The sequence below is a fragment of the Mobula birostris genome, chromosome 4 (genome assembly GCF_030028105.1).
Source record: "Mobula birostris isolate sMobBir1 chromosome 4, sMobBir1.hap1, whole genome shotgun sequence".
Taxonomy (NCBI): domain Eukaryota; kingdom Metazoa; phylum Chordata; class Chondrichthyes; order Myliobatiformes; family Myliobatidae; genus Mobula; species Mobula birostris.
In genome coordinates this window covers 72,586,558-72,874,915 of record NC_092373.1, presented here as the reverse complement: position 1 = coordinate 72,874,915, position 288,358 = coordinate 72,586,558, and the positions used below count along the sequence as shown (strand labels likewise).

Sequence of the window (288,358 nt, the reverse complement as noted above, 5' to 3'; positions counted from 1 at the left end):
TAAATAGTAACGTGAAATCTACTTGCTGGCAATTCTAAATGCTTTCCTATACAAGTAGGATTTAAAAGTCAAGATGCAAAGCTTACAAATTACTAATTTCGAGGAGCTTTTAACATATACCTTGTATTTCTCCTTGGGGATCTTTATAAAACCACTTCATTGCAGCTTCATGAGACAATGGCAAGGTAGCAGCTTTAGTCCGTTGCTCTTGAATTTGTGTTGATAGCCTTTCATCATCTATGGCATTGTCCTGCAAAGATGCTACCATCTTCTCTGCTTCCTGAATTGGAAAAAAATATTATTCAAATTTTGTTGAAGAATGACTATACGCAAGATACAATCCAGTTATATACACTTACATTAAACTACATTGTACGTCTCTACTTCCTCAAATTTGGACCACTCCAACTACCTTTCACTAAAAACATTCACAAACACTAAGTTTCTTTCCATTCTCAATAGCACAATTTACACTTAGTGGCCACTTCATTAGGTACCTATTGGACCTAATAAAGTGGCCACTGAGTGCATGCTCATGGCTTTCTGCTGCTATAGCCCATCCACTTCAAGGCTTGATATGTTGTGTGTTCAGAGATGCCCTTCAGCAAATTACTGTAGTAAAGTGTGTTATGAGTTGCTGTCACTTTCCTGTCAGCTTCAATGCCAGTCTGACTATTCTCCTCTGACCTCTCATTAACAGGCGTTTTGCCCACTGAGATACTCAAACTACCCTGTCTTGAAGTCAGAGGACCTAGAGGAAATCCACGTGGTCACGGAGAGAACGTACGAACGCATTGCAGGTAATGACAGAATTGAACCCGGGTTGCTGGCTTTCTATTAGCATTATGCTAACCACTATGCTACTGTCCTTTATGTCAAGATAGTCAATCGCCACACATTTACTGACTCATTACTGTGAAACAAAATAAAGAAATTAGAACAGTATGTACAGTTAATACATTTTTACACCAGGTTCATCATGAATTTATGTAAAGGAATTAATGGTTGACCGATCTACCCAAGTTCATAGAAGGTATATCTAGCAGGGGGAAGCAATGTATTTAAATTTTCAGAAGGTGCTATACAGAAGGTTGGTAAGCAAGAATACAGTGCAAGATATTAGGACTAACATAATAAAAAAGACTGAACCTTAGCAGATAGAAAACAGAAGCAATAATGAGTCTGCTACAAGTTGACTTCTGGGGTAGTGCAGGAATCAGGTGTAATACAATGTGCTAAATTGTTGAGTACTTTCTTTTTAAATGATGAGATAATAGTAAACGCACAAGTTCAAAATGGATTTGAATACTCTTTTATGCAAGTTAATAGAAGATGCGTGTTAGAGAAGCAGGCAAATATAATGGAAAATGAATCACAAGTACAACAAAATGATTTCAATATACCTTGTTGTGCCTTTGCACCTTACCCAGTGCTATTACTCTGAATTGCAACACTGTATTCTGCACCATTGTTTCACCTTACACTATCTCAATGCACTGTTGCAATGAATTGAGTTGGTACAAGAAATGAGCAATTTTTCATTTACAACACAGGATATACAGTTCAAGAAAAAGCATACGAATTTTGACATGGATCTTCATATATTATGAGAAAAAGGCAAATTATTCATAATTTATTGTTCCTACTATCGAATACCTGTTCAAGGTGTTTAAGCCCTTCTTCATCATCATTGTCCTGAGGTATGCTATGGTTTCCAATATTTGGAGCTGTAGATGAGGGAGACACTGAAGACACATCAGCAGCAGGAGGAGAGGCATTACTAGGCAGAGTTGGAGATTTCTGATCTGAGGCAGCTCCGGTTTCTGTTACTAGAACACACGTAAAATAATTAAGCAACCTTGTATAATTTCATTTCTTTGGCTCCAAGTCTTGTAAAACATTCCTAAGAGACAAAGCAGTATGAATTGAAGCACAAGGGGTTAGAAAATATGCAAAAAGCAAAAAAATTCAGAGCATGAGGTCATCAAACTGAACAGCCAAATGTATATTTCTACAAATGATCTAATTTGAAATTCAGTTTCCATTACCTTTTAAGGTAGCGCATTCCAAGTCTTGTGTAAAAGAAAATTCTCATTTTACCTCTACCATTTAGTTAGAATTTTCATTGTTGTGCAAAAAGGTTACTTTCAAGGTTATAGACCAAAATAAGTGATTTTGCACATACTCGCTATGCCCAGTGAGAAGGAAATAATAAAAAATAATAAATTTCAGCTTCTTCCATTTGTTACATGCCTCAAGGAGATCTGTGATTTTTTTTTGAGAGAATGATGTAATGGTCTTTTACAGGTCACCTGTTGTAATTTTCCCGCCAATGTGAGGTCACGTGATGACATGTGTACCACGGGTATATAAGGGTAGACCCCAGGTGACGCAGTTAGTTTTTAGTTTTTAGATTTCCAGGTAGAATGTGCTGTGTCTCCGTTTTTGTTGCATGTTTGTTTTTGTGACGCAGTTTCATTTTTGAAACGGTTGTGCGTTCTGTTGCAAGGTACAATATTTCTGGACTGGAAATTTTTGCTAGATGCGCTGATGTACCTTATTCCAGCAGCAGTAGAAGGGAGAGTGAAGACTTTATCGAAGTACAGAACCCGAAGGATTGAGAAGGGTCAGTACCATTCGGCAGTTCAACAAAGGATCGACCTTATTGAGTTTTCGTTGAAGGAGTAGCGACCTGCATCGAAAATAACTCTTGCCAAAAGAGCGAAGAGTTCATGCAAAGGTTTGCTCTCTCTAAAAGAAATTAAGGTCAGCTGTTTTAAACTGTTTATTTACTGCATCGTGAATCCTTTGGACAGAACCAGCAGGAAAGTTGCGTCTATGAAGAAATCCTTCTCCAGAGAAGTGTCTCCCAATTGAACGTATAAATCTGTTGGACTTTCGAATTTACCATTTTAAGAACTACATCTGACTTTATTGCTTTAAGAACTGTTTTCACATTTAACGCTTTAAGAACCAGTGCCGACTGACCATTTGTTGAACAGCTGCTTAACAGTTAACTTCCGGTTAAAGTTTTCGTTTTTTTTTTTATCGTTTATCCGTGATTAATAAATATTTGGTTGTTTTTATATACCCTGTCTCGATTGATATTTATTATTGCCAGTTACATAACACATTCTAGGTAAAATAAAATCATAACTTCAGGTTAGAAAATTTACTTTCATTTTGCTTGCTGAATAGTTTTTCTTAATTAGCAATGACCAAAATGCCAAAGACCACTGCAACTGACTCACTATTTAAGCCAATCTAAAGCATTACAGCCCTAAGTTTCATTCATCTCTCTTAAGCAATAATTATGCGTTCACAAATCAGTTGTTTGAGAAACTACACCAGGTATTCTATTAAAGAAGATGTCTGCCCTAAGCATCATTCATTTGACAAATTCCCATGTTGGTCTATCTACACAAAACAGCTAACAATTGTCAGCAGTCCGACTTCAATAGGAACAACTGTTTTGCTGTGTAGAATTAGACATGAAAATATTCAAAAGGGATCAGGGATGAGATGGCAAAATAGGTGCCATGAAAGGAAATTCATGCTTCATTGCCTATATTCTAACTACAAAAAGTTTGATATTATGACAATTACATAGAACAGATAAATGAAACTAGAAAGCAACACAAATGCATGTGAAGAATCATATAAAATGAATATGGAAACACTCCGATTTCAAACTGATTTATGACCACATATTAATAAATCTTGGAATTAAAATCAATCTATTTAATATAGAACTAAATATAATATCTATTATATTTATTTTGGAAAATGCATGTCATTTCAATTTAAAACTACAATGCTATGAATTATTGTGCTCATTTAGTATTCTGTTTTATAAGGGCCAATTCAGAACAAGTAACCATGCAAATTCTCTGAAATAATTTCTTTCAGAAAATAATTACAAGGAGAGAGAATAAATGAATTTAAACATGGTCTCTTTAATTCTAAATGTCTTAAAGGTCAGAATACCAGGATGAACAGCACGATTTAAGTTCACGCAATGCCTCAAAACTTGGATACATTTTACAAATATTGATACCTTCAGGGGCAGATGTGTTTTTTTGTGTATCCTCACTTTTTTCTGGTCTGTTTTCTTCTTTTTTGGGTGGGCTGGAATCCATTGCTGTCTGTGGTTCTAAAGGAGGAGTAGGTGAAGCTGCACAGGGAACGTCTTTGGACTCTTCCATTTTGTTTGTTTCTATAAAATTAGAAATAATAAGCAACCCACTGCATATAATTCAACCACCAACAGTCCAAATTCAGCAAGAAGTTTCACATTTTACTTCCCTGTGCTACGAATACTGCCAAGATAATTTATTTAATAATTTGAGTTCAACAGATCAATTTACATGAATGGACATCTTTTACCAAGGAAAGGGAACACATAACAGAGTTCCTGTAGTATAATTTGAGATCAGCTCATGAAATATTCCTCAGTAAATCAAAGAAACCAGCGAATTTATTTGACATACAGATCTAGAAAATCTGTGATTCACGCAGTCTGTGACAAATTATCTTTTGTCAGCCAAATTAGTATGAAAAAAGCCACTGCCCTCCAGAGAACTTTGCCAGTAGTACGCATGTGAAGATGGTGGTTAAGGATTAAATCAGCCTAATTGCTAGATAAAGGTTACTTTGGCCGGGGCACCTGTGAAAATATCCCCAAATCTATAGGTACAGATGCCAAAATCTTTATGAAGGGAGTACAACCAAACACACGAGCAATTACATGGTCAAGTTCGCCTGTGATATGACAAGGGTTGGGCTCATCAACAACAACAAAACTGTCTACAGAGATAAGGTGAAAAAGTTTAAGGCCTGGTGCCCAGCAAATAACTTCTTCCTGAATGTCAACAAGACAAAGGAGATGGTTATCAAATTCAGGAAAACTCATACCCCCTTTTACATCGACAGCACAGCAGTGGAAACTGCAAGCAGCTTCAATCTCCTAGGAGCTCACATCACACACCACTTCTCATGGTCCCAGAACACATCCTACACGGTTAGGAAAGCTCACCAGTCTCTACTTTCAAAGGAGGCTGGGCTTTGCATATCTATACCCATGTCGTTCTACAGGTACACAGCAGAGTGTGTCTTCACAAGCTGCATCACTGGCAGACATGATGGCTCTACAATGGGTAGTCAAAACTTCCCTACGCATTGTTGGCACCAGCTTAACCGCCATCAAGAACATATGCACAGAAAGGTGCTGGAAGAGGGCCAGTAACATCCCACCTGCCCTGTTCAAGAACTGTTTGTCCCACTCTCACAAGGAGGAGACTATGCAGCATCTATGCCAGGACCACCAGAATAAGGTCGATATCCACAAGTAGTTAGGCTGATCAATATCTCCACCATAATTTTATTGATTTCTGTCAGTCACCTTATGTATAGCTAAGTATCACTTTATGGATATACAATTAATCTATGTAGAAAAGCTAGCTTATGTATTTGTATTTGTTTTTTTTTATTATTGCATTCTTTATCTTGCTTTTTTTGTGCCACAGCCAATCTGAAGTAACAATCATTTCATTCTCCTTTACACTTATGTACAGGAAACATTAAACAATTTTAAATCCTGTACCTTAAACAAGAAGGAAACTGACAAGAAAATCAATTGAAATACTTGAGGGTCATATCTTTTTATACTGAAGAACTTGATAATATACCTTCATCAGTCTCTTTTTTGGCATTCTTATCAGGTTCCTTAGCTTCTTTTTCACTTTCCTCTGAGTTTGATCTTTCTCCTCCATCCTCTATCTGCTTAAAATCTAATTCCTGCTCCTCAGGAATAGGTTCTTTGGGAGTCTTCTATAAAGCCATAAGGTAAAGAATATATGCAGTTAAAAACTTTTGTTAACAATTAAAACACATAAAACAAAGAAATTTTATGTTGACAGAATTATATTGCACAGATTTTGAAATCCTTTTATTAACCTGCTACAAACATTTTCACTTGAGGAATCTGATCAGAAGCAGAACTAAGTGAGGAACCTGTATATTTATGTCCATCTTTGGAAAGCTAGGCACTTAATACTGACTGACAGTAATCAAAGATCATTTTTAGCGTTATCTTCCAGATGAGATATTAATCAACGGACCATCTACCTTCGTAAGTGCATACAAATTGGTCATCACAAAAATTATGCCTAATTTATAAGACCACAAGATATAGGAACAGAATTAGGCCATTTGCCCCATCATATCTGCTCCACCATTTCTTCATGGCTGATTCACTTTTCCTCTCAGCCCCAATATCCCGCCTTCTCCTCAAATCCCTTTATATTCTGACCAATCAAGAATCTATCAATGTCTATCAAGACGGCCTCCATAACTACCTGTGGCAAAGAATTCCACAGATTCACCATTCACCAATACACTTCAAGAAATAGATCTACAATCATCATCTAGTTTGGGCTTTTCCAAAGACCAACTTCGAGCTCACACCAATGTGAGCACTCATCAAACAGCTGAATTATCCAGCAAATCTCATGAATATCAACATAATTTCAGTGTTCAAAAAAGATGGTCTTTGAACACCTGCCCATCCACTAATTCCTACATTTCCAGAAGTCCAGAGAACATAAAATATTTGGTGCAATCCATTCAACTTGCATTGCAATTGAGCAGCTTGTTTACCTAACCTTTCATGGCTCATCTGAATGTCCACTCTTCCATCACTTTACTATGACTCAATACTAACAGCAACTCTCACCAAGCTTCAACATCTCTTTAACCCATGACCTTCCCTATTCAAATCCCAAATAGCAACATACCTTTTTATTTATCAATGGAATCCAGGTGAGGCTAAAATTTTAGAAATCTTGGTTTAATCTTCATCTACAGTTCTGTAAGTGTGGTGTCTACACATTCTTCCAATGACCACCCTGGCTTCTCTGGCTGCTCTGATTTTCTTATACATCCCAAAGATATGGAGCTTGTCAGGTTATTTGGCCACTATAACATGCCCCTAGTGTGGAGATGAGTAGTAGAATCTAGATAGGGATCTAGGGAAAATAAATTGGGTTTTGTGTAGGATTAGAATAAAGATTAGAGTCATTTTTGAAGGGTCAACCTTAACCCAAGACTTCAGCAGAAATGTTCTTGAACTATATCTTTGCTTAAACATGTTTAGCAAATTTCTTAAATAATTTAAATTCATTCCAGAAATCATATAAAGCAGCAATATCTATAGTCAACAACTGGGATGGAGGTAAGGAGAGAGAGAGATACAGGTCATAATGAACCAGAAACTTAACCAACCAATTAAATACCAGAACTCCAAGAGCAAATCAAAAGGTGTCTGGGAACGTCTGGAAGAAACCCATACAGTCATAGAATTCCAAAACTCCACACGGACATCACCCAAGGTTAGGAATGAACCTGTCTTTCTATCACTGCAAGTTAGCACCTTGACCAGCTATGCCAATCTGCTGCCTGCTTTATTCAAATGGGAATAAAATCATGTAACACTAAGAGAATTGGCCTAATACGTTGGCTAAAGTGTGACTTCAACCTACATGAATACAATATCTGATCATTCATCTCATTTCTACTGTGGAATTTCTCTCTTGGCCACCAGGCACCACTTCAACAACTCTAAGTATTTAGCCAAAAAATATCCCTTGGCACGTCACACAGTCCTGAGGGCCTCAATCAAACTTAACTGCTTCTTATTTTATGTAAAATATTATCTTTCAACTGCATCATAATTTTCCAGTACTAGAAGACATAAGCATTACAATAGATAATAACTGTTAATTACAAGTACTCCAGATCAGAAATGGCAGATCAACTGCAGCCAACTTTCTACCTAACAATATCCCTCAACTACTACCTCAAAAAACAAGTAAACACCATTACTTTCTTTTTTAAAATTTTGCTAAATTAGCCCCAAACCAGTTAATTACATTGACTGCAAGTTTATAGAATAGCTTACTCAGAGTACAATGAAAGTCAATAGCCCAGAAGTAATTTTTATCCACATGTGGGTGTCATCAGGCATTAAGATGCAGAGGCTTCAATCAGATCTACATTATTTGGAAGCTAATAAAAATCTAGACACTGAAAGTAGTAACTTGAATAACAATACCCATCATTCCAGAAAGCTCAAAGTTAAAAATTGTGTATTAGAATTTCCCTACCTTTAAGGACATAAATGCGCCTGAAGAATCAAATGTCCCCATCTCTTCGTCTGCATCCTCTAGACACCACTCTGGCAAACTGTCCTTTTCATCATCCACACCACTGCTACCTGAGCGCACACGTCTATAACTTCGTTCATCATCTCTATCTCTGTAATCAAATTCAAACCGTCTCCTGCGCTCTGTAGCTTCTCTCCAACCTGTAGAACAAGCCCATCTGTTAAAAAGTTTGAACACAAATTAATGCTAAAAACAATGTAAATTCTCAAAATGATAATAAAAGAGGCAAAATAAAAAGTCTTAAAAAATCCAAGTAGTAATTAATCACAACAGATTAGGAGCAATGGCTTTAGTACTCCAGTTTGGAATAAAGATTTTGGTTTAAAGTAATTTCTGATCTGTGATGATAATCCATGCATATACTATGTTTTGAGAGAAGAAAATCAAACTGTAGAGTATATTAATCAACTAAACAAAATTCATTTGTTGACAAGAGATATATCATAGGTGTCAAAATAAGGGTGAGTGTGTTTATCTGTCACTTATTTCACCACTTTAACTATTTATACATTTCTACATATTTACTTTACCCCACAGGTTTTATGAAAATGTCTTTATTAGAGTCAAGAACTGTTTAAAAAACATGGCTGATAATCTATAAACACAGAAACTGCTATGAGAATTCAGCTCAAGATTTTCAATGTTCATTCAAATTTATTTTAATAAGTGCTTCTCTTTCTCTTTTCATTGTTGAAACTATCAACGAACCCAGCTGAATGCTGTTAACATAAAAATGGTAGCCAATTTTGGAATCTCGTTCATCAAATTCAACTGTGGAAATCACTAATTTCTCCACTTAAAGATGATGAATTTACATCAGGTAGATATGTCAATATACTGTAATACTTCAATTTTATTATTCTTTTTTATTATTCTAAAGACAGGAAGTAGGAATTTAAATATCAAAAACATTACAAAATATTTTGAAACACTCAAGATTGAGGTAAGTAGTAATATAATTTAGTAAAAAATTAAAAACCCTATTTATGTCTCATGCAACAAACCATTATGCTTCAGGGTATTTTATAGGTTTCAAATATTTGAAGTTAATCACTTCATTAATATCTCCAGGAAAACGCTGTGAAGAAACTTACTGTTGTTTGGATCTGTGTTTAACAGTGCATGTGTGAACTCCAAAAGATGCTGTTAGCTTCACAATGTAATGATGAATTCCAACAGGAATTCAGCTGGATCAATCTGTCGTGACAATACAGCACCATCTACAGGCACAACTCTGGAAACGCACTACAACTCCTTGGAAACTTGTATTATAAATTTGAAGTTCCAAATGTGTGACAAGCAAGGTATAGCACCCTATGTTAAGAAAGCTAGTATAACTGAGCCAATCAACATGACCTATTAAACTTTCTTGCAATAAGTATAAAAAATTTGATTGCAAAAGATAAGTAGAATCAGACACTGTTTCTATCAACTTCCTTTAAGATAATCAACTCAGTTTATCATTCCCATACTGAACTTAACAATAGAACAGCCTTCTATTTTCACTATTCAAGCTGTTACTAGTTAAGTTTACTAATTTTAAAGGACTACCTTAAAATTTATTCCATTATTTACAACAATATGCATCTTTTCTCCGGGCCACAATTTCAATCTCTTTTTCCAAACCATGACTGACATTAAGCCAAAGTTCCTTTATGTGTTCAGTACAACATGACAGACAGCAGCCAAACCTTTACCATTAGCAGGCCAAGAAACTTATTCAGCTCTCACACCTGGACTATGTGGTTGCCATCTATCACCTTCTCGACGAGGACCTGCTAAACGCCAACCTCCATCATCATCCTCACCATTCTGTTCATCTCTGCAAACCCGCCAGTTCTCACTCTCAGAGCGAGTAAATTCATGTTTTCTTGTGGATGATGTCCCCATTTCTTCAAAAGTTGGTCTCCCTAGAATTAAAAATATTTCCTCAGTTCACTTACATGCAAAGTATTTCATAACAAAGTGATCCTCAATATGAAATATAAACTAGCAATATTATTGAATGCTATTGTGGTCTACCAGATACAGAAGAGCCACATTAATGATCGATGGACACAATTTTTACATGAATTAGTTTTCATAATGGTTCAGAATACTCAAAATATAGCTTCTGGTTGCCACAATAGAGACATTTGAAAGATTACAGGGAAGAGCAAACAATTGAAGAGTTAGAGAAATTAAATTAAGCAGATAAATTGTAAGAACTGACAAGGGAAGAAATAGTAATTCAATGTCTTTTGGAGGACTCTAAAGTGATTCGCCTCTGTGAAGATCAACAAGCCATTTCATATTGATCCAGAACAGCAAAACCACAGTACTTAGCCTTCAAGACTCAGTGTAATAATTTCAGTAATCTGTGGAAGAGACAGCATTGATTTACTTTCATTTGGAAAAAAAATTACTTATAAAAATACCATGAGAGTCCTGAGACACAATGTTCTAGTAAGAATTAAAAAATAGACAGGCATGGAAGATTAATGTTTAACTAAAAACATGGTGCGGGAGGAAGGTTTCAGATATATGGGCCATTGGGACCAGTTCTGGAGCTGGAGGCGTCTGCTGATGCTAGATGCGGATGGACATGGGTTGGCTTGCTAGTGAATCTGTGGGTGGAATTTACAGTATAACGATTGGGGGGTGAGCAACAGTATGAAACCGTAGAAGTAACCACAGAAAATTGAGAGCTACCAGTTGGATAATCAGGAAGTGGTAAAACTGTGGATGGGAGGAGACAATAAAACCATGAGATGGACAAAATAGAACTATGTATAATATATAAATGCATGATTCAATAAGCAAGATTGATGAGCTGCATGAAAAATCAGTAGTGTAGGAACACAACAGAAGCAGTCCTTAAAAAGAGGTTTAACGAAAGAGTACAACTATGCACTTAATAAACCAGGCTACCAGATGTTCAGCAAACCTAGGGAACAAGCAGCAGTTTAAGAAAGATATCATGCTAGAAAATGATCTTTGAGGGGGCAAGGCTAGAATGCACTTGGTTGGAGTCATGCAGCAATAAAAGATGCTATCACACTGCTTGAAGCATTTATAAGTATTTAGTATATCAGAAATAATAGCAGTGATAGGAGAGAGCAGCAAATTTTCAAAAATGGAGAACAAAGACCAATACAGGATCACGTCCTTCAGCCTAACTAATGAAACTAGCATTTAAATACCTAACTCATCGTTTCTGCTTTCACAATATCTTTACCCTTCATCTGCCTATCTAGGCATGGTATTTAACTTCATCACCACTCATGGAAATGCATTCCAGACACCCACTACTGTGTAAAACACTTGCTGCTGCATATGCCCTTTGAACTTATCCATTCACCTTGGATGTATGCCTTCTGATACAGGTTGAGCACCCACTATCCAAAATTCATAATTCCAGAAACCTCTGAATTCCAAAATACTTTTTGATCACTGACATGATGTCACAAATAAAAAATTCCACAAGGTGCTAGGAAAGCTCCCAGGTGATGTGCATACAGGTTCTGCACATCAGACAATTCTGAGGTGACCTCACATACAATATCTTGAAAAAGTATTTGGCTCCCACAACGATTTTCACATTCTGTCTCATTTTCATATTTAAGATATATTGAAGTAGAATTTTTGAGCTAACCTACAAAACATTGTGCATCATTTCAAATCAAAAGAAAAAATCCAAAACCTGTCAATGATTTACTAAAACTTAAAAACCAAAATTGTTGGAAAAAATATTCAATTCCTTTGTAAATACTACACTTAGATGCAATATTACCTTACCAACTCACCCAATTTGTTGATGTAGAAAATCGGAGGATCACCTGTTTTCAAAGAATTCATAATAAATACCTCTCTCTATAAGGTCCAACAATATGGTAGATTTTCAACAGGCCAAACCAAATGGAAAATAAAAGAGCATTCAGGGAAATGACAGGAAATGTCAGAGATCAAAAATCCAGGATTGCTGCCAGTGCTGTGTGACAGTGATGGTAAGAATTGGAGGAGATGGCAGTTGAATGCGTGGCTGAGGAGTTGGTGCAGGGAGCAGGGTTTTAGATTTTTGGATCATTGGGATCTCTTCTGGGGAAGGTGGGACCTGTACAGATTGGATGGGTTGCACCTGAACCCGAGGGGGAGCAATATCCTTGCAGATAGGTTTGCTAGGATGGTTCGGGAGAGTTTAAACTAATTTGCAAGGGGTATGGGACCCAGAGCAATAGAGCAGTGAAAGTAGTACATGGAGTAAAGCCAGATCTAACATATAGAAAGGCTTTGAGGAAAGAGAAGCAGAATAAACGGTGTAAAGGTAGTAAGGCAGAAGGGCTGAGGTATATGTACCTCAATGCAAGAAGCATCAGGAACAAAGGTGATGAACTGACAGCTTGGATACATACATGGAATTATGATGTAGTGGCCATTACAGAGACTTGGTTGGCACCAGGGCTGGAATGGATTCTCAATATTCCCGGATTTCAATGCTTTAAAAGAGATGGGGAGGGGGAGGGGAGGAGGAGTGGCATTACTGATCAGGTATACTATTACAGCTACAGAAAGGGTGGGTAATGTAGCAGGATCCTCTTTTGAGTCAGTGTGGGTGGAAGTCAAGAACAGGAAGGGAGCAGTTACCCTACTGGGGGTATTCTATAGGCCCCCTGGTAGCAGCAGAGATACAGAGGAGCAGATTGGGAGGCAGATTTTGGAAAGGTGCAAAAATAACAGGGTTGTGATCATGGGCGACTTTAATTTCCCTCATATTGATTGGCACCTGATTAGATCCAAGTGTTTAGATGGGGCAGAGTTTGTTAAGTGTGTCCAGGATGGATTCCTGTCACAGTATGTGGACTAGGGGGAAGGCCATACTAGATCTAGTACTAGGAAATGAACCGGGTCAGGTCACAGATCTCTCAGTGGGTGAGCATCTCGGGGACAGTGACCACCGCTCCCTGGCCTTTAGCATTATCATGGAAAAGGATAGAATCAGAGAGGACAGGAAAATTTTTAATTGGGGAACTGCAAATTATGAGGCTACAAGGCTAGAACTTGCGGGTGTGAAATGGGATGATGTTTTTGCAGGGAAACGTACTCTGGACATATGCTCGATGTATAGAGATCTCTTGCAGGATGTTAGGGATATATCTGTCCCGGTGAAGAAGATAAAGAATGGTAGGGTGAAAGAACCATGGGTGACAAGTGAGGTGGAAGAAGGCAGCATACATGAGGTTTAGGAAGCAAGGATCAGATGGGTCTATTGAGGAATATACGGAAGCAAGGAGCTTAAGAAAGGGCTGAGAAGAGCAAGAAGGGGGCATGAAAAGGCCTTGGCGAGTAGGGTAAAGGAAAACCCCAAGGCATTCTTCAATTATGTGAAGAACAAAAGGATGACAGGAGTGAAGGTAGGACCAATTAGAGATAAAGGTAGGAAGATGTGCCTGGAGGCTGTGGAAGTGAGCGAGGTCCTCAATGAATACTTCTCTTCGGTATTCACCAATGAGAGGGAACTTGATGATGGTGAGGACAATATGAGTAAGGTTGATGTTCTGGAGCATGTTGATAATAAGGGAGAAGAGGTGTTAGAGTTATTAAAATACATTAGGACAGATAAGTCCCTGGGGCCTGATGGAATATTCCCCAGGCTGCTCCATGAGGCAAGGGAAGAGATTGCTGAGCCTCTGGCTAGGATCTTTATGTCCTCGTTGTCCACGGGCATGGTACCGGAGGATTGGAGGGAGGCGAATGTTGTCCCCCTGTTCAAAAAAGGTAGTAGGGATAGTCCGTGTAATTATAGACCAGTGTGCCTTACGTCTGTGGTGGGAAAGCTGTTGGAGAAGATTCTCAGAAGTAGGATCTATGGGCATTTAGAGAATCACAGTCTGATCAGGGACAGTCAGCATGGCTTTGTGAAGGGCAGATCGTGTCTAACAAGCCTGATAGAGATATTTGAGGTGGTGACCAGGCATATAGATGAGGGTAGTGCAGTGGATGTGATCTACATGGATTTTAGTAAGGCATTTGACAAAGTTCCACACGGTAGGCTTATTCAGAAAGTCAGAAGGCATGGAATCCAGGGAAGTTTGGCCAGGTGGATTCAGAATTGGCTTGCCTGCAGAAGGCAGAGGGTTGTGGTGGAGGGAGTACATTCAGATTGGAGGATTGTGACTAGTGTCCCACAAGGATCTGTTCTGGGACCTCTACTTTTCGTGATTTTTATTAATGACCTGGATGTGAGGGTAGAGGGGTGGGTTGGCAAGTTTGCAGACGACACAAAGGTTGGTGGTGTTGTAGATAGTGTAGAGGATTGGCGAAGATTGCAGAGAGACATTGATAGGATGCAGAAGGGGGCTGAGAAGTGGCAGATGGAGTTCAACCTGGAGAAGTGTGAGATGGTACATTTTGGAAGGACAAACTCCAAGGCAAAGTACCAAGTAAATGGTAGGATACTTGGTAGTGTGGAGGAACAGAAGGATCCGGGGGTACATGTCCACAGATCCCTGAAAGTTGCCTCACAGGTAGATAGGGTGGTTAAGAAAGCTTATGGGGTGTTAGCTTTCATAAGTCGAGAGATAGAGTTTAAGAGTCGCGATGTAATGATGCAGCTCTACAAAACTCTGGTTAGGCCACAATTGGGAGTAATGTGTCCAGTTCTGGTTGCCTCACCAGAGGAAGGATGTGGAAGCATTGGAAAGGGTTCAGAGGAGATTTACCAGGATGCTGCCTGGCTTAGAAAGTATGCATTATGATCAGAGATTAAGGGAGCTAGGGCTTTACTCTTTGGAGAGAAGGAGGATGAGAGGAGACATGACAGGGGTGTACAAGATAATAAGAGGAATAGATAGAGTGAATAGCCAGCACCTCTTCCCCAAGGGCACCACTGCTCAATACAAGAGGACATGGCTTTAAGGAAAGGGGTGGGAATTTCAAGGGGGATATTACAGGAAGGTTTTTTTACTCAGAAAGTGGTCGGTGCGTGGAATGCACTGCCTGAGTCAGTGGTGGAGGCAGATACACTAGTGAAGTTTAAGAGACTACTAGACAGGTATATGGAAGAATTTAAGGTGGGGGGTTATATGGGAGGCAGGGTTTGAGGGTCAGCACAACATTGTGGGCCGAAGGGCCTGTAATGTGCTGTATTATTCTATGTACTATGTTCTAATGACAATAGAGAAACACAAATCTGGGGAAGGGTACAAGACCAACTCAAAGACTCTGAACATACTTTGGAGCTCAGTGCAGTCATTGTGAAAAAGTGAAAAAAAATATGAAAGCATAGCCACACTGCCTAGGTCACACCACCCCTCTAAAACTAGTCACCAGATAAGAATGACAATCATAAGAGGCAACTAAACTCGAGTGAGCTGTAGAAGTCAGTAGCTGCAACTGGAGATGAAGTTCATGGTGCCACAATCCCTAAGCCCTTGCAGGCTCCACAATCACTAAGGCCTTGCACAAAAAAGGATATTTATGGAAGCATGGCAAGGAAGAAGCTGTGGCCTAAAAAAAGCATATCCTTGACCATAAAAACTTTGCAAAGCATCACATAGAAGGTACTGTAAAGATATGGAAGAAGGTCTTGTGGTCAGGTGAAACTTCAGCAGAACTTTTTGGCGTCAATACTAAGCAGTGCATGTGGTGTAAATCTAATACTGCAGATCAGCCAGGTAACACCATCCCTACTGTTAAAGTATGGTGGAGGTAGTATCATGCTATGGAGATGCTTTTCAGCAGCAGGGACTGGAAATCTCATCAGGATTGATCAGAAGATGAATGCTATTAAATACAGAGATTCTGGCCTCTGCCAGATACCTTAACTCAGGGAGGAACTTTGTCTTTCAAGACAAAGACCGAACACACACTGCCAGAGCACCATGGAGTGACTTCAAATGAAGAAAACTGATGCCTTATAGTGGCCCACTCAGAGTCCTGACCTTAACCTGATCAAACATCTCTGGCAAACCCTTAAGATTGATGTGCAGCACCTCTCCCCCAACTAACCTGGCACAGCTTGAGCAATTTTGTAAGGATGAATGGACAAATCTTGATCCATCATGTTACCTATCCAATTAATAGAGACTAATCCAAAAAGACTACTGGCTGTAATATCTGCAAGAGGAGGTTCAATGAAGGGGGATGAATACTTTTGAACTGCTAACATCTCAGTTTCTGAATTTTTAGTTCTTCATGCTTCATTATATGCAGTTTTAAGAAAAAGTTTGCAAACCCTTTGCAATTACCTGGCTTTCTACATTAATTAGAAACATAGAAAACCAACATCACAATACAGGCCCTTTTGGCCCACAAAGCTGTGCTGAACATGTCATTACCTTAGAAATTACCTAGGGTTACCCGTAGCCCTCTATTGTTCTGAGCCTATCTTCTGAGCATGTACCTATCCAAGAGTGTCTTAAAAGACCCTATCATATCTGCTTTCACCACCATCGTGGCAGCCTATTCCACATACTGACCACTCTCTGCATAAAAAACTTACCCCTGACATCTCCTCTGTACCTACTTCCAAGCACCTTAAAACTGCGCCCTCTCGTGCTAGCCATTTCAGCCCTGGGAAAAAGCCTTTGACTATCCACATGATCAATGCCTCTCATCATCTTATACACCTCTATCAGGTCACCCCTCATCCTCTGTCGCTATAAGGAAAAAAGGCCAAGTTCATTCAACCTATTCTTTTAAGGCATGCTCCCCAATCCAGGCAACATCCTTGTAAATCTCCTCTGCACCCTTTCTATGGTTTCCACATCCTTCCTATATTTAGGTGACGAGAACTGAGCAAGTGGGATCTGACCAAGGTCCTACATAGCTGCAACATTACTTCTCGGCTCCTAAACTCTTTCTTTTTAAATTTTTTATTAATTATTATTGAAAATCAACAACAAAAAAAAAACACTGAAGTAATCAAGTCGACATATCAGTATGTACAATAAGAGTTAAACTATCAACCAAGTTAAACAATATTTCAATAATAATAAAACAAAACAAAATGCTAAAGCTATTTTTTTCTTGGAAAAGAGAGAGGAGGAAAAAGAACCCCTGCTAACTAAAAAAAACCCCAAACAAAAAAAAAAAACATTTGAGGCACAGACTCGGAGCTATACGCCATACAAGCTTCCATAAAGGAAAGACATCAATCCGCCAACCAAATCCATTTACCCAAGAATCAGAAGGGGACCATCTTAATTAACTCAAATCAAATGATAGTAGTGGGCAAAAGATTCCCACCTTTTCTCAAAGTCAAATCAAGGATCAAAAGTTCGACTTCTGATTTTCTCCATCACCTGGGAAAACCACTGTATCAAAGTGGGAGCAGAAGCATCTTTCCATTTTAATAAAATAGCCCTTCTAGCCAATAGTGTGGCAAATGCAGTTACATATTGGTCAGATATAGAAACATTATGAATATATTGAGGGACTATACCGAACAATACTGTCAATTTATTAGGTTGCAAACTTTTTAAAGCTTTAGAAATTGTAGAAAAAATAGATTTCCAAAACTTCCAATACAGAACACGACCAAAACATATGTGTCAATATAGCTGTCTCAGTTTTACATTTACCACACTATTAACATTAGGAATTATTTTAGACAGTCTCTCCTTTGTCAAATTATAACAATGTACAATTTTAAATTGAATTAGAGAGTGACTGGCACAAATCGAAGAAGAGTTAACCAACTTCAAAATTCTTCTGTTATCAACGCAAACACGAGGAATTCTGCAGATGCTGGAAATTCAAGCAACACACATCAAAGTTGCTGGTGAATGCAGCAGGCCAGGCAGCATCTCTAGGAAGAGGTACAGTCGACGTCTCAGGCCGAGACCCTTCGTCAGGACTCAGTATCTGAAAGTCCCATTACAGAGGAAGAAATAATAACCGCAATCTCATCATTGAATTCTGGTACAGCACCCGGTCGGACGGGTTTACAGTGGAATTTTTAAAAATTTTTTTCCTCCATTCTCTCTCCAAGGTTGTCTAGAATATTCAAAGAAGCAATCAGTTTAGGTAAATTACCACAATCATTTTACAAAGCCTCTATCTCCTTAATCCTTAAAAAGAATAAAGATCCTACTGATTGTGCATCATACTCTTTTGATAGCTCTTTTGAATGTAGATTCAAAAATTTTTTCAAAAATTCTAGCAACCAGGTTAGAGAAGGTATATATGGATATATATATATATGGATCAAACCGGATTTATTAAAAATCGTTATTCATCCTTTAATATTAGGTTAATGAATATTGTTTATACTCCCTCACTTACTACCCTGGAATGTATTATCTCACTAGATGCTGAGAAAGCCTTTGACAGAGTCGAATGGCCTTATTTATTTAATGTTCTTGAGAAATTTAATCTTAGTCTGACATTTATATCTTGGATTAAATTGTTATATTACTCCCCGGCAGCCTCGGTTTGTACTAATAATCATAGATCTCCTTTTTTTCGTCTTTTTCGTGGTACTAGGCAAGGATGTCCCCTTAGTCCTTTACTTTTCAATATCGCCCTTGAACCTTTAGCAATTGCTATCCGTGACTCGCCCAATATTTTTGGTATTACCCGTGGAAACAAAACACATAAATTATCACTATATACAGATGATTTGTTATTATACATCTCTAATCCGGAGAAGTCAATTCCTGCTATTCTAGATTTGTTGGCTCAATTTAGCGATTTTTCTGGTTACAAATTGAATCTTAATAAGAGTGAATTATTCCCCCTAAATAAGCAGGTACCTACTTATGGACGTTTGCCATTTAAATTGGTTACTGATTCATTTATATATTTAGGGATAACAATTATGAAAAAGTATAAAGATTTATTTAAAGCTAATTTTTTACCTTTAATTGATCAGATTAAACTTTTGTTTACCAAATGGTTGCCAATCTCTTTGTCTTTGATTGGTCAGATTAATGCTATTAAGACGATCATTTTGCCCAAATTTTTATATGTATTTCAATCGGTTCCAATTTTTATCCCAAAATGTTTTTTCGATAATGTAGACTCAAAAATATCCTCATATATGGCAAAATAAAAATCCTAGGTTAGGTAAAAGGTATTTACAGAAATCTAAAAAGGAGGTGGGGCTTGCGCTCCCGAATTTCAGATTCTATTATTGGGCAATTAATATTCGATATTTAAAATTTTGGTTATGAGATTTGGATGTATCTTTAAATCCACAGTGGGTAAATCTTGAATGTAATTCATTTCAAGGGTTTTCCTTGGGTTCGGTTTTAGGAACTTCGCTTCCTTTCACTTCTTCCAAATTGTATAAACAAATGAATAATCCAATAGTTAAGCATACTTTATGTATATGGTTTCAATTTCGAAGATTTTTTGGGTTTAATCAATTTATTTTAGCAAGTTCTATTATATCTAATTTCCTTTTTCAACCTTCCACTATGGATCAAGCTTACTTTGATTGGAAAACCAAAGGTATAATATGTTTCCGTGATCTATCTCTGGATAATTGTTTCATGTCTTTTGATCAACTTTCTAATAAATATAACTTACCCAGATCTCACTTTTTTAAGATATCTACAGATTAGAAACTTTTTAATTACTGTTTCTCCTAATTTTCCACACCCATATCCAATGAACACTTTGGAAAAAATTTTAGATTTAAATCTCTCTCAGTAAAGTGTTGTAGCAATTATATATAATTATGAATTTATGTCCTGATGTTTCCAATAAAATTAAAGCTGACTGGGAAAGTGAACTTAACATTATTATACCGATTGAAAAATGGGAAAAAATTCTTCAATTGGTTAATTTATCCTCTATATATACTAAACATGGTTGATACAGTTTAAAGGAGTACACAGGGCTCATATGTCTAAAGACAAACTATCTCGTTATTATTCTTATATAAATCCTATTGATAGATGTCATTCCGAGATAGCTTCTTTAACTCACATGTTTTGGTCATTTCCTTTGTTGGAAAAATACTGGAAAGACATTTTTGACATTATTTCAACGGTTTTGAATATAGACTTACAACCTCATCCAATTACTGCTATCTTTGGATTACCAATGATAGATTCAAATTATCTAACCTCTTTAGCACGTAGGATGATTGCATTTCTTACTCTAATGGCTAGATGATCAATTTTGCTGAATTGGAAAGAGATTAACCCTCCTACGGTATTTCATTGGTTTTCACAAACTATGGTATGTTTGAATTTGGAAGTGCGGTTTATGACCCTTCCATTAGATTTGAAAAAACTTGGAAGCCATTCATTCAGCATTTTCATTTGATGTAATTTGACCATTTCCAAACTTGTTTTATCTTTCTGTACTGTTGGTTGAGAGGAGTGGAGTCGTCGACACTAAGGTTTTTTTCTTTCCCATTTTCAAGTTGTTAGTATTGCCCAAGTCTTTTACTTTAGTTGACTAATTCTGTTTAGTTTTTTTGGGGGGATGGGGTTTGTTTTTTTTTCTTTTTCACGATTTTTCTTCATTTTTTTTTGCTTTGTATTATTCATTATTATTCTGCATGATTGGGAGCTTTGTTAATTTTTACTATTTGGTTTTACAATTACTCATTTTAAATGTAACAATGTATCTCCTGCTACTTGTATTTTTGCTTTATGTTTTCATTCTATGAAATTAGTAAAAGGATTGAAGGAGGACTCAGTTATCAAGGTCATGTTAAGCTCCCTTTCCCAATCTTGCTTAATCTTAAGGATAATTATCCTGTTGTAATAGTAAATTATAAATTTTCCCAATGAAACCTTTCACTAAAGGGTTCATTTTTAAAATAATGTCTAACAGGTCAGAATCTTGTATATATGGAAAATTACTTAAATATTCTTGTAAGAAATGTCTGACCCCAAGATATTGTAAAAAGTGTGAGTATGAGAGAGAATATTTGGTTAGTAATTTCTCAAAGGACATTAATTGGCCTTCTTGAAACAGATCCATGAAGGAATAAACTCTTTTATTCCTCCAAAGAGAAAAGGATAGGATCACTAAGAAGATTTAAATAGTTTTGATAAATTAAACTAAGAAGGTTAAATTTTTTAAGATTAAAAAACTTACGAAACTGATACCAAATTCGTAATGACTGCTTAATCATAGGGTTTATATTTAGAATAGAAATTTTGGCTAGTTGTACAGGTAAAGAAGCTCCTTATAACGAAGTTAAGTAAAATTGTTTCACAGCTTTCAATTCCAGATCAGTCCATGGTGGTCGGTCATTTTTATCGGTCCAATATAACCAAGAACACGCTTAACGTACATTAACGGCCCAATAATACATTCTTAAATTAGGCAATGCAAGACCTCCATTCTTTTTTAATTTTTGTAAATTATATTTTCCAATTCTTGGTCTTTTATTATTCCAAACAAAACATGAAATAATAGAATCAACCTCATCAAAAAACTTCTTAGTTAGAAAAACAGGAATATTTTGAAATACATATAAAAATTTTGGTAAAATCATTTTAACTGCATGAATTTGACCAGCTAACTAAAGTGTAAGTGGATTCCATCTAGAAAATTCAATCCCACGATTGATAAAGACCTCTATGCTTTCTTAACCAGAGTCAACCTGCGCAGTAGCTTTGAGTGTCCTATGGACTCAGACCCCAAGAATCTTCTGATCCTCCACAAAGACAAGAGTCTTTACCATTAATACCATATTCTGCCATCATATTTGACCAACCAAAATGAACCACCTCACACTTATCTGGGTTGAACTCCATCTGACACTTCTCAGCCCAGTTTTGCCTCCTATAATGTCCCACTGTAACCTCTGACAGCCCTCCATAATATCCACAACATCCCCAACCTTTGTGTCATCAGCAAATTTACTAACCCTTCCCTCCACTTCCTCATCCAGGTCATTTATAAAAATCACAAAGAATAGGGGTCCCAGAACAGATCCCTGAGGCACACTACTGGTCACCGACCTCCATGCAGAATATGACCCATCTAGAACCACTTCTTGCCTTCTGTGGTCAAACCAATTCTGGATCCCCAAAGCAATGTCCCCTTGGATCCCATGCCTCCTCACCTTGTCAATAAGCCTTGCACGGGGTACCTTGTCAAATGCCTGCTGAAATCCATATACATCTACGGCTCTACCTTCATCAATGTGTTTAGTCACATCCTCAAAAAATTCAATCAGGCTCGTAAGGCACGACCTGCCTTTGACAAAGCCATGCTGACTATTCCTAATCATAGTATGCCTTTCCAAATGTTCATAAATCCTGCCTCTCAGGTTCTTCTCCATCAACTTACCAACCACTGAAGTAGGACTCAGTGGTCTATAATTTCCTGGGCTATCTCTATTCCCTCTCTTGAAAAATGGAACAACATCCGCAACCCTGTAATCCTCCGGAACCTCTCCCGTCCCCACTGATGATGCAAAGATCATCGCCAGAAGCTCAGCAAACTCCTCCCTCGCCTCCCACAGTAGCCTGGGGTACATCTCATCCCATCACGGTGACTTATCCAACTTGATGCCTTCCAGAAGTTCCAGCACATCCTCTTTCTTAATATCTACATGCTCAAGCTTTTCAGTCTGCTGTAACTCATCCCTATAATCGCCAAGATCCTTTTCCACAGTGAATACTGAAGCAAAGTACTCAGTAAGTACCTCTGCCATCTCCTCTGGTTCCATACACACTATTCCACTGTCACACTTGATTGGTCCTATTCTCTCATGTCTTATCCTCTTGCTCGTCACATACTTGTAGAATGCCTTGGAGGTTTCCTTAATCCTGTCCGCCAAGGCCTTCTCCTGGCCCTTTCTGGCGCTCCTAATTTCTTTCTTAAGTTCCTTCCTGTTACCCTTATATTCTTCTAGACCTCTATCATTACCTAGTTTTTGAACCTTTCCTAAGCTCTTCTTTTCTTCTTGACCAGATTTACAACAGCCTTTGTACACAACAGTTCCTGTACCATCCTTTCCCTGTCTCACTGGAACAACCTATGCAGAACGCCATGCAAATATCCCCTGAACATTTGCCACATTTCTGCTACGCATTTCCCTGAGAATATCTGTTCCCAATTTATGCTTCCAAGTTTCTGCCTGATAGCCTCATATTTCCCCTTACTCGAATTAAACACTTCCCTAACTTGTCTGTTTCCATCCCTCTCCAATGCTATGGTCAAGGAGATATTGTGATCACTATCTCCAAAATGCTCTCCCACTGAGAGATCTGACACCTGACCAGGTTCATTTCCCAATACCAGATCAAGTACAGCTTCTCCTCTTGAAGGCTTATCTACATATTGTGTCAAGAAACCCTCTTGAACACACCTAAGAAACACCACTCCATCTAAACCACTTGCTCTAGGGAGATGCCAATCGATATTTGGGAAATTAAAATGTCCCACCACTACAACCCTATTATTACACCTTTCCAGAATCTGTTTCCCTATCTGCTCCTTGATGTCACTGTTACTATAGGGTGGTCTATAAAAAACACCCAGTGAAGTTATTGACTTCCTGTTCCTAACTTCCTCCCAGAGACTCCATAGACAATGTCTCCATATCTTCCTCCTTTTCTGCAACCGTGACACTGTCTCTGATCAACAGTGCCATGCCCCCACCTCTTTTGCCTCCCTCCCTGACCTATCTGAAACATCTAAAACCTGGCACTCAAAGTAACCATTCCTGCCCCTGAGCCATCCAAGTCTCTGTAATGGCCACAACATCAAGTACTGATCCACACTCTATGCGCATCCGCTTTGTTCATAATACACCTTGCATTAAAATGGACACATCTCAAACCTTCGGTCTGAGTGCGCCCCTTCTCTATCACCTGCCTATCCTCCCTCTCGCATTGTCTCCAAGCTTTCTCTGTTTGTGAGCCAACCGCCTCTTCCTCCATCTCTTCAGTTTGGTTCCCACCCCCCAGCAATCCTAGTTTAAACTCTCTCCAATAGCCTTAGCAAACCTCCCCGCCTGGATATTGGTCCCCCTGGGATTCAAGTACAACCTGTCCTTTTAGTATAGGTCACTCCTGCCCCAAAAGAGGTCCCAATGATCCAGAAATCTGAATCCCTGCCCCCTGCTCCAATCCCACAGCCACACATTTATCCCCCACCTCACTCTACTCCTATACTCACTGTCATGTGCCACAGGCAGTAATCCCGAGATGACTACCTTTGTGGTCCTGCTTCTCAACTTTCTTCCTAACTCTCTGTAGTCTGCTTTCAGGACCTCCTCCTTTTTCCTGCCTATGTCGTTGGTACCAATATGTATCACGACATCTGGCGGTTCACTTTCCCACTTCAGGATATTGTGGACGCGATGTGAAACATCCCGGACCCTGGCACCTGGAAGCAATATTCCCTCTATTTTTTTAGTAGTCAGTGTGCGCCAGAATCTTTTGTGCAAATTTTTTTCCTGTGACAGAAGTATGTGCGCACTGAATGCACATATGGCACAGTTTATGTAGGTTTACAAAACATTTAACATAAAGCTGCACAGAACAACAATACCATACAGATTTAAGTCACTCAGTTATTTTTTTTCTCTCCTGTCTTTGACATTTAGCCATTCTTTGTAAACTATCTAGACTAATAGAACTTCCATCCAATTGATAGCTTTTGATTTTCATTAACATATCCAAATAACATTCACCTAAACGGTTTCTCAGCTTGTTTTTGAGTTGATTCATTAGGCTAAAACCTCGCTCACAGTGCGCACTAGACGCAAGAAAGGTTCCCCCAATGTCCATCAACTGTGCAAGGTTGCAAAGCTGTTCGCTTTGAAGTACGAATACCACAATTTGAGCAAAGTTTGAAATCAGCTTGGATTTAATTTTTTCTTGCACAGAAAATTCGAAATCATTAAACTATTACAGTATTTTCAGCTAGAAAATCATGATATTTTAGACATAAGGCATTAACTTGTTCATCACCAAATGTGCAGTCACAATCTGCAACTGCAGATAAATCAAAAGCTGACCATTCCTGTACCTCATCTTCAGGAAACCTTTCTTCTAAATGAACACAAAGACTATTTATAAAAGTCAACAGTGAGTTTGTATCTACTGTGACGTTCTTTTCATGTTGTTGGCTTAGCAAAACTTTATCTTTGTCACTCCATGAAACATTGTCTCCCAGATACTGCTTTCTTATCTTGTTAATTTTGCATCGGGCAAAATGAAGTGAATCAATTGGAGTCAGGCCACTCTTTTGCAGAATCTTGCACAGTGCAGCTAGTTCATCAAGAACATCACTTAAAACCTGTAAAGCTACTTTGTATGTGATGTTTATCAATTTCTTGTAACAGTATTTAGCCACAGGGTCATTTGACTGATCTTATTCAATAAAAACTTAGTAAGCCATCTACAGGATTTGAAACAGATCTTTGTAAACTTTACAATATGAACACTGTCCACCAAAGATGGCTGCCGCCGTGATGCAGCTGTACAAACCGGAACAGGAAAGGTCAGGTGACGTAAATTAGTGACCTGCATTGTGGTATTTGAAAAACCGACCAACTAGTTAACAGAAACATTTAGCTAAAAGATTATTTTCAATAAGTATAATTATTAATTACTACATTATTTTAGGTAACTAACCTTTTGTGCACACATTAATTTCATCTGGGTGCTGGTTGAAAAACATGTGTGCGCACACACGCACACAGCTTAGAGGAAACATAGCCTGGGAGGCAAACTACTTCCCGTGCTTCTTTCCTGCATCCACAGAATCACCTGTCTGACCCCCTAACTATAGAGTCCCCTTTCACTGCTGCCATCCTCTTCCTTTCCCTACCTTTCTAAGCCACTGGGCCAGACTCCGTGTCAGAGGCACAGCTACTGTTGCTTCCCCCATGGAGGCTGTCCCCCCAACAGTACTCAGGAGTACTTATTGTCAAGGGGTACAACCACAGGGGTACTGTCTAGTCTCTGACTCCTGCCCTTCCCTCTCCTGACTGTTACCCACTTATCTGTCTTCCCAGGCCCTGGTGTGACTACCTGCCTTTAGCTCCTCTCTGTCACCTCCTCACTTTCCCTGACCAAAGGTCATCCAGCTGCATCTCTAGTTTCACGAGAACACAGTCCCTAAGGAGCTCCAGCTCGATGTACCTGGCGCAGATGTAGCCGCCTGAGAGGCTGGGAGTCTCCCAGACTTCCCACATCTGACACCGAGCACAGAACTCCGGTCTCACACACATTCTTCCTGTCTGTATTCCACACAGATAACCAATCTCACCTCGACCCATTATCTCTGAAGCCCTGTTGAAACAAAGCCTTCCAACTCTGTCTCCCTCTACTCTGCTGCCCGGCGTACTTCTTGTTGTTCTCACTGGCTGACATGTACGCACTTGCGCAGTTGTGCCCCGATCAAGCCGCTGAAGAAATAACTGTCTCCTTTTAAACTCTTCTCACTCTTCTTAATTAGCATAAAATGTGGTATGATCTTCATCTAAGTCACAATATTAGGCAAAACACAATCTGCCTAAATTAGTAACAAACAATTGTACTTCTTGTCAATACTGAGCATGTCATTTAAACAATCACAGTCCAGGTTCAAAAGGGTATGTGAACCTCTGGGGTAATGCCTTCTACAAAAGTTATTTGGAGTCAAGCGTTTCAATCAAAGAATCACGATTGGAGTGTGGGTTGTAGAGGTGCTCTGCCCTATTAAAAAGGCACAGAAAGTCAGGTTACTGACAGAGCCTACTCTTCTCAAGAAAGATCTGTTTATATGAATAAGGCCTCAATCTAAACAACCTTAGAAGAATTGTAGAGATGCACGAAGCTAGAATAGGCTACAAAAACATTTTTAAATACCCAAGTGTTCAGCGGTCCACAGTAAGAGAAACTGTCTACAAATGGAGGAAACTCAGTACTGTTGCTACTCTCCCTACGATTGGGTGTCCTGCAAAGATCACATTAAATCACAATGTGCAATGCTGAAGGAGGTGGAAAAGAACTCAAGGGTTACAGTGAATAAATCTCTAGAACTTGCTAAAGTCTCCTGTTTATGTGTCCACTATAAGAAAAATACTGAACAAGAATGGTGTTCATGGAAGGACACCATGGAGGAAACCACTGCTCTTTCAAAAAAACATTGCTACACATCGGGAAGGTTGCAAAAGACCACCTGGATGTTCTGCAACATTTCTGGGACAATGTTGTGGGCAGATGAGACAAAAGTTGAACTCTTTGACAGAAATGCACAACACTATGTTTGGAAAAAAAAGGGGCACTGTATACCAACACCAAAACTTCACCTTAACTGTGAAGTATGGTGAAAGGATCATCATAATTTGGGACTGCTTTGCTGCCTCAGGGCCTGGACAGCTTGCAATTGTTGAGGGAACAATGAATTCAAAATTTTATCAAGACATTTTAAAGGAGAATGTCAGGGTAGTGGTCCATCACCTGAAGCTTAATAGAAGTGGAATGATGCAACAAGATGATGATCCAAAACACAAGAGTAAATCAACAAAAGAATGGAAATTTGTGTTTTGGAATAGCCAAGTCAGAATCCAGACCTTAACCAAATTGAGAAGCTGTGGCATGACCTGAATACGGTTGTTCATGCAAGGCATCCCAGAAATATTCATGAACTGAAACAGGTTCTATATAGAGGAATAGTCCAAAGGTCCTCCTCCTCTGATCAGCAGCTGCAAGAAACATTTGATGAAGGTTATCGCTGCTAAAGGAGGTTCCATCAGTTAATAAATACAAGGGTTTACATACTTCCGCCAGCGGGACTGTGAATGATTAAACAATATCTTCAATAAAGACATGAAAAGTACAATTGTTTGTGTGTTGTTAGCTTAGGCAGATTGTGTTTGCCTATTCTATTATTGTTACTTAGATGAAGATCAGACCACATTTTATGAGTAATTAATGCAGAGAACCAGGTCATTGGAAAGGGTTCACAAACTTTTTCTTGCAACTGTAGGTTCAAATATTCCAAAATCTGAAAAACTTCAGCCACAAGCATTTTGAATAAGGGGTGCTAAACCTGTATTAAACATTTTACAATATGTCAAGCAATCTGTTGTTTTATGGCAGCAATACATTTCAATAATTTAAAAAAACTATAAATTACAAAATAGTGTGTATATAAATAAATAATGTGGGCAAAAAGAGGGAAAAAAAGTGAGGTAATGTTCATGGATTTACTGTCTATTCAGAACTCTGATAGTGAAGGAGAAGAAACTTCCTAAAATGTTGTGCCTTCAGGCTCCTGTAACTCCTTGACGTTAGCAATGAGAAAAGGGTAGCATGTCCTGGGTGTTGGGGGTCCTTAATGATGGATGGCACCAATTTACAACACCGTCTTTTGAAGATGTTCATAACGCTGGCAAGGTTAGTGCCCATGATGGAGCTGGCTGAGTTTACAACTTTGTGCAGCTTTTTTCTGATCCTGTGCAGTGGGTCCTCCATACCAGATGGTGATGCAACCAGTTAGAATGCTCTCCAAAGTATATCTAGAGAATATGTCTTTGGTGACATACCAAGTCTCCTGAAGTTCCTAATGAAATAAAGCCACTGTAATGCCTTCTTTGTAATTGTATCAATATGTTGAGCCCAGGATAGATCTTCAGAGATGTTAACACCCAGAAACTTGAAATTGCTCCTTTCCACTGCTGATTCCTCGATGAGGATTGGTGTGTTTCCTCAACTTCCCCCTCCTGAAGTTAAAATCAATTCATCTTACTGATGTGAATGCAAGGTTGTTATTCTGACACCACTCAACCAACTGATTTATCCCACTCCTTTAATGCTTCATCACCATCTGAAATTCTGCCAATAGTCATGTCACTGGCAAATTTACAGATGGCATTCCAGCTGTGCCTAGCCACACAGTCATGGGTGAGAGAGCAGAGGAGTAGGCTAAGGGCACATCCTTGAGGTGCTCCAGTGTTAATTGTCAGTGAGGAGGAAATGTTATTTCTGATCCACGCAGACTGTGGTGAGGAAGTTGAGGATAGTTGCAGAGGTACAGAGACCCAGGTTTTGGGGCTTGCTGATCAGAATTTAGGGTATGACTGTATTGAACACCAAGCTGTAATTAACAAAGAGCAGCATGACATAGGTATTATTATTGTCAGGTGATCCAAGGCCAAGTGAAGAGGCAGTGAGATTGCATCCAATGTCGACCTATTGTCATGATAGGCAAATTGCAGAAGGTCCAGGTCATTGCTTAGGCAGGAGTTGCTTTTAGCCGTGACCAACCTCTCAAAGCACTTTATCACAGCAGATGCCAGTGCCACTGAAGTGCCACTGAATTATCACTGAGGCAACTCACCCTGCTTTCCTTGGGCACTCGTAAAATTGAAGCAGGTGTGAACCTCCAACTGCAGCAGTGGGAGATTGAAGATATCCTTGAACACTCCAGCCAGTTGTTTGGCACAGGTTTTCAGAGCCCTACCAGGTACACCATCAGGGCTTGACACCTTGTAAGGGTTCACCCTGGTTTCCAGTTAAGGTGGCAATACCGAATGTGTGTGACAGCTTCTAGTAGTCAAAAAGTTAAGAAATCTAACTAAAGACACCAATAAAAATACCTTTTCTGAGGTAAATTGTGCTAAATTAGCACCACAAATAGTGAAGGGGCAAGCAACAACGAGGGAAGTTCAGGGGATGAACCAAGATAGGATGTTGCAGATGGAGTTCTGATATTCTTACAGCTGGCCTGGGAGCAAGGTTGGATCACTTGGGGCACTGAAAAGTTGGGGCCCAGGCAGAGAAGATTCGGTGCTTGTTCAACTGGCCTGGAAGGAAGACTGGGTCGCTCTGGGTGCCAAGCTGATATGCAGAGCTAAGAGCAGCTTCAGGCAGGGCGATGGAATCTGGGCCCGAAGCGAGTTGCTGGGCGGCATGGTCTAGGCTCCGAGTCCTTCGCAGTAGCTGGGTCTTATTGCGAGGTACAGTATGCTATTTAGATCATTTAAATGCAAACCCAAATTGGAGGTGAGAGCTGATTTTGCTCACTCTCCACAATGGTCATCTCCATGGTGTTGAGGCTATGAAGACTGCCCGAGCTGCTGTGCTTTATGCCCACTAATAAGATGAAATGAAAATAAATCCGGGTTCAGATCTGAGGACTCAATTTTGATTCGGAATGCTGTTTGCTTCAATTGTTTGCATGATTTTTTTTTCTTTCTCTTGCATATTGAGTGCTTGTCTTTTATTTTTATTCTTTTTTCTTTAATTGGGTTCTTTCGGGTTTCTTGATTTGTGGCTACCTGTGAAGCAAGCAAACCTCAAGGCTGTATAATTTATGCATTCTTTGACAATAAATAGAATTTGAATCTTGAAAGATGTTGAAGTTGGCTTCTGAGACAGAGATCACAGAGCCACCAGATGTTGCGGGGATGTGCACAAGTGTTATTTTATCCTCCCTTTTAAAGTGTGCATAAAAGGTGTTAAGCTTATCTGCGAGTGAAGCATCACAGCCATTCATGATGCTAGGTTTCGATTAGTAGGAAGTAATGGCCTGCAAACCCCGCCAGAGTTGATGTGCATCTGATTCCATCTCTAACCTCAATCTGAGTTGTTGATTTCACTCTTAAAATAGCCTTCTGTATGTTGCACTTCGCCTTGTATAGTTCAGGATCATCAGTCTTGAAGGTTACAGATTTAGCCCTCAAGACTATGAATCCTGGGTATGTCCAATATGCTCTCAAAGGCACAAACTCATCACACAGGCTTTGAAGAAGGTGGTGACAACTGTAGCATATTCACTCACATTGAATCCCTAAACATTATCCAGTCCACGGACTCAAAGCAGTCCTGTAAGCACTCCTTCACCTCCTTTCAGCATACCTTCTTGGTCCTCACTACTGGTGCTGTGGTCTTTAGTCTCCGCCTATACACTGAGTAGGAGTACAGCCATTTATCAGACTTTCCAAAGTGCAGGCATGGGGTGGCACGGTAAATGTTCTTGATGGTGGTTTAAAAGTGGTCAAGTGTGTTAGCTCCTCTGGTTTCACATATGTTGGTGGTAGCTGTTCAGAGACTTCTCCAAGCTGGCCTGGTTGAAATCCCCGCCCCCCCCCGCACCCCACCCCAACAAATGACAGGGAAGGTACGCTGTTTCATGCCTGCTGATCACAGTGCCCAGCTCCTCCAGTGCCGGTCTGAGGTGGAATGTACACTGCTACCAGGATGATGGTGGAAAACTCCCTCGGCACATAAAAAGGACATTTGACCACTAGATGTTCCAGGTCAGGTAAGCAGGACTGAGAGAGAACTGCCACATGTGTGCACCACGATCAGTCAATTATAAGAGCACACCCCACCTCCTCTATCTCTAAAAAACTGAGCTCTCCTGTGTTTGCAGAGAATGGTGAAGCCATTAGGCCGCAACACTACATTGGAAATGGTGAGGGAAAGCCATGCTTCTGTGAAGCAAAGTACATAGTAGTTTCTGATGTCCTTCCTATATGATAAAATGTTTATAAAGTCAGACTTCAAAAGTTACTGTAATTGTAAAAGCAAATTTAAGCACAAATTCATACTAAAAGTAGTTAAAATTTGCATGCAACTTCCAGTTACAAGACAGAAGTGTTCAAGTTTAAAATTAATATTATCTTTTTAAACATATTCAAAATCTAAGCAAAGTTAATGAATTGACTACTTATCAACTTGAAATAGTTATATAATTGGGGTCCATGGCATCAAGGTTGAGAACCCCTGATTTAGAGTTAAACTGAGTCACTTACATAGTATTACACTGGCTGAACACACACTTCTCAACAAAACAATTCACTGAGAAATATAAAAACTAATTATTCTAAACAGCTGAAACTGCACTTTGTGGAGCAAGCTGTCAGATATTTTTTTAAATGCATCAATATTTAAATAAGGATTACAAGAAGCTGATGTGTTTCAGTAAAACCAAGATCATAAACAGAATGGATGACAAAATAATAGGCAAAGTTAGATTCTCAAAGTAAAACTGTAGGCTTGCCCTTTTCTTACAGCTTTATCAAACTGGAAATTTATACATATTTAGGATTTGTTGTTTAACTGAACTAGTTCAAGGAACAACTGAGTTTTTTAAGCACAAAAAGGTTCAAAGCCAAATAGAAATCTGAATTTTAAAATATGTATCGACTGGAAATTAAACTACATGGAAAATTACAGTTGTATTATTAGATTGCCAAATGTTACTTGACTGTTCAAACCACACTAAGCTATTTTCACTCAATTTAGTTGATGGAAAATTACAGTTCTGAAATCAGCCACTAATCTACATTTAAACAACAAAGGAAATAATTTTGACCACTGTAACTACTGAACAAAAACCAATCTTCCCAAAATAAAACACAAGGTCAGGTTCATTTTCCACAAATTGAAAGAAAGTAAATTTTTAAAAAGCCTCACGAAACAAGAATATTAATTACTTCCACACTGGATTTAAATACTCCATCTTTTTTAATTAAATTCAAGCTAAATGAACAAAGAGAAGGAATAAGGTTAACTGCAGACCTGCTGCATAATACGTTTTAATTTCTCATAGTTAACTTAAATCCTTATCTGTCATTTGTCTTACACTGAATAATTGTTAAATCTCTACATGTTTCAAAGTCCAAAAGCTCAGCAAATCTGATACATTCAAAAAGGATAATAAAAAGGGAAAATTCACTCAAGCTGACCACTCAGCTTCAATATTAAAGCAAACTATTCCGAACTCCTCAAAATATCCAGTATTCATTTGCAATAAAATGAATTAGTTTGTGTTCATAGTGTTCATTAAAAAATTGCAATGAGAATTCCATAAAGTTTACAAATCTGCACCCTATAAAAATAATCAACATTAGAAATTGAAAGAAGCAGATCTCTTGTAGGATAGAGTTGCTTGCTTAGTAGTAAAGACTACAGGTTATTCTGCTAAAAGTTAAATGACTAGTCCTGCACATGGGTAATTTCTAAAGACAAATACAGATTACATGATGACAAAGTGATTTTACACTCCCAGCAAACACTAACATTCTGATAAAATGTTCTGCAGCTAACCCAAAAGGTGGAAGCCATGGGCATCATTTTTGACAGTAGTGATGAAAAGGACACTTCTCCACTTATTGACTCAACGTACAAAAGAATTGTCACAAAGGATGGTCACAGGAACCTCAAGCTAGAACCCCTCCCTAGGAAAAGTACTGAACACCTAGAAGATACCTGGTCTTGATGGCCATTAGGTGGCACTGGGTGTTACTAGCTTTCTCGGGAGTTTTTGTGGCTCACTGGCTCTTCTTTGCTTGCTTTTGGTATTTATTGGCATACACGCATGGTGATTTAGTTGTATTAGATCATAACAACTCACTGGAAAACCACACTATCTGTGTGAAATACATTGATAGCTTCACTGCAGCTTTTTCTTTCTTGCTGGAAACTCAGCTTACAGTTGGTTATGGAACCATGTACCCTGACGGTGACTGCCCAGCTGTAATTGCTCTTCTTGCAGTTCAAATGCTGTTGGGACTCATGATGGAAGCCTTAATTACAGGTAATTATTTCTATGGAAAAATTACAGTTCAAGCAACGTGATGCATTGAATTTTATTATATACTAGCATAGGAGATTTTTGTGGTAGTCTCAGCAACTGAATTGTCAGATGCTATCAAAATACTTTAAAGAATTTATGATATTGAAAACCCATTAGATTACATAAAAATTTGTAACTTTTAACAAAAAAAAAGTACTATATAGCACCTTAGAAAATCAACCCCTGCTGAATAGTTTGAAAGCTACACTGTAATCACTCCAACTTCATGCCGCAGAACACAAATGTTCACCAAGTATGGAGCATAGATTATTAAAGTCATTTTAATACACTTTTTAACACTAATAAATGTTAAGTGGTTCTTCTATGAAGGTTATTAATACTGTATTTTTTAAACAGGTGTCTTTGTGGCAAAGATTGTCAAACCCAAACTTCGAACAACAATTAAATTCAGCTACCTTGCTACTGTTGCACAACATGAAGGGGAACCATGCCTGATGTTCAGAATAGCCAACATGTGGCAGAGCTCATTAACAAATGTTAAAGTAACTGCCATTTTATATAAAGCATACAAAACTAAACACCTTCATCAGACAAACATTGATTTTCGAACTGACCATCTAAACTCGAACAAATGTCCATATCTCATCTTTCTGCTTATGTTCTATCACACCATCAATCAATATAGTCCTTTCTATCCACTGATTCAAGGAAAGATGCCACCCTACTACGAATTAGTAATCTTTTTGTCAGCAGAACAGGAAGGTATTCAAGAGACTTGCCAGAAGAGAACCTCTTATATTCCTGAAGAAATCAAACTCAACCAACAGTTTGCTCCTGCGATAAGCTGCACAAGCTGCAAAAGGTACAAGATTGATTTGGACAACTTTGACAAGGCAATTCCAGGATTTCCTGAGCTACTTAATAGAAAGTATGCAAAGGAGAACGATTTTGTTGTGAACATCAGCGATCGTGCTGATATACTATTCCATGATAGTGCTATTTGATCAATTTTCATGAAAGCAATGTCAACAAAATTAATTTAATCCTCTAACAATGTCGGCAAGTCTCCCACAAAGATGTTAGGATCATTCTGGTTCACGTGCAACCGGTCTAATTTTACAGGTCCTACAGTCCTCAGAAGTGGTCCCAATGATCCAGAAATCTGGAGCACTCCCTCCTATACTCACCCTAGAATCACAAATCTACATGGAGTGCTGCCACAAGAAAGCAACGCTCAAAGGCCAACCAGCCTTTGCCTTGTTCTTTCCTCAGGCAGGAATTGCACAAGCCTCAGGTCCCACACCACCAGGTTCAGGAATAGTTATTACCCTATAACCATCAGGCTCCTGAACCAGTATGGATAATTTCATGCACAACTGTGAAATGATTCCAGAAGGTACACTCACTTTCAAGGGTTCTTTACAATTCAAGCACTCAGCGTTATTTTTGCTATCTGCAGGTTATCTTTTGCACATTCATTTATATACAGTTTTTTTGTAAAATTCTATTGTATTTTTTTTCTTAAAATGCTGGGAAGACAAAGAATCTCAAGATAGTATATGGTAACACATACACACTGATAATAAAATTACTTTGAACATGTTCATCTGAACTATCCTCCAATTTGCAGTCACATGGCACATCTCTGGAGGTCCTGCTCTTTAAACCTGTCAGCAAATTATCTTGGAATAAAGGTTAACACATCATTTGGTTTCTTAAGTGTTTGCTGTAACTTCCAGAGATTAACATGAAGGATACCCATATCCCTCTGAACACCAATGTGTCAGGCTCTTGCCTTTTAAAATGGTGCTTTGCTTTTCACTAAAGTAGATATCATATATTTTCTGCAATACAATAAAACATTGGCTACCTAGCTAGTACACACCAAAGTTGATCAATCAGAGGTAGCTCAGCCATCATTCAGCACTGCACCATCAACTCAGTCCAGCTACAACCCTGACAGTGCCTGCGTCTTGCTGAAATTAGTTACTGGAGTCAGCTAGTTTTCAAAGTGCCTGATCACCATGATTTTGAATTATATTCTATCTTCTATGTCCTTGCCCACTAAGCATCCCTCCATGCAACACCACCTACTGACAATAAAGCTCCATGATAAGAGCTCTGTAAATACGAACCACTTTCCATATCTTGGGAGTTAGATCACAAAGTCTTGAGGGAAAGTGTGTTTAAAAATCATAACCTGAAGCAAAGCACAAAGCTCAAGGTTTACTTCATAGCAGAGTTCTTTGTACTCCTCTACATATCTGGGTCATAGATCACATGCAGTTGGCATCTCAAAGCAATGGAGATAAACCATCATTCAAATCCAAATGAATTATCCAAATCCATTGGCAGGTTCAGAAGCACAACATCAGCATTTCCCCCAGATCAACATTCCACTGTACCATTAGCTTCAGAGCTACAAGAAGGGCTTTTCTTTGACATGGATCTTAATTCTGATACATCAGCTAAAACCCACAGGCATATTAAGTGCCATACCACCATATGAAATGGATTAGGACAGGCACCAGCATGCTTAATCAATACTTCTGTTGCCTACACCACTCCTGAGGCATGCATCATGCCAGACGTGTTGGCAGATGTGTACTACATAACTTCTTATAACACTTTTCATCCTTTGTCACCAGCTATAAAGTATTCTGCAGTGAAGTGAATGAAAAGGGGCCAAGGGAAGAGGAAAGCCTCTTTTTGCCAGGAATGTCCATAGCAACTCATCCAACAGTACTAACATAAGGTAGTGGGAGGTAAAGCAAGGGTTTGAAAGTGATGGAATGCATGAACAATGAAACTTCATTCCCATCCTTACCACTGAGCAATAGATTCTGTATTGGCTACTCTAATGACAGCAGAACTTTCTCAGCAAGAAAATAATTCAACCGCAACCTCGCTGTACAAAACAAGTGGAAGTGCATCAATGACTGCTGTGTGAAGTTCTTGGCTCATGTGCATGCCATGGTTAAAAACCTGTGAAGTGGGATGCATCACCAAGTGTAAGTGAGGTGAAATGAATTAATTGTATTTCAGTTCTTGATCAACAGGGAATGCTGAAACATGCACAGGCCAATGATTAGGTTATGAAATTTGAAGATCTATTCATTTACCATGCATAAAATTATTTAACAATTTGCAATATGGTCAGTTAAGAGGATCAATTCCCTGATAATAATCACTCCTGCCATCTTATACAACTAAAATGGAGCATATACCTAAAGGAATTTCTGGTTCCTTTTGAACATAATAAATATCCATTATTTCACATACCAAATTTATCAGTTTCAACAATGGAGCATCCTGAAATCAGAATAAGCTCCAAAATACCTGTAACATTTGCTGCAACCGCAATACAGGTTTCCCCTGCTATCGGAATGTAGAGTGCTCCTCTGAAACCATTTGTAAGCCGAAATGGCGTAAAGCAAAGAAGCAATTACCATTAATTTATATGGGAAAATTTTTTGAGCATTCCCAGACCCAAAAAATAACCTACCAAATAGCACATAAAACCTAAAATAACGCTAACATATAGTAAAAGCAGGAATGATACAATAAATACACAGCCTATATAAAGTACAAATAATGTATGTATAGTGTAGTTTCACTTATCAGAATCAGGAAGTTTGAGCCAAAATTGATTTGTCGGAAAAAAAATGGCACGTACACGCATGTGCACGTCACGCGTGCTCAAGTACACTCATTCGCACGTCACGCATGCACATACACCTGCCCACGCAAGGCTTCATGGCCATGGTAGTCCTTCTCGGGGTAAACACAAGTTTAAGCGAGCGTCTTTTTTCGTAAATAATGAAAATCCTCTTTCGGTTAACGAAAACAGGTACAAATGTAGGTCTTTCGTAAGAGCGAAATGTCGTAAAGATGTTCGTAAAGCGGGGGACACCTGTATTCATCTGTTGTAGACGCTGCAAACTAAACTTAAGCTTTCATTTATCAGCCTTCCATAGAAATGGGTACCTACTTCACACACGAGCAGGCAGCACAAATTTGCTGTGCTGACACCAGGGACTTCATTCCACCAAATTAGAGATGTTTGCAGACAGCTTCTAGCTTACACAATAAAAATTTTATGAACATATTCAGTTTCATTTCAGTAGAATTCATTGCATCAGTGAACAGCTCAACTCAAACATACCTGATTTTAAAGGGAACCCAGATGCTGAGAGGAAGTCATTTGGCATGCCCAAACTGGCGTGTTGGTCCTTGGAATGATTCAAACCTTAAATAAAATTATACAGAATTGATTGGGCTATTTCTTGAATGCTACACAGTAATACAAATATTTCTCATTGAAAACCATTTTTAAGCTGAGAGATATGGATTCAAATGTACTTATAATAGAGGAAATTAGTGATATATTTGAAATATTTTAAATGGCTTCAAAAATATAAAATTTCATGAATTCTCTGCTTATCATGCTAAAGTTCAAAGAAAATTTATTATCAAAGTAGATTTAAGTCACCATGTCAAAACCTGAGATTCATTTTCTTGAAGGCATACTCAATAAATCCATAACAGACTGCGCCAACTCTGTAATCAACCAGTGTGCAAAAGACAAATTGTGCAAAGAAACAAATAATAATAATAGGAAATAAATATCCGGTGAAGAGTCCTTGAAAGTGAGTCTACAGGTTGTTCAAATATCTCAGTGATGAAGTTAAGTGAAGTTATCCCCTTTGGTTCAAGAATCTCTGAAAGTAGGTACAGAGGAGATGTGAGGGGTAAGTTTTTTTTTATAAAGCAGAGTGGTGAGTGCATGGAATAGGCTGCTGGTGACAGTGGTGGTGGCAAATACAATACGGTCTTTTAAAAGACTTCTGGATAGGTACATGGGCTTAGAAAAAGAGGGCTATGGGTAACCCTAGGTAATTTCTAAAGTAAGTACATGTTCGGCACAGCATTCTGGGCCAAGGGGCCTGTATTGTGCTGTAGGTTTTCTATTTTTCTGTGTTTAACCTGATGGCTGAAGAATAATAACTGTTCCTGAACCTGATGGTGCAAGTCCTAAGGCTCCTTCAATTTCTTCCCAATGGCAGTAGCAAGAAGGGAGCATGTCCTGGGTGGAGGAGATTCTAGATGACAGATGCTGTTTTGCGGCGACAACACTTCCATGTAGTGAAGCTCAAACCTTTACCCACGATGAACTGGGCCATATCCACTTTTGTAGCATTTGCATTTCAAAGGCACTGGTGTTTCTGTACCAGACTGTGATGCAGCCAATCAATATGCTCTTCACTACACACCTATACTTCAAAATGCCACTTAATGTGCCGAATCCAGGACAAATTGCCTGAAATGATAATACCGAGGTATTTAAATCTGCTGACCCTCTCCACCTCTGAAGCTATGATCAGAACTGGGTCATGGACCTCTGCTTTCCTCCTCCTGAAGTCAATAATCAGTTTCCTGGACTTGTTGACATTAAGTTGTTGTTGTTATTATGGTACCACTCGGCTTATTTTCAATCTCGCTCCTACATGTTGATTCTCCAACTTTGCAAAGCTAGTAGAGCAGGGGGCTAGGCACACAACCTTGTGGTGCACCTGTGCTGATGGAAATAATGGATCCAAGTTGGTGGTGGAAGTATCTGATGAATACCAGAGCTCCGAAAAATTTTTCAGATTGCTCATATCTCAAATTAACACAATAATGTACTTTTTAAAGCCCTTCATGCAGTAAGTCAATCCAGCTCTCAAATTTGCTGTGGAAATTCCTATTATTTTAGCAACTAGAACCTTTCTCCAAACTCCAGCTCATGTTGTAACCTTCCAGACCTTAAAGAATATTTTACATTAAATTTCAACCCAGGCTTTAGATGCAAAAGTCATCAGCAAATTAAGCAGTTAAAATAGCAGAAACCTTTCTGGACCAATTCACAGTTAATGAGTTAATACTTCAACTTTTAACTAACCTGGGTCTTTTCGCCCTGGTTTTTCAAACCGCCGTTCTCCTCTATTAAAAACAAAAACAAGTTAAATTTGTTATATTAAAGTCCCAGAAGCAACACAGATAATTCAACATTAAAATCATTTTAGTAATGTGCTCTATTCTAATAAGCAATTTCTGTTTACCAGGATCACTTATTAATCTTGTTCAGCATCTTCTATAGAACATTCCAGATCAATGTAGAGGAATGTTCCAAGGACCCACCTAGATTCTTCAATATTTTCCCATAACCAGTATCGTATTCACTGATATAATTGTTAAAATCAAAAGCAGTGACTTGATTTTTCCATATTTATCACATCTACCATACATGTTACTGCAAATGAGTCTACAGAAATATAATTTTATGTACAATAGACAGAAAATCTGAAACTTCTTGATTTTAGAAGAATCAATCAATTTTGAAAAAGTTTGTGGTTATTCCTGCAAATTTGAAGCAGCTATTAAAAATTGCGATGCAAATGAAAACAATGTAATAAATGCATATTGACGTCATTACAAGAAAATAAATTTCAGTTTATAGTAAATGTGTAATAAAAAATTAATAAATTCAACAGCAGCATTGTTTATTCTCCTTTGAAAAGAATTCTGATACTGTAGTACTGAATTTTTTTTCCTAAACTTGTATTTTTCAGTATTTTAAAACAATAATTTTATAGCTATGAAAGGAAACAAAGGACAAGCATGCAGATATAAAACATGTTAAAGATCCATAAGATATTCCAGAATATTTTCAACTAATAATGAGATACTTTTTTTGGAGTGTGGTCATTATTGCAATGCAGGAAATTAAAAGCATGCAATGGAGTGTTTAATCTTCACAATATAAAAAAATCTGAAACGTAGACAGGTATCAGGACACTATCAGGATCAATCTTCAAGACACACGTCATAAAGTCAAGAGATTCTTCAGATGCTGCAAATTCAGAGGAACACACACAAAATGGTGGAAGAATTCAGCAGGTCAGGCAGCAATGATTGAGGGGACTAAAGACTCAATATTTTGGGCCAAGACCTGTCATAAGGAAAGGGATCGACATTTCAAGCGGAGATCACCTTCCAAAGGATCATTCTCTACTTGTCCACATGTCCCACCACAATGATATCCCCCTAATCATCTTATTTTCACAATGATTTCAAGTTCCCTTGCCCCGATCATCTTATTTTCACACTACGCACACTCTTGATCTTTTCAATGATTTCTAGTTCTCTGACCCTGATCATATTATTTTCACTATGGATGTTCAGTCCCTATACACATCCATCCTCCACCAGGAAGGCCTCAAAGCTCTCCATTTCTTTCTGGACACTAGACCCAACCGGTTCCACTCCACCACCACTCTCTTCCATCTGGCAGATCTTGTCCTCACTCTCAATAATTTTTCTTTTGGTTCCTTGCACTTCCTATAAACAAAAGGTGCAGCCATGGGCACTCACATAGGCCCCAGCTTTTCCTGCCTTTTTGTTCGCTGCATGCAACAGTCCACGTTCCAAGCCTACACTGGTATGACTCGCCAACTTTTCCTACGCTACATCAACGACCGCATTGATGCTGCTTCCTGCACCCATGCGGAGCTCGTTAACTTCAACAACTTTGCCTCCAACTTCTCCCCTGCCCTCAAATTTACCTGGTCCATTTCTGACATCTCCCTCCTCTTTCTCAACCTCTGTCCCTATTTCTGGAGACAACTCATCTGCTGATGGTCATTATAAACCCACTGACTCTCAGAATCAGAATTATTACCACTGGCATGTAATGTGAAATTTGTTAACTTAGCAGCAGCAGTTCAATGCAATACATAAACTAGCAGAGAGAAAAAATAATTTAAAAAATAATCAAATCAATTGTGTATATTAAATAGATTAAAAACATGCAAAACCACAAATACTGTATAATAGAAAAAAGGGAGGTAGTGTCCAAAGATTCAATCTCCATTCAGGAATCTGATGGTAGAGGGGAAGAAGCTGTTCCTGAATCACTGAGTGTGTGCCTTCAGGCTTCTGTATCTGCTACCTGATGATAACAGTGAGAAAAAGGGCATGCCCTGGGTGCTGGAGGTCCTTAATAATGGAGCTGCCTTTCTGAGACACCGTTCCCTAAAGATGTCCTGGGTACTTTGTAGGCTAGTGCCCAAGATGGAGCCGATAGATTTACAACCCTCTGCAGCTTCTTTCGGTCCTGTGCAGTAGCCCCTCCATACCAGACAGTGATGCAGCCTGTCAGAATGCTCTCTTCGGTACAACTATAGAAGTTTTTGAGTGCATTTGTTGACATGCCAAATCTCTTCAAACTCCTGATGAAGTATAGTCGCTGTCTTGCCTTCTTTATAACTACGTTGATATGTTGGGACCAGGTTAAGTCCTCGGAGTTCTTAACACCCAGGAACTTGAAGCTGCTCACTCTCTGATCCCTCTATGAGGATTGGTACGTTTTGCTTCGTCTTACCCTTCCTGAAGTCCACAATCAGCTCTTTCATCTTACTGACATTAAGTGCCAGGTTGTTGCTGCAGCACCACTCCACAAGTTGGCATATCTCACTCCTGTACTCCCTCTCGTCACCACCTGAAATCCTACCAACAATGGTTGTATCATCAGCAAATTAACAGATGATATTTGAGCTATGCCAAGCCACACAGGCATATGTATATAAGACAGTGTTGGCGCGTGGCCAAGTGGTTAAGGCATCGGTCTAGTGATCTGAAGGTCGCTAATTCAAGCCTCAGCTGAGGTAGTGTGTTGTATCCTTGAGCAAGGCACTTAACCACACACTGCTCTGCGACGACACCAGTGCCAAGCTGTGTGGATCCGAGTGCCCTTCCCTTGGACAACATCAGTGGCGTGGAGAGGGGAGACTTGCAGCATGGGCAACTGCCGGTCTTCCATACGACCTTGCCCAGGCCTCAGTCAACATCGAAATCGATGGACAGCCAAAGAAGATATAGAGAGTAGAGCAGAGGATTAAGCATACACCCCTCAGGTGTGCCAGCGTTGACCGTCAGCAAGGAGATGTTATCACCAATCCCCACAGATTGTGGTGTTCTGGTTAGGAAGTCGAGGGAGGTACAGAGGCTCAGGTTCTGCAACTTCTCAATCAGGATTGTGGGAATGATGGTATTAAATGCTGAGCTATAGTCAATGAACAGCATCCTGACATAGGTGTTTATGTTGTCCAGGTGGTCTAAAGCCGATGAGATTGTGTCTGCTGTTGACCTATTGTGGTGTCAGGCATATTGCAATGAGTCCAGGTCCTTGCTGAGGCAGGTGTTCAGTCTAGTCACAACCAACCTCTCAAAGCATTTTGTCACTGTCGATGTGAGTGCTACCGGGTGACAGTCATTAAGGCAGCCCATATTATTCTTCTTAGGCACTGGTATAATTGTTGCCCTTTTGAAGTGGGAACTTCTGCCCGTAGCAGTGAGAGGTTGAAAATACCCTTGAATGCTCCCGCTAGTTGGATGGCACAGGTTTTCAGAGCCTTACCGGGTACTGCATCGGGACCTTCCACCTTACGAGGGTTCACTCTCTTTAAAGACAGCCTCGGCCTCTGAGATGGAGATCACAGGGTCATCAGGTGCAGCAGGGATCTTCACAACTGTAGTTGTGTTCTACCTTTCAAAGCGTACATAGAAGGCATTGAGTTCATCTGGCAGCTGCCATTCATGCTATTGGGTTTCACTGTGTCGGAAGTAATATCTTGCAGACCCTGCCTGAGCTGCCGGCATTCAATCGCTTGGTTCATCCACGGCTTTTGGTTCCGGAACGTACAGTAAGTCTTTGTGGGCACACACTCATCCACACAGGTTTTAATAAAGTCGGTAACAACTGCAGCATACTCATCCAGGCTCAAAGATTAATCCCTGAATACAGACCAGTCCACCGATTCAAAGCGCTCTCACAGCTACCTGGACCATAGCTCTTCCAATCTTTTAACTTGTAAAAATGCCATACCCTTCTCTCAATTCCTCAATCTCCACCACATCTGCTCTCAGGATGAGGCTTTTCATTCCAGAGCTAAGGAGATGACCTCCTCCTTCAAAGAAAGGGGCTTCCTTTCCACCACCATCTACACTGCCCTCAACCGTATCTCTTCCATTTCGCACACATCTGTCCTCATTCCATCAGGAATAGGGTTCCCCTCATCCTGACCTACGAGCCTGCCAGCCTCCACATCCAGCAAATAATTCTCCCTAACGTCTGCCATCTCCAACTAGATCCCACCACCAAGAACACCTTTCCCTTCCCCCCACCCTCCCCACTTCCTGCTTTCCAGGATTGCTCCCTAAGCTATTCCCTTGTCCATTCATCCCTCCCCACTGATCTCCCTCCAGGTACTTATCCTTGCAGGCGGAACAAGTGCTACACCTGCCCTTACACCTCCTCCCTCACAATAATTCAGAGCCCCAAACAGTCCTTCCAGGTGAGGCGACACTTCACCTGTGAGAGTCTGCAGGGGTAATCTATTGTATCTGGTGCTCCCAGTGTGGCCTCCTGTATATCAGTGAAATCCGGCATAGACTGGGAGACCGCTTCACTGAGCACCCACGCTCTGTCCACCAGAAAAAAAAGCAGAATCTCACAGTGGCCACCCATGGAGTCCATGGCCTCCTCTACTGTCGCAATGAGGCTACCTCCAACCTGATGGCGTGAACTTTGATTTTCACAAACTTCTGATAATGCCCCTCACACTTCTCTCCACCATTCTTCATTCTCATTTTCCTCTCACAGATTCCCCCTTCTCTAGCCCTGCATCTCTTTCACCATTCAACTTCCCAGCTCTTTACTTTACCACCTGCTCCACACCAGTTTCATCTTTCACCCCACCTTTTTTAGATTATGAAGACACGTAGTCCTCTTTTATTGTCATTTAGTAATGCATGCATTAAGAAATGATACAATATTTCCTCTGGTGTGATATCACAAAACACAAGACAGGCCAAGACTGAAAAAACTGACAAAACCACATAATCATAACATATCGTTACAACAGTGCAACAATACCATAACTTGATGAAGAAGTCCATGAGCACAGTAAAGGTCAAAGTCTCTCAAATGTCCCACATCTCATGCAGACGAGAGAAGGAAGAAAATCTCTCCCTGCCATGCCGATCACAATCCAACTCTGAGTCATCCAAAAACTTCGAGCTCTGATCAGCTCTCCGACACCAAGTACTGAGCGCCATCTCTGTCCAAGCGATTCGACCTCCTTCTCGGTTGCCAAAAGCAGGTAAGACCGGGAATTTTGAGGCCTACCCTCCGAAAGATTCCCGATCACGCAATAACGACAGCAGCAAACGAGCGTTTCAGAAAATTTTCCAGATGTTCCTGCGCTCTCACATCCATTCTCTATCAAATCAGAATTGTCCACGGCCCCTATTTAACAGATACGATATCATTTTTCACCTGAGGGCTGCGCACACGCAGGCGCGCTGCCATCTTCTCCTCCCGCCTTCTTACTCCAACGCATCTTTTTTTCTCCAGTTCTAATTAAAGGTCTCAGCTCGAACTGTTGACTGCATTCTTTTCCATGGATGATGCCTGGACTGCTGATTTCTTCAGGCATTTTGAGTGCATTGCTTGGATTTCCAGCTCTGCAGATTTTCTCTTGTTTTTGTTATCACTCCTGGCATTTATCCCTCCAAGTAGGACTTGTCCCTTCACTGGTTAGTCATCTACTGTATCTGATACTCTCTGTGCAGCCTCGTCTCTATCAGTAAAACCCCATGTACACTGGGGGACTGCTTTGACCATCTTCATGCCATCCGCCACAAGCAGGATTTCCCAGAAGTCACCTATTTCAATTCTACTTCTCATTCCTATTCTGACATTTTGGTCCATGACCACCTCTACCTCCACAATGAGGTAACTCTCAGGTTGAAGGAGCAACACCTCATATTCTGCCTTCAACATGAGATCATGAACAAAGATTTATTTACAGTAATTTCTTCCCACTCCCTCTTCTCTCTTCTTCAATTCCCCATTCTGGCTCACCCCATTCTAACCCATTCTCTTCTCACCTGCCTATCACCTCTCTCTGATGTCCTTCCTCCTTCCTTTTCTCCCATGGTCCACTCATCTCAATCAGATTCCTTCTTCTTCAGCCCTTTACGTCTATCACCTCCCAGCTTCTCACTTTATCCCTCCTCCCCAACCCACCTAACCTTGCCCCTCTGCAGGTTTCACCCATCACCGGTTATCTTATTCTAGCTTCTTCCCCTTCCAGTCCTGATGAAGGGTCTCAGCCCAAAACATCTACTATTTATTCCCCTCCATAGGTGCTGCCTGACCTGCAGAGGTCCTCCAGCATTTTGTGTGTGTGTTACTCAAGACACGTTACCATTACATTTTAAATGCTTACAAGGAGTAAATAAAAAAAATGCAGAAACTGACTTTAAACAGCAGCAATTTTATCTTTCTATATAGCTTTCAGCAGAAACTTAAAGGAAATGAGTTTGAAGACCTGTCTTTGCATAGCATAGCAAAAATATCTACTTTGATTCAAATATATTAAAAGGCAGCACTCATTAAAATAAGTTACTTCAATGGGGAAATTTTCAATCTCTTTATTTTCTACTGTAGCAATTCTTCAAGTTCAGCATTAAGATAATAGAAATACAAATTTCTAATTATCAAATCCAAGATACGGACAGAGCTCAAGCAGCGAAAGCACACCCCAAACAAGTTGCCTTCCCCTATGCATTATCTATACTTTCAAGAACTTCAGCATTACAAATGAGCTCTGAAATTACCTGACAAATAACAGGGGCCTGTCAACAGCTTATTTTCTCATTTTTGTAGTGAACCATTATCACCAGTAATAACATATTGAAATAAACAGGTCTTTTATGATGAAGCTGATAAAAAAAAACTTTTGGCCCATCTCTGTGGCATGTTAAGTATGTACTTTAATTTGCACAACTATATCAACACAATGGGCATTCAGCTCGTCTACTCTGTGGGTTGGCTCATACTTACAATCATTTGGAAAACAGAGCAATAATTGTAATTTAACTGCAACTATGGCACATAGATCAGATCAACTTAAAAACAAAACTAATTCTAGATGTAACATTCTTAAAAGATGAATCTACTGTTGAATCACATGATAATAATCTTCCATTGCTGCATTTAACAATTTCTGCAAATTTTTGCATGGAGTCCACAGAAAGAGTTTATAGCTCTGAATGTTGTACATATGAAGCTGCAGGGGAGCAAGTAGTCTGAGAAGCACAATTTAGCAGAGTTTGCAAATTTATTCTGATAATCCAGTTAAGGCAGTTCTAAATTTTGTAAGAATATTTCACATTTCTCTAGCTGAGGTATGTAACCACTTCAATGCAATGGCCATTCTATGGCCTGCTAAAATAAACACATACAATTTTCCATTGCAGTGGCAGTTTTTTTAATACCAATTATAATGAGCACCTCAGGCCAACAAATAAAGTATCCTTCCACTCTACAATCATTAAATAAACAGTATTCTTAAAACTCCATGTTAACTTCTTGGATGCAGAGACTTTTTTTAAGCTCCTTTGAGGATAAAGACCAGATCTGATATTGAAATAAAAACATTACACATGCACATCAAATAAGTTGTAAATAAAGAAGTACAGCAAAACTACAAATGATCTGAGGAAAGTGACTAACTTGATAGCTCTTTCTTTCAAAGAGTCATAGGTATAATCATGGCCTCCTGTAGAGCCGTATCACTGAGTTTAAATTAAGTGCTTCAACCCCATCAGGTTGGGTTTGGAAACTCTGTATATTTGCAGAATGGATTCCACTTTAGGCAGCAATGCTTAAACTTAAAAATCAAATGCTGAAGCAATTGCACTTAAGTAATATGAAAAATTGATTAAATGTAGATATACTGCACATTCCAAAATGTGGTACTATTTTTGGGCACATCTGTTCGCTGAATTCACAATTGTGTTAAGTATGACTGTGTATCAAAAGCTGCACACTTCAAGATCATAATGGACATTAAGTAGCAATAAAGTGCATGTTATTTTATGACCTAATAAAACTATAGAAACATAGAAAGCCTACAGCACAATACAGGCCTTTCTGCCCACAAATTTGTGCTGAACATGTCCCCACCTGAGAAATTACTAGGCTTACCTATAGCCCTTGATCTTTCTAAGCTCTAAGTACCTATCCAAAAGTCTCTTAAAAGACCCTATCGTATCCACCTCCACCACCATTGTCAGCAGCCCATTCCACGCACTCACCACTCCGAGTAAAAAAAAACTTACCCGATATCTCCTCTGTACCTACTCCCCAGCACCTTAAACCTGTGTCCTCTTGTGGCAGCCATTTCAGCCCTAGGAAAAAGCCTCTATCGACGCGATCAATGCCTCTCATTGTCTTATACACCTCTATCAGCTCACCTCTCATCCTCTGTCGCTCCAAGGAGAAAAGGCGAGTTCACTCAACCTATTCTCATAGGGCATGCTCCCCAATCCAGGCAACATCTTTGTATATCTCCTCTGCACCCTTTCTATGGCTTCCACATCCTTCCTGTAGTGCGGCGAGCAGAGGTGAACCAAATTGGTAAAGGTGCTGAGGAAGAGGATTTCTTGGAATGTATGCGGGATGGTTTTTTGAACCAACATGTCGAGGAACCAACTAGAGAGCAGGCTATTCTGGACTGGGGGTTTTGAGCAATGAGGAAGGGTTAATTAGCAATCTTGTCGTGAGAGGCCCCTTGGGTAAGAGTGACCATAATATGGTGGAATTCTTCATTAAGATGGAGAGTGACATAGTTAATTCAGAAACAAAGGTTCTGAACTTAAAGAGGGGTAACTTTGAAGGTATGAGACGTGAATTAGCTAAGATAGACTGGCAAATGACACTTAAAGGATTGACGGTGGATATGCAATGGCAAGCATTTAAAGGTTGCATGGATGAACTACAACAATTGTTCATCCCAGTTTGGCAAAAGAATAAATCAAGGAAGGTAGTACACCCGTGGCTGACAAGAGAAATTAGGGATAGTATCAATTCCAAAGAAGAAGCATACAAATTAGCCAGAGAAAGTGGCTCACCTGAGGACTGGGAGAAATTCAGAGTTCAGCAGAGGAGGACAAAGGGCTTAATTAGGAAGGGGAAAAAAGATTATGAGAGAAAACTGGCAGGGAACATAAAAACAGACTGTAAAAGCTTTTATAGATATGTAAAAAGGAAAAGACTGGTAAAGACAAATGTAGGTCCCCTGCAGACAGAAACAGGTGAATTGATTATGGGGAGCAAGGACATGGCAGACCAATTGAATAATTACTTTGGTTCTGTCTTCACTAAGGAGGACATAAATAATCTTCCAGAAATAGTAGGGGACAGAGGGTCCAGTGAGATGGAGGAACTGAGCGAAATACATGTTAGTAGGGAAGTAGTGTTAGGTAAATTGAAGGGATTGAAGGCAGATAAATCCCCAGGGCCAGATGGTCTGCATCCCAGGGTGCTTAAGGAAGTAGCCCAAGAAATAGTGGATGCATTAGTGATAATTTTTCAAAACTCGTTAGATTCTGGACTAGTTCCTGAGGATTGGAGGGTGGCTAATGTAACTCCACTTTTTAAAAAAGGAGGGAGAGAGAAACCGGGGAATTATAGACCGGTTAGCCTAACGTCGGTGGTGGGGAAACTGCTGGAGCCAGTTATCAAGGATGTGATAACAGCACATTTGGAAAGCGGTGAAATCATCGGACAAAGTCAGCATGGATTTGTGAAAGGAAAATCATGTCTGACGAATCTCATAGGATTTTTTGAGGATGTAACTAGTAGAGTGGATAGGGGAGAACCAGTGGATGTGGTATATTTGGATTTTCAGAAGGCTTTTGACAAGGTCCCACACAGGAGATTAGTGTGCAAACTTAAAGCACACGGTATTAGGGGTAAGGTATTGGTGTGGGTGGAGAGTTGGTTAGCAGACAGGAAGCAAAGAGTGGGAATAAACGGGACCTTTTCAGAATGGCAGGCAGTGACTAGTGGGGTACCGCAAGGCTCAGTGTTGGGACCCCAGCTGTTTACAATATATATTAATGACTTGGATGAGGGAATTAAATGCAGCATCTCCAAGTTTGCGGATGACACGAAGCTGGGTGGCAGTGTTAGCTGTGAGGAGGATGCTAAGAGGATGCAGGGTGACTTGGATAGGTTGGGTGAGTGGGCAAATTCATGGCAGATGCAATTTAATGTGGATAAATGTGAAGTTATCCACTTTGCTGGCAAAAATAGGAAAACAGATTATCTGAATGGTGGCCGATTAGGAAAAGGGGAGGTGCAACGAGACCTGGGTGTCATTATACATCAGTCATTGAAAGTGGGCATGCAGGTACAGCAGGCGGTGAAAAAGGCGAATGGTATGCTGGCATTTATAGCGAGAGGATTCGAGTACAGGAGCAGGGAGGTACTACTGCAGTTGTACAAGGCCTTGGTGAGACCACACCTGGAGTATTGTGTGCAGTTTTGGTCCCTTAATCTGAGGAAAGACATCCTTGCCATAGAGGGAGTACAAAGAAGGTTCACCAGATTGATTCCTGGGATGGCAGGACTTTCATATGAAGAAAGACTGGATGAACTGGGCTTGTACTCGTTGGAATTTAGAAGATTAAGGGGGGATCTGATTGAAACGTATAAGATCCTAAAGGGATTGGACAGGCTAGATGCAGGAAGATTGTTCCCGATGTTGGGGAAGTCCAGAACGAGGGGTCACAGTTTGAGGATAGAGGGGAAGCCTTTTAGGACCGAGATTAGGAAAAACTTCTTCACACAGAGAGTGGTGAATCTGTGGAATTCTCTGCCACAGGAAACAGTTGAGGCCAGTTCATTGGCTATATTTAAGAGGGAGTTAGATATGGCCCTTGTGGCTTCGGGGGTCAGGGGGTATGGAGGGAAGGGTGGGGCCGGGTTCTGAGTTGGATGATCAGCCATGATCATAATAAATGGCGGTGCAGGCTCGAAGGGCCGAATGGCCTACTCCTGCACCTATTTTCTATGTTTCTATGTTTCTAAATGAGCACAGTACTCCAAGTGGGGTCTGACCAGGGTTCTATATAGCTGCAACATTACCTCTCGGCTCCCAAATTCAATTCCACAATTGACGAAGGCCAATACACCGTACGCCTTCTTAACCACAGAGTCAACCTGTGCAGCTGTTTTGAGCGTCCTGTGAACTCGGACCCCAAGATCCCTCTGATCTTCCACACCGCCAAGAGTCTTACCATTAGTACTATATTCTGCCATCATATCTGACCTACCAAAATGATCACACTTATCTGGGTTGAACTCCATCTGACACTTCTCAGCCCAGTTTTGCATCCTATCAATGTCCTGCTGTAACCCCTGACAGCCCTCCACACTATTCACAACACCTCCGACATTTGTGTCATCGGCAAACTTACTAACCCATCCTTCCACTTCCTCATCCAGATCATTCATAAAATTCACGAAGAGTAAGGGTCCAAGAACAGACCACTGCGGCACTCCACTGGTGACCGACCTCCATGCAGAATATGACCCGTCTACAACCACCCTTTGCCTTCTGTGGGCAAACCAGTTCTGGATCCACAAAGCAATGTCCCCTTGGATCCCATGCCCCTTACTTTCTCAATACGCCTTGCATGGGGTACCTTATCAAATGCCTTGCTGAAATCCATACACACTACACCTACTGCTCTTCCTTCATCAATGTGTTTAGTCACATCCTCAAAAAATTCAATCAGGCTCGTAATGTAAACGTAAATTTGCCGGATCAAATAACGACGGCACAAAAAGATCGTTACTTATCTTTTTACCAGTTTATTTCTTCAAGCTGAGTCGGCGAGTGAACTTGATCCCAACATCAGGGGAGAAGCGTTCTCATCCCTCTGGCGGTTCAAGTTCACTGCCTGATGTCAGAATTGTTAGAAGTTATAAGGACACCGATACAAAAAAACAATCAGTTTGATAACTATTCCAGCCAAGTCAATGGACTATTGTTACAAAAGAATAATCAGTTTGATAACCATTCCAGCCACTTTAATTAAGGAAGGAATGTCCTGTCTAATTTCCATCAGCTACTGCCTTTTGTCGAAACCAAAAGGTGTGAAGAATCAGGAGACATCTTATGTGGATCTGTGTGAATTTAAACCCTTATCTTGCTCCAAAGAAGCAGCTGTGAGGCATTATTCAAACACACTGCAATCACAGGTATAGTCGGTACTTAACACATTATTTACAGGTATCTGAGAATCCCCCAATTCCCTTAAACCTTATCAGTAAGGCACGACCTGCTCTTGACAAAGCCATGCTGACTATTCCTAATCATATTATACCTCTCCAAATGTTCATAAATCCTGCCTCTCAGGATCTTCTCCATCAACTTACCAACCACTGAAGCAAGACTCACTGGTCCATAATTTCCTGGACTATCTCTACTCCCTTTCTTGAATAAGGGACCAATATCCGCAACCCTCCAATCCTCCGGAACCTCTCCTGTCCCCATTGATGATTCAAAGATCATCGCTAGAGGCCCAGCAATCTCCTCCCTCACCTCCTACAGTAGCCTGGAGTACATCTCATCCAGTCCCGGTGACTTATCCAACTTGATGCTTTCCAAAAGCTCCAGCACATCCTCTTTCTTAATATCTACATGCTCAAGCTTTTCAGTCTGCTGCAAGTCTTACTACAATCACCAAGATCTTTTTCCATAGTGAATACTGAAGTATTCATTAAGTACCTCTGCTATTTCCTCTGGTTCCATACATACTTCCCCACTGTCACACTTGATAGGTCCTATTCTTCCACGATTTATCCTCTTGCTCTTCACATACTTGTAGAATGCCTTGGGGTTTTCTTCAATCCTGCCCAAGGCCTTCTCATGGCCCCTTCTGGCTCTCCTAGTTTCCTCCTTAAGCTCCTTCCTATTAGCCTTATAATCTTCTAGATCTCTAACACTACCTAGCTCTCTGAACCTTTTGTAAGCTTTTCTTTTCTTCTTGACCAGATTTATTACAGTCTTTGTACACCACGGTTCCAGTACCCTACCACAACTTCCCTGTCTCATTGGAACGTAACTATGCAGAACTCCACACAAATACCCCCCGAACATTTGCCACATTTCTTCCGTACTTTTCCCCAGGAACATCTGTTTCTAATTTAAGCTTCCAATTTCCTGCCTGATAGCCTCATAATTCCCGTAACTTCAATTAAACGCTTTTCTAACTTGTCTGTTCCTATCTCTCTCCAATGCTATTGTAAAGAAGATAGAATTATAAGACCATAAGACATAGGAGCAGAATTAGGCCCTTTGACCCACTGAGTCTGCTCCGCCATTCAATCATGGCTGATTCTTTTTTTTCCTCCTCCTCAACCTTATTTCCCGGCCTTCTCCCCATAATCTTTGATGCCATGTCCAATCAAGAACCTATGAATCTCTGCCTTAAGTACACCCAATAACCTGGCCTCCACAGATGCACATAGCAACAAATTCCACGAATTCACCGCCCTCTGGCGAAAGAAATTTCTCCCCATCGCTGTTTTGAATGGACACCCCCTCTATCCCGAGGCTGTGCCCTCTTGTCCTAGACTCTCCCACCACGGGAAGCATCCTTTCCACATCTACTCTGTCCAGGCCTTTCAATGAGAAATTCACTCAATCTAGACCTTTCAGTATTCAATAAGTTTCCGTGAGATTACTCCCACCCCCATTCAACCTTTTAAATTCCAGTGAGTACAGAGCCAGAGCCATCAAACATTCCTCGTATGATAACCCTTTCATTCCTGGAATCATCCTTGTGAACCTCCTCTGGACCCTCTCCAATGTCAGCACAGCTCTTCTAAGATAAGGAGCCCAAAACTGTTCACAATACTCAAGGTAAGGCCTCACCAGTGCCTCATAAAGCCTCAACATCACATCCCTGCTCTTGTATTCCAGACCTCTTGAAATGAATGCTAACATTGCACTTGCCTTCCTCATCACTGACTCAACCTGCCAGTTAACCTTCAGGGTGTTCTGCACAAGGACTCCCAAGTCCATTTGCATCTCAGACTTTTGGATTTTCTCCCTGTATATAAAATAGTCCTGATCACTATCTGCAAAATGCTCTCCCACTGAGAGATCTGACACCTGACCAGGTTTCATTTCCCAATACCAAATCAAGTACAGTCTCTCCTCTTGTAGGGTTATCTACATATTGTGTCAAGAAACCTTCCTGAACACACCTAACAATCTCCACCCCATCTAAACCCCTTGCTCTAGGGAGATGCCAATCAATATTTGGGAAATTAAAATCTCCCATCATGACAACTCTGTTATTATTACACCTTTCCAAGGTCTGTTTCCCTACCTTCTCCTCGATATCCCTGTTACTATTGGGCGGCCTATAAAAAACACCCAGTAAAGTTATTGACCCCTTCCTGTTCCTAACCTCCACCCAGAGTCTCCGTAGACAATCTCTCCATGGTGTCCACCTTTTCTGCAGCTGTGACACTATCTCTGATCAACAGTGCCGCGCCCCCACCTCTTTTGCCTCCCTCCCTGTCCTTTCAAAACACAGAACTTGAAGTAACCATTCCTGTCCTTGAGCCATCCAAGTCTCTGTAATGGGCACCATTTCATAGCTCCACACTCTAAGCTCATCCGCTTTGTTCACAACACTACTTGCGTTAAAATAGACACATCTCAAACCTTTGGTTTGAGTGCGTCCCTTCTCTATCACCTGCCTATCCTCCCTCTCGTACTGTCTACAAACTTTCTCTATTTGTGAGCCAACCTCCTCTTCCCAGTCTCTCCAGTTCGATTCCCACCCCCTAACAATTCTAGTTTAAACTCTCCCCAATAGCCTTAGCAAACCTCCCTGTCAGGATATTGGTCCCCCTAGGACTCAAGTGCAACCCGTCCTTTTTGTACAGGTTACACCTGCCCCAAAAGAGGTCCCAATGATCCAGAACTCTGAATCCCTGCCCCCTGCTCCAATGCCTCAGCCACGCATTTATTCTCCACCTCATTCTACTCCTATTCTCACTGTCGCGTGGAACAGCCAGTAATCCCGAGATTACTACCTTTGAGGTCCTGCTTCTCAACTTCTTTCCTAACTCCCTGTACTCTCTTTTTCAGGACCTGTTCCCTTTTCCTACTTATGTCATTGCTACCAATATGTAGCAGAACCTCCGGCTGTTCTCCCTCCCACTGCATGATATCTTGGACGCGATCTGAAACATTCCGGACCTTGGCACCTGGGAGGCAAACTACCATCCGATTTTCTTTCCTGCGTCCACAGAATCACCTGTCTGACCCCCTAACTATAGAGTCCCCTATCACTACTGCCTTCCTCTTCCTTCCCCTACCCTTCTGAGCCACAGTGCCAGACTCTGTGCCAGAGGCACGGCCACTGTCGCTTCCCCCAGGTAAGCTGTCCCCCCCACAACAATACTCAAACAGGAGTACTTATTGTCAAGGGGTACATGATAACTATGATAAAAATGGTTTCAAAACAAATGGATTAACTACACCAACGCAATGCAAATTAATTTGGCGATAAACATTGCTGCTAGTATGTGGAGGTAAACAATAGAATCCAGGGACTTGATGACAATGTGGGGTGACAAAAATTTAGATTAATGTAGGATAAGTGTAAATGGGTGACTGACAGTATAGACTTGCTAGGCTGAAGGGCTCGTTTCTGTGCTGAATCTCGCTATGATTCCATGACAGCTGGAAGAAAAAGATGGAACAGGAAAAGCTTATGGAGTCAAGCTGGACTTAATAGTAGAAACAATTTTGAAACTAAGACAAGAAAGACTTACTACAGGATAATGGAAAAAGCTACAAAAAGCCCAAAGTAAACATGAATACATTTAATTATTACATAATTGTTAATACCGCAGTTTCTAGAAGATTAACAGAATTGGAGACAAGATCCAAAGAATTAATTTAGTGCACTAACTCACCTTTCTTCCCAACTTTGCGATCTATGTATTTCGCGAACCCCTCGACCGAAACCCACTTCACCTTCATCAAAACTTCTTTGGTAAAAACCACCTTCACCTCGTCCTCGACCTGAAGAATGTTTTAATAGAATTTAGGATTATATAGTGCAGAATTTCCAAGTTTTGTGTTGTGCTATCCATATGTTTAAGTATGCTTCTCAATGTTATCGAATCTCCAGTAAATACACGGGGAAATTATTAAGTATGGAACTGATATACTGCACAAAGAATTGTTGTAAACTGATAAATTCCTGAACTGGTGACAGAACAGATTTCAGCCCTTACGGACGAAAACTGTATTGATCAGAAAGGTATTGGATTAAATTTTAAATTTCATCTACGGTAACTCCATGTAGACATATACAATGCAGCCCACAATACATTTGAAATTTTATCAGAGACTTCAGAAATAGAAAATCAAACTTCACAGAAAGTGCTCTCAGAGATACTTGGAAAATCTGATCCATTTTTTCAATACATGCTAATTTTTCTGATTAGCAACCGAATTGCCTATTCTTGCTTTCATATTGATTCTTCAACATACCACTGCTTACCTTAATTCCACTAAGGGTTCCATGATCACCAGTCCATTTCCAGTAAATCATCTTCTGTGAATAAAGCCTTTCCACCATTTTATTTTAGAGATACAATCAGAATAGGCTCTTCCAGCCCAACAAGCCACAACACTCAGCAACCCACCTATGTAACCCTAGCTTAATCATGGGACAATTCACAATGACCAATTAATCTACTAGTCTGTACATCTTTGGAAAGTAGAAGGAAACCGGAACACCCAGAGGAAACCCATGAGATACCAATCTTCCTTCATTGAAAAGTTAAATCACTAGAAGTGGGTGATATCATGTAGAATCCTTCTGTTGGATTGTTTCTGTTCTAAGTCACAATAATAGACAATCTGCCCAAACTAATAACGAACAATTGTACTTTTCATGTCTTTATTGAACATATTGTTTATTCACAGTCCAGGCTGGAAAAAGTATGTGAACCCTTGTATTTAACAACTGGTAGAACCTCCTTGACCAACAAAAATCTCCACCAAACATTTCCTGTAGCTGCAGATCAGACTTACACAATGGGAAGGAGGAATTTTGAACCATTCCTCCATACAAAACTGATTCAGTTCATCAATATTACTGAGATATCTGGCATGAACAACCCTCTTCAATTCATGCCATAGCATCTCAATTGGATTACAATCTGGACTCTGACTTGGCCATTCCAAAGCACAAATTTTCTTCTTTTTAAACTATTCTGTTGTTGATTTAATCATGTTTTAGATCATTGCCTTGTTCTATCATCCTACTTCTATTAAGCTTCAGCTGACAGATTAATACCCTGGAATTCTCCTGTAAAATGTCAATACAATTTCAAACTCATTGTTTCCTCAATGATTACAAGCTGTCCAGGTACTGAGGCAGCAAAGCAGCCCCAAACCATGATGCTCCCACCACCATGCTTCACAGCTGGGTTGAGGTTTTGATGTTGTTGCGTGTGCCTCTTTTCCTCTAAACATATCAGTGCGCAATTTTGCCAGAAGTTCAACTTTTGTCTCATCTGTTCACAGAACATTGGCCCAGCACATTGTGGAACATCCAGGTGGTCTTTTGTAAACTTGAGACATGCAGCATTGTTTTGTTTGGAGAGCAGTGGTTTCCTCCATGGTGTCCTTTCATGAACATCAGTCTTGTTCAGTGTTTTTCTTAAAATGTACACATAAGCAGAGACTTTAGCAAGTTCTAGAGATTTCTGCAAGTCTTTTGCTGTTAACACTTGGGTTTTTTTTTCCCTTCCTTCAGCATTGCGTGTGGCCTTTGCAGGATGCCCACTTCTAAAGAGAGTAGCAACAGCACTGAATTTCCTTCCTTTGTACACTATTTCTCTTACTGTGGACTGATGAACACTCAGGTCTTTAGAAATGCTTTTGTAGCCTTTTCCAGCTTCATGCATCTCTACAATTCTTCTAAGGTCCTCTGAAAGTTGTTTTGATTGAGGCATGGTGCATATAAACGAATCTTGAGAAGAGCAGGCTCCGTCAGTAATCTGACTTTGTGTGTCTTTTTTATAGGACAGGGCATCCCTACAACCCACACCTCCAATCTCAACTCATTGATTGAAACACCGCACTCCAAATAGCTTTTGTAGAAGGCATTGCCCCAGAGGTTCACACTTTTTTGAACCTAGATTGTGATTGTTTAAATTGTATTAAATTATGACTGTATTGATGAAAAGTAGTACAATTGTTTGTGTGTTATGGTGACTTAGATGAAGATCAGACCACATTTTATGAGTAATTATTGGAAAAAAAAAAACTAGGTCATTGCAAAGGTTCACAAGCTTTTTCTTGCAACTGCATATTGTGTTGCCCTTAAGGCATTTATTTGATTTTGTTGGGTCTACGCTTTAAATGATTTGTTTGTAACTATTTGCTAGTTAAAGGTTGATAATTATGTTACAGTATAACAAAGGTAAATTCATTGTCTATGGTATATTACGGCATGCGATGACGTCACCTCTGGTTTCGCCACATCGTGTGTAACCTCCGGTTCGGAGAAGGTATAAAGATGGGTGCCATGCGTGCAGCATGATCGTGAAGAGCTCCGTTCTACCCACAAAGACACATTATAGAAGCAACGCCTTTTCACCATACGATGTTAATGTGGAAGAGTGAACAGTAAATGGTTAACCTTACTACGACTCTGTCTTCATTGACCCCGGTTTAACTTGGTGTTTAGTCAGAGTTTCAACACACTGCATGAGAACACTACACATACGTCTAGAGTAGCATTGTGTGAACATGACAATAATGTTAATGGAATATCCCATTTTATGACTACATAGAGAGTACAGTCAATAAGTGTGACAGTGAATCTATATTACATTTTAATAAGACCACCACTCTGTTTGAGTTTCATACCGTAAGAGGGTGAGCAGACTTGGAAGCAAATTCTGGCTTCCCAAATTCAGCCCTTAAGCACTAAGTTGTGTGTAATATTCTTACAATCACATCTGGAGTAGAAATAGTGTTACTTAGAGATCTTGCTGTCACTTGCATCAATCCTACTAGGGCACTGTCTACTATTACACTAGAAACCAAGTGCTATTTATTTCCAAACTGTTGCACATCAAGCATTTATTGTCAAACAAACACTGAGCAGCTACAAAACTAATTATGCGCAATTCGCATCAGCTTTGAGGGGAACAAAGGGAATAACCACTACAGTGTACCTCTGCTGGGAGTCAGTTGTACAGAGACAAATCATGGAACCAGGACCTTCGACCCGCTGAGCCCACATCAACCGTAAATCACCTATTTATAATAATCCCTTTAAAATAAACTCTCTACTCATTCAAATAGTTCAATGTAAATTTATTATCAAAGTACATACATGTCACCATATTCAATGCTGAGATTCATTTTCTTGCGGATATACTCAAAAGATCCATATAACAATTGCAGCACGCAAACAGGCCATTTCGGCCCTTCAGGTCCGTGCCGAACTCTTACTCTCACCTAGTCCCACCCACCTGCACTCAGCCCATAACCCTCCATTCCTTTCCTGTCCATATAGCTATCCATAACCATAATAAAAATCAATGAAAGACCTCACTAATAGGATGAATAATCAGTATGCCAAAGACAAACTGCAAATACAAAAAGAATAAATAAAAAAATAAGCAATAAATATCACGACCATGAGATGAAGAGCCCTTGAAAGCCAGTCCAGTTGCTGTGGGCGAAGTAAAGTTGAGTGAAGTAATCACCACTGGTTCAAGTGCCTGTTGGTCACGGGAAAATAACCATTCCTAAACTTGGTGGTGGTGAGTCCTGAGGCTTCTGAACCATCTTACTTATGGCAACAGTGAGAAGAGAGCATGCCCTGCATGGTGGAGGTTCTGGATAACGGATGATGCTTTCCTGTGACAACGCTTTGTGTAGATGAGCTAACTGGTGAGGCAGGCTTTACCCGTGATGGACTGGACCGTATCCACTACTTTTTGTTGGATTTTCCATTCAAGGGCATTGATGTTTCCATACCAGACTGTGGTGGAGCCATTCAATAACCTCTCCACTACACATCAATAAAAAATTGTCAAAGTTTTTGATATCATGCCGAGTTTACGCAAATTTCTGAGGAAATAGAGGCACTCGTGTGCTTTCTTCGTAATTGCACCCATGTGCTGGGCCTGAGATAGGTCTGCCAAAATAATAACACTGGGGAATTTAAAGTTGCTGACCTTCTCTACCTCTAATCCCTTGATGAGAACTAGCTCCTGGACCTCCAGTTTCCTTCTTCTGAAGTCAATAATCAGCTTCTTGGTCTTGCTGATATTGAGCATTTTCAACTCTCCCAAAATATTCTACAATGCACACTACAGGTGATTTCTTTAGGATATGGGGGGGGAGGGGAGAGAAACCCAAACACCTGGAGGCAACCCATGCAATCACATGAAGAATTTGCAAACTCCACACAACAGCACCCAAGGACAGAAGTGATTCTGAGACTCAGTGCGATCCATTGGCGCATTAACCAGGAACTGATCTGGGTCTCCCATTAAACCACCAATGCAGTAGAGTTAATTTTGGAATTACTATGGAACTCTAAATGCCTATTCTGGATCTTCAGCTGGGTAGGGTTGGGCCTCTAATTTACAGATAACAACCTTAAAATCCTCATGGAGAGGTGCTACTAAATAGATGCTTTGCACCAAGGGTGCCAAGAAGTACTTCATTTTATGACCCCGTTCCTTCCACAACAGAAGAGTTAAGAAAGCCACACAGCATAGCCAGGGAGAATGACTGGCAGCACAGAGAAAAGCCACATGTGGGTTATACCAGACCTGAGACATAAATTGCTCAATCTCTCTCATATGGTCAAATATAATGTTATTTCCTGCAAAAGCCGCAGTATACTAATATTGCAGTTATTTTTGCATATTAAACAAATTAATTTTATCTTACAAAAACAATTTTCTGCTGAAAAAATGGGCTCTCACAATTGAAATTGTGTAGCACACAGCTCAAAAATATATAGATCACTTTCGCTTTTTGCTTGCCCACACTTTCAATGCATGGTAGATTTTACTTTTTAATCAATGTACACACAGGTGTCACTTTAACAGGTACACATATACACTTGCTCATTAATGCAAATATCCAATTAACGTTCAAAATATATTATCAAAGTACATACGTCATCATATACAACCTTGAGATTCAATAAATCTAGGATAGAATAACTTATATTAGACTATAGACAGAAGTTATCACTTGCTTCAAAAGAAGCAACAATTATACCAGTGCCTAAGAATAATATGAACTGCCTTAATGACTATTGCCCGGTAGCACTCACATCTACAGCGATGAAATACTTTGAGGTTGCTCATGACTAGACTGAACTCCTGCCTCAGCATGGACCTGGACCCATTCCAAATTGCCTATCACCACTATAGGTCAACGGCAGATGCAAAGTCAATGGCTCTTCACACAGCTTTAGATCACCTGGAGAATACAAACACCTATATCAGGATGCTGTTCATCGACTACAGCTCAGCATTTAACCCCATCATCCCCACAATCCTGATTGAAAAGTTAGAGAACCTGGGTCTCTATCTCCCTCTGCAATTGGATCCTCAACTTCCTAACCGGAAAACCAATCTGTGCAGATTGGTGATAACATCTCCTCCTCATTGACGATCAACACTGGTGCATCTCAGGGTGTGTGCTTAGCTCACTGCTCTACTCTCTCTATACCCACGAGTGTGTGGCTAGGCATAGATCAAATACCATCTATAAATTTGCTGATGTTACAACCATTGTTGGTAGAATCTCAGTTGGAGACAAGAGGGTGTACAGGAGCAAGACAGACCAACTAGTGGAGTGGTGCCTCATCAACAACCTTGCACTCAACGTCAGTTTCAGAAGAAAGAGCTGATTGTGGACTTCAGGAAGGGGAAGACAAAGGAACACATACCAATTCTCAGAGAGGAATCAGAAGTGGAGAGTGCGCACAGTTTCAAGTTCCTGGGTGTCAAGATCTCTGGAGACCTAACCTTGGTCCCAACATATCAATGCAGTCATAAAGGCGGCAAGACAGCTACTATACTTCATTAGTAGCTTGAAGAGATTTGGTATGTCAACAAATACATTCAAAAACTTTTATAGATGTACCGTGGAGAGCATTCTGATTTTGGCAGGCTTCATCACTGTCTGGTATGGACGGGCTACTGCACAGGACCGAAAGAAACTGCAGAGGGTTGTAAATTTAGTCAGCTCCATCTTGGGTACTAGCCTACAAAGTACCCAGGACATCTTCAAGGGGTGGTGTCTCAGAAAGGCAGCATCTATTATTAAGGACCTCCAGCACCCAGGGCTGCCCTTTTCTCACTGTTACCATCAGGTAGGAGGTACAGAAGCCTGAAGGCACATACTCAGAGATTCAGGAATAGCTTCTTCCCCTCTGCCATCTGATTTCTAAATGGACATTGAACCCATGAACATCACCTCATTTTTTTTAATATATATTTGTTTTTGCACGATTTTAAATCTATTCAATATACATATACTTTATTGGTTTACTTATTTATTGTTTTTTATTTTTTCTTCTATATTATGAATTGCATTGAACTGCTACTGCTAAGTTAACAAATTTCACAACACATGCCAATGATAATAAACCTGATTCTGCTTGAGAGGCCATACCAATGTGGGCGTTCAACCAGTGTGCAAGAGACAACAAACTGTACCAATACAAACAGAAAGAAATAATAATAAATAACCAATAAATATTGAGAACATGAGATGAAGAGCCCTTAAAAATGTGATCATAGATTGTGGGAACATTTCAATGATGGGGTAAACAAAATCAAATGAAGTTATTCCCTTTGGTTCAAGAGCCTGATGGTTGAGGGGTAATAACTGTTCCTGAACAAGGTGGTGGTGATTCCTGAGGCTCCTGTACCTTCTTACTGATGGCAGCAGTGAGAAAAGAGCATGCCCTGGGTGGAGATGGTCCTGGATGATGGATGCCACTTTTTTGTGACAACACTTGATATAGATGTGCTCCATGCTGGGGAGGGCTTTACCTGTGATGGACTGATCCATATCCACTACTTTTTGTAGGATTTTCTGTTCAAGGGCATTGGTGTTTCCAAACAAGGCTGAAATGCAGCCAGTCAATATTCTCCACTACATATCTATAGATGTTTGTCAAAGTCATGCCAAATCTTCGCAAATTCCTAAGGAGGTAGAGGCACTGTTGTGCTTCCTCTGTAATTGCACTTATGTGCTGGGACCAGGACAAATCCTCCAAAATAATGACACCAAGGAATTTAAGGTTGCTGACCCGCTCTATCTCTAATCTCCTGATAAGAACTGGCTCATAGACTTCTGGATTCCTCCTCCTGAAATCAGTAATCAGCCTTTGGTTTTGCTGACATTGAGTAAGAGGTTGTTATTATGCCACCATTCAGCCAGATTTTCAATCTCCCTCCTATATGCAAACTCGTCACCACCTTTGATTCGGCCTATGACAGTGGTGTCATATACAAACCTGAATGTGGCAATAGAGCTGTCTTTAGCCTTACAATCAAAACTTTAATGCAAGTAGAGCAGGGGGCTAACCTTGTGATGCACCTGTGCTGATGGAGATTGTGGAGGAGATGTTGTTGCCAATCCGAACTGACTGCGGACTGCAAGTAAGGTAATCTAGGATCCAACAGCATGAGATACTGAGGCCAACGTCTTGAAGTTTATTGATTAGTTTTGAGGGGATGATGGGGCATTGACTACTGAGCTGCAGTCAATAAAGAACATCTTGAGGTATTCACCTTTGCTATCCAGATATTCCAGAGCCAAGGTGCCGTACCTGCTTGGTTTGCCGAGTCCTTCAGAAGAATATGAAATCTGTAGCTCATTAAGTTGATTTAAAAGTACATTATTTAAAGAGAAATTACATGCTTCAGATTGCCATGAGAGTAAATCAGAAGTAGTATATTTAGAAATATTGTACACAGCCCGCAGAACGTCGCCATGGTTCACCAGCACCACCTTGCCACACACATTAGGTGGCAACAACTCAATACCCAACCATTGTGCAAACATGGTCAAGAAGTTCAGTTGCTGTTCAGACCAAACATCAGAATGGGGAAGAAATGCAATCTAGGTGACTTTGACTGTGGAGTGCTTGTTGGTGCCAGACAGGGTGATTTGAGTATCTCAGAAACTGATCTCCTGGGATTTCCACACACAACAGTCTGAAGAGCCTCCAGAAAATGGCGCAAAAAACGGGAAAAAACATGAGCAGGAGCACTATAGTGAAAATGCCTTGTCAATGAAAGAGATTAGAGGAGAATGGCCTGACTGGTTCAAGCTGATAGGAATGGGACAGTAACTGAAATAAACATGCTCCATAACAGCAGTGTGCAGAAGAGCATCTCTGAATGCACAACACTTTGAAGCCTGAAGTGGATAGGTAACAGCAACAGAAGATCAACACCAAGTTCCACTCCTCTACCTAATAAAGTGGCCACTGGGAGTATACTTCCTATGAATGCAGCTTTTCATCTAGCTCTCAGATGACCACTAGTATATTCTTCTGCCTTTATCACTACAGCTTCCCTTTGCTTAAGTTGATCTCTGCAGGAAGGAGCAGATCACTCTATCACATATGCATTGGCTTCAGGTCTTTCCTCAAATGCCTGGCAGCACAACATACCCAGCAGGACAACCTGTGAGGGATGCATGATAAGAGGCCAGTGACTGGAGAATTCTTTTTTCTGCAGTCTCCAAGAGTTATCAGTGTAATTTCTACTCATGGCCCCTCCAACCTGACAAGATACTATTTCCCCTACAAAACTGAACAAGTCTTTCATCCACTTTAACACAATGTTGGGGATGTACTGGTTTCCTATTTGTGTTTGATCCCTGAACAGGCAAACATAATACAATTTAGTCAGAAGGCTTCTCAGAGTATTGCACAGAAAGTAGAATCATCCTTGCACGTGCAGTACCAAGTACTCCTTGAAAAACAACAAGCAATTGTGTAATCGGTTCAAAGGGCACTATTTTGCAATGTTCTGTAGTGCATGACAGAATCTTTAGCCACAAAATATGAAAAAGAGAAAAAGATTCTGGAAATCATAAAAGGACTGCTGGAAAACACTCAGCAGGTCGGGCGGCATTTGTAGTTAAGAAAAACAAGAGACAACACTTCAAGCCAGTTTCTTGCTAGAACTGGGAAGGAGAAAAAAAGTTAGCATCGAGAAATACATTTAAAAAAAATAAAACAGTACTAGAAAAAACTCACAATCTTTGATCTCTCAAATAAAACATGCTAGCCAAAATTAACAAAAAGTTGTTAGAATTTTACCTAAATTATCACAATTCTTTCAACTGAAAATGTCCATTAAATCTAGTACAGAAATACATTCAAAACCATTTCCAGGGAAAATAAATGCGGGAAAGGGAATAATGAGAATGCTTTTGGAGCCAGAATGGATTTAATCAGCCTTTTTTCCAATATTATAAGAAAAAAATAAAGACAATAGAGCAAACAAAAGAATTTTCCAATGCCATGATATATTGGGGTTGCAAAGTTACTACAGAAGTCTGGCTTCAAGCTCTGACGAACACAAGATAGATTTCTGATGCCCCTTCAGAGTGGTTATGATCTACAATCATTTGATTTCTACTCTGCAGATATATGGAAGCTTCCATTTGTGCCTCTAAAAGGTTTGTGACTTTATTCTTTTGAAGGGCTTTGGATTTAATTGTCACCCAAAAGACAAAATCTCCAAACAGAATAGTACTCCCTCCGCAATGTGTTCAACTCTCCAGGTTTGCAACCACACATTTCAGTAATGAATACTGCCATTGAGCCAAAGTTAACAAGGTTGCAGTTTTCTTTTCAATGCTTTAAAAATCCAGTTAACAGTTTCTAAAACTATAAATGATGAATGCTTGTTTTAATGTGAATTGTCCATGTTCTGCAAGTTATCCCAATGGTGACACATAGTGGCATTACATTAGTACTACACATGAAAAGTTCAATATACATTCAATTCCAAACCCGTACAAAAGGTCTGAGGAAAAAAATTGTAAAGACCATAAGACACAGCAGCAGAATTAGGTCTTTCGACCCACTGAAATCATGGCTGATTTACTTTCCTTCTCGAGCACATTCTCCTGCTATCTTCCCATAATTTTTGATGCCCTTACTAATCAAGAACCTATCAACCTGCTCTTCAAATATATCCAATGATTTGGCCTCCACAGCTGTCTATGGCAATGAATTCCACAGATTCACTACCCTTTGGCTAAAGAAATTCCTCCTTAGCTCTGTTCTAAAGGTACATTCTTCTATTCTGAGGCTGTGCCCACTGGTTGACTTCCCTTATTATTAGAAACATCTCCACATACATTCTATCTAAGCCATTCAATATTCTATATGTTTCAATGAGATTCCCCCCCCCCACCCCCATTCTTTGAAACTGAAATGAGTACAGGCCAGAGCTGTCGAATGCTCCTCATGTGTTCCCTTGCCTTCCCAGGATCATTCTCGTGCACCTCCTCTAACATTCTCTAATGCCAGCACATCCTTTCCCAGATAGGGGGCTCAAAACTGCACACAATACTTCCAAGTACACCCTTTTAAAAGCCTCAACATTACATCCCTGCTTTTAAGATGGCATATTAAGGATGTACAGAAATGCTAGATGAATATCAAGCTTTCCTGTTGGTATCTTATTTCCTTAGGTCTTCCATAATTATCGTGGAATCACTCAATGTCGTAACAATCAACCACTAAGCAGTTATAACTAATAAGGCCAATTCCGACATTTTCTTTTTGATAGGAGAGGAAGAAATTGTAGAACAGATATCAAGATATAAGCTAACGTGAAAGAATGTTACAAAACTCTGGTTAGGCCACACTTGGAGTACTGTGTCCAGTTCTGGGTGCCTCACTATAGGACGGATGTGGAAGCATTGGAAAGGGTACAAAGGAGATTTACCAGGATGCTGCCTGGTTTAGAAAGTATGCATTATGATCAGAGATTAAGGGAGCTAGGGTTTTACTCTTTGGAGAGGAGGAGGATGAAAGGAGACATGATAGAGGTGTACAAGATGATAAGAGGAATAGATAGAGTGGATAGCCAGCGCCTCTTCCCCGGGGCACCACTGCTCAATACAAGAGGACATGGCTTTAAGGTAAGGGGTAGGAAGTTCAAGGGGGATATCAGAAGAAGGTTTTTTTACTCAGAGAGTGGTTGGTGCATGGAATGCACTGCCTGAGTCAGTGGCGGAGGCAGATACACCAGTGAAATTTAAGAGACTACTAGACAGGTATATGGAGGAATTTAACGTGGGGGGGTATATGGGAGGCAGGGTTTGAAGGTCGGCACAACATTGTGGGCCAAAGGGCCTGTACTGCTCTGTACTATTCTATGTAAAACAACAAATGATAATAATCCAAAAGTGGACAAATGAGTCTGCAAGGATATTGAAGATAAGAACTGAGAAAGAGAATTGACATGCCCATTTCACAAATTAATGTGGGAAGTGTGACTAACTGGGGTGGCATGGTAGTGTAGTGGTTATCACGGAATTATTACAGGACCAGCAACTCAGATTCAATTCCTCCCATCTATAAGGAATTTGTATGTGCTCCACATGACGGCATGGGTATTTTGGTTTCATCTCGCATTCGAAAAATATATGGGTTAGTAGGTTAGTTGTCAAATGGGTGTATCTGGGAAGTATGGGTTCATTGGGCTGGAAAGACCTGTTGCTGTGTTGTATCTCTAAATAAATTAAAAAATTTAAAAAATACTGAATAATAAGAATCAATCAAGTCCCACCACCCATAGTAGACATCTTTTTGTTTTACTTGATGACTCTAATGCCTTGTGGAATGTAGAGTAAAGAAACAAGGGAATTGTGTGTATTGAGAATAAAGTCATTTTAATCTTTTTAACCCCTAAACTACTAACTGATCCATTAAATGCTTTTGACAAGACACTGATAAACTATTACTATATTGACAGAAAAAAATCTGCAGAAATAAATGTAATCATTCACTTTCTAGTAGTATTTGAGTATATGCTATTACGACAAATATTAAGAAATAATGGGTACCTACTATATTTATTCAATACATATCATTCTGGTATTTTCTGGAAACAAGTACTAAAAGGACACAAAGCCATTTTCTGGAAAGTTTTTATTGGACTCAGAAATTCAAAAACTTCAGGTACTCGACTTCTCCTGGAGCAATCAATGTGAATAGAAAGTGCAGTTAAATTAACAAGTATCCAGCAGTTCATATACGAGTGAAATAAAATATTGCAAACGATTGCTTGCTTAAAGCATTTTTTTTATTTTTGATGGTCAAACAATATAATCAAATATTTTAAACAGATAAACATACAAAAATTGCTGCAGGAACTCAGCAAGTCAGGCAGCATCTATGGAGGGAAATAAACAGTCAACATTTCAGGCCAAGAACTGGAAAGGGAAGGGGCAGAAGCCAGAATAAGATGATGGGAAGAGGGGAAGGGGTATAAGCTGAAAGGAGAAGCCAGTTAAGCAGGAAGGTGAGTGGGTGGGGGAAGAAGGGAATGAAATGGGAAGCTGGAAGGTGATAGCTGGAAAATGTAAATGGCTTAAAAAGGAATCAGATACAAGAGTGGATCATGGGAGAAAGGAAAGGAGGAGAGGCACCAGAGGCAATTGATGGCTGGGTGAGAAGTGTGAGAGGAAATCCAGAATAGAGAATGGAAAAAGAGATAAGGGGAGGGAGGAGAATTACTGGAAGTTTGAAAAATCGACATTCATGCCACCAGATTGGAGGTTACCCAGACAGAATATAAGGTGTTACGCCTCCAACCTGAAAGTGGCCTCATCATAGCAGTAGAGGCCATAGACCAAAATAATGGAATGGGAATGAAAAGTAGAATTAAAATGGGTGATCACCAGGAAATCCGGACTGTTGTGGCAAATGGAGGAAACACACTCAATGAAGCAGTTTCCAATCTACATCGGGTCTCTCTGATGTACAGGCCACATCAAGAGCATCAGAAACAATAGATGATCCCGACAGACTTGAAGGGCCGGAAGGACTGTTTGGGCCCTGAATGATGAGGGAGTAAGTTTAGGGTAGATATTGCACATGTCACACCTGCAGGAATAAGTGTCAGGAGAAAGATCAGCAGGGAGGAATGGAAAAGGGAGTCACATATTGAGCAATCCTTACAGAATGTGGAGGGGAGGCAAGCACCAACATCAACTTCCCCAACTTCCAGTAATTTCTCCCTCACCCCCGCCATTCTCCCTTTTTACATTACTCATTCTAGTTACCCTCTCTCATCTCTCCTCACCTGCCCATTGCTTCCCTCTAGTTCCTCCCTTTCTTCTAGAGCCATTGTTCCTCCTTCAGCCTGTTATCTCTTCCATTTATCCCTCCTAGCTTCTTACATCATCGCTCCACCTACCCACCTTCTTCCTCAATTTATCTCAACTATCAACCTTCTGGCTTGTCCTCCTCCTTCCCCTCCTTATTCTAGCTTCGGTCCCTTCCTTTAAGGTCCCGATGAAGGGTCTTGGCCTGAAATGGCAACTGTTTATTCCCCTCCATAGATACTACCTGACTTACCGAGTTCCTCCAAAATTTTGTGTGTTGCTCAAGATGTCTAGCATCTGCAATATCTCGCGTTTCAAGCAGATAAGCTAATTGTATGAAAAAAGCTGCACAATTATTACCCGCACACTAAGTGTGTTACATCATTTTTTGGGGGGGGGGCATACATAATTAAAATGAAAAATAAAACTTAATAAAAATCAGAAACTTATTGACAGTTGTCTCTAAAAATGCAAACACGAGGAAATCTGCAGATACCGGAAATTCAAGCAACACACACAAAATGCTGGTGGAACGCAGCAGGCCAGGCAGCAGCTATAGGAAGAGGTAAGGTTGACGTTTTGGGCTGAGACCCTTCATCGGGACTAACTGAAGGAAGGGATAGTAAGAGACCTGAAAGTGGGAGGGGGAGATCCAAAATGATAGGAGAAAACAAGAGGGGGAGGGATGGAGCCAAGAGCTGGACAGTTGATTGGCAAGAAGATACAAGGCTGGAGAAGGGAGAGGATCATGGGACAGGAGGCTTAGGGAGAAAGAAAAGGGGAGGGGAACATCACAAAAGTTAGAGAAGTCAATGTTCATGCCATCAGGTTGGAGGCTACCCAGATGGAATATAGGATGTTGTTCCTCCAACCTAAGTGTGGCTTCATCTTGACAGTAGATGAGGCCATGGATGGACACATCAGAATGGGAATGGGACGTGGAATTGAAATGTGTGGCCACTGGGAGATCCTGCTTTCTCTGGCGGACAGAGCATAGGTGTTCAGCGTTTTCTCATTTTCTTTCCAAGTATTTTGTGCATCAGATGAGCTAATGCGTGTCCAAAAGCACTTCACACCTGCCTAAACCCTACTCCAAGGATTTTCCTGTCAACTAACAAAAACCCTACTCATCCAAGTCCTGACAATTCATCCCCATTCAATCCCCACGTCCCTTCCTGGCAACACGTAACCTCAATCACTACGTGACATGGTTAGACTTGCATGGCATCTTTGTGCTCTGCAAATGTGAAACAAGCAATCACTGTTTAGTAATAGACAACGCAGAAATTTCTAGCAGTGTTCCATCAAAAAAAAAATTGGTTCATCAGCCACATACTAACAGTTCAGCAAATCTAATCCTCACTGTTCAATTTTCTAAGCAATAAAAAAAACTATGAAATTGACATGGGTACAAATAGATAATGAGTTTTTTGGTTGAGTTACCCATTTGTGGAGTTTAATCAGGTCACTTTACATGGTAGGGCCCATGATGTAATTCCGGCATTAAATATTAGGAGTTGAACATAAAAAACGCTGCTAAATTACAACTGAAAATAACCAGTAAACAAGCAGGTAAACAACCTTTGTAGCATAAGACAGCAGGTCTCGTAGGATTGTATGGTAGTATAGTGGTTAGTACAATGCTTTACAGTACCAGCAACCTGGATTCAATTCCCACCACTGTCTGTAAGGAGTTTGTACATTCTCCCTATGGCCATACGGGTTTCCTCCCACAGCCCAAAGATGTACTGGTCGGTAGGTTAACTGGTCATTAAAACTGTCCCATGATTAGGCTAGGAATAAATTCAAGGATTGCTCGGCAGCACAGCTCAGAGAGCCAGAGGACCTATTCCATGATATTTTCAATAAAAGTGAGAGAATCAAAAAATCACGAAGTGAGACAATACACAATAGAGATTACAAGAAAACTTATCTCCTATGATTTTCTCCAATTAAAAAAGTCCCTCATTCAGTAAACTGTGAAGAACAAATTTAAAATGGCAATAGTATACTGATATAGCCTAACCCTTTCACTGCACTAGTATTCTAATTTTAAAACCCACCCCAAACTTAGCAATGAACATGCATTTCTCCCAGATTTTTTTCTAAATCAAACTACCCTTGAGACTGACCTTAATCCTATCACAACCATTATCATCAAGTTTCCCTTCCTGGCACTCATGCTGAGTACTAGTACTCCTTTCTCTCATGAACAATGCCCTTCTCCTTCAAATGCTCCCTCATCACTCCTCTCATTTAAAAAAGGCAGTGACTGCCTCAGTCAATTATTTCCTTTTTTTCCCCCTCACCTCAAATGTGTTGCAACTTCAAGTACATTGTTTTTTCAAATTTGCTTGAATGATTCACCCGAATCACATTTACAAGCATGCCACAATATCAAATCACCAGTTATCCATCATGAATGACACTGATATATATAGGCATCCGTTAGTTTCATGAGATGATAGATTTGCGTCTTCGAAGGATTCCAGGGGGCAGGCCTGGGCAAGGTTGTATGGAAGACCAGCAGTTGCCCATGCTGCAAGTCTCTCCTCCCCACACCACCAATGTTGTCCAAGGGAAGGGCATTAGGACCCATACAGCTTGACACCGGTGTCACAGAGCAATGCCTTGCTCAAGGACGCACACGCTGCCTCAGCCAAGGCTTGAACTAGCGACCTTCAAATCACTAGACAAACGCCTTAACCACCTGGCCATGCGCCAAATGACTATGATAAAGTTAATCTATTCTTTCTCATTATTCTCAACCACATTTAGCCTGCAACTCAGTTGAACACAAAATACCCTCCCCAACCTCTTCCCACCATCATCCAGCTGGGTATAACTGCACTCATCCAACTCTTGTCACAAAAATCCAGAAATGGCCTCTCTTTCTTCACTAAAGTATAACCTCAAACCTATCCATATTTATATTCTGTATCCTGTTCACATCAAATTCATACAATAATAACGGTTCAACTTGCAAATGTCTCTACATTTTCAGATATCACAATTGATATAACATGGTATAAACAACGTTAGGGCATATTCTGGACTTGGGGTGTACAGCAAAATATTAGACCATAAGGCCAGAAGACATAGGAGCAGAAGTATGCCATTTGGCCCATCAAGTCTGCTCCACCATTCAATCATAGCTGATCCTTTTTCCCCCTCCTCAGGCTCACTCTCTGGCCTCCTCCCTGTTACCTTTGATGCTGTGGCCAATCAAGAACCTATCAGTCTGAGCCTTAAATACACCCAATGACCTGGCCTCCACAGCTGGCTGTGGTAACAAATTCATCACCCTCTGGCCAAAGAAATTTCTCCACATCTGTTTTAAATGGATGTCTCTTTCCTGAGGCTGTGCCCTGTCTACGCCTTTCCACATCTACTCTTTCTAGGCCTTCAACATTCCAAAGGTTTCCATGAGATTCCCCCTCATCCTTCTAAATTCCAACAAGTACAGGCCCAAAGCCATCAAATGTTCCTGATAACCCTTTCATTTCCAGAATAATCCTTGTGAACCTCCTCTGAACCCTCTCCAATGCCAGCAAATCTTTTCTTTCATAAGGAGCCCAAATTTGTTCACAATACTCAAGGTGGGGCCTCACCAGTCCTTTATAAAGCCTCAGCATCACATCCCTGCACTTATATTCTAGACCTCTTGAAATAAATGCTAACATGGCATTTGTCTTCCTCACCACTGACTCAGCCTGCAAGTTAACCTTGAGGGTGTTCTGCAAAAGGACTCCCAAGTCCCTTTGCATCTTAGATTTTTGGATTTTCTCCCCATTTACGAAATAGTCTGCACATTTATTTCTTTTACCAAAGTGCCTGACCATGCATTTTCCAACACTGTATTTCATTTACCACTTTCTTCCCCATTCTCCTACTCCAAGTCCTTCTGCATCCTTCCTGTTTCCTCAACACTATCTGCCCCTCCACTAATCTTCATATCATCTGCAAACTTGGCAACAAAGCCATCTATTCCATCATCTAAATAACTAATATAACACTGATCCCTGTGAAACACCACAAGTCACTGGCAGCCAAGCAGAAAAGAATCCCTTTATTCCCACTCACTGCCTCCTACCAATTGGCCAATGTTCTAACCATGCTAGTAATTCCCATGTAATACCATGGGCTCTTAACTTGGGAAGCAGCCTCAAGTGTGGCACCGTGTCAAAGGCCTTCTGTAACATCCACTGCATCCCCTTTATCTACCCTACTTGTAATCTCCTCAAAGAACTCCAACAGGTTTGTCAGGCAGGATTTTCTCTGAAGGAAACCATGCTGACTTTGTACCATCTTGTCCTGTGTCAAGAAGTACTCCATAACCTCACCCTTAACAAACTACTCTAACGTCTTCCCAACCACAGAGGTCAGGGTAACTGGTCTATAATTTCCTTTCTGCTGCCCTCCTCCTTTCTTAAAGAGTGGAGTGAAGTCCTCCGAAACCACACCAGAGTCCAATGATTTTTGAAAGATCATTCCTAATGCCTCCACAATCTCTACCACTACTCTTTCAGAACCCTAGGGTGCAGTTCATCTGGTCCGGGTGACTTACACACTTTAGGCCTTTCAGCTTTTTGAGCACTTTCTCCCTTGTGATAGTAACTACACTCACTTCTCTTCCCTCACACTCTACAACATCTGACACACTGCTAGTGCCTTCCATAGTGAAGACTGATGCAAAGTATTTATTTAGTTCATCTGCCATCTTCTTGGCCCCTGTTATTATTTCTCTGGCCTCATTTTCTAGCAGTCCTATGTCCACTTTCATCTTATTTTCTATATACTTGAAAAAGCTTTTTCTATCCACTTTGATATTGTTTGCTAGCTTGCTTTCATATTTCATCTTTTCCCTTCGAATGACTCTTTTACTTGCTTTCTGTAGGCTTTTAAAAGCTTTCCATTCCTTCATCTTCCTGCTAACTTTTGCTTTGTTGTATGCCCTCTCTTTACCTTTTCATTAGCTTTGACATCCCTCTGAGCTACAGTTGTACTATTTTGCCATTTGAGTATCTCTTTGTTTTTGGAATGCACCTACCATGCACCTTCCTCATTTTTCCAGAAACTCAAACCATTGCTACTCTGCTGTCATCCTTGCCAGCATCTCCTTCCAGTTTACTTTGGCCAACTCCTCTCTCATATCACTGTAATTTCCTTTACTCTACTGAAATACTGCTATGTCAGACTTTATCAAATTTCAAGTTGATCTCAATCATATTATGATCACTGCCTCCTAAGAGTTCCATTACCTTAACCTTCCTAATCACCTTCGGTTCATTACATAACACCCAATCTAATATAGCTGATCCCTCAGAAGGCTAAACTACAAAACAGCTCTAAAAAGCCATCTTGTATGCATTCAACAAACTCACCCTTGAGATCCATTATCAACTTAACTTTCCCAATCTAACTGCATGTTAAAATCTCCCATGACTATTATAACATTGACCTCTGGACACACCTTTTCTATTTCCCATTTCAATCTGTAGTCCGCATCCCAGCTATTGTTTGGAGGCCATCAGGTTCCTTTCACCGTTGAAGTTTCTTAACTCAACCAACAAGGATTCGAAATCTTTTGATCCCATGTCACATCTTTCTAATGATTTGATGCCATTCTTTACCACCAGAACCACACCATCCCCTCTGCCTACCTTCCTATCCCTACAATACAACATGTAACCTTGGACATTCAGCTCCCAACTTCAACCATCCTTCAGCCACAATTCAGTAATGGCCACAACATCATACCCAATAATCTGTAAAAGTGCAACAAGATCATTCACCTTATTTCTTATACTCCATGCATTGAGATATAACACTTTTGAGTACTCTATTTGCTACCTTTTTTGATTCTGCATCCCTAATGTTCTGACATTCATCCTACTAGCTGCAATTTTGTCCTAACATCTACTGGCCCTTTCTGACAGTCTGACTGCATGCTATCTTTGCTTTTTTACCATTCATTCTATCCTGAGTCCCTTCACTCCAGCTTCTATCCCCCTGCCATATTAGTTTAATCCCTCCCCAACAGCTCTAACAAAACTGCCTGTGAGAATATTGCCCACCCCCCTTGGGTTCAGGTGCAACCTGTCCCTTTTGTACAGGTCATACTTCCCCCAGAGATCCCAATGATCCAAAAACCTGAAGCCCTTCCCCCCCACACCAGCTTCTCAACCACCCACTTATACTTTATTGTCACCACACAATTAATACTAGAACGTACAATCATCACAGCAATATTTGATTCTGCGCTTCCCACTCCCTGGTTTACAAATATTAAATTAAAAATAGTAAAAATTAGTAAATATTAAAAATTTAAATTATAAACCATAAATAGGAAATAGAAAAATGGAAAGTAAGGTAGTGCAAAAAAAAAAAAAAAAAAGAGGCAGGTCCGGATATTTGGAGGGTACGGCCCAGATCCAGGTCAGGATCCGTTCAGCAGTCTTATCACAGTTGGGAAGAAGCTGTTCCCAAATCTGGCCGTACGAATCTTCAAGCTCCTGAGCCTTCTCCCGAAGGGAAGAGGGACGAAAAGTGTGTTGGCTGGGTGGGTCGTGTCCTTGATTATCCTGGCAGCACTGCTCCGACAGCGTGCAGTGTAAAGTGAGTCCAAGGACAGAAGAATGGTTTGTGTGATTTGCTGCGCCATGTTCAAGATCTTCTGCAGCTTCTTTCGGTCTTGGACAGGACAACTTCCATACCAAGTTGTGATGCACCCGAAAAGAATGTTTTCTACAGTGCATCTATAAAAATTAGTGAGTGTTTTAGGGGACAGGCCAAATTTCTTCAGTTTTCTCAGGAAGCAAAGGCGCTGGTGGGCCTTCTTGGCAGTGAACTCTGCCTGGTTGGACCAAGTCAGGTCATTTGTGATATTGACCTCGAGGAACTTAAAGCTTTTGACCTGTTCCACTTGCGCACCACTGATGTAAATTAGGTCGTGCGGTCCGCTACTCCTTCTGAAGTCAACAACCAATTCCTTCTTCTTGCTGACGTTGAGGGATAGGCTATCGTCTTCGCACCATGCCACCTGGTTCTTAATTTCTTCTCCGTACTCAAATTCATCATTACCCGAGATACCGTCTACAATTGTTGTGTCATCAGTAAACTTATATATTGAGTTTGATGGAAACTTGGCTACACAATCATGGGTGTACAATGAGTACAGCAGGGGGCTGAGTACACAGCCTTGTCGGGCACCTGTGCTCAGAGTGATTGTAGAGGAGAGCTTGTCCCCTATTTTACAGCTTGGGTCCTGTCTGTGAGGAAGTTGAAGATACAGCTGCAGATCTGAGTGCTAAAGCCCAGGTTCCAGAGCTTAGGAATCAGTTTATTTGGAGTGATGGTATTAAAGGCAGAGCTGTAGTCAATGAAAAGGAGCCTTACATATGCTTCTTTATTCTCCAGGTGTTCTAAGGAGGAATGAAGGGCCAGAGAGATGGCATCTGCCGTTGACCTGATGCTCCGGTAGGCGAATTGCAAAGCGTTGAGGTTGACCGGTAGGCTCTGGTTGATGTGTACCATAACCAATTGCTCGAAGCACTTCATAGCAATTGATGTCAGAACCACAGGTCGATAGTTATTCAGGCATGCCACCTTGCTCTTCTTCAGCACTGGGATCATTGTTGCCTTCTTAAAACATGAGGGGATCTTACGCTGAAGCAAGGAGCAGTTGAAGATGTCAGCAAACACTCCAGCTAGCTCGCTTGCACAGGCGAAATCATCTGCCAAATCATCCTGTTTCTACCCTCACTGGTGGCGTAGCACAGGTAGCAATCCAGAAATGTCTACTGGGAGGTCCTCCTCCTCAGCTTTCTGCTTAGCTCTCTAAATTCTCTCTTCAGGACCTCATTACTTTTCCTTCCTACGTCATTAGTACCAATACGTACCAAGACATCTGGCTGGTCTCCCCTCCAAAATGTTGTGGACCCAATTTGAGACTTCCCTGATCCTGGCACCTGGGAGGCAACATACCATCTGGGTATCCCATGCACATCCACAGAAACTTCAGCAATCAATCTCTAGGCCTGAACATGGACTGTATATTAAATAGAAAATGCAATTCTGGACAACAGGTTCCTAGAGCTGTGAACAATAGTTAATTGAAAACCCATGCAATATTGACTAACATTCATTTTGGGAGGCTGGAGAATAGGCGTGAAAGTTGTATGTAATTCAAAACAAAACATTGTAGATGCATTGTAAATACAGAATTGTATTTTGATCTTTAGCATATAAAATGCCATGCAATATTAGGTCGAACAAGCCTCTTCCTCTGAAAGGGTCTCAATATGATGCCTGTTGTGTCTCATTTTATCAAACAAAATGCTAGTTCATATCTAACCTGCTGGGTCTCTCCGGTGAATTTGTTCACATTACAGCAAATAGGAAAAATTTCCTCCAAATGAACATTCATTAGAGCAAATCACCATTATTGGCCCACATCACTAATGACATTCCTTCCCCTTGGATTTACCATTAACAAGACTGTTTGCCACCTGATGCTAAGATAAGTTTCACACTAGTACTTGTGCCATTAAGATTTACTTATTTCTATCTCTGTAGTAATGCCCAGTTGCACCTAAAACTCTCTTATTTGGTCAATTTCCAACTATTCTAATACATTGCTACTCAACCTCATTTTTACTATTCAAAACTCTGCTCGTCAGCATCCTACCTACAGTAGCATCAAGTCCTCTTTGCACGAAGTTGTGCTGTCTAATCTTAGCAATGCACCCGTTTTTAAATCCTCTCCCTCATCCTCTGCATTGTCTCAGTTCCTTTGTCATTTCCCCCATTCACAGTGGCATCCCCACCTCAATTATGATAATTTCCGAATTTAACTGCTCCAACATTAGCAGCTATGCCTTCACTGTTGAGGAATTAATTTCTGAATGCCTCCAGTAAAAAAAAATAATCATCTCTTTTCATTTGTGAAACTCCCCTCAAACCTACCTCTTCAAATTACTTGGTCATCTACACCCCGCCCCCCACAAAATATTGCTGCGTTACTATGAAATAATAATGGTGGTATTGAAGCAGATACTCTAACAATTACTTCATCACTCTGAAGCATACATATGCATTAATCTATAAATCATTAAACCCATTAAGTGGGTATCTATCAACTGACAACCTCAAATACTGGATGCTTAAATTTATTATGCTTACCTCTACCTCTTGAGGAACTTCTACCTCTTGCCGCCCCTACCACTGTTCCTCCACCTCGTCCCATTAACCTTAGGACTGCTGCACTATTTACAGACATGGAAAAATTTCTCTGGAGGGTTTAAACAAAGAACAAAAATCAACCATTTAAAAAGACATAGGAATACAAATCATCCACAGAACTGCAAGGGCTCAATAAATCTTCCCAAGCCTAACACAAGAAACACCTAAAATCTAAATATGACATAACAAAATTACTTTGCTAAAGCATACCTATACACTACATGCAGGTTTGATACCTGTATATATGCATCACTACAATATACTACTGTGTGGCCCTAGTTACTCCATTCTTCTCACTTGATTAACTGGACCAATAAATGCATTACTATTTTAATAACTGCTGCATCCAAAATGGCTTCAATGGCAAAGTTATTATTTACTGCACATTCCTAAATGTCATCAAGGTGGCAAACTAATTAAAGTATTCCAACATTACTACATAGGGAACCCGATGGCTTTGACCAGTAATATGATAAAACTTCATGTCTAAGTTAAGGTTGCATGCAACTTGGAGGCATTGATGCTGACCAAGTATAAACTTGAAACACAAATGAAATTGAAGTAACTGAACAACATTCTTTAAAACTATGAACAAAAATGTTTGAGAAAGATTACTATGCAGAGTAATCCAAAGATAGTTATGATGTTTTAATGCTAACATAAGTAATCATTTGCTTACTGTTATAGCTATCTACCTGTTCTTCTTCTGTAAAAGGTACAAGTGCTAAAGGTGGCAGGGGCTCCTCTTGCAAAATAGGTAGAAACTCTTTATCAGATAGATCTACAGGAACCTAAAGTACACAAAACAGAGAATTAAAGCAGCTAAAATGAAACATACCATCATACCATTTCCTTTTTCCAAAATACTGTGGAGTAAAACACTACAGAATTTGAAACGTCACCATAATTCAATGTGAAGAAACAAAAGCCAGGCAGTAATTTTACAATGCTCAAAAAATTGTAGACATTACAAGATCAAAGGTGGGCTTAAACATATGCAGCAACAATATCGAACTTAAAAATAGTGTAACAAAATTACTTTCATTTTGGCATTTTTATAAAAACATTAAACATACATATACCTTCCAATTATATTACAAGCAAAGTATTGATATATCAGTGCTTGCTAATGCTTGTTTCCACTAGTTAACCAGCATGACAAGAATAATACAAATACTGAGTCAATTTATTTATTCACCACTAAGACAGTTGAACAATTTAATGGTTACTGAAATGCAAAAATGGAACAGACAGGAAATGAAATTCAAGGTACTACTCCTAATTAATCTGAAACTTTACAAGTTCCAGATGATAAATTTTTCTATTATCCAACTTTGCTGCATTGTCAAAACTCTTTAGCTACAGTGCCTTTAAAAAGTATTCCCCCCCACCCCCGGAAGTTTTCATGTTTTGTTTTACAACATTGAATCACAGTGGATTTAATTCGGCTTTTTTTTTGACACTGATCCAACAGAGAAAGACTTTTGTGTCAAAGTGAAAACAGATCTCTACAAAGTGATCTAAATCAATTACAGATATAAAACACAAAATAATCGATTGCACAAGTCCCTTCAAGTCAGTATTTAGTAAATGCACCTTTGGTCGCAATTACAGCCTTGATTCTGTGTGGATAGGTCTTTATCAGCTGTGCACATCTAGACACTGCAACTTTCCCCATTCTTCTTTACAAACTACTTAAGTTCTGAGAGATTGTATAGAGATCATGAATGAACAATCCTCTTCAAGTCCAGCCACAAATTCTCAATTGGATTGAAGTCTGGACTCTGGCAAGACCACTGCAAGATATTAACTTAGTTGTTCTTAAGCCATTCCTGTGTAGCTTTGGCTTTATGCTTGGAGTCATTGTCTTGCTGGAAAACAAATCTTCTCCCAAGTTACAGTTCTCTTGCAGACAGCATCAGGTTTTCCTCCAGGATTTCCCTGTAATTTGCTGCATTCATTTTACCCTCTACCTTCATAAGTGTTCCAGGGCCTGCTGCACTGAAGCATCCCCACAGCATGATGCAGCTACCACCATACGTCACGGTAAAGATGGTGTGTTTTTGATGATATGCAGTTTTTGGCTTATGACAAATATAGCATTTAGTCTGATGAACAAAAAGCTCAATTTTGGTTTTATCAGACCATAGAACACTCTTCCAGCTGACTTCAGAGTCTCTCACATGTCTTCTAGCAAACTCCAACTGAGATTTCATAAGTTTTTTTTCAATAATGGGTTTTCTGTGCTACTCTCCCATAAAGCTGCGACAAGTGATGCACCCGGGCAACAATTGTTGTTTGCGCAGTCTCTCACATCTCAGCCAATGAAGCTTGTAACTCCTCCAGAGTTGTCATAGGTCTCTTGGTGGCCTCCCTCATGAGTCCCCTTCATGCATAGTCACTCAGTTTTCAAGGACGGCCTGCTCCAGGCAGATTTACAGCTCAGCCATATTCTTTCCATTTCTTGATGACTGATTTAACTGTACGCCTACGGATATTCAGTGACTTGGAAATTTTCTTGTATCCATCTCCTGACTTGTGCTTTTCAATAACCTTTTTGCAGGGTTGCTTGGAGTGTTCTTTTGTCTTCTTGGTATAGTTTTTGCCAGGATATTGACTCGCCAGTAGTTGGACCTTACAAATACAGGTGTATTTTTACTGCAATCAAGTGAAACACCCGTCTCAAAAAACAGATATCCATATAAATAACTATATGTCTTTTAAAACCAATCAGCTACACCAGTGTTGATTTGGTGTGTCATATTAAAAAGGGGTGAATACAGTTTTCCCCCGCCATCCGAAGGTAGTGCGTTCCTATGAAACTGTTCGTAAGCCGGAATGTCGTAAAGCGAAGAAGCAATTACCATTTATTTATATGGGAAAAATTTGTGCGCGTTCGCAGACCCAAAAATAACCTACCAAGTTATGCCAAATAACACATAAAACCTAAAATAACAGTAACATATCGTAAAAGCAGGAATTATATGATAAATACACAGCCTATATAAAGTAGAAATACTTCCCTACAATCACTGCAATGTCTACAATCGTTCTCCGTCGCGAAAATTTCACGCAAGCACTCTCAGCAGAAACACTCTCTCCAGTAACCTTTAAGCTATGAAGCTGCCAAATCATACCAAATAACGCATAAAAATACACAGCCTATATAAAGTAGAAATAATGTATGTACAGTCTAGTATCACTCACGGGAATCGAGAAGTCAGCACCGAGCACACTGATGATGGTGTGTTAGACTGAGTCGTCAGAGGTTGGGGTGGTGCAGTGGCCCCCACCCTCCAGACCGCCGACCGATGCTGATCCGCGAAGCATGCAGGGGTACAGCTGTGGACAGGACGCACCCAGCACATCTTTAAGAAAAAAGCCAAAATAAACAAGCTAATTGATTAGGTGCCACCCAGCACGCAAATGTCGGCCCAGACCAGAGGCAACGCAATGGGCAATCGCCTCTGATCTGGGCTGACACTTACGTGCCGGGTGGCACGTAATTAATTAGCTTGCTTATTTCGGCTTTTTTCTTAAAGATATGCTGGGTGCGTCCCAGCTACCACTGCATTCTCCGCGGCAATGTATCCGTCTGCATCCCGGGGGTTGGGGTGGTGGGACACTGGGATGTTATCTCATCGTCGATCAGGGCAGGCAGGTCATCTTCTTCTATGTCTGCTTGTCTTGATGTCGAAGGTCGAGGTTTGTCGCCTGCTGTGGCCGATTGGAAGGCTTGCCTGACTGCTTAGCCTCGCGCATTTTTCTATCATACAGTTCTTTGTAAGCACTCAAACCATCCTGCAAATATGCCCTAAACTGACGTACCCTTTCAAAATTAAAGTCGTACTTTATCATTGCAGTGAAAATCTCACGCAGTTGCTTCACATTCAGTTCCTGGACAACTTCACTTTCGGTCTGTTCGCTACTGCATTCAGTTTCGATTGTTATCCTTTCCTCTTCCAATTGCATCAGTTCTTGGTCATGAGATGACAAAACCTCTTCAACATCATCAATTTCCACAAGCCAAACTCACTTTGTCCTTACTTCGTTCACCATGATCGAAATGCATAATTATGTCTAGTTTTTTTTACACTAAGTGTAACACCCTTACGAGTACTTTTAGGCTTTTCTGATGCCTTAGAACTCATTTTGTTAACGGCTGCTCAAAATAAATCGACAAAGCACAGATGCTCATAGGCATGTGTTTAAGCAATGCCAGCCAGAATACAGTTCCGGGGGAGGAGCTTGGCTGCTCGGGGCGCATGCTGCTTTTTTTTCGCACGCTGCCTTTTTTCGTAGCAGTGAAAACACCTTCTGTTAGCGAAAACAGGTAACTAATGTAGGTCTTTCGTAACAGTGAGGTTTTGTAAAGTGAACGTTCAAAAAGCGGGGGACACCTGTACTTATGCAATCATTTTGTGTTTTATATTTGTAATTAATTTAGATCACATTGTAGAAATCTGTTTTCACTTTGACATGAAAGATTCACTTTCTGTTGATCAGTGTCAAAAAAGCCAAATTAAATCCACTGTGATTCAGTGTTGTAAAACAATAAAATGAGAACTTCATGTGGGGGCGAATTCTTTTTATAGGCACTGTATATTCTATCAAAGATCATATTTCTATTTTCAAAATACAAAATACAAGTATTCCTAAGGATTATTTTATCCAAGTGACCATTTTACAAGTTTTTAATTCCAGTATTTAACAAATGGCTGACATATGCTGATGAATCAACAACTACATACCTTAACATCCTTTATATAAAGTGCTAGCATTTCTTCCCTCCCATAACGGTAATCTGCCAATTTATACTTTGGCAACGCCGGTGAGAGGGGTGGAGAGGTAATACTCCCACCACTTGACAATGCACGGAGCCTGAGGGAAAAGAAAATACTTATCCTTAGCAAAAAAGATACTAGCTCTCGTCTATTTAATTAATTGGAGATATTAAATATATGAAATACACAACTAGTGTCATCACAAAACAAAAATCAAATATTTAATGTTTGAAAATGATTGTTCTCCACTGATTGCAGTGAGTTAAATATAAATTGTGGATCAAATCAACTGAATTACCATCACAGTACTGTTACCTAGTTTGATCAAAAGTGGATTTTACACAATTATCTCCACTTCTATTGACAATTCTGTCACTAATGTCATCCTTACATTAACAAAGCCATTTCAGGAAAGTCATTTCTTCTTGTATTATACTATTCTATAAAACCCTTACACCTCATCAACCCTCCTTGTTGCTTACTCAATTAAAAAATCACAGGTTAAAAACAATTTTCCTTTATCAATCTTCACCTGCACCCTTCCAAATAAAGGCTTATACTGACTGTTACCTCAGATTTTCCCAAGTTGGCAAATCACTCCTTCACATACTAAACAATGGTACAACATCTGAGAAGTCTTCTGACTTTCTGACACCATTCCCATACTCAGACAGGTTTGAAATTGAAGATTAGAGGCTCCCTGATTTCCACCCTTGCTTCTTGTAACTGCTTAGCTTTACTTCATGTAGTAGACCTGTCACAAATGCTTAACTCAATAATGCTTCCTCTATGAACACTTTCAATATCATACTACTTAACTGCATCAGCAGCTTCCCACCCATCCACCCCACTAAGTTTCCAATGAAAGACCTTGACATCATGGTTATCAAGAACCATGCCAAAATCCTCAGACCTCACAAACAGGTTATCTTTTTGGTCCTCAACAACTGTCTTAAATAATAATACATAGAAACATAGAAAACCTACAGCACAATATAGGGCCTTCAGCCCACAATGCAGAGCCGAACATCTACTTACTTCAGAAATTACTGAATGTTACCCATAGCCCTCTATTTTTCTAAGCTCCATGTACCTATCCAGCAGTCTCTTAAAAGATCCTATCGTATCCACCTCCACCACCGTCACTTGCAGCCTATTCCATGCACTCACCTCTTTCTGCGTAAACAACTTAACCCTGACATCTCCTCTGTACCTACCTCCAAGCACCTTAAAACTGTGCCCTCTCATGTTAGCCATTTCAGCCCTGAGAAAAAGCCTCTGACTATCCACATGATCAATGCCTCTGATCATCTTATAGACACCTCTAACAGGTCACCTGTTATCCTCCGTCGCTCCAAGGAGAAAAGGCCGAGTTCACTCAACCGATTCTCATAAGGTATGCTCCCCAATCCAGCAACATCCTTGTAAATCTCCTCTGCATCCTTTCTATAGTTTCCAAATCCTCCCTGTAGTGAGGTGACCAGACTGAAAACACTTGTCCAAGCGGGGTCTGACCAGGGTCCAAGATAGTTGTAACATAACCTCTTGGCTCTTAAACTCAATCCCACTGTTGATGAAGGCCAATGCACTGTATGCCTTCTTAACCACAGAGTCAAGCTGCACAGCAGCTTTGAGTATCCTATGGACTCAGACCCCAAGATTCCTCTGATCCTCCATACTGCTAAGAGTCTAAGCATCCCAGAGTGCTTAAGGAAGTAGCCCAAGAAATAGTGGATGCATTAGTGAAGATTGTGGGGTGACCTAATTGTAACTTATCAAATCGTGAAAGGCCTTGATAGTATGAATGTGGAGAGAATGTTTACTATGGTGGGAGAGTCCAAGACTGGAGGACACAGCCTCAGAATAGAGCAGCGACCTTTTAGAACAGAGAATTGGTTGGCAGACAGGAAGCAAAGAGTGGGAAAAAATAGGACCTTTTCGGAATGGCAGGCAGTGACTAGTGGGGTACCGCAAGGCTCAGTGCTGGGACCCCAGTTGTTTACAATATATATTAATGACTTAGACGAGGGAATTAAGTGCAGCATCTCCAAGTTTGCGGATGACACAAAGCTGGGCGGCAGTGTTAGCTGTGAGGAGGATGCTAAGAGGATGCAGGGTGACTTGGATAGGTTAGGTGAGTGGGCAAATTCACAGCAGATACAATTTAATGTGGATAAATGTCAGGTTATCCACTTTGGTGGCAAGGGTAGGAAAACAGATTATTATCTGAATGCTGGCCGATTAGGAAAAGGGGAGCTGCAACGAGACCTGGATGTCATTGTACACCAGTCATTGAAAGTGGGCATGCAGGTACAGCAGGCGATGAAAAAAGCCAATGGTATGCTGGCATTCATAGCAAGAGGATTCGAGTACAGGAGCAGGGAGGTACTACTGCAGTTGTACAAGGCCTTGGTGAGACCACACTTGGAGTATTGTGTGCAGTTTTGGTCCCCTAATCTGAGGAAAGACATTCATGCTATAGAGGGAGTACAAAGAAGGTTCAGCAGATTGATTCCTGGGATGGCAGGACTTTCATATGATGAAAGACTGGATCGACTAGGCTTATACTCTCTGGAATTTAGAAGATGGTGGGGGGGGGGGATCTGATTGAAACGTATAAAATTCTAAAGGGATTGGACAGGCTAGATGCAGGAAGATTGTTCCCGATGTTGGGGAAGTCCAGAACGAGGGGTCACAGTTTGAGGATAAAGGGGAAGCCTTTTAGGACTGAGATGAGGAAAAACTTCTTCACACAGAGAATGGTGAATCTGTGGAATCCTCTGCCACAAGAAACAGTTGAGGCCAGTTCACTGGCTATATTTAAGAGGGAGTTAGATGCAGCCTTTGTGGCTAAAGGGATCGGGGGTATGGAGATAAGGCAGGTACAGGGTTCTGAGTTGGATGATGAGCCATGATCGTACTGAATGGCGGTGCAGGCTCGAAGGCCGAATGGCCTACTCCTGCACCTATTTTCTATGTTTCTATTAATACTATATTCTGCCATCATATCTGACCTACCAAAATGAACCATCTCACACTTACCTGGGTTGAACTCCATCTGCCACTTCTCAGCCCAGTTTTGTGTCCTATCAGTGTCCTGCTGTAACCTCTGACAGCCCTCCACACCATCCAAAACACCAACCTTTGTGTCACCAGCAAACTTACTAACCCATCCCTCCACTTCCTCATCCAGGTCATTTATAAAAATCATGAAGAGAAGGGGTCCCAGAACAGATCCCTGAAGCACACCACTGGTCACTGACCTCCATGCAGAATATGACCTGTCTACAACCACTCTTTGCCTTCTGTGGGGAAGCCAATTCTGGATCCACAAAGCAAGGTCTCCTTGGATCCCATGCCTCCTTACTTTCTCAATAAGCCTTCCACGGGGTACCCTATCAAATCCCCAGCTGATATCCATACACAGTACATCTACTGCTCTACCTTCGTCAACGTGTTTAGTCACATCCGCAAAAAATTAAATCAGGCTCCTCAAGCATGACCCGCGTTTCATAATGCCATGCTGACTATTCCTAATCATGATATGCCTCTCCAAATGTTCATAAATCCTGCCTCTCAGGATCTTCTCCATCTTACCAACCACTGAAATAAGACTCACTGGTCTATAATTTCCTGGCCATCTCTACTCTCTTTCTTGAATAAGGGAACAACATCTGCAACCCTCTAATCCTCCGGAACCTCCCCTGATTCCACTGATGAAGCAAAGATTATTGTCAGAGGCTCAGTAATCTCCTCCCTTACCTCGCACAGTAGCCTGTAGTACATTCCGTCCAGTCCCAGTGACTTATCCAACTTGATGCTTTCCAAAAGCTCCAGCGTATCCTCCTTCTTAATGTCTATACGCTCAAGCTTTTCAATCCACTGTAAGTCATCCCTGCAATCGCCAAGATCCTTTTCCGTAGTGAATACTGAAGCAAAGTATTCATTAAACACCCAAGCTATCTCCTCTGGTTCCATAGACACTTCTCCACTGTCACACTTGATTGGTCCTATTCTCTCACATCTTATCCTCTTGCTCTTCACATACTTGTAGAATGCTTTCAGGTTTTCTTTAATCCTGCTCGCCAAGGCGTTCTCATAGCCCCTTCTGGCTCTCCTAATTTCATTCTTAAACTCCTTTCATTTAGCCTTATAATCTCCTAGATCGCTATAATTACCTAGTTTTTTGACCCTTTCATAAGCCTTTTTTTTCCAGACTAGATTTTCAACAGCCTTTGTATACCACGGTTCCTGTACCCTACTGTCCTTTCCTTGTCTCATTGGAACATACCTGTGCAGAACTCTACGCAAATATCCCCTGAACATTTATGACATTTCTGCTGTACATTTCCCTGAGAAAATTTGTTCCCAATGTATGGTTCCAAGTTCCCGCCTGAGAGCTTCATATTTCCCCTTACTCCAATTAAATACTTTTCCAACTTGTCTGTTTCTGTCCTTTTCCAATGCTATGGTAAAGGAGATAGAATTGTGATCACCATCTCCAAAATGCTCTCCCACTGAGAGATCTGACACCTGACCAGGTTCATTTCTCAATACCGGATCAAGTACCTCTCCTCTTGTAGGCTTATCTGCATATTGTGTCAGAAAACCTTTTTTGAACATACCTAACAAACTCCACCCCATCTAAACCCTTTGCTCCAGGGAGATACCAATCAATATTTGGGAAATTAAAATCTCCCATCACGAAAGGTGTTATTATTACACCTTTCCAGAATCTGCCTCCCTATCTGCTCCTCGATGTCCCTGTTGCTATTGGGTGGTCTATAAAAAACACCCAGAAGAGTTGACCCCCTTCCTGTCCCTAACTTCCACCCACAGAGACTCGGTGGACAATCCCTCCATAACTTCCTCCTTTTCTGCAGTCGTGACACCATCTCTGATCAGCAGTGCCAAGCCCCACCTCTTTTGCCTCCCTCCCTGTCCTTTCTGAAACATTTTAAGCCTGGCACTCCAAGTAACCATTCCTGCCCGAACCATCCAACTCACTGTAATGGTCACAACATCATAGCTCCAAGTACTGATCCACACTATAAGCTCATCCACTTTGTTCATGATGCTTCTTGCATTAAAATACACATCTCAAACCATCGGTCTGAGCCTATCCCTTCTCTATCACCTCCCTATCCTCCCTCTTGCACTGTCTACAAGCTTTCTGTATTTGTGAGCCAACCGCCCCTTCCTCCGCCTCTTCAGTTTGGTTCCCACACTCCCCAGCAATTCTAGCTTAAACTTTCCCTAATAGCCTTAGCAAACCTCCCTGCCAGGATATTGGTCCCCCTCAGATTCAAGTGCAACCCTCCTTTTTGTACAGGTCATACTTGCCCCAAAAGAAGACCCAATGATCCAGAAATCTGAATCCCTGCCCCCTGCTCCAATCCCTCAGCCACACATTTATCCTCCACCTCACTCTATTCCTATACTCACTGTCGCATGGCACTGGCAGTAATCCTGAGATTACTACCTTTGAGGTCCTGCTTCTCAACTTCCTTCCTAACTCCCTGTAGTCTGTTTTTCAGGACCTCCTCCCTTTTCCTTCCTCCGTCATTGGTACCAATATGTACCACTATCTCTGGCTGATCACCTTCCCACTTCAGGATATTGTGGACGCGATCAGAAGCAGCCCGGACCCTAGCACCTGGGAGGCAAACTACCATCCATGTTTCTTTCCTGCATCCAAAGAATTGCCTGTCTGACCCCCTAACTATGGAGTCCCCTATTACTGCTGCCTTCTTCCTTACTTTACCCTTCTTAGCCACAGGGCCAGACCCTGTGCCAGGGGTGCAGCCACTGTAGCTTCCCCCAAGTAGGCCATTCCACCCCCCCCCCCAAACAGTACTCAAACAGGAGTATTTATTGTTAAGGGGGACAACCACAGGGGTACTCTCTAGTATCTGACTCTTGCCCTTCTCTCTCCTGTTACCCACATAACTGTCTCCCTGCAGCAGTGTGACTACTTGCCTATAGCTCCTCTTTATCACCTCCTCACTTGCCCTAACCAGACGAAGGTCATCGAGCTGCATCTCCAGTTCCCTAACACAGTCCCCAAGGAGCTGAAGCTTGACGCACCTGGTGCAGATGTGACTGTCCGGGAGGCTGGGAGTCTCCCGGTCTTCCCACATCTGACAACTAGTACAGAACACTGGCCTTACAGACGTACTTCCTGTTTCTATTCTTCACAGGTAACTTACCTCACCTCGACCATTATTGCCGAAGCCTGAATGAGCCAAAGCCCTACCACTCTGCCTCAGTTCACTCCATCGATAACTTCACCTTTGATGACCGCTCTGCTAGGCAGTGTCACCCTTTATGCCTGAACCTTCTCTGCTATCTAACTCACAATTGGTGCTTCGGTTATAGCCACTGATAGGCCATGTACAATGGACAAACGCTCTCGAAGCTCCCTTTTTAAATAACTGCCGCCAACCTGTGAGAAATCCCTCTTGGTAAAGCTCCGTTGACGCCACTGATAGGCCATATACAATGCCTGCCTGCTTATTTACTTTATTAAATACTGTCTGCTTATTTACTTTAATGGACAGAACCATTTCTTAGCTTTTCCGATTAGTCTGATTTTAATAAATTCTGTGTCAAAACCTTTTCATAATTGTAAATACAACTTTTTTCAGATCACTTCAACTTTATTTCTAAAGTAATCAATTATGATGTGATTTTAAATACAAAACTGTTGGTGTATTATTGAGACCAGTCAAGCTGATAATAAAGCTTTCACTAGCGACCAATCCAGACATTGGAAGTTTGGAGAAGAGAGGACTTCAATCAGGTCCACTGCCCGAGGATAAAAGGCAGCAGCAGGTCGTGGCAGAGTAATACAGCTTTCACCAGTGACCAGTTGGCATCTGGGAAGAGCAAATTAAGGGAAGGCAGGGGTAAGCACAGTGACCATCGTCTGAGTGGACTTAAGAGTGCTCATCTGGAGGTTGTAGCTCTTTGAGGTTTCTGGGAAAAGAGGTTTCACACAGGGAAAGCAAGGGAAAGAAAGGCTCAGGTTTTTTTTTCCCCTTTTTTTTTAAATATTAGCTCAGCTAGGACAGTAGAGATGCCAGGTAGAATAGTAAAATGCTCCCCTTGCAGGATGTGGGAAAGCAGGGAGACCTCCAGTGTCCCTGACAACTACAACTGCAAGAACTGCATCCAGCTGCAGCATCTAACAAACTATGATTAAGGAGTTAGAGCTGGAACTGGATGAACTCTGGATCATTTGGGAGGCTAAAAGGGTAGTAGATAGGACTTAGAGAGCAGTTACACCCAAGGTGCAGGACACAGGAAATTGGGTGACAGTCAAGAAGGGGAAAGGAGTTAAGAACTAGTGCATAGTACCCCTATGGCCATCCCACTCAACAATTCTGTGGGGTGAGGGGAGGGTGACTTAACGGAGGAGAGTCACAGTGGTCAGCTCTCTGGAATACAGTCTGTTTCTGTGCCTCAGAAGAGAAGGGGAAGAAAGAGACAAGAATAGACAGGGGGTTGCATGAGCAGGATTCCCAGATGGTTTGCTGCCCACCAGGTGCCAGGGTCCGGGATAATTGAACAATAATTGGTGGGAAGTTGGAGGATTAGGAAGCTTTTAAAAATCAACAGCAGGCAACTAAGAAAGTCATTATGGTAAAGATGGAATACGAAAGTAAGCTAGCCAATAATATGAAAGAGGATACCAAAAGTTTCTTCAGATAGATAAAGTGTAAAAGAGACGAGAGGGTGGATATTGGACAACCGGAAAATGATGCTGGAGAGATAGCAATGGGGGACAACAAAATGGCAGATGAACTGAATAAGTCTTTTGCATCAGTCTTCACTGCAAAACACACTAGTAGTATGGTGGAAGTTCCAGATGTCAGGGAGTATGAAGTGTGTAAAGTTACCATAGATAGAGAGAAGGTTCCTGGGAAATTGAAGGATCTGAAGGTGGATAAGTCACCAGGACCAGATGGTATATACCCCAGAGTTCTGAAAGAGGTGGCTGAAGAGATTGTGGAGGCATTAGTAATTATCAAGAACCACTAGATTCTGGAATAGTTCCAGAAAATTTCTTCAAGAAGGGACACAGGCAGAAGAACGGAAACAATAGGCCAATTAGTCTGACCTCAGTAGTTGGGAAGATGTTGGAGTTGATTACTAAGGATAATGTCTCAAGGTACTTTGAAGCATGTGATAAAATAGGCCATAGTCAGCATGGCTTCCTCAAAGGAAAGCCTTGCCTGACAAATCTGTTGGAATTCTTTGAAGGAGTAACAAACACGATAGACAAAGGAAAATCACTTGATGCTGTATACTTGGATTTTCAGAAGGCCTTTAACAAGGGGCCACACCTGAGGCTGCTTAACAGGAGGCAAAAAGGTGGGAATAAAGGGAGCCTTTTGTGGCTGACTGCTGGTATTCCACAGGTGTCCATGTTGAGACCTATTATTTTTATGTTATATGCCAATGATTTGGATGATGGAATTTATGGCTTTGTTGCAAAGTTTGCAGACAATATGAAGACAGGTAGGTTTGAGAAAGTAGAGAGGCTACAGAAAGACTTACAACAGATTAGAATGGGCAAACAAATGGCAGATGGAATACAGTTTCGCAAACTGTACAGTATGCACTTTGGTAGAAGAAATGACAGGGTTGACTATTTTCTAAATGGAGAGAAAATACAAAGACTGAAGTGCAAAGGGAATCCTTGAGCAGGATTCCCTGAAGGTTAATTTGCAGGTTGAGTCTGTGGAGAGGAAGGCAAATGTGACGTTAACATTCATTTCAAGAGGACTAGAATATAAAAGCAAGGGTGTAATGATGAGACTTTATAAAGCTCTGGTGAGGCCTCATTTGGAATATCGTAAGCATATTTGGGCCACTGTGAGCTGGATGTGCCAAAACTGATAAGGGTTCAAAGGAGATTCACGAAAATGATTCCAGGATTGAATGGTTGTCATATGAAGAGTGATGGCTGTGGGCCTGTATTCACTAGAATTCAGAAGATTGTGGGGTGACCTAATTGAAACCTATCGAATCATGAAAGGCCTTGATAGTGTGAATGTGGAGAGAATGTTTACTATGGTGGGAGAGTCCAAGACCGGAGGACACAGCCTCAGAATAGAGCAGCGACCTTTTAGAACAGAGAATTGGTTGGCAGACGGGAAGCAAAGAGTGGGAATAAATGGGACCTTTTCAGAATGGCGGCAGTGACTAATGGGGTACCGCAAGGCTCAGTGCTGGGACTCCAGTTGTTTACAATATATATTAATGACTTAGATGAGGGAATTAAATGCAGCATCTCCAAGTTTGTGGATGACACAAAGCTGGGCAGCAGTGTTAGTTGTGAGGAGGATGCTAACAGGATGCAGGGTGACTTGGATAGGTTAGGTGAGTGGGCAAATTCATAGCAGATGCAATTTAATGTGGACAAATGTGAGGTTATCCACTTTGGTGTCAAAAACAGGAAACCAGATTATTATCCGAATGGTGGCCGATTAGGAAAAGGGGAGGTGCAATGAGACTTAGGTGTCATTGTACACTAGTCATTGAAAGTGGGCATGCAGGTGCAGCAGGCGGTGAAAAAGGCGAATGGTATGCTGGCATTTATAGCAAGAGGATTCGAGTACAGGAGCAGGGACGTACAACTGCAGTTGTACAAGGCCTTGGTGAGACCACACCTGGAGTATTGTGTATAGTTTTGGTCCCCTAATCTGAGGAAAGACATTCATGCTATAGAGGGAATATAAAGAAGGTTCACCAGATTGATTCCTGGGATAGCAGGACTTTCATATGATTAAAGACTGGATCGTCTAGGCTTATATTTGCTGGAATTTAGAAGATGGGGGGGGGGTGGGATCTGATTGAAACGTATAAAATTCTAAATGGATTGGACAGGCTAGATGCAGGAAGATTGTTCCCGATGCTGGTGAAGTCCAGAACGAGGGGTCACAGTTTAAGGATAAAGGGGAAGCCTTTCAGGACCGAGATGAGGAAGAACATCTTCACACAGAGAGTGGTGAATCTGTGGAATTCTCTGCCACAGGAAACAGTTGAGGCCAGTTCATTGGCTATATTTAAGAGGGAGTTAGATATGGCCCTTGTGGCTAAAGGGATCGGGGGTATGGAGAGAAGGCAGGTACAGGGTTCTGAGTTGGATGATCAGCCATGATCATTCTGAATGGCGGTGCAGGCTCAAAAGGCCGAATGGCCTACTCCTGCACCTATTTTCTATGTTTCCATGTTTAGAACGGAGATAAGGAGGAATTTCTTCAGCAAAAGTGGTGAACCTGTGGAGGCCAAGTTTTAACTGGTCAAGGCATGAAGGAATACATGGAGAAAGCAGGAGATTAAGGCTGAGAGGAAAGTTGGTTCAGCCATGAGGAAATGGTGGAACAGACTCGATGGGCCAAATGGCCTAATTCTGCTCCTATATCACATCTCATAATTAACTTGTTTTCAACGTACATATGAAAATATACCCAAACTGCCCACATACTCATAACACTTTGATGTAGTGAACATCCCAAGATGCATCAGAGAAGCCTTATAAAATTAAATTACACAAGCCTTATAAAATTAAATTTCACAGCACTGTGATGCTGCAAATAGTGACAATGATTCAGCTTTCGACTTTACTTCCAATGTTGTGTGGAGTTTGCACATTATTTTGATTACAAAGGTTTCATCCAATTTCCTCCCAATCCCAAGTTGGCTGTTAAATTAATTTTTAAAAAACACAATCTACTGGAAGAAGTCAGCAGATCTGTGGAAGGAAAGGGACGATCACCTTTCTATCAAGACCCTGCATCTACACCCAGCATCAGCAGTGTCATGTCTCTGGCTAAGTTAACTATTGTAAATTGCTGCTTGTATAGGTGGTGAAAGTACCAGAAGGGCATTAATGATAAGAAAATGAACAGGTTACATGGAAAATAACTGGGGGATGGATTTGACAGACATGGACTCGACGGGCCAAGAGGCACCCAATTACTGTAAGGAGATATAAAGCAAGACACTTGGTCACCAAGCTAGGTTTTAAGGAACAATTTGTGCTGGGAAAACAGAAAATAGAGAAGATTGAGAGATTTAGAAGGAGGAATTTCAAAAGTTGGGTTCACCATGTGGCTGCCTACAGTGCAAATGTTGTTCTTAAATTGTGCGCTAGCAAAAGATCAGGGGTTGGGGACAACGTCGCAGGATGCTTTATGACCAAAGATAAGAACTCTAAAACTGACACACTTAAATGGAAGGGGTGATGGGCAAACAAAATCATGCAAGGGAAGGACAGTTTTTGATTACTTCAGGTTAACAGAGCAGAGAGCAAGGCTAGCCACCAGTGCACTGAAACCAGCCACCTTGAAACAAAAGAAACACAACTTCAGTAACTGTTAGGGTATATTCTAGAGTTAGAGTATACAGCAAATATTAACCTCACCAGCAACCAATCCTCAGACATGAACATGGATTGCAGACTGAATTTAAAGAGCAATCCCGAACAATAGTTTTCCTGGAGCTCTGGACTGAAATAATTGCAAACCAGACAATGAGTGTCTGGAGTGTGGATGCAAATAAGATGGTGTGTTAAAACTATAAGTAATTCAAAGGAAGCATTGTAGATATAGTGTAACTATAGAATTGTCCTGCTGTCACCTTTGTTCTTTAGCATATAAAAATGGCATGCAATATTGGGTCAGGAGGCCTCTTCCTCCAAGAGTGATGCCTCCTGCTTGTTTTTGTTGAATAAAACATTTCTATAACCACTAGCTGCAGTGTCTCTCTGGTGACTTGGTTCACGTTAGAACTCTAACCACGCTTAACCACTGAAATCAGTATTAGTAAAATTAGTATCACAAAACACCAATAATAGTATTGCGCTTTGTTCAAATTAAAAGCATTCATTTGGAGAATAGGATGCAAAAAACCTTCCCCACTAATTAAATAATAATCTGAATAATGCAATCAGTGTGTTGTTGGCTCAGATTAGTTATTTGGTTTGTATCCTACATCAAAAATCCATGTGATTCCAATGATCATGAAGCAGTACTTTTACAAAAATGGGGATTTTCAAACCTCATTTACACATTTTTGTTTGTCCCTGTAAAATCCCTAAAGACTTCTTTTGTAATTTATTCATACAAACTAAGATGAGAAATACTTCTTTCAACACTGAATAAAACTACTTCACCTTAATGTGAGTAACAGAAATTAAAAGGCACTTGACACCTAAAACAGGTTATTTTGCATCCCAGGGCTTAGATATCTCCAAGTCAGTTATTAGGACCACAAAGTGCACTACAATACATCACAAATTTTCCAAAATGTGAACTAAAATTAATGGAATTAATGGAACTTTAACAGGTATCTCTTCTGTACTCATTTGATGTAATATGAATGGTGGCTATGTTCTACGTTGAAATTTATGCAGTGCATGTCATGTTCTCTTTTTTTTAAGCTGTTTTGGTTGTTTGAATTTTGATTAGGGTTACATAAAACAATAGACTAATTTGCATTCTTTCTATTAAGGTTTTATTACATGAGACCCCATTATTTTTATGAGACTGAAGATCATCTTCTGTGCTACATTTCATCATTCAAACATTCCAACCAGATTTTAATGTGAATTCATTTTTTTAAATTTGCCATTTTATTGATGCAACAAACTTGTTATGAATTACAATCAGTGCACAGCCAGGGAAATGCTTACGACCATAGTGTCCTGGTTTTGTGGAAATCAGACATTGCGAAAAAAAGGCACACCTTAGAAAATTTTTCTCTGGGTTTAGTAACATGACAGAATATTAAAAGTCCATGATGAATTATTGAAAGAATCAATATTGGGGTAGAAAAATTAAGAGGCAAATATATTAAAAATAATCAACTTCAAGTGGTGGGAAAAATTAATGTAGTTTACAATGACATGGAACTCTTACTCAAAATTATTTCAAAGATCTACAGCACATTTTAATTAGATTGATCGATATAGGTTTCTTAAAAATTCTTATATTTCTGCATTGTCAATTCATTCACATTGTCAATTAATGGGCAGGTCAATTCATCAAATACGCTGAAAAGTCCGATTTATTCAAATTGAATCCCATATCTGCATGTTACTTCTACTGAAGATTTACAAAAGTATTTTGTTTTACTTCTAAACCCCAACATTCTGAATAACTTGGTATGTTGAGAACAACACATGTACTTCAGTGCTTTCATTTAAATGCTACACCAGTTATTTGATTCTGGCACCTACAAAAGCATAGGACCCATGTTAGCAATTGAGAAGCTAAAGGCCACTCAGTGACATGCCCTCTACAGAATAGAGATTTCTCAAACATTACATTCTCCAGGTGGCACACTGACAATCTAAACTAATTGTCTGCTACAAGTTGAATGCATTCAATGTTGTCAAAGTAAACATTTTACTATCAAAAGTCTAGCACAGTTCCTTATATAAAGTAATTTTCCCTTAAGACCAACACAAACCAGGTAAGTAATGTTTCTAGCATTAAAAATGAACTAACTACAAAATAATAAGATTTCTTACCACTCAGGTCCAAAGTTAAGTGTCTGTGTTTCTGCTGCCATTTTCTGTCACTCAATTCACTGTGGAAACAAAAATGAAAGTAACTTTACAAAATACTTAAGACGACAAACCATTGTTCACCTGATTATATTCTTTCCACTATGCCATAAAAGTGTTAAGAGGCACATTGCAAAATTAAGCTTACTACCGACAATACGAAGAGATGTGCAACATCGCCGATTAGTCTTATTTCGCTTGAACCATTGGCATTTTTCTGCCTTCCTGTGTGAGTAGACAATTTGAAAGGTAGGTTGCTCTACAGATAGTTTAACTATTTTGTCCCCTGAAGTTTAAAGTGAATATAGATAATTTGGAACACCTTAATGGATTCCACTGATGGCTCCAATATCACTTTAAACTTTAATGAGTGGAGGGGATACCAAAATGCTGGTTATATAAATACAGCAAGTCCAAAAGAAAAATTACACAAATGACAGAATCTTGCAGGTAAAGAAAATAATGGCATCCCTCACAGAATCACAATTCAATTTCAAAATATAGTTAAATAAGCAGATGTGCTAAAAATTATACTGGGGAAACAATGCTTAAATACAAGTCAGAATGCATAGTGGATGGCAAACCAAAGCATTTTCCATAATAATGGAGAACAAGATGCATGTAAACAGAATGCTACAAAGAATTGTTCTAGTGTGATTAAGCCAAGGACAGAATCTGGTTTCAGGATGACTTACATTAGCACAATCAGGAAAGTTACTAACAGAGGGATCGAGGAATAATGGTGCATAGTTCCCTGAAGGTGGAATCTCATGTGGATAGGGTGGTGAAGAAAGCTTTTAGTATGCTGGCCTTTATAGATCAGAGCATTGAGTATAGGAGTTGGGATGTAATGTTGAAATTGTACAAGGCATTGGTGAGGCCAAATTTGGAGTACTGTGTACAGTTCTGGTCACCGAATTATAGGAAAGATGTCAACAAAATAGAGAGAGTAAAGAGAAGATTTACTAGAATGTTACCTGGGTTTCATCACCAAAGGTACAGAGAACGGTTGAACAAGTTGGGTCTTTATTCTTTGGAACATAGAAGGTTGAGGGGGGACTTGATAGAGGTATTTAAAATTATGAGGGAGGTAGATAGAGTTGACATGGATAGGCTTTTTCCATTGAGAGTAGGGGAGATTCCAACAAGAGGACATGAGTTGAGAGTTAAAGGGCAAAAGCTTAGGGGTAACATGAGGGGAAACTTCTTTACTCAGAGAGTGGTAGCTATGTGGAACAAGCTTCCAGACGTGGTTGAGGAAGGTTCGATGTTGTCATTTAAAGTTAAATTGGACAGTGATATGGACAGGAAAGGAATGGAGGGTTATGGGCTGAGTGCAGGTCGGTGGGACTAGGCGAGGGTAAGCGTTCGGCACGAACTAGAAGGGCCGAGATGGCCTGTTTCCATGCTGTAATTGTTATATGGTTATACATGGTTAAGCAGAAATTCCAAAATATTTGGGATGGTAGTTCTTTTTCTAAAATCCAGAGAATAGTAAAAAAAAAAGCATGGATTACTAGTGTTTCTGGTAACAGTCACTGTATTTTGGTTGAAGAACTTCACCTAAAGGCAGAACTCAATTGTGAGCAATTTTGGAATACAATTCAAATACCTACAACCAAATACAGAATAGTTCTATTTCCAAAATCAAAGACACTGAAAATATGATTTATGCTAAACTGTACCACAAGAATGCAAAATAAGAGATTAATAAAGATGTGATGTGCTATATATAACTAATCTTCTGCAACTAATCTGCACAATACATTCATCACAAGGTTACCAGAAAGACAACCCTCTGCCAGATGATATCCAAGTAAATTAACTTCATCAGCAAAAAAAAGGTAGGTGTATTACAACACAACTCTACCAATCGACGATGCTAAAATGGAGCAAATACTTGATGATACAGAGATTACTGTTATGATACCAGATAAACTTTAAAATCCAGCGGTGCCATTAATACCTGTCAAAGTGAAAAAAATAACCAGAATACTACTGTTGGTGCTGCTATGCAAGTAGCAGAGAGAAAAGGTCCAAACAGTTGAGTCTAATTAACAGATAACAGGATCAGTACAACTTTATCCCAGTGGAATTATTCACAATGTTAAGTAAAATAATTCATGAATATGGAGACAACAGAAGGCAAATCACAATTAAAAGAACTGAAAAACTTTCAATTTTCTGTTACTTCAATGGTTTATGTCACCTTATACCCTGAGTGGCCAGTTTATTAAGTATACCTGGTTATTATGTAAATACCAACCAATTATGTGGCAGCAGCTCAACACATAAAGTGATGACATGTAGACATGGTCGAGAGCTTCAGTCGTTGTTCAGACCAAATATCAGAATGAAGGAAAAAATTTTTATCTAAGTGGAATGACTGTTAGTGCCAGACGGGGTAGTTTGAGTATTTCAGAAACTGCTGATCTGGGATTTTCATGAACAGTGTCTAAAGCTGACAGAGAATTGTGCAAAAAACAAAAAAAGTAACCTTGTTTACGAGAGATCAGAAGAGAATGGCCAGAGTGGTTGAATATGACAGGAAGGTGACAGTAACTCAAATAATCATGTTAGAATAGTAGTATGCACAATATCTCTGAATGCACAATTTGTTGAATCTTTAAATGGATGGGCTACCGCAGAAGACCACACCCAGTTCCACTCCTAAACTTAAGGTGGCCACTGAGTGTATATTCAAGTGGTTTCCTTAGCTTTCCTAAAATTGCTTCACATAAACTGCTGGATAATTAATTTTTGGTCTCCAAAATGTCCAGCACTTTCAATGGCCCTCAATGGCCTTTAAGATGTTGACAACACCTAATTTTAAACACTATTATTTCCCTATATCACAATGTGTACCTTTGAACAATATTTAGGTTCAAGTACGCTGGGGCATCCTAAGACTGAAAACTCACCTCTCAAAATTGAACTTTTATCTTTTTTTGAAAACATTTGCTATTATGCAATAAAAATCAAATTTATTACTCAGAATCAAAGCAACGGTCATAATGTAATGTGGACGAAACCAATATTGCAGAGGGTATGAAACTTTCAAGATACTGTAGTTAAACCTTCTGCCCTTCAGTATTACTTGCCCAAAATTAATTTTTGTATGTGTTTCCATCTACAATCAATTACACAAAAAATATTGATAGCCTCGCACACTCCTGCCCTGAACCACCTCAATAATTTTAACTTTATAGGTTCAGGAAGTAAGCGAGGCTATGACCTGCACTTTTCTTTTCAACTGTGACCAACTTTCCAGTCAGAGCCAAACGAAGAGGGCAGGGAAACAGAATCAGGAATAGCAGTCAATTCTGGGCATGAATGTTAGTCAATGCCAGCTAAATACATCTAATTAACATGAAACCTGCCTATTTCTCCATTATAAGAGTAACGGGCAAGTGAAATGTTAAGTTTTAGTCAGCAGCATTGTGTAAAACAAGCTTGTTGAAAACAGACAAAATGCTACCTAAATAACATCTTGGAAAACTCATTACACTGCAAGGATATTAGAAAAAAAACAATTCTAAAATAATAAATAACAAAAGTGCAATGCAATATGGTATGTACAGTTTCAAACTGACTATTGTATCCATCACATAAGTGAACATAACCAGTCTACTACTGTACATCTAACATCTTCTAACATCTTAAATACTGATGCAATATTAAGTACAAGTTTATAAAAAAATAAGCCGCTTTCAAAGCTGGATACCTAATAAAATTAAAGAAAAATGGTAGATAACATGTGCACCAATTATGTTTTCCTTAATCCATAATCAGAGGTTAACCACTAGGCCCACAACCATTTCTAGTTTATTCAGGAAGTCAATGTACAAACCGAACAGCAACCTACATTTTCAGAAACCTGCTTCAAGAAAATACAATTATGGTGTGAGATTTAGTTAATGGGATTCTGTAAGGCAATTTACCACCGTACATGGCTGAAGTAAACATGACCAAAACTGAGGAATAAGAACACATTTTCAGAAGCTGATGGGATCATACTCATGAGAAATGGTGATGATGTGACAATAAAAAATTGTCACACAGAATGGGACAATAAAAGATTTAAGGATTGGTGATGGAAATTTTAAAATTAAAGGTAATTCAGAAGCAGTGAACAATCAGTAAATTCAGGGCAGATGGGAACACAATGTCTTGGTACTCAGCTTAGGCTTCTAAAGGATGTCACAATGCCAAATGATCTAGTACCACTCTGGTTTAAAAATGAAGAGACCCTAGGAAGTGTGTGCACTTGTTGACAAAGGTACATGCAAATGAAGGCCAATGCTTCAATTGCAGAAAGGGCATTGACTTAGCTGACTCACAGAAAGAAGCTATGAAAAATGAGACATACACATGATGATTTGGGATGGGAGGGGGTAACAATTGATCAGTGAGTATAGCTGCTGCCTCACAACAGCAGAGACCTGGGCTCAACCCCAATCCAAATGGAGTTTGCATGTTCTTTACGACAACACAGGTTACTTCCAACTGTTCCAGTTTCCAAAGACATGAAGGTTGGCATAATTGCCCGCGAGTTGTAGAACCAGCACGGGTAAGAATGGGGAGAACATTTTAAAACTGGAATTAATGCAGGACTAGTGTGAGTGACCGTTGGTGGGCATGGACTCAGTGAAATAAAAGCCTGTTTTATATAGCCTCTCTCACTTCAATGACTCAGTGGCCTATTTGTATGGCCAAGCCAGACCGGGAGACAAAAGGAAAACCTAAAACAGGTGATCAAAAGTTTTGTCAAGTACTTAGAATGTAATGGCTTACCTGTAGGTAGAGAGGCAGTTGTAACTTATGTAGATAAATGTAGCTTATCAGATCTTAGAAGTTGTATTTGTGTGCTCAAAAGTGTGGAATATACATGTTTTCTAACCTTGAACAAATAAAAGCATGAGGAATTTCTCTGTTCACTTTTTGATACTGACATGGTATAGAATGTACATTGATCCAAAATGCAACTCCTCTTGTTACAAATCCATGTCTGTACTATCATCCATCTAAGGATGATCCATCTAAGGCTACAAGGAAGACCACATCAAATGAAAAAAAACTTCAGAAAGAAAGGGTCTATATTAGAGCTAGGGCCCACTTTGCAGCACCACTATGAGCATACTGACTAGGCTGGGCATGACTAATTTGTTGCTAAATATAAAACTTAAATAAATATTTTGCTCTGGCAACTGCTCAGGGTTGAAGACAATTTGTATCCATTCTGGTTCTGAGAATTCTAAGGTAGTCAAAGTCCTAGGTGGGATCTGCAAACTCAGTAACAGGCAAGGGCACTGGAGTTTGGCAGGTCAAGTATTGTGGTGGCTACCTACAATGCTGAGCTTTTTAGTGCAGTGCCTTAATGCGCTACAGCCATTGAAACTCAAGCTCTCAAGGAATCTGCTATTCCATGTTAAGAAACTGTATGGAGTTACTACAAATTTGTGAGGGTTTTACGTTTGCTCTAAGAACTGGAACATCAATCTCTCCTTTATTCCAGAACTCTCTTCCACAAGTAGTGTAATTCTTTCAGGAGTCAGGTGTAAGGCATGTAGACACAGCAGCCAATCCACCAAAGTTGCCTGAACATGATCAAAGCCTTAGACCAGAGGATACTGGCTAGGAGGAGGATCCCAACACAGTTTCACCAATCTTTCCAACAGATTTGGAGGCTTTGGCAGGAATGGATTGCTATTAAAATCCCAACAAGGGTTTATGAATGTTATTCAGTGAAAGAAAGATAAATCAGCATCCATACAGGAAAAACAGAATCCTGTAAATACTCAAGTCAGGCAACATCTGAAGAAAGTGAGAGAAACATAACATTTCAAGTTCCTGACCTTCCATCAGAATCATCAACTTGAAACAGTAACTGTTCTTCATTCCACAGATGCCACCTAATCTGAACATTTCTAGCACATTGTTATTTCAGATTTCCAGCACTGCAGTCTTTTCTTTATCCCATAACTTGTGATTCCAGACTAAAAGCAATAGGTCAAGCCATAATTTCCATATGAAATGGCCTTCATCAATTGAAGCAAGTCGGAATGGCATTAAATTCTGCCTTGCCAAAAAAATGCCTACAACCCACGAAGATAACAACCAGTACCAAAAGCAGTAAAAAGAACCACTCATTGGTTGGCAATAGTCTACACAAAGGTTGCCTCCACCTGCTCTATTACAGAGATCATAAGCACAATTCTTTCATTGGGGCCTGTACGTACTTCCTTCAGTCAAATGCAGCAAACATTTGTGTGGACTACACTTATCAGTATATATGCTACATTTAGTAAAGAGCAAGACCTTCCAAGGGCTCAGCTCACATTTGTTACCTAAATAGCTTTTAATTGATTTTATTGTCCCTTTGAGGGTGTGAAGGTATGTAGAATGCTTGTTTTCCACAGCAGTTCCACATTGATTTATGATACAGAAATAATCACCCTCCAAGGTTAAAAAATAATGCATAGAATTCTGTAATAAGCTTGGAGGCAGACTCCAAGCACCAGAGGAAAAGTGCAAAACTATGACGCAAGTACTACCTGCCACAAAAATCATGAGAAACTCCAGAAGCAACTGTTTCACCTTTACTGTTCAGCCACAGAATTTGACATGAGATTGACTACCAAGATGAGGATTATCGCCTACATGGCCAAGGCTAAAAGAAAAAGTTCTATTGTACATGCAAATTCTTAATTATTTCACTTTTTATGTTACTGATGTCACAAGTCTAAGAAGCTCCCAATTTTTTGTTTTGCGAAGTGATTTGAATTTTTCTTATCTGCTTAATCCAATTATAAAGACAATTTGTTCAATTATTTCCACTCCAACTACCAGTGTAAAACTCAATTACCAGTTAAGGTATTTTCAAGGTGCTTTCATAAATATCATATAAATATAAGTAACCCAAACATTTTCCCCATGTATACCATATTAAAGAGCATACTAAAATAGGTATTATCCAGGGAAACCAATGTGAATATTGTGGGCAAGGCTAACAGAGTGCAATAACAAATGGAAAGTAAATGTTAGTCTCACCACCCACTCCCGGCCCCAATTCCAAGTTGGCCTCTGAAAAGATAGACTGGTACATGAATACAAGATATTAGAGGGATACACAAATACTGATCACGACTTCCAAGGGAATCACGTATTTTTATGGCTAACTGCTTAGATTCAGAATAAAAATGTCAAAATGGACCCCCCCCCAAAAAAAGTCGGAGCCTTTTAAATATTGCTTTTCTTTAGAATTTTCGCAAACGACAATGGTTTAGTTTAATTCACTGAGAAAATTTTAGTAATTTGTTGCTTCAAATTTAATGTGCCACGTGCAAATTTAACATTCACCATGGCAAGACTTTCAGATATATAGCATTTTAATTGCAGCATTGGCTGAAAGTAGTATAATTATCTCCTCAAAAACAACTACTTGAGAGTCTGGAAGCCTGGGGGAAAAACAGAAAATACCAAAAATACTCAGCAGGCCAGGGAGCATATGAGGTGAGAGACAATGAGAAAATCAGTAATGATTCATGAAAACACATTCAAGAAAGATTCACACATCTGCATGTGTTGTGCTTTAAATCTCTGAAAATAGGTTCAGCTGACAAATTGACAATATCCAGTTTTAATACAGTAAAATGATAAATACTATCTGCAACTATACCAAACTTTTCAAAGGGTGTAGGAGGGGGAAAGAGTGCGAAAACAGAAGCAGGGTATGTAAAAATGTCTCAATCTGCATCTATAAGAAAGCACAAACCACCGCAACAAGGAACTGCAACACATTAGCAACCTTGTATTTCAGAAAAAAACATTCATATCACATCAATTTCGGATATTCTATTCCATTGGTTTTAAACTAAATATAGTACAGAGTTGTGATACATTTCCAAGAAATGCAGAAAATAACAGATTTAGCAGCAGATAAACCTATAATGAGCAAGATCAATATTACAGTAACGAATTCTAAACTGGCTGTCATTGAATGTACAGTATTGTCAGAACACTGCTGACAGCTAACTTTTAACTGTCACATAAAATCAATTACATATATCAATGTTTTACATCATTTTCAAACAGGACGATGCAACTGAAATGAAGGGCTTAAAGATTTGCACTAAATTATTTTGCATTTTATATACCATATACCAATTACACAGTACACTGTCAACCATGGGAACAGATTTACTAAAACTACCCAGAATGTACTTAATTAATTCAAAGCTATGCTGCCAACAAATACAACACTCTGGATACTAACATCTTCTACAAGTCAAAAATTCAAATAATCCAGAACAATAAAGTGCAACTTAAACAAGTTTAAGCAGATATCTCGGAAATGCTCCACCAAAAATAGACTCCAATGTGATCGCTGGTAACGATTGTGACATCATTACATACCTCATGGAATTTTTTTTTAAATTATGATTGTGCAAATTCTGAACAATGTTTATTGAAAAACAAATAATGTAGAATCTGGATTATGGCGTTTTAAGATTATGAGAATGAGGATTCATCTATACTTTAAAAAATTCTATTTGTCCTTCCATTTAGATACTATAACCACGTCGTAAATGTCAAAACACAATTACTGCAATGCTTGAGCATCAACAGACTTACAAGTCACAAACATGCAAACACCACTGACAAAAATTCAGATTTAAAAGTCAATGAGATCAATCCTAATACTTATATTTTATTTTGAGGAGTTCGAGAACAAGTAAAGCAAGACTTGAAACAACACAACATTAAGCTAGAACTTCACTGTAACCCCTGTGACAGTATAGAATTCAAGTCAGTTCAAGAGCTACAGCCTCCTTTCCTTATTAACAAACACAGTGGGCAGAAGCATCGCCAACGGTCCCACACACCCTGCCTGCTGCAAGCACTTTCTTTTAAGCCTACTTCAGGAGGCCGCTTTCCCGTGTAAGGTATCGGTTCGAGATACTACTACTTCAGGGTGGGTTTCCCTACTCGAGGGCGCGGTCTATTTGGTGCGCAGGAGGGTAGGTGGGGGTTTCGGGGCGGTCGGGATCTCCGGTTGCACCATGTGCTGATGTCGGCTTTCCCTTCTCAGCCGCCTCGGCCCGGGCAGCTGCTGGGACAGGTCGGCCGGGCTGAGGGTGAGGGGAGCGTTGAGCAGTCGAGTAGGTTGGTTGGCAGGCTGCTAGGCTGAAGACCCGCAGCCGGGCAATGCCCTGTGGTTGTCATATCACCAGAGCCGGTGTTTTACCTGCGCTAATCGCGAACAGGAAGGTTTATCGCAGCCACGCTCAAAGCGTTTCTACTCTCCTCGGCGACAAGATGGCGGATAATAGTTGTCACGTGATATCCGCATCGACTGGACGTTTGCGGATGCACGTTGTCCTCTTTGCCCCGCCCAGCTAACAGTGCGCATGCGGGTTCTTTCTGCCTTCGTCCGTGGGAGGTTTAGCTACTTAACTCTTGTAGTTGAGTATGCTTCAGTGCATCACATTTTCACAGGAAGAGCCTCTAAGACATTTAATGGTTGTACTACTGAAAGGAAACAACGCTAGCTTCAATGCACTTTAAATAGGATGTATCAATTTGATGGCAATCTGACGAAGTGTCTGGCCTCGACCTTTTTCATAAATGATGCCTGACTTGCTGAGTTCCTCCCAACATCTTGTGTGCGTTGAGCAAGATGTACAGCATCTGCAGAATCTCTTATGTTTAATATAAATATATTAAGTTGATAACGGATGAACGTAATTTTTTTAAAAAGTACCAAAATTAAACACAGATTCTGCAGGTGCTGGAAATCCAAAACAACACGCGCAAAAAGCTGCAGGAATTCAGCAGGACAGGCAGCATCAATGAAAATGAATAAATAGTCCACGTTTCGGGCATCAGGACATTAATGATAAATATGCCGATTGAATTTTCTTGTATATCTTTTACAAAAAAAGCTTTTTGAAATTGGGTATTTTCGCTATTTAAGAATGTTTATGCTGACCTTTATCTGATAAAAAAAATTAGATTAATGACTCCCATTCATCATGTGGTGTAACAAATGCAATCTCTACAAAAAAAGTTATTTATAAACAAGATTCTTGGGAGGTACAAAGACTGCAGTTCCTCCAGTAGATTGTATTTGCGTTAGATATCCTTGAAGTTTTTTTGCATCACAACTACCCACAATTTTTTTTTGTAGGTTTGCTGGGGTATTTAAAGTTAAAAATTAAATCTGCATACAAAAGTTTGGCATTCTTCCTTAAATTTCACCTTCAAGCTCAGGTTACATTGCACGTCTGTCTTTTTTCTCAATAGTTGCATGCTGCGCTGGTAGAACAGAAGGCAACTAATCAAGTAATCAACATCCTACTTTTGCACCCACACTGCCCATTCTATGTGCTGCTCTTCTCTTTATTCCTGCATGAAACATTTTAGATAGGATCAATTCCTTTGATTCTGTCTACTCAACAGGAATGACAGTCAAGACAACAGTAAAATTGTAATCATGGACTCAATAAAAAGCCAGAACTTGTATCCCATATGCTTCAGCATGGAATACTTTCCATCAGAAAAAAAATCCAAACAGAGGTCTTGTGAGGGAGGAGAAGATGGCAGCGCGACGCAGCGCACACGGCCGTTTTGAATGAATATCGTATTATGTAACTAGGGGCCACGCACAATGCGGATTTGATGGAGACAGCCATGAGAAGTGCAGAGGAACATCTGGAGTAACTTCTGAAATGCCTGCTTCACTGCCGCTGCTACTGTGCGATCGAGAATCTCTGGAGACAAAGGCCCCAAATCCTCGGCTTTGCGTATCGCCTGTTGCCGGGGCCGGGGCCAAAGCGCTCGGCAGAGATGGTGCTCGGTGCTCGGTGTCAAGGAGGTGGGTCGGAGGCTTGGAGTTTTTCAGACGGACTCAGAGTCAGACTGTGGTCCGATGCTTCCAGGATGCTGCACCAGCAAGTTGGCGGCGCTGGTGGTTTACCGTCTGCGTGAGATGATGAGACTTTGAGACTTTTACCCTGCCCATGGTCTGTTCTTATCAAATTACGGTATTGCTTTGCACTGTTGTAACTATATGTTATAATTATGTGGTTTTTGTTAGTTTTTAAGTCGGTTTGACATGTGTTTTCGTGATCATTCTGGGAAAACATTTTATCATTTCTTAACGCATGCATTTACTAAATGGCAATAAAAGGGGACTGCGTGACCTCATAATCATAATAATAATAATTTTTGCAGCTGGAATTGTTGATTATTTCTCAACAGGTAAACAAACACTAAAAAGAAAATAATGGTGTAAATATTGCCCATACAAACTTGGGACAACATTAATCACCTCTAGTTTCCAACAACTTTCATTCCGGATTTAACAGACATAGTCTCAAATACAGAAATCATATCTGGAAACACCTTCCTCAACCATTACTGCCTTGGTTCCAAAACACATGTTTCAGTAAACAAATAAGAAATGGAAGCAGCTGCAGGGTAACGGAGAGTGAAATGATTGTTACTCAGGATCTGATACTTCCGGTAAGATGGTGGCACATTCAAACGCAGCGGCTTCTCGGGGGCCAACCAAAGATGCACTCCTTTTCAAAACGTGTTTTTATGATCATAGGGTTATACTGTACTCCAAGATCAGCCGGTACAGCACGTCTACCGCACCAGTGATCTGCTTGTCGTTCAGAGCCGTTGGCTGGGGTGTCGAAGGAGCCAGCAGATGAGTCGGAGGAGTAACCGGTGCTCCGCCAGGCAAAAGAGAAGCTGGCACTCGGCTGGGAGAAGGGGAAGCCAGCACTTGGCTGGGAGAAGGAGAAACTGGAGGGTGGGCCAGAGAGGGAGAAGCCCGTGCTCGGATATGAGTAGTAGAAGCTGGCAAACAGCCGGAAGGAGGAGAAACTGGCACTCAGCTGGGAGAAGAAGAAGCCAGTGCTTGGCTGGGAGAAGGTGAAGCCGGCGCTAGGCCGGGAGGAGGAGAAACTGGCACTCAGCTGGGAGGAGGAGACGCCGGCAGTCAGGTCGTGAAGATTCAGAAGAGCTGACCTGGGCGCAGAGCGTGCTGCTGCCTGATATTTGAAGACTTTGGAGTCGGTGCATGAAAGCAGAGTGCAATGTAACTGTAAGAGACTGTCCTGGACGTTTCTCTTGAGATCACAAGTCCCTGTTGGACATTGATAATGTGAGCTGCTGCAGGCCTACTTCCCTTCTTTGGTGGTGTGACAGGCAACGAGGCAGCACCGTGGCCTCAGTTGTAGTGAGGACAAGGCCTCAAGCGGTTTGTCTGCTACTGCAGTGCAGGTGAGAAGATGCTGGAGGTGGTGCAGCGTGGAGTCTGTGCTCAGGTGGGAGCCAGTGTCTCCCGTCAGTGCTGCCCTCCAGTGTTCGACCAGCGGAATGACAGACTGGATTGCCAGGAGCTGTACCATCAATTTGAATGTTGCTCAGGGACTTGGACTATACATGTCTTTTCTTGAGTAACGATGTGTATGTGTGTGTATGTGTTTCTCTTAAACTATTTTGAATGTATGTTATGCATCTGGGCCCCAGAGGAAAGCTATCGCATTCAACTGATTTCACATGTGGTCTGAATGATAAATAAACGTGACTTGATTTGATGAAGCAAAAAAACACAGTAAAAATCACAATGAATATAAATACATAAGATCAGCTTATGTACATAGACTGGCATAAAGTGATGCTACATACGGTAACTGACAGGAAATGATAAAGTAGTGGTGGTGGGGGATGGCTGGGCTATTGGGTAGAGCTTTGATTAGCCTGACGAGTTGAAAGGAAAGTAACTTTTTTGAGTCTGGTGGTCATGGTGTGAATGCTGCATTTCCTCTTCCCTGATGGCAGTGGGACAGAGAGTTCATGAGCAGTTTGTTCAAAGTTCAGAGTTAATCTATTATCAAAGTACGTTTCCTTGTAGGCAATCACAGTAAATACAAAGAACACAACAGAATCAATGAAAGACCATGCCCAAAAGGGCAGACAACATCCAACGTAAAAAAAACAAGCACCGCAAATACAACAAGAATGGGAAAAAACAGAAACAATAAATAAATAAATAAACAAACAAACAATAAATAATAAGAATATGAGATGAAAAATCCTCAGAAGTTGAGTCCATAGGTTATGGAAACAACTCAGTGAACAGGCAAGTGACCTTGAGTGGTTATCCCTTCTAGTTCAGGAGCCTGACAGTGGAGGGGGAATAACTGTTCCTGAACTTGGTGGTGCAAGTCATGAGTCTCCCACACCTTCTTCCTGATGGCAGCAGCGAGTAAAGAGCATGACCTGGATGGTGGTGTTCCTTGATGATGGATGCTGCTTTCCAATGACAGCACTCTGTGTAGATGTGCTCTTTTGTGGTAAGGGCTCTACCTGTGATTATCTGGGCCGTCTCCGCTAATTTTTGTAGGATTTTCTATTCACAGGCATTGGTGTTTCCGTACCAGCTGTGTTGCAGCCAGTCGAGATACTCTCCATTACACGTCTATAGACGTTTGTCAAAGCTTGAGATGACATGCCGCATCTTCGCAAACTTCTAAGTAGAGGCACAGCCATGCTTTCTTTGTAATGGTCCTCTGAAATGATAACACCAAGGAATTTAAAGCTGCTAACCCTCTCCACCTCTGATACCCGGATGAGTTTCCTCCTCCTGAGGTCAATAATCATCCACTTGGCCTTCCTGACATTGAGTGAGAGGTCATTTTAGTGGCACCACTCAGCCAGATTTTCAGTCTCTTTCCTATGTGCTCATTTTTCGTCACTCTTGATTTGGCCAACAACAGTGTTGTTGTTGGCTAACTTAAATATGGCATTGGAGCTGTGCTTAGCCTCACAGTCATAAGTATAGAGCGAGTAAAACAGGGCAATAATCATTGAAATAGGTTACTGCGTTCTCTTTAGGCACCAGTATAATTGAAGCCTGCTTGAAGCAGGTGGGTATCTACGATTGCCAAAGTGAGAGGTTGTAGACTCAGCCAGTTCATCAGCACAGGTCTTCAGTGCTCTGCCAGGTACCTAGTCTGGACTGGATGTTTTCTGTGGGTTCACCCTCCTGGTGGATGCTTTCATGTCAACCTCAGAGACTGAAATCACATGGTCATCGGGGCTGTGGGAGTTTGTGAAGGTGAATCAATATTTTGATGGTCAATTTGAGCATAAAAGACATTGAGCTCATCTGGGAGCAAAACCTTGTTGTCACCCATGTTGCTCGGTTTCACTTTGTAGGAGGTGACAGCATTCAAACCCTGCCACAGCTGTCGAGCATCCTTCAGTGATTCCAGTTTGGTCCGGAATTGCCACTTCACATGTGTTGACTTTCCAGAGATCCTAAATGGACCTCTTGCAGTTAACTTGGTCACCAGACCTGAATGTTGCTGATCCGGCCTTCAGCAGATTGTGGATCTCATGGTTCATCTAGGGCTTCAGTTTAGGAAAAACTCTGAATTATTTTGTGGGACACACTCATCTATGACTGCTTTTATAAAGTTCATGACAACCATGGTGTTTTCCTACAGATTCTCTCATGAGTCCTTCAACACAGCCCAGTCTACCAACTCGAAGAAATCCAGTAGCCACTCCTTAGCCTCCTGCAACCATCTCTTTTTTGTCCTTATTTCTGGAGTCTTGCTGTTTGGCCTCAGCCAGTATGCAAGTAGGAGGAAGATGGCTAAGTGATCAGATTTTCTGAAATGCAATCTAGGTATGGAACGGTAGGCATTCTTAATCGTAGTGTAACAGTGGTTGAATGTGTTGGAGCCCCTGGTGCTGCATGTGTTGGATCCCCTGGTGATATGTTGATGATTACTGGGCAGAGTTTTCTTCAAACAAGCCTGATTGAAGACCCCGACAATGATTTGAAAGGGGTAAGGTAGGCTGTTTCTTCTTTGATAATTGTGACGTTCAATACATCGAGTGCTTGTTTAACATCTGCTTTTGGCTGTATGTGAACTATGGTCGGGATCACGGAATAAAATTCGCTTGGTAAGTAGAATGATCAGCACTTAATTACCAGATGTTCCAGGTCGGAGGAACAAGGGTTGTGACAAGACCGTTGCATTCAAACACCACAAAGAGTCTATCATGAAAAACAGACATCCCACCTTATGCCTTCTCCGAATTAGCAGTCCGGTCCATCTGGTGCATCAAGAAGCCCACGGGTCTTACCAATGTATCTGGCATGTCCGGAGTGAGCCATGTCTCCATGAAACACAGAATACAGCAATTCACCATTTACCACCCATGCAGCAATCTTGCCCTTAATTCCTCAATCTTGTTCTCCAGCAACTGTACATTTGCTAACAAGATGCCAGGTAGAGGGAGTTTCATTCCTCAGCATTTCAGCCTGGCTTGGAGTCCACCCCTCTCCCGCTTTTCCAGCCACGGCAATGTACCTTTGTCCAGTTAAAGGTGCCATTGTCATGGTCCGGTCTGTGAAGTCCGCATTCCGGTTCACGGACTCAGGACTCCGGTCTTCCAGCTGTCCCTTGTTTGACTACATCAAAGGCACCTGATTCCCATCTTTGGGCTTGCAATATAAGTAGCCTTGGGATTGAGTGCAGGTAGCTGGGTTGTCTTGTCAATTTCCCTTGGAGTAACCTGCTGATGAAACCATTTGTGATTTCTAGGCCTGGTTGGAGGACCACTGTTTCATGGAGCCTTGTTGCCACTTGTAGGAGTAGTCTTTGCGGTATGGAGTTCGCTGTTTCCTGGGCCAGCTGTGTGGCTGCCAGCCACTCTGAGCTAGGTAGGGATCTAGCTGTTTCTGTAACCAGCTGAGGTTGCTGGCTGAACTGAGACTTGGAGCTACCCTGGAGCAGAGATGGAACTATCTGTTGTTCTTTGGTGTTTGTCTCTTCTTGTCCTTGCCTCTGTGGGGTAAGTCAGGCTGTCTTGCTGTTGCCCTGTGGGGGGGGGGGGGGGGGAACATATCTTGTCTTTGCCTCTGTTAGGTAAGTCTGGCCGTCCTGCTGTTACCCAACAGATGGACCTGTCCCACCTTGCTGTGGAGATGAAGTTGAGTCATGGCTTGTTGTAGGATAAGTTCTGGCTCTATGTCTATGTTCTGTCCTGTCTCATTTAGTGTTGTGTTAAAGATGAGTCCTGGCTTTTCAAAGGATAAGTCCCGGCTCCATGTTGATGTTCAGTTCCCAGTCTGTCTCTCAGCTCCAGCCTCTGAGTTATCAGCCTCTGCATTTCAAGATGACGATCCTGCAGCCAGGCTCCAAGAACCCTAGCCTCGAGGATCCCGCAGCCAGGCCTGAGGCCCGAGATCCAGGACCCCCAAACCTCGAGGATCCTGCAGCCAGGCCCGAGACCCAAGACCCCCCCCAAGCCTCAAGCCATGTCATGCCCTTGCTCGGTTCTGGGGTCCAAGCCCGAGGCAAGACCCAGGTTCTGGGTCGTTGTCCAGTCTCGGGCTTGGAGTCCAAGCCTTGTCTCCTAGTCCATGGTTCCTAGTCCTGGTCCTGCTTTCCCTAGCCCAACACTGCATTCTTGTCCCTGCTCCTTGCTTGAATCCTGTCACGTCCCTACTCTAGTCAAGTCCTGTTCCTTGTACTTCAGTATCTGTGTCTCGAATTTGGGTCTGTTCCCAGCACCCCATTATGACAGCCATACCAGCATGCTTGACAGTTCAGTCTGCTGAGTCCTTCCGAAGATCATGTAATTGCCAGTTCATTAAGGTGATTCAAAAGCATGTTGCTCAAAGGGAAATTACAAGCTGCAGATTGCAGTGAGAGTAATGCAGAGGTATATTTAGAAGTTTTGCAAGCCACCCGCAACACTATGATTCAAGAGCACTATCTTGCATTGTGAGATCCTTCATGATTTTGCTGGCCTTTTTCTTGCACCTCTCCATATATATGTTCTTGATGGCAGGTAGGCAGGTGCTGGAAATACATTGGGCAGATTTAACTACCCATTGAGGAGCCCTCCTCTCACCAAAGTACAGTTTCTGTAGTACATGTTTGGATGCTTCCAAATTCAGATAAGAAGGCTGTGAGTACTAATGTGCTCTCTTCAGTCCTTCTCAGAAAGTAGAGTGAGTGATAAGCTTTCTTGACTGTGGAGGATGTGTGGAGCCCGTCTTGTCTGTTGGTTTATTCAATAAGATCAGAAGTGACCTTTCTTGCATGAATGTCATATCATAAGATTCTTTTAATATCTAGAAGAAAAAAAACAAATCTCTTTCCTAAGTATTCCTATTAACTGAATTTCCACCGCTCTGTTAAGCAAGAGTATTCCAAGGATTCATTTGATTTAGATGAGAACATAGGAAACAGGAGCAGGAGTAGGCCACCCCGCCTGTCGAGCTTGCTCCACCATTCAATAAGATCATGGCTTATCAGATCATAGACTCATCTCCACCTACCTGCCTTTTCCCTATAACCCTTAATTCCCCTACTGTGCAAAACTCTATCTAATCTTCTCTTAAATACACAGTATTTACTGAGATAGCCTCCACTGCTTAATTGAACAGAGAATTCCACAGATTCATTGCTTTGGGGAAAAGCAGTTCCTCCTCATCGCATCCTAAATTTACTCCCCGGAATCTTGAGGCTATGTCCTCTAGATCTAGTCTCACTTACCAGTGGAAACAACTTTCCTGCCCCTATCTAATCTATCCCTTTCGTAATTTTATATACTTCTATAAGATCTCCTCTCATTCCTCTGAATTCCAGTGAGTATAGTCCCAGGCGACTTACTCCTCACAAATCTAACCCCCTCATCTTGGAAGCAACTTGGTGAACCTCCTCTGCACCGCCTCCAAAGTCAGGATAACCCTCCTCCAGTAAGGAGACTAGAACTGCACGCAGTACTCCAGGTGCAGCCTCACCATTACCCTGTACTGTTGCAGCATAACCTCCCTGCTCTTAAATTCATTCCCCCAGCAATGAAGACCAACATTCCATTTGCCTTCTTGATAGGCTGCTGCACCTGCAAACCAATCTTTTGTGATTCATGCACAAGCACTCTCAAGTCCCTCTGCACAGCAGCATGCTGCAATCTTTTACCATTTAAATAATAATCTGATCTTCCATTTTTCCTTCCAAAGCAGATGACTAACATTGTACTCCATCTGACAGATGTTTGTCCAGTCACTTAACCTATCTCTATCTCTTTGTAGATTCTCCATATTTTCTGCACAATTTTCTTTTCTGTTCAATTTAGTGTTATCAGCAAACTTGGATACACTGCATGCGGTCCCATCTTCCAGGCTGCTAATGTACGAGGGTATATCATGAACGGTTGCAGGCCCAGCACAGACCCCGGTGGCACATCGCACGCCACTCACCACTGATTGTCAACCAGAGAAACACCCACGTATCCCAACTCTCTGCTTTCTGTTGGTTAACTAACCCTCTGTCGATGCTAATATATCACCCCCAACTCTATGCATCCTTATCTTATGGATGTCTTTGTGGCACCTTATCGAATGCCTCCTGGAAATCCAAGTAAATAATATCCACCTGTTCCCCATTATCCACTGCACTCATTATATCCTCATAGAACTCCAGTAAATTTGCCAAACAGGACCTGCCTTTGCTGAATCCATGTTGTGTCTGCCTGATGGATCAATTTCTTTCCAGATGCTTTGCTATTTCTTCTTTAATAATAGCTTCAAGCATTTTCCCCACTACAGATGTTAAATTAACTGGCCTATAGTTGCCTGCCTTTTCCCTACATTCTTTTTTGAACAATGGTGTGACATTTGCCTTCTTCCAATCCGCCAGGACCTTCCCACAGTCCAGAGAATTTTGATAAATTATCACCAAAGCCTCTACTATAACCTCTGCCATTTCTTTCAGTATCCTGGGATGCATTCCATCAGGACCAAGGGACTTGTCTATCTTTCGGCCCACAAGTTTACTCAGCACTACCTCTTTAGTGATAGCTATTGTATCGAGGTCCTCAACTTCCATCACATCCATATCATCTCTCTTCGGCATGTTAGAATTGTCCTCCACCATGAAAATCGACACAATATAGTGATTCAGAGCCTCAGCCATTTCCTCATTACCCAATATCAGTTTCCCCTTCTCATCCTACAAGGGACTTACATTCACTTTAGCCATGCTTTTCCACTTTACATAATTATAAAAACGTTCACTATCTGTTTTTATATTTTGTGCCAATTTATTTTCATAATCTATTTTCCCTTTCTTTATTGCGTGAATTGTCGTTCTTTCTTGCCTTTTAAAATTTTCCCTATTTTCCAGTTTCCCACTACTCTTGGTGACTTTGTACATGAGCTTTTAATTTGATGCCTTCCTTTATTTCCTTAGCTATCCATGGGCGGCTCCCCCCCTCCCTGCCCCCTACCCACTTACTGTCCATGTTTTTAACTGGTATATACGTTTGTTGAGCACCATGAAAAATCTCTTTGAAAGTCTTTCAATGTTCCTCAACCTTCCCACTATATAAAAAGATTGAATTAAATCTATACGTAAAGAAATCTGGATGCTCTTTTTCAATAGTAATGTGTTTTCCTTTTGACCCATTGCATCTTCTTCCCCATTGCTTCCTCTCCAAAACTAGAAAGTGAAAGAACTACACTGTGATGTTTGTGAAAATATTTGTAGATGCTTTTCCAAAAGTGCAATGCCCAATTGTGTAATCCCCTGAAAGTAAAAATACAGATAGATAAATTCATTAATACCACCTGGAAATGGGACATAGAAAGGCAAAAAAAGGTTGATTAATTTGAATATAAAATTAGATGAGCAACAATCAAAGACACGAGGAAATCTGCAGATGCTGGAAATTCAAGCAGCACGCACAAAAAATGCTGCTGAATGCAGCAGGCCAGGCATCATCTATAGGAAGAGGACCATGAAAAATAGGCTGCACCTTTTCCTATAGCTGCTGCCTGGCTCGACTGCACCTTTTCCTATAGCTGCTGCCTGGCTTGCTGCATTCACCAGCATTTTTTGTGTGGGAAACAACAATCAATACAGTTTAATACATCACAATTTGAGGAATACATACTTCTCTATCCATTTTAATCAGATGTTGACTATTCAAACCATCAAGTTCTTGCCTGCTCTTAAATGAGGAACTTAATTAGTCCCATCCTCCTCTCTTATTACCTCCTTGCAGCCTTCCAACTTAATCTTTCAAACATGCCCATCCACTCCATTTTTATTATTTTGTTATTCATCTATACCCAAAGAGGAATTTACAGTGGTCAGTTATCCTCCAGAACAACTCTGGGATTTAAGAGGAAACCAGAGCACCCAGAAGAAAGTGTCTCAGCACCCGAAGTCAGGTTTGAACCCAGACCATGGGGCATTAAGGCAGCTGCAGTCACTGCTCCACTATTGCACCATTGGAAATACGAAGTTTGGACTCGTAGCACACATTGCTCATATGCTAATCCATCTCTTAAGACTCAGATGTTATAGGCAGGATGTCTTTACTTGTTCTGCTGCAAAAGTACCACCATCATATTGATGAAGATCAAATAGAAGCGTCAGCTTGCATTGTCTATGCCTGAATTGAGCATTAGGTGCTTCACATATACATGGTGAAGGAACTCTGCAATAAAATTAAATTTAATATTTTCATTCTCATTTAGAATGAAGATTCATGCATAAAAATGAAACTCTGTCCCACTTCTACCCTGACTTTTATATCTACAATTCCAGCAGTGTTCGAACAAGGTCACACCTAAAAGATTTGTCCCTAGCTCACTATTCTATTCTGTCTGCACTCATGACTGTGTGGCTAGACAGCACTCAAATGTCATCGAAATATATTCACCAATGACAGTACTGCTGTTGGCAAAATCTCAGTTGGCAACAAGGAGGCATACAGGAGCAAAATGGATCAGCTGACTGAGCGGTGTCACAACAACAACCTTGCAATCAGTGTCAGTAAGACCAAGGAATTGATTGTGGATTTCATCGTGATAGATAAGGTTTCATGATCAGCATACTGTTAAGCGGCATATGCTCACTCCAACACTGACAAATGCACTCTTTCAATACACATTCAAGATCTTCATTTTTTTGCTTTATGCAGTGTTTTTCTATTTTTTATTAACTTCTGTTCATTACAGATTCTCACAACTGTCTTTGGTGTGCAGGGAACTGTGCATCATCTGGGAATGTTCCCAGCACTTTGCATCATCTGGGAATGTTCCCAGCACTTTGCATCATCTGGGAATGTTCCCAGCACTTTGCGGGATGTTCCATTTGTGCCATTATGTCACGGTCAAAAATATTTCAGATTTCAGAGGTTTGCGGTTTTGGAATTTCACATAAGGGGTGCCCAACCTGTATAAGGTATTGTTTAAGGCCTACAAAATGAGGCCTAGGAGAGATTAAATCAGTAAGATTGCAACAAAGTGCACAAAATAGAAATATTTCAGGATTTTTTAAAAAGTCAGAGCACAATGTTGCAATGTTGTTCTGAGTCTTACAGAAAAAGTTATGATTAAATAACTTCTTTTGTGTTAGAGTCATGTGATCAGCAGTTTCACTGGCAGTTAAATCTTCAGCAATTAAGGAGAGGTACAGTATAACTACCCATATTAAGGGAATTCATCAGCACACAATTTTCAGTTGCTCATGCAATAATCAATCTTATGAAAGTATTGTTTACTTGCATCACCATTGTGTCACTTTACCAGGATGTTGCTGAGGCCAAATACGAACTTCTTATTCAATTCAAACCTAATATCCAATTGAAGAACCAAATTCACTTACTTTTTAACTTTGCAATATTATAAGTCTTTTTCTCAACTATCTCCAGTCACTAAAATACTAATTGCTTTGCTGATCACAATTGGATAAGTAGGACTAGCTTTGTTTAATTTAATACATTTCAGCTGACCTTCTATACAGCAAGATACAGTATGTATTTCCACCATCTCCCCTGGCTTTGCCTTTCTTAGATAACCTGCAATCATTCCACCAGTCTTTTACAACTTTGGTGGCAAAAAGGGCAAATCAGATAGTATTAATAAAGCATTTTTAATGTTGGAAGAAGATGGCGCCAGTGAACAATGCTACAACGGACAAGATTCTCCAGATGGTCCACAAAACCATTTCTTTCACTTCTTTTATGTCTTTTTCTTTTAAATGTGGTACTGTTGGAGTCTGTGATCTACAATTTACTGGTGTGTTTTCGGGTTGATTGAGTGATCTGGCACTTTGCTATCTCTGAAAAGGTTCTGGGAGCCAAGCGGACTCGAGGCCAGAAGGCCAGGAAGCCTGAAGAAGGAGCATGAGCCTGTGATTGACTCCATCTTTCGCCGGTCTTGCCGAGGAAGGTTGAAACATCGAGGCAAGTGCTGACGGTGAAGAAGTGTTCAGCGTTGTCTATTAACCTCTCGTTTGCTGCTGCTGGAAGATGGTGTCCATGTGTGATAGTCTCTCTCCCTCTTGCCTGCTGCTCCTGAGGGAAGGTTCCTGCATTCTATCCCTCGATGCTGTTGGAGGATGGTACCGAAGTGCTGGGTTTCTGGTTTGTGCATTGGACTAATGCATACTGAGCTGAACAGTATATAGTCTCTTTCAATTTTGTGTTTATTTTCTATGTCTTTCCTTGTTCTTTCTTGTTGCTGTTTGCGGTGATTTGTTTTTTGTTTACACATGGAGGTGTTGATGTTCTTGTTGTCATTTGCACTTTTTTTTTGCGCAGGGGTGTTTGATGTTTTTCTTTGGAAGGTTTCCATGGTTTTTTTTTGTTTCATAGCTGTCTGAGGAGAAGTTGAATCTCATGGTTGTATACTGCATACATACGTTTGTATTTTGATAGTAAATATACTTTAAAACCTTTGAACCTGCTTTGCATGAGCTTCAGTAAAAATATGAAGCAAAAATATATTAGGAAATATTAGAGCAGATGACAAAAATGTTGGTTAAGAAAGTTGTTTTATAGAATATACTAAAAGAGTAAAGAGGTAAAGGTGCAAGGGTTTTGTTTTTGGTTGGGAGGGGGGGTCATCTCCAGAGCAAAAGATGACTGGCAATGGTGGAGCAATTAAATTCAAAGATGTTCATGGTGTTAAAATTTGTGAAGTTAGTTACCTTGAAGGTGGGCAGATTATAGAGATAGGAGGCTGAGGCCCTGAAGGGATGTGGAAACCTGGGCTAAGAATTTTAAAATAGAGCATTGCCTGACTAGTTCACTCTTTAGATTAGCAAATATAGGGACGATGAATGGCTTGCTAAGTTTCTCAGCTCTAATGCTGAATATCAATGCTGGTTCTTTTTCCACAGATGCTGCCCAGCTTGTTCTTGGTATTTTCTCTGTTTATTTATATATATATTTCAGATTTCCAGAGTCTGCACTACTGTACCTCTGATCTAACACTGTAAATCATACGAGCAGGTCCATTGAGTCTGTTCCACCACTTGATTATAGCTGATTTATATTCCCTTATCAACCCCATTCTCCTGCCATCTCCCCATAGCCTTACGAATCAGGAACCTATCAACTTTTGCTTTAAATATTCTCAATGACTGCCTTCCACAGAAGTCTGTAGCAATGAATTCCATAGATTTACCAGTTTCTGGCTAAATAAATTATTCTTCACCTATATTCTATGAGGATGATCTTTTATTCTGAGACTGGACCCACTGGTTCACGACTCTCTCACTACTGGAAATATCCACTCCACATCCACTCTATCCAGGCCTTTCAATATTCAGTAGGTCTCAAAGAGATCGCCTCTCATTCTTCTATACTCCAGCAAATACAAACCCAGAGTCATCAAATGCTCCTCAAACTGTAAGTGTAAAGATGTACTGAGTAAAGAGTGGAGTTGAACAACATGATGTGTATAGAATTGGAGGTCTGAGAGATAGCACAGTTATCTAGGTGTCAAAGAAGATAGCAAGGTCACAACAAATCTGATTCCATTACTCACTGTTGACAGGGATGGGAATGGATGCATTGATTATGAATGAAAGTTATGGATAACAACATTAACATTGGTCTGTCAATGCTCATTTGGAGAAAGTTTCTAGTTGCAGTACAATGAACATCAGACAAGGAGTCTGTCAATTTAGGGACTAAAACATGTGTGTGGAGGGACAGAGTTAGATATGATCATTGTGAATGTGGAAATTGATGTTGCTGAAGGATAGGATGCAAGTGAAAAATAGCAGGGAGATAAAGCTTGATTCTTGTGGGATATCAGTTAGTAGCGTGGGAGTGGAAAGAGAATTAATTGCAAATGATTCTTTAGTGCTGACTGGATAAGTAAAGCAATTCCTTGTAGGTGAATGGCCATAGAGAGATATTGTTTTTACTGGCAGGGTATGCTATGAACAACCACATCAAAGTCTGCTGACACTTACACTTACAATATGTCCAAGGAAATTTAAGATTGAGTCTGTCATGGCAGCCACATGGGAGGTGTTGTCATGTCAATGGTGTCCAACTTTTTCAAGTCTTAGTGTGTAACTAAGTTTATTTCGGGAAAAATGGGTAAAAGTCATTTCGCACTTTTGGGATGGATGAAATAGAGTAAATTTCTTTTGCCATTGTGCATCTTCCAACATGCTTGGTAAACCAGCCTAATCAACTGCAGGCTACAGCCACATTCTGCTTTCTGGCCTCAGAATAATTTCAGGCTGCTGCTGATCTCTGCCACAACTGACAATTTGCTGATCATTGACTCAGCTCACTCAAGGTCCATACTCAGGAAGAGAAGACTTAGTATGCATTTCCACCAACCATCAGGAACCAGCAGAACAGATATGGGCAGTTGTCTGATCTGCTTTTCCCCCCAAAGCATGAGCCTTCCTTCATAACCTTACAGAAGCTAACCTAGCACCCTTCCATCGGGGGACCCGAGTCTGGCATTAGAGCATCCCTGTGCCACCTTTCACAAAGAACATGCCTCCTGCAAGCTGTATTTTCACTAGCCCTTTCCGGCCTCTCTGACGCGTGGGAAACATGTTCAAACATGGAGGAATGTTAAAAGATGCAGAGAGTAGTGGACTGAGCCCAATACATTAAAGCTACGTCTCTCCCCACCATTGGTTGTATCCACAGGAGGCGTTGCCTCAAGAAGGCAACGTCCATTATCAAAAATTCCCACCACTTGGGCCATGCCATTTTCTTTTAGTTACCATTGGGCAGGAAGTACAGAAGTCTGAAGTCCCACACCACCAGGTTCAAGAATAACTACTTCCCTCCAAACATCTGGTTCGCGAATCGACCAGGAAAACCCTAATCACCACCACAATTTAGCAAAACCATGACCAATCCAATCACTTCACAATAAAATAGACTTATTTGGTTCTAATTGTATTTTCTTGTTAAAAAAAACGTATCATTTGTTTCTGTTGTAAGTACTGCTATATACCTGTGATGCAGTGGCAAGAAAGTTTTGTACTGTACTTTTGCAGACATATACTTGTGCATTTGAAAATAAACTGAACCTTAACTTTGAATACTCTCTAAATTGCTTTCCCATTGTTGCATCATTTATGTATTTTGTTACAATGCTCCCCAGTACTTGGAAATGCATGTTATGTCACTTTATGTGTTTGCTTCAGAGATTCTACCTGTCAATAGCTGGCAGAGTTTGCAGTAGATCAGCAAGAAATACTACTTGCGATGCCCAAGGAGATCCAACAATGCTTTACTTTGCTTGCAACTTAAATTCTTTACCAAACACATTTTTTTTACCAACAGTATTGTGGTAATCCACCTGATCTATCATGCAGTTTCAATGTTATTAAAAGGTAGTAGTGTAACTCCTAGCCCAATATATATCTTTGCATGCCATGTATGATAACAAATGCAAACTTTTGTATTTATGTCTTTAATGTTCCACCTTAAATTTTGAAATTAGACATTTTTTTCTACAGGGACTTGATAGTTCAGCAAGAATGATTAAACACGTATCACTAATGTATTATGATCTAGCTGACTTATTTCAGGAATATTAAAGACTGAAAGTTTCAGAACGTTATCATCGAAAGTTGTCAGGATTTGCTAGTTTTTTTAGTTGCCTGTTGCATGTTGAACATCTTTACTCAATGCCTCAACGTGGCACCCTATAATTCCATGGGGTTTGAGAATAAATTAGTACAGCAAATAATGTGGTCTTCAATTGCTAGACAGGGCCTTGGAACGGTAGGTGCTCACCCAATGTTCAGCATCATGTATTTCCTTAGTTGATTGAAGAAAGAATTAGCAATGAGGCCCTTATATCTCTCCCTAGAATATATGAAAATAAATTCACCCAATCTCTCAGCTAAAATGATAAATCAGGTACAAATACATTTTTGTGAAATCCAATAATTTTTCAGAGACAAGATTTTTCGATATTCAAAGCTACAGAGCTTCAGTTCATCATATCTTATCACTATTGGTGACATATTTAAAGAAGCATTTATTTCTGAATGAAAGCTACATTTTGAAAAATTTATTTACAGATTCATAGATTTTAAAAACGTGAATTAAATCTAACAAAGCACATCATGTACTGTAAAAATCCAGGTTTTACTGAAGCCCTAGCCAAAGCTTCGTAGAGAACCTTGGTGTGTTGTGCTTTATAATACTGCAACCATGACCGTTAAGTGATCCGGCACTAAAGATTGGGACATCTTGAGTAATCAGTTTTCAGGTTAGGTTTTTGTTTACTGCAGGAAAAAGACAGAATTCTGAGCAATGGTCATGAGGCTTCAGAATCTTTTAATTTTTTTTTAAGTAAGCTGAATCCATTTGATTAACAACTTCTTCATATAATTAGCTTTGCTGACTAAACTAAAGATGGAAAAATATACCTATGATACTATAAACTGGTGTAGCAAATGGGTGAACATGGTCTCCCTTTTGTAGTTCTTGATAAGACAAAAATCCTATTCTTAAAGGACATGCTGGCTCACCGTCACAATGCAGCATCACCAACAAACCTCTCCTCTTTCTTTCCAGTCCTAATGAAGGAACTCAATCAAAATATTGACTATCTATTTCCCTCCTAGGATGCTGTGTGACCTACTGAGTTCCTCCAGTGTCTTTGTGTATTGCTGCAGAATTATTTGCTCATTTGTATTTAAAATTTATTATTATAGATGCATGGTTAGTGATCATTAATTTCACTTTTTCATCTCCACATATGATCAGATCTCTCATAAGCAGTGCTCTTAAAAACACTCTGAAGTATTCCAATCACTTAAGCAAATGCTGCAACCATTTTACTCAAGTAAAGCTTAAAAATGAAATGGAGTGTGAGGGGGGACGTGATTGAAACATACAAGCTTCTGAAAAAACCTTTGGACAGAATGGATGTGCAGCAGATGTTTCATCTTGTAAGTGAATTTAGAGCTAGGGAATCACTGCTTAAAAATAATGGTCCCACTTCTAACACAAAACTAACACTTTTTTTCTCTCGAAGGATTGTGTGTCTTTAAAACTCAACCTCAAAAGGAGGTAAAGTTTCGAAGACATCCTTTTACATATTTAAGGCTGAGGTCAATAGAGGTTTGATACACAAGGTGTTGAAAGGTTATTGTGGGTAAACAAATGTACGGTAATGAGGTTATTATCAGCTCAGCCTTGCTCTTACTAACTAGTGGGACTCACTTGAGATGTTGAGTGGCCAACTTCTATTTTAATTTGTATGTTCATATAAAATTTTGACCAATGATGAAAAGGTATTGTGATAATCTTGCTTCTACAAGCAAAAGTAGAACACTCTGCGTGACTCCAAATGGTGAGAAGAAATAAAGGGAGAATAAAATGGAATTAGATTTGAAGATAGGACGGTGTAGCGTATTATAGGTCCTTCGATCCATGATGTGCCAATCTGGATAAGGCTACTCCACGATCAAATATCAGATAGGATTAGTGTAAATAGGTGTTTAATGCTCTGCATATATTTGGCGGGTTGAGGGTCTGATTTCATGCTATATGACATTGTGACGTTAAGGAATTTTATATACATTTGAGATAGCAGAGAAGGCGGTTCTTCAATATGTCAAAATTGACATCTCAAAATATGACCACATAATGGGTGCATTTGACTCAGAGACAAAAAAGTTGCCTAAATAAGACAGCTACATTTTGCATCCATATGAAACAATACATCCAAACTGGGAGCATATAGAGCACCACATACAAAATGCTGGAGAAAGTACAAAGGAACTGTAGTATCAAAAGTATTATTGTCACCATTTACAACCGTGAGGTTCATTTTCTTCCAGACAATCACAGTAAGTGCAAGAAACACGATAGAATCAATGAAAGACCACACCCAACAGGACAGACAGCCTTTAAGTGAAACTACAGGCTGCAGATTGCAGTAAGAGTAATTCAGAGTAAGTTTTGTAAGCAGCCTGCAACACGTCACCATGATTCATCAGCATCATCTTGTGAATCAGCAGGTCAGGCAGCAATTATGTCCAATTTAGTCCTATTGAAAGGAATAAACAGTAGACATTTTGGACTGAGACCCTTCATGAGGACTGCAAAGGAAGGGGAAAGATGCCAAAATAAGAAGGTGGAGGGAGGGGGAGGAGGAAAAGCTAGAAGGTGGTAGGTGAAGCCAGATGGGTGGTGGACAAGGGATGAAGTAAGAAACAGGAGGTGATAATTAGAAGAGGCAAAGAGCTAGAGAAGAAGGAACCTTATAGGAGAAAGTGGATGATGGGAGAATGGGAAAGAGGAGGGGCACAAGGGGAAGATGATAGGCAGGTGAGAGGAAGAGGTAAGGGCCAGAGTGAGGAAATGAAGAGGGGAGGGGAAAAGATTACTTGAAGAAGGAATTGATGCTCATGCTATTAGGTTGGAGGAACCTGATGAGGCTCCATCAAACTGGCCTCATTGTCACAGAGAGGAGGCCATGGACCGACATTTCAGAACAGGAATGGAGATAGAAGTTTAAATGGTTGGCTACCGGGAAATTCCGTTTTTTTGCGCATGGAGCGGAAGTGCTCAACAAAGCAGTCCCTCAATTTACAGTGAGCCTCACTAATGTAAAGGAGGCCACAAAAGGAACACCGGATACGGTAGATGACCTCAACAGATTCACAAGTGAAGTGTTGTCTCACCTGCAAGGACTGTTTGGCACCCTGAATGGAGGTGAGGAAGGAGGTGAATGGGCAGATGTAGCATTTCTATCGCTTGCAGGGATATGTGCCAGGAGGGAGATTAGTGGGGATAGACAAATAGACAGGGGAATCAAGGAGGGAGAGTGGGGGGGGGGAGGGGGGGAGGTAAAGATGTGTTTGGTGGTAGTATCCTATTGAAGATGGCAGATTTACAGAGAATGTTGTTTTGAATGTAGAGGGTCTTGGGATGATAGGAGAGACACGAGGAACTCTATCCCTGTTAAGGTGTGAGGATGGGAGAAGCGCTGATGTCTGGGAAATGCAGGAGATGTGGGTGGAGGAAGAGAATCCCTATTCTTTGAATTTGGAGGATATCTCTGCTGTCCTGGAAAGCAAAACCTCATCTTGGAAACAGATGTGCAGAGGTGAAGGAACCGAGAAATGGGAGAATGTACTTTGTTTTCCTGATTATCTCAATCTATCAAAATTAATGTTTGCTGCCATCATCTTGTCTTTGCATCTTTTCAACAGATTAAAGGAGATTTGATTGGGATCCTATTGAGATCTCCAACATAACTTAATCTATAAAATCTTAAAATTCTCAGATGTTTAATTTTCACTTCCATGTACACAGTAAAGGAAACCCTGCAACTTCCGCGTTTAACAGCCACTAGATGGAGCAGGTGAAATACAGTCTATTGCCTGCAGTCAGTGAATATTGTAGACTTGCTCCTTCATTATTTCGAAACTCATGAATGAATGAATCATTTTGGTTATTCATACAGTGATTCCAAATCTATGGAAGCATTTATTCATATCTAAAGTACACATATGACAATGAGAGGTTAAATTCCAATCCAATTTCTCACCAGCTCTTTTGAAATAGCAGTTCAATATTAAGATCATAAGGTACATGAGCAGAGTTAGGCCCTTTGGCCAAAAGAGTCTGCTCTGCCATTTCATCATGGCTGATCCATTTTTTCCTTTCAACCCCAACCTCCTGCCTTCTCCGTGTATCCCTTCAAGCCCCGATGAATCAAGAATCTATCAACATCTGCCTTAAATATATATATAAAGACTTGAACTCCACAGCAGCTTGTGGCAAAATATTCCACAGATTCACCACTCTCTGGCTAAACAAATTTCTCCACATCTCTGTTCTAAAAGGATGTCCCTCTATTCTGAGGCTGTGTCTTCTGGTCTTAGACACTCTCAACATGTGGATCCTCTCCACATCCACCCAAACAAGGCTTTTCACCATTCGATAGTTTTCAATTAAATCACCAGTCATTCTCCCAAGTTCCAGTGAATACAGACCCAGAGCCATCAAACGCTCTTCATATGACAAGCTGTTTATCGATAAATAATTTTTGTGAACTTCCTTTGAACCCTCTCGAGTTTCAGCACATTGTTTCTCAGATAAGGGCCCAAAACTGCACGCCATACTCCAAGAGAGCCCTCCCCAGTGCTTTATAAAGACTCAGCATTACATCCTTGCTTTTATATTCTAGTCCTCTTGAAACAAATGTTAATATCACATTTGCCCTCTTCACGTCAGACTCAACCTGCAAATTAACCTTCAGGGAATCCTACACAACAACTCCCAAGTCCCTTTGTGCTTCAGAGTTTTGTATTTTTGCTCCATTTAGAAAATTACATTTGATCTTTCTTAATTGTTAATTCTCCGTCTTTAACTGCAAACAGTATATTATTTTCTCCAATTCTATCTCAAGTAACTTTTTTTAACATACCATTGCGATAATAAGATTAATGAATGGGCAGAATTTTTATAGAAAAAGTTATCAATTAAATATCAAAATCATCGTTGCCGAGCTTCTGCAAGAGAAACTCTCCAAACCACTGTAACAGGTCCCATCTGCAGGTGAATCGCAAGCTTCCCCTCCGACAGGAGACAGCATCTGAGACTAGGCAAGCACCTCTTCAAATCTCGCTCTGTCAGTACTGATGCACCACGGGGGTGTGCTCTCTCCTCTCTCCTATTTTCAATGACTGTGTTTCCAGAGATACATCTGGTAAACTGATAACGTTTGTGGAGGATGCCACTGTCATTGGACGAATCACCAGAGGTGATAAGTAAGATCCAAGTACCACCAAGACAAGTGTCCTGGTGCAATCACAACAACTCGGAGTTGAATGCCCTGAAAACCATGGAGAAGAATATTGACTTCAGGAGAAATGTGTCTCCTCTCCACCCGCCCATCATCAACAGCACTACAGTTAGCACCGTTTCAGCATTCAGATTCCAGGGCATCATTATTTTGCAGAACCTCATGTAGGAGGATCACATCTCCTTCATTCATAAAAAGGCTCTCAGAGGATGTACTTCTTGCTGCAGTTGGTAAAATTCCACCTTCCCCAGAACGTACTGCCACGATTCTACACTGCCGTAGAGAGCACCCTCACATCAGTCACTACCGTCTGGTTTGGTGCAGCAGCCTCAGAACATATGGAAACTTCAGTGAACTGTCAGGGCAGCAGAAAAAGTCATTGGCTATGGCCTACCATCACTGCAGGACAAATAAGCAGGCAGGAAAAAAATCATTGCCGAGACTACTCACCCTGAAAAATGCCTTTTACAAAAGCTCCCATCTGGAAAATGCCATAGGGATATTAAAACAAAAAAAACACTTCACTCCACCTTAAAAGTTTCTTGCCCCTCCCAACCCCTCTATGTATTACCTCAGTCACTACGCTGCACTGTAAACACTTCAAACCACTTTTTGAAATGCTATTTACATCATAAATACATGCTGGTATTCATGCACATTCTATTCCATACTTCAACCTCTAATTTTATTATTTATCTAACTCTTTATTCTTTAGAATTGTTGAATGTTGTTTTCTGTTGCATGTCGCAACAACACACCACAGCAAATTCCTAATATATATTCCTCATGTATATGGTGAATAAAGTTGATCCTTGAAATGTTGGGTCCCAAGAAAGCTGGATGAAGGTCATTATTTTAATAGTAAGAAGCTGTGAACTGTGGAAAAGCAGACAGATTTGAAGCCTGGTAGTAAAATTCTCTGAAAACTAGTGAAAAATTACACAATAGAATTCAAAAAGATAGTTGAAAATTGGCCTTCATTTCAGGAACCCAGTCCGGGTTTCATCCCACAGTGTTTTAAAGCTATCATTACATGGCATTTGGAGCACTGCATTCAGTTTGGGCATTACGCAATCTATTAGCATTGGAGACACATGGTTCAGGTCCATCTAAATACAACAGTGGGTAAAAGGGTTCAATTCTGACTATAAGACTCACAGTCTAAGCATTTCATGCCATATGTTCAGAGGATTAAAATAACATTATTGAAGTGTTTAAAGTAGTTAAATGAGTTGTCAAGATGGGTATAAAAATAATCTTCTCTGCTGGAGGAGTCCAGAATATGGAACAATAACCTTAAAAAGAACTTTCTTTTGAAGTATTTACAGAGATTTGGAACTGAATGATGGAAGAGGATCATGGGCGTAATATTAAGAACAGGAGCGGAAAAAAAATTTCCCTTTTCACACTCAGTTCTAAAGTCAAAGTTCTCCACCCTTGAGTACAGTTCAGAAATTCACAATAGTCTCCAAACACCTGTCTTGCACAATAAAAGGACAATTACGAAACAGCTTTCTCCCTTGTACTGCTTATTCTTTAGCTCCCTCTAGCTTATTTTTATTCAATTACTTTTCTGTAGTTTCCTCTCTGGTTTGTCCTAAATTGAAAATATTTCTCTTTTGCATTTATTAAAACTCATCCCATAGTTTTAAACATGATAAATCTTCCTGCTGATTTCTTTCCTTTATTTTAGTTGTCTTAAATCAACTGTTTTAAAAATACTCATATGTGGTCAACTAACATTCACTCACTTCTTCTTTCACCTTTTCTCATTTCAAATTTGGTGATGCTTCCATTAATTAAGTTTTTTTTATTGATATTCACAGTGACTCAGAAGAAAAACTACAACATTCAGTGGCCATTTTATTAGGTACACCAGTATACCTGCTCATTAATGCAAATATATAATCGGCCCATCGCGTGGTAGCAACTCAATGCAGAAAAGCATGCAGACATGATCAAGAGGTTCAGTTGTTGTTCAGACCAAACTTCACAGTGGGAAAGAACTGTGATCCAAGTGGTTTTGATTGTTGAATGATTGAATATCCAAGAAACTGCTGATCTCCTGGGATTTTCACACACAAGTCTCTGGAATTTACAGAGAACGGTGCAAAAAATAAAGGAAAAAATCCATTGAGCAAAAGTGATGTGGGTGAAAATACCTTGTTAACAGGAGCCTCCACTCCCGCACCAGCAGGCACAGGAAGAGCTTCTTCCCTGAGGCTGTGACACTGCTGAACCTCTCATCACAGCACTAAGCAGTATTGCATCCGTATTGTACTGTCTCAGTACTTGTATATTTGTGTGCTGTAGCACTTTTTTTTATTTGCAGTTATTTTGTAAATAACACTATTCTTTGCATTTCAGGTCAGATGCTAACTGCATTTCATTGGCTTTTTATCTGTACTCAGCACAATGACAATAAAGTTGAATCTAATCTAATCTAATCTTAATGAGAGAGATCAAAGGATAATGGCCAGACTGATTCGATGTGTTCGGAAGGTGACAGTAAGTCAAATAATCATGCATTACAACAGTGGTGTGCAGAAGAGTGGCTCTGAACACACAACATGTCAAACCTTGAAGTGGATGGGTTACAGCAGCAGAAGACCACAAACATACACTCAGTGGCCACTTTATCAGGTTCAAGAGGTACCTAATAAAGTGGCCACTGAGTGTGTATCAGAAAAGGTTAAAGAAGTTGTAGTGATCTGGCAGGAAATGAATTAGAATGGGGCTCACTCTAATGTTGAAGGATACACTGATGAATAACTTAGATTTTACCTTCCAGTGAAACATCCAACCTGGAATCCCAGGTAGCAGGGAAGTTGCAGTTTTTCCTTGTTTTCCAATACACTTGGTTAGAAAACCATTGTGTAAGCAAAAATTTAAGCAGAAATCCAAAAAAATGTTCATGGACGTTTGTATTAAGCACCATAGCATAATATATAATGATATTGTGTCTGCATTTTTCAATTTCTTCAAAGCATGTCTATAGCTTTTGTTTTGTATTTCTACAGAAATGGCATTACAACTGCTGTGGAATTAGAAACCATTCTTGTCTATCATCAAGAATGACTCAGCAGTCACTGATCAAGCTAAGTGGCCTAGATCTGAAGATGGTTAACAGATGTTGCATAAGAAAATTGGTGATTGGCAAAATAACCTGATATTCGACACTGGCACAGGTTTCCTTTAAGTTGTCCTTAAATTTTGTACTTTTTAAAGAGGATCCTACAGCTGGAGCATGTGACCTGGTCCAATGGTAACCAGTTCAAATTACAAACAATATCAGATTCATGCGGGGTATTACCTTACATTTCACCTTGAGCTTATGCGGAAACTGGCCCCAACTTGCAAAGTTTTCTGTTTCACTGAACAAGGTATGGTACGGGTTGCTACCTTGCCTCCAAGTTGGCATTGTATGTTAATGAGGTTAGAAAATCCTCACCTAGTTTACATGTGCATAACAAATAGTCAGTTGGATTTCCAAAGCATTGACACCTGATATCTCAAGCATGACCTCTTCTAGACAAAGAAAAACAAGTGTATTTCCTTCAGAACAGACTACCCCAAAGGATTAGGGATTGGCCTTCTCTGCTCTTGATGTTTACTCTTTGCATCAAAGACAAATAGGCTAGACTTCTGGGTAGGAAAAACAAATGCTGTGAAACTAACTTCCGATGTCTCTACCTCAAAAGGAGATAACATACACAAATTGCTGGAAGAATTCAGCAAGTCAGGCGGCATCCATGAAAATTAACAAACAGTTGACGTTTTGAGCCAAGACTCTTCCTCAGAACATGAAGAGGTGTTGTAAGTACACACTGTACCTTCAGCCATGATGTACATGCTACACAAATGGAAATATCGGTATTTTAAACAAGAGAAAATCTGCAGATACTGGAAATCCAAGCAACAGGCACAAAATGCTGGAGGAACTCAGCAGACCAGGCAACATCAATGGAAAAGAGTGCAGTCAATGTTTCGGGCCGAAACCCTTCAGCAGGACTGGAGGAAAAAAGATGAGGAGTAGATTTAAGAGATGGGGGAAGGGAGATAGAAACACAAAGTGACACAGGGAGTGGGGAGGAATGAAGTAAAGCTGAGAAGTTGATTGGGGAAGGAGATACAGGGCTGGAGAAAGGAAAGTCTGATGGGTGAGGAGAAAAGACCATGGAAACAAGAAAAGGCAGGGGGAGCACCAGAGGGAGGCGATGGGCAGGCAATGAGATAAGGTGAGACAGGAAAAAGGGGATGGGGAATGGTGAAGAGGGCGGCTGTGGGGCATTACAGGAAGTTCAACAAGTCAATGTTCATGCCACCAGGTTGGAGGCTGCCCAGATGGAATATGTGTTGTTCCTTCAACCTGAGTGTGGTCTCATCGTAACAGCAGAGGAGGCCATGAATGGACATATCAGAATGGGAATGGGAAGTGGAATTAAAATGGGTGGCCACTGGGATCTGATGGACAGAGTGGAGGTGCTCGGAGGTCTCCCAATCTATGTTGGACCTCACCAATGTATGACCCCAACAGACTCACACCCGGAAGGACTGTTTGGGACTCTGAATGGTAGTGATGAAGGAAGTGTAGGGGCAGGTGTAGCACTTGTTCTGCTTGCAAGGATAAGTGCCAGGAGGGAGATCAGTGAGGAGGGATGAACGAGCAAGGGAGTTGCGTAGGGAGCAGAAAGATATGCTTGGTGGTGGGATCCCGTTGGAGATGGTGGAAGTTCTGGAGAATTATGTGTTGCACGCGGAGGCCGGTGGGGTGGTAGATGAGGACAAGAGGAACCCTATCCCTGGTAAGGTGGAGTAAGAGCAAATGTGCATGAAATAGAAGAGATGCGGTTGAGGGCAGTGTTGATGTTAAGAGGAAGGAAAGTCCCTTTCTTTGAAAAAGGAGGACATGTCCTTTGTTCTAGAATGAAAAGCTTCATCCTGAGGGCAGGTACAGCTGAAGTTTTGGCCCGAAACGTCGACTGTACTTTTTTCCATAGGTGCTTCCTGGTCTGCTGAGTTCCTCCAGCATTTTGAGTGTATATCAGTATTTTAATTGGCTGAAGTTGTTTCCTTAGAAAGAAAGGCTAGTGCATTCTGAGTTCAGAACTAACATCAAAGTGCAAAAAAAACCAAAAATGATTCACACTGGAAGATCATTAGTATTTATTTTATTACTTCAAAATATATTTTTTAAATAGCACAAAGTTGTATATTAAAACACAATATTAAAGAATTGGAAACTCAGAATTTCATCTTCTAGTGCACGTGTTTCATGTCAATGGGACTGAATTTTAGAAGAGGTGGCAATATGATTATTTCCTGTTTGTGACACATACAAGAGTGAAATTCTGTTCTCAGATTGCAAGGATTATTCCTCCCCAAAATAATTTCCAGATAACCAATTTTCAAATTTCCAGTATGTTGAATAACAATATGCAGCAGCTTTAACATTTCTGATTTTAGACCCTGCTTATAAATACCCATCACTTTCTTCCACTTTTCTACTTAAACCCTGCCCTGCCCTGCTCTGGTCTTGAACTATTTATAATCCAGCTGATTAGTTCACTAGTTCACTTCTCAAAGCCACCTACTGCCCTTTCTTTGGAAAGGTTGTAGTCACGCCAGATACCTGCTTTTTGAGCAAAACAGCACTTCCAAAATCTATTTGTAGATATGTACAAGTCAAATTTCATCCAAGGTGGAAAACGTGGGAGGAAGAAATATTACAGAGGAATAGGAGGAATAATCCTTTACAATACAAACCAGAAAATCAAGCAATTTTAAAATTCTCAAAAATCAAATTGCACAGTTAAGCATTTGCAAGATGGACATTTTTCAACACATCATATTTTTTTACATTTTATTAGAACTATAAACAAACCTTGTTCTCTTCAACCTCTTGTGGTTATTATGCTATTACCATTTTAACATTTTTTGCACTACTTCAGATTGCAATAACAAATTGCACCATTCTGTTGTTTTGTGCTTGTCACTATATTTATTGTAATATAACAGGTATATTACTACCTGTTATATTATTAATATAAACTGTAAGCTTCATATGAACAAGAAATTTCATAGCACCCTGGTGCACAGCCATCACACTTATTCATTCTATCCTGGTACAGGAGTAGGGTCGTACTGATAATTGTGCTTCTGGTCCAATAGATACTCCATGCAATATTAAAATATCATCATATGTCACAGCGAAAAAGTCAGTCTTCTCCCACACAATACTCTCGACATCGCCATAAAAAAGGTTTAAAGAGAAACATCCCTTGAATTTATTAATCAAAGTTTGTGAAATTAGTAATTTATGTCATTTACTGTTTGCAGGTTTCAAAAATTACAGGAGTGCATAGAGTGACCAGCACATGTAACCTTACAGAATAGTACACATCCTGAGGCATCTCGGCAAGGCCAGGCCAGAAGTACGGCAAGTTGATCTATGTGGTGGAGGAACTCAGTTGTAATCCCCATCAGATAACACATGATTTAGAAATGTTTGAAGAGGTTTGTTTCTGATCTCTGTTTTAATGAGTTTTAGGAGCTTTAGTGATAACCATTAGCTAATCTGCAGCTGCACAAAACATTCCAGGCAATACCATACTGAAAGGAGGCCAAAATAACTAGCCTGGTCATTAGCAGGTTCTTATTACTGAACAAGCAGAATTCCAGCGGTCCCATATTATGTGAGACTTCCTCTATCTGAAAGAAAGGTAAAGTTGCATTGCATATGGTATTGATACAGTTGACAATTTTTGCACAATGCTGAGTCAGGTCATGGGGGTAAAATTGGGAATGCCCAAGACAGCCTTGATATGATGGTTTACTATGCTTATATGTATGCTAAGACTTCTTAAGAATGAATGAGGCTAAAGTCAAACAACCTATTGGAAAATCACTGTGTATAATCATCAGAAAGTTTACAGAGAGTTCACACACTTATTGTGCTTTTTCACAACGCTCACAATTTTTGTATAACCAGTATATTGAATAATTAAAAAAAAATTCGAAACCTACATATACAATGTATTTTCAACACTATCAAAATGTAAAATGTTTAGTTGTAGCAGGACTTAATTTAATATTGATACAATATTAACATTTTTTGAAGTGGCTACACTATATTAAGTATGTAATCATTGTTTTGCGGATTAGGTTGTTAAAATATTGTATTTTTGGATTAAGTATTTGCTTAGAGCACAAAAAGCAGTTTCCACAAATAACACCGAGGAAAGTAAATAGCCTGTATCTAAAGTCTACAGTTGTTCCCAAATGAAATACTTATAAAAAGAGCTACAAAAGATAAAACTCAAAAATACTTCAAACAGTATAATTTAGTGCAGCATTTCTAAAAGACGTTTCAATCTACAAAAAGCAAAGCCCTGAGCCATTGATTTTACGGTACAGATCAGGAGAAAGGCAACTGCAAACAACCTCCTAATTGACAGCAGAATTTGTCATTTCCTCACATTGCTAGTATAAGCGCAATTTAGAGGCTTGTATACAGTATCAAATCAGTTAGATAGCTTAAAAAAATAACATGGCTAGATTTTGGATAAAATTAAAATAGAGTGGCAGCCAAGAAACAATCACTTAGTGCAAGTTTTAGATGTCCAGCTGTTAGGATTTAGTTCTACACTTTATAAATCTGTACAAGTAGTTGTTCTTGATGGGACTAAGACCTTTTTTTTTACTGAAATGCAGCTTTCAGTTCTTTAAAAGCTGCTCTTCTCTGCTTCTTTTCCTCTTCCATACGCTTACGTTGCTCCTGCTCAGCTTTGATTTCAGCTTCAAATTTACTGCCAGTTGTCAGTGCCTGAACCTGAAAACAAATGCAAGTAAAATTTAAAATAATAAGGATTTGTTTCCTGATTAAAGTAAAACTATCTCCTTCAAACCCTAAACAATGTGCTGTTCTTCAACTCAACCAGAAGTCTCAACTGAATAATGATTCTGCAGAGGTATGCAGATATTGTTTGCTGAAGTTTAGAAAAGCAATATCACAGAGACATTTATAACTGTTTTATTACTAAGCTTGGGGTTGAGAGGAAAAAATAAATTGATGATGGTTGAATGGTAGGGCAGACTTGATGGGCCAAATGACCTAATTCTGTTTCTATGTCTTATGGTCTAAAGGGTACACCATGTTATGGTCTAAAGGGTGGTAATTATTCAGATTAAAGCAATGAAAAAAGATGTCTGAAATATGAGAAATGAATTCTGGATTCTGACATTATAGGGATGCTGGGGGTTCTTGATGTTAATCAAGTTGGATTTAAAACTGTATGACCAGGTATTGATATTGAGTTATAATTCATTTTTCTTCTTCCTATAAATCAGTATTTTTATCCTGATCAGGTGTGATTCTAACAGACTGCAAACCGGAGTTTAATGTTAGAGATTGGATCAATTAGCATCCATTTTTAAGTGCTGATCAGGCACATCAATTTTGCCCTGATTAGAACACACAGAATCAGTTCTGGATTAAATAGCCATTTCTGCTCTTTGGCATAGGAATTGGGAGTGGATGGGTGCAACCTACAATCATCGCAGCACATGAGAAAATCAAAACTCAGTGGATAATGTCGCTTCAATAAAAACAATGAGCGATTGCAATCTGCTGACATTGGAGCATCTGCTGGGCAGCTATTAAGCAGTCTGTGGTCAATCTTAATGCCTACCAAAGTTCACAGAACATACAACAGTGAACTTTCACTCCAAGATTTAGCAATGGGAGCCTCAGTAGTGACATCAGTAGCAGCACTCCAACGACTGGGTATCATTATGGCAATAGCCAGTCACTCTAGGTGAGATTTCAGTGTCAGAGGGTAGAGGACCAAAGGGCTGCCTCCACTAGAGCCTCCTGAACTACCACACCACACTGCTAAGCAATGTGTTTACATGCTCAGGATTGCGAATGCTGTCATCATTGAGATACACGATATTTTGGGGAAAGATCATCAGCCACACTCCTATGTCTGGAATGCTCTTTCTGTGGAGGTCAAAGTCACAATGATTCCGAACTTTGTTGCAATAGAAACTTCAGGAGATGCCAGTGATGTCTTCCAGTGTGTTGCTTGCCACTGTATCAAAGACACTGAGGAACTGTATTCACAAAAGGAGTAATTTAAAGGAAGTGCTGAAAATATATGGGAGGTCAGAGAGCATCAATGGAAAGAGAAGCATTTAAGGTTTCAGGCCTAAAACTCCTCATATGTACTGAGAAACTCTTAATCAAGGTAGCAGAGAGGTAGTTGCATATTCGTGCTTATTTCGTAGCAGTTTGTAGCTTAGGACTGGTGGAGGTCATATCTTTGCTGACTGTTGAGATAGTGCTCAATAATGCTTAATTGTATGTTTGCTAATTGCTAATAATGGATTGAAATAAGGAATTCAACTCTTTGGAACAATTTTTGGAGCTGTGGGAGTGTCATGCAAGTATAACAACTTTGTCACAGGCTGCCGGTAATTGTTTTGTGTCGTGGTCTGGTCCGTGAAGTCTACGGTCCGGTCCATCGTTCGGTATTCCAGGTTTTCCGGTTTTCCGTCGTCCTGTTGTTTGCCTTAATTGGGGCACCTGATTCTCATTCTGGTCTGGTTACATAAATAGCTCCTGGGTTCAGCTTCATTTGCTGGACTGATCCCTTCCCTCCCCTTCCCCTTCCTTCTGAAGCCTCGCCTGCTACCTTCACCTGAAGCCTCGCTTGCTACCTTCGCCTGTGTCCTCACCTGTAACGCCATCAGGTTCAACTGGCAGGGCAAGATCAGGGCCTTGTTGTGTCTGGATAAGGAACTGTTTTTTTGTTGTTTGGAACTGTCTCTTTGTGTCCTCGCCTTCGCTAGGTATGTCCGGCTATTTGCCGCAACCTTGAGTTGGGAGCTGTCTCTGTGTCCATGCCTTCGTTAGGTAGGTCCGGCCGTTTGCTGCTACCTTGAGTTCAGAACTGTCTCTGTGTCCACGCCTTTGCTAGGTAGGTTTGGCCGTTTGCTGCTACCTTGAGTTGGGAACTGTCTCTGTGTCCTCGCTTCTGCTGGGTAGGTCTGGCCGTTTGCCGCTGCCTTGAGTGGAGATCTGTCTCTCGGTGTTCTGAGTATGAGTCCTGACCCTATGTCCTGCTCCCTAGGAGGGGTCCTGGCTCTGTGTAGAGCCCTGGCTCCAAGTCCAGTTCCCAAGGAGGGGTCCCGGCTCTGTGTTCCATGTTCCTGTTCTCCCTCGACCAAGGCTCTGCATTCCTGTTCTCCCTTGACCAAAGCTCTGCGTTCCTGTAGTCCCTCGACTAAGGCTCTGCGTTCCTGTTCTCCCTCAAACAAGGCTCTGCATTCCTGTTCTCCCTCGACCAAGTCAAGGCTTTGTGTTCTTGTCCTGTCCATGTGCCTCGCCCAGCCCAGGAGTGCCTCGCCCAGCTCAGGAGTACCTTGCCCAGTCTGGGACTGAGGTTCCTTCATCCTGTCCAGGAGTCTCACATCCAGTCCTGTTGCCACTCCTTGTTCTGTAGCCACGTCCTGTCCTTGCCTAGATCCGGGGTCGGAGCCCGAGTCAAGACATAAGTTCCAGGTCCCTGTCCAGTCTCTGGCTCGGAGTCCTTGTCCAGGTTCCATTTTCCAAGTTCCTTGTCCTGGTCCCGCTTTCCCAGTCTTAGTCCTAGCCTAGGCCTTGTATCCTAGTCTCGTCCAGGGCCCGTGTCTTGTCCAGCTTTGTTTCTTCCCCATTTCCCTTGCTTTCTTTACACACCTAGTCCTGTTCCTAGTACTTCAGTGCCTGTGTCTTGCATTTGTGTCCGCTCCCAGCGCCCCCGTTATGACAGAACAGTCCAGCCAAGCATAGACCCAGCGACACAGACACTGTCGTGTTACTCTCGCCATCCTGGGTTCTCTCCTGTTGTATGCCCCCCACCTGCCCGTGTCGTCCATAGTCTGAGATTGCCTGTTTGGTCACCAGGAGGCTCCCATTCGGTTGGGAGGGGGGGGACTTTCATGGTCCGGTCTGTGAAGTCCGCATTCCAGTTCATGGTCCGGTCCATTGTTTGGTATTCCAGGTTTTCTGGTTTTCCCTTGTCCTGTTGCGTGCCTTAATTGAGACACATGTTTCTCATTTTAGGTTGGCTACATAAATAGCTTCTGGGTTCAGCTTCATTTGCTGGACTGTTCACTTCCCTCCCCTTCCCCTTCCTTCTGAAGCCTCGCCTTCTACTTCATCTCTGTCCTCGCCTGTAACGCCATCAGGTTAAACCGCCAGGGCAAGATCGGGGCCTTGCTGTGTCCAGATATGGAACTGTCTCTTTGTGTTCTCGCTTTCGCTAGGTAGGTCCGGCCTTTTGCTGCTACCTTGAGTTGGGAACTGTTTCTGTGTCCATGCCTTCACTAGGTAGGTCCGGCCATTTGTCGCTATCTTGTGTTGGGAACAGTCTCTTTGTCCCCTCGACTCCGCTGGGTAGGTCTGGCCATTTGCCACTACCTTGAATGGAGATCTGTCTCTCAGTGTTCTGTGTATAAGTCCTGGCCCTACGTCCTGCTCCCTAGGAGGGGTCCTTACTCTGTGTAGAGCCCTGGCCCCAAGTCCTGTTCCCAAGGATGGGTTCTGGCTCTGTGTTCCATGTTCCTGTTCTCCCCCAACCAAGGCCCTGCCTCCCTGTTCTCCCCCCGACCAGGGCCCTGCCTCCCTGTTCTCCCCCCGACCAGGGCCCTGCCTCCCTGTTCTCCCCCCGACCAAGTCAAGGCTTTGTGTTCTCGTCCTGTCCATGTGCCTCACCCAGCCCAGGAGTACCTCGTCCAGCCCGGTGCTGGGGTTCCCTCGTCCTGTCCAGGAGTCTCACATCCAGTCCTGTTGCCACTCCTTGTCCTGTCCTCGCCTAGATCTGGGGTCAGAGCCCGAGTCAAGACCCAGGTTCTGGGACCCTGTCCAGTCTCTGGCTCGGAGTCCATGTCCAGGTTCCAAGTTCCAAGGTCCTTGTCCTGGTCCTGCTCTCCTAGTCTTAGTCCTAGCCCAGGCCCGGTATCCTAGTCTCGTCCGGGGCCTGTGTCTTGTCCAGCATCGTTTCTTCCCCACTTCCCTTGCTTTCTTTACACACCTAGTCCTGTTCCTAGTACTTCAGTATCTGTGTCTTGCATTTGGGTCCGCTCCCAGCGCCCCCGTTATGACAGTTTTGATTTTGGATCAATGTTTGCTGCTACAGTCAAGTAGAAGTAAAAAGCAATACCCACATGGGAACTGTAGTCCCTGAAGCAACTAGGCAATGTGTTTCACATTCCCATGATCATCAATAAAATAGGATACCTGTGATCACACAGGGGAGTTAGTGGACATTTAATAAACCTTCACACTGCAGGTGCAGCTACACTGAAAATGCAACAATAAATGGATTCCTGATTCAACTACTAACATGCCTTACTGAAACTACTTTCAGTGGTCTACAGCTTACTGTGAGAACATGAAAATTATGTGTTGTTTGACTGAGTGGAGATTCCCTCAAATGGATTCTGGAATTAAGGGGAGATTGGGAGTACTTGATTCTCAATGGGTCTCCTAGTCCCTTGGCAAATAGGAACTTCTTTCTGGTACTTATCTCATCTGATGACAATGCTCTCAATTCTTACCAAAATCTAGATGCTCTTTCACCATACCTGAAGTCCCCTGGGTAGTCCTTGTGTGTTTTTGGGGCACATGTCTTTAAAGATTGATACCTTATTCCAAGTGCTGTGTCCTAAAGATCTCTGATTCGGTACCTTTCTCTGTGTAAGCTACCACAATGGCATGTTGTCAGGTGTTTAAATGTTTGGCCAATTTTGCTTATTTTTTGTTAAAGATCCAAATCCGCATTAGAGAAAAACTCAAAAATAGTTCTGCACACCAAAATGAGGTCAAACCCAGTTTCAAAGTGTGGGTATTTCTTTCCCTGCAACTCCACTGTCTGAGACACTGATACCAAAGACACTTACAGGCTTTAAGTACCTCCAGAATGAAAATACTGAGCATGTTCACCAACTTGTAAATTCTTGTGAGGGTGCACTTTATCTGAACCAAAGAGTGCAATAAAACAGAAATACAGGAAATACACAATTCAAGTAGGAGGTGGAAGACAGTTAATGATTCAGGCCAATGAATGATGCATTTAGTATACATACTGTGAATGGTCTGAATTTAACAATGTAACGAGTTCCGGTGAATATCAGGTAATCTACAGCTGGGCTGTGTGATCGGATAAAATTATAAACTCTGGCTGCATGCTGCTCGATTACAGATCAACAACAGTCAAAGTCTACAGTCAGAAATGAAGCTTTTAAAATGAGAACTCTGACATTCCAAGAGATACCTGACCAGTTCTTTGGCCTGCAATTTTGAAATTGCTGGTTTTACCAGAGTTCTTTTCCAGACTTGAAATATTTGGCCCAAGTTAGACTTTACCTTTGCTTCAAAGAAGTTCTTGGCACCTTGAACTCCCTCAGTGGAAACGTCGATTTCTGAAAGTCTGGCAAGAGCCATCAACCCACTGTCTTCCTCCAACTCGCCTGCGGCTGCTTTATGGAAAATCAGAAGAAACTGGAAAGAAGCACAAGAATTCTGAACAAATAAGTAAACTTTTATCATCTCTACACAGAAAACTGTTTTGAACTTAACAAAATGGTATTTATTTCTATAAATATGCACATATTTAAAGGGTAGTTGAAATTCAATTAATCAAAATTCTAAAATCTTTGAATTCACTTCCACTGGAATCGTCCATCATTAGTCCTTCAAGCATTCTATTGTTAAACTCAATGATCAGGAAATCTTCCAATTCTCCAACTTAATTTATTTAAGGTAATTGAATCCTGGTTAGACAGGGTGCAACTACCACTGCACTGATCACCATTGAAGCCAGGAGTGATTAAGAACCTGCTGGACTCCCATTTCTTGCCTCTTACTAAACTGAGATTCTGTATTACTTCTCCATTCTTGTCAGCAAAATAATGGAATCTATCCTCACTTCCAGATTGCAAGAACAAGATACGTTAAGTTAAACTTTCCATCTGTCCAGCCTCCTCTTGGGAAATGTCTAGCACAGCAGGAGCTCAAGACAAGATGGAGAAGGTGAAATCTGCAACCTGTTATGTTTTGTAACAACAAAACATAAAACAAATAGAAAAAGAAAACATGGAGCAGGGAGGAAGATGTGTGCTTTTGTTTTAGTTTTTACTTTAGGCAAGTGTGCACTTGTGATGTGGTAGCATGATGATGTATGTCATTCACTTACTTTTATGTATAACTTGTAATGAACTATGTAGGCAAACAAAGAATGCTTAATCAAACAATATATTTATAATATTGCTCAAATATTACTGAAATATTAAATACATAACATTCCTTCCTGCTTAGCTATAAACTCCAACTCAGTATAGAATATATGTCAACTCACACACACACGGAGTATACTATATAATACAACTGCTATATAAACATCCACAGCATAGTAAATTTTTAATTTTAAAATTTAAAAAAATTTAAGATTTACAGACGTGGCTGTGAAACAATCTCAGGTTTTGGGGTCTCCTCTGTGGTGGTTGTAGGAGTTGACTCTGGGACTGCAGGAAGTGGTTCTGACAGCTCTGGACACCTTTCTTCTGGACATGTTGGCGCGTGGCAAGCTGATCTATCTCAAGCCACCAGACAAAGCTTTGAGCATTTGCTTTCATTTTGACTACACCTAGATGACCAACATGTAGCTCCTCCAACACTTGCTCTCAGCTTGGATGTTAAAACAACTCTCAATCCAAACATAAGGCACTCTCCACTGAGGACGAGTTCATCCCTGCATTGGTAAAAAATGGAGGAACTCGAATTTCTGCTGCATATTCCTGCCACTTGGGTGGCCATATAGATCTGAGACAGTGTGGCGTCTTTTGTAGTTTCCCTTTGGATCATCTTTGCCAGGGAGACTATTGATTTGTATTAAGAAGAATCTATCAAGAGGAGTGTCCTCTTCTTTAAAATTTTCAGATATTTCCTTTTCCAAGTGTAAACGGGTCAATCTGTCAGTATTTCCATTCGTCATCCTCTTGAATTAGAGCGTGTTATTGTGTCCTCCAAGAAAAAGAGTCCACCTCTGCATTCATGCTGCCGCTGTTAGTGGAACAGCCTTTGATGGATTGAAAATAGATACTAGTGGTTGATAAACAGTAATGAGGGTAAAGTCTCTCCCATACAGGTACTGGTTGAAATGTCCACACCCCAAACTCAAGGTTTCTCTTGTCAATCTGTGCATAATTTTTTCTCTGCAGCAGTAAGCAAACATGATGGAAAGATTATGGGGTTTTCACTTATATCACCAAAAACATGTAACATGACTGCACCTATACCACGAGGTGAGCTTCACTGGTCTATATGGATCATAAAGTGAGAATACAGAGTCTAATACCACCATTTTCTTTGCCTTTTGGAAAGCTACATCACACTGTTTTGTCCATTGCCATTTCTTCCCGATCTGTAATAATGAGGTCAAGGAGATTGGCGGGAATCTGTTATAGTAATTGATAAATCTTAAAAAGGACCACAACCGTGACACATCCTTTGGCTTTGGGCATCCAACACTGCTTGAACTTTCTCAGCATACTTACATAATCCTTGTGCGTCAGTGGTGTGGCCACATTAAGCAATGTTTGGTTTAAAGAATTCACACTTGTTGTGTTCAGCTCTGAGCCCATAATCTTCGAATCTTTTTAATGTTGTCTTGAGATTTTGGAGACGTTCCTTGTCATCCTTTACCAGTAACAATGATGTCATCCAGGTAACAATGAGTACCTGGCAGCCTTGCAGCACCTGGTCCTCAGCTTTCTGTCAGAGTGTAGGTGCAGATGCTACTCCAAAAATAAGTCTAATATAGCAATAAAGCCCTTTGTGTGTATTTATGGTGAGAAACATTTTGGACTCTTCTTCCATCTCCATGTGTAGGTAAGCCTCAGGTAAGTTTACTTTGGTGATGTTTCCCTCCAGAAAGGTTTGTAAAGGTATTGTCTATCCTGGGCAGAGGGTATTGATTGACTTTCAGTTCTGGGTGATGGTAACCTTAAAAGCACTACACATCTTGACAGACCCATTCTTCTTGACTACTGGGAATGGTATTGCCCATAGACTCCACTCAATTCTGAAAAGAAGTCCTTCAGCCTCCATGTGATCCAGCTCACTGACTACTTTGCTGCAGATGCTATAAGGAACTGGAGGGGCTTTGTAAAACTTGGGTGTGGCATTTTCTTTAGGCTCTATTTTACCCTTGATATGTTTTGAGTTTTCCAATGCCATCCTTGAACAGTGTTGTAGCATCATCCAATACCCTTCTAAATTGCTTTCAGTTGACTCATTTGCAGGAAGTGAGGCACACAAATAATAGGTGGATCTCCAATCAAGTTGTAGTTGTCTCAGCCAGTCACATCGTCACAATGTTTGTGCTCCTGATTTTACCACATACAAGCCCAATGTGGCTTGTTGGTTGTTGCAATTCACTGTGACGAATGTCATTCCCACAGGCATTATCTTTTCTCCAGTATAAGTTCTTAGTTGAATATCAGCACACTTCATTTTTGAATCACCGTTCAAATTCACTTTGTGCAATCTGATCCCCAATCAGTTCAACTGTTTGCACTACCAGTTTACTTGGTATAACAACCTTTATTATCCGCTGACTTAACATCTACCGATCCACCACTAACTACATCAGTTGTGTACTTCTGGGAATATCAGGACCTGTTCTACACATCTTCCTGTTGCCAGGTTCAGACACAGAGTAGGTACGACCTCCTCAAAAATCTCCTATTTCTCAATTTTCCAATAGAAAATAAAACATTAATTCAGTTTCAAGAGCTGTTGTAATGTTTATGATAGTATGATTGCTGCTCTCTAAATGTTCCCTCACGTATACTTCACCTTTTCCTATAAGAGCAAATCATCAAAGTATCCTTGCTCACTAGGCCAGAAATGCACTGATCAAAAAGCTCTTCTGAACATGATTTAATTGTTTTTCCCTGCTTGCCTTTTCTTTCATTGATATTCTAGTGTTAATAGGACCATTGAAGATCCCCATGCTCCTTCATATCTTTCTCACCAGATGATAACCTATTAAAAAGTTACAATATTGTAGATGTTCCTCTGTTGTTCTGTCCAACTCAAACAAAATAAATTCAATCCTTGACTGCTCAAGAATATCCCTTCTCTCCAACATTCTCCTAAAGCAATCCCATCACCTTCCCTACAACCTCTTTTACACCCTTTTGAGAACATTTTAGCATCTAGACCTGCTCTTTTTAGCCATGTTTCTGTTATCACATCATGATTGCATACAGCCAAATGCACCTACAGCTCTTTAACCTCATTTATTATGCTTTGTGTTTGTGCAAATAAATCCATCATAAGATCAAACTAAACCTAAAAAGACATAATTTGCTTTGGCAAAATCTCTAGAACTGACTGTCTTCACTATGATGCATTCATATGACTTCACAAAAATGCCAGCTTACCAAACCACTTCCAAAAGTACTCTAGAACAGCGGTCCCCAACCATTGGGCCGCAAAGCATGCGCTACCGGGCCACGAGGAAACGATATGATTTGGTGATATGAGTCAGCTGCACCTTTCCTCATTCCCTGTTACGCCCACTGTTGAGCCATTACGCATGAAAGGTCATGACCCGCGCGTCATCCATGTCAGCGCGGGAAGAAGATCAGCTCCACGAGCTTGCAAATGATGGTGGGCTGAAAAGTATGTTTGACATAATATCTCTGCCGGCATTCTGGATCAAAGTCAAGGCTAAATATCCTGAGATAGTCACGAAAGCACTGAAAACGTTGCTTCCATTTCCAACATACCTCTGCAATGAATGCAACGAAAACCAAATTGCGGAATAGACTGGACATAAGGAGCCTCCTTCGAGTATCGCTGTCTCCCATCACCTCTCAATGACACCGTCTTGTTGCAGGAAAACAAGCCCAGGGCTCCCACTGATTCAGCGATATTGGGTGTTGCAATGATCTTATATGTTCATACAGGGAAAATATGTGCTGTGTGTTTAATATCTAAACGATACTTAAAATGTTATGATGCTATTAACTTACTTATATAACCATATAACAATTACAGCACGGAAACAGGCGATCTCTGCCCTTCTAGTCCGTGCTGAATGCTACTCTCACCTAGTCCCACCGACCTGCACTCAGCCCATAACCCTCCATTCCTTTTCTGTCCATATACCTATCTAAATTTTCTTTAAATAATAATATCAAACCTGCCTCTACCACTTCTACTGGAAGTTCGTTCAACACTTACTTCAAGCTCCCCTGTCCTCCCCTGATAATTGACTTATCACTATATTCATGTGAGGAAAATATGTGCTGTGTGTTTAATATTAAATTCGTTAGATAAACCCTTTTAGAAACGAAACTGAGTGTATTAGCTACTTATCACCGATATTCCGGTTGTGATTAACATCACTCCCACCCCCCCCCCAACAGAATCGCCAAAAACGATTTGAAGGGAAGAAAATCGGCATGTACACGCATGCGCACTGGTGCCCGCGCAAGGCTTCATGGTCATTGTAGTCTCTTTGGGTAAACAATGTATTTGACTACTACTCTTGTCCGTTGGCAACCCTACATCGCCCCCCCCCCCCCCCCCCCCACCGGTCAGCTGGTCCGCAAGAATATTGTCAGTGTTAAACCGGTCCACAGTGCAAAAAAGGTTGGGGACCCCTGCTCTAGGATAGCCCATACTGTAGTTTTGTAGAATCCAGCCTTCTTTTTCAAACAACTTAAATTTGCCATCCACGCAGCAGCTTCTTATTTCACCAAGCTGTTTATTTGTACCACTGCTCTGCATGAGAAAGATCTGTACTAAGGATAGTTTTAGAACACATGTAAGTAAGAGAAACACACACAAAGTACTGGAGGAACTCAGCAGATCAGGCAGCATCTATGGAAATGAATAAACTGTCGATGTTTCAGCCCAAGACCCTTTCATCAATGAATCAGATTCATTGAGATTACATTGAAGATAATCAAAGTGGTGTAAAAAGCCAATGCATAACTGTTGTAAAACAGGAAAGCCACTTCTTACATGAAGGGCTGTTTTGATACAATAAGCTATATACGGTACATAAAATGCACAATATGTTGCACTTCAGCCAAATAAATTATGTTGATTCTGAGATGAAAACTGCCCATAACACCAAGATAAATTTCATGCCTTTGAGGTCAGTCTCAAGAGCTCAACTCCTTCTGTTACAAATGTAATTTCAACAAATGCATTAAATGACAAATCTACTTAAAGAAAGGTAGGAACAAAACAAGAGTCAACTGTTTCACATCCTATCAAAACCCTGGCAATATTATTTATTCAATCCCAGAATGAACTTCAACTAAGCAGATTTTACATTTGAAATATGGAGTTACTCTATATTTTCACAAATTATTATCACTGTTCAGTTTGCCAAGGCCATTTCATTGTAACTAGTAATAGATTGTAAATCATTGAATTACTTTTCATGAGGTATAGGCAGAGTTAACTTTCTCCCCCCCACAGAAACAATTAAAAATAATTTAAAAAAATTAAGATCTGATTATTACATTAAGTATCCCACTGTTTTTCATGTTAATCACGGAATCTCTCTCATCCTAAATTGCTGCAGCATTTACAAAAATTGCCTAAAAATCAGCATAGATCTATAATAAATTAATTTTAGGAAGATTACATATATTTATTTTTATTTGATTATCTTCCTATCAAACCAGTTCTATTGGTTTTGCAGTAATGAAGGAGATATTGCTTTGCTCCAAAATGCCTTTCCTCAGATATGCACATCAGCCTTTAACCAAATCACTTGGACTCAACTGCAACTGCATTTTTAACCAGATACCTGGATGGGGAATATTCTGGTTTTCTCTCTAGGCCCATCTTGGAATGGATCTGGGTAAACAATTAGACATGTAAAATAAATCCAGATGAATGCCTCCAGTTTTTGAGGAAACCACATTCCTAATCTCCTCATAAGCGCTTGCTGATTGCCGGACATCGCTCATGTGCATTCCTTTAGTGGCCAGTGCCATCAGATTCAGATGTAAAACTGATAAGGTCAGATGTTAAATTCTTCCAGGCCTCCAGTAGAGGAGGGGCTATTTTGCTATCCACTTCAGCACTTCGTAAACACAAAATACTCTGCAGATGTTGGGGTCAAGGCAACACTCACAACACGCTGGAGGAACTCAGCAGGTCGACTCATCGTTTCCAGGGGTGCTGCCCGACCTGCTGAGTTCCTCCAGCATGTTGTGAGTGTTCACTTCAGCACTTACTGGCACCACCTTCCTGACTGGGATAAATCTTACAACAGATGTATGCTTTTATGAGCTTTTGCTCATTACATTCTGTTAAACCCAACATTGGGGTACTCATTGTAGGTAGTCAAAAGAGTGGGAATAGCAGCCTCCAAAATGTACCATTGCAGAAGAGCAAGACAATCCATATTTGTGGTAAACCATATATATATGTTGTAACTGGGTTAACTGGACACGCCCCTCTGCTGACCACCCCTGTGGCTCCTCCCACAGAGTCCTGAATAAAGGTGATTTCGCCCTGCTCTTCCCCCTCAGTCCAGGGGCAGACACTCAGCATGCTGGAAGTCATATTTTATTGCAAATAAAAGCCTTTCAGTATTTACCCTACTTCAGTCTTTTAGAGTAATTGAAGGTGCATCAATTTTATTTACAGTTCGGAACAGGGAGAAAATTAGGATGGTCGTGGACTATAGCCAGACCATCAACAGGTTCACGCAGCTCGACGCGTACCCCCTATCCTGCATCGCGGATTTGGTCAATCAGATAGCACAGTACAAGGTGTACTGGACCATAGATCTAAAATCCGCTTACCATCAGCTCCCTATCCACCGGGAGGACCAACCTTACACCGCCTTTGAGGCGGATGGCAGGCTTTATCACTTCCTGCACGTCCCCTTCGGTGTCACAAATGGTGTATCTGTCTTCTAGAGGGCAATGGACCGGATGGTGGACCAGCGCCAACTGAAGGCCACGTTCCCATATCTGGATAACATCACCATCTGCAGTCACGACCGGCAGGATCACGACAACAACCTCCAAAAATTTCTCCAAGCGGCCAAAGCTTTCAATTTCACCTATAACAAGGATAAATGTGTGTTCGGCACCACCCGACTTGCTATCCTTGGGTGTGTCATGGAGAACGAAGTCATTGGCCCTGACCCTGACCATATGTGCCCCCTGTTGGAACTCCCTCTTCTCAACACCCTCAGAGCCCTCAAAAGGTGACTGGGCTTCTTTTCATATTACGCCCAATGGGTCTCTATCTATGCAGACAAGGCCCACCCCCTGGTCAAGTCCACCATATTCCCCTTCTCAGCCGAGGCCCGCGCGGCCTTCAACCGCATAAAAGTGGACATTGCCAAAGCAGCAATGCATGCCGTGGATGAGGCCATTCCCTTCCAAGTAGAGAGTGACGCCTTCGACTTTGCACTGGCTGCTACCCTCAACCAGGTGGGAAGATCAGTGGCGTTCTTCTCCCGTACTCTTCAAGGCCCTGAAATTCGGCACTCCGCAGTGGAGAAAGAGGCCCAGGCCATAGTGGAAGCTATTAGGCACTGGAGGCACTATCTCGCCGGCAAAAAGTCACCCTGCTAACTGACCAGCGCTCAGTCACATTCATGTCTAGTAACCAACAGCAGGGCAAAATCAAAAATGATAAAATTCTGAGGTGGAGAATCGAACTCTCCACCTTCAACTATGACATCATGTACAGACCTGGGAAGCTCAACGAGCCCTCCGATGCCCTATCCCGGGGAACGTGCCAGCGTGCAGATTGACCGGCTATAACGCCCTACATGTAGATCTTTGCCACCCGGGGTCACCCGGCTTTTCCACTTCGTGAAAGCCCGGAACCTGCCTTACTCCCCTGAGGAGATCAGGATGATGACCAGGGACTGCCAAGTCTGCGCAGAGTGCAAACCGCACTTCTACTGACCCGAAAAGGCACAACTAATCAAGGCCACCCGCCCCTTTGAGCGACTGAGTGTTGACTTTAAGGACCCCCTTCCCTCCTCCGACCGCAATGTGTACTTTCTTAACGTTATTGACGAGCACTCGCGGTTCGCCTTCGCCATCCCCTGCCCCGACACCACTATCACATCAGTTATAAAAGCCCTGCGCAAGCTCTTCACTCTGTTCGGATACCCATGCTATATCGACAGTGACAGAGGGTCCTCGTTTATGAGTGATGAGCTGTGCCAATACCTACTGGCTAGTGGAATTGCAACTAGTAGGACCACGAGCTATAATCCCCGGGGGAATGGACAGGTGGAGAAGGAGAATAGCACAGTGTGGAAAGCCACACTCTTAGCCCTCAGGTCAAAGGGACTGCCGGTCTCCCGCTGGCAGGAGGTCCTTCCCGAGGCACTCCACTCCATCCGCTCCCTGTTATGCACGGCCACCAATGCCACCCCTCATGAGCGGCTCTTTTCTTTTCCCAGAAAATCGACCACTGGAACCACCCTACCAACTTGGCTGACGTCCCCGGGGCCAGTGCTGCTTCGGAAACATGCGAGGAGTAATAAATACTCCCCGATGGTCGAGAGGGTTCACTTACTTCATGTGAACCCTCAGTACGCCTATGTGGTTTTACCTGATGGGTGGGAGGACACGGTCTCCATCCGCGACCTGGCACCTGCAGGAGCTCCGGGCCCCTACCCTGAACACTCCGTGGTGACTATTGACCCTGTACCCACCAATATATGTACTTACGAGACACCGTGCACCCCAAACCCTATACAGACACCACACCACACTCCCACACCGGGTGCAATGCACATGCACAAGGGATTACCGATGCTTAACATGCTGACACCTCAAGTCAGGCCGGAGCCAGCAAAACTGCCGTAGCCGATGCAATCACCACTGGTGCTACGTAGATCACAGCGACGGACTCAACCGCCTGATAGACTTGACCTGTAAATATACTTGTTTTAAATATTGTCAGTCACTTTACCCCGCAGAACTCTTTTAAAAAAAGGAAGGGTGAATGTGGTAAACCATATATATATGTTGGAACTGGGTTAACTGTCTGGACACGCCCCTCTGCTGACTGCCTCTGTGGCTCTTCCCACAGACCCCTGAATAAAGGTGATTTCGCCCTGCTCTTCCCCCTCGGTCCAGGGGCAGACACTCAGCATGCTGGAAGTCATATTTTACTGCGAATAAAAGACTTTCAGTATTTACCCTACTTCAGTCTTTTGGAGTAATTGAAGGTGCATCAATATTAAATTTCTCTAGGTGGTCAAAAAGAGAAAATCAGCTCTTTTATAAAATTCCTTTATGTTTAGGAGCCACCTCAGTACGGTAATATGTTTTCAATTTTTTTTGTCCTTCAATTAAAACTGAAGGTTGAACAAGAGGTGACCAATACCTCACGTTTTCCTATTTCTGAATGGTTGACTTGTTTAATAGTGATTGGTGCAACAATTAAGAACACGTGGATTAATTCTTTATACAGATAATGATGGCTCATTTCCTTTGGCCTAATCAAGAGTTAATGGTATTAGAGAACGCTCACTGCAATGCTTTGTAAATTCACGGCCAACAAGCATTTTTCCAAGAGGATAATCTACATCTGTTTCAAAATATATCACAATCAATTGTGTAGCTTTTAATACGAAGATACATTTTCCTCTGTGCAGATTCCACATCTGAGAAGTCAAGGGTATCTTTCTATAAACAAAGATTAGTATAAAAGATAAACAAGAGAAAGGAATTATTTGACTTGAAATTTGATTGCACTCATTTTTTTTAGCACCGATTTTAAATCAAGCCAAATCACATCCTCAGATCAAATTACACCATTTAGGAAATTCAGCTGGTACATCATACGAAGTCCCCTTAGCAAGTACAGTGAGATTTCATGTGATAACATCATTTCTCGTCCAAAGCTTCATGAAATTTGGATCTGTTGGCGCCAATAGTAGAGTGCGGGCAAGTGAAGAGGATACCTACAACTTTGGATGGTGAAACCTGCAGTCATGCCTGAGACTTGCCCAACCTGGCACCAGCCCAATGGACCATTTTCCTAACACTCCTGTTCTGTTCAGCTATCCTCTTCCTGATCCATATGTTATCCTATCCCTCCATTAAAGAAATCTATTCTTTGAATTATCACTCACAAAACACCTTCATGTCTGTTTCCCTAATTCCCATTCTCCAAAACTGGCTGGCATGACTAACGCCAGTGCTGGGCTCTGATGCCAACTTCCATCGCCAAGCACAGGGAGCACTTCTCTTTCAAGTATAAAACATGCAACACCCGTGATTTCTTAATGAATCCAGAAGTGATGGATCTTCCTTGTTAAATGCTTCTTTGCCACTGTCAGGGAACAGGGGAAGGACACTTTGTGAGGCAGTACAGTTAAAGTTGCTACCTCATAGGTCCACTGACTTGGTTTCAATCCTGACCCCCTATACCGAGTGTGTGGAATCTGCTTGTTTCCTGCAACTACATGGGTTTCCCCACAGATCCAAAAATGTACATGCTGCTAGGTCAATTGGCCAATGTAAATTGTTCCCTAGAGTATATGTTAGTGGTAGTATCTAGAGACAGCTGAAGTGGTGGTGGTGGGGGTGGGGGGGATGTGGAGTGAACACAATGGGAATAATTTAAATGAGTGGTTGAATGTCCAAAGGGCCTGTCTGTGCGTTGTATGTCTACAATTCCAACTAAGCCCTGAACTTTATTTCCAACTAAATTGAAAAATGATTGTGTCTAATCAGCTGGACATTTTCAATCTCTCACTGCTGCAGTTGGAGATTCCCACCTGTTTCAAAAGGGCACCAATCATATTGGCGCCCAAAGAGCATGGTGAGCTCTCTCGATGACTTTTGCCTGGTAGCACTCACACTTACTGTGATGAACTGCTTTGAGAGGTTGGTCATGGTTAGCATAATCTTCTGCCTGAGCAAAGACCTGGACCCAGTGCAATTTGGCTATTGCTACAGCTGGTCTACAGTGGCTCTCCACTCAGCTTTGGAGCACCAGAACTACAGCAATACCTAGGTTAGGCTGCTGTTTATTGATAAGAATTCACCATCATCCCATCGGTACTAATCAACAAGCTTCAGAACCTTGGCATCTATACCCCTCGCACCCACAACTGGATTCTTGACTTCCCATTTGGGATACTCACTGATAATCAACGCAGGCGCACTACAAGGAAGTGTGCTTAGCCCACTGTTCTACTCTGTCTATGCTCATGGCTATATGGTTAGGCACTGCTCAAACACCATCTATAAATTTGCAGATGGCACTGCTGTTGTCAGAGCCTCAGATGGTAACGAGAAGGCGTACAAGAGCAAGACAGATCGGCCGATTAAGTGGTGTTGCAACAGTGACATTGCATTCAACGTTAGCAAGGCCAAGGAATTGATTGCAGACTTCCGAAGGGGAAGTCGGGAGAGCACATATCAATCCTCAAAGACAAGCATATGAAGACTGCAAATGCACCAGAGGCTGCAGACAGTTGTTGACTCAGCCAACTCCATCACAGGCGTAAGCCTCTCTCCCCATCATTGTGGATATCTTCAAAAGACAATGTCTCAAGAAGGCAGCATTAAGGATCCTCACCGTCTCATTACCACCATCAAGAAAGAGATACAGGAGCATGCAGACCCACACTGTACATCTTAGGAAGAGTTTCTTCCCCTCTGCCATCAGATTTTTGAACAGCCCATGAACTCTGACTCGCTATTACTTTTCAGCGCTATTTTATTTATCTATTTATAGTAATCTTCTCTTGCACTGTACTGCTGCCACAAAACAACTGATTTCACAACGTAAGTCCGTAATAATAAAAACTGATCCTGATTCAATTATAGAATTTTATGTATCATCATTACAAATACCTGGTTGTGCGAGGGACAAGACTAGAAGCTCAACGTTTCTGAGCTTGGTTGTTTTAGATGTGTAGAGGATAAAGGAGGTGGAGGGGGGGGTGGGTGTTTAACACTAATGATGATAGAGAATGTCTCAGCCGTACTCAAAGACATACTGGAAGCCCTATCCACAGAAGCAATTTAGGTGGAGTTTAAAAATAAGAAAGGTACAATTATGATGTTGGTGATTATACTTTAGATGCCCTCGCCGCACCCCCCCCCCAAAAAAAAGGCAACGAGGTGGAGGAATGACATGTAAAACAGATTAGGGAAAGGTGCAGGAACAATAGCGTTGTCAATGTGATTTGAAATTCCTAAATTTCAGAAGCTTAGGTGGAGCAGAATTTCTTCAGTGCATCTAAGAGGGATTCTGGAAAATATATATGGAGAGTCAAATAGAAGAGAAAACATACTGGATCTGCTTTTGGGAAATAAGACAGGCCAGGTGACAGATCTGACAGTGGGTGAACATTTTCGGAATAGTGACCTCAAGTCATTAAGCTCTCAGATAGTTGTAAATAAGGATAAAAATGGGATAAGACTTGAGGTCATTGATTGGTAGTTGGACAGCACATGCCTGACATCTGCGATTTGTTTAAGAAGCAGCTGAATAGAGTGCACAATCAGCATGTTCTGGTAAAGAGTCATTGGAATTAGACCTGGAATTTGCTATAACTGTCACATGTACTGAGATACAATGAAAAGTTTGTTTGGCATACTGATATCAGATCATTACACAATGCATTGAAGCAGATCAAGATAGAACAATAACAATGCAAAATAAAGGCCTACAGCTACATTGAAAGTACAGTTCGGGTAATAACATGGCATTCGTGAGCAGACTTAAAGAGAATCCCAATGCGTTTTATTCTTACAATTAGAGGAAAAAGATAATAAAGGAGAGTGTAGGTCCACTCAAGGATAAATGAAGATATTTTTAGTTGGAGTTAAGTGAGATGCTAAATGAGTACTTTTCATCAGTATTTACTGACAAGAAAGATTTGGAGAAGAGTGAAAACATGTGCTTGTGCTGGGACATTTTGAAATTTTGGAGAAGGAAATGTTGGGTCTTCTGAAGAATTTTAAGGTGGATAAGTCCACATAACCTGATGGCAAATATCCCAGAATACTGAAAGAAGCAAGTGAAGAGATTGCTGGGCTTTGACAAAGATATCTGTGTCCTCCTTACCTGCACTGGTGAGATCCCAGAGGACTGAAGAATAGCAAATGTGCTATTGGGAAGTTGGGAAAATCCATGTAATTCTAGGCTAGTGAGTCTACACCAGTGGCAGGGAAACTATTGGAGAGGATATCCAAGCATAAGATTTATGCACATTTGAAAAGGCAAGGACTGCTGAGGTCAGCATGGTTTTATGCAAAGCAGGTCATGCCTTATAAACATGATTGAAGAGGTAGCAAAGCTGCTTTTTAATTGTAACACAGTGGACATTATTTATATTGCATTTATTAAGGCATTTGATAAGGTCCCTCAGGGTAGGTTAATTCAGGAGATAAAAATGCATGTGATCCAGGATGAATTGCAAGTTTGGATTTGGAACTGGCTTGCCAATAGAAGACAGAGTGTAGGGGTGGAAAGCTGTTATTCTTACTGGAGGTCTGTAACAATCGGTGTTTCACAAGATTGGTGCTGGAACCTCCATGGTTTACGATATATATCAATAACTTGGAGGAATTGTAGATGAGTGGATCAGCAAGTTTGTAGGTGACACCAAGATCGGTGGCATTGTGGCCAGTGTAATGGACTATCAGAGAATACAGGAGGATATACTGTAGATCGGTTACAGATATGGGCAGAGAAGTGGCGGATGGAGTTTAATCCGGGCTAGTGTGAGGTGTTGGACTTTGGGGAGGGTTGGGTCAAATAAAAAGAGAAAGTATACAGTTAATGCTAGACTCCATAAATATCATTCAACTACATCCAAGTCCATTGTTCACTGAAAATAGCAATGCAAATGGATAAGGTGGAAAAGGAGACATATGGCGTGTTCGTCTTCATTAGTAGGGGTGTTGGTTATAAAAAGCAGCTGGTCATGCCACAGCTATACAAAACTTTAGTTGGACCACATTTGGAGAATTGTGTGCAGTCCTGGTTGCACTATTATTGGAAGGATGTGGAGACTATGGAGAGCATGCAGAAAATGTCGCCCGGATTAAAGGATACAGGCTATAAGGAAAGGTTGGGTTGTTCTGCCTTGAACATTGGAGATTGCGGGGAGACCTGTCTGTAGATTTAAAGTTCTGAAAAATACATATATGCATAAAAAATATTTTCTCCAGAGTAGAAATGTCAAACACTAGAAAACATGCTTTTAAGGTTATAGGAGGAAGGTAACAGTGAGATGAGGGACTTTTTTTATGCAAAGAGTGGGAAGTGCCTGAAATATGTCACTACGGGTATTAGTAGAAGCAAACAGATTATGGAGTTCATGATGCTTTCAGATTGACAGATGAAAACAAATGAAATGAGAGTTATGGATAACACACAGAAAGAGGGCATTTGGTAGGAACTGGCACCAAGAGCAGTAAAACATTGTGGGCTGAATGGCCTATTCAGTACTGTATATATGTTCTATATCATATATACTACATTAATGGTCTTCTTAGTGTAGCCCCCCTGGCCAGCCTCAGGGTCGCTCGGCTCACTGTCGTCTAGGAAAACAACCCTCAGCCCCGCCAAACTGGGTAATCAGTTTGTGTGGATGCTGTGTGATGTACCCCACCCCGCCCAAATAACAGACAATACATCAGATACGATTAAATGATTTACAGTTTATAGATATTACTGGAACAATATAATTAATAGAGAATAAAATATAAAAAGAAAATCAAAGGTGCCACACTTATCAAAGTTCAATCTCTTCCTGCACAAACAGTTGGAGCTCAGTACTCTTATTCTTTACCCTGCGACCCCTCAGACCACCTCGACCGGCTGCCTGGGACCAACAACAGTGGTCGACCAGACGCTCCACACGAGTCCGTCTCCACCTCCTCTCCTCGCCGAATGCCCCGCTCGGGATCCGACCCCGTTAGCGGACTCACAGCACCTGGTCCATCCTTTGTCTCTCTCTCTCTCCCGCCTTCCCCCCCAAAACCCCATGCATACAATATTTTACAAACACACCAAAAGCATAACAACTATCGCAATTGGTTCATTCGTCCTCCTTATCAATAGATAATCCAAAACAAACTGCTAGCCGGAAGGACTTTCTCAGCAGTTAACATAACAAAGAAGCCCTTTCAATTATAACATAACAAAGAAGCCTTTTTAATTAGACTATGCAGTGACATAAAAAAAAGAAACCCCTTACATTAGCATGCTTTACAAGTCATTGGAATTTCTAAGCAAAACTAAAAATCACTAATTCCATCCAAATATTCTGAAAATTGAACTATTTTTCGTGCTTTGCTTAGTGTAATTGGTCTACAGACAGATTCCTGAATATAAAGGCAAACTGGACGCAGCCTACGGAACAATGCAATTATCAGAATAGTACAGATATTCAAGTACAGATCAGAATAACATTGGCAAGTAGCACTGTTCGGACCAGTAAGGAAGCCAGAATGCAAAAGCTGCATAAATTCTGTTCAATTGTCTTACGTTCCGACAGAGAGCTGTAGTTTGTCTTTGATGCTCCCGATGCAGCCTCCTCTACATTGTTGAGGCCTGTCGTAAATTGGGGTACCACTTCATCAAGCACCTCTGCTCCATCCGCCAAAAGCAGATCTTCCCAGTGGCCCCCATTCCTGTTCCAACATGTCGGTCCATGGCCTCCTCTTGTGCTATGATGAGGCCCCTCTCAGGGTGGAAGAGCCTCACCCTATATTATGTCTGGGTAGCCTCCAACCTAATGGCATAAACATCAGTTTCTCCCTGCGATAAAAAAATTCCCTTCTCCTCTCCTCTTCTTCTATTCCCCACTCCGGCCTCTTGTCTTCTTGCACCTGCCTATCTCCTCCCCCTGATACCCATCCTCCTTCCCTTTCTTCTATGGTCCACTCTCCTTTCCTATCAGATTTCTTCACCTTTGCCTTTCACACCCACCTAGCTTCATCTATCACCTTCTAGCTATCCATCATTCCCTCCCCCCACCTTTTTATTCTGGTGTCTTCCCCTTCCTTTCTAGTCCTGAAGAAGGGTTTTGGCCTGAAACGTCAACTTTTATTTACATAGAAGCTGCCTGACTTGCTGGATTCCTCCAGCATTTTGTGTGTGTTATAGTGGAAATCGTTCTCCCTTTAGTTCGGCAGAAACATCTGATTCTCACATGTTTTGCATGCAACGTGACTTTCTTACCCAGATTGAAATAAAAACCTAGATTAAATGACTAACCAGCCTCTAATGGATTAGAAGCAGCAACTAGTTTAATGAATGGTGTCTTGGGCATTCCTTAGAAAGAATAAAGGAGGATATAACTCGAGACATCCCAGCCGTCTTGGATGTGGGTTGGATGATAACCTCTTACAGAATTTCTTTGAAAATTAAATTGGAATGCAAGTGGTGGTATAGATGACATCCACAAAGCCTGTGCAGGATGTGTACTGAAGTCTAATTTTCTACAGCTGTAGCAATAAATTGTCAATGATTTACTCATTTTGGTGAGGAGCCTGTCAGTGTATGCTGCACACATGTATACATATGCACATGCAAGTCACTGCTATGGTAAAAATAAACTGCTACTTCTGTTTATTGGCAAACCCAAGTGACTGCAATTCATATAATTGCACATAAGCACGAATCAAATAGTTGATCTCCGAAGTCAGAGAGGGTGAAAGTTCGAACCTTCCACTTTAAAACTCACCAAAATTTAGGCTGAAATTGAGGAATTGGTGCATTATAGCACTCAACCTGCCCTGTCTCCTGGCCACAGGCCATCAACAAATTCAAAAGGCAAGTAAAAGTTCTTCCCATTTTAAATAACCGAAAATTCAAATGGGAAGATATATTTAACTTCACATCATTCCCTGTGGTATTGAGGATTTGTTGCGTCAGTTACAATGCCTTATTTTGCGGACTAATTTAACACTGACAAATGGTTGTTTTGATAAACGTATAATTTCCAAAAATCACTGAGAATGCTTTATTAGCCCACCTCTTTACCAAAGGATACCCCAATGTTATGAAGAAGCACAACCTTAAATTTCTTGCCATGCAACTTAAAAAAATCACTGTCATGGCTGGCTACAAAATGCCAAGAATTTAAGAGGCTAATTTAATTCTTGACCTGGAAATTAGTAAAGACTCAGTGTGATTTTATTTAGGTAGAATAAATAATTTTGTCAAAAATGTAGCTTTAATTGAAACAATGCTTCCAATAAATTAAATAACTTTCAGCATTTGTAAGTTTATGACATAATTCTCCCTTCTTGGTACTAGTAACTCAGAAACATGATTCCTCAATCTCAATCCATAAAATAATTCCTCACTCTTACATTTTGTTCATCCCCCAAGTCCTATTTTCACCTTCTGGCTGCTGATCCTTCAGCAGGCTGACTACCACACTCAGAAGTTTTTGCTCTATAAGCCAGTCAAGAGCTTAGGCAAAGTTTTTGGCAGCTCTTTAAGGGGCACAACATCCATTCAGGCAACCTGTACCGAGTTGGATGGCTGGCTGAAATCTGTCTGGCCTACCTGGGAAGTTTAAAGCCCGGGTGTATCAGCATGGCATTCTTCCCAGAATCCTGTGGCCCCTCCTCGTCTATGCAGTTCCGATCTCGACAGTCGAAACCTTAGAGGGGAGGGTTAGCAACCACCTCAGGAGATGGCTGGGGCTGCCAAAGAGCCTGAGCAGCATCGCACTCTATGGACACCACAACAAACTGCAACTGCTTTTCAAATCCTTGGAGGAAGAGTTCAAGGTAACAAGAGCCAGAGAAGTGCTACAGTATAGGGACTCAAGTGACCCGAAGGTGGCTAGAGCAGGGATCCAAGTAAGTACTGGCAGGAAGTGGAGGGCAGAGGAAGCTGTTCAGGAGGCAGAGGCGAGGCTGCGTCACAGGAGGCTGGTGGGAGTGGTCACACGAGGCCGAGCTGGGCTAGGATCTTTTCCAACTCCCCAAATGGACACCAGAGGGAAGGAAAGGCGTCGTCTAGTTCAGAAGGAGGTGAGAGCAGTAGTGGAGGAGACGAGAGCCTACAAGGCAGTGGGAATGAAGCAACAGGGAGCTTGGACAAGATGGGAGAATGCGGTTGAGAGGAAAGTGACCTGGGCTGATCTTTGGAAAGCCGAACCACACCGCACCCAATTTCTCATCCAGGCAGTGTACGATGTGCTTCCAAGCCCATCAAACCTGCACACATGGGGCAAGGCAGAGTCAGCTGCGTGCCCACTGTGCTCCAAGCGAGGAACCCTGGAGCACGTCCTCAGTGGCTGCACAAAGGCACTTGGTGAGGGACGGTACAGGTGGAGGCATGATCAGGTCCTGAAGACCATCGCTGAAGCCGTCAGCGCAGGAGTTGAGTGGGCGAAGCGGTCCCGACCCTCCAAGCAGACCATTGCCTTTGTCAGAGCTGGGGAGCAGCCAATACCTGCCAAAAGAACATCTGCAGGCATTCTGACCTCTGCAAGGGACTGGCAGCTGTTGGTGGACCTCGAAGGGCAGCTGAAGTTCCCCAACCATATCGCAACCACCACCCTGCGACCAGACATTGTCCTAGTGTCTGAGTCGACTAAGCAAGTGGTGCTGCTGGAGCTGACAGTCCCATGGGAAGATAGCTTGGAAGAGGCCTTTGAAAGGAAGCTCTCCAAGTACACAGGACTGGTCAGCAACTGTCAGCAGGCTGGATGGACAGCGAGGTGTCTCCCAGTGGAGGTTGGTTGTAGGGGATTCATAGCCCGTCCTTTAGTTAGAGCCTTCAGCATTTTGCGCATCGAGGGAGAGAGGAAGAGGAGAGCCATCCGCAGTACCACCGATGCGGCAGAGTGGGCCTCAAGATGGCTGTGGCTCCAAAGGGGGGAGCCATGGAGTCATAAGTAGCTAGCTATTGGGACACAAGCTGGGGTCTGATCAGCCCCGGCTGGGTCACCTGGAGGAGGGTGTATGATGTTGAAAGACCCAAAACACCCAATGATTCCAGGAACATCACTGAAGATGTGTCCAGAAGCATCAATAGATGTATGTACACAGCTTGTAATGGTTACTTGAAAACAAACCAAAAGCACTTAGAGATTAAGCACGGGGGAGGGTGGGTTGATACTCTACGATATGCTACCCATCCAATAATGAAGTTCCAAAGTCGAAGAATACGTTGAATCCTTTATTAAGAAACCAACTAAACAAATAATAGAAACTAATGGAACTAAATCTAGCGATGTAATGAAATAAATAGTCTTAACAGATTGAAATGTACCTAAGCTAAATGTTCTTAAAAGTATTCAAGAATATTCAAGCATACCAAGGTGTATTTAAGTGACTTAAAACATCAGCAAAAAGGATAGCACCCCTAGCCCACTCTCTAGCTCTACCCAAACTCGACTAAAAATAAAGCATGAAAATGTAACTGAACTCTTTGTGTCTACCATGTCCCAAATCATGTGGCTAACTACCCATAATAAGCACAGTAAGTGTGCACCTCAAAATGCAATACAGAAAGAAAGAAGATACATGGCTCCTACACCTTCATTAAGATTAATCTTAAAACTGTGCTTTTTGACCAGCTCCGAGTACGGCTCATTCATTATGGTTGTCTACATTTCTGTGATGTAGTCTGGGATACTTTCCCACGTTAAAATCACTTAATAATTAAAAATTATTGAAATGTTTGTTTCAATTATGCAATCAATTCAAAACAAAGAATTATCTTTGGTTGCCCAGATATTAAGTAATGGAAAATAACATCCATCATTAGTGATAGAGTTATTTATAAATCATGCTGGGAAACAGATCAGCTTATACTTGTTGTTAAATATCTGGAGTGGAGGGATTTGGCCAGCTATTGGCTGTAATTGCACTACGGTGTCTTAAAAAAGTCAACCTTGCTATGTGGATGACTTTCTACATCTTGTATTTAAGAATCCTGACAAGCATGCCGTCCACTGGTTAAGTCTGAATTTATTCAAAGTTCGATTAACTGCAGAAAGCAAGATTGAAAGGGAAAAAGGCATAGCCCCTCCAACACAACCCTCTATCTGGTGGAACTGGTCTTCACCTTCAGCAATTTCTCTTCAGCTCCTCCCACTTTCTCCAAACTCAAGGTGTATCCATGGGCACTCGCGTGGGCCCCAGCTACGCCTGCTTTTTCGATGGCTATGTGGAACAATCCATGTTCCAAGCCTTCCCTGGTAATATTCCCCAACGCTTTCTGCACGACATTGATGACTGCTTTGATTCTGCTTTGTGCACCCATGCTGTCAAATTCATCAACTTTGCCTCCAACTTCCACCCTGCCCTAAAATTCACTTGGTCAATTTCTGGCATCTCTCTCCCTTTTCTCGATCTGGAGACAAACTGTCTTTCAACATCGTTTATAAACCTACTGATTCTTACAGCTATCTTGACTATATCTCTTCCTACTCTGTCCCCTCTTAAAATGCTATTCCCTTTTCTCAGTTCCCTCATCTCTGCTGCATCTATTCCCAGGATGAGGTTTTCCTTTCCAGGACATCAGAGATGTCCTCCTGTTCAAATAATGGATTTTTCCTTCCTCCACTATTGATGCTGCTCTCACCTGCATCTCCTCCATTTTTGCAGACATCCGTGCTCACCCAATCCTCCTGGCAACGGAACAGAGATAGGGTTCCTCTTATCCTCACCTATCACACTATGAACCTCTGCACCCAATAATTTTCTCCACAACTTCTGCCACCCCCCCAGCTTTCTGCAGGGATTAATCCCTCCGTGACCCCCTTGTCCATTCGTCCCTCCTGGTGTGTATTCCTGTTAGTGACAGAAATACAGAAATGCTACACATGCCTATTCACCTCCTCCTTTACCTTCACTCAGGGCTCCAACCAGATCTTTCAGGTGAGGCAACACTTCACCTGTGAATCTGTTGGGGTTGTCTACTGTATCTGGTGCTATTCAATGTGGCCTCCTCTATATTACTGAGACACAATGTAAACTGGGAGACCGCTTTGTCGAACACTTCCACTTCATCTGCAAAAAGTGGAATTACCCAGTAGTCAACCATTTTAATTCCTATTCCCATTTCTGTTCTGAAATGCCAGTAAATGGTCTCCTCTTTTGCCACGATGAGGCCACTCTCAGTTTGGAGGAACAACCCCTCATATTCAGTCTAGGTAGCCTGCAACCTGATGGCACGAACATCAATTTATCCTTCTGGTAATTTATTTTTCTTCTTTTTATTCCCTCGTCCCATTCACTTCTCCTCTATTCCCCACTCTGGTGTTTTACCTCTTCTCCTCATCTTCCTATTATATTGTCCTGGTGCTGCTCCTCCTTCTGATATTTCCGTGGTCCATCTCCTCTCCTATCAGATTCCTTCTTCTCCACCTCTTTGCCTTTTCCACCTACCACCCCCCGGCTTGTTATTTCATCACCCCCTTCACCTATCACTTTCCAGACTGTCCTCCTTCCACTCCCCCACCTTCTTATTCTGGCATCTTCCCACTTCCTTTCCAGTCCTGATGAAGGGACTTGGCTCGAAACGTGGACTGTTTATTCATTTCCATAGATGTTGCCTCACCTGCTGAGTTCCTCCAGCAGTTACGTGCGTTGCTCTGGATTACCGGCATCTGTAGAATCTCTTGTGTTTAAAATAGCCATCAACTGTAATAGACTGCAACAAAACAGGCTGCCTGTATGCACAGACAAATAACAAGATGAAATATGAAGTGATACACTTCTGGTAGAAAGCATAAGGCAAAATAATATAGTTGTAATAAAGTCCAAAAAAATGTCCAGTAAATGGGAAATAAAGGTGTTTATGTCTATTGAAAGCAGAGGGGCTATGATTAATCTGTATAAAACAGATAAAAATATAGCTGTAGTATTGTGACAAATGAAGACAGATGAGAAAGTTAGTGGAATAATTTAGGGATGAAGGTTCATGGCTGCAGATTTGGAATGGTAAAGTGTGGCTGTTCTCCTTGGAGAGAAACATTGCTAGAGGTATACAAGGACTGTCACTGGTTTAGAAAAAGGAAATGGGGAGAAGATATACCCACTCACAGATGGCTCGAGGACCAGGGAACACTAATTTAAAATATAATGCCTATCATGGTAGAGCGATGTGCTTTTAAATACTCAGATTTATTATGATCTGGCAATCAAGTCACAGTTGGTAAGAACATAATCAATGACTTCAGAAGAGATTTGGACAGGCAAACAAGACAGCTCAACTTACCCTCATTTTATTGCCAGTAAATTTATCCTTTACCATAAGATCAAAGCCTTTTGTTTATTGTGCATCTTCTTGAAAATGCTCAAGTAATAAACATATAAAACTTGGAAGGAACAGAGCATTTGGGCAGTTTAAGAAAAGGCAGTTTTTCTATCGAGTCTCATCACATTTCCCATCTCTGTGAAAGCTGCAACATGTCATCCAGCTACACTCAAATATATTCATCTCTTCAAATTCCATCACCTTACTATCTTTGGAGTTTTCTACAACCTTCTTAATTGTGACTTTAGGCTATGAATTTAAATCCTTCCCAGATATGCAAGGGGCCCACAATTAGAAGCACAAAGGCCGGGTACTGCACCCGGCCTTTGTAATCAGAAACTTGTGTCAGTCATTATGTTTTATTTTCTGACACTATATTAGGCTCCAGTGCTTTTGAAGCAAAGTAAAAATAAACTGCTGCAAGAACTCAGCAGGTCAAGCAGCATTTATGGAAGCTAAGGAATGATTGACATTTCAGGTTGAGACCCTGCATCAGGACATCAGAACATGGCTATCCATTTGCCTGCATGGATACTGTGTGACACACTGAGTTCTTCCAGCAGTTTACGTTTTGCTCCAAGATTCCAGCATCTGCAGATCTTGTTTCTCATGTTTTTGAACTGTGGAAGAATAAATGTGCCAAGTTTTTCTATCCCTTTGTGACCATCATGGATATACAATGACAAAAATGGCAACTTAGCAAGCCTGACTGAAAAGCTGGAAAGATGCGGTTGTTGTCTGTGACAGTCACATTAGGCCTGAGTCCTCAGGTTTTAGAGAGCTTCTTGTTGTGAGATGCATATATCATGAAGTGTTGCCTTACTGCTTTGCTGTCCTTTTCCTTCTAATCTTAGTTTCCTTTTCCAAGTTTACATAGTAATTCGAGTATCAAATCTGGTCGGGCAACAGTTGTGGTTGGCAGCTCACTTTGGAGGAGAAAAACTCTCATCTCAAACCTCCACTGCCTTGCAGCTCTACCTACTCATGGGAAAGGCTTTGGGAATAAACCTATGGAAAAATCTAGAGCTGGAGTCCCTCAGTTGAATTCAACATTGACTGGCAACTCCTGTGATGCCACTGGGGTCAAACGACATTGGTCTCCGTCATTTCTTTGGATTTATCAGCTGTGTGGAGAGGGAGAGCCTGCTGCATGGGCTTGCTTTCCATATCGTATTGCCCTGGCCTGCATATTGACAGCTAGGACACAACATCCATGGTTGATCCCGACAAATAGAGAGCCTCCATCAAATCTGCCTCTGCCGCTCTCCCCTCTGAAGGTCTTTTCAGGTTCTCATCAGCCTGGTGAGTTAGTTTAAATCCTCCCAATGATGAGATTCATCCTGGAATAGGCGAGGCACAACACTTCCAGTTTAACCAGTATTTATCACTCTCAGAACGGTCCCAATCATCCGGAAATCCTAGAAATCCTGTCCTCTTTCCTGAGTATCCTTTCACACAACTGAAGTGTGTACAGAAATGTTCCCAAGAACTGGCTGTGATAAATGCCACTGAGGGCAATGAGTTGAAATTCCCTGCTTTGATTTGGGAAACATTTTGTATTACATACTATGTTTAGCAGGCAGATCCTGCTTACTTCAATATGGTTACCTTGAGCAGTGACTACAGCTACTGCTGGAAATAGTTTTGATTCAAGCTACAAAATGAATTTCTAAAATTTGTTTTAACACTCTTCAGTCTCCTATTACACTTGTTCTTGAAAATTATTGAACAATTAAGGAGTGAGCACAAAGAGGAGGCTTGATGCTATGGGTCACATGTGGGGGGGGGGGGGGGGGTTGGTGGAGATGAGTGTGTGACCAGAGACGGAGATAGTCAATTTGCAAATGCAAGCAAGTCACTGCTCAAGGTAACCAATTTAGAAACTGAAGTGTTTCTATATAGAGTATTACAATGAAAAACAAACCAATTGTTTAGATCAGTTCAACATATCCTTAAATACAATGGGTGTGCTTGAGGACTATCTACTAGTGTCCAGAGAATCTATTAAAGGCTTTTAATGCAAGGGTTAGGTCTGTGGAGGAGACAAAGTAGCTGCGAGCAATTAGCTGTTGGATGAGCCAGATTTGATAAGCAGTGTTTAAGGTGCATGCTTATCTAAGCAGATACTGCAATCATGAAAAATGTGGATATTATTTCACAAACAGTAACTTCTTAAGGATATAGGCATCTAAGGAAGACAAGGGTCAAGATAAGTTATGGAACAAAATGAATTAAATGTTAAGCAATTCATTGCAAATTGCAAAGCTAACCCACTTAATGCTTGTGCATTAAGGAGCCTATTGCTGAATAGCTTGGAGAGCATTAACTGTCCTTCCGGGTGAGGCCAAGAATCACGTCATATGATGTCAATACCAACTGCACAAATCATACCCAGTGTCATTGCAAACTATATCCAACTGTCTAGCCCCTGTTGAAATTTCATTTCCCCCAAAATCGACCTCTTTTTTTAAGAATCTTAAATGAGGCTCGAACTTATAAATGAAGAAGATAAGAGAAAACATCAGTTGGCATTTTCCATGCTAAAATTTAATTTCACTTTTGACTTCGAGTTTATTCTGGGATATTTCATCGCACAACCCCTGCCCAGGCCTCCCTGTTGGTCTACAAATGTGCCCATCCACGTGGTGTCCCATGAACTCAACTGCAAGTTGGTCGAGCAGCATTTTCCCAGCTTACTCCTAAGTTTTATTTTGGAGACTAGAAACCATTCAGAAAGAAAATAAAGCAACATCTTGTGATTTTTCACCAGTGTTATTCACAACAGTGCCCAGGAGAATGGCGTTTATCTGGCATTTCAGATATGTCAGCAGTACCAATGTCCAAGGTTCAGGAAGTAGATTAAGTACAAGGAAAAGAAGTACCAATTGAAATATGATTCACTGTACACAATGTAGTAAAAATCTGATACAGATTATCAGCATTTTGGTTTCCTGTAACTTTTTTCCAACATAGCCATATTTAGAAAAGTATCCTGGCAGGGAAGAGCAAATCATTTTTAGACTATTGCACAATCTGCTGGAAGGAATCAGCATATCTAAGAGGATCAGTGGGAGGAAAGAAATTGTCGACATTTCAGACTTAAATGTCGACACTTTTCTTTCCTCTTACCAAAGCTGCTTGACCCAGTGAGTTCTTTCAGTAGATTCTGAGTTGCTCCAGTTTCCAGCATCTGTGGTCTCTTGTGTATCCATTTTTAAAAACTAGAAGCTTCAAGATTATAAGATTTGGAAAAAAAATTAGAGCTTATTCTTCAAACAAAATTTGATATTTTACCAGTGAAAATACCAATGTGTATAATTCTATCTTGAGAAAATAAAACACCCATCTGCCAGGCCACGGGTCTTCCGCCATGTGTCATTAAGAAGTTATTGTTTGTGGACTAGGTACATGCAAATATAGGGTGACACAGTAGTGTAGTGGTTAGCACAACACTTTACAGGACAGGGGACCTGGGTTCAATTCTTTCCACTGTCTGTAAGGGGTTTGTTTACTTATTTATTGAGATACAGCATAGAGTAGTCCCTTCAGGCCCTTTGAGCCATGCCACCAATTTAACAGTAGCTTAAACATGGGACAGTTTACAATATCCAATTAACCTAACAACCTGCACGTCTTTGGACTGTGGGAGGAAACCAGAGCATCCGGAGGAAACCAACGCAGTCACGGGGAGAACGTACAAACTCCTTATAGGCAGCGTCGGGAATTGAACCCCGGTCACCTGTACTGTAAAGCGTTGTGCTGACCACTACACTACCGTGCCGCCTCTTTTTTTCCCTGTGACTGCATGGATTTCCTCTGGGTGCTCCAGTCTCCTCCCACAGTCCAAAGATATACCAGTTGGTAGGTTAATTGCTCATTGTCAACAGTCCTGTGATTAGGCTAGGGTTAAATGAAGGGATTTCTGGGTGGCATGGCTCAGAAGGCTGGAAGGGCCTATTCTGTGCTGTATCTCAATAAAATAAAATACATATATATAAAGGTACAGCTTCCAGGTGGCTTTATGGTTAATTTGGGAAGAGATTATAGGACAGCAGTATGAGCATAATTTACTCAGTTGGTGTGTAAAAAAGGAATAAAAATATAGAGATTTGATTGAGATAATAGGAAGAAGAAATGTCATTATGCTTTGCTTACTTTGTTCTGATATTCCACTCAATTTACCACCCAAAGATAAGCAGTTTACAGACCGATAAATGCACACAATTATTTTTAATGTTTCTGCCACCTGTCACTGATTTGTCGTCAATTTAGTCCTTTGGTACCTTGATCACTGAGAGGTGATCTGACTAATGGCGGGAAGAAATAGCACAGACCACTTTAAAAACCTTATGCAACAATCTATTTATATCCTGAGAAAGGAAAATGGGAAAAAAAACAATGTACATACAGATCTAAATTGTGTACATATTCGATTTAATTGATTCACGGTAAAGGTCGAGACAAGTTCAAGCAAACAGACTTCAATCAATTATGCTGATAGAACAGCTCTCTTCGTAAACTGCTTCAAGCAGCAAAATTACTTAACACTAAATCATTGTAGAATGCAGGATTTGTGAACTAAACAATATTTGCATTTCTGCATTTGAACGTGATCCATCAGAAGTTATTTTTAAGAACTTTGACATGGTTTAACTCACCTTCTTACAGACAATTATCAATCTTGAAAAATGCTTTTGCATTACTTTCATTCATGGTGTAGGTCCCACTCTTTTCAGTATTTATCTCTAGTCCAGTACAAGTAAGATACAGAAAATGCTTGTTTCCATCAAGTGAACTAAGTGAGCACTATAGGGACCCAGCAAAGATTTCTTGCCCAAAATATTTAAACCGTGTCTCCTTTTCTCAGGTTGAGTACAATTCAGTCAGCAGCTTTGATTAATATTGTGGTATAAACACCACAGTTCAGTCCTGTAAAGTCACCAGACTGCCCTCTCATACAATTGGTATTTCTTTAACCTTTAATGAAACCCAGTATTGCAGTGCAAATTCTGCTAAAATAATCCATGAAAAGTAGCACAAATGGATTCTGACCACTTGTTAAGTTTCCTAATGACTTTCTATTTGTGTTACACCTTAATTAGAATACATGCAATTTTTGTTCATAAGAAGGGTTAATATTAAATTGGTAGATACTATCTACCAAGATGGATCTATAGTACTGTGCAAATACTTAAGCACATTTATATAGGCAGAGTGCCTAAGACTTCTGCACAGTACTGTATTTGTCAAGGTGGAACAGAGAGTTAGTTTGTAAATCTGGCAGGAGCAAAGCATGTTGGGAATGGTGAGGGTGGAGCACCATGGGAAGGGTGTGAATTAGGTGACAGAAAAGGAGTGCAGGGGTGGCGGTTGGGATGGGTGAAGACACACCTTGCCCTGACACACCAGGCAAGGTAGTTTGATTCTAAATAATTGGCTTATTGATCATTACAGAATGTCTCTCTAGTGCTTCCTGCTCCTTCCCCTCCCCCTTCCCCTTTTCCCAACCATGAATACCCTTTTCCTGCCCTCTTCCCACTCTCAAACCACAACAGAGACCCATATCAGAATCAGGTTTATCATCACTCACATATGTCATGACATTTGTTTTTTTATGGCAGCAGTACAGAGCAATACATAAAATTAATACAGTACTGTACACACAGGTAGGTACCTAAAACTTTTGCATATCATTGTAGTACCCAAACTTTGGATTAAAAGGAACATAGTGCATTTAAAAAAAATTCACAATGTATTTTGATTACAACGTAGGTTTTATATTTAATAAAGCTCCCATCAGGTACTACTCAGTCTTGGTAGCAACCAATAGAACAGACATGGATTCTCTCCCCTTATCTCTAATACAAAGTCCATTAATATTGAATTTACCCTCCAATTCTACCTAAGACATCAGCTAAAGAATCACCATCTTCTTGTGTAATCATGGTCCTCAGCTCAACATCTTATGATGTGGTTTGTTTCCATTACAAACGCCATCTATAAATTTGTTGACAATACAACTATCGTTGGCAGAATTTCAGATGGAGTGAAATATATCAGCCAGTGGAGTGGTGTCACAGCAACAACCTTGCACTCAACATCAGTAAGACCAAAGAACTGATTGTGGACTTCAGAATGGATAAGATGAAGGAACACTCACCAGTCCTCAGAGGGACCCGAGGTGGGAAATTATTTCAAGTTCCTGGGTGTCAATATCTTTGAGGATCAAACCTGATCCCAACATAACGATGCTGCTACACAGAATGCACAACAGCAGCTATATCTCGTTAGGAGTTTGAGGAGATCTGGTATATCACCTAAAACACTCAAGAACATCTACATATGTACCATGGATAGCATTTTGACAGGCTGCATCACTGTCTGGTATGGGAGGGGGTTGGGGGCTACTGCACAGGACCAAAATAAGCTGCAGAAAGTTGTAAAATTAGTTAACTCCATCACAGGCACTAGTCTCTGTAGTATCCTGGACATCTTCAAGGAGTGATGTCTCAGAAAGGTGGCATCCATCATTCAGGACTCCATCACCCAGGTCGTGCCTTGTTCTCACTGCTACCATCAGGAAGGAGGAACCGGAGCCTGAACACACACACGCGCGCGCACACACACACGCACGCGCGCACACACACGCGCGCGCGCACACACACGCGCGCGCGCACACACACACACACACACACAGTGATTCAGGAACAACTTTTTCCCCTCTACCATCCAATTTCTGAATGGAAATTGAACCCATGAACACTACCTCACTATTTTTTAAAATTTCTATTATTGCACTACTTTTTAATTTAACTGTAAGAGATATATGTTTCATAAACTATGTTTTATTCTATTATTATGTGTTCCATTGTACTGCTGCTGCAAAAACAACAAATTTTACGACATATGCCAGTAATATTAAACCTGATTCTGATATATTAAACTAGTTTGCAGATAATGCCATGTAACTGCTGCATTAGATTGAAAAGCTAATATATTATAATAAAACAGAGACATGTGGCCTTTATACATGGATAAAAACAGTTCAAGATAAAGCTGTGAAAAAGAAACATCCTCACCTCTCGGAAGTTCAGCTTCCCATCAAAATCCTCGTCTACTTCTTTGATCATGTTTTTGAGGCCAAGGTGGGTCTGAGGGGCTCCAAGTTTTTCCATCATCAGTTTTAGTTCCATTAAGTCAATGAAGCCATCCTTTCCAGAGTCATAACTGCAGAAAGTTAGAGGAAGTGACAAATAAGGCTGATGTGGAAACAGGGAAACTCCAGCAGTGTATGAGGGTAGGAAGGTAATGGAGGATTGGGAAGGGGCTGGATGTGGTAAGGAGAATGAGAAAGGGAACAAATGAAAACTGAACCAATCAAACTATCTATAATTTCATTGTCAACTTCCTATGCACTTGGATCTGCAACTCTCACTTCCAAATTCACTGCAGCCTTGGTCTCAGCAAACCGTACTTATTTAGGCATTTTATTGACTCGGCTTTCAAAGCAGGTGGAGAAGTGAAGATCTCCTACACATGCAGTTTTCAACAAACATTTTCATAAAGTAGTGGGTCGTCTGGCATAATTTAATTTTTCTCGACTTTTGTCTGAAGGTTTTTCCTCATGTATAGAGTTCTGATTGGCCTTCATTGTCAGGGACTGCCATACTGTACCTCCATTCATTAACATTAATAAAGTGATCACACCTTCACATTTCTAGACTTCACAGTCACAGCCAACAGCAAACATTCCCTCAACGCTGACATCGGCACAACTTTGCGATGAAAATGTCCAAGCCGAAAAAGGGGGTGGCAGGCCACCAAAAAACAACAGAGAACTTGAAAGGACAAGAGCACTAAACTCATGTCTTCAGTACATGCCACTCCTGTAGTGAAGTGGGACAACACGCCAGGCGTGAGGAGAAATTCAACAGCTCTCACTTTTGCCACCTCAGGCCGACATCACAATCACAAGCAGCCCTGAAGCAATAAATGTGTCAAAATACATTTGTTCCGTTTGTAGATTGGCCGTACTCAGTGAATGAACAGCGAACCATAAGCAAGGTATGAAGAATGCATTGAGACGGAAAACTGGAATATTGTTGCAGAGTGTCGGAAACAGTCAAGAGGCAAAATGGCGTGGAAAGCTCGGTGGTTGAAAAGAGGGTCCAGAGAAAACTGAGGTCTGTAAATGTTGTACCTCTCAGCCACAGCTTTCATCAGCACATCAAACTGCCTTGACAGCTTGAGGATCCTGAAACATTTTGAAATATGTTCAGTACAGAGTGGATCCAGCACAAGAAAACCATCCCTCTGGGATGACCCATCAGCCTGTGGGGGAGGCATTTCACAAATAAAAAGTCAATTTAAAACTGGGATGATTGAGAGATGTTTGGGAAGAGGGTAATTAGGACAGTATTTTTTTACACACATAATTGTTGGATCATAAGATGTTTTACCATGGAGAGTGGTCCAGTTAAAGACTATTACATTGGAAGGAAAAATTGAATACACAAGAAAGTGCTGCAGCCAGAGCCAGACAGAAAACCATTTGGACCAAGGTATGAAAAGGCTACCTTACAGTAAAAGCACTGTCTACTCTTGAATTATTGACTATTTTCAGCTTTATAAATCATTCAATATTTCTCAGCTACCTGCTTAAGAAAACTGAAGGGGGTGTAAGAGCGAGTGGATCTGCTTGATAACAAATCCCAAATGTCCGACCTTATCCTGGTCCAAGAAAGTTTAAGTGTACTTACTGTATCATGCATTAGATGATCATTTCCATTAACCACTATTCCTGCAAACTTACCATAGTTAACATAAACTGTCATGACAGCGTCAGTCGATGATACGCACCACACCCTCCTCACCAGCACAAAATGTACAGACGTGTTTATTTATACAATTTGACCAAAATATGGCTGGAGTAAATATAGCTGAACTTTAAAAAAATACCTGGTCTTGAGAACCAACACATGAACACATTTGCAAACAACACTATTCTAGATCAGTAAACAACACCCACGTTTATTCTCAGGACACAAATAGAAATCATATCAAGTTAGGTCAGGCAAAGTTTGTTGGTATATACACAAGTACAGCGGGGTAGAAATATAATAAAAATAACTCCATATATTTGGAAAACACATAACTTAAATTATACAAGGCAGTGAAGAAAAAGATTGTGCAAAACAAGGTATCAGTGCAAAAGAGAATCAGTAACAAGTGCATGGTAGTGCAAGAATCTGGTCTGATGAGGTAGGGGTAGTGCTGTATAGGATGGTTCAACAGGAGGCACACTAATGTAATATAGGCTATCTAGGTTCAATTCCAGCCCCTGGCTAAAAGGAGTTTGTACGTTCTCCCCATGTTCGTCTGGGTTTCCTCCGGGTGCTCCGGTTTCCTCCCACAGTCCACAGACCTATTGGTCGGTGGGTTAATTGATCATTGCCAATTGTTCCATGATGAGACTGGGATTAAATTGGGGGATCGCTGGGCGGCATGGCTCGAAGGGCTGAAAAGGCCTACCCTGCGCTGTATCCCAACAAATAAATAGATAAGAATCTTATGGTTGTAGGACAGTAGCTGTTCCTGAACCTAGTGCTGACAACTTCGGGCTTCTGTTCGTTTGCCTGAGAGTTAACAGTGAAAAGAGGACATGACCCCGGTGACACCTTCTTGAATCAGAACCTCATAAACTGTGCTGTTAATGCTTTCAATGGCTTCTATGGCAATTAACATTATGACTCACTTTTGATCTGGTCAGGCACTTTCAAAAATGGAAAATAAACCATAAATAAAGAATGTAATAACAAAATATGGAACATACAGTTCAATAATGAATTATAAAGCAAGGGCTAATTAATGAGATACAGCTATTTCTTAACCAAACTATGCCAATAGAATATATTTTGTTTGGCAGCTAGTCCCCGCTGAAGTGCCAAATGCAGAGTGGTATTCCAAAATAAATCTTGTGAACTAAGAAAAACATCATTGGAGGAGTTGGTCACAAACAACTTGTGCTCTCTCCTTCGGCAGCTGGTTCAAGATTGTGCACTATAGGACAAACCACAATGAATCTACAGATTTATTTGAACCAGGACCAGCAGGCCTGCTCCTTTCTGTCCCAGGTTAGGGGAAAAATGGCCAATGAAGAAGTCTTAAAAACCAAGACAGATCCTTTATTTCTCAGCAAGCCGTATAGGGTGGCAACCTGTCCCCAATTATTCTTTATTTTAGTCACTTGCAGCTGCTCCCTCCACTGAAATCCATAAAAATCCTGTTCCTGTGTCAGGTCCAATATTGTGTGGGTCATCTTGCAGATTTCCAGCCTTATATGGATAGTCCAGACTGATGAAGCTGCATCCGCAGCTCCGGGAAATGATGCAAGGATAGCCTACATTCTGGTCTTTGGGCCAAGCATTTGGAGCCAGGGGAGAGCTGATCACAAAATTCAATGACACACTGCTACTTTTAAAAATTATTGCCGCAGAATCTAAAATAAGTTTGTAAAAATAAATGAGTACTTACTGAAACAGGAAGTTAGGGCATGGAGCCCAGCGAATGCCATGTAGCCAAGCATTGTGCATTCACAAGACCTTCTGCAGCACAAAGGCACACAGAAAGGGCTAGCTTACTAGACAAGTCTTCCATGTTAGTGGGATATGTCCCACTTCATTCATTAACAAGGTGGTCCTTTTAAATTAGGTCATCAAGATTTAAAACTAAAAGCAGTATGAAACATAACTCCAACACTCTGTAAATGTCCAAATTATAAATGAAGAATGCTGTCAGTACTCAGATGGTCAGGCTGAGGGGGAAGAGAAATGGTGTCAATGTCAAGTCAATGGACCTTCGTCAGAACTGGAAAACTGAGAAAAGAGGTGTGGTGTGATTTTAATTACGTAGAAGGGAAGGTTAGAGATTATGGGAGGTAAAATGTCTGTTCAATAGCTGCTGCCTGGACTCTGTATTTCCAGTTTTTTTCTGTTTTATTTCAGAATTCCAACATGTGCAGTTTTTATTTGATTTTCATTTGCAAGGTAAGAAGAACTTTGAAATCTGATAGTTTTGTTGTAGAAAGAACAAATTTCACGACCTATGACAGTGATATCAAACCTGATTCTGAAAGTTGGAACAAAATAATACACTTTGAAATAGAAGTGGAAGCAAAGGTACAGTCTTCCCTGTGAAGAGAAAATTCAAAGGGACTATCTGAAATTGTTAAACTCGCACTACTTTGCACATGTTTTTGACTCAACATGCATGAGTTTCGAGTTTATAACTAGTTAGAACTAATTGCAAGAGAGTTCCTAAGAGCCTTAGAAATCTCCCCGACTGTATTACATATAAAATAGCTATTTTTCAAATGACTGGAGGTAACCCTTTCTTCCCCAGCCCGTCACCTTTTTTGAGGCTCTTCACTCCTCCCGTTTTCTGCAATTTAAACACATCCCTAATTCTGATGAAGAGCACTTGACCTGAATGAAAGACTGTTTTTTCCCCCTATTGACGCACCATGATTTGCTTTACACTCCTAGCATTCTGTTTACAGCTTGACTTTCCAATATCTGCTCTTCTTTTTAAAAGGAATGTCAGTAACAAACTTGAAGAGAATTGACAATTCCTTAACCAGTTGCAGATTAGGTTATTACTGCGAAATAAGAGGTCAGCTGTGCCAGGATTACATGATTTTATCGCTATCATTCAGATCCAACGGTTCACCACTGGTATTATTACCTGACTGGTCTGTCTACTCATTGCACTTCCAATTGGTGTACCTATTAAGACCTTAAGATATAGGAACAGAATTAGGCCATTCATCCCATCGAGTCTGCTCCGCCATTCAATCATGGGCTGATCCAATTCTTCCAGTCATCCCCACTCCCCTGCCTTCTCCACATACCTTTGATGCCCTGGCTAATTAAGAATCTATCTATCTCCGCCTTAAATGCGCCCAATGATTTGGCTTCCGCAGCCACTCATGGCAACAAATTCCACAGGTTTACCACCCCATGACTAAAGTAATTTCTCCACATCTCTGTTCTAAGTGGGCGTCCTTCAATCCTGAAGTCGTGCCCTCTTGTCCCTAGACTCCCCTACCATGGGAAATATCTTTGCCATATCTAATATTGCACATGTTAATACCTTTCTAATATAAAAACCAATTCAATCAATAATAATGTATGTTGCAACCAATACAGCATCAAAAACAGAGCTCTATATCCATATGGTATAGCCAAGGTGATGACTGTCGGGAAGGCAAATTTTCACTGATAGCAACATTATCACTCAAAGTATGGTAGGCTCGGAAATTAGTTCCATGGAATTAATTGTTAATATTGTTTTCTACAAATCTGGTCATCTTTGACACATGTTGGCTCCTGACCCACGTTGCGTTTTGTCAGTATTGCAGTTACTTTGATGCCATATTGGTGAACTGATCGATTAAAGGTTGTGACTGCAGTTCTGGTCTTGACTTTACAGGAAACAAGTGACAGCACAACTGAGGGTGAAGAGGAAGTTTTATAGGGCTGGAGATATGTAACTACAAGGATGGGCACAGCCGGGGCAGAGGAACAGAAGAGGTGGAGGAGAGGAGAGATTTAAAATAAGTTGTAAAAATAATGTTGTCCAAGTCTAGGTATATAAAGAAGCGAATTTACCAAAGGTGAGAGTAAGTCGGGGATCTAAATTTTCAAACAAGAATGAAGGAGAAAATCTTTTCATCCAGAGTGTGGTGGGAATTTAAAACTCATTGCCTGAAAACAATAAGTAAGGCCAGAACACTCAAACATAATTTATAAAGTGCTTTGATGAGCACTTAACGTGTCAGATCCCAGCACTTAACGCGAGTGCTGGGAATTGTGATTATTTTGAATGGCTCTTCCTGATCCAGAAAGCGACTGGGCTGCGTGGTCTTGTGCAGTAGGTTTCTTGAGTTCCGTGTACTGAGCTTGCTGCCAACATCATCACTGCAATTAATGCTGGGCTATTACATACAGTACACTTTGCAGGAGATGTAATCACTTAACACTTCGCAGGAGATCTAATCATTTGACACTTCGCCCTTTAAATGAACTGAAATGACTAATCTCATTTTTGATGCTACATTAGCTCTGCTTTTGAAAGCTTGGTCAGGTTTCTAGATTTGTGCCCACATCAATGACTTCCTTATACCTGTAATCTGAAAATCCTGGCTTTAAACAGGTGGAACTAAGGCTGCAGCTGAGTCTTAGCACATGCTTTAGGTTCAACAGGCATGAGTTCTGAACTTATAAAAAGCAAAAGCTGGACTAGTTAGTCAGAACTAATTTCAAGAAGGTTAGAAATCTCCCTGAATATATTCCACATAAAATCGTTATTTTTCAGATGACTCGAGCCTCTCTCAAGGTCCAGAAAGTAGATTGTGATCTGTCTTTAGAGTGTTCTCACACAGGAATAAGCACTAACCAGCATTTTAATATAATGGAGAGTCTGGCTAGGACTGGCAAAGTACCAGGGATAAGCAAAAAGGATGCAAAACTTGAATACTTTTCATTCAACATGCTAACTGATCTGATGATAAGACAGATCATTTTTAGGTCTGTACAATAGAGCAAAGGTTGGTTCAGGTCAAGCTGAGGTTACTAAGGCACTGTGTCAGATTCCAAATCAGCTATTTTTATACTTTACACACATTTTGGTTTGTACTTTAAAAATTCTGGACATATACACAACTAGAGTGAATAGATAATCATCTTATTTTAAGCCTGTGTTAGTATCGTTCACAAACTCGTTTTTAGAGTAACAATGCAAAAGCTGGCACTTGTCGACTCCTGTCAAAGTGACAGCTGTCATCTTCAAAGGGTACTGATGTTAAAAACTGCATTGATCTAAGCCAACAGAGTACTGCTAGCAATTTAAATACATCTCTCACTCCCTGCTAGGCCTGATGCAATTTATCTAATACATATACACACTGAACAAAAACAGATCCACTCAAAATAAAATCTGCAAGTTCATCTTGGCCTCAAGGGAGAACACTAATTGGATTCAGAAGATTAAATATTCTGAAAACAAACATGTCTATGTTTCTCATAATATTAGTGGATGATGAGGGAAAATGAAGCATATGTTTAGAAAACAAAGTTTTTAAATGTAATGCAGTGGATTTGCAATTTTTCCTCCCCAAATCATGTTAATTCATTGAGGAAGATTTGATCTGTTTAATTCCAAGAGTTCAGTTGGGACAATTGGATTGCTTACTAAGATCTGAAGGCTACACATGAACTAAGTTGCCACGCATAGCCTTGCAGAAAATGCCGAGGGGTTAATTAATTCATCCAAGCAGATATATAAAGATTTATTCACAGACCACGGAAAGGATTTAATATGTTGCACAGAAAATGTTCTTCATTCATACACAAGGTTTTCACTTCAGCTCTGACATTTATAAATAGATTCTTTCATGTGTTGTGACAGGGGGGCCCAGGCAGGGCAGCAACTGGCTTCTCCACAAAAAAAAAGACCTGCATCTAAACTAGTGTGCACAACTGCACTCAGCATTTCTGTCCCCCATTCCCACATACAGCCGTCAGCTTTTTTTTTCTGTAGTCTAAGCGGAATTCACTTGGAACAATGCAGCTGCTCTATCTGGTAGCAAATGTTAACAAAATTTTTTTTTAAAAAGTTGTTTTATCCATCCAAGTCCTCAGTTACCACATTCCACACCTACCTCAATATGCCAAAATTCATGGCTTTCAATGAATGGTTAAGAGTCCAAGAAAAAACAGGCATGGCTTTGTATTCTGGATTCTTTACATCCATGCAAGTGAATAATGATATGCTGATGGGAGTTCCTGACGGTTAGAGTACAATAATGTTGCTTTCCTGCTTAATGCATTTTATAGGAGAATGCGAAAAAGGACACAAAGTTTTATCAAGCACGGACAGGTGCTGAGGGTTCTTCCATCACGCCAGCTGCAACAGGGAAATTATTTTCTGTCCAAAGCCCATATTAAATTTTTAAGCAACACACATCAAAGTTGCTGGTGAACGCAGCAGGCCAGGCAGCATCTCTAGGAAGAGGTACAGTCGACGTTTCAGGCCGAGACCCTTCGTCAGGACTAACTGAAGGAAGAGTGAGTAAGGGATTTGAAAGTGGGAGGGGGAGGGGGAGATCCAAAATGATAGGAGAAGACAGGAGGGGGAGGGATAGAGCCAAGAGCTGGACAGGTGATTGGCAAAAGGGATATGAGAGGATCATGGGACAGGAGGTCCGGGAAGAAAGACAAGGGGGGGGGGAGAAACAGAGGATGGGCAAGAGGTATATTCAGAGGGACAGAGGGAGAAAAAGGAGAGTGAGAGAAAGAATGTGTGTATAAAAATAAGTAACAGATGGGGTATGAGGGGGAGGTGGGGCCTTAGCGGAAGTTAGAGAAGTCGATGTTCATGCCATTAGGTTGGAGGCTACCCAGACGGAATATAAGGTGTTGTTCCTCCAACCTGAGTGTGGCTTCATCTTTACAGTAGAGGAGGCCGTGGATAGACATGTCAGAATGGGAATGGGATGTGGAATTAAAATGTGTGGCCACTGGGAAATCCTGCTTTCTCTGGCGGACAGAACGTAGATGTTCAGCAAAGCGGTCTCCCAGTCTGCGTCGGGTCTCGCCAATATATAAAAGGCCACATCGGGAGCACCGGACGCAGTATATCACCCCAGTCGACTCACAGGTGAAGTGTTGCCTCACCTGAAAGGACTGTTTGGGGACCTGAATGGTGGTAAGGGAGGAAGTGTAAGGGCATGTGTAGCACTTGTTCCGCTTACACGGATAAGTGCCAGGAGGGAGATCAGTGGGGAGGGATGGGGGGGACGAATGGACAAGGGAGTTGCATAGGGAGTGACCCCTGCGGAATGCAGAGAGCGGGGGGGAGGGAAAGATGTGCTTAGTGGTGGGATCCCGTTGGAGATGGCGGAAGTTACGGAGAAGAATATGTTGGACCCGGAGGCTGGTGGGGTGGTAGGTGCGGACCAGGGGAACCCTATTCCTAGTGGGGTGGTGAGAGGATGGAGTGAGAGCACATGTACGTGAAATGGGGGAGATGCGTTTAAGAGCAGAGTTGATAGTGGAGGAAGGGAAGCCCCTTTCTTTAAAAAAGGAAGACATCTTCCTCGTCCTAGAATGAAAAGCCTCATCCTGAGAGCAGATGCGGCGGAGACGGAGGAATTGCGAGAAGGGGATGGCATTTTTGCAAGAGACAGGGTGAGAAGAGGAATAGTCCAGATAGCTGTGAGAGTCAGTAGGCTTATAGTAGACATCAGTGGATAAGCTGTCTCCAGAGACAGAGACAGAAAGATCCAGACAGGGGAGGGAGGTGTCAGAAATGGACCAGGTAAACTTGAGGGCAGGGTGAAAGTTGGAGGCAAAATTAGTAAAGTCAATGAGTTCTGCATGCGTGCAGGAAGCAGCGCCAATGCAGTCGTCGATGTAGCGAAGGAAAAGTGGGGGACAGATACCAGAATAGGCACGGAACATAGATTGTTCCATAAACCCAACAAAAAGGCAGGCATAGCTAGGACCCATATGGGTGCCCATAGCTACACCTCTAGTTTGGAGGAAGTGGGAGGAGCCAAAGGAGAAATTATTAAGAGTAAGGACTAATTCCGCTAGACGGAGCAGAGTGGTGGTAGAGGAGAACTGATTAGGTCTGGAATCCAAACAGAAGCGTAGAGCTTTGAGACCTTCCTGATGGGGGATGGAAGTATATAGGGACTGGACATCCATGGTGAAAATAAAGCGGTGGGGGCCAGGGAACTTAAAATCATCGAAAAGTTTAAGAGCGCGAGAAGTGTCACGAACATAGGTCGGAAGGGATTGAACAAGGGGGGATAAAACCGTGTCGAGGTATGCAGAAACGAGTTCGGTGGGGCAGGAGCAAGCTGAGACAATAGGTCGGCCAGGACAGGCAGGTTTGTGGATCTTGGGTAGGAGGTAGAAACGGGAAGTGCGGGGTGTGGGAACTATAAGGTTGGTAGCAGTGGATGGGAGATCCCCTGAGCGGATAAAGTTGGTGATGGTGTGGGAGACAATGGCCTGGTGCTCCTTAGAGGGGTCACGATCGAGGGGTAAATAAGAGGAGGTATCCGTGAGTTGTCACTGTGCCTCGGCAAGGTAGAGGTCAGTAAAATTAAATTAAATTTTGAATTGGTTTTCAACATCAGATGCAAGTTTTATTTTAGGAAGACTGCCATCAGCTTTTCAGAGGAGAGATGCAATACCAAGGTCCAAGGACAAATTAGTAATATGTTGAAAAGATAGCTGCCATAAAGTAACCCTTTGTGTTATTAGGAGGTATGCTTACATAAAGCCAATTTAAAACAGTAAAATATAAACTCCATATTGCCACTAAAATGGGGTAAATTGTTCAAACTGTAAAGTGCCTTAATAGGTAAGAATTTGCTGAACCAGAAGTCTGAGTGAACGGTTTCCAGAGGTGACTGTAGAATCACAAGACTCCTGCCTGGAGGTTTCAGGCATCATATTATGCAATTTGCAGATATGGAGTTGTCCCTCCAGCAACGTCAACGTTATCCAGTTACTATACTAAGAGACAGTTCACAGTTGTTGCATTTTATTGCCTAACACAGTTATTCAGTTATGATGAGACGATTGTAGACCCTTGTGTCTATGCAGAGGCCTGGCCAACCTGGCTTTCCATGGGCTCAGAATGGAGAGGATTACCGATTTCAGAATGGAGAAGATTCGGGTTACTGTCTCTCTCCTCCACAGCTATGTACTGGTTCAGGTGACGCTAGGAGAGGAATTATTAAAGGAATTATTAACTATATATATATAGTTAAATTAAATAAGAGAGGAAGTGTTAAAGGGTTCAATGTCTATTCAGAAATCGGATGGCAGAGGGAAGAAACTGTTCCTCAATCGTTAAGTGTGTGCCTTCAGGTTTCTGTACCTCCTTCCTGATGGTAGCAATGAGAAGAAGGCATGATCTGGGTGCCGGGGGTCCTTAATGATGGATGCTGCATCTTTGAGACATCGCTCCTAGAAGATACACTGGATACTACAGAGGCTAGAGCTCGTGATGGAGCTGACCAATTTTACAACTCTCTGCAGCTTATTTCCAACCTCTAGAGTAGCCCCCCCCCCAGAGTCAGAGGGACAGAGGGAGAAAAAGGAGAGTGAGAGAAAGAATGTGTGTATATAAATAAATAATGGATGGGGTACGAGGGGGAGGTGGGGCATTAGCAGAAGTTAGAGAAGTCAATGTTCATGCCATCAGGTTGGAGGCTACCCAGACAGAATATAAGGTGTTGTTCCTCCAACCTGAGTGTGGCTTCATCTTTACAGTAGAGGAGGCTGTGGATAGACATGTCAGAATGGGAATGGGATGTGGAATTAAAATGTGTGGCCACTGGGAGATCCTGCTTTCTCTGGCGGACAGAGCGTAGATGTTCAGCGAAACAATCTCCCAGTCTGCGTCGGGTCTCGCTAATATATAGAAGGCCACATCGGGAGCACCGGACGCAGTATATCACCCCAGCCGACTCACAGGTGAAGTGTTGCCTCACCTGGAAGGACTGTTTGGGGCCCTGAATGGTGGTAAGGGAGGAAGTGTAGGGGCATGTATAGCACTTGTTCGGCTTACATGGATAAGTGCCAGGAGGGAGATCAGTGAGGAGGGATGGGGGGGACGAATGGACAAGGGAGTCGCGTAGGGAGCGATTCTTGCGGAATGCAGAGGGGGGGGAGGGAAAGATGTGCTTAGTGGTGGGATCCTGTTGGAGGTGGCGGAAGTTACCTGTGTTGGACCCGGAGGCTGGTGGGGTGGTAGGTGACCTCCCCCTCGTACCCCATCCGTTATTTATTTATATACACACATTCTTTTTCTCTCTCTCTCTCTCTCCTTTTTCTCCCTCTGTCCCTCTCACTATACCCCCTGCCCATCCTCTGGGCTTTTCCCCCCTCCCCCTTTTCTTTCTCCCTGGGGCTCCTGTCCCATGATCCTCTCATATCCCTTTTGCCAATCACCTGTCCAGCTCTTGGCTCCATCCCTCCCCCTCCTGTCTTCTCTTATCACTTTGGATCTCCCCCTCCCCCTCCCACTTTCAAATCTCTTACTAGCTCTTCTTTCAGTTAGTCCTGACGAAGGGTCTCGGCCTGAAACGTCGACTGTACCTCTTCCTAGAGATGCTGCTTGGCCTGCTGTGTTCACCAGCAACTTTGATGTGTGTTGCTCCTTGAAGATGTCTTGGATACTATGGAGGCAGTACCCAAGACGGAGCTGACTAATTTTACAACTTCCTGCAGCGTCTTTCAATCCTGTGGAGCACCACCATCACCAACCCCGCCCCCCCCCCATACCAGACAGCGATGCAGCCTGTCAGAATGCTCTCCACAGTACATTTATAGAATTTTTTTTGAGTGATTTAGGTGACATACCAAATCTCTTCAAACTCCTAATGAAATACAGCCGCTGTCTTGCCTTCTTCATAGCTGCATTGATAGGGTCGGACCAGGTTAGATCCTCAAGAGATCTTGACATCTGTGAATTTGAAATTGCTCACTTCTGATCCCTCTATAAGGATTGGTTTGTGTTCCCTCATCTTACCCTTCCTGAAGTCCATAATCAGCTCTTTTGTCTTACTGACACTGAGTGCAAGGTTGTTACTGAGACACCACTCCACTAGCTGGTATATCTCGCTCCTGTACGCCCTCTGATTTCCATCTGAGATCCTACCAGCAATGGTTTTATCATCAGCAAATTTATAGATGGTATTTGAGCTATGAGTAGCCACACAGTCATGGGTATAGGGGGAGTAGAACATTGGGCTAAGCACACACCCTGAGGTGCATCAGTGTTAATCGTCAGTGAGGAGGAGATGTTATCACCAATCCACACAGATTGTGGTCTTCTGGTTAGGAAGTCGAGGACCTAATTGCAGAGGGAGGTACAGAGGCCCAGGTTCTGTAGTTTATTGATCAGGACTGTGGGAATGATAGTGTTAACCACTGAGCTATAGTCAACGAACTACATGGTGACATAGGTGTTTGTATTATCCTGTTAATCGAAGGCAATCTGAAGAGCCATTGAGACTGTGTCGGTCGCAGACCTATTGTGGCAATAGGCAAATTGCACGGAGTCCAGGTCCTTCCTGAGGCAGGAATTCATTCTATCCATGACCAACCACTCAGCGTTTTATCACCGCAGATGTGAGTGCTACTGGATGATAGTCATTAAGACAGCTCATACCGCTCTTCTTAGACACTGGTATAATTCTTGCCTTTTTGAAGCGGGTGGGAGGTTCCAACCGTAGCAGCGAGAGGTTGAAAAATGTCCTCGAGTATTCCCAGCAGTTGGTTGGCACAAGTTTTCAGAGCCTTACCAGTAACTCCACTAGGGCCTGCCACCTTGTGAGGGTTCACCTTCCTTAAAGACAGCCTGACATCCTCAGAGATACTGGTACCCAGGAATTTGAAATTGCTCATTCTTTGCACTTCTGATCATTTGATGAGGATTGGTGTGTGTTCCCTCATTTTACCCTTTCTGAAGTCCAAGATCTGTTCGCTGGTCTTAATGATGTTGAGTGCAAGGTTGTTACAATTAGCTGATACAGAGGCATGCAAAAGTTTGGGCACCCCTGGTCAAAATTTCTGTTACTGTGAATAGTTAAGTGAGTAGAAGATGAACTGATCTCCAAAAGTCATAAAGTTGAAGATGAAACATTCTTTTCAACATCTTAAGCAAGATTAGTATATTATTTTTGTTTTGTACAATTTTAGAGTGAAAAAAGAAAGGAGCACCATGCGAACGTTTGGGCACCCCAAGAGATTTGAGCTCTCAGATAACCTTTACCAAGGTCTCAGACCTTAATTAGCTTGTTAGGGCTATGGCTTGTTCACAGTCATCATAAGGAAAGGCCAGGGGATGCAAATTTCAAAGCTCTATAAATACCCTGACTCCTCAAACCTTGTCCCAACAATCAGCAGCCATGGGCTCCTCTATAAGCTGCCTAGCACTCTGAAAATTAAAATAAATGATGCCCACAAAGCAGGAGAAGGCTATAAGAAGATAGCAAAGCATTTTCAGGTTGCCCTTTTCACAGTTCATAATGTAATTAAGAAATGACAGTTAACAGGAATGGTGGAGGTCAAGTTGAGGTCTGGAAGACCAAGAAAACTTTTCGAGAGAACTGCTTGGTGGGCTTTTGAGGAGAGACCAGGAGTAAGATGGACGTGTTGGAAGCATTCTCGTTCACCTTGGGTGGTCCTGAGCGGCGAGTCGAGGGGGTCGGAGTGGATCACAGGGTGAAGAGAGAAGACCCCAGGTATTTGAGCTCCAACTGTGTGCACGAAGAAATTGAACTGTGATAAGTCTGGTGCCTTTTTCTTTTTTCTTTTATATTGTATCTGTGTAATCTGTAAAGTGTACATTGCGTGCTGTCTGATATTGGATGTTTGAGGTTGTACCAGGTGGCATTGTACAGCAACTGACGCAATCGGGAGACACGGTTGGGCGGTGGACGGGGTTTCCCCTAGATAAATATGAGCCGACATAGCTGAGCATGACATAAACATCATCGAGAATCTGTGGATAGACCTCAAAAGAGCAGTGCATGCAAGACGGAGCAAGAATCTCACAGAACTAGAAGCCTTTTGCAAGGAAGAATGGGCGAAAATCCCCCAAACAAGAATTGAAAGACTCTTAGCTGGCTACAGAAAGCCTTTACAAGCTGTGATACTTGCCAAAGGGGGTGTTACTAAGTACTGACCATGTAGGGTGCCCAAACTTTTGCTTCAGGCCCTTTTCCTTTTTTGTTATTTTGAAACTGTAAAAGATGAAAATAAAAAGGTAATCTTGCTTAAAATATTAAAGAAATGTGTCATCTTGAACTTTATGCCTTTTGGAAATTAGGTCATCTTTTACTTGCTTAGCTATTCACAGTAACGGAAATTTTGACCGGGGTGTCCAAACATTTGCATGCCACTGTATATCTTGCTCCTGTACACCTTCTTTTCACTATCTGAAATTCTGCCAACAATAGTTTGTTGTCACAGACTGTGTCAAAATTGGCTATTGGAGGTGCAGGGATTAGTGCTGAGAGCAGCTAAAAATAATCCATTCAATACCTGGTGATCATATGATGATGCTTAAAACAAATCTTGTCCTAGCTATCACTTCTCAAAACATCTTTGCATGGAGCAACAAGATAGCCACAGACACTTTAGTGAAAAAAATACTCCCTTGCTGTATTTTGGGGCAGACAATATTTCCTCTCAGAGTTGGATCTTGGTTTAAATTGCTACAACAGAATGCTCTAACATCTGAAGGCTTCAGCTGTGAAGAGGAACATCAGGAATGTTGGATCCACCCAAGGAGCTGTATTTGGCATCACTATGTCCACTTTAACCACATTAATTCACTCCAGCTGTCTGCCAAACAGTCAGCAGCTGTTGCATTTGTAGAACTCATTTTGATAGATGAACACACTCCTTCATTTGAATAATGGGAATAGTGAAAGATTAAAATAAATTATTTTTCATCGCCGAGTTATGGTGGGTCAAGAGTTTAACATTCAAAGAGTCAAAGTATATTTATTATCAATGTATCTATGCAGTATATCAGTGGTCCCCAACCTCCAGTCCACGGACCGATACCGGGCCGCGAAGAATGCAGTGGTGCAGTGGTAGCCGGAATGCACCCAGCACATCTTTAAGAAAAAAAACAGAAATAAGCAAGCTAATTAATTAGGTGCCACCCAGCACGTAAATGTTGGCCCAGATCAGAGGCGATTGCCGATGTACGACACTGGACACTGGCATTACTATGAATGGTGATCCGAACAGGATGAGTGAAAGATGAAATCTTGACCTTACAGTTTCCCTTGTCATGGCACTCGCATCTTATTGTTTATCTGCAAAGCTAAAGGTCAAACTTCGACAAGTCCAGAAGGAGAAAGCCCAAACGTCACAGATTGGAGTCGGAGAGTCAGGAGGTAGAAGCTCGAGGGTCGAACCTGCAAGACCAAACCAGGGACTGGCCCAATGTCTGAGAGTCCAGGGCCAAGGCCTGAGGTCAAGAGGAAGCCTGAGCTGGAGTTGGAGGCTTGCTTGCGTATGTGAGGGTGGGAAAGGGGTTTCTGTTGCTGCTGCTCTTGTTGTTCTTCTGAATTGTGGACATGCTATGTTGGCGCTAGAACGTGTGGTGACAATTGAGGGCTGCCCCCAGCATATCCTTGGGTGTGTTAGTTGTTAACACAAACAGCACATTTCACAATTTTTCAATTTACATGTGATAAGTAAATGTAGATCGGACTTTCTCTGCAATGCTTTGTTCTGCATTGCTGTTATTGATTTTCTCTTGTACTACCTTGACATAGGTCAGAGTCAGAATCAGGAACAGGGTTATGATTACAGGACTTTGTCATTTATTTGAGATGCAGCATGCAATAGGCCCTTCAATTTGTGCTGCTCAGCAACCCGTGATTTACCCCTGGCCTAATCACAGGACAGTTTACAATGACCAATTCACCTACCGACTGAATCATCCTTGGACTGTGGGAGGAAACCAGAGTATCTGGAGAAAACCCAAGCGGTCATGGGGAGAACGTACAAACTCCTTCCAGGCAATGGTGGGAAATGCAGCCCAAAATTTGTGGTTTGCAGAAAAGGTACCATGCAATGACATAAGCATCACTATAAATTATAACATCAGTGCAGAAAATAAAAGAATAATGAGGTGGTGTTCATGGGCTCATCAGACATCTCATGATGGAGGTGAAGAAGATATTCAAGACAAAATTTAAATGATATCATACATGTTGCTTTAAGTGCCAATCTGAGCAGTGCTTGCAAGCTGAGTAAAAAGAAACATAAACCCAACTGTGCTAACTATGAACAGTTGTTCACAACTCCAGTGGCACAGCTGACTGCGCAATCAAACAGAAGGTTATGTGCCTATTTTTTATTCCCCTCACCCCAGGTGTCACTTCATCCCTGGTGACTGCAATAGCCAGACACTTCAACCTTTTCCCCAGGGTATTGTGAATCCAGGCTTTATTACAAAATCAACCTGGCTTCAGGTCTCTCTTGTCCACAAACTAATGCAAAATACAAGAATATAGCTTGACTTTGGTGCTAAACTACGAACATTAGTACAGACTTACTTTATTCAACTAACCACTGAAGTCTGATATCCGGCAGAAATTAAATGAATCAAACCAGAGCTGACGGACACGTCTAAGAAGAGGTGCAGGGACACAAGGGAATTATGCAAATGGGATAGCTCCCTGACTGCAACATGGATCCAAATGGCTCAATGGCCTCCTTCTCAGAATCAGAATCAGGTTTCATATCACCAGCATATGTCACCAAACTCGTTGTCTTTGTAGCAGCAGTACAATACAATACATAAATGATAAGAAAAAAAGAAAAACAGTAAGAATATATATATTAAATAGTTAAATTATGTGGTGCAAACAAGGAAATAAAAAAGTAGTGCGGTCGTGTTCATGGTTTTAATGCCCATTCAGAAATTGGATGGTAAAGGGGAAGAAGCTGTTCCTGAATTGTTGAGTGTGTGCTTTCAGGCTTCTGTACCTCCTCTCAAAGACACCAAAGTGACATACCAAATCTCAACAAACTCCTAAAGACCTGTAGCTGCTGTCGTGCCTTCTTTGTAGCTGCATTGATATGTTGGGCCCAGGATAGAGTATCAGAGATATTGACAGCCAGGAACTTGAAGTTGCTCACTCTCTTCACTCCTGATCCTTCATGTTCCCTCGTCTTACCCTTTCTAAAGTTAACAATCTTTTTTTTGGTCTTACTGATGATGAGTGCAAGGTAGCTGCTGCGACACCACTCTACTAGCTGATAAATCTCGCTTCTGTGTCTGTATAAGGAAACTAAGCTATTTTGTACTGATTGAGTTATTTATACTCCATAGGTACAGTAGCAAATCCCATGGAAATGTTACACCTTGCTCAAAATAATGGAAAAATAAACCCAGAAATTACAGGTCTGTCAGTTTAACAGAAGTCAGTGTAATGTTTTCAAGGTCCACCTTCCAGAAGTTGAATGAAGTTCAGGTGTCTCTGAAGTTAGACTGTGCTCAGGCCATTATTTTACTACCCTCCCTAGCCAAGTGGAAAAAAAAAGGCCTTGCAATTCTCCAGCCTTGTTTACCTGTATGTTTGCACTTAATCTCAGATTGCTCAACTATTAACAGACTTAACTGCCTTCCTTGTTTAAATTTTACTTTACACTAAAGAAAATCAGCAGATGTTACCATAGGTGCAATTACTTTCTTGGAATCAGAAGCTCTGCCTTTGATCAGGCCGCTAGTGTGTTATTATGTATGTAGATAATGAAGAACTTCAATTCCCAGTGGGCAATGTGGTTGGTTCACCCGGAACTGGAAGTTTTGAAGGCATGCACTCGGTGTTGAACAGTTTTGGGTAATAAGATATTCTAGTGTTTACCCACACTGAGTTTGTCTTTATTAATCACAAACATAACAACTAGGACCATTACAAAATACACTCACTGAGTCAGCAGCAGACTGAATCCTCAGTGGCTGGTTTGTAGACTGTCGGCCCTCCTTATCCGCGGAATCAGCTAACTGCGGATCGGGAAAACCCAGAAGTTCTCTCTCCAGCACTCGTTGTTTGAGCATTTTTTCTTGTCATTATTCCCTAAACAATACAGTATAACAACTATTTAATAGCATTTACATTATATTAAGTATTATAAGTAATCTAGAGATGATTTAAAGTATATGGGAGGATGTGCGTAGGTTATATGCAAATACTACGCCATTTTATATAATGGATGAGCATCCGTGTTTTTTGGTATCTGCGGGGGGTCCCGGAACCAATCCCCTGCGGATAAGGAGGGCCGACTGTCGTTCTTCATTTCTCCCAGAATCTATGAGATAAGAATGTTATTGGTAACATGTTGATTTGTCAAATTATATTAATGTCATTGCCAATTGTAGTGTATTCTGAGATGGATATAACTGAGTTTTGGAAAATTATTTTAATTATAACAACTGCAGAGCACAGGAGCATTGAACAAGATTACTCGTTATAATAGCAATGAACTTACTATAATTGTTGTTATATTATATGGCACATACGATTTCAATGATTTTGCAATTGTGATCAAAATTGAGATCCTTGTGGTAAGAAAATAATACAATATAACACAGTTATGTTTCCAAGACTTGTATTCAGACTTGCATGTCTTAAAATAATTGCCTTGCAATACCCATGTCAGGCTGCTGTTTACTGATTACAGCTCAGCGTTCAACACTGTCACGCCCTCAGTTCTAATCAACAAGCTACAAAACCTGGGCCTCTCTACTGCTGGTTGCAATGGAATCCTTGACTTCTTCATTGGAAGTCCACAGTCTGTGCAGATCAGAAATAACATTTCCATTTTGCTGACAATCAACACTGGCACACCTCAAGGATGTGTGCTTAGCCCACTGCTCTACTCTCTCTACACCAATGACTGTATGTCTATGCACAGCTCAAACATCTTCTACAAGTTTGCTGATGACACAACTATTGTTGGCAGAATTTCAGATGGTGACAAGGAGGTGTAAGGGAGTGAGACAGACCAACTGGTTGAGTGGTGTCACAGCAACAATCTGGCACTCAGCATCAATAAGACCAAGAAATTGATTGTGGACTTCAGGAAGGGGGCATTGAGGGAACACACCAATCTTCACCGAGGAATCAGCAGAGGAAAGGGTGAGCCATTTCAAATTTCTTGGTGTCAACATCTCTCAAGATCCATCCTGGGCCCAACATATTAATGCAATTACAAAGAAGGCACACCAATGGCTATATTTCATTAGGAGTTTGAGGAGATTCAGTAGGTCACCAAAGACTCTTGCAAATTTCTACAGATGTATTGTGGAGAGCATTCTATCTGATTACATCATGGTCTGGTATGGAGGGGCCATTGCACAAGATTGGAAAAAGCTGCAGGAAGTTGCGAACACAGCCAGCTCCATCATGGGCATTAATCTCCCTAGCATCTAGGACATCTTCAAAAGACAATGCCTCGTAAAGATGGATTTCATCACCCAGCACTTTGTCCCATTGCTACCATCAAGGAGGCACAGCAGCGTAGACTCAACATTTTAGGAATAGCTTCCTCCCCTCTGCTATCAGATTTCTGAATGGATAATGAATCAATGAAGACTATTTCAGTTTTCTTAAATTTTGTTTTTGCTTTCTTTTTGCACGACTTATTTAATTTATATATATATATTTCTTATTGTAATTCATATCGGGCAGATGACACTCATCAGCTGTGGTTGGCAGTTCATCCAGGAGATGGTAGCTCATCCTCTTGCTGGTGGCTATATCCACTCAGAGGGAAGGCTTTGGGCGTAAACTGCAAGGAAAAATCTGGAGCTGGAGTCCCGAACAGTTCAACACTCACCGGCAACTCCTGTGACGCTGCTGATGCCAAACTGTATCAGCGTCCGCCATTCCTTTGGATTCATCAGCTGCATCCCCTGGCTTGTATAGTGGCTTGAGTATCTCTTGCATTGGTCTCATCGGCCACAGGCAACAATATAGATAGCTAGGACACAACATCCACGGTGGACCTCGACTCAAGTAATTTATAGTTTTTTAACAATTTTATTATGCATTGCAAAGTACTGCTACTGCAAAGCAACATATTTCATGATATCTGCAAGTGGTATTAAACTGGATTCTGATTCTGAAATACTTTAGGATTTTTGTCCAAGTACTGTAGATCTCCCAAAAAAAGGATGATCACTGCCAAAGATTCATCTAGCAAATAAACAGTCCCTAAATTTAATCCTAAATTAAAACACTCATGTTCAATTTGCATTAGAAGCAAAATTCAGACAGAGGATACAAAGATGCCCATCATTCTCCAGGTAAAACTTACCCATCCAATTTTCTGCCAACCTATGACTAACGAGATCCAAAGATAAGACAGGCAAGTTGGATGTGGATGACTGAATAACTACAATGATGAAAATAAGTCCTACTGATAAGAAAGAATCCAATATTATTTTTGAAATATGACAATACCAGAAATAAATTTACAGGACTAAAATGATAAATCTCTTTTTTCGCCTCTGAAACTAAATTAAAAGTTGACAGTAAGAGAGACAATGCAACAATATATGAATTGTAGAGATATATTCCTTGAACTGGGATGGGAAAAAATTACACCTTCATTTTCACTAACTTCTAACTGAAATTTAGCACTTCCTTCAATTATGAACGTAGGGAACAAACCACAGTAGTATTTTGATAACTGTATTTCAATATAATTGGTTTCTTTTGTAATCCTAAGCATTTTATTTTATGTGTAAATGCATTACTCAGAGAAGGAATCTACAGGCTCCACCAGACAGTCAAAGGGGTCTATGGCATTAAAAGAAAGGTTAAGAAGGTTAAGGAATAAAAAAGTTGAGGCACAAAAACAGTAAAAGCAATCTGTCCATGGCTGAAAGGAGAAATTAAGGATAGCATGAAATGAAAGGAAGAGGCTAATGAATTTGCCAGAAATAACAAAAGGCCTAAGAATTCGCTGAAACGTGGAACTCAGTAAAGAACGATCCAAAAAATTGATGAAGGAACTTACAAAATTTGAGTAGACTCGGAGTAAACATACTAAGCCTCACTAAGCATATACTGTAAAAAGGAAAAGTTTTCTCAGTGGAATGGGCTACCTGAGAATTTATAGAAGAGAATGAAATGACAAAGAAGTTAAACAAAACCTTTGGCTTCACTGAAGAGAAAAAAAACCTGCCAGAAATGCAATAGAGAATGAGGAGCTGAGGGAATTGTTTTCTTGCGTGGTAAAAAAAATGGCAGGAATGGAAGCCAATAAATTCCAGGAGTCTGTTATCTACATCTTGGAGTTTTCAAACCAGTAGCCATAGAGATAGTGAATATTCTGGTTATCATCTTTTGAGATTCTGTAGACTTGAGAGTTGTTCTTGTGGATTGTAGGGCAGCAAATATGACCCTGCTGCTTAGAAACAATAGGGAAAGAAAAAAAAAACTTCAGAGTTAATAGACTAACATCAGTTGAAAGAAAAATGCTATTAAGTGTACATGAAAGACACTAAATTAAAACTTCTCAATGTCACAGGATTCAGCAGAGTCAGCATGAAGTTATGAAAGTAAAATCATTTTCTCCCTTCCTTCTCTGTCCTGAAAAAGTGTCTCAGCCTGAAACGTCAACTGTATTCGTTTTCATAGATGCTAAGTTCCTCTGCTGAGTTCCTCCAGCATTTTGTTTGTGCTGCTTGGATTGCCGGCATCTGCGGACTTCCTCCTGTTTATAATCATGTTAATTATTCCATTGGAATTCTTTGAATATGTGATGAGCAGAACAGATAAGGGGAATCACTGGAAGGCTTTTAGTAAGTTTTCATACAAGGTTAGAACACCTGAAATTGGGGATAAGTACTGGCGTGGGTAGACAAATGTTAACAGACAGTAAGTAAAGACTGGCAATAAATGGATCTCTTTTGTGTTGGCAGAATGTGATCAGAGACAGCCGAAAGGGTTTGGAGTATGAATCCAGCTGCTAAACTGGTCTCCACTAATAAACAGCCTACTGGGTCTCTCAAGAGCAGCTAGGAGACTAGGAGAAACGTCACCTTAGGCATCAAGAGGGAAGAGATCGGCTGTGCACATGAAGTTCAGGAACACTTGTTTGATAGCAATCCCCAGCGAACATGGCTGTGTATCAAGGGCATTGTTAACGATGCAAAGGAAAGCAGCATTGACTGCACCAGTGACGCCTCCCTCCCCGACGCTGTCAACAACTTTTATATATGCTTTGAGGCATGCAAAACAACGCCAGCCATGAAAGCCACCCTGCTTCCAGGTGAGCAAGCTCCGTGTGTAACAGCAGCAGACGTGAGAAGGGCTTTGCAGACAGTCAACCCCCGATGGGCTGCCGATCCAGACAACGGCCTAGACTGATTACTGAGGAAGCGTGCACACCAGCTCACTGATGTCTTCACAGCCTACAGAGAAGGGGTTGAAGAGCTGAAGGCCTAGTGCCAGGCAAATGACCCCTTCCTTAATGTCAGCAAGACAAAGGAGATGGTCATCCGCTTCAGGAGAACTCACACCACTCTCACCCCTCTTTACATCAGAGGCACAGCAGTAGAAACAGCGCGCAGAGTATATCTCACATAGACTCTCAAGGTCCCAGAACACATCCTGCACAGTCAAGAAAGCTCACATCTACTTTCTGAGGGGGCTGAAGAGAGCTGGTCTATGCACATCTGCACTCACGTAATTCTACGGGGCGCAGTACAGAGCATCCTAACAAGTTGCATCACTGCATGGTACGGAACCTGCTCTGTGCCGGACAGGAAGGCTCTACAGTGGGTAATCAAAACTGCCTAACGCATCGCCTGCACCAGTCTATCTGCCAAAAAGGTGCCAGAAAAAGGCTGGCAATATCATGAAGAATCCCACCCACCCTGCTCATGGACTGTTTGTCCCACTCCCATCAAGGAGGTTATGTATTATCCACACCAAGACCACTAGACTCAAAAACATTTATGTTCCACAAGCAGTAAGGCTGATCAACACCTCCACCCACTGACCAGTGCTTCTACACCTCCCACCACCACTACCTCTTCATTTCCAGCCAGTCACCTGACAAACGGGCACTTTAAGTACATAGAATCAATCTATGTACAGTATATAAGCTAACTTATGTACAGTATTTACTGTATATTTATTCTTTTTTTAGTATTGTGTTCTTTATCTTATTGTTGTTTTAAAATTATTTATTTATTGCGATACAACATGGAGTCTGCCCTTCCAGCCCTTCCCAGGGCCTCCCAGAATCCCAAGATTTAATCCTATACTAATCATCAGACAATTTACAATGACCAATTAACCTATCAACCGGTACATCTTCGGACTGAGGGAGGAAACCCATGCGGTCACAGGGAGAACCTACAAACTCCTTACAGGAAGCAGCAGGAATTGAGCCCGTATCGGCTGCATGTTAAAGCGTTGTGCTGACCACTACGCTGCCATGCCACGTTGGATCCAGAGTAATAATTATTTTGTTTGCCCTTGTGTACTGGAAGTGACATTAAACAATCTTGAATCTCATTATCTATATTTGACACTCTGCCTGGGGTAATGAATGTCCTTTTTCCAAGTTTATTAATGATACAAATTAGGTGGGATTGCAAGGTGTAAAAGCTCTTCAAGGGGAATCGATAAGCTAAGTGAATCAGCGAATACTGGGTGAATCAAATGTGTGAGAAAATGGGACTGCCGCAGTGGTGGGGAGTGTTAACAGACTGAAAAATATCAATGTTCAAAGGGACCTGTGTATCTTGCATGCAATTTAAAGAAAATTAACATGCAGAAGGAACAAGCAATGGTATAAAGGCCTTTACAAAATGACGGTGATTATCGGTGTAAGGACTTCTTACTGCAGTGTTCAGGGCCTTGGTCAGACTCTGTTAAGTTTCCATCCCCTTCTCTAAACATAAGAATATATTTTCAAAGTTTAAAGTTCAAAGTGAAATTTACTGTCAAAGTACATATATGTCACCACATACAACTCTGAGATTCTTTTTTCTACGGGCATACTTAGCAAATCTATAGAACAGTAACTGTAAACAGGACCTGCAAATTGTAAACATCAGGAAGTGAAACCGGAAAAAAACTTTGCAAATGCAGATAATAAGTAATTAGCAATAAATAACAAGATTAAAGAGTCCTTAAATGAGTGTAGTTATTCCCTTTTGTTCAAGAGCCTGATGGTTGAGGAGTAGTAACTGTTCTTGAACCTGGCGATGCGAGTCCTGAGGCTCTTGTACTTTCTACCTGATGGCAGCAGTGAGAAAAGAGCATGGTCTGGGTGGTGAGGATCTTTGATGATGGATGCTGCTTTTCTATGGCAATGGTTCATGTGGATGTGCTAAATGGTTGGGAGGATTTATGCTTGTACTGGGCAGAATCCACTACCTTTTGTAGGATTTCCCACTCAAAGGCCAAACCAGGCCATAGTGCAGCCAGTCAGCACACTTTCCACCGCACATCTATAGAAGTTTGCCAAGGTTTTTGATGACAAGCCGAACCTCTGCAGACTCCTGAGGAAGTAGAAGCATGGTTATGCTTTCGTCGCAATTATATTTATATGATGGGTCCAGAACAGGTTCTCTGAGATAGTGACACCAGGAATTTAAAGTTATTGACCCTCTCCACCTCTGATCCTCCAATGATTACTGGCTCGTGGACCACTGGTTTCCCTCTCCTGAAGTCTACTATCAGTTCCTTTGTCTAATAGACATTGACTGAGAGGTTATTGTTATTACACCACTCAGTCAAATTTTCAGTCTCCCTCCTGTATGCTGATTCATCACCATCTTTGACTCAGCCCACAACAGTGGTGTCGTCAGCAGACTTGAATATGGTGTTGGAGCTGTGGTTAGCCACACACGGGTGCAAAGGGAGTAGAGAAGAAAGCAAAGTACACACCCTGCAGTGCTCCGGTGCCGATGGAGATTGTGGAACGGATATTTTTGTCAATTTGAACTGACTGGGGTCTGCAAGTGAGGAAAGCCAGGATCCAATTGCACAAGGGGGTATTGAGGCCCAGATCTTGGAGTTTACTGGTTAGTTTTGAGGGGATGATGGTGTTAAATGCTGAACTGTAATTGATAAAGAGCATCCTGGTGTATGCGCCTTTGATGTCCACATATTCCAGGGGTTGTGTGAAGAGCCAATGAGATGGCATCTACTGTAGAACTGTTGCTTCGGTAGGCAAATTAGAGCCAGTCCACTCAGACAGGAGCTGAAATGTTTCAACACCAGCCTCTCAAAACACTTCATCACTGTGGATGTAGGTGCCACTGGGCAATAGTCACTGAGGCAGGTCACCATGGTCTTCTTGGGCACTGGTATGATTGAAGCCTGCTTGAAGTAGGTGGTACCACACACTGTCAGAGCCAGAGGTTGAAGATATCTGTGAATACACCAGCCAGTTGGTCGGCACAGGTCTCGTATACTCAGCCAGGTATTCCATGCAGACTGGATACTTACCCTGCATTCACTTTCTTGAAGGCAGCCCGCACTTCATCTTCAGATATCGAGACCAAAGGATCAAGAGAGATGGGGGTGCGTGATGGTTCCTCCATGTTCTGGTGATCAAAGCAAGCACAGAGGCATTGAGCTCACCTGGAAGCAAAGCTCTGCTGTCCCCCATGTTGCAAGGTTTAGCTTTGTAGTTGTAATAGAAGGAGCATAACAAATGATTCACTGGACTGCTTTTTGGGTTTGCTGTATGAGAAACTGAATAGTCTAGTCCAGTATTCTCTGGAGTTTAGAAGATTGGGAGTGGTGCCATTGAAACATACAAAACCTTTGGATATAATGCGATATGTGAAATGCAGAAAAATGGAACTGAGGGAAAAGCTCTTGATGATGGTTCAACCAACTTGAAATGCTGTGCAGTGTATACCCTATTCTCAATCCTGTTGCTCATGTTTTTGTATTTTGATCAAGCCTTGTATTATGATCACAGATATTAATTACCACATTCCTCAGCATTTCTCAAGTATGTGTGATATAACTAAGCCAGTGTCAAATAGTACTCTGCAAAGTACATTAGGAAATTTACAGCAGTACACTTCTGCCAAGAGAAATGAGTTTAGATGAATCAATGGCCAGTCTAAAAATTCCTCAGTTCACTGCAAATGTTTGGGACAAATCAAGCCCAGTTTACAGATGTTAAACTGATTGTGCAAAAACACTTCCATTTTTCACTGAACTTTTAGAAATGTGTATAATCACTAAAATAAACATTAACATTTGAATCTAGTCCAAATAATTTAAGCATTTTCATTACACAAAATTTTAAAGATCATTCATCTTGTCAGTCTTCTCCAAATCATACCTTCACTCAATTAAAGCCCCAGCATAACACCACGGAAAATGGTCATTGGCAAGGTAAATGAATAGGGAAAAAATGCAAAAATGGCCAAAATCAGATACCATTTGCAAAGACCTCATTAGAATCTTTTATAAATTCTGCAGCTACAAAAATAGAGAAAGGCAGCTGTACATTCCAGGATGATATGTGAATCTATAAACAAATACCAGATATCTCATACAGAAAAACAGCAACATTTTTGAAGAAACAATATTCCTGTAGGGCCACTGTCAGCTTCAAGATCAAGGGAATCATATTCATTATGACATTTATTACGGAAAAACAAATACCTCGATGATACTGTGGGACAATTTTATTTGAAGATCCACATTTTTTTTCTGTGTGGCGATATATCTGGTTCTAATTGTAAAGAGATCACTTCAGTCAGCTATTGTATGCAAACTGCCATAATGAAAATAGTCATTGAAAATGCTGTAAGTTAAAAAAGTAATTTAGTACAAGGGGAATTTACTTATCCGGTGTTACAATTATCTAAGGTACTTAATAATCAGCTTTAATTGAAGCACAAATTTGTAGCTTGTTTTGCAGTTTGTAGTTTAAAGTAGAATTTTCAATTATGCATTTGCAAAGTCTTAAAGCCAGTTATCATGGGAATGATTTTGATTCTAAACTGAAATAACCAGTGCAGATTTTCTGGTTTCTTTGTGTGCATTTTTCATCCAAATATTGGTGGCAAACTTTGATTCTTCTCGAGCAAGGTGATCAGACAGCAAACGATCAAGATACAAGAAAGCTAATACAATAATGAAACATCTATTAGCCACATGCAACTAATGTGTTTCTTAAAATATTAAACTATACTAATACTAAATTCCATAGGCATTCAGAAAATTAAGAAAAGCAGTCATGGAAATAAAGGAAACCACCCATGGTATTGGGAAAGCTATAGGCAACAGATTCAAATCTGATGAGCAGACCTTTAGAACCTGACATCCACAGATGTTCTTCATCACACATCCACGTTGCTGGCCTTTGAGCAAGGAGCAGAGGCCTAGACTGTGGCTTGACATTCCTGTCCCTCTAACTCCCACACATGTAAGTCATTATTGCATGTAGAAAGGTCTAGAGTTTGGAAAATACCCTGTCAGGACATACTAAAAGTAGCACTTGGATTATATGCCTGTTTGTTCCAGTCATTGTAATTTTTATACCAAATCCATGCAACACAGACTACTGGTAGCAGATAATTTATAACCTCAGAGTTTTTGTAGTTCAGGCTGTTTAATCCATTTGGATAATAAGATTTGCCTGTACTTGAAGTGTCCATTCTTGTTAAACTTGAGCAAAAGGACAGTCTTGTTTGTGAACCATAAGTATCTTATCATTTCCAATAAATTTTCAGCCTTTTAAAAAAAAGCAAAAATTCAACCTAAAAATATCCATTGTTAGGGCTAGCAATTTTCCATTGGACATTTGTATGGCATCAGCCAACAGGAAACCAAAAATATTTCCACCCTTTTCCTGATATCCCCATTGCATACTGCTCCTTTTTAATTATCAGCATTATGTAAGAGCTCTTTGGTATTTTAGTTTGCATTCAGAATTCAGAATTTTAACTTTCAGAGTTTTACTTATATTGTTCTACATTTACCTGTTATTCTGGACCAGGCTCAGGCTCAGCTGTTGGACAATAACCAGCTCACATCCAAGGGGCCACACGACTTAATACCTAACATCATCAGAACCATGCTCAACTTTCTCTTGGAAAGAGCCAACAGTTAACACTTCACCTCCAAGATCTTTTGTCAGAACTAATGAAGGGTCTTCAAAATGAAAATAAAACTGTTTATCTTCCCATAGATGCTGCCTGATCTGCATGTATACAGGTATTAATTCAGGATTTCCAACACCTGGAGTTCCTTTTTATTTCATTTTCAACTTTTTTTCCCCTAAAGTTGTTTCTCCCCTATTCCATCACATACGCAGTTGGAGATGAGAAGGCCAATTGAGGCACTGTATCAAACTTCAAATTAGCCAAAATGATGTGAAAACAGAACAGGTGGATAGCATCGGTTACCATTAAAATGTCAGGTAAACCTAATCTTCTTTCAAGAATAAAGTCCACTGTCCTTATTTGGTGCAGCCTTTGGGATCCTAATTTACAGAAAATTCACAGCTTTTCAATCACCCAGTAAAATGCCCTAGTGAAGCACTGACCTAGTAGACTAGGTACGTTTGAAACTATTGCAAGAACTTTGGAATCTTCTTTAATGGCCAGAAAGCTAAAGAATTTATCTCACTAACCGCCTCAGTGGAGCACAAGAATTGTCTGTACTCAGGAGAATTCTGTACTCCAAGTAGCTCAACCTTTGCTAAATGTTTAGCAAGGGAAACTTTTAGTACAAATTTAAGACTAAAAAAATGATCTTGGCCGCACGTATGCATACATTTTCAGCAGGCCAAATGAATGCTAATTTTAGCATCAGCACCAAATTTGAAATTACTAAATAAAAACAGTTGGGAAACCTTGTTTCTGTGGTATTTAAAGTGACACCACTATCATTGGCCGAATCAAAGGTGGCAACAAATCAGCATATAGAGAGAGATTGAAAATCTGGCTGAGTGGTGCACAGCAACAACCTCTCACTCAATGTCAGCAATACCAAGGAGCTGATTATAGACTTCAGGAGGAGGAAACCAGAGGTCTATGAACCAGTTCTGACTGGCGGATCAGAAGTGGAGAGGGTCAGCAACTTTAAATTCATCAGTGTTACCATTTCAAAGGACCTGTCCGCAGCTCAGCACACAAGTGCAATTACGAAGAAAGCACAGCAGAACCTGTATTTCTTCAAGAGTTTGCAAAGATTCAGCATGACAGCTAAAACTCTGACAAATTTCTATAGATGTGTGGTGAAAAGTATATTGACTGGTTGCATCACAGCTTGGTATGGAAACACCAATGCCCTTGAATGAAAAATCCTAAAACAAAGAGGTGGAAAGAGCTCAGTCCATCATGGGCAAAGCCCTCCCCACTATTAAGCACACCCACATGGAGCGCTGTTGCAGGAAGGCAGCAACCATCATTAGGGACCCCTACCACCCAGGTTGTGCTCTCTCTCACTACTGCCATCTGGAAGGTGGCACAGAATCCTCAGGAGTAACTCCACCAGATTCAGGAACAGTTATTACCCCTCAACCATCAGGCAGTTGAACCAGTGAGGATAACTTCACTCACCCCATCGCTGAACTGTTCGCACACAACCTATGGACTCACTTTCAAGGACTCTTCATTTCATGTTCTTGGTATTTGTTGCTAATTTATTTATTTTTTGTTTTTGCACAGTTTGCTGGCTTTTGCATATTTGTTGTTTGTCTGCTCTGCTGGGTTCAGTCTTTCATTGATTCTATTATGGTTCTTGGATTTACTGAGTATGCCTGCAAGAAAATGAATCTTAGGGTTGTAAATGGTGACATACATGTACTTTAAACATTGAATAACTTGAGCTGTGTGTTTGACAGACTGCGGCTTGAAGGACTCATAGAAGATAGTCTATGGGATACAGATTAGTCCAATTCTAGCATTATCCTGAGTCATGGAGTTGAGATGGTGAGGGGTGGTGCAGGAGGAAAAGGATAAGAAAAGGAAATTAGGTGGATAAGGCAAAAATTCTAATGGCATGTCATCCGAGTCATGGAGTGGCAGTGATTGGTCAGAATTGCCCTAGTCAGAGTGGGTGTGTGATCACTGATGTTTGTACTGAGTGGTGGCAAGTGCTATGCGAACAAGAACATAACCAAGGGATGAGACGAAGGGGGCAATATTAAATTGGGGGAGGTGGCCAACATTCTTAAACAAAACTCTGCTGTAACAGTGACTTCTTTAGCATGCCAGCCCTGCCCCCTTTAACTCACAGTGATTTAATTTCTGTCAGTATGATGTTGCCCTTGCTAAACTGTGCATTAGAAACCAGAGGTTGCAAGTCCTTGATTTTATTCCCATTTCTGGCATCTGGCATACTTAGTGCAGTGCGCACACTGATAATTGCATAACAAATGCAAGATGCAACATAGAAATGCTTTATCACTAGAAGTAGATTGTGTCGAAAAGTGCCTTGTCTAATTTCCCAACGGGCAAGATTTTAATCGAGATGTGGGCAACCACAGCGTGATTTTTGGACATCTTTTGTAATGAGTATTTAATGACTCAAAGAAAACAGGTGCAAATGGTTTTTTCTGTCCTCCAATTTCCATTTAATGGTCTTTTCAAAAGAACGTTGCTGGTTGTAAAGAAGACTACATCTTTACATGTGAATTATACTCATTTCCTACATTTAAAGTAAAAACAAACATGTACAGTGAATGAACTTTTAGTCAGAATGCATTTGAATTTATTATTCAGCAGGGAATTAAACAATGCTTTTACTGTGACATGGTACAAAGTTTAAAGCTGGCAACTTCACAAGCCAGTCTTCACTCAACCACCACCCCCCACCCCCACCCCCGTACTCCACTCCACAACACCACTAGGACCATTTTTCATCCCTTGGCAAATGAATGACTCCGGCTCGTCTCCAAGCAGCTGCTAGGATGCAAGGAAAACAAATTTGGGCAGTTATTCCGTTTGTTCTCTTCTCCTTTTTTAGTAGGAAAACCTCCAGACAGCTGCAACATACAGTAAAGTGCAGGGGTCTCTCGATGCCAAAGCTGCTCAGTGTTTGCTGATGCAATTTATTTGCAACATTTGGCCATTTCAATGTTACATTTCTAATTTTTTTTAAAAACGTTTGAAACAATATTTTGAAGCATCAATCAATTATATCACGTGTTGATTATTTACTATAAATTAAACATGTTGATATAGTTTTATAGCTGGTATTAACATTCAGAACCATTTCAAATAAACTTCACTTGATTTCATTAATTTACTTAAACATGAAATATATATAGATTCATAAGAGTTGTTATAAACCAGAAGCAGAAATATTTCTTCTGATTAAAAATTGGATCAGATATAGAATGGTATTGAAACTATTGTAAAACCCTGATAACCCATCATGCTTGCCGTTTGGTTGTGCTGGAGGAGCAGATTTTTTGGGCTGTATCTTCTGTCAATACACAAAGTCACTTATATTTCAATACAATTTTAAACATGTAACAAAGCAGAATAAATGAACTTTCCACTGAACCTAGTCCATTTAATGGGAGTGGGCAACAGACAAGCACTCTGGACTTGTTAAGGAGTTGGAGCTGGAACTGGATGAACTCTGGATCATTCGGGCAGCTGAGGGGGTGATATTTGGGACACGTAGAGAGGTAGTTACACCCAAAGTACACAGGACACAGGAAACTGGGTGACAGTCGGGAAGGGGACAGGGGCTAAGGAATCAGTGCAGAGTACCCCTGTGGCCATCCCCCTGAACAACAGGTATACAACTTTGGATATTGTCCGGGGGATGGCGAGGGGTTGGTGGAAGATGACCTAACAGAGGAAAGTCAGTGGTCAGGTCTGCTTCTGTGACTCAGAAGGGAATGGAGAAGAGGCACACTGTGGTGTTAGGGGATTCATAAATTATGGGAACAGACAGGAGGTTCTGTGAGGGAGAACTAAGTACCCCTGAAGGTATGTTGCTTCCCGTGTGCCAGAGTCCAGGTTATATCGGATTGAGTCCTCATCATTCTTAAGTGGGAGAAGTCGTGGACAATTTAGGTACCAATGACATGGGTAGGATGACTGGTGAGTTTCTGCACAGGGAGTTCAGGGAGTTAGGTGCTAAGATAAATGGCAGGACTTCCAGGGCTGTGATCTTAGGATTGCTACCACATGCCGGTGAGGCCGGGACTAGGAAGATTATACAGTTTAATATGTTGCTAAGGAGTTGGTGTAGGAGGGAAGGCGTAAGATTTTTGGATCATTGGAATCTTTTTCGTTGAAAGTGGGACCTGTACAGAAGGGACAGTCTGCACCCGAACCAGAGGGACACCGATATCCTAGCAGGAAGGTTTGTTAATGCTGCACGGTGGGGTTTAAACTAGAGTTGCAGAGGGATAGGAACCAGACTGCCAGAACAGTTAGCGGAGAGGTAGTGGAAGTAGATGTTGAGAAGACCTCAAAGTTAGCAAACAAAAGGTTGAGCATGTTGCGACAAAATTGAAAGGGTGAATACAGGACTGAAGGTGTTGTATCTGGATGTGCACAGTATACAAAATAAGGTAGATGAACTTGCAGCACAGTTGCAGATTGGCAGGTATGATGTTGTAGGCATCACTGAATCGCGCTGAAAGATTATACCTGGGATCTTAGTGTCCAAGGATACACATTGTATTGAAAAGATAGGCAGGAAGGCAGAGTGGGCGTTGTTCTGATGGTAAAAGATGAAATTAAATCATTAGAAAGCGGTGACATAGGGTCAGAAGGTGTTGAATCATTGTGGATAGAGCTAAGGAACTGCAAGGGTAGAACATAAGAACATAAGAAATAGGAGCAGGAGTAGGCCATCCGGCCCATTGAGCCTGCCCCGCCATTCATGGCTGATCTGTCCATAAACTCAGCTCCACTTACCTGCATTTTCCCCATAACCCTTAACTCCTCTACTATGTAAAAATCTATCTAACTGTATCTTAAATATATTTAGTGAAGAAGCCTCATCTGCTTCCCTGGGCAGAGAATTCCACAGATTCACCACTCTCTGGGAAAAAACAGTTTCTCCTCATCTCCTTCCTAAATCTTCTCCCCTGAATCTTGAGGCAATGTCCCCTGGTTCTAGACTCACCTACCAATGGAAACAACTTCCCTACTTCTATCTTATCTATCCCTTTCAAAATTTTGTATGTTTCTATAAGATCTTCTCTCATTCTTCTGAATTCCAGAGAGTATAGTCCCAGGCGACTCAATCTCTCCTCATAGGTTAACCCCTTCATCCCTGGAATCAACCTGGTGAACCTCCCCTGCACTGCCTCCAAAGCCAGTATCTCCTTCCTCAAGTATGGAGAACAGAACTGCACACAGTACTCCAGGTGCAGCCTCACCAGTACCCTGTACAGTCGCAGCATGACCTCCCTGCTCTTGAATTCAATCACTCTAGAAATGAAGGCCAACATTCTGTTTTGCCTTCTTAATAACCTGTTTTACCAGCAAGCCAACTTTTTGCGATTCATGAACAAGCACTCCCAAGTCCCTCTGCACAACAGCATGCTGCAATCTTTCACCATTTAAATAATAATTTGCTCTTCTATTACTCCTTCCAACGTGGATGATCTCGCATTTACCAACATTGTATTCCATCTGCCAGATCTTGGCCAACTCACTTAACCTATTCATATCCCTCTGCAGCCTCTCCACATCCTCTGTACAATTTGCTTTTCCACTCTGTTTAGTATCATCAGCAAACTTTGCTACGCTACCCTCAGTCCTCTCTTCCAAATCATCAATGTAAATAGTAAACAGCTGCGGGCCCAGTATCAACCCCTGCGGCACCCCACTCATCACTGACTGCCAACTGGAGAGACACCCATTTATACCAATTCTCTGCCTTCTATTGGTTAACCAATCCACTATCCATGCCAATACACTTTCTCCAACTCCATGCATCCGTATCCTATTTATAAGTCTCTTGTGCGGCACTTTATCGAATGCCTTCTGGAAATCCAAGTATACGACATCTACCTGTTCCCCTCTATCCACAGCACTCATTATGTCCTCAAAGAACTCCAGTAAATTTATCAAACAGGACCTGCCCTCTCTGAATCCATGCTGTGTCTGTCTAATGGAACCATTCCTTTCTAAATGTTTCATTATTATATAAAGTCCCTGATGAGAACTGTATACAGACCCCCAAACAGTAGTAAGGATGTAGCCAACAAATTAAATTGACCTAGAAAATGCAAGCCAAAAGGTCAATATTATAATAGTCATGGAGAACTTCAATATGCAGGTAGATTGGGAAAATCAGGTTGGTACTGGATTACAGGAGGGGGAATTTCTAGAGGGCCAATGAGATGGGTTTTTAGAGCTGTTGGTGGTTCAGCCCACTAGAAGATCAGCTATTCTGGATTGGGTGCTGTGCAGTGAACCATAATTGATTAGAGAGCTTAAGGTAAAGGAACCCTTAGGGTCCAGTGATCATAATATGATTGAATTTACCTTGAAATTTGAGGAGCAGAGGCTAAGGTGATTCAATGTTGTAAAACAACAAAACATGAAAACTTCCAAGGTGGTTGAATACTTTTTATAGGCACTGTATAGCAGTGTTTCCCAACCTTGTTTAGCCCAATGCCCCCTCCCCCCCAAAGCACTTTCGCAATTGCCAGCACCCCTCTTAGACACAATAAACTATCCGGCACCTGCATAGTGTAAAAGCATGTCTACCATATGCTAACCTAAGAAAAAGAATTCCGCTTTAAAATTTTATTTCGCTTTAAAAGCTAGCTTATACTGCACCTCTGCATTGTACAGCAGCTTCGACATCAATGCGATCCTTGAGCTTGATGGTTTCTAGTTGGAGTGGAAGTATCTGGTTCAAATTGTGATAGCAAAAGCCTCAAGTCCTCATATGTAACAATGTCCAAGCAGTTTTTGTTTTTTGTGAGTATGTGGTTCACTGATGGAAATGCAATGAAGAGCAGTTTGGCTCTTCTCTGAAGACCAGGAAACATTTGTATGACAGTGTAGCTATATACCACAAAAGCTGACATTTTTGAAAAGCATTTTTGATTCTTCATCATTCTGAGTTTCGATAATTTCTTCTTACAAGCTCTCTTCCTGTTGTTCCACCTTGCAAAGAAATGGGTTGATTACCCGGTCTGGAATTTCCAGATCATTCAAATGCTTGAATCAATTCTGAAAATCCTTCTTCAGCAACTGCAGGTGTAAGGCATACTCTTGCAAATCACCGTCTATGAAAGAGAGTGCCATACTTTCCATACAGGAAAACTGAGAACATTCTTTTCCCAATGTTTTGCTAATATATTTCCAATTTTCCGATAAAGGTGGACACTGCACTTTTTGTCTGGATTAAATTGAAATTCTCAACCTGTTTCATATTTAGAATATTCATTTTGTTGTACAGATGGGCTAGGTATGCCATACCTCCACATAGAAGTTCAATCTTGTTTCCCAAGCTCCTGTCAACATTGAATTGAGCAAAAATTTAACTAGTGTCAAGAAAATCAAAGAAACTTTTTAATCTGCAGCCTTTTGACAGCCAACACACTTCAGTATGAAGAAGCAAGGATTCAAACTCATCACCATTATCTTGGCATAACTGGCAAAGTATTCTGGTATTTAATGGATGAGCTCTAATTTTGTTAATAGCAGATATTACAAGAGACATGCTTGTAAAAAGACGCTGGCTGAGGTTTTTGGCTGTAATATGTTGACGATGAATTACACAATGGATTACAAACAGACTTTGAATTTATTTTTTGAGAAATGCTATTAAATCAGCATGGCGACCAGTCATATATGGTGCTCCAACTGTTGCACAAGAAATCAGGATCCTAATTGGAATACTTTTATCCTCAATTTACAATTTGACCTCATTGTAGATTAATTATTCCTATTTCTTACATTCTTATTCATTGATATTTGCTTTTAACTTTTTAAAAAAGAATCTCTTCATAAACTTTTCCACTTTTGATAAACTGTATATATGCCATTAACAATGTCTCATTGTCTTGCACAGTTGACTCATCCGGTTGTTTTGTGTAGCTCTGTGCATAATTGATACTCAATGTTTTCACTTATTTTGTCAGTACAACGAGCTACAAAGTTATTACTCAGAGGAATGATTTTAAAATTACTGGCATCCATTTTGAGAACAGTGGTGAGCACTTCTGATACAGCAGGCACTATTAATCTTTCACCAATTGTATGAGATTTTCCACACTTTGCTATCATTTTGGAGAAGTTATAAGAACCACTATCAAGGTCATTTTTAGCTTTCTTGACAAATGACTCGAGTGTGCAAAGCTTTTCAAAGGCTTCTTTGATCTTCTGAAACTGAGTAATACCATAAGTAGACAACAGGAATTCTGCAGATGCTGGAAATTCAAGCAACACACATCAAAGTTGCTGGTGAACGCAGCAGGCCAGGCAGCATCTGTAGGAAGAGGTGCAGTCGACGTTTCAGGCCGAGACCCTTCGTCAGGACTAACTGAAGGAAGAGTGAGTAAGGGATTTGAAAGTTGGAAGGGGAGGGGGAGATCCAAAATGATAGGAGAAGACAGGAGGGGGAGGGATGGAGCCAAGAGCTGGACAGGTGATTGGCAAGAGGGGATACGAGAGGATCATGGGACAGGAGGTCCGGGAAGAAAGACAAGGGGGGGGGACCCAGAGGATGGGCAAGAGGTATATTTAGAGGGACAGAGGGAGAAAAAGGAGAGTGAGAGAAAGAATGTGTGCATAAAAATAAGTAACAGATGGGGTATGAGGGGGAGGTGGGGCCTAGCGGAAATTAGAGAAGTCGATGTTCATGCCATCAGGTTGGAAGCTACCCAGACGGAATATAAGGTGTTGTTCCTCCAACCTGAGTGTGGCTTCACCTTTACAGTAGAGGAGGCCGTGGATAGACATGTCAGAATGGGAATGGGATGTGGAATTAAAATGTGTGGCCACTGGGAGATCCTGCTTTCTCTGGCGGACAGAGCGTAGATGTTCAGCAAAGCGGTCTCCCAGTCTGCGTCGGGTCTCGCCAATATATAAAAGGCCACATCGGGAGCACCGGACGCAGTATATCACCCCAGTCGACTCACAAGTGAAGTGTTGCCTCACCTGGAAGGACTGTTTGGGGTCCTGAATGGTGGTAAGGGAGAAAGTGTAAGGGCATGTGTAGCACTTGTTCCGCTTACACGGTTAAGTGCCAGGAGGGAGATCAGTGGGGAGGGATGGGGGGGGAACGAATGGACAAGGGAGTTGTGTAGGGAGTGATCCCTGCGGAATGCAGAGAGAGGGGGGGAGGGAAAAATGTGCTTAGTGGTGGGATCCCGTTGGAGGTGGCGGAAGTTACGGAGAATAATATGTTGGACCCGGAAGCTGGTGGGGTGGTAGGTGAGGACCAGGGGAACCCTATTCCTAGTGGGGTGGCGGGAGGATGGAGTGAGAGCAGATGTACGTGAAATGGGAGAGATACCATAAGTAGCCTTTTCAGGGTGCCTTATGCAAGTGTTCCTGCAACCTTAATGGTTTCATAGCTTCATTAGATGGCATAGTATTATAAATAAGACACAGGGGGTGTCGCTGGACTGATGGGGATGGAATAAAACCGTACTCCGGGTATGTAACATTGTATTAATGCACTTTCTGTAGTGTCTGTTTCTTAGCAGGATTAGAATTTAAAGCTTCACCACCTTCAGACTCAGATTGCACCATACATATTTATCCATCACTAACAGGGCTAAATTAAAATAAAAACTAACACAACCTGGGAACGTCCATCAGATGTTGACAACAGCAGCGAATTGACAGTCGATCAGGTCTCATGCCTCAAGTTAGGGCGTCACCTACTGCCCCCTCCCCCAAGGATCTTGAATGCCCCCTGATGACTTCTATTTCCCAAAATGTTCCATTAGGACACATAACTGCCCTTGTTGGGAATCCATGGAGGTTTCCCAAACAACATGGCATCCTTTTGCATGCAGCTCCTAGGGGAATCATCAAATTCATTCAGGACTACGGCAGCTGAAGTCCAGTCACAGCCATGCACACTTTGGTAAGTAACATCATTTTAAGATATTTAAATAACCTATTGATCCTTAAAACCAGAAAACACAAGATGGCAGACTCAGGTTGCGAGTGCAGTTCCTTTTTAAGAAAAAGGAAGCCAGGAAGGCGAGCTGGGCTGCAGGTTCAAATGAACACAGGGGTCTTAAACCTCCAACTTCCTACTGTACTGTTGGCAAATGTTCCATCTCTGGAAAACCTCAGAGCAAGATTGCAATAACAAAGGGACATCAGGGACTGCTGTGTCCTTTGATTCATGGAAACGTGGCTATTACCTACCATTTTAGATGCAGCATTTCAGCTTGAGTACTTCACATTCAATGCAAAGACAGAACAGCTGAGTCTTTTAAAGGTAGAGGAGATGGAGCATGCTTCATGAGCATCTTCTCATGTTGTACAGATGTGATGGTTCTGCCTCAGTCCTGCTCATCCAACCTGGAACATCTAGTGGTCAAATGCTGTCCATTTTATGTGCTGAAGGAGCTTTCTGCCATCATCCTGGTAAAGGTGTACGTTCATACCCTAGCCAATGTCAGGCAGGCACTGGAAGACTGAGCACTGTCAGGCTGTTCACTGTAATCAGCATTCACAAAACAATGCTCTCTGATGCCTTCCCTATCATTGCAGGGGATTTCAACCAGGTCAGCTTGAAGAAGTCTCTGACCAACTACTGCCAACATATCACCTGTGGAACCAGAGCAGCTGACACACTTGACCACTTTTATAGCACCATCAAGAAAGCTTATTGTGCCATCCCATGCCCACACTTTGGAAAGGGCAATCGCCTGGCGTATAGGCAGAAACTAAAGACCACAACACCAGTGCTGACAACCAAGAAGGTATGGTCAAGGGAGGCAGAGAAGTGCACACAGGACTGCTTTAAGTTAGTGCACTGGACAATTTTCAGGATTTATCTTTGAATCTGAATCAATACATCAGTGTTGTCACCAACTTCATCAAAAATTGTGTGGATGAGTGTGCGCCTTCGAGAACATATTGGACATACCCAAACCAAAAGCTATGGATAAACCAAGAGATTTGAGTTCTGCTGAGGGCTGCATCTATGGCCTTCAAGACCTGTGATCTAGAACTAACCAATAAGTCCAGGTACTTCAATAGCAATATCTATGTCAGGCTGCAGTTTGTTGATTACAGCTCAGTGTTCAACACTGCCATACCCATAATCAACAAGCTCCAAAACATGGGCCTCTCCACCTTTGTCTGCAATGGGATCCTTGTCTTCTTCATTGGAGGTCCACCAGTCAATGCAGATTGGAAATAACATCTCCTCCTTGCTGATAATCAATACTGTCACACCTCAAGGATGCATGCTTAGCCCACTGCTTTACTGACCCTACACCTATGACTATATAAACAGGTACATCTCAAACACCATCTACAAATTTGCCAATGGCACAACTGTTGTTGACAAGGAGGCATACAGGAATGAGGTAGGCCAGTTGAGTGGTGTCACAACAACAACAACCTTGCTCTCAATGTCAGTGGAAGTTGAGGGAACACACAACAGGCCTCATCACAGGATCAGCAGTGAGCAGTTTCAAGTACCTGGGTGTCAATATCTCTGAAGGTCTATCCTGGGCCCAACATATTGATGTAATTACAAAGGCGGCACAACAGCGGCTATACTTCATTAGGAGTTAGAGGAGACTTGGTATGTCACCAAAGACTTGTAAATTTCTACAGAAGTTTTGTGGAGAGCATTCTAACGGTTGCATCACCACCTGTTATGAATGGGCATTTGCGCAGGATCCGATAAAGTTGCGGAAAATTGCAAACTCAGGCAGCTCCATCATGGGCACTGGCCTTCCCAGTATTGAGTACATCTTCAAAAGGCGATGCCTCATAGAGGCAGTATCTATCATTAAGGACCCCCATCATCCAAGACACGCCCTCTTCTCATTGCTACCATCAAGGAGGAGGAACAGGAGCCTGAAGACACACACTCAATGTTTCAGGCACAGCTTTTTCCGCTCCGCTATCAGAATTCTGAATGGGCAATGAAACCATGCACAATATCTCACTATTGTTTTTCCACGACTTATTTAGTTTAATTTTTTAAATATATACAGTGGTTTCTGCTTAATTGAGACACACTGGTTCCAATATATTTTGGCCCAGTTAAGGGGCTTCCCCAAATAGCCAAAGTTTCATGGAAATAGTTTAAAAAGTTAAAAAAAAGTCAGACTATATTTTAACTAACAAATTATGTATCTAAGTGAAATATCAAACAAATTAGACCACCAATGCTACTACAGTATTATAAAACTGTATTATCGATGGAGGAATCCATCCAGTGTACATTGCCACATATGGGGTGTCTCCTCTGTCGTATCTATTCAGGGACAGCTCACACACCTTTAGTCCCCACTGGACACTCAACTCTCACCTGTGGCTACAAGTAGTTACTTTTGCATGCAACAGCAACCAACCCCTGATACAATACTTTAACAGGTGGGCTAAACCAGGTGAGGGTAGCTGACGGGCCTCATATCCTGGTGAAATAGGGATATGTCTGTCCTAGCATATCAAGTCATTTCTGGTGGACTGGGCAGATGAGATAAACAGTGAGATCAAATGGCCAAGAAGGCAGTTCTGCAATGTTTCATGGATAGCAAAGGGAATGCACGATAAGGCAGAAAAATTAGTCATTGATTTTCACTGCAAACAAGGAAGACCCTAATTTGTGATGACAACTTGCACCACTGCATCTGGACTTCTGAGGGTGATAGAGTGGAATTGTCCCAGTGAAATGGCATTTCAATTTTAAAAACTCTCCCACACAGGTTTCACTGTCATCAATGGATACGATGGACAACCAACATGCTGGTACGTTCTTTGGATTGACTGTAATTGAAGAAAGCTGGCGGAGACACCTAGTGCAGATAAAGAACTGCGTTCATACAACGCTTTTGATGAGTGCATCCGCCAAATCTTTATTGTCAATGGGACATCAATATGATTGTTGCCATCTTAAAATCCTTTGTAATTCCTAACTTGTTGAAGTAGTGAAATAATTTAATTTTCACTCCCAGCCTTTCTGGGATCTTCAAGCCTGAATGGTTGAAATCGCAGTAAGCAATTCAATTCTTATTTTTCACTAACTATGAATGACAAAAATCACTGCTTTGTGAGCACAAATGCACGCAACCGGTGCTATTTAAAAGCTCTTCACTCTAAGCATGTTCATGAAACTGGCGCTAGTTAGAAACTCTTCAGCAGCAGTCTACTGTTCCAATTAAGAGGCATAGAGCCCCAAAAAACAAATGAAATCCCAGCTATTTTCTGGATTAGTTTTTGCTCTTCCAGAGTTGTCCGAACTAAGTGGCTTCTCTGGATAATTGATTGACAAATTAACCAGAATCAACTGTATTTCTTAATTTAATTCATACTTTTTAAAATTACAGCTGCTGCAAAACAACAAATTTCACAACATATGACAGTAATATTAAACACGATGCTGATTATATAATTACAGAAAGATGCCCAATTAGTTTGACCTCCCTCTTTTCTCCAAGTCATTCTTGTAGGAAGATCGGACCTGATGGGAAATAGGAATGCCTAAAATTCAATGTGGGTGTCTGAGTGTCTGATCCCACATCTTCTCCATCAAAACATTCTTAAAATGCTATTCCTTCCAACTGGAGTTTTGCTGCAGCTGTTAAGTGACTTATTAGCTGATCAAGAATAATTACTTTACGCAATTTATTTGCTTTGAGCACAATGCTCATTCTTTCCCCTATATCAAACTCAAAATCTTTGACAAAGCATTCCTAACTTAATACTGCATGATGAAAGGGGTGGATGAGATACTAATTACAGACTTCAGTCTTACATACTAAGGGCTTGCATTAAGGGCAGAAAAACACACATAAAACATCACATTTCATAGTGCACAAGGAAGATGCAGTGGCAGTAAAATTCTATCAGGCAAATGCAAAAGATCTAGTGGCATGATTTTGTAGAGTCTGCGTTCAATATTGAATCCAAGATCATACGTACAGTATATGTCTATGCACTACCAGTTGATTGTAAGAGAAATGCTGCAGCAGGTTCAGTTGAATATGTTAACAACAGCTTCCTTTGACAAGGAATTTACTGCAATATTAGGCATGTTTGATAGTGTCGGAACCACAGCACACCTTGCAAAGTTCTTCATGGTTGACAATGCCTCACCAGTTCTGTGGGTTCTAAGGTGGGGAAAAAGCAACTTAAGTTTCACACCACAGGAGGTTCCCAAAAGTTTTAGAAGTGGTGTCATCCTTCCGTCATTTACGTGGGGCTTCAACATGGTTCTTGCTGTCATCCCATTTGCAGTTCTTACCCCCATGAGAGCCAATGCAATGCTGGTGATGAAATTCCGATTTTATGCAGAGTTTTAGGTCTTTATCGTTTCCAGGGGCATTGAAGGACACTGTTGGAGACTGGAGATGTGAATTTCATCACTAGCATTGCATTGGCTCTTGAGGAGTTCATGTTTTCTAGGGTTTGTTGTGGACCTTCCTTGAAAAGAAGTTAAATATTCCACATTTTTTTCTTATTGCACACTTGGAACACTGTGGGGGGGGGGGCAGACAGGATACTGGAATGCTCCTGTTTTGGGATGTGTGAAGGCAGGGAGACCTCCAGTGTCCCTGACCGCTACACCTGCAAGATATGTATCCAGCTGCAGCTTCTAACAGACCATGTTAAGGAGTTGAAGCTGGAACTGGATGAACGTCAGATCGTTCAGGAATTGAGGGGTTGATAGACAGGACACATGGAGCAGTAGTTACACCCAAGGTGGAGAACACAGTTATCTGGGTGACTGTCAGGAGGGGGAAAGAAGATAGAAAGCTGGTGCAGAATACCCTGTGGTCATTCTCCTCAATAATAGGTACGCCCTCTTTGGATACTATTGAGGTGGATGATTTAGCAGAGGGAAGGTCTCTAGCACTGAGTCTACCTGGTCTGCTGAGTTCTCCCAGCATTTTGTTGTGTTGCTCAAGGAGTTAGGTGCTAAATTAAGGGCAGGACTTTCAGGGTTGTGATCTCAAGATTGCCACAAGTGCCATGTGCTACTAAGGCCAGAAGTAAGAAGATCATACAGTTTAACATGTGGCTAAGGAGTTGGTTTAGGAGGGAGAGCTTCAGGTTTTTGGATTATTGGGCTCTTCCAAGGAGAGTGGGACCTGTCAGAAGAGTTGGTTTGCACCTGAATTATTGGAGGAGGACTAATAAAGGTTTGCTAGTACTGTATGTGGGGGGGGGGGAACTGTTTAAACTACCATTGCAGGGGAATGGGAAGCAGAGCGTGAGGACAGATAGTAGAGTGGTTGTGGAGAAGGATATTGTTAAGCCTACATACAAAGTCAGCAATCAAAGAGTCGAGTATGGTGCGACTAATGTTCTGAGCTGCATATATTTTAATGCAAGGAGTATTGTAGGAAAGGCGGATGAGCTTAGGGCATGAATCAGCACGTGGCATTATGATATTGTAGCTACTAGTGAGATTTGTTTGCAGGAGGGGCAAGATTGACAGCTTAAGAGTAGTGTACACTTCCAGTTTGTTTGTTTGGATGATATTGGGTCTGGAGGGGTGTGATCATGCCCATTGCATTTTCAGATGAACAAGAGGCAATTTGGGAAGGAAATTTCTATCTATTTGTATTGGCTTCTTACACGTGAAACTTAACAACCCTTCACTGAAAATTTGGATTTCAAAAGTTAATTTAATAAAGTGATGGAAAAATTACATTGTAAACATAACACTGGACAATTTTTTTTGGAAGTGTTGCTTCCTCAGAATTGTTTTTGGTTATGATAGGCTGCTTGAAGCCAAACACAAATGTAATTTCAGACTACTTGTATCACATAGGAATTTTGGAGAAACAAGAAATTAACTTTTACTTAATATAATGTGCTTAATTGAATAAAGGTGCTGACACTTTGCAATAGTTCAACTAAGTTAAAAATGTTTTGTTGATGATTTTCATTTGTATTCAGTGTCTGAGGCTTCTTGCTTAACTGTCCAACAATAATCAACCAGCATTAATAGACTCCAGTTGTCCTGATACCATTTCTCCAGGACTGCAATGTCCTGGTGAAATATTTCACCACACTCATCACTGACAGCACCAAGGTTTTCAGGAAACAAGTCTAAATAGGAATGCAGAAAATGAACATTTAGTGACATGTTGCACTTTATGGTTTTGTATGCTTGAAGCAAGTTGTCAACCTGCTGTACATAGTTTGGTGCTCTGTAGTTGCCAAGAATTTTTTCAGCAACATCCTTGAATGCCTTCCATGCGATTTTCTCCGGTCCCACTAGATGTTCTTTGAATTGCCTGTCATTGATGACCTGTTTGATTTGTGGACCACTAAAAATGCCTTCCTTCGTCTTGGCATCAGTTATTCTGACTTGAATTATAAATTGAAATAACAAATATGGTACATGATAGAAAAAAATTCACGGTGATTTTCATGATCAGCTGCCCAAAATCCCCAAGATACACCCAAAGGTATTCAAGGAGCAAAACCTTTGTAATCTGAATTTTGAATTTAGTTAAAAAAATTCAATATCCTGCAAAATGAAAACTTGGTATCCTTATATCTGTGAATCACTACTTTATTTACAAATTTCCATACTTGAAGTGTACTTTCCTTGGCTAAACAAAAAAACCTACCTAAAAACTCTGACAGCTTGAAGAACATTACACTCAGATAAGCTGGGAGATTTCAGTGTTAACCAGTATTATGTTCTATATGTTAAATTTCCAATTAGCTGGATGATATCCATGTTAACTAAAACACAGACAATATTATTTTCCTCAAGGCATTCATATGAAGTGCTCTGACAGGTGGGAAATTATGTAAAAAGGTGACTTCAAGGTAAGGAACTTTGCATAATAGTCTTTTAAACAATATACTGCTTTTTCAATTTATTCCATTTAAACAAAAGCCTGACAGCACTGAAGAACGACCCATTTCTAGGTCAACCATGTCCACGCTTGTTAGAGAAGCTACAGATCAATGTACAGAATACAAGAATAATGCATTTTTTTTTGCAGGAAGATGAATAATAACAGGGATGAATGTTTAACTTAACTTTTCCAATTTACCAAGAGGAACAGACACGTCAGTTAAAGGTGCCAGTACCTCTTCCCCACACCACCCATGAAAATATCTGATCTGTAAAAAGCATTTTTGTAGGCTGTCAGCCAGTCTCCTCTAGGCAGCATTAGTACGTTTAGGTAGCACTGCAGAGGGAAGTAGGAAGGAAGTGATTAGAACTGGCAGATATCCTTCCTTACCCGGCACAGTTCTGAACAGTGTGTGCTTGCAGCAATGGGTTGAAAGGGGAACAGAAGGAATCAAAGCAATTTGTCCTCGCCAACCCTTACTTTATTTACTCCGTTATAGTTGCTTCCTCCACGTTGGCTGTTCCCAAGCCAACTATCAGGGATTCTTCAGTCTCCAAATCACTCCCCTACTCTACTCGTGTTGGAATAAGTCGCCTGCTCCATCATTGCCAGATTGCCCTCAATCCTTCCTATGCACATTGCCAGGATCTCGGCAAATGTTCCCCAGAAAATAAGGTGTGCTCTACAATAATCCAAACTTCACTGTCCCTTTTGTTCCCACATGTATGATATTTTCTCCCCTGCTGCACAGCCAATGTTTGTTAAGTTACTAATTATAGCAGGAGTTAGAAGATATGGTATTATTGACCTAGATAGCAAATGCTTGCAGTTCCAGAGAACATTCCATGTTCTACTGCCAAATGAACTCAATGGCAGGCCAGCCAAGGATAATTTGTTCACTCCAGGACAAAATCCTTCAACTTCCACTACAGAAAGAAGAGAAGCACCCTGCAGTAACACAGTAATTCAGACTTGTGTCACATTTTCAAAACAATATCGATTTACTACCATGAAAATTTTTCTTTGAAGACTGCTCAAAATGTTAATTGTTCACTAACAGAGGAGCTGGTTGATTCAGACATAATTATCATCAGCTACTTTCAACCACAATTATCTCCACGGAATGGCCACACTTAAGGCTTTCACTAGAGAAAATCTTAGAAGAAAGAAAAGAAGCCTAGAAAACAATGTGATATCTGGGCACAACAAGTGTCTTCAGAAACAGTCATGTACCAAGGGTTTTCCTCAGCAATATCTAGCTGTTGCAGTGATTGGAAATCAGACAGTATTCCTTTTGGCCAACAAGGTGCAAGAGGGGCAGTGAGGAGTGAGCTTAGAAGCTATGACATCGGTACTGGCTCTTTGACATCAAGGCAAAATTAAAGGAAACTACATTTTGCTTCCCTGGCGGCAGCTCAGGTAGAGCTAGAGCAGAAATTAAATCCTCCAGTTAAGAAATGTTTATTGTTGATGTACACTTCCATGACATACATGGCATGAAATTCTGTGTAAATATTGTAATTTACTTGTTGCTTGACATTACTGCATATACTGAATAATCTCTACGTATCTTAACACCAACAAGGTCCAGGATCAAAGATCCCGATATAATCACCCATTACAGATTTTTGATTCAATCATTTGCTGGTTCTGCAGTTCTGACCTGGATTTTTTTTTTTTGGCTAACGTCATAGAATAGTATGAAGGTCTACAAGATCAGTCCGAAACAGGATGATAAAGAGAAATACAAAGTTTAAGGCAGAACTAATAAAAGTTGCCAAATAGAAATAGCACTTACATCAGCGGACATCTGAGCCTGTTTGTAATCCTAACAATCACATCAACTTTGCTGCTCAAGAACTATATTCTATATCACTAATATACTACTTGGTAATTTATTAAAGCAACAACATAATGAAGCTGAGCCACACCACAAATCCACAAGCTCCAAATCCTGGGCCTCTCTACCTTCCTTTGCAACTGGATCTTTGACTTCCTCACTGGGGACCACAGTCTGTGCGGATTGGAAATAACATCTCCTCACTGACAATCAACCAATCAACACTGGCACATCTCAAGGATGTGTGCATAGCTAACTCCTCTGCTCTTTCTATACCTACAATTGTATAGCTAGACATAGCTCAAATACCATCTCAAATTTTCCCATGATTTAGCTACTGTTGGTAGAATTTCAAATGGTGATGAGGCAGCGTACAGAGGTGAGATAGATCAGCTGGTTGAGTGGTGTCACAACAACCTTGCACTCAAAGTCAGTAAGACCAAGGAATTGATTGTGCACTTCAGGAAGGAGAAGTCAAGGGAACTCACCAGTCTGTATCAAGGGATCAGTAGTGGAATAGGTGATCAGATTAGAGTTCCTGGATGTCAACATCTCTGAAGATCTGCCCTTACCAAACATATTGACAAGACATGCTTGAGTGGAAACTCCAGCAGAACAACATTAGAGAGGTCTGGAGTGGGATGAGGACCATCACTGGGTTCCGGCAAACTAGCAAAAGAGGAGCTGAAGGCAGTGTGGACAGGGCCAATGAACTGTCCTGGAGCTGCTCCAGCCTATGGTCAGGCCACATTTAGATCCCCTCCAGGTCACCTACCAGCTCCGACTAGGAGTTGAGGATGCCATCGTCTACCTGCTGAACCGTGTCTACGCCCACCTGGACAAGCCAGCGAGCACTGTGAGGGTCATGTTTTTTGACTTCTCCAGTGCGTTCAACACCATCCGCCCTGCTCTGCTGGGGGAGAAGCTGACAGCGATGCAGGTGGATGCTTTCCTGGTGTCATGGATTCTTGATTACCTGACTGGCAGACCACAGTATGTGTGCTTGCAACACTGTGTGTCCGACAGAGTGATCAGCAGCACTGAGGCTCCACAGGGGACTGCCTTGTCTCCCTTTCTCTTCACCATTTACACCTCAGACTTCAACTACTGCACAGAGTCTTGTCATCTTCAGAAGTTTTCTGATGACTCTGCCATAGTTGGATGCATCAGCAAGGGAGATGAGGCTGAGTACAGGGCTACGGTAGGAAACTTTGTCACATGGTGTGAGCAGAATTATCTGCAGCTTAATGTGAAAAAGACTAAGGAGCTGGTGGTAGACCTGAGAAGAGCTAAGACACTGGTGGCCCCCCATTTCCATCCAGGGCGTCAGCGTGGACGTGGTGGAGGATTACAAATACCCGGGGATATGAATTAACAATAAACTGGACTGGTCAAAGAACACTGAGGCTGTCTACAAGAAGTGTCAGAGCAGTCTCTATTTCCTGAGGAGACTGAGGTCCTTTAACATCTGCCGGACGATGCTAAGGATGTTCTACGAGTTTGTGGTGGCCAGTGCGATCATGTTTGCTGTTGTGTGCTGGGGTAGCAGGCTGAGGGTAGCAGACACCAACAGAATCAATAAACTCCTTCGTAAGGCCAGTGATATTGTGGGGATGGAACTGGATTCTCTGACGGTGGTGTCTGAAAAGAGGATTCTGTCCAAGTTGCATGTCACCTTGGACAATGTCTCCCATCCACTACATAATGTACTGGTTGGGCACAGGAATACATTCAGCCAGAGACTCATTCCACTGAGATGCAACACAGAGCGTCATAGGAGGTCATTCCTGCCTGTGGCCATCAAACTTTACAACTCCTCCCTTGGAGGGTCAGACACCCTGAGCCAATAGGCTGGTCCTGAACTTATTTCCTGGCATAACTTGCATATTACTATTTAACTATTTATGGTTTTATTACTATTTAATTATTTATGGCGCAACTGTAACGAAAACCAATTTCCCCCGGGATCAATAAAGTATGACTATGACATGACAGTGCTGATATTTCATTAGGAGTCTGAGAAGAATTGGTATGTCACCATAAAGGTGGTGGTACAGGAGCATGAGGACACACACTCAACATTTCAGGAATATTTTCTCCTCCACCATCAAATTTCTAAATGGACAATGAACCCATGAACACAACCTCAATATTTTTTCCTCTCTTTTTGCACTACTTGATTAATTTAATTTTTTTAATGTATACTTACTGTAATTTATAATTTTTTGTTACAGTATTATGTATTACAATATGCTGCCGTTGTGAAACAACAAATTTCACGACATATACCAGTGATATTAAACCTGATTCTGGTTCTAATACCTGTGACAGAAAATACTGCACAATAAGAAGTTTACCTTATTTACTCACAAGCAGAACATTAAAATCAGTTTGAATCAGCAATGGCAAATACAAGGATGCACATCCTAGAAACGACAGTGAAATGGTGGATAAGAGATTGAGGACAGCAGCTATTTCGTGGGTGGCAAGTGCAGAAATAAAGAAAAACTTAATTAGGTAGGACATACATGATGTAATGATGCAGCTCTATAAAACTCTGGTTAGGCCACACTTGGAGTATTGTGTCCAGTTCTGGTCACCTCACTATAGGAAGGATGTGGAAGCATTGGAAAGGGTACAGAGGAGATTTACCAGGATGCTGCCTGGTTTAGAGAGTATGCATTATGATCAGAGATTAAGGGAGCTAGGGCTTTACTCTTTGGAGAGAAGGAGGATGAGAGGAGACATGATAGTGTACAAGATAATAAGAGGAATAGATAGAGTGGATAGCCAGCGCCTCTTCCCCAGGGCACCACTGATCAATACAAGAGGACATGGCTTTAAGGTAAGGGGTAGGAAGTTCAAGGGGGATATTAGAGGAAGGTTTTTTCCTCAGAGAGTGGTTGGTGCGTGGAATGTACTGCCTAAATCAGTGGTGGAGGCAAATACACTAGTGAAGTTTAAGAGACTACTAGACAGGTATATGGAGGAATTTAAGGTGGGGGGTTATATGGGAGGCAGGGTTTGAGGGTCGGCACAACATTGTGGGCTGAAGGGCCTGTACTGTGCTGTACTATTCCATGTTTTATGTTCTATACACAGTAAATGGTAGGGCACTGGGGAGTGTGGAGGAACAAAGGGATCTGGGTGTTCAGATACATAATTCCCTGGAAGTGGTGTCACAGGTAGACAGGGTTGTAAAGAAGGCTTTTGGCATCCTGGCATTCATAAATCAAAGTATTGAGTATAGGAGTTGGGATGTTATGGTAAGGTTGTATAAGACATTGGTGAGGCCAAATTTGGAGCATTGTGTGCAGTTCTGGTCACCTAACTATAGGAAGGATATCAGTAAGATTGAAAGAGTGCAGAGAAGATTTACCAGGATGTTGCCGGGTCTTCAGGAGTTGAGTTACAGAGAAAGATTGAACAGGTTAGGACTTTATTCCTTGGAGCGTAGAAGAATGAGGGGGGATTTGATAGAGGTTTACAAAATTATGAGGAGTATGGACAGAGCAAATGTGAGTAGGCTCTTTCCACTTAGATTAGGAGAGATAAATACCAGAGGACATGGCTTTAGGGTGAAAAGGGAAAGGTTTAGGGGGAACATTAGGAAGAACTTCTTCACTCAGAGAGTGGTGGGAGTGTGGAACAAGCTGCCATCTGACGTGGTAAATGTGGGCTCACTCTTAAGTTTTAAGAATAAATTGGATAGATACATGGAAGGGAGATGTCTGGAGGGTTATGGACTGGGTGCAGGTCAATGGGACCAGTGGAATAAAGTTTCAGCACAGACTAGAAGGGCCGAATGGCCTGTTTTTTGTGCTGTAGTGTTCTATGGTTCTCTGAACTATTCATACCAGAGACAGACTTCAGGGTGTACCTCATTCCACATCCTTAGCTGAACACAAGAGGACAGCAAAATGGCCATAAGAATACCACACACACATTTGTCCCCCGGGGTCAAGTCATTGCACTAAAATGGAGAAACAGAAAATAGATCATCACTATAGAGAATAGTGGGATACAGGCCCGCTTAATTTTGGTTTGATAGACAACATGCACACAGTTAAGTGCATCATAACTGAGGAAGATAGGAGGCACACAAAATGAAAGGTAAATTCCAACGTACAGATTTATAACCTTTATTTGAAATCATGTATGGAATGATTAATAACATTAAAACATTAGACTGGCATGCATTTTTGTATAAACCACTGAAGAAAAGGTAATAAATTACATGCTACTTAGGCCAATAGGGAGCTGTCTCAGATTCAAGCCTTTTACACAGTTTAAATGCAGAGTGCTCTGATTAGCAGAGTTCACATTTCACAGGTAGTAATGATCTGCCCAATATAATTTATGTGCAAGCATAATGATGGGTTTAACTATTCACAACATGCACAGAAACTCCAGAATATATCATGCTTCACCTAGCAGAACAACAGCAATCACCCACTTTATTTCACTTCCGCCTTTGACATTGAACATGCTTTAATAGGTGTAGCTATGGGAACGTGCATGTGAGCCTGTGGGTCTGGGCTCTGCCCATCTCCTTATTTATGGGAAAAATAGACCAGTCCTTGTTCAACGTAACTCTTGTTCTCTACCTCACTTCTTTTACTGGTGTATTGATACTAATTCCTGCCTTCATAGGAACTCAAAAGTTTAATTCCCTTGCTGTCAGTTTTCACCCTGTACTCACTTTCAGAAGGCCCATCTCCAATCTCTCTCAGTCTCCATCTCTGAAAGCAGGTGGCAGCCAGCATCCATTACATACCAGTCCTCACAGAGGGATCAGAAGTGAGAGAGTGAGCCGTTTCAAGATCTCCGAGGATTTAACCTGGTCCCAACATATTGATGCCATTATAAAGAAGGCAAGTGGGCAACTATACTTCATTAAGAGTTTGAAGAGATTTGGTATGTCAACATATACACCCAAAAACTTCTATAGATGTACTGTGGACAGCATTCTGACAGGCTGCATCACTGTCTGGTATGGAGGGGTTACTGCACAGGACCGAATGAAGCTGCAGAGGGTCGTAAATTCAGTCAGCTCCACCTTGGGTACTAGCCTATAAAGTACCCAGGACATCTTCAAGGAGCAGTGTCTCAGAAAGGCAGCGTCCATTATTAAGGACCTCCAGCACCCAGGACATGCCCTTTTCTCACTGTTACCATCAGGTAGGAGATACAGAAGCCTGAAGGCACACACTTGCGATTCAGCAGTAGCTTCTTCCCCTCTGTTATCTGATTCCTAAATGAACATTGAACCCTTGAACACTACCTCACTTTTTCAATACAGATTATTTCTGTCTTTTTCCATGACTTTAAATCTATTCAATATACGTATACTGTAATTGATTTACTTATTTATCATTATATATTTTTCTTCTATATTATGTATTGCATTGAACTGCTGCTGCTAAGTTAACAAATTTCATGACAGATGATTGCAAGTCCACCAACTCCCACAGCTCTCTTGACTACACCTCCCCTACCCTGATTCCATTCCATTCACTGCCCCACCCCCCTTCACAATTTCCCATCCCCTTTTCCCTCTCACCCATCTCCTTGTCTGCCCATGCTCCTCCCTCTGGTGCTCCTCCCTCTTTTTCTTTCTTCCATGGCCTGTCTGTTTCACCAATCAAATTCCCAGCTCTTTATTTCATTCCTCCCCCTCCAGGTGTCACCTATTACCTGGCATTTCTCTCTCCCCTCACCTTTTAAATCTACTCCTCGGCTTTTTTCTCCAGTCCTGCTGAAGGGCTTTAGTCCGAAACGTCTACTGTACTTTTTTTTCCCCATAGATGCAGTCTGACCTGCTGAGTTCCTCCAGCATTTTGTGTGTTGCTCAGATTTCCAGCGTCTTCAGATTTTCTCTTGTTTGTCCATTCCATTCTGCTTTCTTTAGGTTCATTACAGCTGTGCTAATAACGAACACTTCCCACATTATTGTTTCTAAGATGTCTTGCTTTACCCTTAATTGTGGCTTCCCTTCTACTAAACGTCGATTGGCTTATCATTTCCCAGTTTCACTCTCACTCTCTTTGCTCCCAGTCAAACCAAAGATAAGCTTCCCTTATCCTCATCTTCCATGCCACCAGCCTCCACATTCAACAGATCAGCCTCTAATTTAGAGCAGATTCACAGCAATTTTGCTACTAGATGCATCTTCCACCTTCTCCCTTCAGTACTGCTAAATGGTCATTTCCTCTGTGACTCTTTGGCTCAGTAGTTCATTCTCACCATCATCTGCTCCTCTTTTCAATGTACAACTATAGAAAATACAGTATAATACCTCCCCCTCTTTCGACACCACCCTCTCCCTTTCCAACTCCCATAACCATCCAGGACCTCAAGCACTGAATCCAGGTGAAGCCGAAGTTCACTTGTACTTCTTCCAATTTTGTCAATTGCATTCAATCAGCTGCAGTAACTGATTGTGAGTTGCCTGTTGCTTTAACTATTCGCCTCATTCCCACCCTGCCTCATCTTTGGGCTCCAAGAGGAACAACATTTCACGATCAACTAGCTACATTACAGCCCTCAGGGCTCGAGAATTCTGAAAAGCGGATTTAAAATTATTTCGGTTTTCCACCAACTGCACTGTTCTACATCTTAGTCCCGCTCATCTGTCCTTTTCGATCATCTATTTCTACCTTCGCCAAACAGATCAGCCATGATTAACAACTCATTTCAGCTGGGACCATGACAATCAAGTCTTTCAGTCTTCACCCCATCACTAATCCGCCTTTGTTCTCTTCATTCATCTCCCCCCCAACTGAAAAAAGATTTATTTAACAATTTTCATGGTAACCTTTCATCAGAACCAAAACATTCATTTTGCTTCCTCTGCAGATGCTGCTTGGCCTGTTGAGCATTTCCACAATTTTATTTTAATTTTACATTTTATATCATTATCATAGATTTTTAGCCAAAACCTTTCATCGGAAAGATGGTCAGATTTGCGCTAACATTTTGCATTCCATCCAACCTTAAAGAAAATTTTTGTCATCTATTTACAGGAGATAAATAGAGCAAACAGCCAGAAAGTACAAATGCTAAAAACAAATTATTACCAAAAGGCAAGATCTGGTGCCAACCACAACAGATCTCCCCCTTTCTCTCCAGACTGCAAACTAACTGTATTTTGAACACTCCCCAAATCTGACATCATAACCCAAGCAATATTATTTCAGCAAATTTTCATTTAAAATATTTTAACATTTTGCACTCAATTTTACTTTGTATTTCAGTCTACCCTAACTATTGCAATATTCTTTGTTTATCTTAAAGAACCCATTGGATTTTTTATAGATAATTCAAGAGCTCTTCAGAAAATACTTAAAGAAATTGCTCATTCCCTTTGCAGTTTGCATGGGTGAATAAGGTGGGTTGTGGTGCTTTGGGATGATGCGGAAGGTGTTGGCAGAAGACAGGAACAACACACCCTGGGTGAACGCTGACTATTCAACTTGCCAGAGGCACAGATTAGAACAGGACCTTCACCTGATACTGGAGCAGGTGCTGGTCTTCTCATTAGGGCCTTGCAGCCGTGTTCAATGCCCACGCTATTTGTTAATCAGGGTTAAGAAATCGTTCAACTGGTGCTTTGTGTGTTGCATTTCCAGCGGCTTCATTGTGTACAGAGGCATAGAATTTTCTGAAGTGAGCATAAAATTCAGATAAAATTTAAATTTCTCAATGCTGTACTCTGTAATGGAATTCATATGACCAAACGTATTAAATCTTTTATCCAGAAACATAGTTAAATGTGGAGTCCAGATAATACAAGAACGACCAAAGACAGGCTCACCCAATGTAAAATAAGAATCGTCAATTTTAACACAATATGCAATTTGCGATCACTCATGGAAGTGGTCAGAATTCTACTCCTTCCTTTTAAATCAAACTGCCCATTGTTATTCAAATAAGCTAATGTCATAATCCTTACAGAAACGGTCTCCACAGCCTGAAAGTACAGTCCATTTCCTGTTCTTAATCACATTCCTATTCATTCTTATCTTACCCATGCCACACAAAATATTATAATCATAATTTCTAAAGTACAAATCAACTATTAAAGGGAATTTCATTGGCTTATCATCAAAGTCCACAAAATATTGAAGAATTTTATCAAGCCTGAAATTCTGTAAAGGAAGTTTACTATTTCCTAAAAGATAAAAGCTGTAGGGCTCCACGTTTAGCTTAACAAAATGTACTTCATAGTATTTCTACCATGGAGGATATTCCACAAACCTTCCTGGCAACAGTGAATTTTCAAATCAGTTGCCTTTAAGTAAAAACATCAAACTTGATTTTGTCTTCCAGCTACTTGGGCCTTCAATGCTGCCATTCTTTCTTTCACAGCATCTAGCATCTACAATTACTATTTATAACAATGAGAGTTAGTATTTCAAAACATACTGTCACAAGGGTAGGAAATATAAGTTAGTAGAGACAACATCAAAACATTACCAAGCATTATCCAAAATATTAACTACTAACAGTATTAGAAGTTATCCATTTGCTGTACTATATCAAGTACATATATTATTATTTGGGAGGATATTATTATTATATATAAAGTTACACCTCATAAAATTATACCGAATAAAGTGGCTACTGAGTCTATGTTCGTGGTCTTCTCCTGCAGTAGCCTATCCACCTCAAAGTTTGACATGCTGTGCATTCAAAGATGTTCTTCTGCACACTACTGTTGTAGTGCCTGGTTATTTGAGTTACTGTCACCCTCCTGTCATCTTGAACCAGTCTGGCACTGTTCCTCTGACCTCTCTCATTAACAAGGTGTTTTCGTCCACAGAATTGCTGCTCCCAAGATATTTTCTGTTTTTCACACCATTCCCTTCAAACTCTAGAGACGCGTGTGAAAATCTCAGGAGATCAGCGATTTCTGAGATACTGAAGCCACCCCATCTGGCACCAACAATCATTCCACAGTCAAAGTCTTCCCCATTCTGAAGTCTGGTCGAACAACAACTGAACTTCTTGACTGTGTCTGCATGTTTTTATGCATTGAGTTACTGCCACAAGACAAACCAAGTACATTTAGCTTTCTTTCCATTTCTCCAAATCAAAGAAAAGGTTGGAGAAACCCATTCCAATTTTCTCATTGGTTACAGGAGAAAATGAGATGAAGCGAGATGGCATAAGAAAAGATATGAGGAAAAAAATGAAAAGGAATACAATTAAATTATGGAACCCTGATAAAAGGAAATGAGGCACTAAGATCACAACAGCGGAATACATTCTTGTTGCTTGTAATGAAACCCTTCAAGGTGAGGTGCAGGACAAAAGGAAATGAGCAGACCAACCACTTACCCCTACTTAGTAAAGACAGTCCTGAACTTTGAAGATCCAATCCTGGCATTGTACTGACCGACTCTGCAGAGGGAGTGTGGTTCCCAGAGGTAACAGCTGGACACCACAGGATTGATCACCCACTCGCTTCAGTCTTAGTCAGTGCCAGTCTTTGGTTATGTGTGGCAGTGTCTGACCAGTAAGTTAGTAGCAACTTTCTCGTTGCCCTTGTGGCTCATTCTTTCTCTACAAGATGAAGGAATCTGATCATGGTGCAATGCATATACCCCAACCTAACAGGTTTAAACGTCATTGTGAACAGACTATGGGGAAAATACCTCTGTCTCTACAAGAACTTGCAGTCTGAAGCCAGTTCAATTCTCCTTGGTACATTGAAAGGCGGGGGGTGGGGTGGCATTTGCAATTTAAAATTGTCATATGGACAGGGCCAGAAATCACTAAACGATATCCATGTCTCCAAAAAAAAAGTGCCCATCTTGTTTTATCATTTGATGAGTGATCATTATAGTTTTTGCCTTTATGAAACACATTATAATTGATATTGCTTCCAGAACCTTTGTCTCAGAATCAGCACAAGGGTTTGGCTCAAATGATAGTGTTCTTAATCCAAAGACAGTCCCGATTTTTCCAGCAAAGTACAAAGTCTGAGGGGGTGGATGTTGTACATTAGAATCCAAAATATGATCCAGATTCAGGTGTACAATGAAAATATCAAGCAACAGCAGCTTGTATTGTACAGCATCAATAGTACAGCAATGTATATCAAGTGGGTTTACATGAACAAAAAAAAAGTGATTTGGCCATATAAAAGTGGCCATACGAAAGAGGCCATAGTCCAGTCAGAGACTAGTTTTAAGTGCCATTAAGAAGGTAGATGTGCTCAGTGGTGGGTGTGAGGGAATATTCTAGACTTAGGATAGCAAAATATCAACTTCAAGAATCAACTTCAGCAACCAATCTTTAGACTTGACTTAATTTAAAATGCAGCCCTGGACATTAGGTTCCTAGTGCTGTGAACATCAATTAATTGAAAAACCAGATGATGTTGAATTCACTTTGGGTGTCTGGTGTGTGGGTGCAGAGGAGGACATGTGAAAGTTGTATGTAACTCAAAGGAGGCATTGTAGATACATTGTAAATATAGAGTTGTCCTTTGGTCTTAAACATATAAAATGTCATGTAATATTGGATCGAACAGGCCTGTTCCTTCAGAGAGTGTCTCATTTTGTCGAATAAAATACTACTTTATATCCACCAAATGCATCTCTCCAGTGACTTTGCTCACATTCCATCAGTGGGGAGGGCTTTAGAACCACTGCTTTAGAGTCAAAGAGTTAGATGTTATGCCGAATCTTCGCAAGTTTCTAAGAAAATCAAGACACTGCCGTGCTTTCTTTGTAATGGCACTTACGTGCTGAACCCAGGACTGATCCACTGAAATAACAACACTGAAGAATTTTAATTTTTTGGGCCTCTCCAATTCTGATCCCCTGATGAGGACTGGCTTATGAACCTCCACCTTCCTCCTGCTGAAGTCAATAGTTGTCTCCTTGGTCTTGCTGACATTGAGGGAGAGGTGGTTGTTGTGGCACCACTCAGCCAGGTTTTCACTCTCTGTCCTATATGCTGATGTAGCCCCAACTTACTAAATCCAGATCTGTGCAGCTGATCTTACTGACCAAATGGGTACAGGAGGCAAGCAGCGAGGCTCAGACCTTCAAATTAAGTAACCAGAGTACATGGGTAAGCCAGAACAAGCTCCACCAAAACCCACTATATTCCCAGCTTTGGTTCTGTCAACTGTGATATCTGAAGAAGAAATTTTGCAACATACTGTATATCAGTGATACTAAAGCTGATTCCAATCCACCCACAATGCTTCAGAATGCCCTTGACAAAACAAACAAAACTACAAGTTACTGTATTAACCACACTTTTTCTTGGATACGATCGTGCAATCAGTAGATGAGCTTTTGAACTGTCTCTACAACCTGGCATTTTTGCAGTGTGAACCCAAGTCTTGAAGGTGCAGGACAAGTGTAGGGTGTAGCGTATGGGCCGAATTGAGGCAATGGGACCCGGGCCCGAGAGCAGGGGGGAATGAGCCATTTCTGGAGTGGACTTGGCGGCGAGTCGATGTGGCAGAAATGAGGTGAGGCAAGTGAAGGCAAGGTGGAGTCAAGATGGCGGGACCCAGGCCCGTGCCCAAGAATAAGGAAAGACCCGAGGTTTGACCGACTGAGGCGCTGGGCCAAATTGGAAAGGTCAAGTATGAGCCAAATTGAGGCAGTGAGGCCCAGGCCCAGGAGCGTATTGAAGCGGTAGGGCCTGGGTCCGAGAGCGAAGAATGACCTGAGGTTTAGCAGACTTGAATGTTGGGCCGGATTGAGGAGGTCAGAGTGTTGGGACCAGAGGCGAGGGACAGGCTGGAGTCAAGCTCGCTGCTCTATAAGGTTCCCTCGTCTCTGCGCTGAACTGAGACTGTGGCCTGTAACTAATAGGCCACTGAATCGGCTGCAGTGATGACCGGCTTTGTGGCTCACTTGTGAACGCCAGTTCTGAATGTTAATTGCTTACTTTTATTGCTTGCATGATTTGTGCTGTTTTTTTTCACATTAGGTGTTTGACAGTCTCCTTTCTTTAATAGGTTCTGTTGGATTTCTTTGCTCTCTAGCTGCCTGTAAGAAGACAGATCTCAGAGTTCTATATAGTATACACATTTTGATAAATGTACTTTGAACTTTAAACTGTTAAAAATATTGAAAACCTGAACCAAAACTTGAAGCTTCTCTTTGCTGCCATAGGGCAGGACATATCGGAGCCAAAAGACCCTCAGCTTAAGATTCCAATACAATGTCTCCCCATTGCAGTCAGGTTCTTGAACTGACCTATAAAAACTCCAGTTCTGCCTTGGACTAAATTTGCCCCAATTTGCATTAAAGCTGTCTAGCTTTGCTTTTGTTATGCAAGTTGTGTATAATTGATGCTAATTTGTTTTATTTAATTTACAGTCAGTGTGACATGTTTGTAATACACTGTAATGCTACATAAAGCAACATTTCATTGCATTTATAACCGTGCACGTACACTCAATGCAATAAAATTGAACTTGAACATGAAAGTATTTAAGTGAGCACAATTTGAAAAAGAAGGTGACTTATCCAAAGTGGTACAGGATCCGAGATCAGGCTCACTGCGACAAATACTGGGAATTATAGGAAGCTCCAGATCCACTATTGATCTTTGTGCAGTCCAACAGCTAGGAAATTCTCAGCAGAGCTCTGACAGCAAGACTGCAAAAAACCAGGAAGGGCCTTTGGTGGGGAAGTGCTAGCAGTTTCAGATTTTTGAAGTTATACAGGATGGGATTTTTGGCCCACTGAGTCATGGAGAGAAAATGTAATTTCCATATGGAGAGCACTCAAGGCCAGAACTGAATCCAAGTCCCTGGGACAGGGAGGTAGCATCCCTGCTAGCCACATTACATGCTACGAAGCCAAACTTTAGACAATGATGTTGGACTTGGTTTGTCTAACAAAGACCAAAGACCTCCTGGAAAGTATATCTGCTTACTGATAATATAAACCTCAAACATTGGGACTCTTCACTGCCTGGTAACTACGCATTTTGCATTTTCATAATAAAAACATCAGCTATGTCTCTACTCAGGTATCTCTTGCTTGACTATTACAGGTCCAACCAGGGAAGGGACAGGCAAAGTAAGGTGCTCAAATGAGTTGGAGCTGACTGCAGATATATCCCCGAAAGAGACTTTACCATCAAGTACAGACAGACAGCTCGTTTTAAAATTGTATTACTATAATTAAAGTAATAGGAAGCTGTAATAGTTGGCCTAAATGGCAATTTACAGGAAATCTGGATCTCTGAATATTATAATTAATGGAGATACAGCCAGGTCATGGAGATAGAAAAATTGTTTATAGATTCTGATATATTAATGCAATACAATACTGGCAATCCTAGTGATCTTCAGGAAGTTGCACTCAAGTGCTAATTTGTAATATGATAGGCCTTATGGCTACACAGTAGGTCACAAGTCTCTAATAAAACTATAATTAAAGTTGCAAGCATCCTTGAGTGCAGAATTTATAGGATGAATGAACCATAAGATTCATTGCAAAATAGGAGGAACAAATAAAATATGAAAAAGGTAAATACAATTGAATATAGAAGAAAGAAAAGAAAATATTAAAACCACATAAATTATGTTCTGTGTGCTGAAGTTCAGTTACAACTCACTGTAAAATAAGCTTTAGCTCTGGGACAAGAAAAGTAACAGTTACACGTACTGTAGATTTTGATTACAGACATACCGGACCTGCAAAGCATTATTGCCAACAATGGGAACCTACAAAAGCATACGAGGGCAATTTAACAAACACTTCCTATAGAACCTTCTTGAGCTCTGCTGTACAATTTGATGTTCATTCTCATGCCCTCTTCCTTTTCTCCTCTCCTACCCCGACCCCGTCCCTTCATTATCAGCCTGCCAAGGAAAGCTGCATTTCTCTATCAAACAGAGCCGGAGCAGCAGACTGCAGGGTACTTGCTTTATCCCAGCATAGCTGGACGATGCAGCTGATTGGAGGGTGTGGTAACAATAAAATCCCCAGCAGATTAGCTATCCAGGAGGCTGGCACTGATAATTTGGTGACAAAGTTAAACCTAAGAATAGCATAATTTTTTCAAATTATTCAGGCAACTAAGTAAATCTAGAACTTTAAAAAAAAAGCACCCAAAATTAACGTCAGTAAAGTTGACTGTGAAAATGGATTGAGCTGAAAGTCCAAGGAGGTTGACAATATCTTTAAGAAGGAAACCAGCCATGTTGATACATGGCCCAATACCGTCAGCAATAAGGTCAACACTTACCTGTGTCCAGAGATTGCCTCACAGCCCTCTCATTTCAAGGGCAGTTCGGAGGGGCAATAACCATTGTGCAACTAGCAAAGCCTACATTCAAAGAATTAACAATAGAAAGAAGAAATAATTTATAACATGATTTAGAAGCCAGAGAGAGAATAATACAGTAACAAAAGATTTGTGAGTAGGCTTAAACTGAACAATTTGATGCGTGACAATTTTATCAGATTTACTAGGTTCCATCTTCTGAAAGTGCCATCATGATTTAAAACCAGCTCTGAATAATTTTTTTTGCAACCCCAGCTAAATCATGTTGGCAGAAGTCAGCAGTGTGAGTGCTGTAGAGATTCACAAACTGCGAGAAAAAGTAAAACTACATTCTTTGGATGGTACAATCGCTGGCCAGTGGACAATAGAGGTATCAGTACTGGACTTCAAGGCGACTGGTCCAGGGTTCAAATCCGGTCGGCTCCTTGCACACTTTCCATCCATGCTGGGCTGAGTGTCGAGCTAGCAACTCTGACTCGTAAAAAAAAAGCAGACAAAATGCTAAAGAACGTTAAAATATAAGAAGTAGGAGCAGGAGTCAGCCATCTGTCCCGCCGAGCTGCTCTGCCATTCAATAAGATCCTGGCTGTTCTGGTCATGGACTCATCTCCACCTACCTGCCTTTTCCCCATAACCCTTAATTCCCCTACTATGCAAAAATCTATCCAACCTTGTCTTAAATACATTTACTGAGGCAGCCTCCACTACTTCATTGGGCAGCGAATTCTACAGATTCACCACCCTCTAGGAAAATCAGTTCTTCCTCATCTCCATCCCAAATCTACTCCCCGAATCTTGAGACTATGTCCTCTAGTTCTAGTCTCACCTACCAGTGGAAACAACTTCCCTGCCTCTATCTTATCTATCCCGTTCATTATTTTATATGCTTCTTTATGATCTCCTCCCATTCTTCTGAAGGAGTACAGTCCCAGGTGACTCAATCTCTCCTCATAGTCTAACCCCCTCATCTCTGGAATCAATCTGGTGAAACTCCTCTGCACTGCCTCCAAAGCCAATATATCCTTCCTCAAGTATGGAGAACAGAACTGCACACAGTACACCAGGTGCGGCCTCACCAGTACCCTGTACAGTCGCAGCATGACCTCCCTGCTCTTAGATGCAATCCTTCTAGAAATGAAGCCCAACATTCCATTTGTCTTCTTGATAGCCTGCTGCATCAGCAAACCAACCTTTTGCGATTCATGCACAAGCACTCCCAAGTCCTTCTACACTGCAGCATTCTGCAATTTTTTACTATTTAAATAATAATCTGCTCTTTCATTTTTCCATCCAAAGTGGATGACCTCGCACTTACCAACACTGTACTCCATCTGCCAGACTCTTGCTCTTTCACTTAACCTATCTATATCTCTCTGTGGACTCTCTGTATCCTCTGCACAATTTGCTTTTACACTCAATTTACTATCATCAGCAAACTTAGATACACTACAGCAAGGTTGCTGCCTGATGCTCCACAAAGTGCAGAGAGGAATAACAATAATAACGATTGGATAGTATCGATCCACCAAAATGATTATCACAAGTGCTATCTAGAAATTGGTTGCGAGGATTCCTCTTCACCTAATGCACCTCTGTAGTATCAACAACCCCATCACTGAAAATAACAGAAAAATCACCTAGAAGTACAAATATGTCTTGGACACAATTTGGCACAGCAATGCTTCGAAAGTTTAGAAGAAGACTAGACTTGTTACTTTCTTAACTCAAATGCAATATCAAATTTTCATTGCTTAGTGTATGAAACAGTCCTAGGTATGACTCTAAACTGCAACTGGTGGTGAGGCTCTGGTTGGGGACTTTCAGAGCTTTGGGGAAAGTGGAGTTACCCCTTAGTCATTCATTACTCCCAGGGCCGCTCTGACCCTGAATGCTAGCACCTACAGGGGTTCCTGCTCAGGATACGAGCAAAGGACAACGGCAGATCCAGCAGGTTCAGTAACTGAACTTATGACGGAGAAGCTGGATGAGCTAGGACCTCAAATGTCAATAGCTATGGTACAGGCGGATGAACATTTGGGAAGAGAAATGGCGATTTCTTTAGTTCGCCCAACGGTAGGCAATAGCGAACCACCATTGCTATTTGAAAAGAAAACCATGGTCAAACTCACAAAATGTATCACACAACAACAGTGTCAAGAGGATCTTCAAGACAACTCTGAAGATGCTTCACTCGGTAGGGTTGATTCTGACCAGCAGGGCATCTCTGACTGTCATCAAGTTACTGCTCATAAAATTCAAGTAACACAAAAGAAAATTATTGCCACTTGGAATGTAAGAACCCTATATCAAGCAGGAATATTAGACAATGTGATAAATGAAATGCAAAGACTAAAGATTAACATCATGGGAATTAGCGAAGTTCGTTGGATAGGTGCTGGAACATGTCAGATTAAAAATAAAACACTATTCTTGTGGAACATCCCATACTAATGGAGTAGGAAATCTTATGGATGAAAACATGGCAAAAAGTGTTTTAGGACATTGGGCAATATCAGAAAGAGTGCTCCTTGTTAGATTCAGAGGACAACCATTTGATTTAGCAATTATACAGGTATATGCACCAACAACAGGTGGAACAAATGAAGATATAGATAAATTCTATGAAGAGCTTGAACAAGCAAAGGATGGATGCAAATCTCAAGATATTGTATTATCATTGGAGATCTAAATGCTAAAATAGGACAAGGTGCTGATGGAAATACCATAGGAAATTTTTGACTAGGGAAAAGAAATGAAAGAAGTGAGAAATGGGTAGAATGGTGCAAGATGAATAATCAGGTCATTATGAATACCTACTTTAAAGACCATCCAAGACACTTGTGAACCTGGAAAAGTCCAGGTGAGAGCACCAGAAACCAAATTGACTTTATTACTATAAACCACAGATTCAGAAACTCAGTGACTCAATGCAAAACATATCCAGGTGCAGACTGTAATAGTGACCATAACCCAGTAGTATGTCATGTAAAAGTAAAACTTAAAGAACTAAAGAATCAAAAACCTGAACAATCCCCTGTAAACACAAAATAATTTGCAGATGCTGGGATCAAAGCAACACTCACAACACGCTGAAGGAACTCAGCAGGTCGGGCAGCATCCGTGGAAACGATGAGTCGACGTTTCGGGCCGGAACCCTTCGTCAGGACTGAAGTCATTTTTTTGTTTTACTTTTACATGACATACTACTGGGTTATGGTCACTATTACAGTCTGCACCTGGATATGTTTTGCAGAGTCACTGAGTTTCTGAATCTTTGGTATATACTAATGGAGTAGGAAATCTTATGGATGAAAACAGGGCAAAAAGTGTTTTAGGACATTGGGCAATATCAGAAAGAGTGTTAGTTGTTAGATTCAGAGGACAACCATTTGATTTAGCAATTATACAGGTATATGCACCAACAACAGATAATATGCTGCCCGACCTGCTGAGTTCCTCCAGCGTGTTGTGAGTGTTGAACAATCCCTTGACTACTTGCAATTAATTAAAGAAGAAAACTTCAGACAAAAATTTACAATTGAAGTAAGGAATAGATTTCAAAGTCTAGAAATAGAATCTGTTGAAGATGATAGCAATCATGTAGAAATGAAATTTAACTCTCTAAAGGATGCCTTGGTAGAATCAGCAAAGTCAGTGATTTCTAAAAAAGATAAAAGCACAAAGAATAAATGGATGACAGATGAAATCAAAAATCTAATGGAAGTAACGAGACAGAAGAAAGCAAATCCTATAGAATATAAGTCCTTAGATAAAAAAAGTTAAAAGCTTAAGTTAAAAAGCCAAAGAAGAATGCTTAAACCAGGAATGTGAGCAAATAGAAAGAATCCCTATTACTGATCCAAAAAGGTTACATCAAAAAATCAAGAAAATCACTGGTAAAAAGCTCCTCTGTTCTTCAGGCGGATGTTTGAAAGCAAAGGACAGTACCATTATCATGAAAAAGGATGAGATTATGAACAGATGGACTGAGTATATTAAGGAATTGTTTGAAGACGATTGAGGCGAAAAACCAGAAATTAAGAAAAACATTGAAGGTCCAAGTATTTTAAAATCTGAAGTTCATAATGCAATAAATAAGATGAAGAAAGGAAAGGCAGCAGGTCCTGATGAATCAGTAATAGAACAAATTATCGCCCTTGAAGATTATGGAATTGAAAAACTTACTGATTTAATCACTGACATTTATGAGACTGGAATAATACCAGAAGAGATTAAAAAAATCAGTATTTATCACTCTTCCGAAGAAAGCCGGAGCAATAGAATGTGAATTACATTGGACCATAAATTTAATGAGTCATATCACCAAGGTACTTCTAAGAATTTTGATGACAAGAGCTAAAAGTAAGATACAAGCTGAAATAGGCAAAGAACAATGTGGTTTCGTGAAAGACAAAGGTACAAGAAACGCAATATTGATGTTAAGGATACTATCAGAACGAGCTATTCAAGTACAAAAAAATTTGTTTGTTTTATTGACTACACAAAAGCACTTGATAAAGTGAAGCACAATAAGTTATTTGAAATATTACAGAAAACTCTAGATCTAGATTCAAAAGACCTCCGCCTTATCAGAAATCTGTACTGGGAACAAACTGCCGCTGTAGGAATAGATGGAGAAGTGAGTCAGTTTACAAAAATCAAGAGAGGCGTTAGACAAGGGTGTGTTTTCTCCCCTGATTTTATTTAATGTGTACAGTGAAACAATATCACAAAAAATAAGAGACATCTTGGGAATCAAAGTTGGCGGTGAAAACACCAATAATTTCAGACATGCAGATGACACTGTGTTAATTGCAAGTACGGAGGAAGAACTACAAAACTTAATTGATATAATTGTTGAAGAAAGTGCAAAAATGGGTCTGTCTGTCTATTGCAAAAAGACAGAATGTATGGTAATATCAAAAAATAAGGAGAATCCTATCTGCAGGCTGAGAATAAACGGGGAGGACATAAAACAAGTACAGAACTTTTGCTACTTAGAAAGCTGGGTGACATCAGATTGCAGGTGCGACTTGGATATCAAAAGAAGAATAGGTATGGCAAAAGACACCTTTACGAGAATGAAGAGTATACTGACCAATACTAAACTAGGCATGACAACCTGCCTCAGGCTACAGAAATGTTACATTTATCCAGTTATGTTATATGGCTCAGAATGTTGGACAATATCTAGTAACACGAGGAAACGAATTGTAGCAGCAGAGATGTGGTTTTTGAGGGGATGCAAAGAATATCATGGACGAAATGAATATCTAACGAGGATGTCATGAACAGAGCAAACACAAAAAGAGAAATAATGTATGAGATCATGAAAAGGCAACATAACTTCATTGGACATGTGATTAGGAAAGAGGAGTTAGAATGCACGGTAATTATGGGAAAGATTGAAGGGAAGAAAGCAAGAGGAAGACAAAGACAAATGATGATGGAGACAGCGGCCAGAGAACTGGAAACGAATACCAATGAATTGATCCACTTGACCTGAAACAGGAGTGTTTGGGCCATGGCAGTCAAAGCTCAAACTGGGCATGGCACCTGATGATGATGATGATGATGATGATGATGATGATGATGATGAGTGTATGAAAAACAGTGGCAAAAGGTTCTAGACGCATAATGAAATACAAACGTATTTGAAAGGGCAATTTAAGTTTCTAAATTTAAGAGGGCATCAGTTTTTTGGAAGTAGCACAATGAGCCAGTTTGCTCCAGAGATTGTGATATCTGAGCATTTCTAAACTACAAAAATAGCCAATTATCCTTTTGTCTGTGAATCCAATGCTAACCAGCTGCGTCAAGGCATTGCTGCAACTTGTAAGACTAATACACACAATGTTAAACTTGTACTGGGCTTTATTGATTTCTTTTCTCTGATGGAAACATTCCAGTAAATCATCATCTCGTACCATTGCTGCTCAGCTGGCTATTCCGCAGTACAAAGAGCCGAGTCACTTGAAGCCGTTAAATGGCTCATGATGGCTATGTTACAATGACAATCAGAAATTTACAGAGTAAACAATGTCAATCTGCTCCAAAATAAACCCCGAAATGTTATAATTGCAAAACAATGACAAAATATTTAACTTGCCTCGTGTAATCTACATTCTTTTGTGGAACAGTCAGATAATGTACAGTGTAAAGCTACACCTCAGCTCAGGTCTTGAATGATTCATGTCAAGTCCTGAAATCAGTAACCCTTATGACATGTGACAATATAATCTGTCTATTCTATCTAAAATATCTATATTGTACTTTGATGAAGGGTCCTTGAACTGTTATGTTAGCTCTTTCTGCAGATGTTGCCTCACCTCCTGAATGTTTCCAGCATCATCCATTTTACTTCAGGTTTCCACTAACTGCAATTTGATTTTCACTACCTATTGTTATTGCTGGCACAGAAGAACAGCCAAATCAATACATCATTCTCCCGATGTTCCTGAAGATTTACATGTTCACACTGTTCTTAACTATTAGCTCAGCCATTATTGGAATTACAAAATACATTCCACAGCCCTCAAAGTAATGGCACAAGAGGCTGGAAATTTGGAGCAACACACAAAAGCTGGAGAACTCAACAGATCAGGCAGCATCTATGGAGGGAAAAGGACAGTCAACATTTTGGATTGAGACTCTTCATTATATTCCTAGCCTAGATCCATTGTCCTCCTGCTCTTTGCCACAGGAATTCAGACAATTTGACATCCCTTAAAATGTAACTTTCCCAGTAAAGCTTCCCTCCTTCTTCATGTTTCCCTAGTCCATAATGGCAAGAGTCCAAAATTAAAGAGTTCTTCAAAAGACTTTAGAAAAAAATCAGGTTAGTTTACAGTGTGAAATATTTATAGAAATCATGTATTGTACATTGGTCAATGTAGACATTAAATGGAATAATCACAATGAATTATGTGCCAAGGCTTGAAGATTACTTGAGGCATTTATTACACAAAGAAAATTTTAAGAATGTAGTAAGAAAGTGAAGTTATTTTCTACTTGATAAAAAAACTGCTTTATTTCCACATCTCTTCCAGAGAACTACTTAAGATTAGCTAGTCCATACTTCAGATCCAGTTAAGGCATAAGGCGACTTCTAGACCTTCTCCTTCCCATCTTTATGAATGGCAATGATATCAGAAGATTGCAGGAGCGAGCAGTTCATGCAGACTGTATCCTTATGCTTGACAAATCCAACCATCCCCCTCAAATATGACTTGAGAAGGCATGAGCCCGTCGATTCAAGACAATTAGTGTTGTTTTTTTATCCCCAGAGATTTTATTGTGTGAACTGCAGTTACTAAAATGTTACAATGTCAATATTGAGTCCAGTAAAATTTGGTACTATTTCAAATAGCTTAATTTTACTCAGTGTGAAGGTACATTCCAATACAGGTCAGGAACAAAGCACAGTACTCAAATGCCATGTTTTAGTCTCAACACCTACCAGGCAAAAATGTTAAAGAATATATGCATGGCTACAAGTCAAGGACAACTTGATTTAGTTAAATACTTATATTAATTGCACAGGACTAGTTTTCATGCAGTTTATTGCATTTGACATATTTTGATTCTACCACTAAAAAATACAGGAAATCTATGACAAGTCAAATACCTGACTGGTTCATTTAGAGATGATCTTAAGAAAAACTGTTTGTGACTCCTCTTGATAGTATTGACTGTCAACACTGATATACATAACACACTTTTATACTCATGGCAAAAGACTGTACAATGACTAAATTGTTCTAATGACTGACTTCTTAATTTAGCCTAGTCACATGATGAATTGACAGGAATTAAAAAAAGATTTTATCCATACAGAGAAAAAAAATTATACACTGAAGAGATAATGGTTGTTCTATGTGGTGTGAACAGTTCAGAGCAAGCAGAAGTAATATTATGCTATTCAACAATGAAGGTTTACATGAAAATTCACATTGACTAGAGGAAACATTGATGGATGTACAACCAAACTGACAAACATAACGTTTTCCTTCAGTTTGGAATTAAATTCTAATGCAAATTGCATAAATAATGGTGGCCCTAGTAGGTTTCACAGCAATTGCTGAGAATCCAAGTTCGACAATTTGCAATTGATGAGAATATTGTGATTTCACTGATCTGACAATGTTATGGATTGTAGACAAATTGACAAATCAATTGTAAAATGATCTTCATGGATCATCAAGGATTTTGAAGTCCTGCAATTGATAACTGCCAATTCACGTTTTTCATGCATGGGTGAGTAGGATGTTGCTCATTCTATTGTTTGCATGATTTGTTTTGTTTTTTCCCTCTTTCTCTGTGGGCACTGGGGGGGTTGGTCTTATTTTTTATAATTGGGCCCTTTCGCGTTCCTTGCTTTGTGAATGCCTCGACCAAATCTCAAGGTTATATCACTTCTACATTCGTTGACAATAGGTGCACTTTGAATCTTAGAATTTCCAGCAGGTCTATTATGTAGTAGCAAAGCATCTGCTGCTGGAGGAACTTAGTGCATGGAGCAGCATCTGTGAGGGAGTGGGTGGGGGAGGGATCGTCAGTACTTCAGGTCAAAACCATGGTTGAGGACTGCTAATCTGCCCCAGGACAGCTGTCTTTGTTGTGAAGTAGTATCCATAACTTAGTTTTAATACATTGCAAGACTTCTAACAAAATTAGATCCCAGCACAAAGTTGTCCAAAAGCTTAATGAGAAAAATGGAATTAAACAAACAATATGAGACTTCACTAGTTTAAAAAAATGAGAAAATGAAAGGGGAAGGATATAAGGAAGTTGTGAGGAATAAAAACACTGCTAATCCAAAGATAGTAACTATTACAACAAGTGAAATGATGCACAGTATCAGCAGTCCATACTCCACTCTCTTGACAGACGCATTCCCCACTGTCCAAATCAGCAGGATGGGGGAAATCTCCTTCCTTAAGAAAAGTTTATTGCCATTTTTTTGTGGTTGCAGTTTTCCCAAATTAAATTTCAATCCTCACAGAAAAAATTATCTTAATCCTCAGTTTATATCCTGACTGTGTTGTGGAGTTCAAATATATCTCTGATCAAAGACCAATATATTCTTGCCTCTGATGGGTTCAATACTCTGGAGTTTAGGAGAAAGATGAGCGGTTTCTTTAAAACATATGAAATTCCTGAAATACAGGATAAATGCAATACGAGTGACTTCCCAGGCTGGGTTATCTAGAACTAGGTTCACAATCTCAAAATAAGGGGTTGGACATTCAGAGCAAAGGTCAGGAGAAATATCTTCACCCAGAAAATAATGAATACTTAAAATTCTGCACCCAAGAGGGCTATAGAGGCTGAGTCACGAGAGAGAGATGGATATATTGTTGGATATTAAAGGAAATGACGGGATCAGTGGTAAGTGTGAGAGTGTGGCACTAGGTGAGAGTTTTGAACGGTGTTGCAGGCACAGCAGGTCAAATGAGCAACTCCTGCTCCCACATCTTCTGTTATAGAACAGAGTGCTAGAGGTCATCAGATGTCGCTGCTTCAAGTGTATTAAGGCAAAGGAAGATCTGTTCTCTGAATTCAAGGATTCCTAAATCTTCAACAGTATCCAGAAGTTGACAGGTTTTTAATTAGTAAGGGTGTCAACAATTATGGGGAGAAGGCAGGAGAATGGGGTTGATAGGGATAATAAATCAGCCATGATGGAATGGCAGAGCAGACTCGATGGGCTGAGTAGCCTAATTCTGCTCCTATATCTTATGGTTAGCCAAAATATGCAGGTAGGTACAAGACTGATGACCATCCTACCGATTTTCATGTTATGGACCATTGGGATTATTTTAGGCAGCAGATAATACTAGACAAACTTTTTTTTTAAATTCAGGACTAAAGCAGCCTTTGAATCTTAATTTTAAATGTGTCAATAATGCAAGCTTTTGGGTGCAAATTTCACAAGAGATTAACTTCTGTGAAATCCATTGCAAAAAGTATTTTAATTATAGGAAGGGGTGCAATTAAGGCTAGCAAAAAAAATGAGAAAATTGTTTCTATGGAGGGGAAGATTCTTCAGTCAAGGTGGGTGTTTAAGGATGAAATTCAGTTGTTTAGGAAACTAGCTGACCAGCAAATGTGCCATCAGCCGCTCTGGGTTCTCAGTCCAACTATGTGCAAAGGTCACTACTGCCATAAGCAAACCTGTTTTAAAAAAAGGTTCTAAAATTATAACGAACGAGTAAATAATTTGCTTTGGTCTCAATCAGCTGATTAATAGTTCAATACTTTATCAACTGACTTAGATTGTGTCTTTATTATTTCTCATATCAAAATCTGTGCTTTGACACCATGCCAATCTTGCCCTCTGAAAATTTACCTTCTGGAGTTCAGTCATGTAACTATACATAATACATTAAGGGAGGCATAAGATAACTAGTATGCACAGACTCACACAAAAAATTGAAAAATTTTCTGTATACATTAAAAAAATTGAATCAAGACTGATTGATAAGGTCATCCTGGGGGATATTTGAAATGTGATCCCAGACACTCTTACTTTAATTTCATTCATTAATCTCAATTTCAGCCTACTCAGAAGACAAGAGATTTGCAATTCAATTTGTGCTGTCAAAACAATGATGTAGCTCCAGCCATATTTTCTGTGCTCTTAGGTTAGGAGATTATGTTAACTGTGCTGCTAGTTGAGCACTACAGGGTTGGTCCTTATTCTCAACATCCTCAAGGCCAAGGTACTCTTCAATCTGCACCCATTGTATCACACTGTCCTCCAACAAATAGATTTAGATTAGATTTAGATTATGAGGACACTCCGTCCTCATTTATTGTCATTTAGAAATACATGCATTAAAAAATGATACAACGTTCCTCCAGAATGATATCACAAGAAAACACAGGACAAACCAAGACTAAAACTGCCAAAACCACATAATTATAACATATAGTTACAACAGTGCAAAGCAATACCATAATTTGATAAAGAGCAGACCATGGGCACAGTGAAAAAAGTCTCAAAGCCCTGATAGACTCATCATCTCACTCAGGCGGCAGAAAGGAGAAACTCTCCTTGCCATGAACCTCCAAGCGCCGCCAACTTGTCAATGCAGCACCAATGGAAGCACCCGACCGCAGCAGACTCTGAGTCCATCCGAAGACTTCGAGCCTCTGACCACCCCCTCCGATACAGCCTCTCCAAGCACCATCCTCTGCCATGTGCTTTGACCCCGCCCTGGCCGCCGAGCAACAAGCAAAGCCGAGGACTCGGGGCCTTCTCCTCCAGAGATTCTGGACCACACAGCAGCAGCAGCAGCAAAGCAGGCATTTCAGAAGTTTCACCAGATGTTCATCCATGCTCTCACGTCTGTCTCCATCAAATCAGGATTGTGCACGGCATCCTACTTACAAATAACAGACATCACCACCGGAGTGGCCGCTGCGAGCTGTGTCGCGCTGCCATCTTCTCCTCCCGCCGATGCTAGAAAACATAGCAGATATTAATGGTGAAATTAACCACCATTGTCTTTAATGTGCCATGGAGTCCTTCTTTGATTGAGGAAAGCAGTGTTGATGGTTCAGAGCTCAGCCCTGCACAAAACCCAATCTACTAACCAGTCATTATGATGCCTTCCTGTGTGCTTTCAAGACTTGGTCTACATCAGCAGGCATATCGAATCACAAGAAAGTTATCAAATGCAGTACCTGTGCAAAATCCTCCAAAGAATTTGAAAGGATGAATGAACAAAAACCCAAAGCCCACCTCCAAGCCAACATCCCCAGCACTGAGGTGCTAGTGACTCTCAGACAGCTACACAGCTCTGGACACATCATACAGATACCTAGTAACAGATCTCCATTTTGTGCTCACAGGAAGCATTAACCCAGGAGGACATAAAACCTGAAATCATCTCCCCCCCCGCCAACTCTCAGAAATTCCTGACAAGTGGTGGCTCTAGGTGGAGAAGATGCATTCAGAATGATGCTAAGAACCTCAAGTCTATGTATCAGGAACACATAGAAGTGCACCATGAAAGTGTACACTAACTTGAAGCCACCTACTTATCAGCCAGTTGCTTCCTGCCCCATTTTCTCTCCAGTCATCACAGAACACAGAGAGCAAGGGTGGAAGCAAGTTATCCTTGATCCTGAAGGACTGCCCAAGGAAGGTGTTCAGATGTGATTTAGCCCAAGAAAGAAGGCTGGCCCTATATCTGCGTCACTGGCCACATTCCTTTAGATACCCTGCATAATGTGGATAAAATAAGCTCACTTATTGCTGCATTTGAAACTTACAAGATATTTGTGTACTGATGGAGGCTAAATGAGTTAACACAGCAATCGTGGACTTAGGAAAAAAGTCCTGCTATTAGATTTTGAAATGTACTTTGTATCAAGGAAAATTCCACCCGAGGTCAGAAGTCAGAAGTTCCTGTTAATGCCACTTTAAATACAGGGAAATCTACTGAATTGGATTTACCAAAGTCTTGCATTGGAAGAATTCTGGCTTTATGTTTCACCTTGGTGAACAAGTTGGAAATTAAAGACAAGCAGTAAAATCTATGATGAGATGTATGCGGTGCACACGTGTGGCCTGACCTGACTCCACTACTGAGTCCAGAGAAACAGAAGTCAAAATGGTTCATCACAGGAATACACACAACTCCTACCATCACCTAGCTTTACTGTAGTAAAATGTCCTTAGGTAGCTCATCGGCTTGCTATTAGGCAATTCTGGATTTTGTGTTGTGACATGAAGCAGGTTTGATTAGGGAACTTAGCAGATAGATTTGAGCTTGCAGTTTAAGAGGGCGAAGCTAAAATCATATGTATTGGTATTACAGTTCAGTAAAGGTAACTAGTCATGAGAGAGCAGTTGGCCAAACTTGATTAGAAGGGGACACTAGCAGGAAAGGCGCTAAAGCAGCAATGGCTGGAATTTCTGATGGTAATTCAGAAAATGCAGGATTGTTTCCTCCCAAAATGGAATCAGAATCACGTTTATTAGCATTGACATATGTCATGAAATTAGCTGTTTTGTAGCAGTACAGTGCAAGATGTAAAAAATTACTACAGGTTACAAGAAGTTATAAAAGAGGAACAGTGAGGTACTGTTCAAGGGTTCATGGACAATTCAGCAATCTGATGGCAGAGGGGAAGAATTTGACTCTGAAATGTTGAGTGTGTATTTTCAGACTCCTGTACCTCCTCGCTGATGGTGCCAATGAGAAGTGGGCATGTCCCGGATGGGAAGGGTAATTTCTTGAGGAACCACCTTTTGAAGATGTCTTTGATGGTGGGGAGGCTTGTGTCCATGATGGAGATGACTGAGTCTACAATCCTCTGCAGCCTCATTTGATCTTGTGCATTGGAGCCTCCATACCAGGTGATGATGCTACCAGTCAGAAAGCTCTCCAAGGCGCTTCTGTAGAACTTGGCTGAAGGAAGTCAAATCTGATTCATGGCACACCAAACTCTGAGCTGCCTGATAGCAAGTCTATGAGCCTCCTAAGGACATCTTACAACGGTAGTTAGGTGGTAGGTGGAATCCTGTGTATTCTTGCTGTGGAATCTTTTGACATCTGTTTGTCCGGACTCAGTAGGGTAGTCAGGTCAGGTCACACTTGTTCACCTCATACATTTCATTTATTCGTCCATTCTAAAGGGAGAAGCAGGCAATCATGGCTGAGAAGAAAAGTCAAAAATAGCATGAAAGCAAAAGAGAGAGCAAAAGCTAGCAGGAAGGTAGAGGATTGGGAGGCTTTTTAAAACAGCAAAAGGAAGTTAACAAAGCAATAAGGGAAGAAAAGATGAAATATAAGGATATCAAAAGTTTTCTCAGATATACTGAATAAAGAGTAAAAGAGAAGCAAGACTGGACAACAAACTGCTGGACACTGAAGAGTGGTAATGAGAAAAAAGGAGATACCAGATAAACTGAACAAATATTTTGCATCAGTCTGCATCGTGGCAGACACCAGCAGTGTGCCAGAAATTCAAGTTAATTAGTAGGTAAAAGTGAGTGTAGTCACTATTACTAAGGAAACAGTGCTTGGGAAGCTGAAAGGTCTTAAGGTGGTTAAGTCACCTGGATCAGAGGGACTACACCCAAGGGTTCTGAAAAAAGTTGGTGAAGAAAGAGTGATGGCATCAGTAATGATCAAGAATGATGAGAGTCAGGAATGGTTCCAGAAGACTGAATAATTACAAGTATCAGTCCACTCTTTAAGAAGGAGAGGAGCTTAAAGGCAAGTAGTTATAGGTTGGTTTGCCTGGCTTAAGTCATTGATAAGATATTAGTCTCCATTATAAAAGACTACTTGGAAGCATTCGATGGAATAGGCTAAAGTCAGCATGGTTTCCTTCAGAGGAGATCTTGCCTAACAAATCTGTTGGAATGTTTTGAGGAAGTAACAAGTGGAGAGACCTGAAAGGCAAAAGGGAATCTGTAGATGTTTTTTATTTGGATTTTCTGAAAGTCTTTGACAAGGTGCTGCACATGAGACTGCTAAACAAGTTAAGAGCCCATGGAGAGATATTAGCATAGGCAGAAGTTTGGCTGACTAGCAGAAGGCAAAGAGGAGGAACAAAGGGAGGTTTTTCCTTGTTGTTTGCCAGTGACAAGTTGTGTTCTCAGGGGTCCATGTTGGTTCTGCTACTTCTCATGTTATAGGTTAATGATCTGGATAATAGATTTGATGGCTTTGTGGTCAAGTTTGCAAATGATACAGGGATAGGTGGAGGAAAGGTAGTGTTGAGGAAGTAGAGAGTCTGCAGGTGGACTTGGAGGGTTGGGAGAATGCAGCATCCATTTTTTTGCTTTAATATTTAAGAGTTCCAAGTTCTTAGTACAACAAACTTTTACAACTTGGTACAACAGGTTTATTTTGGATGTGAACGTTCTTCACTTTCCTGCTGTACTAAAAACATCCAATACAACCCAAATCAAAAACTAAAATCCAACAAGACATTGAAGCCAAATTCCTTGTGGAGATAATCCTGCTATACAAAAGCCATTTCAAACATTGATACCCAATTTACACTCCACAAGTTTAGCATGGTTAAGTTGTCAAAACCACTTTGCACCATTACTAAAATGGTGGTGTGAATGCACTTCAAGTTTAATCTTGTTGCCAATTTGTATTACATCTCATGGGAATCAAAAGTCTATGTATAGGACATCAAAAATTAAAGTGAAACTGGTAATTTAAACAGAATATTTATGACACATTGACATAAACTCTAAAAAAGGTCATTGCAGTAATAATTAGTAATTAATTAGAGAAGAAAATAAATCACATACTCAAGTTTCTAAATATGTAAAAACTACAAAAACCCAAGTACTATACCTCAAGGGACTTCATAGGCCATTAAAGATGAAATAGTTCTCTTCCTGCAATCAACCCATGAACAAGGCGAGCTTACAAAGTATAATACTGTTTCTAGGCCAGTTCTAGTGAAATGCTCATGTTCTGGCATTACAGTATCTCAATGATGTGATATGATCGCTTTGGGTGTAACTGCTATTTAAGTGTCCTTTCCATGTGGCACTGTAGATGCACAGTGATACAGAGCTGCTGAGTGCAGGCTAAAAAGATAAGGGTCGAAGCCTTGCACAAGGCCATATATGGTGACCTTCAGCCACTTAATCTACTTCAATGTTATTTCTGTGCCACATGTTAGGAAAGTAACTGCTCATTTTCAAAATTACACTGTCAGTCACATCGGAAGGAATGGCAAATTGTCATTCAATCTAATCACCTAAATGCATATCAAATAAACGGCATCCAGAACTATGATATCCTGCAAATAATTCAAAACAGGCTTCAAAAACAACCATTTCCAGTAATGTTGCTTGAGAGGGTTGTTTTGTACAAGGATCTGGTCTTCTATAAAGAATCCGCATCTTGATAATAATTCACATTAAAAGTTTACCTGCAGCCAAGCAAGATGTCTTTTCTTTTAAAAAAATATGTTATTTGATCATGTTGCCCTTGTTAAAAGAAAGTTGGAAGTTCTGCAGGGGATCACAGTGAACAGAAGAAAATAAGAGCAACTTGATTCAAAACTGAACTATTTATAGCACATCCTATGGATTTCAGGCTGAAGGGCATTGTGAAGTGGGGACAAAAGCTACTCACACACATAGAAACAATTCATTTTCAAACCTTGAATTTTCTATCCAGACAGGAAACATGGAGTGCTTGGAATTAGATACACAGGGCACAGTGTGTGTGTTACACTCAATTGGGAGCTGCAACTCCCCCCAAAAGAAAATTTCAGCATCAACTAACTAAACTGTTTTAAGAAAACTAAAAATTTCCAATGAGAGAAAATCTTTGTCAATTAGTCTTTCCAGTTGTTGGCAAGTCGGTTTATAATGGTCTCATGTACTGAGATACAGTGAAAAACTTGTCTTGCATACCACTTATACGGATCAATTCATTACAACAGAACATTTAGGTAGTACAAGGTAAAACAATAACAGAGTGCAGAATAAAGCGTAGCGTAGGTAGGCAGTAAGGTGCATGGTCACAAAGAGGTAAATTGTGAGGGCTAGGGTCCATCTCATCATATGAGAGAAACATTCAAGTCTTATAACAGCAAGATAGAGCTGTCCCTGAATCTAGTAGTACATGCTGTACTGCGCAGATGCAACAAAAATGTTCCCATAGAGGTGCGGCAAAGAGCTTTAAAAACCCAGTCTCTATAAAAGAGAGCTACTGCCCAGTGGAGCAGTCATCGTCCGAGTAGTCTGAGTCAGAATAGTAAGGCTTTGGTGAGTACAAGTGGAGGCTAGGTAATTAGGTAAGTTCATTCCTTACTTAAATCTTGAGAGAATTGGGGTATGTCTACAGAGCTGATTTTCTGTTCTGGGTGTCAGATGTGGGACTTCCAGACTTCCAGCCTCCCCGATGGCCACATCTGCACCAGGTGCATTGAGATGCAGCTCCTCAGAGACCGTGTCAGGGAATTGGAGCTGCAGCTCGATAACCTTCAGCTTGTTCAGGAAAGTGAAGCAGCGAAAGACAGGAGTTACAGGCAGGTGGTCACCCCAAAAGGCTACAGGAGACAGATAAATGGGTGGCTGTCAGGAGGGGGAATGGAGAATGTCAGATGTGGCCGTCCCCCTCAACATTTCGAGTACTGTTGGGGGGGACAACCTACGTGACGGAAGCAACAACGACCATGCTTCTGGCACTGAGTCTGGCCCTGTAGCTCAGAAGGGTAGGAAACCGAAGAGGATGGCAACAGTAATAGGGGACTCTATAGCATGGGGGGTGGGGAGGAGATAGGTGATTCTGTGGATGTGAAAAAGAAACACAGATGGTAGCTTGCCTCCCAGGTGCCAGTGTCCACAATGTTCCTGAACGTATCCACAAAATCCTGAAAGGGGAAAGTGAGCAACCAGAAGTTGTGGTACATATTGGTACCAACGACATGGGTAGAAAAAGGGAGGAGGTCCTGAAAAAGAAATACAGAGAGTTAGGAAGGAAGCTGAGAAACAGAACCTCAAGGGTAGTGATCTTGGGATTGCTGCCTGTGATACCCGACAGCGAGGTTGGGAATAGAATGAGGTGGCAGATAACGTGTGGCTGAAGAATTGGAGCAGAGCGCGGCGATTCAGATTTCTGGATAATTGGGATCCAGATTCAGATTTCTGGATAATCTGGGGCAGGTGTGACCTGTACAAAAAAGATGGGTTGCACTTGAATCTGAAAGGGGCCCAAATTCTTACAGGCAGGTTTACTAGAGCTGTTGGGAGTGGTGTAAACTAATATGGCAGGGGAATGGGAACCAGTATGATAGAGCTGAGGATGAGTCAGCGTTTACAAGTAGATGATGGATGTAACATGAATATAAGGAAAGACAAGCCAACGATTGGGTACAAATGCAAAGAGACAGCAGAGTTAGATTGTACTACAGAGGCAAGATTCAAAGGGCGAAGAATGCAGCACTGAAGGTGCTGTATTTAAATGCATATAGATTCGGAATAAGGTGGATGAACTCGAGGCACAATTAGAGATTGGTCGGTATGATGTGGGCACCACTGAGTCGTGGCTGAAGGAAGGCCATAGTTGGGAGCTTAACATCAAAGGATACACTTTGTACTGAAAGGACAGACAGGAAGACATAGGTGGTGGTCTGGTTCATGGTAAGAGATGGAATTACATCTTTAGAAAGAGGTAACATAGGGGCAGAGAACACTGAATCTTTGTGGATGGAGTTTACAAATTGCATGTGTAAAAAAAATTATGGGAATCATATACAGGCCTCCAAATAGTAGCCAAGATGTGGAGTTGAAATTGCAAAGGGAGCTGGAAAAGGCATGTAATAAGGTTAATGTCACAATTATAATGGGGGACTTCAATGTGCAAGGGGATTGGGAAAATTAGGTTGGTGTCGGATCACAAGAGAGGGAATTTGTTGAATGCCTATGAGGTGGCTTTTTAGGGCAGCTTGTGCTTGAGCCTACTAGGGGAAAGGCTATCTTAGATTGGGTGTTGTGTAATAACCCAGATCTTATTAGGGAGCTTAATGTAAAGGAACCCTTAGGAGAGAGTGATCATAATATGATTGAACTCATACTGCAATTTGAGAGGGAGAAGCACAAGTCACATGCATTAGTATCACAGTGGAATAAAGGGAATTGCAGAGGCATGAGAGACGAGCTTGTCCAGGTGGATTGTTGTATATTGGTGGGGATGACAGCAGAGCAGAGATGGCTGAAGATTCTGGGAATAGTTCATAAGACGCAGGATAGATAGCTCCCACAGAAGCTGCGTTCACCAGCAACTTTTATGTGTGTTGTCCCACAGAAGTTGTTGTTCTCAAATGGTAGGGGTAGGCAACTGTGGCTGACAAGTGAAGTTAAGGACTGCATAAAAGCCAAGGAAAAGACATATAAGGTAGCAAAACTGAGTGGGAAGTTGGATGATTGGGAAGCTTTTAAAATCCAACAAAAGGCAACTAAAAAAACTGTAGGAAGGGAAAAGATGAAATATGAGGGCAAACTGGCCAATAATATAAAGCAAGATACCAAAAGTTTTTCAGTTACAGAAAGAGTAAAAGGGAATTGAGAATTGATATTGGATCACTGGAAAATGATGCTGGTGAGGTAGTAATGTGGGACGATAAAAAGGCAGATAAACTTAGAGTACTTTGCATCTGTCTTCACTATGGAAGACACTAGCAGTATGCCAGAGGTCCATGAGTGTCAGGGAGCAGGAGTGAGTGCCATTGCTATTACAAAGGGAAATGTGCTGGGCAAACTTAAAGGTCTTAAGGTGGACAAGTCATCTGGAACAGATGGACTTCATCCCAGCATCCTGAAAGAGGTTGCTCAAGAGATTACGGATGAATTGTTCATGATCTTTCAAGAATCACTTGATTCTGGCATGGTGCCGGACTCTACTCTTTAAGAAGGGCTAAAAGTAAAAGAAAGGAAATTATAGGTCAGTTAGTCTAACCATAGTGATTGGGAAAGTGTTGGAGTATATTTTTAATGATGAGGTTTCAGGGTACTTGGAGACTAATGATAAAATAAGTCAAAGTCAGCATGGCTTCTGTAAAAGGAAATCTTGCCTGACAAATCTGTTACGAGTAAGTTGAGGAAATTACAAGCAGGGTGGACAAAGGAGAGGCAGTGGACATCATTTACTTACATTTTCGGATGGCATTTTATAAGGTGCCGCAAATGAGTCTGCTTAACAAGTTAAAATCCTCTGCCTTTACAGGAAAGATACTGGCATGGATAAAGGAATGGTTGACAGGCAGGGGCAGCGAGTGGGAATGAAGGGGGCCTTTTTGATTGGCTGTCAGTGACTAATGGTGTTCCTCAGGGGTGACTATTGGGACTGCTACTTTTCACATTGTTTGTCAGTGATTTGGATAATGTAATTGCTGACTTCGTGGCAAAGTTTGCGGATAAGACCATAAGACAAAGGAGAAGTAGGCCATTCACCCCATTGAGTCTGCTCCGCCATTCAATCATGGGCTTATCCAATACTTCCAGTCATCCCCACTCCCCTGCCTTCTCCTCATACCCTTTGATGCCCTGGCTAATCAAGAACCTATCTATTTCTGCCTTAAATACACCCAATGACTTGGCCTCCACAGCCATTCGTAGCAACGAATTCCACAGATTTACCACCCTCTGACTAAAGTAATTTCTCTGCATCTCTGTTCTAAATGGAAGTCCTTCAATCCTGAAGTCGTGCCCTCTTGTCTTAGACTCCCCTACCATGAGAAATAACTTTGCCATATCTAATCTGTCATGCCTTTTAACATTCAGAATGTTTCAATGAGTTCCCCTCTCAATCTCCTGAACTCCAGGGAATACAGCCCAAGGGCTGCCAGGTGTTCCTCATACAGTAACCCTTTCATTCCTGGAATCATTCTCGTGAATCTTCTCTGAACCCTCTCCAATGTCAGTGTATCCTTTCTAAAATAAGGAACCCAAAACTGCACACAATACTCCTAGTGTGGTCTCATGAATGCCTTATAGATCCTCAACATCTCATCCCTGCTCTGATATTCTGTACCTCTAGAAATGAATGCCAACATTGCACACGCCTTCTTCACCACCGATTCAACCTGGAGGTTAACCCTTAGGGTATCCTGCCCCAGTCCCAAGTCCCTTTGCATCTCTGCATTTTGAATCTCTCCCTATCTAAGTAATAGTCTGCCCTTTTATTTCTTCCACCAAAGTGCATGACTATACACTTTCCAACATTGTATTTCATTTGCCACTTCTTTGCCCATTCCCCTAAACTATCTAAGTCTCTCTGCAGGCTCTCTGTTTCCTCGACACTATCCACTCCTCCACCTATCTTTGTATCATCAGCAAATTTAGCCACAAATCTATTAATCCCATAGTCCAAATTATTGACGTACATCGTAAAAAGCAGCAGTCCCAATACCAACCCCTGCGGAAATCCACTGGTAATCAGCAGCCAGCCAGAATAGGATCCCTTTATTCCCACTCTCTGTTTTTTGCCCATCAGCCAATGCTTGCTTCCCTGACACTCTTGAATGTCCGGTATACTGCAGATGTCTTCCACTGTGAAGACTGATGCAAAATATACATTCAGTTCCTCTGTCATCTCTACGTCTCTCATTACAATATCTCCAGCATCATTTTGTATTGGTCCTATATCTACCCTCAATTCTCTTTTACCCTTTATATATACTTAAAAAAGCTTTTAGTATCTTTTTTGATATTAGTCATCAGTTTCCTTTCATAATTCATTTTTTCCTTCCTCATGACCTTCTTAAGTTTCCTTCTGCAAGTTTTTAAAAGCTTCCCAATCCCCTATCTTCCCACTAGCTTTGGCTGCCGGGTATGCCCTCCCTTTTGCTTTTACTATGGCTCTGACTTCACTTGTCAGCCACGGTAGTGTCCTTCTTCCATTCGCAAATTTCTTCTTACTTAGAATATATCTGTCTCATTTTTCACAGAAACTTCAGCCATTGCTGCTCTGCTGTCCTTCCTGCCAGTGTCCCTTTCCAGTCAACCTTGGCCAGTTCCCCTCTCATGCCATTGTAATTTTCTTTATTCCACTGAAATACTGACGCATTGGAATTTAGTTTCTCCTCAAATTTCAAAGTAAACTCGATCATATTGTGATCACTGTTACCGAGGGTTCCTTAACCTTAAGCTCTCTTATCACCTCTGGATCATTGCACAACACCCAATCCAGCACAGCCGATCTCCTAGTGGGCTCAACAACAAGCTGTTCCAAAAAGCCATCCCTTAGACAGTCTACAAATTCTCTCTCGAGGTCCAGTACTGAGCTGGTTTTACAAATCCACTTTCACGTTAACATCCCCAACGATTATCATGACATTGCCCTTCTGACACGTCTTTTCTATCTCTAGCTGTAATCGGTAATCCACATCCTGGCTGCTATTTGGAAGCCTGTATACAACTGCCATTAGGGTCCTTTTACCCTTGCTATTTCTTAACTCAACCCATAGAGACTCTGCACCTTCCAATCCTATGTCATCCCTTTCTAATGATTTAATATTATTTCTTATATACAGGGCCACACCAACCCCTCTGCCGACTAACCTATCTTTCTGATACACCGTATATCCTCGGATATTCAACTCCCAGTTGCAGCCATCCTTTAGCCAAGTTTCAGAGATGGCCACAACGTCATACTTGCCAATCTGTAGCTGAATTTCAAGATCGTCCATTTTATTTCTTATGCTGCATGCATTCAAATACAACACTTTCAGTCCAGCATTTGTTGCTTTCTGTTTTAACTGCACCATGCCCCTATTGTCCTGTAACTCATCCCACTGGCTGTGATTATGCCTCATCTCCTGCCTGTCCTTTCTATCATCTTTGTTGCACGCTATCTTTGATTTATTTCTGTTTTCCCCTTCCTCAGCTCTATCAATCCGGTCCCCATCCCCCTGCAAATTAGTTTAAACCCTCCCTAACAGCTCTATTAAACCTACCTGCTAGGACATTTGACCCCTTTGGGTTCAGGTGTAACTCATCCTTTTTGTACAGGTCATACCTCCCCCAGAAGATGCCCCAATGATCCTGGAACCGGAAACCCTTCCCCCTACACCAGTCTCTCAGCCATGCAACAATATGCCTAATTATCCTATTCTTGCACTCGTTAGCACGTGGCACAGGCAGCAATCCTGAGATTACTACCCTTTCAGCTTCCTGCCCAACTCCCTGAATTCTCTCTTCAGGACTTCCTCCCTTTTTCTGCCTATGTCATTTGTACCAATGTGTACCAAGACTTCTGGCTGTTCACCCTCTCCCTTCAGAATACTCTACACCCGATCTGAGATATGCCATACCCTGGCATCTGGGAGGCAACACACTGTGCGGTTATTTCTATCAGGCTGACAGAACCTTCTGTCTGTTCCTGTCAATATGGAATCCCCTATGACTACCACATTCCTCATCTTCTCTCCCTTCTGTACCACAGAACCAGGCTCAGTGCCAGAGAGCCGATCGCCGTGGTTGTCCTCTGTCAGGTCACCCCCCTAAACAGCATCCAAAACGAGATAACGATTACTGAAAGGGATGGCCATATGGGTGCTCTCTGCTATTTGAGGTCTTCCCATCCCTTCCCTGACAGTGACCCAATTATCTAACTCCTGCAGCTGCGGGATGACTAACTCCTTGTAGCTCCCATCTATCTCTTGCTCACTTTCCCTAATAAGCTGTAGGATGATACAAAGATAGGTGGAGGAGCAGGTAGTGCTGAGGAAGCAATGCTTTTGCAGAACCACTCAGACAAAATGGAAGAATGGGAAAAAACGTGGCATATGGAATACAATTTTGGATATGATAATGCATTTTGGCAAAAGGAACAATATTATCTAAATGGGGAGAAGATTCAAAAATCAGAGATGCAAAGGGACTTTTGAGTCCTGTTGCAAGACTCCCAGAAGGTTAATTTACAGGCTGAGTCTATGTAAAGAAGGCAAATGCAATGTTGGCATTATTTCAAGGGGAATAGAATATAAAAGCAAGGAGGTAATGCTGAGCCTTTAGAAGACACCCGTCAGGCTGCAGTTGGAGTATTGTCAACCGTTTTGGGCCCCATATTTCAAAGCGAGTTGCACAAGGATGATTCCAGGAATGAAGGGGCTAAAATATGAGGAGCGTTTAGCAGTTTTGGGCCTGCACTCACTGGAATTTGGGGGATCTCATTGAAACCTACTGAATGTTGAAAGGACTAGATAGGGTGGATGAGGAGAGGATGTTTCCTATGGTGGGGTATCCAGAATTAAAGGGCACAGCCTCAAAATTGAGGGGGAACCTTTTAGAACAGAGGTAGGGAGGATTTTTTTCCAGCCAGAACGGTGAATCTGTGGAATGCGCCGCCACGGGCTGTGGTGGAGGCCGAGTCCATGGGTATATTTAAGGTGGAAGTTGATAGTTTCCTGATCTGTTAGGGCATCATAGGGTATGGTGAGAAGGCAGGTGTATGGGGTTGAGAGGGATCCTGGATCAGACATGATGAAATAGTACAGCAGACACAATGGGCCGAATGGCCTAATTCTACTCCTATGTCTTATATGGCCTTTTGCTTTTCATCTTCTGTCTGATGGAAGGAGAAGAGGGAACGTCCAGGGTGCATGGGATCTTTGATTATGCTGCCTGCTTTACTGAGACAACAAGAAATATTAGCCCATGATTGTACTAACACCATAACAGACAGTTATCGTGTTAGTACAATCATGGGCTAATATTTCAACACCATTCAACACCATATTGATACAGACATCACTGAACACATCAATGCATTGTGTTGAAGATTAATTTAGTAAAGGTATTGACTAACCCCAAAATAGTTAGATAGGTTTTATTATTTTATTTTTATGTAATTTAGAGACGCAGAATGGCATCAGGCCCTTCTGGCCTAACTACACCCATCTGACCAATTAACCTACTAACCCGTGCGTCTTTGGAATGTGGGAGAGAAACAGAGCACCAGGAAGAAAGCCAGGCAGTCCCGAGGAGAACGTACAAGCTCCTCACAGGCAGCAGCAGAAATGAACCTGGGCCACTGGCGCTGTAGTAGTGTTAAGCTAACTGCAACACTACCATGCCACAGATGACAGAAAAAGACATGTTGCTGAAATTTTACTTAAGATGTCTTGCAACAGTTGTGTAATTTAATTTCTTATGAGTGAAGGTAACTTACACAACTAATTGCAAGAGATTGTCATGGTTTTCATATTTCCAGTGCCATGTTTACACCTCAAACCTATCACTCTTGCATTAACTGTGTAGTCAAAAATTGAAATGGATCAAAGTTTTTCAGTTTTCCATTCATATCGTCAAACCTTGGTGTAATGCTCAGCTGAAGGAAAATTCGGTGTGGCTTGCCATTGTGTGTCAGACATGTGGTCTGTCAAAGTAAAGTGTGGAATTGTTATTCAGAGAGATGTCGGAAATTCAGTATTAGTGTACTGCACATGCAGGTACAACAGACATGTCTACACATGATCACACCAGTAGACGTTAAACAAGAAGAATGAACCGTTGCGATATTGCAGGAAAAAACACCAGACCTAGGTAAGGCAGAGCTTCATTGAAGAGATCCAAATACAAATTGCAGGAAGTTATTGTATGGGGTTGAGTGAGGTCTGGGATTAGCCATGATGAAATGGCAGAGCAGACTCAATTGGCTGAATGGCCTAATTCTGCTCCTCTCTCTTACGGTCTTATGGGAATGAACATTAAGGAAATTGAAGGAGGCTGAAGAAGACCGTCCATATGAAAGAGACCGAGGTTGATATACTATTGGAGTATGACAACAGTCTATAAATAGAAGTGGGTGGGATGGTTCTATCTAGGAAAAGCAATCATTAACAGTGGTCTGTGGCTCTCTGTGCCAGCAACTTTTGAGTATGGGTCAAGGAGGCAGGAAGTGGATTCAATAGACAAGGTTGGTTAAAATGGGAAAGAGGTGGAGATCTAAATAGATAACATCCACCTTAAGTGACATACACTCAGCGGCCACTATATTATGTACACCTGGTTACTAATGCAAACATCTAATCAGCCAATCATGTGGTAGCAACTCAATGCATAAAAGCATACAGACATGGTCAAAAGGTTCAGTAGTTGTTCAGTCCAAACTGAGGAAGAAATGGGACCAAGTGACTTTGACTGTGGAATGATTGTAGGTGCCAGACAGGGTGGTTTGTGCATTTCAGAAACTGCTGATCTTCTGGTATTTTCATGCACAACAATTTCTAGAGTTTACAGGGAACGGAGCAAAAAACAAAACAAAAATCCGCTGAGTGACAGTCCTGTGGGTGAAAACGCCTTATTAATGAGAGAGGTTGGAGGAGAATCCCAGACTGGTTCAAGCTGCCAGGAAGGGGACAGTAACTCAAATACCCACGCGTTTGTTACAACAGTGATGTGCGGGAGACTATCTCTGAACACACAACAAGTGAAGTGGACGGGCTACGGCAGCAGAAGGCCACAAACACACAGGCGGTGCCGAATAAAGTGGCCATTGAGTGTAGGTCCATGAGTTGCTTCTGATTATGGCACAACTAGCAGCGCAGGATAAACAAAGCAACATGCTCTCAAAGCAGGCAAGTGGACACAAGGGAATACTTGAGCAGATCTCATGCTGTGGAACACTTGTGACGAGTGGATCAAAAAAACGTGGACCATGTGTATGCCCGCTAGGGGAATGGGTGTTAAATATTGTTGGTGCCAACACAGATGGGTCATTTGTCAATGTGTATTTTGAATTATAGGAACAGGATACAAGTCAAATCCAGTTAATAGGGAAGCCTAGATCAAATTACAATTTAATCAGACCTAACTTTCATTCCAGTCAATAGTTAATGCAGCAGCGGCAAGTTAATTAACGTTTCGTTTGTCCTTGAATTAATGCAGCTATTCCAAGGAATTCTTGGGAAATTTCCGGTTTGGCTGCAGATTTCACCGGCCAGCTTGCGAATGGATGAGTACACATGACATCGGTATCAACTGCACGTTTACAGAACAAACTGTAACCTAACAGTCCAGGTGGCCCTGTGTCGAATGGTACCATACTTAACTATTGGTTACAGTTTTATTGCTGGTACACGGCATACGGAATTTAATACTCTACAAATCATAAAGAAATCCAGAAGTGGAATTTCAATTACAGTACTTCATGTTTTTTAAAGACATGCCATGAATATTTCAAACTAGAATCAGCAAACTACCACTTCCGTCAAAAAAAAAGTATCCCTCGCTTGGTAAAGGACCTCTTCGGGTTCTGATGGTCTTTACGTGTCCCAGAACCTTTGAAAGGATGACAGGGGACCTTGTGAAACGGAATGAGAATAAGGTCAGATTCCACTTCCACAACCTTGTGCTGATCAACGCCCGGCGTAACGCGCTGCCTGTGGGGACCGGGATGTTGTCATCCAGTTTATAAACAGCCATGGATCAGCCTAAAGTAAAGCCGACTAGTAGGTAGTGATACTTTCCTGGGATCATTGAGGTGGGCTTGTCTCAGAGAGGAAGAGCGCTTCCTCGTCCTGTTTTAAAGAAACTGCTCTAGTCACCACCTAGATCTGCATTATTAACCATTAGAAAATCCACATCGCAGCCGGAGACCTTAACGCCACCACTAACAATGTCCTACCCAGTTTGAATAATTAGAAGTACATTGAAACACTAGGAATGTGGTCGGGGCTTGGCAAAGTGGGCGAAAAGCATCTACGTTCTTGGTCACTTATTGAAGGACAGGTGCTTCCTGACTGGAATCCAGCCAGTGCCATTGGGATAAGTACCGTGTTGGGCCGCGTTTCATCCTCCGCGGGTTAATTTGAAGAACCACACAGAGGGCGAGACCAGCATTTCCAGTCCTGGCTCACTGCAACAACGCGGCCACGCTGGGACAGATCCCTTCCGAGTCCGCAGAAACTCACTTCATCATTTGTATTAAGAAAAAACTCAGAGGTTCCTTTAACTAACGAGAACATCTCTAAGACCGCCACCATTTGAAATACAAAGACGACGGCAAACAATGAGAAAAGAACCGTTGAGAAAAACTTAGTCATGGGCTTGCTAACAACCGGAGTTAGAAGCAAGACTGGCCGATGTATATCCGTGCCCAGAGTGAATATACCGAACATTAAGAAAGAATATTAAACTAACAACGGAATTGGAAATATACAACTCGCAGGATCGCCTATACTCACTGTTTGAACATTTTTTCCATGTCCTTAATCTGTTTCCTGGTGAATTCTTTGAATTCGGTGTAAGGGTTAAACACTTTAGCCTGTTTGGGCTCTGTCGTCCCATCATTGATACCCAGTCTCCTGGTCAGTTTAGCGGATAGTTCGGTGTCTGCATTGCTGGTGACCGGTTTTTCCTCCTCTACACCCACCTCAATGTGATTATTATTTTCAAGGATGGCACCGTTTGAATTTTCTGTCGATTCTTCCAGCATCAGCCGGCGTTGGAGTTTTTTGGCCAGTTCCTCAGATGCCATGTCGCCACGTGAGAGTTTAAAATAGCCTCCTGCTACCAACACACGACTAATCTGTGAAATTTACAAACACTTACTCAACTTCAAAACCGCTGCCCTCTTTATAATTTAGGGAGGGAGGCGGAGCCGTACTGACTGACAGTTCCAGAAGCCATTAGAAAGGCGGGTATGCCTAACGTAAACCGTCAAGTAACCAATCAGCGCAGAGAGGGCAGGGAATGTATGTTACAGTAAATTGGAGATTGGAGTCAGGGTTATGCCGAGAAGGACACTGTATGACCTTTGCCGACCTCAGACCGGACCAAAACACTTTACAATCAAAGGTAACCAATTTTTAATTTTACCTCTCTCAGTTATTGTTACTTTAACATTTCTTTTGCATTGTCTCGGTCTGTACTACAGTCTTTGCCCCTATCTACCGCTTTGCGCTCGGTACGAGATATGTTGTATTATTGCTATGTATACGATTTAGTCTGTGAGGTTCCTGCAAGCAAAGATTTTCATTATATTCTGGTGTATATTACAATTGACTAGTCTGAACTTGAAATACTGATTCCTTTCTCTGTCCACAGATGCTGCCTGACTCATTGAGTGTTTCCAGCACTTTCTGTTTTTGATGAAAAACGAAATGAAAGACTTTTTTAAAGAGAAGACCTGATTTTTTGACAACGAAGGCTCCTCAGAAGCATTGTTATTTACAAAATCTAGCAAGAAATTAATTACTACATTTTCCACAGATGATTATTCTAGCAAAACTATTAAACAATTAACTTCTTAAAGTTTTTTTTTATTGAAGGAAGTTGAAGGAACCTTGCAAACTTTGTAATAATTGTTGGTGACAAGGCAGAGGCAAAGAAGCATTCACTCAATACAGAGTAAGAAGTTTGCATGTGCTCCAGTTTCCTCCCACATTCCAAAGAATTTGGGTTTAGTCACATGGTTGTAATGGGGTGGTGTGGGCTCATTGGACCAGATGACCTATTAATGTGCTGTATCTCTGAAAATAAAATAAATCTGAAAAGAACAGAAATGTTGGAAACACTTAGCTAGTCAAGCAGCATCTATGGAGGAAGAAACAGAATTAACATTGTAGATCCAAGACTGTGTTTCTGCTTCTGCAGATACTTCCTGACATGCTGAGTGTTTCCACCATTTTCTGACTTTTACTTAAGGAGAAGCAAGCACAGATGAGGAGGTTTGTGAAAATCGTTAAATTTTAAGCAATCTCATAAAAGAGATGTGTTCAAGGACATCTTCAATCACTCACTGCTGCAGTCTGACGTCCCCACCTGCTTCAAAAGAGTGACAGTGCCCAAGAAAATGGGGTGAGCAGCCTCGATGAGTGTCACACAGCTACTGTGATGAGGTGCTTTGAGAGCTTGGTCATAGCCAGAATCAGCGTCTGCCTAAACTAGGACATAGACCCAATGCAATTTGAGCTTGTCTATCACAACAATAGGTGTACAGCGGATGCTTTCTCACTGGTTCTCCACTCGGCCTCAGGTCACATAGACAATATCAATACCTATGTCAGACTGCTCTTCATTGATTACAACTCAGTGTTCAAGAACGTCATACCATCAGTACTAATCAACAAGCTCCAAAACCTGGGGCTCTGTACCTCCCTCTGCAATTGGATCCCTGACTTCCTCACCCGGAGACCACAGTCAGTGAGAATTGGAAATAGTATCTCCTCCTCACTCGTAACCAATACCAGCACACCTCAAAGATGTGTGCTTAGCCCACTGCTCTTCTCTTTCTACACCCATGACTGTGTGGCTAAAGCGCAATTCAAATGTGATCTATAAATTTGCCGATAACGCAATGATTGTTAGCAGAATTTCAAATGGTGATGAGGAGTGAGAGATCGGCTGGTTGAGAAGTGTCACGATAATAACCTTGCACTCAATGTCAGTAACAACAAAGAGTTGACTGTGGTCTTCAGGAAGGAATAGTCAATGGAGCACACACCAGCCCTTACTGAGGGATCAGCAGTGGAAAGGGTGAGCAGTTTCATGTTCCTGGGTGCCCACATCTATCCTGGGTCCATCATATTGATGCAATCACAAAGTAGGCATAGCAGCGTCGATATTTCATTAGAAGTGGAGGGGAGTTTGTATGTCACCAAGGACTCAAGCAAATTTGTAAAAATATACCGTGGAGAGCATTCTCACTGGTTGTATCACCATCTGGTATGGAGGGGCCACTGCACAGGATCAGAAAAAGTTGCAGAAAGTTGCAAACTCAGCCAGCTCCATCATGGGCACTTACCTCCCCAGCATCGAGGACATCTTCAAAAGGCAAGGCCTCAAAAAGGTGGCACCCATCATTAAGGACCTCAAGCACCCAGGACATGCCTCTTCTCATTGCTAACTTCAAGAAGGAGGTACAGGAGTCTGAAGACACACAATCAACATTTTAGTACCAACTTCTTCTCCGCCATCGTATTTTTTAACAATGAACTCATGTTCACTACCTCTCGACCCGAAACATCGACCGTACCTCTTCCTAGAGGTGCTGCCTGGCGTGCTGCGTTCACCAGCAACTTTGATGTGTGTTGCTTGAATTTCCAGCATCTGCAGAATTCCTTGTGTTGCCACTACCTCATTATTTATTTTGCTCTCTTTTTGCACTTCTTAATGAATTTAATTTTATATACTATTTATTTATTTATATTTCTTATTGTACTTTATACTTTTTTATGTATTTCACTGTACAGCTGCTGCAAAACAACAAATTGCACGACATATGCTGGTGATATTAAACCAAATCTAAATCATCAGGCAGATGATTGTTCCCTAGGTTTTTGTGGTGGTGTTGTATTGAGCCCAGGTTAATAGCATTTATTCAGAAATACTGGAAGTCCTAGGTATAACCTCAATTTAACAATGCATCTGAAAGACAATCAGTGATACATGGTCAGTATGCAGTTCTGCCCCAGAGTTGCACAATCTTGCATATGTTGGATGGAGTCATAAAGAAGTACAATACAGAAACAGGCTACTTGGTCCATCTAGTCCATGCCAAAACCATTTAAACTGCCTACTCCAATCAACTTGCACCCAGACCTCAGCCCTCCATACACCTACCATCCGTGTACCCATCCAAACTTCTCTTGGACGTTGAAATCGAGCTTGCCTGCATTACCTGTGCTGGCTGCTCATTCCACACTCTCACAACCCTCTGAGTGAAGAAGTTTCCCCTCATATTCCCCTTAAACTTCCCATCTTTCACCCTTAACCCATGACCTCTGGTTGTAGTCCCACCCCAGCCTCAATGGAGAAAGCCTGCTTGCATTGATTCTATCTATACCCCCTCATAATTCTGTATAACTCTCAAATCTCCTCTCATTCTTCTGCATTCTCAGGAATACAGTCCTAACCTATTCAATCTTTCCTTATAACTCAGGTCTTCTAGTCCTGGCAACATTCTTGTAAATTTTCTCTGAAATCTTTCAACCTTGTTTACATCTTTCCTGTAGGTAGGTGACCAAAACTACACACAATGCTCCAAATTAGGTCACATCAGCATCTTAAACAACTTCAAGATAACATCCCATCTCCTGTACTGAATACACTGATTTAAGAAGGCCAATGGGCCAAAAGCTTTCTTTGCCTACCTGAGATGCCAGTTTCAACACTTGATTCTCAGGCAAGAGTTCCTTCAGCTCACCAAAACTGACATATTAAAAATAAATATATTACCAAACTAGAGTGTAAAGATGAAGTTAACTATTAGACTCTTCTCTATATATCATAGAGAAGAATGACATGAATTAATTGAATGATGAACACATCATGTACTGGAGTTCACTACGAGGGGTGATTGATAAGTTCGTGGCCTAAGGTAGAAAGAGTCAATTTTAGAAAACTTAGCACATTTATTTTTCCTGCATTTACACACTTAGTCCAGCGGTCGTGGACATACAGATCCCTTCTGTGTAGAAGTTGGCGTCTTGGACCTCCAGAAGTGGCCTAAAAGTTAATGGCCTAAAATAGAAGGAAATGAGGAGAAACTTCAAACTTTCTGCATTTTTACTCAAAGAGTTGACTGCACATGCATGTAACGAGAGTTGTATAACTCATCTCCTTCTACCTCAGGCTACGAACTTATCAATCACCACTGCTGTGGACCACCTGGAGGTCCAAGGCGCTCTTGTTACATGCACATGCAATTCAACTCTTTGAGTGATAATGCAGAAAGTTTGAAGTTGATAACTCATCTCCTTCTACCTTAGGCCACGAACTTATCAATCACCCCTGCTGTGGACCACTTCTACAAAGAAGGGATCTGTATGCTCCATGACCGCAGGACTAAGTGTGTACATGTAGAAGGGGACCATGTTGAAAAATAAATGTGCTAGGTTTTCTAAAATTGACTCCTTCTACCTTAGGCCACAAACTTATCAATCACCCCTCGTAGTTTGGAAAAGATTTTTCTTGCAATCAAAGCATCATTTTATTTGCATTTCAATCAAAATTTAAATTTGTCTTTCTAAAACCATAGGCATCTAGTTACAAGATCAAACAAAATGAACTGCCCCAGAGATTTATTTTTGTGCTAAACAATCATTCTTTAAATAGAAATTTCATTTTTACAAAGACTGAAACAGGATAGTGGTGATCCCAGAGAGGGAAATGAATAGCCTCAAGGAGAGAAGTCGTGTTGTGTTGAACAGGAAGGATGTGAGGGAATGCACTGCAGGAGGAAAAACATATTGTTAGTAAGATCAATTAGATATGAACATTCCCTTTTTGATTGATTAACTTTTATCTTTTCGGCTTCCCATGATTTTTCAATAATTTGCCATTCCATTGTCTCTTCAAGTCATCTTCAGCTCAACATTAGTAAGAGAAAGGAGATGGTGATGGACTTTAGGAGGACTAAGCCTGCATTGCTCCCTGTTACTTTTGATGGTGAGGGCGTGGATGTGGTGAGGACCTACAAGTACCTGGGGTTGCACCTGGATGACAGACTTGAGTGCTGTGTACAAGAAGAACCAGTGTCACCTCTACTTCCTGAGGGTACTGAGGTTCCTTGGAATATGCGGGCCTCTCCTTCATATGTTCTACCAGTCTGTTGTCACCAGTACAATCTGCTGTGCAGTGGTGTGTTGGGGCAATGGCATCAACACCGGGGATGCCAACAGGTTCAATAAACTGAGTAGAAAGGCTGGCTCTGTTATATGAGTCAAAATGGGCACACTAAAGGCTGTGGCAGGACAAAGGACCCTACAGAAAATCCTGGCAATCCTGGACAGTGTTTTTCACCCTCTGCATGCAACCTTGGCTGAACAGAGGAGCACTTTTAGTAATAGACTAAGACAACTGTGTTGTTTCAAAGAGTGCCGTATGAGATCATTCGTACCCTCGGCCATTAGGCTCTATAACGAGTCCACCTATAGCCAGGGAAATGATGACCCCCTCCTGTTAGATTGTATATGGTAACTTATTTTTTATTTTTTCTACTTATCTTCTAATATCTATATGTGTGCACTTGTAATGCTACTGTGAAGTGTTACTTTGGGATCAATAAAGTATCTATCTATCTACCTATCATTAATAATGCTTCCCTGCTAATTTATTCACAAGCCTATTATTGCAAGCATTATGGAGCCTCAAATTGCCTCAACTCTTTTTTAACTACTGTTTTTATAAAACCCAGTGTTGCCTATGCAATTGAAAAATAATCCAACAAGCACATGAAACTCCAAATCAAAAATCAACAGAAATTTAACAAGTTGAAAATGAATGCAGGTACACAACCTACTGTGCAATTCAGTGCCTGTGTTGTCCTTCACTCATGAAAGACAACAAAACTTTTGCTATGTTTGCTCTTTCTTTAGTTTACCCAAGCATAAAAACACACAGAATAAAAACCCCCGCCAGCACCTCCCGCCACCCCATTCCATTGCCACACTAAACCAGATCTGTGCATTGAATTTAGCATTTAGAGGTGATGTTTAACTTACATACAATGATTAAAAATGAACTAACAAACATTCCTGCTGAAATTCATTTGGATTATGTTGCTTGATAACAAATTTAAGTAGTTTTATTTTTGTCCTCAGTCTTATAGTGCTGTTCTGGACAATTAATTGATTACCCGTTTCATTTAAATTAGGTACAATTTTTCTTCCAGTCTTCTCTAGATCTAACACCAACAACTGCTATATATATAAATTAAAATCTTAATTTTGTGCAAGCCAGCCATCAATCTTATTAATAAATATAGTAAAGTTCCAATATGAATTCAATTTAATTAATATTTATGAAGAACATTGCTTTTGATGTTTAATTTTTAATGAGGATTTAAATTTATCATCCATTTCTCCCAATCTGGTTTTGTCAAATGGTTTCTGTGTCCATCCCCAAGAGATTAGACCATATGTAAAATACTGTCGTAATTGATCAGCAGTTGAGCTCACTTTGTATACTTGACGGATTACCCTCAACGTGGAGCTTAATATATGTTTTTGTTAGGCTGTTCTAAGGGAGAATTTCAATGCCAGAGATTCAATCCTTTGAATAAGATATTACAGTGAAATTCATCTGTGTTTTCCTGGATTTGGGAAAGAATTAAAATTTCTATGCCTCTGTTCTTCATAAGCAGCTTGTTGTCCCAATTATAGAACCTAAGGTTCCTTACTGAGCTGATGTCATTAGTAGAAATTCAAAGGACTATTAACTTCTTTCTTGTGGTATATTCCTATTTATAAAATGTCTGCTGTTTGTTTATATAAAAAAATAGCACTGTATTTCATAGCATATCTGGCAATTTTAACATTTTAGAGATAAATTACATGCTGGCCAATGTAGTTGTACATCACTGCTTTTTTTTGTTTTATTCAGCTGTAAAATGATTTTTATATAAGTGAAACACAACAATGTCAATTACCAGGTCATGTCACCTAACTTGGAAAATTTAGCAGAGCACTTCCTCTTAGGTCACCGAAGTGAGAGTGTTACATATTTTTGCTGATATCTTTGATGGTCCTAGCACCGAAGATCATGGAAGGATTTGAAAATAACGATGAGGTTTTTTCATCAGTGGCACATGGGATGATACCTTCCCTCATGGCGTATGTTCTTTGGAGCGTGGCAGAGAAAGTTGCACAGCATTATCTGGATCTGACTCCATCAGCGCAACCTGGGAGTTCCTGGTGAGTGCTGATAATCCCTGAACCATTGCACGGCCCTACGCACTACTCTCCTGTACCATCTCCCCTCCATCCCTCTCCATCCCTCTCCATCCCTCTCCATTCTCCCAACCTTGGGAGAGCAGCCCTAAACTGGAAAAACTTAAAAAATATTATTTGCATCAAAACATTAGACTGCAAAATCAGCCAACCGCCTCAACGAAATCAATAGAGATGATGTGGAGAATTGCTACAACTGCCGTATAAATGTTTTCTTAGGTGTATTTCTACACATCATGACCAAAATTCACAAATTACTTCCATTGTGTATGGGAGTACATAAGTCATAAGTTAAACCTTGTCCTGAAAATTTGAGTTTTGTATTTCATGAATAGTTGGTCAGAACAGTTAATAATGTCTTTGTTCTGATTTTGCTATAGAGAAAACACAATGGTGACATAATTAATCTATTTGTCACTTGCTAATTCTAACACACTATTGTATCACAAGCTTGTGACCCATGCAGTGGTTGACTTAGATCCTTTAGTATGAAGACTTTGATTATTAAGTCAATACAATTTCTCGCCCACACTGTGTACTTCCTAGCTCAAAGCTGCAAAGTGTGCGTGTGTGTGCATGTCTGTGCGTGTGTGTGTGTGTGTGTGTGTGTGTGTGTGTGTGTGTGTGTGTGTGTGTGTGTGTGTGTGTGTGTCTGTGTGTGTGTGTGGTAGTAGTGGAGAACCCTCTGCCCTTTAATCCTCCTGAAAGTTATTTGCAGTAGAATTTCAGCCCATAACTGAAACAACAACATCTTATCTTTGTAATACATCTTTAATATAAACAAACACCCTAAAGCACTTCACAGGAGCTTCTTTAGACAAAAGCCAAACCCAAGCCATAATAAGGGAAATTATCAAAAGCATAGTCAAAATGGTAGGCTTTAAGGAATGTTCTAAAGAAGGAAAGCGAGGGAATGATAGAGGGAATTTAGGAGTTTTGACAGTTTAAGGAATTGTTGGCAGAGTGATGGGATAACAATTGGGATTGTAGAGAAAGAAGGAACTAGAAGAATGCTGATATCTTTGAGCCATCAACTTGCAGGACTTGTCACTCAGGGACTTGGACTAAAAATATGTTTTCTTCTGTGACTATGTTCTTTTTTCCTCTTTCTCGTGACTTTGAATGCCCGTCTATGTTTTGGCACCATAGCTTCAGATGAATGCTGTCCCATTCATGTATGTTTGAATGACAATTAAACTTGATTTGATTTGAGCATCCTAGCACTGAAGATCATGGAAAGATTTGAAAACAAGGATAGTTAGTTAGATAGAGCTCTTAAAGATAGTGGGGTCAAGGGATATGGGGAAAAGGCAGGAACGGGGTACTGATTATGGATGATCAGCCATGATCACAGTGAATGGCGGTGCTGGCTCGAAAGGCCAAATGGCCTACTTCTGCACCTATTGTCTATTGATGGGAGTTTTAGATTTAAGGCACAGATTTACTGGGAATAACGTAGGTTAGTGATTAAAAGAGTTATTTGAAAGGGGCTTGTTCAGAGTTTGGTATGTGTAGGCACATACATTGTGAAGATTGGTATGCTGGGCAGAATTGTATTGGAATAGTTGAGCCTGGAATGTAAAAAAGTATAAACAACTTCATCTCTGTGGTCTCTTCATCTCATGCTTTCCTTAATCATTACATCTTTCTTTAAGCACATAAATTTTATCCTAAAGAACAATTGGAAGTTGGACAAGATGATAGGTTTGGTAAAGATATCTAGAATTCTGAACCAGAAGAGATTTTGAATTTGAGGCATTGAATAGCCAATTATGTGACAAGGATGATAAGTGTGATTGAGGGTGAAGGATGGGAGGCCATTGGATTAATTGAATGAAGTAGTATCTACAATAACTTTGTTAATAGGCAAAAGAAGGATGGAACAGAGGTAATTAAAGTCAACAAAAGTAGAAATAGGTGGCAATGAAGATTGAAATAATGTGGTCAGAAACTCAGCTTGAAACTGAAACTGATTTCAAGGATGCTGACAAGGTCACAGTGTGAGGAAATGCTAAGTGTACGGCATAGAGTTGATGGCAAGCACATAAACTTTGGGTGTATTTGCAGATAATAGGTTTAAGTGAACTAGAGGAGATTATGGATTATACAATATTGATTATGAGACAAGTATTCTACCCTTTAATACAAAAGCCATTAGTGAAGCACTTTAGATCTTAAAAGAAGTATTGGTGTGGGGCCTAAATGCAGGAAAACATTCTTAGGAAGTTTTTCTTTTTACTCCATTTTACTAAACTGGTAAACACTGCAAGTATTTGAATAGAAAAATCCACAGGCTTAAAAAGGTTGACTACTGTAATATTAGTTTTTGCTCAACTACAGTGACTTCATTAAAACCTAGAAATAACACAAGGATCATATGATTATAAAATGCCAGTCTCCATAACCATAAATTCCTTTTTAATTAACTGAATATAACTAAAGTTATATTCACTTTACTTTGCACCTGTGAATATTATCTTCTGGTATAAGATTGGTGATTTTGATTTTTATTAAGTAAACTGTGAACTGTTGGGTGGAAGTGTATGATAATTGCACAGAAAATTTAATTCACTAAGTAATCACAGAAGATGATCCACTATAAATTAGATTTTATTAATGCATTTTTGTTAGGTATAAATTGAAGCATGCCATGCATTCTTAAAATGCATTTGGTTCATTACATTGAAAAGAATTTCACAGTTTGGTCTCTGTCAATTAATTAATATGTTTGTGGTGATCGTATAACTAATCTGAATTTCAATCAGTGCATATCAACTTTGTACAATGTCTTATTCACAAATGACCTTCATAATTGCTGCCACTTTGAAAATGCTTACAAAAAGTGCTGGATACTGTCCAGTCCGTCACAGGCAAAGCAAGCCCCACCATTAAGCACATATACAAGGAGCGCTGTCACAAGAAAGCAGCATCCAAAAGGCTCCCATCATCTAGGCCATGCTCTTTTCTCGCTACTGGAGGTACAGGAGGTTCAGGAACCTAAGGGTCCCACACACGGGATTCAGGAACAAGTATTACCCGCCAACCATCAGCTTCCTGAACCAGCTTGGATAACGTCACTCACCTCAACTCTGAACTGATTCCACAACCTGTGGACTTACTTTCAAAGTTTAAAGTAAATTTTATTATCGAAGTGCATATACGTCACTATACTCTACCCTGAGATTCATTTACTTGCAGCCCTACTCAATAAATCCATAGAATAATAATCATAACAGCATCAGTGAAAGACCGCACCAGCTTGGGCATTTAACCAGTGTAGAAAGACAACAATATGCAAATACAAGAGGAAAGATATAATAATAATAATAATAATAATAAATAAGCAATAAATATCAAGAACATGAAATGAAGAGTCCTTGAAAGGGAGTCCATGGGTTGTGGAGACATTTCTATGGTGGGGCAAGTGATGTTGAGTGAAGTTCAGAATCAGAATTAGATTTTTTATCACTGGCATGTGTCATGAAATTTGTTAACAGCAGCAGCAGTTCAATACAATACATAATATAGAAGAAAAATATGTAATAATAAATAAGTAAATCAATTACCATATACATATATTGAATAGATTAAAAATCGTGCAAAAACAGAAATAATGTATATTTAATAAGTGAGATAGTGTTCAAGGGTTCAATGTCCATTTAGGAATCAGATGGCAGAGGAGAAGAAGCTTTTCATGAATCACTGAGTGTGTGCCTTCAGGCTTCTGTACCTCCTACCTGATGGTAACAGTGAGAAAAGGGCATGCCCTGGGTGCTGGAGGTCCTTAATAATGGACGTTGCCTTTCTGAGACACTGCTTCTTGAAGATGTCCTGGGTACTTTGTAGACTAGTACCCAAGATGGAGCTGACTAAATTTACAACCCTCTGAAGCTTCTTTCAGTCCTGTGCAGTAGCCCCTCACCATACCAGACAGTGATGCAGCCTGTCAGAATGCTCTTCATGGTACATCTATAGAAGTTTTTGAGTGTATTTGTTGACATACTAAATCTCTTCAACAAGATATCCCCTATGATGTTCTCATAAATTATCCCCTATGGTTCAAGAGCCTAGTGGTTGATGGGTAATAACTGTTCCTAAACCTGGTGGTGTGAGTCCTGAGACTCCTGTACCCTCTTTCTGATGGTAGCAGTGAGAAGAGAGCATATCCTGGGGGTTGGGGAGGTCTCTGATGATGGATGCTGCTTTCCTGTGACAACATTTCATGTAGATGTGCTCAATGGTGGGGAGGAATTTACCTGTGATGGACTGCGCCATATCTACTACTTTTTGTAGGATTTTCCATTCAGGGGCATTGGTGTTTCCACATCAGGCTGTGATGCAGCCAGCCAATATGCCCTGCACCACACACCTATAGAATTTTATCAGTTTTAGATGTCATGCCAGATCTTTGCAAACTCCTAAGGAGGTAGAGGTGCTGCTGTGCTTTCTTTGTTCATACACTTAACTGTTGGGCCCAGGAGAGGCCCTCTGTAATAGTAAAACTGAGGAAGGTGCTGACCCTCTTCACCTCTGATGCTCCGATGAGGACTGGCTGATGAATCTTTGGTTTCCTCTCTTGAACCCAATAATCAGCTCCTTAGTCTTGCTGACATGAGTAAGAAGTTGTTGTTACGGCACCATTCAACCAGATTTTCAATCTGTCTTCTAAATGCTGATTCAGCCACGACAGTGGTGTCATCGGCAAACTTGAATATGGCATTGAAGCTGTGCTTAGCCACACAGTCATAGGTGTAAAATGACTAAGGACTCTACAACTCATGTTCTCGGTATTATTTATTTACTTTTTTTCTATTTGAACAGATTGTCTTCTTTTTCACACTGGTTGTTTATCGGTCTTTGTGTGTAGTTTTTCATTGATTTTAGTGTATTTCTTTGTTTTGTTATGAGTGCCTGCAAGGAAATTAATCTCATATATGATGACGTATATGTACTTAGTCAGTAAATTTACTTTGAGCCTTGAATTTTGAAATGGGAACAAATAAAATTACCTACAACTAGCTCCAGCTCATGGTTAGCTGAAGAACATTAGACTGTGGGGAGGCAGTTTCTGCAGGAGAAACTGGTTATCAATTTCATCAAGTTACTCACTCAATGATGGTGATCGAGCCCTTTGATAACTAAAGAAGGATCCACAGCTTTCCAACATTACAGATACTTGTCAAAGAAAATGAGGCAAAAGCACAGCAGTTGGGGGAGCTGAAAATATGATGATTTTCCAATACTTACTGACTTCCCTTGTTTACTGCCTGCCTCTGTGAAAGAATATGCTCCCAGCATTTGGGCATTATTTTGACAGCTTTGAAGGCTGCCTGATCTGCTCTAAAGTTCAAATTTGTCAGAGCATCATTGGTGATGCTAATGCTGTTATTTGTAGCCTCAGCTAGCAACCACACCAGTGCGAGCAGAAACAGCTGCAGTAACATCAGCACTAGCAGCAGAGAGGAGGACCTCACAGGAGCTTAAACTTGGGCACACAGATTCTTCAGGCAGAGAATAAGCTTCCTTGCCACTTTGCAACTCCAGTGATTCAGGAGGCCCGGTGTCTTGCATCAACTGGCTGCAGACATCTGCTGCGATAGCATCTTCCCGTTTGGTTTCTGTCCAAAATCATCAGTAAACTTAGCCTGTAGGTCTTTGGAATCCAGAAGAACATATTGGAAATAGTTGTTGGACCGTAAATCAGCAACTCTAAAATGTATAGAGGAGGAGGATTTTGTTTGCTAGACAGCTAATCCTGTGCACCTTTTTTTGTGGTGACACCATTTAAAATGAGCAGAGGTCTGGGTGTGCAGCACTGATGGGGGTAATCATCTGTGTGCGCAAGACAATTACCTCAGTCCTTGAGCATTCTAAATCATGAGGATTCCTCCTCCATCTGTAGGCAGCTGGTGCACAACCACAAGAAGCTCAGTGTGATTTGGGTTGGGGAAGGTTCACAGGCAGCTGCCAAGGTCCTTAATCTCTTCAGGATGCATTGGAGACATGTTGCCTGGCTCCTAACAAATGATGCCCACTTACAGCACAGCTGATGATACCAAGATAAAACCCAATCAACGAAGCCCAGGGGGTGGGGGGGGGGAGTGGATATTATGAGACCCAAATATCAACGGGGATGTGTCTTTGAAGGAAACACTGAGATGTTGAAAGTCTGGTTTGATAGTTCTAGAGGCATCCTTCAATACGGACCGGTCATGGTGCCTAAAATAATGGTGACACATTGCAGTCCGTGCAATGTAATTGCCCAGTATAGTTTGGACCACAGGAAGAATAAGGCACAGAGCCTTATTCCCCAAATAATCCCAAGGATGAGGAGAATGTGGAAGGTAATAAAGCCGCAGTGGGAGATTGTTTAGATGAAGTGATCTCACACGGTGTCCATGAGCAGGCAAAGCAAGGTAGCTGGGGATGGAACAGACATCGTGATATGGGTAAATATGTTGCTGTTGTCATTTTTGTTAGGGCCGGCAAACCATTTTAGGCCTTTGAATCTATCAGCGGTCACCCTCTGGTCATGTCATTGATCAGAATCAGGTGTAATATCACTGGATACAGAATGCCGTGAAATTTGCTCTTTTGTGGCAGCAGTAAAGTGCAATACATTAAATAACTATAAATTACAATAAAATATATCTAAAATTAAATTAAATAAGTAGTGCAAAAAGAGAGAAAAAAATAATAAAATAGTGTTCATTATCCATTCAGAAATTTGATGGCGGAGAGGAAGAAGCTGTTCCTGAAACAAAGAGTGTGTGTCTTCAAATGAAATATAGCTGCTGTCATGCCTTCTTTGTAATTGCATCAATATGTTCGGCCCAGGATAGACCTTCAGGTGTGCTGACACCCAGGAACTTGAAACTGCTCACCCTTTCCAATGCTGATCCCTCAATAAGGACTGGTACGTGTTCTCTCTACTTCCCCTTCCTGAAGTCCACAATCAATTCCTTGTCTTAATGGCGTTGAGTGTAGGGGTATTGTTTCGACACCACTCAACCAATGGATATATCTCACTCCTGTGTGCCTCCTCTTCACCATCTGAAGTGTCATCTGCAAACTCTTACATGGCATTTGAGTTGTGCCTGGTCGCACAGTCTTGGTTGTAGAGAGATTAGAGCAGTATGCCAAGATGGTGTCCTTGAATTGCGCTAGCGTTGATTGTCAGCGAGGAAGAAATGTTATTTCTGATCTGCAGTGATTGTGGTCTCCTGGAGAGGAAGTCAAAGATCCAGTGGCAGAGGGAGGTATAGGGGCCCAGGTTTTAGAGGCTGTCGGTTAGTACTGAGGGGATGATGGTGTTGAACGCTAAGCTGTAATCAATAAACAGTAACCTGACGTAGGTAATGCTATTGTTCTGATGGTCCATGGCCGTGTGGAGAGCCAGTGAGATTGCATCCACTGTATATCTATTATGTGTCTTCCTCCTGATGCCAAGGAGAAGTATCTCCCTGTGGGTGCTTTATAACTCCAAAATAAAATATGACTAAAATGAGACTCATCTTCTGGCAGTATTACAGCCATAGTCATAGAGTCATTCAGTAAGAGGATCATATGGAAACAGGCCTTGGGACCCATTGAATCTGTGATTAACATTTACACGAATTATGTTTAATTCTTTCCCCATTCCCATTTACATCCTCCAGACTCATATACACATGAGAATCAATTTACAGTGGCCAATTATCCCACCAGCCAACAGTGGGTTAAATGACATTTGCTGATGCACTGCATTAAACATGAAGAACATGGGAGTGACCTGGTTAGGAAATCAGTTTATTGGTTATAAGTCAGGACAGTGATAATGGACAGGTACTCAAAAGCTGTGCATTTTGAAGTCCTGCAATGATTGCTACTAGGGCTTCAAATTGAAAATCTTTGTGAATGGCATATTTGAGTGATGAGATAGAAAGTCATGTACCCGGGTTTGCTGATACACTAATAGAAACACAGAGATCATGGTGCAGTTGACACCAATAACTTATCGAGACAGAGTAGTTGACCAAGTAAATGAATGATAGTGGCAAAGGATTTCACCATGATATGTAGGAAGCCATCCTCATTGGATATAAAAGGAATAGTAGAGAATAATTTTGAAATGGTGAAATGCTCAAAACTGTGGAGCACTTGAAGGTCCATGACATTAGTCTTCAAAAACATAACTACCAGTAGAGAGAGAGCATAATCACAAATACTACTGAGATGTCGGCCTTTTTATTTTGAAATGTAGTGTGCACAGAGGTGGAAGCTATAGCTGAGCTGGATGGGCAACAACTGGCATATGGTTCTGTGCACTATACCATAGAGAAGATACATCAGCCTGAGTGGGAATGTAACAGAGGTTTATCAGAGAGATGTTGCTCTTCTACATTGTTACAAGATGATTGGATTTGCAGTTTATAGGGTACTGTGTGGAAAAGACATAGTATAGAAAACTATTTTCATTGGCAAAGTACTGTAGCCAAGGCTAACGGTAAAATCTAATGATTAGAACCAGGCCTCTCTAGAGTGGAGTTAAGAAATTATATAATTATTGTAATGCAAATATTATGATTGAAAGACTTTTGGAACTTGCTTCCATAATTGGTAATTAGTTTGAGGACAATTGCTAATTTTAAACATTATATTGGATAACAAAAATCCATCAAAGGTCATAAGGAAGATGAGAAGTAGGTGTATAACGGGAGGAAGAAGAAGGGCACAAGCCAGGTAGACAGGTTGGTGAAGAAGGCTTTTGGCATGTTTGCTTCCATCAGTCTGGGTACTGAGTGCAAGAGCTGGGGCATCATGATACAGCTGTACAAGATGTGGGTGGAGCACATGGAGTATTGTGTGCATTTCTGGTCATTTAGCTATGGGAAGGATGTTATTAAACTGGAAAAAGTGTAGAAAAGATTCATAAGAGGGTTACTCGGATTGGAGGCCTTGAGTTACAAGGAGAGACTGGAAAGGCAGGAACATTTTTCCCTGGAGCAAAGGAGCCTGTGGTATAATCTTATAAAGGGATCTAAAATTATGACGGGGCATAGATAAGGTCTTTTTCCCGGTGTAGGTGGTGTCTAAAACTAGAAGGCATAGGTCTAAGTTGAATGGGGGTACAATTTAAAAGAGACCCGAAGGGCAATATTTTCACAGTGAGTGTATGGAACAAGCTCCCAGAGGAGGTGATAGAGGTGAGTACAACTACAATGCTTAAAAGACATTTAGAAATGAAAGAGTAGAGGATTATGGGTCAAATGCTGGTAAATGTGATTAGCTCAGGTAGGCAACTTGATCGTCATGGATAAGCTTGGCCAATGGGCCTGTTTATGTGCTGTAAAACTCTAGGACACTGACAAAATAACATTCCTGAACACCTACTTTAATTTGAACTACACATCCATCAAGTAGCTTAAGTCAAAACAACATAAGTAGTCATCAATCTATATTTGACATAAAATGGAACACCTCTTTTAAATAATATAAAGCTGCAGATGAGTTGTTATTCTATGAATTCTCCATCTTGGACACAAGCCTTCCCACCATTAAGAACGTCCTCAAAAGGCTCTGCCTTAAGAAGGTGGCATCCATCATGAAAGACCCTCATCATCCAGGACATGCCCTCTTTTCGTTACTATCATCAGGGAGAAGGTACAGGAACCAGAAGACCCACACTAAATAGTTTAGGGACAGTTTTTTTCCCCTCTGTCATGGGATTTCTGAATAGTCCATGAACCTTTGAACACTACTTTATTATTCCTCTTTTACATTATTTGTTATTTTTTTATTGTAACTTATAGAAATTATTTTATGTCATGTACTGCACTGCTGCTATCAAGAATCTGCAGCATACGTCAGTGATAATAAACCTGATTCTGATTCTGATTCTAATTATAATATCTACCACCATTTTCCTATGATGTTTTGATGCCCTCTATTGGCAGCTCGAAAAAAATGCTTCATTATGAATTCCAGCTGGCACAAACATGTTTTTAACATGTTAAAGAAAGGCTTGCATTTTTACTGTACCATTATTTAGCGGGACTAAAGAACAATATTAGGAAAACAAAGTTCACTAATGTGGTGAGTATTAGTTCCCATGTTATCAAAACAAGTAACTTATATCCCACCTACCATAGTTTTAAAGTATACTGAGGGGATGTGTTTGCCTTGGCCAACATTGAAAAGTGCATCACCTGTCAAAGGATATGAACGCTCTAGCTTCTGACCTGTATAATGTATGCTCAAGCTTAATTAACATGAAACACTGGATCACTGTTCAAAGCCTTAATCCTGTTGCAAGCAGTGAGATCACTGAACAATAGTGAACATCCCTTCCCAGACAATCAAACGTGCCTGAGTTAATTCCTGACTGTAACCTTGCTTGCTGCTCTCCACTGAGTGAAAACCAGAAGACCACAAGACCATATGACATAGCAGCAGAATTAGGCCATTTGGCCCGTCGAGTCTGCTCCACCATTCAATCATGGCTGATCCTTTTTTCCCCTCCTCAGCCCCATTCCCTGTGCTTCCCCCGTAACCATTGCTGCTGTGTCCAATCAAGAACCTATCAAGCTCTGCCTTAAATACACCCAACGACCTGGCCTCCACAGCTGCCTGTGGTAATAAATTCCACAAATTCACCAACCCTCTGGCTAAAGAAATTTCTCTGCATCTCTTTTTTTTAATGGACGCCCTCTATCCTGAGGCTGTGCCTTCTTGTCCTAGACTTTCCCACCATGGGAAACACCCTTTCCACAGCTATTGTGTCTAGGCCCTTCAACAATCAAAGGTTTCAATGAGTTCCCCCCTCATTCTTCTAAATTCCAGTGAATACAGACCCTGAGCTATCAAACGTTCCTCGTACGATAATCCTTTCATTTCCAGAATCATCCTTGTAAAACTCCTCCAAACCTTCTCCAATGCCAGTACATCTTTTCTTAGATGACGAGCCTCAAACTGTTTCCAGTACTCAAGATGAGGCCTCACCAGTGTCTTATAAAGCCTCAGCATCACATCCCTACTCTTATATTGTAGACCTCTGGAAATGAATGCTAACATTGCATTTGCCTTCCTCACCACCGGCTCCATCTGTGTAACCCTTTAGGGTGTTCTCAACAAGGACTCCCAAGTCCGTTTGCATCTCCGATTTTTGGATTTTCTCCCCATTTAGAAAATAGTCTGCACATGTATTTCTTCTACCAAAGCACATGCCCATGCATTTTCCAACATTGTAAAATATCCAAGAGCATGTGATAAGATTGAAGGCAGAAAGCATCCAGTGGGCCTTCCATGCTTCAGAATCATTATCACTGGCATTTATATACATAGCTGCTGCGGAATATTGCTGTCAGGCAAGTCACATCAGCAAAGTTGGCATGGTAGTTCAGCAGTTAGTGATGCTACCTCGCAGATCCAGGGGTCCAGGTTCCACCTTGATCTCGTGTTTTCCTGTGTGGAGTCTTTGTGACCACTCTGTGATTACGTAAGTTTCCACTGGTTTTTCCCCACATCGCAAACCCACTGGTGAAGTTCCAAAAGACTGGAGGGTGGCTAGTGGTGTTCCATTGTTTAAGAAGGGTGGCAAGGACAGGCTAGGGGTCTACAGGCTGGTGAGCCTGACTTCAGTTGTAGAGAAGTTAGGAGAGAGTATTCTGAGGGACAAGATCTACCTTCACTTGATAGTCAAGGGCTGATGGGGAATGGTTATGTGTGTGGGATGTCACGTCTGATGAATGTTTTGGAGATCTTCAAAGAGGTAACTAAAGGGATAGATGAAGGTAGGAGAGTGGATGGTGTCTATATTAACTTTAGTAAAGTCTTTGACGAAGCCAGGCATGATAAGCTGATCTGGAAGATTAGATGGCATGGGATTAAGAGGGAGCTAGCGAGGTGGATTCAGAATTAGCATGATGCTAGGAATCAAAGGGCGATGAATGAAGCAGGTCTGTGATTAGTGGGGTGCCCCAAGAGTCAGTGTTGGGACCTCTGTCATTCATTATTTATGTAAATGAGTTGGATATGAATGTACTTGCATAATTAACTAGTTTACTGATGATATTAAATTAAGGGTCTTGTTGAAACAGAGGCAGATTACAATGAATTGCAAAGGTACCTTGATCAGTTGGGGAAATGGACTGAGGAATGACAAATGGATTTCAACTTAGGCAAGTGGGAGATGGGAGGGTCTTTTGGATCGGGACAAGTAGAGCGGCGTGGGAGCTGAATTCTGAAGGAAGGCAGTTTTTTTAAAAACTTCTTCGAGTGCAAGAAGGACGAGACTGCACAGGCGCATGACGTAGACAGGACAGCGCAGAGAGTTTGGAAAGGAGACCACCCTATACAGTGGGCAGTGGTTGGAGCGGGCAGCGGAGTGAGTGGCAGCAGAGTGTAGGGCTTTGGCTTCAACGGGCTTCAGTGGTAACGGGAAGAGGCGAGAACGAGGCACCAACTCTTTTTTTTCCCTTTGGCGAATTGGCCTGGACAGACAGCAACAGCAGGGCTCACACAGCTAACGGTACGAGCTAACGGTTTAAAAAGTTTGTCTGTTTGGCGAGGTAAGTGGGTGAGTAGACTTATTTTTCCTGTTTCATTCCTGTAGAATTAGATAACATGCCTGCAGGGTTAGTGCTTTGTTCAGGGTGTCAGATGTGGGAATCCTGGGAGACCTTCAGCCTCCCTGATGGCCACATCTGCACCAGGTGCACCAAGATACAGCTCCTCAGAGACCGTGTTAGGGATCTGGAGCTGCAACTTGATGACCTACTGCTTATCAGGGAAAGTGAAGAGGTGATAGACAGGAGCTACAGGGAGGTAGTCATCCCTAGGCTATGGGGTCAGAAAACTGGGTCACTGTCAAGAGAGGGAAGGGAAATGCCCGGATAGTGGAGAGCACACCTGTGGCTGTCCCCCTCAGCAACAAATATCTTGTTCTGGATGCTGTTGAGGGGGATGACCTGACAGGGGATGCCCACGGTGACCGGGTCTCTGACACTGAGCCTGGCACAGTTGCGCAGGAGGGAAGGAGGGAGAAGAGGAATGCAGTAGTCATAGGGGATTCCATAGTCAGGGGAACAGACAGGAGATTCTGTGAGCCTGATAGAGATACCCGCATGGTGTGTTGCCTCCCAGGTGCCAGGGTACGGGATGTCTCGGATCGGGTCCAGAATATTCTGAAGGGAAAGGGCAAGCAGCCAGTTGTCTTGGTACATGTTGGTACCAATGACATAGATAGGGCAAGGGAGGAGGTCCTGAAGAGAGATTTCCGGAAGTTAGGAAGGAAGCTAAGAAGCAGGACCTCCAAGGTAGTAATCTCAGGATTGCTACCTGTGCCACGTGCTAGCGAGGGCAAGAATAGTAGGATCAGCCAGATGAATGTGTAGCTGAGAGACTGGTGCAGGGGGCAAGGCTTCAGATTCTTGGATTATTGGGATCTCTTCTGGGGGAAGAATGACCTCTTCAAAATGGACGGGTTACACCTGAACCCGAAGGCGACCAATATCCTGGTGGGAAGGTTTAATAGAGCTGTTTGGGGGGGTTTAAACTAATTTGGCAGGGGGATGGGAACAGGAATGATAGAGCAGAGGAAGGGGAAAACAGAAATAAATCTAAGATAGTGCGCAGTAAAGATGTCAGGAAAGACAAGCAGGTGATGGGGCAATTTTGCAGCCATTGGGATGAATTGCAGTGCAATCAAAGCAAAAAGTACCAAATACTGGTCTTAAGATGTTATACTTAAATGCATGCAGCATAAGGAATAAGGTAGGTGATCTTGTCATACAGCTACAGATTGACAGGTATGATATTGTAGCCATCACAGAGACGTGGCTAAAGGATGCATGTCTCTGGGAGCTGAACGTCCAAGGATACACGATGTATCAGAAGGATAGGCAGGTAGGCAGAGGGGGTGGCGTGGCTTTATTGGTAAGAAATTATATCAAATCATTAGAAAGAGGTGACATAGGATCAGAAGGTGCAGAATCTTTATGGGATGAGCTAAGAAATCACAGGGGTAAAAGGACCCTGATGGCAGTTATTTATAGGCCTCCAAACAGCTGCAGTGATGTGGACTACAAATTACAACAGGAAGTAGAAAAGGTTTGTCAGAAGGGCAGTGTTATGATAATTGTGGGGGATTTTAACATGCGAGTGGATTGGGAAAATCAGGTCGGCACTGGATCTCAAGAGAGAGAATTTGTAGAATGTCTGCAAGATGGCTTTTTAGAACAGCTTGTTGTTGAGCCCACTAGGGCATCGGTTGTACTGGATTGGGTATTGTGTAATGAACCAGAGCTGATTAGAGAGATTGAGGTGAAGGAAGCTTTAGGAGACAGTGATCATAACATAATTGAGTTCACTGTGAAATTTGAGAAAGAGAAGCTGAAATCCAATGTGTCGGTATTTCAGTGGGGTAAAGGAAATTACAGTGGCATGAGCGAGGAACAGGCCAAAGTTGACTGGAAAGGGACACTGGTGGGAAGGACGGCAGAGCAGCAGTGGCCATTAAGAGGGAAAAGATGAACTATGAAAGGAAGTTAGCAAATAATATCAAAGGGGATACTAAAAGCTTTCTCAAGTACATGAAGAGTAAAAGACAGGTAAGAGTAGATATAGGACCGATAGAAAATGATGCTGGAGAAATTGTAATGGGAGATAAGGAGATGGCAGAGGAACTGAACGAGTATTTTGCATCAGTCTTCACAGAGGAAAACATCAGCAGTATACCGGACACTCAAGGGTGTCAGGGAAGAGAAGTGTGCGCAGTCACAATTACGACAGAGAAAGTACTCAGGAAGCTGAATAGTCTAAAGGTAGATAAATCTCCCGGACTAGATAGAATGCACCCTCCCCCTCGTGTTCTGAAGGAAGTAGCTGTGGAGATTGCGGAGGCATTAGCAATGATCTTTCAAAAGTCGATAGATTCTGGCATGGCTCTGGACGACTGGAAGATTGCAAATGTCACTCCGCTATTTAAGAAGGGGGCAAGGAAGCAAAAAGGAAAAAGGAATATCCTGCCTGATAAACCTATTACAATTTTTTGAGGAAATTACAGGTAGGCTAGACAAGGGAGATGCAGTGGATGTTGTATATTTGGATTTTCAGAAGGCCTTTGACAAGGTGCCACACATGATAAGATGTCTTTACAAGATAAGAGCCCATGAAATTATGGGAAAGTTACATACATGGATAGAGCGTTGGCTGATTGGCAGGAACCAGAGATTCGGAATAAAGGGATCCTATTCTGGTTGGCTGCCGGTTACCAGTGGTGTTGTGTTCCACAGGGGTCCGTGTTGGGGCCGCTTCTTTTCACGTTGTACATCAACGATTTGGATCATGAAATAGATGGCTTTGTGGATAAGTTTGCTGACGATACGAAGATAGGTGGAGGGGCCAGTAGTGCTGAGGAAACAGAGAGTCTGCAGAGAGACTAGGATAGATTGGAAGAATGGGCAAAGAAGTGGCAAATGAAATACAATGTTGGAAAGTGTATGGTTATGCACTTTGGCAGAAGAAATAAACGGGCAGACTATTAATTAAATGGGGAGAGAATTCAAAAAGTTCTGAGATGCAACGGGACTTGGGAGTCCTCGTACAGGATACCCTTAAGGTTAACCTCCAGTTTGAGTCGGTGGTGAAGAAGGCGAATGCAATGTTGGCATTCATTTCTAGAGGAATAGAGTATAGGAGCAGGGATGTGATGTTGAGGCTCTATAAGGCACTGGTAAGACCTCACTTGGACTACTGTCGGCAGTTTTGGTCTCCTTATTTAAGAAAGGATGTGCTGACGTTGGAGAGGGTACAGAGAAGATTCACTAGAATGATTCTGGGAATGAGAGGGTTAACATATGAGGAATGTTTGTCTGCTCTTGGACTGTATTCCTTGGAGTCTAGAAGAATGAGGGGGGACATCATAGAAACATTTCGAATGTTGAAAGACATGGACAGAGTAGATATGGCAAAGTTGTTTCCCATGATGGGGGAGTCTGGTACGAGAGGGCATGACTTAAGGATTGAAGGGCGCCCATTCAGAACAGAGACGCGAAGATATTTTTTTAGCCAGAGGGTGGTGAATCTATGGAATTTGTTGCCACGAGCGGCAGTGGAGGCCAAGTCATTGGGTGTATTTAAGGCAGAGATTGATAGGTATCTGAGTAGCCAGGGCATCAAAGGATATGGTGAAAAGGTGGGGGAAGTGGGACTAAATGGGAGAATGGATCAGCTCATGATAAAATGGCGGAGCAGACTCGATGGGCCGAATGGCTGACTTCTGCTCCTTTGTCTTATGGTCTTATGGTGATACATTTTGGACATTGGAAGCAGAGTAAAACTTGTTCAGTGACACTGATGAGTGGAAGCAGAGGGAAACTGTATACTGAAAGCAGTAACACCGGTAAATGAAGTGTTGTAAAAGGCATTTAGCATGCTAGTCTTCATCAGTCAGGGCGCGGAGTTTTGGAGCAGGACATTATATTGCAGTTATATAAGTTGTTGGTGAGTTCGCACTCGGGAGCATTGCCTATAGTTTTGATCACCCTGCTTAAGGAAGGACATTGTCATGGTGGAGAGGGTGCAGAAGGGATTTACAAGGAGGCAGCCTGGTGTAAAGGGCCTGAGTTATAGGGAGAGGTCAGGCATGCTGGAACAAGGACACGCATTCCTAGCTCCATGTTTCCTCTCAATTATTTTATGTGTTGGATAACAGCAGCAATGAGGAAGTGCGAAACAAACACAAGATGACTACCTACCGGTTGAAGCTTTTAAGTTCAAGCTTCTTTAAAAAAAAGCACAGCAACATACAGTCAGGTGAAAAAAAAACGCAGCACGTGTCTCTTCAGAAAAGGAGACAGAGGCGGCTGAGTTAAAAGAAAAGCAGAAAATAGACAAATTCAGGTGTTCATAAACAATGACGTGTGACCTTATTGGGGGGGGATGGTGCTAAGTAGGTACCACACCTTGCCCAAGGGTGACCTGCAGGCTAGTATAGCAAAGGGGCGCCTTATACATTCCTTTGGTAGAGATCTATCTCCACATCGCCACCCAATATATACACTATATATTATAAATGTTATATATTTCAGCAATATTGTAAATATATTGGTTGATTAAGCATTTAATAATAGTTGCTGTTTGAATAATTCATTATGGGTTATACGTGAATGGCTGATGTCGTCACCCACTATGTCAAATACACACACCTTGCATAAAGTAAAAGCGAAGCTAAGCCATGCATTCCTGGGTCCGTGTTTCCTTTCAATTAGTGTTCTGCTTTGGAGTTACAAATCATAACAAGTACCATCCTCCCAATAGTTCCCTGCTTGTTCAGCACTGCTCCACCAACAGATCCCTATATCACTTTAGAAGCCAGTCTCCAGCCATTTTGATTCACAGCACAATATGAAGAAATCATTGAGCAAACAGATATGACAGGGGGCAAAAAATGCTCCTTCTTGCATGTCAGGTGCTGCAGTAAGAATCAAACTCCAGAACTAGAAGTGCCTCTTGCCAACCTCTTTCATTATAGTACAGCACTACTTTCTGCTCGACAAATGGCAGGTAAATCCTGCCCACATAAAACAAGGCAAATACAATCCACCTGTTTAATACATCTAGCCTTCTCCCAGTCATCTCAACAGATGGAAGGGGATCTCTTATAGTAATTTACAATGTTTCTAAGAGGTACAAACTTACAAGAGACCTGTTCAACAATACTCCGAATCACTCTCTCTGAAGCTGTCAAGTCCCTTACTTCAACATGGCAAAAATTGCTAAATTCCAGAGGCGAGGTGAGGATGACCACCCTTGATGTCCAGGATTCAGTTGACCAAGCTTGACATCATGGGACTAAAGTAAAATTGGTCAATGAGTATACAGGGATGTCACTTCACAAGCTGGGTTCATATCTATCACAGAGGAAGGTAGTTATCCCCGTTGGATGCCATTTGTCAAACTATAGAGGATGAATGTGTTTAGCCCAATCATCTACCACAGCTTTGTCAATTACAATCCCTCTATCATAAGTTCAGATGTGGGGATGATTACAAAGGTTACAACTCTTTTAAGAATGAACACTATAATCATGAGAGCAGAATTTGCCCATTTCTCCCATTGAGTCTGCTCCACCATTCTATCCTGGCTGATTTATTGTCCCTCCCAACCCCATTCTCTTGCCTTCTCCCCGTAACCTTTGACGCCCTTACTAATCAATAACCTATCAACGTCCACTTTAGATATACCCAATGATGGCCTCCTTAGCTGTCTGTGGCAATGAATTCCACAGATTTACCACTCTCTGGTTAAAGAAATTCCTCCTCATCTCTGTTCTAAAGGGACATTTTTCTTTTCTGTGGCTGTGCTCTCTGGTCCTAGACTTCTCCACTGTAGGATACTTCCTCTCCACATCCACTCTTTAAAATGTAGACAAGATTTGAGGGTTAAGTAATTTGTTAATATTCACTCTATTCAAGTGTAGGGCTATGGTTATTTTTTAATAAGAGATAGTTGAATAACCTCCTCTTATAGCTGGGTAGCCTTAACTTACATATTCAACAACTGTCTTCCCAAACACTCCCCAGCATCTACAAGGCAGAAGGTAGAGGGTCATGGATACCTCCACTTGCCTGGATAAGTGCAGCTCCAACAGTGTGTGAAAAGCTTGACACCATTCAGGCACCAGCCATTTGTTTGCTCGGCAACCATCCTCCATCTCAAGTATTCACTTCCCCCAGCAACCTCATGCTGTTCTTGCATTTACAAGATGCAATGCAACAACAAGCTTGGGCTCCTTCACAGCAGCTCCCAAACACAGAAACTTTACTACCTAGAAGAATAAAGACGAGAAGTACACATGAACTCTTAATTTATATTTGTGACTAAGATAGAAATAAATCATAGTTCTCCCCACCACCTACATGTCAAAATCCTGAAAAACCAACTCACAGCACTGCATGAATACCTCAAAAGCACAGGACACAAGAGGTTCAAGAAGAGGCTCGCCGCTTTCTCCAGGGATGATAAATACTGCTCCTATCTCCTGAAGGATAAAAGTGGTAAAAAAAATTCAAAGATATTGAATGTTTTGAATAATATACAAATGAAGTTAAGCTGGTTTGAAATACCAGGTCGTTTTTTTTTTATTCTGTATATTTTTGTTCCACAATGAGCCATTAAGCAAGTATTCAAACCTACAATTAAGCACTACAACCACTGTCATAATGTAGCGGTGAACACTCACTAATGGGGTATTTCACCTTCTTGGTGACCCCTATGATAAGTGATGCTGTTCACAAAATGAATGGACATACTGTACACATATTATTATTGAACCTAGACATCCTATCTACCAAAACCTTAGGTGAGCTTTTACCACATAATCTACTAAATCTTCAGAGCTTCTGACTGTCCTTTCCCATGATTCCCTGATTGACTCACGAGTGCTAATATTTTTTCAGCCTAATCGTAGCGTCCTAATCTCTGGCACTTCTCCCACATTCTGGCTTTTGTACTCTGCTTCCCCCACCCACCCCCCCATGCAGTTACAATCATTTCTTCTACCAGCGGTTTGACTCACCCTTGTCCCTACATTGTCAGGTTGCAGTTTGGGTGCTCTCCAAGAGCATGAATGTGAGATTGCTGAAAATGCTCCACCCACACTCAGTCCCTTCATAAAAGCTCTTGTATCATATTCTCATCCTCTCCCCAACAAAATCAAGGAGTCCTCAGATAATTTAGCATTAATGTGAACTATCCCAGAACCCCCAACCCACACATGACATCCAGGTCCTGAAAATGCTCCAAAACATAGACGCAATAACTTGCCATCAACTACCCACCACATCTTTGTTGGTAATGATACTGAAGTATACCATAGTCTCAGGCACCCAGAATACTTGAGAACCCACTGCAACTATCAATTATGTGTCACATCCTTCATGTCAAGTCTGTGGCAAATCACCTTGGTGGCCATACTCTCCCAAGTACCTCCAGACCTCAGCCCCTTATGCATTCACAGACCAAATCGCTCTCAGACTTCCTTCTGGTACTCCAAGATTCCATATCTGTCCTGAGTCCCCTCAAACATCATCCGAGTTTATGCAAACGCCTGACACTGCTGAACCCCACTGAATTACCCCATCTAAACTATAATTCTATACTTAAGTTCATTTATCTATTTTTTCACAACCCCCATTACACTTCTGTGAACTTTAGTTCTGAGCGTTGTTGGCTTACTTTTTATTGTTTGCATAATTTGCTCTTTTTTTGCACATTCGGTGTACTTTGAACAGGTGGAAAATATGACATAATGTGTACCACAGCAGTCACAAGTAATTTCATAAGTGCTGTAACAATCTGGTCCTCTCATGCTTTACGCTCAAAAATAGGGAGCCATCATTCA

The 288,358-nt window shown here is 41.1% G+C and overlaps 3 protein-coding genes across 5 annotated transcripts in view; 1 reads left to right on the top strand and 2 right to left on the bottom strand.

The window, feature by feature from the left end:
- The window catches only part of LOC140196411 (GRB10-interacting GYF protein 2-like), a 191,571-nt gene extending 85,607 nt beyond the window's left edge, over positions 1–105,964 (bottom strand). Inside the window, exons 1-14 of one of the 2 annotated variants that reach the window (XM_072255561.1) lie at positions 105,873–105,964; positions 96,590–96,648; positions 83,014–83,143; positions 78,958–79,053; positions 78,203–78,311; positions 55,564–55,672; positions 39,604–39,644; positions 37,828–37,911; positions 9,956–10,132; positions 8,163–8,362; positions 5,688–5,829; positions 4,058–4,216; positions 1,657–1,829; positions 121–280 (exon numbers count right to left, since the gene is read on the bottom strand). In XM_072255561.1, coding sequence (XP_072111662.1) covers positions 121–280; positions 1,657–1,829; positions 4,058–4,216; positions 5,688–5,829; positions 8,163–8,362; positions 9,956–10,132; positions 37,828–37,911; positions 39,604–39,644; positions 55,564–55,672; positions 78,203–78,311; positions 78,958–79,053; positions 83,014–83,143; positions 96,590–96,630 — 1,621 coding nt within the window. In that variant the 5' untranslated portion in view covers positions 96,631–96,648; positions 105,873–105,964. The remainder of the gene's footprint in view (positions 1–120; positions 281–1,656; positions 1,830–4,057; positions 4,217–5,687; positions 5,830–8,162; positions 8,363–9,955; positions 10,133–37,827; positions 37,912–39,603; positions 39,645–55,563; positions 55,673–78,202; positions 78,312–78,957; positions 79,054–83,013; positions 83,144–96,589; positions 96,649–105,872) is intronic. The other variant, XM_072255562.1, reaches the window with a different exon arrangement.
- On the top strand, positions 33,189–34,666 carry kcnj13 (potassium inwardly rectifying channel subfamily J member 13). Its single transcript, XM_072255563.1, is given in 3 exon segments — positions 33,189–33,336; positions 33,339–33,662; positions 34,059–34,666. Coding segments are annotated over 3 exon segments (1,080 nt in total).
- A 26,971-nt stretch (positions 105,965–132,935) lies between the features above and the next one.
- Positions 132,936–260,867, bottom strand: LOC140196410 (EF-hand domain-containing protein D1-like). Of its 2 annotated transcripts, none has more exons than XM_072255559.1 (4): positions 260,488–260,867; positions 171,186–171,333; positions 141,193–141,327; positions 132,936–135,612 (listed from the first exon to the last, which is right to left on the bottom strand). In XM_072255559.1, the coding sequence occupies exons 1-4, from the start codon at positions 260,778–260,780 to the stop codon at positions 135,481–135,483; spliced, it is 708 nt and encodes a 235-aa protein (XP_072111660.1). In that variant the 5' UTR covers positions 260,781–260,867; the 3' UTR covers positions 132,936–135,480. The 2 variants fall into 2 exon arrangements, with proteins under 2 accessions (XP_072111660.1, XP_072111661.1); XM_072255560.1 differs by lacking the exon at positions 260,488–260,867 and adding an exon at positions 248,136–248,256.
- Between the last annotated feature and the right edge of the window lie 27,491 nt (positions 260,868–288,358).

Excerpts from the sequence above, each read along its gene's own strand:
- LOC140196410 (XM_072255559.1), bottom strand. The coding sequence starts at position 260,780 with ATGGCATCTGAGGAACTGGCCAAAAAACTCCAACGCCGGCTGATGCTG. Across the intron at positions 171,334-260,487 it reads ATGGAAAAAATGTTCAAACA|TTATGACTCTGGAAAGGATG; the intron begins GTGAGTATAGGC and ends AACTTTCTGCAG. Across the intron at positions 135,613-141,192 it reads AGAACTTCTTTGAAGCAAAG|GTTCAGGCACTGACAACTGG; the intron begins GTAAAGTCTAAC and ends ATTTGTTTTCAG.